Raw genomic sequence first — 288,358 nt, forward strand, 5'->3', positions numbered from 1 at the left:
TGAGTATAGAGCACCCTCTACACTTCCTGTACTGTATTACAGTCTGACAGAATGAGCGTGTGGATCATATGAACGTCATTACAGTTTGTCTTTTATTTTATTCCTCCAGCACCAGGCCGTTTCCTTCATGCTGGCAGAGATGGCCATGAAGGTGGAGCTGGCCAGGCTGGCCTATCAGAGAGCTGCCTGGGAGGTGGATGATGGCAGAAGGAACACTTACTACGCCTCCATCGCCAAAGCCTACGCCGGAGACATCGCCAACCAGGTCGCGAGTGATGCCGTCCAGATCTTCGGTGGGAACGGATTCAACAGTGAATACCCCGTGGAGAAGCTTATGAGAGACGCAAAGATTTATCAGGTTAGAAAAAGAATCAGTAGTTAATACTTTTTTTTTACTTTACAGGAGAAGGCAAATATGTTCTTATCTTTCAATTGAAGATAATGTAAATTAATAGTTTGTACTTAGTACTTTTTGAGCTTTTTTGTTGGTCAGTTTCTTTAGTATTATTAACAAAGTGTACAAAGAGACAACAGCTTTTAAACTATGTAAAAAAAACTAAAAACAACAAGGGTCCATATTTTCAGTGCAGCGATATATTTTGATTCCCATCTCAGCATTGTTCACCAGAATTGTCAGTGGCAATGGCATTTCAGCAAAACTGGGGCTATCTTTTTTTTTTTATTATTATTATTATTATTATTATTTATTTATTTATTTATTTATTTCTGAGGAATAATTTGTTTCTGCTTCCTTTCTTTTTCAGATTTATGAAGGAACGGCCCAAATCCAAAGACTCATCATCTCTCGAGAGCATCTTGGAAAGTATAAGCAGTGAACGTATCTCAGCACCTTCACCGGGAGAAGCACTCCTTAGTCGAAAGGTGTAGTTCAATAGGATTCATATAATAAATGGTTGTAATCATAATATATCACTTTCAGGCAGTTAAGAGGAGCCACGGTTCAATATTTCACCACAGCCATATCTTATTCTAATTGTTTATACAGACACTTCCATAGTCTTGCTGTGGACATTGTTCTGTTCTGTCTATAGGAATGTGATGAGCAGCTGGATTGTAATCCTAATTGCAGTGAACTTTCCGTCCGTTAGGGTGGAGTCTTTTTGTCCTGCGTGGCTCTGAATTCTGTTTATACAATAATAGGAATGGATCTCAGGATTGTTGCCAATGTCGTTTTGCCTTAATCATTTTAACATTACTCATGTTTGTATATTCTGTAGGACAATTGTTGGTTAAGCATTAAACTGAACAAAATAGAACTCATAATAAAGAACACAATACTTGCGTTTTTTTTAAATGGTATGTCTTCCAAAAATAAATAAAGATGAACAATTCTGTCAGAAATACAGTCAAACTGTTTCTTCATTTTTTTTTTCTTCTTATTTAAGTTCTCCAAATCTGCCACAGTGACACTACAAAGAAAAGAAGAGAGCACCTACAGTCAAATAGGGTGGAGGTTGCTGCAACACACTTTCAAACAAGATTTGCCTAATTTGACTGTGTGTAGAATACTGGAAGATTTTGGGTGGCATTGTAGGAGCAGTGTCGGAAAGCTGGTTTTGTGTCCTAGGACATAGGCCTTCCAGCAAGACAATGACCCAAAATTTTTACTTTACAGAAACAAAACAAGCAAACACCTTATTTTTCAGTAAAAGTCAAGTTAAATAGATTTTATTCAGTGATGTTGGAATATTTCTATTGGTCCACTCACCATTAAATTCTGATAGAATAAATCAGATTAATCTACAATAACATTAGCACTCCCTTATTTTTTACATTTTTTAGCATATCCCCACAAGAATTGTCTAAAGTTCTGGAAATGTTTTGAACCAGTCGTTGTCTAGAACATCCTTATTTGGTCCTTATTAAAATGTCTCTAATTCTTATACTTGTCTATTTTTTCTGTTTCAACAAGTCAACTTCAAGAACTGACTGTTCACTTGCTGCCTAATATATCAAACACTGAAAAAGTGTGATTGAGTAAATGAGTGCAAGCAAATGTTTAGGCGCACTAAACAAAACACATTTTGTTGTTTATTTAAGTGAAAATAAGTGACCAAATGTATGTACCCTTTTTAAACACAGAATTCCATTGCATTATTTTTCATTTTAGAAAAATAGTTCAGTATTATTTGTCAAAATTCTTCAGTTTAAGTCATATGCATATGACTTCAATGAACACATCATTTCAAAACTACAGACCCTTCTACTGCTCTCTGTTTAGACAGATTGGTGTAAAATAAAATTCTTTAGATTGAGGTCTATGAAATGGATAGATAGTCATACATTCCTTGGTCATTGCACTTCGCAGTTCCACAAAAATAATTAGCAACCCCAAAAGTTTTCATACACACAGTTTGCCAAAATGTACATGAGTAAGCCAAAAACCTTTCTAAAAAAATGTCTTTTGTGAACACATCATTCTGCTGTTTACCAAAAATGGATTTGCTGCCTTAAGAACTGGGTGCCTTGACTTTTGCCAGGCACCATGAAGTCTGAAGATTACCGAAGGGTGGCAATGTTGAGCCCAGTGTCAGAAAGCTGGGTTTGCATCCTAGGTCATGTTCAGTGTTGGGAAGTAACGGATTACATGTAACGGCGTTACGTAATCAGATTACAAATTATAAGTAACTGTAATCCGTTACAGTTACTGCTTCAATAAATGGTAATCAGATTACAGTTACTCTGCTAAAATTAAAGGATTACATTGCGGTACTTTCCTATTTTTGCTCTTCCAACACTGACAAAACGCAAATAACATTTTGCGGTGAAATCGCTCTGATATGAAAGGGAACTGTCTGCCCCTCGTCCCATCTCGCTGCACACACACACACACACACACAGGGAGGAGGGGCAGACAGCGGCTCCGCACACACAACGAGACGAAATTAACTGACATTTTGGTCAACGAATAAAAACAAGACGAAAATGTTTGGCAGGGACGAAATCCAATCAGAACTGATTTAGTTCTGTGAAAGGTAGGGACCAGTTAGGAAGAGATCCAATCACTGCTACTTTAGCGAAGGTGGAGAGGCGGGATAAGCGGGGTACTCATCCAATCAGTACCCGCCTCTCCTTCAGTAGCGTCGCGCGCTCAGTTACAAAATTACAAACTGTCGCTACGGAGCTCGACTGGAAGTTAACTCGACAGTGTTCAGCAGGGAGAGAGAGGGGAGAGGCGATATATTTCTCCTTTGACGTCGCGAAAAACAAGATAACGTGTAAACCGCGTGGAGCGACTCAATCTCCGGTAAAAACACCACTAATCTTTCAGCTTCTGCAGACCAGAGTCACACAGATCTCCATGCAGAGATCAGAGTTTTAATGCTGATGTTATTTCATGAGCTGATGTGTTTAACTCGGCAGTGCACTAAAACACAGAACTGATACAGAACCCTAACTCATTAAGATCAGATCATCTGCTTAGTCTCACAGTGGGAAAGATATAGCTAGTGTTAAAGCAGGAACAGGTCAGAAAGGAACTCAATAATATAACCAAAATAAAACAATAAAATAAGTGAATATATGAACCCAAAAGTCTGTGTAAAGTTCCTTACAGCACTTTCTCATAAGTTTCTCACTTTAACTCATGAAGTCTCTCTGTACATCCTGAGAGCATCTCTACAGGACAGTGTGTGAAGGTGTGTTTTTGATCTCATTTATAGACTTTAGCTCCAGTAGGTGTGCTGGGTTAGTGCTGGAGATAAAACTAGATCATTTAAAAGCTGTTTTTGCATCTACAGCTCTGTTTAAACTATAATTTAACTATTCAGTTGTTTTATGACCTGATTTCTAGAGCAAAATTTTAAATGTAAAATATATATAGTCACACACCTATAATAATAATAATATACATTAAATCATATATAAATATATTTCACATTCAAACATTAACAATATTACTCAAGTGGTTATTAAACGTTTCATTTCATATAAGTGTAGAGTTAATAATTCAAGGGAACTGATGAAAATGCATTTACATTTACACCCTTTACATTTTAGTCGACTAAATTTACTGTAATTTTAGTCGACTATATTATTATGACATTAAGTCGACTAAAACTAAGTTGACTAAATTACTAAATTGTGACTAAAACTAAATGCTATTTTCGTCACAAGACTATGACTAAGACTAAATCAAAATTTGTTGTCAAAATTAACACTGGTGGCAAACCTGCAAATAGATAGCTTACAGTTGTTGTTACATTGTTTGGTTTTAAATTGTTTTATTATCAATTTATAGAAGTGTTTCATAAAATTGTTTGATGAAATGGTTTCATAAGTATGTTTATAGAGTGATTGAAAAGGCTTTTTATTTGTTTATCTATTTGTTAACTGGAAAGAAAAATAAAAGAATAATATGCAATATGTGGTTGCTACATTCATTCAGGCTTAAAAAAACGACAATATTGTAAGTAATCCAAAGTAATCAGATTACGTTACTCACTTGAAGTAATGTAACTGATTACGTTACAAATTACATTTTGAGTGATGTAATCAGTAATCTGTAAGGGATTACATTTTAAAAGTAACCTTCCCAACACTGGTCATGGGTCTTCCAGCAAGACAATGACCCAAAACATACTTCAAAAGGCACCAAGAGATGGATGGAAAGAAAGCGCAGCCAAGTTCTGAAGTGGCCAGCAATGAGTCCAAATCTAAATCCCACTGAACACTTTGTGGAGAGATCTTAAATTTGATGTTGGGAGAAGAAACCCTTCAAATATAAGATGTTTGTTGAAGGTTATAGTAACAGATTGAGTTACTTCTACTACAGAGTAAGTACGGAGCTTAATGAACAATTCACAAACTTTTACTGTGTTCTGTGTCTTTAGTACTTTATGTATCTCTTAAGCATGTGAAATAGATAATATGTAATACATACATATTTTTGCCACATTAATATAGTCACTAAAGTAAAAATAATATTTAGTGGAAAAAATACAAAAAATATATACAGCTCTAGAAAAAAATGAGACCACTTAAAAATAAAGTTTTTTTTTTACTTTACCAAATTGAAAACATCTGGAATATAAACAGGAGGAAGATGGATGATCACAAGCCATCAAACCAAGCTGAACTGCTTGAATCTTTGCACCAGGAGTGGCATGAAGTTATCCAAAAGCAGCGTGCAAGATTGGTGAAGGAGAACATGCCAAAATGCATGAAAATTGTGATTAAAAACCAGGGTTATTTAAAAAAAATATTGATTTCTGAACTCTTAAATCTTTATGAATATGAACTTGTTTTATTTGCAGTATTTGAGGTCTGAAAGCTCTGCATCTTTTTTGTTATTTCAGCCATTTCTCATTTTCTGCGGATAAATGCTCTAAATAAAAATATTTTTGTTTGGACTTTGGAAGAAATGTTGTCCCTAGTTTATAGAATAAAATAACAGTATTCATTTACTCAAACATATACCTATAAATATACCTATTTTTTTCAGAGCTGTATATTTAGAGAATCGCAAAATGTGTAATTTGAAAATGACCCATCAGAGCCTCTGTAGTGACGTGTCTGTCCAGTGTGGGCATAGCTTTAGCATTAGCATTAGCTGTGGAGCAGGATGGTGAGTGACTCTGTGTGTATTATTATGCGTTTGTAAGCTGTTATTAAGATCGTTTTAGTCAGGTTTGAGTTGTCAGTGTTTATCAGTGTGTTAGGTGTGTTAATATTGGTACATTAAGTTAATCCTGTAAGTAAAACAACACAAATTCAGACAGCGCCGTGTTTGAATTTTCCGTTCCACCTTAAATGCTACTGCAGTTATAGTAGTAACGCTTTGGCAGCCCTAAGTGAACTTCTGCGGCATTTAAGGTGGAATGGAAAAAATGAATAAAACTTGAAAATAGCTCGATATCTAGCGTTAAAATATATTGTTTAAAGAAATGTAGAGGTTTCTAATAAAGAGTTCTATGAGTAGAAATATGAGGTTGATGTTACTAAAAGGTTTAGAAGTATGAGGTAAATAAGAGTAATTGTTTTTGGACAGAAAACTAATATACAGCCCTAGAAAAAAGGAGGAGACCACTTCAGTTCCTGAATCAGTTATTCTGATTTTGCCATTTATAGGTTTACGTTTGAGTAAAATGAACATTGTTGTTTTATTCGATAAACTACGGATAAAATATTTCCCAAATTCAAAATAAAAATATCATCATTTAGAGCATTTATTTGCAGAAAATGAGAAATGGCTGAAATAACAAGAAAGATGCAGAGCTTTCAGACCTCAAATAATGCAAAGAAAACAAGTTCATATTCATAAAGTTTTAAGAGTTAAGAAATCAGTATTTGGTGGAATATCCCTGTTTTTTAACCACAGTTTTCTTGTATTGTGGCATGTTCTCCTTCACCAGTCTTACACACTGCTTTTGGATAACATTATGCCATTCCTGATGCATGATATATTGCACTCATTCCTGATGCATGATGCTGCATCACTTCAGTCGTCTCTCTTCTTAACCTTCGTAGCTGTGTTCTCTGCCTGATGCATGTTAATAATTTTACCCATCTGAAAGATTAACATCCTTTCCACAACCACAGGATGCGTCTTTCCACATGGTTGTTTAACAAATGAGAAGCTACTCATTGCGTCACTGCTTACATAATCATGTATTCAGAAATGCTCCAATGGGAGGCTCTTTTTTTACTTAGTTAAATGCAGGTGGTGACTTTTTTTTATAGCCAGGCACATTTTTGCACTCTACTTTGGGATTGTCACTTCATTTTGTTGTACTTTGTTCTTCGACAATAATGATCTCTTCTGTCTTTCTGTCTGTATGAATGTAAATACATTTTTTTGTCTTATCTTTTGTCTTACAGGGGACTCAGATTAAAGACGTGGTCATCAAGTCTGATGCCCCCAATACTCTCTTTCTGGATAAGCATGCTGATTATATAGCTGCCTATGGCTCCAAAAAAGATGATTACGTAAGTTTTTGCAGCAAGATGTAATGTAACTGAACGCTTACATCTGATGAAATGTATAAAATGTTTATAGAAGTGGCATTTTTGGAGGCAAACGTTAGAAAAAAAATCCCAGCTTAATAACTCAAGAATGCCTCAACACGCCAGCAAAAAACATATGTATGGCTAGAAAGAGATAAAAAGAAATCCTACAGTTTCTAAAAACTGCAGCGCCCTCACTCTCTAAGAATCCGTGATTGATCCATTGTGAAAAACACTTAATAATGCATGTGTCTTTAAAGTTTCGTTCAGAGTAATTTTCTGTGACTCATTTACTCAGTTTTAATGTGTTCTGAAGTGTAATCCAGTGTCTGAGCCTCTGAGCTCTATGTTGTCTTTTTGTTTCTACCTTTTTCTAGCCATACATATGGTTTTTGCTGGTGTGTTGAGACATTCTTGAGTTATTAAGCTGGGAATTTTTTTTCTAATGTTTGCCCCCAAAAAATGCATCTTCTATAAACATTTTTTACATTTCTTCAGCTGTTTTTTTTTTACACAACGTCACAACCTGATATCAATGCAATTGTTAATCGATTGTTTCACCTTAAAGCATCCAATCAACACACAAATCACATTATATTTTAAATGCCTTAATTACCCGATTTCTCTGCTTTTAAATGATCAACTGAATTAAAACACAGATCAGTGACTCGGTTCTTTTCTTGAACTTTAATTCCAAACTTCACTAAGTGTTTTTTTTTGTTGTTTTTATTAGGTTTTTTTTTTTAGATATTTTCTTGCTCTCATCTCAGACAGCACACAGTCAAACCTAATTATTAAACAAATTCCATAAATATTATGTTCTTACATCATGTTTTTAATGATCAACTGAATTAAAACACAGATCAGTGACTCGGTTCATTTCTTGAACTCCAAACTTCACTAAGTTTTTTTTTTGTTGTTTTTATTAGTTTTTTTTTTAGATATTTTCTTGCTCTCATCTCAGACAGCTCACAGTCAAACCTAATTATTAAACAAATTCCATAAATGTTATGTTCTTACAGTAGGAGGCTAAAGTACCTAACAATTCATGTAAGGTAACCTCTAATAGACTGATAGTGTTGTTCCCCTCTGCTCTGCAGGAATACACTCTGTCGGAGTATTTGAGGATGAGTGGGATTTACTGGGGTCTGACTGTGATGGATCTGATGGGTCAGCTCCACCGTATGAACCGAGAGGAGATCGTCGACTTCATCAAATCCTGCCAGCATGACTGCGGAGGGATCAGCGCCAGCATCGGCCACGACCCGCACCTGCTGTACACACTCAGCGCCGTGCAGGTCACACAGTCTACAGCTCTCAGATCAGTCTAACAGCCAGAACACTAATGATCAGTTACAATGTGTTGGCTTATAATTTGTTTGTTCAGAGATTTGGGAGAATAGTTTATTATCACAGCCATAAATATCAGATGAACTTCTGAGTGGTAGAAGCTGTATATAGACCTGTATGTTTATTTTTCAGATCCTGACGTTGTATGATAATGTTAAAGCGATCGATGTGGATAAGGTTGTGGATTATGTTCGAGGACTTCAGCAGGAGGACGGTTCCTTTGCTGGAGATAAATGGGGTATTTCTCAGCTAATAAATATATAAAATATATATTCACACTGTTTGTTATTAAATGAAAAGTATGTATGTCTAACTGTTTGTGTGTCTTTTTTTTTTCTGTAGGTGAAATAGATACCAGGTTTTCCTTCTGTGCAGTCGCTACCCTGGCACTACTGGTAAGATCAGTTATTACAGAAACATCAGTATTTAATGATGTCGTGCAATTGGCTCTGTGCACAAGATGGCGCCACCTAACTTCCGGGTAGTGAGTGGTAGGTATACTAGTTTCCGGTTGGAGTTGTTGTGGGGAGAACTGCCGGCAGGAGTACAGCGTGAAAGCGACCATGAGTGTTTTTAAAGTTAAGGAGAAACGAAAAACACAAAACAAAAAAAACTGACTGTGTTATTTTTATAATTAAAGGATCCTCTATAAAAATTTGGAGACACTGGGAAACATACCAAACTGTTATATTTTAATAATAAAAAAAAAAAAATTAAATTCAACAACAATACTATTTCATGCCTTTATTTCCAATAACGAAGGCAATGGGCCAGTTTTTCTTTTATAAAATTCATTACTGTTGGTCACATGAAAAGTTTAAGGCATATTTACAAGCTTATTCAATAAAAATAAATAAATTGACCCATAAGAATCCAGAGCCAGTTTTGAATACAAAAAAAAAATACAAAATTGATTCAGGTAAAACAAACGTTGTTTACATATTATTGGGATAATGAGGGAACACAAATATTTTACGGTTTGAATACTAATGTAATATAAATGCATATTAAACATTAACAAACAATTTTAGAGAACTTCTGGGTTAATCACACACTGAACTGTTTGAAACTAAGGATATACAATAGTAAACAACTATATATCTCCCGATGCCAGTATAACTTACAGAGGGTCTAGACACAGGGTAGAACTTATCTATCTCTCTCTCTCTATCTATATCTATATATACATAATTATTTATAAATAATATATATATATATATATATATATATATATATATATATAATATATATATATATATATATAAATAATAATATATATATATATATATATATATATATATATATATATATATATATATATATAATATAAATATAAAATATATATATATACAAAATATAAATATAAAATATATATATAATATATTATAAATAATGGGTTCTGGGTTAATCACACACTGAACTGTTTGAAACTTAGGATATACAATAGTAAACAACTATATATATATCCCGATGCCAGTATACATTATACATATTTATAACTTACAGAGGGTCTAGACACAGGGAATAACTTAAAAATAGATCAAAAATAATATTTATATATATATATTCTCTCTTACTCCTGGGCGCTGTACATCATTTATAGTTATTTTTGGTAAGTCCTGGAGAGATCGCGTGTAGAAAGCCATACTGTCTGCTGACCGGCGCTGAAAAGCGGAAATGACTCCGCCTACCAGTCGTAGACCGGAAACAGGCAGCGTCGTCTCATGCAACTAGCGAATTTATCTCACCTTTATAAAGAGAAAAAAGAACTGTTTTAACTTTCTATTGGTCCATTTGCCGTTTACCTCAGGAGTTGGCTGTTTGAGTTGGAAGTGATGTCACATCTAAGTTGACTGCGCTCCCAATAGACAATTATATTTTAGCACTTTAGTTAAAATTTTATACTTTAAACTAGGAAATTTCGACAATTGAGGTCAAATACTATGCTATCAGATATGGTGATGATAAACACTGATATATTGTATATTGTGTTGGGGTGTTTCAGGGCAGGCTGGATGCGGTAAATGTGGAGAAGGCGGTGGAGTTTGTTCTGTCCTGTATGAATTTTGACGGGGGGTTCGGCTGTAGACCCGGCTCTGAGTCTCACGCTGGACAGGTCAGACACACACACACACACTGAAATAAGAAACCCTTTATACAATAATGTTATTCTTGGTGATATGACAAATCACTGGAACATATATATTAATTTCAAGAACATACTACTGCAACAAAATTCATGTTAAAGTTCAAAAGTACAGTAGAAACAAATAATCTGTCTTAAACTTTTGTCTATTTTGCAACAGTAACTTAACAAGACTTGAGTTGTATAAAATAATAATTGTTCAAAATAATAATAATAATAAGAAGAAGAAAAAAATAATAATAATAACATCTTTTTTTATTTAAAATAAAGAAGTTAAACGAATAATGTAATATAAAGTGTGTGGAATTAAAAAAAAAAAAAAAACTACCGCAATACTAAAATGTATAAAGATATTTGAATAAATTTCAATAATAGTCTGCTGCAACAAAATAAATGTATTTATTATTATTATTATTATTATTATTATTATTATTATTATTATTATTATTATTATTATTATTATTTATTTTTTAATCACATAAAAAAATATTTTGTATGAAATAAAAAAGTAATAAAGTAATAATGTACTATAATATTTATGCAATGCAACAAAAAAACATATCACAATACTAAAAGTATTTTGTATTTTTATTTATTTATTTGTATTTATTTATTTGTATTTTGTGTCTGTTTTGTATTTGTATCTATCTATCTAAAATACAGAATATAACTGTAAACATAACAATTATACAAAAAAATGCCCTTAAAGATCAAAATGCAAATCAAGTACAGATTTACTGATTTTGATGGAGAATAATGCTAGCAACACTATATAGATTTTTTTTTTATTTATCTGTATGTGAGAGTTAATTTTGTAAACTGTATTTTTCTCTGTTTCTGCAGATTTACTGTTGTACGGGTTTCCTGTCCATCACCGGTCAGCTCCATCAGGTGAATGCAGATCTGCTGGGCTGGTGGCTCTGTGAGAGACAGCTGCCGTCTGGAGGCCTCAACGGGAGACCAGAGAAGGTTTCCACATCACAGTCTTGAATTTACATATTTATATACTCTATTTGCATATTGGGAGAAAAAAAACAAAGGATAGTTTTTAAGGGACGTCAGTGTGAAAATATTTCATTTTCAGTAATTTTGGAGAGAAAAAGATATACATATTTTTTACACTCTTTTTATTAAATGTTTTAATATTTTTTTCCCCACGTAGTAATGAATGAAATAGTAAAGTGATTCAGACTATGAAGAAACACATAAGGAATCATGTAGTAACTTAAAAGTGTTAAACAAACCAAAAAAATACTCTGTGAAGAAGCATTTAGATGCTCTTATCTGTGGTGCTTATTCTGTAAAACAGAGGAAACTCTTTCTCTCCTTTTCCTGTTCCTGATGAGAACCAGTTTCATTATGATGTTTTTGATGGTCTTGTGACTGCACAAAACTACTTAAATTAAGGATACTTAAATAGTAGTTGAGTAGTTGTTGCTTCTCATAACCTGGATTCGAACATTACTCAAATATTCACTATTATTCACTGTATACCTGTAACTCTACCTCTTCACTACTTTACTTTAACTGATGCTCTCAAACCCTTTATTAAGAGACAAGAAATTCAAGTAATTAACTCTTGATGAGTTCAGCACAGCTGTTAACTGAAAGCCTGAATTCCAGGTGACTCTGCCTCATAAAGCTGACTGGGAAAATGCAGCAGAGATGTGCAAAACTGTCATTTAAGCAACATATTCTGGTTTGTTTAACACTTAATAATTCTAGATGTTTTTCTTTATAGTTTAGATGACTTTAGTATTAATTTACAGTGCTGAACATTTTACAAATAATGAAAAACACTGAATTTACGGTGTTTGCAAGGTATTGCATTGGTACTGTATGCTTAAAATGATGGAATTCTAACACAAATGCTGAAGAAGCTAACTTATGAAAGTTGGCATGGCCAGCTAAGATGGCTATGTCACAAAGATTATGTATATAAATTGCTTTGTTTTGGTGTTTTTAGCTGCCAGATGTGTGTTACTCATGGTGGGTTCTCGCAGCGCTGAAGATCATCGGCAGAATTCACTGGATTGATAAAGCCAAGCTGCGTAACTTTATCCTGGCCTGTCAGGACGAGGAGACGGGGGGGTTCGCCGACAGACCCGGAGACATGGTGCGCTTTATACAGCAGTAATATTAGTGTATATTAGTGTATATTAGTACTAGCACACATTTCTCTAAGGTGTGCGTTCTGCAGCTCTGTGTACATTCGGGCTGATCTCATTAAGCCCCTATAAGCTCCCCCTGTATTTGAGCCTGGTATTACACTGGAATGAATAAACCCCTCACAGATATGAGAACAGCTCATTTATAAGGACTTCAGCAGCTTCAGGCTCTTATTCCTGCCCGTACAGAGAGACTGCTGAACAGCCTCCAGCTGCTCCAGACCCCTTTAAATCAAACCCATATATTGGATTAGACTTGAGTAGATTAAATTGGATTGGATTGGGTTAAACTTTAAATTGTCATTGAGAGAGAAAGTACAAGTCTAAAGCAGAGAAATGCAGTAATATCAGCCAATATATACAAACAATGCATATGAGAATTTCTCAGCTCCCTGGAATCAGTGTGAGTAATATCTACTGGGATCTTCCGATCCAGTTTCATTCAGTCAAATCCAAGTAATTTATTGTTTAATATTAGCTGAGACAGATCTGATCCAAGCTTGTTTTAATGAATATCACAGCTGCTTTATGTATAGAATATAGAGTATGTAGAGTTTTCTTTAGTGTGATGTCGCACACTGTAAGGTGTTTTTTAAACTATATTTCTCTATATTTATATTTATATTTTTAATTATAATTCATTTAGACTTTAATTAATTTATGACTTACAGGCGATATAAAAGACATACTTAAAATGTTACATATTAAATTCTATAAATACAGCAAAAAAGGAAGAAAACTTGTGTTTGGTAGATTATAGCTAATAAGTAATGTTCTAACAAAGTAATAAATTAGTGATGTCAATTGATTAAATAATTAATCAGATTAAATCAATTAATCAGATTAATCACAACAATATTCTGTGATTAACTGCGAATAATCACACTTGTTGTTCTTGTTAAGATGCTAGTTTTTACAGTATATATTTAAAAATATATATTTTTTAAAATGTATTTAAAGATATATATTTTTAAAAATATATATTTTTAAAAAATATATTTAAAAATATATATTTAAAATATATGTTGAGTGTAAATAAAAAAAATAAATAAATAAAATAACAAATATAAGAAATGCATATATGTTCGTGGTGTCAAATAAAATTCTGGTATATACTTGTATGTTTGAGGGGAGATAAAACCAACATGGGGCGCCGTATGTTAACTGGCTAATATATCAGATTAAACTGCATTTATACCACCAATGCAATAAGAGACTTTCAAATGACATAATATTATTTGCCAGGAAGCAGTGTTACAACAAAGAAATATATATTTTTTGTGTGTATTTTTAATCTGTAGATAATGAATTTTACAGTTGTACTATAAAATAGAATCTGATAAAACATATTTGCTTGGTTAGAAACATTTCACTTAAAAATGAATGACCAATTGGTTTTCGTGTTTAGAAAAGTTATATTTTTAAATTCACAAAATACATTTCCAAATTGCAAACACAAATAGAAATAAATAAACACCACAAGTAAGGTATTGGTTTATGTTTGACGGGGACGTCATGTTTTTTTTTTACTTTTGCTATTTGCAAAAAAAAGTGAGCATTGATTTATTTTGACCATTTTTATTTCTAAAGTATTTTATATTTTTTTGTAAAAGGAGGTTTCAAAGACTTAAATAAAATTTTTAGACAGTAGTAGGTACAGATTTCCATTGCAAGGGTTCTTAGCACTTTTTCTGAGGTTCCTAAAGGCCTTCAAAGTATTTGTATCGATATCAAAATTATATCGCATCAACCAAAATTTAAGGAATATATCACGATATAAATTTTGGACATATCGTCCAGCACTACCCCTAAATATGATTGTGTTTGTTTGTTTTTTTTACTGTGACTGTAAAATGTTATTATAGCAATTAAAACAATATATCACCATGCTTATGTATTGCAATATATTGCATTGTATTGTGTTGAGTTGTATTGCCAACCGCAGGTGTCCCACAATTGAATCAGCTGCCGGTCCAGACATGAGCTCAGTCTGGTTCTGATAGACTAAAGCTCTCTTCCTCTGCTTCTTCTGTGCAGGTGGATCCATTCCACACTCTGTTTGGTGTAGCCGGTCTGTCTCTGATGGGAGATGAGCAGATTAAGCCGGTGAATCCTGTCTTCTGCATGCCTGAGGACGTTCTCCAGAGGATCGGACTCCAGCCGGACCTGCTGATCTGAATCTGTAGGCTGATGGAGTCGGTGGGGCCACAGCTCTGAACACAGTTCCTCTGCTCCAGCTGCTTCAGGCCTGATCAGGGCAGTGCTAATCTGTGCAGGGCTGTGGTTCTGATTGGACTAATGGTTCTCCTCTGTTCCTCCTCCTCCTCCTCCTCCTCCAACACACACACTGTATCCGTTCTGTTAAAGACTGTTCTGTGGATCTCACACACTGACATTATTTAAGACATTATTAAACAATGTTACATTTCAATGCTTATTAATTAATATTGTAAATATTAATCAATTGAGACATTAGTTTAGAAACAAATTATATGTATCTTAAATATCTGAAAATAACTTTTCAACATTTCAGTAATTCAGTTTAGAATGTGAAACTCATATATTATATATAGAGATATATTACACACAGAGTGATATATTGGTGATGATTATTACAGCCAATGAAAATCCAAAAGTCAGTACCTCTTAGAAAATTAGAATATTATATAAGACCAATTGGTACTTTTGGCAGTTAGGGCAGTGTGCCAAGTCCTGCTGGAAAATGAAATCCGCATCTCTATAAAAGTTGTCAGCAGAGGTGAAACATGACATGGCTCTCCAAACCATCACTGATCATCAGTAAATTTTACATTTCATTTGTAAATCAAGGGAGCAGAGTCTGGAGGAAGAGTGGAGACACACACGGTCCAAACTGCTCGAGGTCTAGTGTGAAGTTTCCACCAATCAGTGATGGTTTGGAGAGACATGTCTGATATCTGCTGGTGTTGATCCACTGTGTTTTATTATCAAGTTTAAAGTCAGTGCAGTTTTGTTTTCCCACAAAATCTTACAAACACTTCATGCTTCCCTCTGCTACTGACAACTTTTATGGAGATGCGGATTTCATTTTCCAGCAGGACTTGGCACACTGCCCACACTGACAAAAGTACCAGTTGGTCTTATATAATATTCTAATTTTCTGAGACACTGATTTTTGGGTTTTTATTGGCTGTAAGCCATAATCAACAAGAAAATAAATAAACACTTAAAATAGATCACTCTGTGTTTAATACATCTGTATAATATATGAGTTTTAAATTTTTAACTAAATTTAACTTACTGAAATACAGCCTTGAATATAGTGAATATAGTAAGTATTTGGGGTCGGTTTTAGTGGACGCTTGAGCTGTTCTGAACTGGATCTGGATGGTATGGAGGGAGCAGCGATACTGAACACATGGTTATAACAAGGCTTTGCTGTGCAGGTCTTATGAGTGTGATATGAAGTATCAGAAGGCTTTGAATGCTCTGATTTAGTTGTATTGTTGGTATAGATGTTGGTATGTATGTGTATGAATGGGATTATTCCTCTCACTGTTTACATTTAATCACAGCCTTTACATTAAATCAAGATTAATTTATGCTAATTCAGAGTTCAGACACATGATCCAATTAGTAAAGGAAACATTACTGTGGGTTATGAATGCCATTCCATTCACTGACCATATAGGACACTTTGTAGTTCTATAATTACAGACTGTAGTTAATGATGAGTTAATGATGTCACATGGTTAAGACTCACCTGCATTACCAAAATAAATGTACACTTTATGCAAGTTTTATTGTACTGACATTTTGGCTCCTATAATTTATATATAAAGTGAGAAAAGGCGAGGCATATCAAGGCATATTAAGACTAAGATTAAGGTAGAGGGAAGCAGAGCCAGGTAGAAGCAGAGTAAGGTAAAGCAAGGCAGAATGAGGTAAAGCAAGGCAGAGCTAGGTAGAAGCAGAACGAGGTAAAGCAAGGCAGAATGAGGTAAAGCAAGGCAGAGTGAGGTAGAAGCAGAGTGAGGTAAAGCAAGGCAGAGTGAGGTAGAAGCAGAGTAGGGTAAAGCAAGGCAGAGTGAGGTAGAAGCAGAGTGAGGTAAAGTAAGGCAAAGCGAGGTAAAGTAAGGCAGAGTGAGGTAAAGTAAGGCAAAGCGAGGTAAAGTAAGGCAGAGTGCGTAAAATCGAGGTAAAGTATAGCAGAGTGATGTAAAGCAAGGCAAAACGAGGTAAAGTAAGGCAGAGTGCGGAAAAGCAAGGTAAAGTATAGCAGTGTGAGGTAAAGCAAGGCAAAACGAGGTAAAGTAAGGCAAAGCGAGGTAAAGTAAGGCAGAGTGAGGTAAAGTAAGGCAAAGCGAGGTAAAGTAAGGCAAAGCGAGGTAAAGTAAGGCAAAGCAAGATAAAGTATGGCAGAGTGCGTAGAATCGAGGTAAAGGATAGCAGAGTGAAGTAAAGCAAGGCAAAACGAGGTAAAGTAAGGCAGAGCGAGGTAAAGCCAGGCAGAGTGAAGTAGAAGCAGAGTGAGGTAAAGCAAGGCAAAACGAGGTAAAGTAAGGCAGAGCGAGGTAAAGCCAGGCAGAGTGAAGTAGAAGCAGAGTGAGGTAAAGCAAGGCAAAACGAGGTAAAGTAAGGCAGAGCGAGGTAAAGCCAGGCAGAGTGAAGTAGAAGCAGAGTGAGGTAAAGCAAGGCAAAACGAGGTAAAGTAAGGCAAAGCGAGGTAAAGTAAGGCAAAGCAAGGTAAAGTAAGGCAGAGTGCGTAAAATCGAGGTAAAGGATAGCAGAGTGAAGTAAAGCAAGGCAAAACGAGGTAAAGTAAGGCAGAGCGAGGTAAAGCCAGGCAGAGTGAAGTAGAAGCAGAGTAAGGTAAAGTAAGGCAAAGCGAGGTAAAGCAAGGCAGAGTGAGGTAGAAGCAGAGTATGGTAAAGTAAGGCAAAGCGAGGTAAAGTAAGGCAGAGGGAGGTAAAGCAAGGCAGAGGTAGAGTGAGGAAACGTGAGGCAGAGCATGGAGCATGAAAGATTGAGGTAGAGGGAGGTAGAAGCACAATGAGTTTGAATAAGGCAGAGAGAGGTAAAGCAAGGTAGAGAGTGGTAGAGGCCGGTAGAGGAAAAGTGAGGCAGAGCAAGACTTAAGGTAGATGGAGGCATAGCGAAGTAAAGCAAGGTAGAAGCACAATGAGGTTAAATGAGGCAGAGAGTGGCAGAGTGAGAATGAGGTACAGGGAGGTAAAGCATGGCAGAGAGTGATAGAAGTGGAGGCAGAGCAATAAAGAATGAGATAGAGGGAGGCATAGTGACGTAGAAGCACAAAGAGGTTAAATGGGGCAGAGGGTGGTAGAGTGAGGAAAAGTGAGGCACGGCAAGAAAGATTGAGGTAGAAAGAGACACAGTGCAGCATAAACAATTTTAAATACTCTTGATTTCAGAAGAAATAAGCAGAATGAGCAGGTGTCCCAATATTTTTGTCCATATAGAATATTGGTCCTTAAACCCGAAAAAAAGAAACATTATGAGAGAAAATAAAACACAGTAAAGAGTTTCTAGCTGCCCTTCAAGCTGAACAGAGGATTGTATAATAACGTCCTTCTTCAGGGTGACGTCCATTAGGGCTGATTTACCCTGAGATCAGTGTCCTGTTATTTCTGAATCAGGTCTGACCGGCCTGTTCATCACCTCAGCTGTGAGGATAGAGAGCAGAGGATTGGGTAACAGTATCCACCTTCAGGGTGATGTCCATTAGGGGCTATTAGCCTCCTGAATTTCACCGCTGAGTGAAGAATATCGACTACAGATCACAGTGAAGAAGAGCAGCGTCAACATCTGCACATCTCCTCCGTGCAGAGAGGAGTGTAGGCTTTCAGCAAATGTTCCACAGGCATCGTACCACTGATGTGTATCAGTGTAAACACCTTCACACTGTCTCAATAACCGGCTCACTCCTCACTTCTAGCATTTTCCATGCAAAGAATAACAATGATCTAACTGACTGACTCACTGATTTACTGACTCCATGGCTCGTGCACTGATTCACTCACTGTAACACTCACTGATTCACTGACTCTCTCACTCACTGACTCATTCAATGGGTCACTGAAATAATGGCTCATACACTTACTGACATAATGGCTCATGCACTGACTCACTCACTGTAACACTCACTGATTCACTGACTCATACACTTACTGACATAATGGCTCATGCACTGACTCTCTCACTGTAACACTCACTAATTCACTGACTCTCTCACTCACTGACTCATTCAATGGCTCACAGACATAATGGCTCATACACTTACTGACACTCACTGATTCACCAACTCATTTAATGACTCACTGACATAATAGTTCCTACACTTACTCACTGACACACTGATTCACTGTCTCTCACTTATTGACTCATTCAATGACTCACTGACATAATAGTTCCTACACTTACTCACTGACACACTCACTGATTCACAGACTACCACTAACTGACTCATTAAATGACTCACTGACATAATGGCTCATACACTGACTTACTGACACACTGATTCACTGACATTCTCTCACTTACTCATTGACTCATTCAATGAATCACAGAAATAAAGGCTCATACACTGATTCACTGACTCATTCAACGACTCACTGACCTGATAACTTATGCACTGACTTACTGACAAACTCGCTGATTTACTGATACTCATTCACTGCCATTCAATGACTCACTCACTAATTCATCCATTTACTAAATAGTTTTTCATAATAAATCACTTACTGATTTACTGACTGAATTACATATTCACTCAGATACTCACTGATTTACTGATTCACTGACTGGGTCATAGATTCATTCACTGACTCACTCACTCAATGCTAACTGGATAACTGCCTCACATTCTCGCAATGGCACTGTGTGCTCTTCTCCTTTTGAGTTATTTAATAAAAACCAACTGGCCCTGTGTAAAAAAGTAACCACCCACATATTTACTCAGTCAACCAATCATGCACAACGCTAGACACGGCTAAAGGGGTATTAAGGCCCCTAGCATTGTTTTACAGGGTTCTCTGGACTAGGGCTGAATGCAAGTAGATGATGAAGAGCTGCAGCCACAAGGGGGCAGCAAAGCCCAGTTAGATAACTCTCTCACTCACTCAGTGGCCCTGTCCCATTACTCACAGTTACAGTCCTAAACCCTTTATTTTGGGTCCCTACTCATATGTGCAGGAATTTAAGGCAAAAACAAACCAGAAAGTGCTCAGATCACAAATACATGTTCAGTATATAATGTAACTAACACAGCCCCACATCGCTTGTGCTAAATGGCAAAACTACATAGTCTAGTTCATGCTTTACTGTGATAGAAACACAAAACTCTCAAATATGATTTAGGTAAAGATCCCTCCCTCAGATGAAGTCTGCTGGATAATCCTGCCTGTCTGAGGTCCTCAACCAGCAGAGTGAAATTTCGTTTCTTCAACGGATCTGGTGGGGATTCATGGGTGAGAGATGGTGTCAGACTTGTTCCATACAGCTTTACTTATTGTGACTTTACTTATCATAATAAGGTAGCCAGCCAAACTCTTTCAGCTGATTCATTGAATTTCTTTTTTTCTAGGAATGACCCAAGTGGAAATAAAATAAAAAAAAAGCATGCGAAAGGTTAGTTTTCCATATGTCCCTTTTAGTCCACAATTCACACAAAGATAAGATCATATTATGTACTTTGCTAAATTTGGTAAAAAAAAAAAATGTTGGGTTCGATGGTAAAGCTCTATGTTAAGCATTTACTCGGCACATAAAAAAATTCTAATTTAAAAAGTATCAAAACTACCCTGAGTAGTGAAAAAGCTTTAGTCTGCCAGGCCTAAACCACACTACACTATTATTACTGTCCCTCCCGAACAATGACTTTTTTATTCATGTTTATTAATCATGATTATTCATAGATTATTTTTGTGTATTGATTGCAATTTTTTTTAAGCAATTGACATCACTAATCACTGACAGCATAAATATTATTCTACTTTGTCAATTTAAAGGGTTCGTTTATTTACATTTAAATAGGCATTATTGACAAACTTTATTATCGAGAAGAAGAAAAGGTGTGATTAATTGCAAATAACCACAGAATTCTTTAGAGATTAATGTGTTTTCATTTTTTTCATCTATTAAAAATCCAAACATTTTTATAAATATTTTATTGTCATGTTTATAATGTCTTATGAATGCTGAATGCCGCTCTGCTCTGCCACCTGGATGCCTGGTATCTGGAGCGAGACGCCGGCGGAGGATAAGGAGGATGAGGAGGAGGATGAAGAGGCCTGATAGCGCTCCTGCTGCTGCATGTATTTTTTATCACAGTCTGGCATTAAATATTCACTCCGGACCTCTCGCTCTCCGAGACCGGCCGTCCGGAGAGACCCCCACCCCCCCTCCCGCCCCGGATCAGAGTCCACCGTGATTTACACCGACTTAAAGAGACAGATCAGCACACCATTACATAACCCCCCCTCATACAAAACCACCACCCCCCAGTATATCCAGCAAAATCACCCGGACCAGTCGAGTCCACAGGGATCACACCACCAAACATCTACAAACTGGAGACGAGAGAACGGTTTCCATTGAATTACAGGTGGTTGCTCTGGTATTTTGGATGCTTACTATGGAGTTAGTAGGCAATCTCCAAGGTATTCCAGAAGGTTGCTGTGGTGTTGTTAAGCAGTTGCTGGGAGACTTGAACAGAACTTTACCCACACAAACAAACAAAACATCCACTCTTTCCCTCAAACATTCACCCTCACCTTCATCCAACTGTTCATCCAAATGTTCATCCACACCATCATCCACACTTTTACCCAAATATTCATCAAAATGTGCATCCACACATTTATTGTTCATCCGCGAGGGCGCCAAGTGGCTCAGCGGGAGGTTGAAGGTTCGAACCCCCGCTCATGCAGCTTTACCACCAAGCTGCTCAGAGCTCAGAGGGAGCACAATTGGCCCTGCTCCCTCCGGGTGGGTAGATGGCGCTCTCTCCCCACATCACTCCTAGGGTGATGTCTGCAGCACAGGGCGTCTGTGAGCTGATGTATCAGAACTGAGCCGCTGTGCTTTCCTCCAAGCGTGCTGTGATGCTGCAGCATTACCGTATAGGAGGAAACATGTACTAGTCTTCACCCTCCTGGTGTGTTGGGGCATTACTAGTGAGTGGGTTGGGTAATTGGCTGTGCTAAATTGGGAAGAAAATGGGAAAAATTGGGGGAAAAAAAAAATGTTCATCCACATCTTCACCCATACCTTCATCCAAAAATTAATCCAAACATTTATCCAAAGGTTTATCCACACCTTCATTCACACCAAATACACACCTTCATCCAAACGTTTATCCACAAATTCATCCGCACAAAAACTACACAGACTAGTGCTGTAGAGAAACCCGCTTTATTATTTCAGCTCTCTGAGATTCATCACACTTTCTGCAGTTCCACAGATCAGACTGTACAAAATACCAGACACCAAAATAACAGAAATACATCAATTCTGACTGATAAGCAAACTCCGCCTCCTCTGAGGGGGTGGTACATAGAAAGACACAGAGAGCAATAGAGATACAGAGAAATAGAGAGACATAAGGAGAGAAAATAAAGAGAAAGAAAGATCAAGAGGGGGGAAAAGATAGGAAAAACAAGTTTACTAATCTTTGATGATACAATTACATCTCAGGTGGTTGCTGTGGTATTATTATGCAGTTGCTGTGGTTGCACCTTGCTAAGTTTTGAATATGGTTAGGTTGTTGCTATGGTGTTGCTGGGTGTGTTTTTATGGAGTTTAGAGCTTTAGAGTTTGCTTGGATGCTAGAAGCATCTTACTTAGCAAGATGGTTACTGTGATATCACAGGTGGTTGCTAAGGGGTTGCTTAGGCAAGAGATATACAGTACTATGTGCAAACTGGAGGCTACCACCACTTGCTACAGTGGCAAGGACATCGTATAGACGCTAGTAGCAGAGAACTTTTAGAGAAAAGAATACCTACTTAAAAAAATGTGTTGCTAAGCGATGCGAAGTCCACAGCAAGTAAATTTCTATCCTTAGAGGTTTCTGTGGTAATTGAGGTGGTTGATGTGGTGTAGCTAGGAAATGCGTAGTTAACAGCAGGTAAAGCTCTAATCTTATTGATTGCTGTGGTATTTCAGGTGGTTGATGTGGTGTAGCTAGGAAATGCTTAGTTAACAGCAAGTGTATCTCTAATCTTATTGATTGCTGTGGTATTCCAGGTGGTTGATGTGGTGTTGCTATTTGTATGTGTATTTTTGTATTTGTGTCTTTATGACATAAATTGCAAGGAATAATAAAACAAGACAGAGAAAGAGGAGTTAAAACGTCAAGAAGAAGGAAGATAGAAAAACTAAAACAAAAGAGAGACAGAGAATCAATGCAAAAACAATAAAAAATCAGAAAAATAAATAAAAAAGACTAAAAAAGAGAGAAAAAAACAAGCAAAAGGGTAAATACAGGGTGAGACAAAGAAAGGATAGTGTAAGAGAAAGAGAGCAAGAGAGAAATACAAGAGAGAGAAGGACAGAGAGAGAGACAGAGAGAGAGAGGAAAGAAAGAGAAGAGTGCGATTGTGAAAGAGTAGAGAGAGTGTAAAAGAGAGAGAAAGGTGGAGAGAGAAAGAGAGAGAGAGAGAGCTGCTGACTCGACCGCTGGTTCCTCGGTGAAGACGTTAGAACTGCTCCAGATCACATGAATAATAGATGCTGCTTTTTTACGCTACAAAAATAACATGAAATAGAATACAAAAAAAATCCCCATCCGGAGTTTAGCGCCGAGCCTCCGAGCAGCCCGGCCACGTCAGGAAATCTCACGTTAAACACACGCGTCCCGAGACCCTTCCTCAAACTCCGCCCACCCGCTCAGCCAGTCCCGCCTCCCGGGGCATTGTTGTTGAAAAAAAGGCCCGGGCTGAACGGCGTGTGCCGATCAATAAATGTTCCAATTCCCGCTTCTCCTGTCGTCACGCTTCACTCCGTCACGGGAATGACCCCCATCAGGAAAATCGGATGTGGTGGGCTGGAGAGGCCGGAGTCAGTAAAGATGCTGGAGAACGTTTGTTCGTTGTTTATATCAATAAAAATATATATTATTATCGTCCGAAAAGATGAGTCGTCTGGTTTTCACAGTGTTTTTGTTCACATGCACGTGAAGAGTCTACAGCTAGCTTCTGTACGAATAGTGCTGCGTCCAGAACGTACGCTCGCCTCAGTTCTGTCCAATCAGGCGCTGACGCAAAGAGAAAAACGGTAAAAATCTTTGTCCTTTGGTTGGTTGAGTGCGGTGTGAAGTCCAACACAAAAACACAAATGTCTTCCTAAAGATACACTACGATATATTGCCAAAAGTATTGGGACACCTACAGGAACTTTTATACTTTTTTTTTATACTGCATGATATCCCATCCCATTGGTCCTCCTTTCCTCCTTTAAGCTCAAACCTGTGTCCCAATACTTTTGTCCATTTTATCCTTTAAAACTAAAAAAGAAAAAAACCCAAATAACACTGCTGGTAACGTCCATCAACCCCCGACAATGAAAACTAAAATCAATCAAATGTCTCAATTACATTGTTTACAATTCCTCGTCAGGCTTCGCCAAGCGTCCGAGCGTTAGCTTAGCCATTAGCTTAGCGGAGATAGTCCAAAATGTCCAATCCTCAACAGTGGATTGCTATGGGCTTAGCATTTAGCGCTGTTCAGTGGCAATGCTTTGCTAGCACCAATGCTAGCTTGTGTGCAAGCATTAGTATATGGGGCGAAATCTGATAGCATTAGCTTGTGTAATGTGGCACAGGTCTGGTAGGCTTAGCCTGTGTAGCCTTGTATGATGGTATGATAGCACTGGCCTCCATGCCATGTCACTGCTAGCATTAGTCTATGGGACAATGATCTGATAGCATTAGCATGTGCAGCCTGGGTAGCCTGTGTGCTCGCATTGACCTATGCAGCACAGGTCTGTCTGATAGCCTCAACCTGTGTAGCCGGTATGATAGTATAATATAATAGCACCAATCTTGATTCCATATCGTTGACAGACTGTTAGCTACCTGCGTGCTACCGTAAATATGTGTGGTGATGTCCTAGCATCATGCTAGCACAATCTAAGCCTGTTAATGTGCTATAGCACTGTTTGTATGGCTTGTGTGACATAGTTCTGCTAGCACTAGCATGTGCGTGTGGCACCGCTCTGGTAGCTCTGGTAGTATGTGTAAACCATGTGCTGGTTCTACTAGCATTAGACTGGTAAGTCTTTGTGAACGTATGCTATCATTACAATGTGTGGAATAGTTCTGCTAGCCTTAGCTGGTATATTTTGCACTCTTTCTTTAGCCTGCCTGGCGTTAGCTTGTGAACTCCGAGGTCAGTTGCACTCTACTGGTCCATTTTACCGTTGAAGTTGCTAGCTAACAAAAATCTCCAAGCAGAACAGTGCCCCCCCGGGACAGTGGAGGTTACGTGCCTTGCCCAAGGGCACAGTGGCGGGCTAGTCATACTGGGGTCCCGGTGTTAGCGACCACAGAACCAGGACTGTCCAGCCGGTTCCGAGAGATCCAAACCAGTGACCCAATGTTTGCTGGTTGGCTTATTTCGCCAGTGGGCCTCCTGCTGCCCTGAGGGCTTCCCTGAGGGTTGTGTGGAGGGAGGTGGTGGCTGGAGGTCTGACGGGTCGAAGCCGTAGATCCTACAGGTGGATTAGCAGCAGCAGCAGAGCCACTGTGGACACCAGCAGCGGCAGCCTGGGAGGCGCTCGGGGGACGCGGGGGCTCGTATCCGTCAGAAAGGGCTCTGGAGACTCGTAGCCTGAACCATCTGAAACACAGGAGCAGAGATAGACAGCACACGGAGAAGAAGAGGAGCAGAACAGCTTTACCTACACCCTATATTATATATACTGGTCTAGACTGAAAAATGTGGCGATTAAAGCCATTTTAAAGAGCCAAAATCAAATAAAAAAAAAATTATAAAAAAAATATTCAGCCTACAGAAGCTTAGCTCCACCCATTCAGCCAACAGCAGCTTAGCTCCACCAATTTAGCCTACAGCAGTTTAGCTCCACCAATTCAGTCTACAGAAGCTTAGCTCCACCCATTCAGCCTACAGCAGCTTAGCTCCACCCATTCAGCCTACAGCAGCTTAGCTCCACCCATTCAGCCTACACTATTTTAGCTCCACCCATTCAGCGTAGAGCAGTTTAGCTCCACCCATTCAGCCTACAGCAGCTTAGCTCCACCAATTCAGCCTACAGCAGCTTAGTTCCACCTATTCAGCCTACAGCAGTTTAGCTCCACCCATTCAGCCTACAGAAGCTTAGCTCCACCCATTCAGCCAACAGCAGCTTAGTTCCACCTATTCAGCCTAGAGCAGTTTAGCTCCACCCATTCAGCCTACAGCAGATAAGCTCCACCAATTCAGCCTACAGCAGTTTAGCTCCACCCATTTAGTCTACAGCAGCTTAGCTCCACCCATTCAACCTACAGCAGCTTAGCTCCACCAATTTAGCCTACAGGGGCTTAGCTCCACCCATTCATGTTTTATTGGAGTGTATGACTTATGGTTGTTCTGTGGACAGATTCTTCTACATGAGCTGTGGATCTCTGCAGCTCCTCCAGAGTGACCATGAGCCTCTTGGATGCTTCTCTGACCAGTGCTCGATCCTTGCTTGATCTGTCAGTTTGGGTGGATGGCCACGTCTTAGTGAAAAAGTTTAACCCCAACCATTTACTTTACATTAGTGTAGCCCAAACTATTTAATCTACAGCAGTTTAGCCCCACCCATTACTATTTTATTAACATAGCCCAACATATTTAGCATAGGCCGAGTGGGGGAGTGGCTTATAGAGCTCTGAATGTGTACTTAGACCAGGTGAGCATATGATGAGTGGGGGACGTGGTTAGCGTAATTAATCGTTAGCTTACTGGCTAACATCAGAACCGCTGAGATAGAGCTCGGGTTAATGGGTTACTACTGGGGGTTATGAATTCCGAAGTGTAGAGAGATGAGTTGAGGCAGATATTATACACAGATATAATGAGGTAATTTATCAGCGTTTATTAAAACAGACACGCTCCTCACTCCTCAGATTCACTCAGATCCACTTTAATTCAAACTGATTTAGTCTGAACTGAAACAGGAACTTACTTGCAGGCTTCACGTACACCTTCAGCTTCAGACACGGCTTCCCGGCGTGGTTCGGGTGAGGGGAGGCTGAGAGAAAGAGAGAGAGAGAGAAACAAAGAGAAAGAGAGAGATGTAGGTATGGTTTTTAAAGTTGTGGCAAAATTATTCTCATTACATTTATAACATAAAGCTACAGAAGCATTTTACCCAACCCTCCACTTTACCCAACCCACCACTTTACCCAACCCTCCACTTTACCCAACCCACCACCTTACCCAAACCCACCACTTTATCCAACCCTCCACTTTACCCAACCCTCCACTTTACCCAACCCACCACTTTACCCAACCCTCCACTTTACCCAACCCACCACTTTACCCAACCCTCCACTTTACCACCCAACCCTCCACTTTACCCAACCCTCCACTTTACCCAACCCGCAATTTTACCCAACCCTCCACTTTACCTAATCCTCCACTTTACCCAACCCTCCACTTTACCCAACCCACCACCTTACCCAAACCCACCACTTTACCCAACCCTCCACTTTACCCAACCCACCACCTTACCCAAACCCACCACTTTACCCAACCCTCCACTTTACCCAACCCACCACCTTACCCAAACCCACCACTTTACCCAACCCTCCACTTTATCCAACCCTCCACTTTACCCAACCCTCCACTTTACCCAACCCACCACCTTACCCAACCCACCACCTTACCCAAACCCACCACTTTACCCAACCCTCCACTTTACCCAACCTGCCACTTTACCCAACCCACCACTTTACCACCCAACCCACCACTTTCCTCAACTTTTTACTTTACCCAACCTGCCACTTTACCTAACCCACCACTTTCCTCAACTCTTTACTTTACCCAACCTGCCACTTTACCCAACCCACCACTTTACCACCCAACCCACCACTTTCCTCAACTCTTTACTTTACCCAACCTGCCACTTTACCCAACCCACCACTTTCCTCAACTCTTCACTTTACCCAACCTGCCACTTTACCCAACCCACCACTTTCTTCAACTCTTTACTTTACCCAACCTGCCACTTTACCCAAACCCACAACTTCACCCAACCCTCCACTTTACCCAACCCTCCACTTTACCCACCCCTCCACTGTACCCAACGCTCCACTTTACCAAAACCCGCCACTTTACCCAACCCACCCCTATACCCAACACACTGCTTCAACCAACCCACCACTTTAACCAAACCCACCACTTTACTCAACCCACCACTTTACTCAACCCACAACTTTACCCAAACCCACCACTTTATTCAACTCACCACTTTACCCAAACCCTCCACTTTTCCCAAACCTTCACTTTACCCAAACCCACCACTTTACCCAACCCTCTGGTCATGAATCTGGTAGTGTAGCGTGTGCTCTATATTGTCTCAGAATAATCTAAAATCTAGATCAGATTCTAAAAATTGTGAGGTTCATCCAAGGCTTAAAATAAAACATGATGGATCTAAAGGCAATTCTCTTTCATTCTGTACGTTTTGTCAATATTCAGATCATTTTGGGCAATCCCATAATTTATGCGTATGGTCTCTCCTTAAACAACAGCCTCCACATCAGCAGTTTATTGGATCTGAATGAGTTGAGGAAAGTTCTGAGTTTTATATGAGGAGGTTTGGCTCAGGGCTCCTGAAGCTTCGCTCTGATTGGACGCTGGGAGACGTCCTAAGCGCTGAATCTAGAACCGAGAGTGATATTTGCTCTTTTGTGGAGGAAATTACTCTGACCTTCTCTGACTTGACGTCGTCATTTACAACAGCATGGCACACACACACACACACTGTTCTCCCACAGTGCACACACACACACACACACACACCGCCATATACTCCCCACAGCACACACACACTGACCTGAGAGCAAAGAGTTCAGCGCTCTATTGAGTTGGTCGTCTCGCTCTCTCTCACTTTCTCTCTCTCTTTCTTTCTCTCTTACACACACACACACACACACACACACACACACACACACAACTCCCAAATCAATATAATAAAAATAAAAAGAAACAACTTTTTCTCAAATATTTTCCTTCAAACATACACTTCTCCAAAAAAACCCCACTGAAATCACTAATTTAATCTTGATAAACAAAATATTATATTGTGTAATTAGTTGGGGACAAAATGACATAACAGTCAATGAAAACCAAAATTGACTGATTTGAAAATTAGAAGTAAATTTAAAAATATATATTTTTAAAACTTTATTCATATTTTTCATCACCCATTCAGCTGCTACTCAGCTGTGTATCCCCCATCACTAGTGATGCCACAACACAAGGAGGTTGAAGACTACCACACGCCTCCTCCGACACATGAGGAGTCAGACTCCGCCTCTTTTCAAACAGAGCATCCGAGTAGCATCACAGCGCTAATGCTCGGAGGAAAGCGCAGCGACACGGTTCTGATACATCAGCTCACAGACACCTTGTGCTGATCCACATCACCCTAGGTGTGATGAGGGGAAAGAGCGCCATCTACTGTACCCACCCAGAGAGAACAAGGCCAATTGTTGCTGATGGCAAGCTGTATGACCGGGATTCAAACCATAGTGGCATAGTGGCAGCGCTTTAGACTGCTGGACCACTCGGCACCCAGTCGATGCCCTTCTACAGCACTTTTATTTGAACAATAGTTTATTTGTGCTCAAACATTTCCATCACTAATTTCTGTTGCAATATTATTTTAGTTGGTGCAAGGTGATTAGTATATAGATATGCTTTGTCAAAGTAATAAAACGTTAGGCTCTGTTGTTGGACGCTAGCTAATATGGAGTGTATTTGGTTGCTAAGCAACCATTATAGATTACTAAAGTGTGATGTGTAGCTGCTTGAAATATGGTTAAAGTTTGCTTAGCTTAGCTTAACTGCATAAATACAAGGATAGTGTTTCTGGAGATACCAGTAAACTGCACAGAGCTAGAGCTGCTGACAGGGGAGCTGCGTCTGACTATAAAATAGTCACTGGATTACTGAATAGTCACTGATTCCACATATCCTGTATTATTTGGTATATGTAGGAGAATATGGTATATGGTTGTGTGAGATTTCCTCAAATATGAGACCAAAAGTGAATTAATTACTAACTGATATAATTTACATACATTATCCTATACCAATGATGCACTCTGATTAGTGTCCATCCACCCATCCATTTATATCTACAGAGGTTGGACAATAAAACTGAAACACCTGGTTTTAGACCACAATAATTGATTGTGGTGACGGACAGTTCTGGTGGAAACAGGAGAGTTGAGGTGCACATTGAATTCTGCCGTGATTTGAGCAGCCGTGGTTTTATGTTTTTTGGATACAATCCTGGTTAGCACCTGAACATCCCTTTCAGACAGCTTCCTCTTACAGCGTCCACAGTTAATCCTGTTGGATGTGGTTGGTCCTTCTTGGTGGTATGCTGACATTACCCTGGATACCGTGGCTCTTGATACATCACAAAGACTTGCTATCTTGGTCACAGATGCTCCAGCAAGACGTGCACCAACAATTTGTCCTCTTTTGATTTCTGGTATGTCACCCATAATGTTGTGTGCATTGCAATATTTTGAGCAGAACTGTGTTCTTACCCTGCTAATTGAACCTTAATTGACAGGTGTTTCAGTTTCATTGTCCAACCCCTGTATATATCTATATATGTATTGTATCTATGAATAAGCACATTTTTCCTATACAGGACAAAATCTCATGTACCATGTTATTATAACTTTTTTATATTAATGTTATTATTTTGTAATAATCTGGTTTAGGCTGGACATTTCCTATTTGTCTGGTTCTCATGAATGTGCTCACTATTAAATTTAAATTAAATATTCTGGAATCTCCCCCCCAAACACATGCTTTTCTCTACTAGCCCCCTCTCTCCAAACACACACACACACACACACACTCTCTCTATTTTGGGACATTGTGTGTTCCCCTGTTGTTTTTCTTCACCACACCGGATCCATCCAGGTTCATTGGAGACCAGCCAAGCTCGACTGACGGCAGCTGGGTGAAGACGCCTGTCAAGATGTCATCACGGCCGATCAATACGGTGAAGAGGGGCGGGGCGGGGGGGTTTAGATCCAGTCGGGACTGATGGACGTGCTCTTTTATCTGCACACAATCGAGCGGCGAACCTCTCTTCCCCTGATAAACCCTCCGACTCCCTGGGGAAAGGGGACCGCCTCACAGAGACCGCACTCCAAAACACCACCAAACACCACCAAACACTAATGTGCACAGATACTCTGAGTCTGAATGGGCTGAGGGGGTGAGGGGTGGCGGAGGGCAAACAAAACACGAGTAAAACAAAAAGCTGTCTGAGAGTCAGGTCTGACTGGGAGCAAGGCCGAGACCCCATTAAAGAGCAAACAGCAAGACAGATACAGACAGACAGATACATTTACCCATCTTCAAAAATAATATATATTTACATCCAGAAGGAAGTATGGGATACAGAGAGATACAGAAAGAAAGAAAGAAAGAAAGAAAGAAAGATGAAAGAAAGAGACATAGATAGATGAGGCACTTCCCACCAAGTTACATTCCTGTTGGTCGATTCATTTGGGCAAAGTATTTTTTTGGACAATGGGTGTAGATGGATGGATGGACAAATGGATGGATTATAAAGATAGACAAATACTGTACGTAGATATACAGATAGAAAAAAAAGAAACAGACAAATACAGATAGAATGAAAGAATGAAAGAAAATTAATGGATGGATGGATAGATGGATAGGCAAATACTGTACATAGACATACAGATATAAAGAAAGTCAGAAAGACAGACAGACAGGCAGACAGATAGATAGATAGATGGATAGATTCAGATAAATAGATGGATGATGGATAGAAGGATGGATGGATTATAAAAAAGACAGACCGGCAAATACAGAAAGATTTAGACAGATAGAAAAAAAGAAAAAGAGAGAGAAAGACAGACAGACAGACAGACAGACAGACAGACAGACAGACAGACAGACAGATAGATAGATAGATAGATAGATAGATAGATAGATAGATAGATAGATAGATAGATAGATAGATAGATAGATAGATAGATAGAAAGGCATTTACTGGACATAGACATACAACCAGAAAAGAGAGACAAATACAGAAACATTTAGACGGATTGAAAGGAAGACAGACAGACAGACAGACAGACAGACAGACAGACAGATAGATAGATAGATAGATAGATAGATAAACAGGTAAACAGGTAGATAGATAGATAGATAGATAGATAGATAGATAGATAGATAGATAGATAGATAAACAGGTAAACAGATAGATAGATAGATAGATAGATAGATAGATAGATATATAGATAGATAGATAGATAGATAGATAGATAGATAGATAGATAGATAGATAGATAGATAGATAGATGTTTTACATAGAAGTACAGAGAGATAGAAAGAAAGACAGACAGATAGATGGATAGACACATGGCTGGATGAAGAGACAGACAGATACATGGAGACAGACAGACAGATAGAAAGAGAGAAACAGACAGACAGATAGTTATATAACTCCTCACCTACACATCAGTCTATTTGATAAACTGGTTGATGGCACTGGGAACCCTTGTTTTAATGGTTGAACAGCAGAGCAGGTCAGGCCATTACCCGGGTGCTGCCCTCACTTCCGAGAAATATGACCCCAGAGGTCAGAAGGGGACAGAAACAATGCCCCCACCAGTAACCCCCCCCACACCCACCTCCACTCCCACGCTTGAGTGAGTGTGAGCTGTCAATCAGAGGAGCCCAGCTCCGTACTGAAGCCCTGTAAGACCTGTCTGTCTCTGTGAAGGGGCGTGTCTGTTGGGGCGGAGGGGCGGCATTAGTGTCTGGAACCTGTCTGTCTGTCTGTCGTCTGAAAGTCTGGTGGATTCTGGAGCTCGGAGTGGACGAGACCACCAACCACAACTTCAGGCTGGAGTTCCTCAAAACCAAGTTGTGGCGATATTTTATGGCGTGAGCCCTGATACCAAAGGTGTAGGAGGGGGTTTGATGTTGGGGGGGCACATTTGCTAATGTGTGAAACCCACCCTAAAGTGACTTATAGCAACATTAGCAGAGTTACAGTTAATCAAGACTAAACAAAATATTTTTTTTCTTTACTTCTGTTTATTATTATTTAAATCCAACCAAAGTTGACTTTACAACCTTAAATATGTTACTCCACATTATATTTATGGCTGTTATTAGAAAAAAATATGTGTGCAATGTCTGAGTTATATACATATATCACAAAAACTATTTTAAAAATATTTAAAATAACATAACAATTTGGTTATTATTATTATTATTATTTTGTATTGGCATGTCAGTTCTGTTGTATGCTTACATTTTCTCCATGTAATATAAACGTTAGATAACCCAAACCCTGTGAGTCTGTTAGCAGAACACGACATTATCCAGAAGCCTCTTTTTTTGCAATATATTGTTATTGGTGCAATTCACTGAATTGTTGCGAATTCAGCACCCCCGCCAGGAAAAGCACCCTCTCGCCAGCACGTACGCACGCGTCTTCTTGATAAAAGCGGAGATAGCTGCTTTAGCTAACTTTAATTAGAAACGCACTCCTGAGAGGGTAGCCGATTGTGGCGCGGATTCAAAATAAAAGTTTATTTTAAAACAATTTCTGCTTTTTCTGCGGTGTCATTTTTTGGCGGGACAATTCCACCTATTTCTAAAATATCCTCCCCCCGGTTTCTACGCCAATGCCTGGTACCAGTATCTCCAAACTGAAGAATTAGTTCCACATAACAGGGTATATCAGAAACAGGCTGCAAAGTGTCCTTTTTTCAAAAATCCAAAAATATAAAAGTCAAACACCAGAAGAGTCAATTTGGCAAATTGTTCATGGGTGCAACCCACATACTCAGCCCTACTGCTCATCCCACAAATGCACGTTCCTTACAATCAGCTCCATTTAAAAAGAAAATGAACATGCTTTCCTATGATCTAATTGTTACAGCAAATAAATCATCTACCAAACACAAATTTCTTCACTTTTTTGTGCTATGTTGATCATCCTGTATAGTCATTCGAACACATTCAGATTACATTCTTAGAATGCGTTCAAATGGGATGAGGCTAATGGCAAAAACACTGCAGGCGTAATTTGCACTTCAGGGAAGGAACAAATTTTCTTTTAAACTGTATTTATTTATTTATTTTTACAGTGCGCTGGTTAAATAACTCTCTCAGAACTGGTGCAGAATACGCCGCTGTACACCCGGGAGTCGATGCATCGCTATTGAGGCGTACTGATTCTGATTTTCTCCTATAATTAGCGGGTCTGTAAGAAATAACCTCAGCTAACCTACTCTGGAGAAAAATAAAGGGAAGGGGGTTGGGGTGGTTGGACAGTGGACACTTGGACACTTGCAGCTGAAGTTCCGGAAGCGCTGGACGCCCCCAGGCGTCGGGCCCCTGCCACCCCGCACCCCTGCATCATAATTAGCATATAAATTATGGAGCTGCTGTGGCACGGCGGCTGGCTCTTCCCGGGTATCTTACAGCTCTTTCATGTTATCTTGTAGCAACAGCTGGAGAACTCGGAGCAAAGTTAATTATTGCTGTTTTATGTGCTCTTGTTTGGAACAGGCATGAAAAAAAGTGGTTTATTTCAGAAGGGGAGCGTAATGAAGAGGAGACGGCGGAGCGGAGTGAACCGGAAGGTCTGAGAGGTTAACGAGGACACGGTGGTGGACGGCCCTCGTTCTGGAGACGAGCAGAAACTCTGAGAACTCAGAGAGACGTCTCCCTCTGTGAAACCCAGCAGTTATGACACTCGTCTTGCATCAGATCGGCCTTACTTGACTTCTTGCGCTGCTTTACTGAAACCTCAGAACAATGTTACAAAGCCCTTTAAACCAGAGCACGCCTCTACTGGCTGGTTGCAGAATAATCTGTAGCTCCGCCCATCCGAGTAGAGTATGTTTTAATGACAAAACAAAACACAGCTCCGCCTATTTAACTGTCTAAACTTTCCTTCCCAAGTGTCCCAACAATCCAAACAATCACCGTATTTTTTGGACTATAAGGTGGACCAGATTATAAAAAGCACTATCAAAGAACGTCTATTTTCTGGTCTCAAAACCAACTGAAACAAAATTTTTTATTATTATTATTCTTTATTATTTATCAGAAAGCCTGTGATTGTTTTAAATTAGTTTTTTAATACGTTTATATTTAATATTATTTATTTTTTTATTCATTTAATTAAAAAATATATATTGATCAAATTATATATATATATATATATAAATATATATATATATATATATACATTTATATATTTTTTTCCCATGATTCCCATGTCTTTCATTTATTCATATAAATTTTATAATTTTTTTAATCATTCTTATCATTTTACTTTATATTCCCTACTATTATTTCTTTCTTCATAAGATATAAATTCTTTATTTTTTATGCATCAATTTTTATGATCTTTTAAAAATGTCCTATTTTTCCTTTTTTACGTATATATATATTTTAATTGTCTATAGTAAATGTCAGTTTTTATATCTAATTAAAAATATATATTTGTAATCCCTTTTAAACTGTAAATGCTCAGTGGCATTTTAAATGAGGGTCCACCTCCAGTGTAAATAATCGATTGCTTGATACATTATAAAACTCATTAACAGGAAACAACAAATCCAGTCTAACACAGAGTTATGTGCTGATTTCTGATCAAATACTAAATACTAAAAACTGAGGCAAGTTACTATTTAACACGAACAGTAAGGCAAAATAAAGCAAAGTATTTTCTGCAGGAAACAAAAAGGTTGCATAGCTGAAGTGTCTTTCACTTTCACGCATTTCTATAGCGTTGCTAGTTTGTTGGTCACTCCGGTTGCAAAGTGTTGGCTATAGTATTCCAGCTGGTTCATATGGTGTTGCTTAATGTTTGCTAGGTGTTTTTTTTTTTTTGCTGGGCAGTATACTGGATCAACGGAAATTAAATCCGGTATGTATTTTTTACATACAGCCATACTGCTAGATGCGTGGCGGAGAGCTGAGTAGAACAGCACAGGCAAAGAAGCAGATACAGCTTGCTGCCAACACTAGCCAAGTTAGCATAACAAGCTAACACACTGGAGTGTGCTTATCTCGCTTTGTCCTAAATTAGTACAAATTAGAACAGCACTTAATCTGAGGAGCTCCTGCTGCTGTTCCTCACTGCATGAGTGTGTTTTTATCTGAGTAAAATAGAAAAACAACTGCAAACAGCAATTATTCACTCAGAAAGGAATGAATGGAATTACTTAATTAATCCACAGAATTATTTATTCAGCACAAGTAATAAAAATCTCTAAAACTCTGGATCGAGGTGCAAATAAACTTTAAAAGCAGTAACTATATCCCTCAAACATCATTTTTTTTGTCTTTCAAACATTTTTATCTCTTGGTCCCATTTCTTCTTTTAGCATTGTGAAGCTCACTTTAAAGCTTTCTAATATCTAATAGTGCAAAATGCAAATTCTTGCAATTCTTTAACTGGTCTTCAGATTATGATCAGTAGTGTATTAAATATATGAATTCTTCAGTGTCTACTATTAATGACTTGGTTTTCAATATGAATCACTTAGTATGAAATACTAAAATATTGAATATCTGCTGTTTATTGATGTGGATCTACTAGGGCAAAGGTCACTAATGGGCGGATCGCGGTCCGGGTCCGGACCCAATTTTGTCCAATGCGGACCCAATCCTACTGAGAAGGATTTAATTGTATGCTCACTTTGCGGCGCAGTAAACTCACAGACCAATCATGTGTGGGGTAAGATCACCAAACGCTCTCTTCAGTCAATCAGATCTGTGCAGTTGCGGTAAGGAAAAAATAAATAAATAAACACACCGCTCCTCACGAGGGATCGAACCCGTGTTGTCAGGATCGCGGTCATGCTGCTCCGGCTGTTGAATTGGGACGCGGCCGTGAAAAAACACCTTTATAAGGAGACAGGGAGCCCGAGAACGGGTGGAAACTAAAGTCATGCCGAGCGCGACAGAGAGAGACAGGTGAGGAATGTAAACAAAATCTGGCCAGAGAGGTATTTATTATTATTATTATTATTATATATTTTTTTCATAACTCAATTCAAACAACCTTACAGGATTTAGCACTTAATTATAACACAAGTTAACAATCAGACCGGACCTTGGTCTGTCGAAATTTTCTCTAACTGGACCATACAGAATTCTAATTAAATACCCCTGTACTAGGGATTAGTCAATATCCAGTATGAATGATAAAGTTTGCACTATGAGGCTCTGTAAAATCTTATTTGAGTTCAGAAAGAATGAGAATTTAGTGCAGAGTTGGAGTTTTAGAAGTTTCTTATGTAGTTCTGACTCCAGCGGACTCTGGCTGTATAGTTTAGTAAGTTCAGTAAAACACCTGAGTTTAGAACTTTCCTCCGACAGTGAGGGAAAATGTAAATTCTAACGTCTGATTACCGAGTCTGAGCCGGGCCGTGTTCTGAAATCGCTGCAGGACGTTCTGCGTCCTCACCAGCAGCCTACAGAACATTTAACATCAAACACACCTGAGCTGATCTACAGCCTGAATATGGAGGAGGCCAGCTGGCGTCGCCGGCGCTGAGGAGGAATCTGCTGCGCTCTGAAGCAGCTCGGCTTTCATCCCCGTGTTTCTGAACCAGTTCTGACGTACTGAATCATAGCTGACGCTAGCTGAAAATACCGGAAACGGTCGGTCTGTATTATAAAATTAATTATGATAAACATTCTACCTGGATCAGCGTTACAGAGGAGCAGAACTGCGATCCTTTGTTTTTGCCGCTGTGCATTTGGATAACATATGGATAATATTCCCAACCTGCAGCTGAGGTACGGAACGTTTTTGAGGTTCATAGTAACTGAATCAGTATTAAGAAACAGATCAGGATCAGTATCAGCGTTAAGGTTCTCTGATTGGATGGAGCTGGTTACACTTTTCCATTTTTAGCCTGACTGTGATCTGACCACTCTATCCCTCCATCCCTCTATCCCTCTATCCCTCTATCCCTTCATCCCTCCATCTCCTCCACAGCTACTGGACATCAGACCCAGTCAGTGTGCCGCTGTGTGTGTTATTGATCTCTGAGTGTGAAACTGTGTGTTATTGACTATATCACTACAGTCAGTGTCACCCCCCCCCCCCGTTTCCACTCCTTCTCCCATTTATCCTATCTCTCCATCTCCTCTCTCCATCTCTGTTTATCTCTATCTATCTATCTATCTATCTATCTATCTATCTATCTATCTATCTATCTATCTATCTATCTATCTATCTATCTATCTATCTATCTATCTATCTATCCCTTTAATTTCTTTCATTATCTCTCTACATCACTCCCTTTCTCCACCTCTGTCTCTCAATCAATCTCCTTCTCCATCTCTCTCCATTTCTCCATTTATTCTCTTCTGTCTCTCAATCAATCTCTTTCTTCATCTCTCTCTTTCTCCTCTTTTGTCTCTCCATCAATCTTTCTACATCGCTTCCTTCCTCCCCCTTTATCTCTCAAATCAGTCTCTTTCTCCAACCCTCTCCATTGCTCCATTTCTCCACCTCTAGCTCTCCATCAACCTCTTGCTTTATCTCTCCCTCTCTCCACCTTTATCTCTCAATAAAGGTGGAGAGATATCGGTCTCTTTCTCCATCTCTCTTCTTCTCTTTCATTCTCTCACAGTTTATTTCAAATAAAAGAACTTAAACAATGTACAACTGCGGATCTGACAAACATTTCCAGCCATCTCCAACCTTGTATCTCCAGCGCTAGGACTTTAGGAAGGCTGAACTCTAGGTGGACTGATGGACGGTGTTTGGAGGAAGTGGGTGGAGCTGGGTTGAAGCTCAGTACTCACAGATATAGTAGTACTCGTGTCCGGGGCGGAACTCGAAGCCCAGGGAGAAGGGAGTGAAGAGCTGGAATTTCTCGGAGAATCGGAGCGGTCCGTCCGGACTCTGCGGCCGGTTACACTCCCAGCGTTTGAAGCCCCTCATCCTGTGCTCGCAGGTCAGGTATCCGTCATGGTTCACCATGAAGAGGATGTAGCGCTCCATGCGGCTGTGGGGCTGCGGACTCTCGTAGTACGGGCAGTACACGTCCAGGTAATCGTTAATGTTCACCGCCACCGTGTATTCCCCATGCCAGAACCTGGAAACAGAGAGAGTGTGTGTGTGTTAGATCAGTGGAGAGCAGTGATATTTATTCATATTAGTATGATCTCCGAGATGTTTCATGTTTTTTTCTTCTGCTCAAACTCATTTTATTTATTAATTTACATTCATTTCTGCATTTCTGCCCTGAAACACATTCCTCTGAGGAGAAAAGATGTGCAGAGCATCTTCAGCTTGTAAAAAATGCTTGAGAAAATCAGAAAAACGACTGAAATATTTAAAAACAGTGATCCTCAAAAGAAAAATTGAAAGGGATTTGCATCCCTTGAATCAGGAGGAATTTCAGTATTTAAAGGGTAAGAGTTTATAGTTTATCATCAACAAGCTCTACAATACAGAAGAAAGCTTTAAGATCCTCGGACAGTACACAGTGGGATTAGTCAGCAGACTTTGTCTGAAGGAGGGATCTGTACCTATTGTCCATGGTAAGTCAGCAGATACATGAGAATGTACTGTAAGTACTTTCAAATAACAAAAGTTTTGTTACTATCTCTATCTTAATCACAAACTAGTTATTCATATTTTGCCATTTAGCACAAGCTAACACTAACGTTACTGCTAGCCCAGTAGTCAACAAGGATGAGTGGGGCGATTTTGTGCAAAGAACTTCATGAACATAATGTTTTGTACAGTCCATAAACCCATATGGGATCTGGGAATATCAAAAATTAGATTTTTTTTTTTGAATGGCAACACAAACTTGATATAACACAGTGTATCAACACCAGCAGATGACATGTCTCTCCAAACCATCACTGATTGGTGGAAACTTCACACTAGACCTCAAGCAGTTTGGACTGTGTGTCTCTCCACTCTTCCTCCAGACTCTGCTCCCTTGATTTACAAATGAAATGTAAAATTTACTGATAATCAGTGATGGTTTGGAGAGACATGTCATCTGCTGGTGTTGATCCACTGTGTTTTATCAAGTCCAAAGTCAGTGCAGTTTTTTTTTTTCCAAAAAAAAAAAAAAAACAGGGTAATGTCAGCATACCACCAAGAAGGACCAACCACATCTAACAGGATTAACTGTGGACGCTGTAAGAGGAAGCTGTCTGAAAGGGATGTTCGGGTGCTAACCCGGATTGTATCCAAAAAACATAAAACCACGGCTGATCAAATCACAGCAGAATTCAATGTGCACCTCAACTCTCCTGTTTCCACCAGAACTGTCCGTCACCACAATCAATTATTGTGCTCTAAAACCAGGTGTTTCAGTTTCACTGTCCAACTCCTGTATATACATTATATGAGTTTCACATTTTGAGTAAATGAATTACTGAAATAAGGAACTTTTCAATTATATATTTTTTTTGAGATGCACTAGTACATGTATATATATATATATATATATAAGAATGGGAATATTTGAAGGAGAAAGGGTGACGGGGGTTTGACGGGGTAATGTAACGCTGACGCTGTACAGACAGATATATAATAGGCTCGTCTCGCTGAACGCTTTCATTCTATCCATCATAAAACACATCACACATCTGCGCTCATCTGTACGCCGGCTGCTTTCACACACACACAAAAGAGCGGCAGATGACTGGCACCACAACAGAACCGGCGGAGGAGAATAGGCAGCACTCTCTGTTCTCTATCTGGGTCATCATTATGCAGAGCAGAGCACCGGGGTACAACAACCCACCGCCAGGCCGGACGGACGGACGGACGGACGGACACTCGAGCGGAGCTGCTGAGATCAGACCGAGGCTTCTGATTGGATGTTAATGAGCGTTAATATGTGCAGAGAGTGGAGAAAAAAATAAAATAAAAGCATAATCAAAAGAAATCATTCAGAACAAGTGACTCACTGATTCATTCAGAGCTGAGTGTTTCAGACGCTATTTGAATTGAATGTTATTATAGTGCAATAATAAAAATCTGATAAAGCACTCAGAACATTATTCAGCTTATTTTCACGTTTTCTTCAACATCAAAATTATTGTAATTTAATAGATAAATGTCAAATCAAACATTACTGTAAACATTACTCAAACAAACACAACACAAGCTTTATTATGTTCACCATGGCTTTTATTTTAAATCACCGACAAGCTCTACACAATACAGAGTTACTATATTTATTCACTAACATCACGTACAACTTTACTCTACACAAAACAAGCCTTATTACGTTCACCATGATCAATCGTGATGCCAACGTCCATCTCAGATGGCTTGGAGGCATCTGAGATGGAACAAATGGATGCTGTATGCTCTGGACCATCCAGACTGTTATCAGTAACAAGTCTAAAAGTCGGGATCATGTAATAGTATGGCGGTGAGTCTGTACACTTCTGGGTAACAGTTTATAATACTGTTCCATGGTTAATAGGTAACTATAGAGAAACTAAGCAGGAACTAATGAATAGTAGAAGATTAACACCTAAATCCCCCAATTAACTACCAGGGAGTAAGATCCTGGAGCAACATATGCTGCCCTTAGGACCATGTTTTTTTTTTTCAACAAGACAATGCAACACCACATGATATACATATTACAACAGCATGGCTGTGGAAGTACCGGAATCTAATAACCCTTCATCACCTGGATTTTCTCAGTGCCAAAAACATTATTTTATTATTGTGAGAAGAAATGGCAACCCAACACTGTTCCAGTCTTTTCTGATGCACAATTGTATCGGTAACACTTTCTATGAATGTCATCTTTATTAGACGCTATAACCACATTCATAACACATTATAATGCATTCATAAGGCATTATAAACATGGCTATAAATGTTTATAAAAATGCATAACCCATTATAGCCATGTTTGTTAAGCATTATGACCTGTGGTCATAATACATTATAAGCTGTGCTTATAATATATATGTTAAAATAGTATATCTCTATCATTAATAATCTAGTCCTACAATGAAAGTCTGGCACTTTACTAAGAGCGCACAAAGACCTGTTATAATACATTATAATTGACTATAATTAATATGATATTCAAGACAAGAATAATTTATGAGTAGTTAAAAATATATTAATTGGATTATTGAGGGTGTTTTTATAAGTTGGAAGCTTTTTTAGTAATGATAAATTCGGTAACACTTTCTTTGAATGTTATCTCTATAAGACTCTATGAACATACTCATAACACATTATAATGCATTCATAAGGCATTATAAACATGGCTATACATATTTATAAAAATGTATAATTCATTATAGCAATGTTTATTCTGCATCATGAACTGTGATTATAATGCATTAATAGCTGTGTTTATAGCATGTTATACATCAATACCAAGAAACTCAGTCCCTGCTTGCAGACTTTATCATGACTAAAAAAGCTTCCAACTTATAAACACACCCTCAATAATTCTATAAATACATTTTAACTACTCATAAATTATTCTTGTCTTGAATATAATATTAATTATAGTCAATTATAATGTATTATAACAGGTCTTTGTGCGCTCTAAGTAAAGTGCCAGACTTTCATTGTAGGACTAGATTATTAACGATAGAGATATACTATTTTAACATATATATTATAAGCACAGCTTATAATGTATTATGATCACAGGTCATAATGCTTAACAAACATGGCTATAATGGGTTATGCATTTTTATAAACATTTATAGGCATGTTTATAATGCCTTGTGATTGCATTATAATATGTTATGAATGTGGTTATAGCGTCTAATAAAGATGACATTCATAGAAAGTGTTACCATAAATTCTACAAGCAGGGACTGAGTTTCTTGTTATTGATGTATAACATGCTATAAACACAGCTATTAATGCATTATAATCACAGTTCACGATGCATAATAAACATGGCTATAACGAATTATACATTTTTATAAATATGTATAGCCATGTTTATAATGCCTTATGAATGCATTATAATGTGTTATGAGTATGTTTATAGAGTCTTATAGAGATGACATTCAAAGAAAGTGTTACCATTGTATCTAGCACAAGATTATTTCAAGAAAACTAAAGAAGTATTAAAAGAAGCTCCTCAGTTCAGCTGTTTTGTAGCGCAGGACAGTAGAATTTGTATTTGTTGTCTCGAGTGTGTGAACGACTTTGAACGCCTCGAACCACAGTAATGGCCGTCCATTGATTTGTGGAGCTGATGATGTTGGAAAGTGTTTGTGGAGTCAATTATCATTTCCAGCTCGTTTGGAAGCTGTGGGTGAGGTAGATTTCAGCTCAGCAGGTGATGAGCCGAACCACATTACCGCTGTTTCAACCCCATCTGCAGAACCGCAGAGATTTATTCCAGAGGTCAACAGTGTATCTGACTTAGAGAACAACCTGTACACCTGCAGAGACCTTATATACACACCTGCAGAGACCTTATATACACCTGCAGAGACCTTATACACACCTGCAGAGACCTTATATACACACCTGCAGAGACCTTATATACACACATACAGAGACCTTATATACACACATACAGAGACCTTATATACACACCTGCAGAGACCTTATATACACACCTGCAGAGACCTTATATACACCTGCAGAGACCTTATATACACACCTGCAGAGACCTTATATACACACCTGCAGAGACCTTATATACACACATACAGAGACCTTATATACACACATACAGAGACCTTATATACACACCTGCAGAGACCTTATATACACACCTGCAGAGACCTTATATACACCTGCAGAGACCTTATATACACACCTGCAGAGACCTTATATACACACCTGCAGAGACCTTATATACACCTGCAGAGACCTTATATACACAACTGCAGAGACCTTATACACACATACAGAGACCTTATATACACACCTGCAGAGACCTTATATACACACCTGCAGAGACCTTATAAACACACCTGCAGAGACCTTATATACACACCTGCAGAGACCTTATATACACACCTGCAGAGACCTTATATACACACCTGCAGAGACCTTATATACACACCTGCAGAGACCTTATATACACACGTGCAGAGACCTTATATACACTCCTGCAGAGACCTTATATACACAACTGCAGAGACCTTATATACACACCTGCAGAGACCTTATATACACACACCTGCAGAGACCTTATATACACACCTGCAGAGACCTTATATACACACCTGCAGAGACCTTATATACACCTGCAGAGACCTTATATACACACCTGCAGAGACCTTATATACACCTGCAGAGACCTTATATACACACCTGCAGAGAATTTATATACACACCTGCAGAGACCTTATATACACACCTGCAGAGACCTTATATACACACCTGCAGAGACCTTATATACAATCCTGCAGAGACCTTATATACACACCTGCAGAGACCTTATATACACACCTGCAGAGACCTTATATACACACCTGCAGAGACCTTATATACACTCCTGCAGAGACCTTATATACACACCTGCAGAGACCTTATATACACCTGCAGAGACCTTATATACACACCTGCAGAGACCTTATATACACCTGCAGAGACCTTATATACACACATACAGAGACCTTATATACACACCTGCAGAGACCTTATATACACACATACAGAGACCTTATATACACCTGCAGAGACCTTATATACACACCTGCAGAGACCTTATATACACACCTGCAGAGACCTTATATACACACCTGCAGAGACCTTATATACACACCTGCAGAGACCTTTTATACACACATACAGAGACCTTATATACACACCTGCAGAGACCTTATATACACCTGCAGAGACCTTATATACACACCTGCAGAGACCTTATATACACCTGCAGAGACCTTATATACACACCTGCAGAGACCTTATATACACACCTGCAGAGACCTTAAATACACACATACAGATACCTTATATACACACCTGCAGAGACCTTATATACACCTGCAGAGACCTTATATACACACCTGCAGAGACCTTATATACACACCTGCAGAGACCTTATATACACACCTGCAGAGACCTTATATACACACACCTGCAGAGACGTTATATACACCTGCAGAGACCTTATACACACACCTACAGAGACCTTATACACACACCTACAGAGACCTTATACACACACCTACAGAGACGTTATACACACACCTGCAGAGACCTTATATACACACCTGCAGAGACCTTATATACACACATACAGAGACCTTATATACACACCTGCAGAGACCTTATATACACACCTGCAGAGACCTTATACACACACCTACAGAGACGTTATACACACACCTGCAGAGACCTTATATACACACATACAGAGACCTTATATACACACCTGCAGAGACCTTATATACACACCTGCAGTGACCTTATATACACACCTGCAGAGACCTTATATACACCTGCAGAGGCCTTATATACACCTGCAGAGACCTTATATACACACCTGCAGAGACCTTATATACACACCTGCAGAGACCTTATATACACCTGCAGAGACCTTATATACACCTGCAGAGACCTTATATACACACATACAGAGACCTTATATACACACCTGCAGAGACCTTATATACACACCTGCAGAGACCTTATATACACACCTGCAGAGACCTTATATACACACCTGCAGAGACGTTATACACACACCTGCAGAGACCTTATATACACACCTGCAGAGACCTTATATACACCTGCAGAGACCTTATACACACACTTGCAGAGACCTTATATACACCTGCAGAGACCTTATACACACACTTGCAGAGACCTTATATACACCTGCAGAGACCTTATATACACCTGCAGAGAATTTATATACACACCTGCAGAGACCTTATATACACACCTGCAGAGACCTTATATACACACCTGCAGAGACCTTATATACACACCTGCAGAGACCTTATACACACCTGCAGAGACCTTATACACACCTGCAGAGACCTTATATACAACTGCAGAGACCTTATACACACCTGCAGAGACCTTATATACACCTGCAGAGACCTTACATACACCTGCAGAGACCTTATATACACCTGCAGAGACCTTACATACACCTGCAGAGACCTTATATACACACCTGCAGAGACCTTATAGACACACCTGCAGAGACCTTATATACTGTGTTTATACCTATGAAGCTGTTTATATACACCTGTGAAGCATTTTTGAAGCACTATTGAAGCACTATATTATACTATAGAAGCACTATACTATACTATTGAAGCACTATACTATACTATAGAAGCACTATACTCTACTATAGAAGCACTATACTCTACTATAGAAGCACTATACTATACTATAGAAGCACTATACTATACTATAGAAGCACTATACTCTACTATAGAAGCACTATACTCTACTATAGAAGCAATATACTCTACTATAGAAGCACTATACTATACTATACTATAGATGCACTATACTCTATTATAGAAGCACTATGCTATACTATAGAAGCACTATACTATACTATAGAAGCACTATACTATACTATAGAAGCACTATACTCTACTATAGAAGCACTATACTATACTATAGAAGCACTATACTCTCCTATAGAAGCACTATACTATACTATAGAAACACTATACTCTACTATAGAAGCAGTATACTCTACTATAGAAGCACTATACTATACTATAGAAGCACTATACTATATTATAGAAGCACTATACTCTACTATAGAAGCACTATACTATACTATAGAAGCACTATACTCTACTATAAAAGCACTATACTCTACTATAGAAGCACTATACTATACTATAGAAGCACTATACTCTCCTATAGAAGCACTATCCTATACTATAGAAGCACTATACTCTACTATAGAAGCACTATACTATACTATAGAAGCACTATACTCTACTATAGAAGCACTATACTCTACTATAGAAGCACTATACTATACTATAGAAGCACTATACTATACTATAGAAGCACTATACTCTCCCATAGAAGCACTATACTCTACTATAGAAGCACTATACTCTACTATAGAAGCACTATACTATACTATAGAAGCACTATACTCTCCTATAGAAGCACTATACTATACTATAGAAGCACTATACTCTACTATAGAAGCACTATACTCTACTATAGAAGCACTATACTATACTATAGAAGCACTATACTCTACTATAGAAGCACTATACTATACTATAGAAGCACTATACTCTACTATAGAAGCACTATACTCTACTATAGAAGCACTATACTATAGAAGCACTATACTATATTATAGAAGCACTATACTCTACTATAGAAGCACTATACTCTACTATAGAAGCACTATACTCTACTATAGAAGCACTATACTCTACTATAGAGGCACTATACTCTACTATAGAAGCACTATACTATACTATGGAAGCACTATACTCTCCTATAGAAGCACTATACTATATTATAGAAGCAATATACTCTACTATAGAAGCACTATACTCTACTATAGAAGCACTATACTCTCCTATAGAAGCACTATACTATACTATAGAAGCACTATACTCTACTATAGAAGCACTATAATATACTATAGAAGCACTATACTATACTATAGAAGCACTATACTATACTATAGAAGCACTATACTATACCTGTAAAGAACTACACATGCCAGCTACACACTATGCACACGTAAGAAGCACTATGTGTAGTCCTAAACACATCACTATTTAGACACAAGAAGCACAGGAGAAGTCCTATACACACCCATACAGCACTATACACACCTTTGCAGCAATTACACACCCACATATCACTATACACACCCATACAGCACTAAACACACCTGTAGGCGCTGTACACACCTATCTATGCATGCCTGTGAAGCACTATACTTACCTGAAGTGAGAAACTACACTATAAACCTATAAACTGTAAATATGTGGAAGTCGTGTTCTTCTTTTTTTTGGCAATGAAACCAGTTTTATCTACAGAGCTGCAGGATGCTGTATCTTCAGAGACGATGTGTTTGATCGCAGAGCTGAGATCCACCAGCTGCATCGTGTCTAGAACCCATGCTTACACGCCTCAGACACCTACCTACCTACAGATGTGACAGGTAGGACAGGACGAGACGTTGTGGGTGGAACAGGTCTGTAGTCAGTGAGGCAGGTTATTTTTGTCTTCTGTAGGAACTGGGACAATAAGAGATGATTTGGAGCCGTGGGGGACGGAGCAGTGGGCCGGGCTTTGACTGCAAATGTCTGTGAAACACCACGTCAGCCCCGTACACAACATCTCTGTGTTCTCATGCGGCAGGGGAGGCCCAGCCAGGACTGAGCAATTTCTCACAATCCCGTCTCTAGAGGATGCTTCAGCCCTCGGGGTCCTTCAGGAGAGACGACGAGCCGTTTTAGAGGTGAAAGAGCCGAGACTGTTTTAGAACTATAGAGAGAAAATGTATGTTCTGACATTTAGCTAATGTTTCTGTGTTTATTAACACAATAACTAGAGCAGAAACTGTACTATAGTGAAAGTATGAGTGCTGTATCACAATCTAACTCAACTAAAAGAGCAGAAAATGTACTATAGTGAAAGTACAGGTACTGTATTACAATCTAACTTTATTAAATGAGCAAAAACAGTAGTATAGTAAAAAGTATGAGTACTGAATTACAATCTAACTCAATGAAAAGAGCAGAAACTGAACTATAGTGCGAGTGTGAGTACTGTACCCCAATCTAACTCAATTAAAGGAATGTAAACTGTACGATAGTGGATGTTTGAGTACTGTATCACAATCTAACTCAATTAAAAAAGCAGAAACTGTACTATACTGGAAGTATAAGTATGATTACTGTATCACAATCTAACTCAATTAAAAGAGCAGAAAAACTGTACTACAGCGGAAGTATAAGTATTGTATCACAATCCAACTCAATTAAAAGAGCAGAAAAACTGTACTGCAGTGGAAGTATAAGTACTGTATCACAATCCAACTCAATTAAAAGAGCAGAAAAACTGTACTGCAGTGGAAGTATAAGTACTGTATCACAATCTAACTCAATTAAAAGAGCAAAAAATGGATTTTAGTGTGAGTATGAGTTCTGTATCACAATCTAACTCAGTTAAAAGAGCAGACAATGTACTATAGTGGGAGTATGAGTACAGTATCACAATCTAACTCAACTCTTCACTATAGTGCAGTTTCTATATCTTTAATTGAGTTAGATTGTGATACAGTACTCATACAGTACTCGCACTATACTACATTTTCTGCTCTTTTAATTGAGTTAGATTGTAGCACAGTACCCATACTTGCACTATACCCATACTGTACTATGGTGGAAGTTTGAGTACTGTTTCACAATCTAACTCAATGAAATGAGCAGAAATTGTACTACATTGAAATTGCTGGTACTGTAGCACAATCTAACTCAATTACAAATGCATAATCTGTACTATAGTGAAATTATGAGCACAGTAGTACGATCTAACTCAATTAAAAAAACAGAAAAAACTATAGTGTGAGTAGGATTACTGTATTGCAATCTAACTCTAAAATTAAATGAGCAGACACTTGCCTATATTAAAATTATAGGTACTGTATCACAATCTAACTCAATGAAACTGTACTATAGTGAACATATGTGAATTATATCAGAATCTAACTCAATTAAAAGTGTAGAATCTGTGCTACAGTGAAAGTATGGGTACTGCATCATAGCCTAATTCAACTAAAAGAGTAGACACTCTACTATATTAAAATTATAGGTACTGTATCATAATCTAACTCAAGCAAACAAACACAAACTGTTCACTGTTCACTACTATAGTGAAGATCCAGCGTGGAGATGAACAGGTGAACAGATGAACAGAAGGTTGAAACATGATCAGATCACTGATGTCTGCTGATGTATTTCTGAGGAGGACACGCTTGGCTGATCTCGGACAGTGTCGGGAGTACTGAGATAGTTCTGGCGGGTAGTGATCCCGGCGTGCGAGCGGGTAATAAGTACGGCTGTTGGGTCGGAATCACGCTGTGATCCGAAACGTGGAGCCCAGAGCCCAGAGCGCGTGGCACTCGTCCTCATCACGCCGGGCGCCGAGCCAACGGCACGCAGCTCATTAATTGGATTGTTGTGGTGTTAAAATGAAAATCAGCCATCGTAATAACAGGGGAATTGCAGCAGTAATGGGGGAACGGGGGCCTGTGTGTGTGAAGTGTGTGTGTGTGTGTGTAAAATGTGTGTGTTAGTGTGTGAAGTATTGTTTTGCAGAATCCTTTGATCTTTTCTGATTGTTCATTGTTTGTCAACTAAACAAACAGAACAGTTAGAAGCCAGAAGTGCCGAATCCAACACACTCACACTGATCAGAAGAAATATAATGGAAATATATGATATATTTGAAAATACTATGTTAAAATATTGTATGACTATATTTAAATATATGCATATTTTCCTGTATGTACTTAAATGTGAAACTCTATATATTATATAGATGTATTAAACACACAGAGTGATCTATTTTAAGCATTTATTTCTTTTATTATTGATGATTATGGCTTACAGCCAATGAAAACCCAAAGATCAATTGGTACTTTTGGCAGTGTGGGCAGTGTGTCAAATCCTGCTGGAAAATGAAATCTGCATCTCTATAAAAGTTGTCAGTAGCAGAGGGAAGCTGTAAGATATGAAGTGCTGTAAGATTTTGTGGGAAAACAAAACTGCACTGACTTTAGACTTGATAATAAAACACAGTGGATCAACACCAGCAGATGACAGACATGTCTCTCCAAACCACTGATCACTGATTGGTGGAAACTTCACACTAGACCTCGAGCAGTTTGGACTGTGTGTCTCTCCACTCTTCCTCCAGACTCTGCTCCCTTGATTTCCTTTAAATGAAATGTAAAATTGACTGATGATCAGTGAGAGTGAGTGGTTCGCCTCTACTGACAATGTTTATGGAGATGCAGATTTCATTTTCCAGCAGGATTTAGCACACTGCCCACACTGCCAAAAGTACCAATTGGTCTTATAATATAATAATACAATTTTCTGAGACACTGATTTTTGGGTTTTTATTGGCTGTAAGCTTCATAATCATTAACAATAAAAGAAATAAACGCTTAAAATAGATCACTCTGTTTGTAATACATCTATATAATATATGATTTTTTAAAGATGCACCTGTAGTATCTGGTGTTGGGTTTTTGTAGGAGGCTTGGAGACAAAACCCACTTTCTCAAATCCTGTTAGAGCCGGACCCTAAAGCGAGTCAGAACCGTGCAGAAGTGCAGATCTGGGGAGCGTTCATAAAGGAGCATTTATTCTTCTGAAGGTTCTGCTGACTTCTGGACCAAATTCACTCAACCTCTATTCCTCCTCTCTCTCCCTCTCCTCCTCTCTCTCTCTATGTCTCTCGCCCTTCACTTCTCATTCAGCGGCTGAACCCTCATGAAACACTCGACTCTGAGAGAGGATGGGATGTAAAGCTCCGAGGCTTTGAAGCTGATTTCTCCAGCGCTCTTCAAAGCTGCAGAAAATGTACAGCACGGCGTCGGATGATGATTCATGTGACAGACAGAAGGCCTGTCTCAGACTATGTAGTTCTGATAGCGGGATGGGTTCTGTCGGGGGAACCTCGCCTGTTTGTAAAGCTGTTCCGTTGTTTTGTTTTGTTCAAAGTATCATAAAACTTTCTGCTGACTGGAAAAAAATCAGAATCTCCTGTCCTCCAGAAGCTTCCTTTATCTTTCTGACTGCAGTAGAAACTGATTAGAATTCATAAACGGAGAGGAACCGTAACGTTACCAGTTTTACTATTCTATGCTCATTGCTATCTCACACCTTGCCAACAGCCTATTTTCACACCTTGAGCCTGTGCCGTTACAATAGAGTAAAAATTTAGGAATAAATACACTACACTGATGGGCGTGGTGGTCTGGAAGTGACGTGTGTTCAAGTAAATTTCTGGCGTGTTTTTATCTATTTTTGAAGTGAAAAACACAGGAGCTCCACTGACTGATTAAAACCCTGACAAGAGTCCATTCTTGTCAATCGCGCAGGTCAGTATCCTCTGCTGAGACGCACAAAAGCGTCGCACTGTACGAATGCGCCAAAGTCTGAGCTCACCTGCCTCTTAAAGGGAATGGCAACTGGCACACTAATTGGTTTATGTCACGTTATGCTGAAAATTAAACACACCTAAAAAATCCAGTTCTTTTTGAACTGATGCAGAATTGCTGAGAAGCATCACAGCGCTAACGGTCGGAGGAAAGCGCAGCGACTCGGTTCTGATACATCAGCTCACAGACGCAGCCTTGTGCTGATCAATGCCACCTTGGGAGTGATGAGGGGAAAGAGCACCATCTACTGTACCCACCCAGAGAGAGCAGCTCCCGATGGCAAACTACATGAACAGGATTCAAACCAGCGATCTCCTGATCATAGTGGCAGGGCCTAAGCCTGCTAGACCACTCGGAGCCCAGTATTAAACCAGTATTAAAACTAATCGGATTAAATGTACAGTATACAATTCAACATACACACACATATACAGGGGTTGGACAATGAGACTGAAACTGAACTGAATAATTTATTGTGGTGACGGACAGTTCTGGTGGAAACAGGAGAGTTGTGGTGAACACTGAATTCTGCCGTGATTTGATCAGCCGTGGTTTTATGTTCTTTGGATACAATCCGGGTTAGCACCCGAACATCCCTTTCAGACAGCTTCCTCTTACAGCGTCCACAGTTAATCCTGTTGGATGTGGTTGGTCCTTCTTGGTGGTATGCTGACATTACCCTGGATACCGTGGCTCTTGATACATCACAAAGACTTGCTGTCTTGGTCACAGATGCTCCAGCAAGACGTGCACCAACAGTTTGTCCTCTTTTGAACTTTGGTATGTCACCCATAATGTTGTGTGCATTGCAATATATTGAGCAGAATTGTGCTCTTACTCTGCTAATTGAACCTTCACACTCTGCTCTTACTGCTGCAATGTGCAATTAATGAAGATTGACCACCAGGCTGCTTTAATTTAGCCATGAAACCTCCCACACTAAAATGACAGGTGTTTCAGTTTCATTGTCCAACCCCTGTAAATCTTAGTTTAAACTCTGGTCTGGACTGTAATAAAGGTAAACACTGGATGCTCTAGACGACTAAAGACAACAAAACCGACACAAACAGCACTCTTCTGACTCTTATCTCTGAAGCTGCACTCTCAGACGCCTCAGATAGAACCTCTAATAAGCTTCTGCAGCCTGTGTGCCATCAGACACTGAGAGAAAAACACAGAAAAGCACCTCACACCTCGGAGCGGCGGAGTGAGGGAGCTGTCAGGGATTACAGCGTTTATATGCACTCGTCTCAGCGGGAGAGTGTCCGAGTCGCTCACCCAGAAGAGCTGCCCTGTCCAGCACCTGCTGCCTCTTATATACACACACACACACATACACACACACACACTTCAACAAGATAAACTAACACTGGGTGAATTCTTCACAGGGCTGCTCCTCTGCTGTCAGGTCCATCAGTTTGTTCACACAAGTCTATTTCAACTGATAACTGTATATAAACACGGAAACCTAACAGACTCAGAAGATCTTTTATTCCAAGAGCCACTAGATTTTTTAACTTCTTCTATTGAGGAAGGGTTGCACTTAATTCTTTACACTACACTTCCCACTGACCTCACTTACAATCAAGTACACTCACCCATGATTGGGTATTCACATATTTCCTTTTCAGAATTATATTTGTTATATATTTACAGTTTTGTGCAAATGTTTTAGGCACCTGTGGGAATTTCAGTAAAGAATAAGTGTTTTATTTGTAAAGTACGCAAGTGTTTATTAGCTCAGTAACACACTAGCATTACAATACAGTCTAGTATCAGTATTACATTCATCTGATGAATGTATACGATTTGTAAAGTGTTCTATGTGGACACACACACACACACACACTTTTCCCAGTATAAAGGCAGTGTTTAATCACTTCCTGTGAGAGGAACATTTTTCCCACAGCCCCGAATCGGCCCACCTGTTAGAGATTATAACACTGTAACACAGCCTTGTTCACCCTAATCCATCATTTTACAGACCGTTTACATTATACACACACACACACACACACACACACACACACACACACACACGTTTATGATAACCATTCCACTCGGCCTGTTAAGTCACTGTATAAACAGTTGAGATGGAAAGGTGTGTGAGATCTGAGGCTCTGACTATACCTTTTTCCAAATTAGGAAACAACTAACACACACACACACACACACATGCTTACAACAACGGACAGACCATGACCATACGTGTCTACAGGAATGTATTGCATATACAGTGGCTTGCAAATGTATTTACACCCCTTGAACTCTCACATTTAGTCACCTTACAACCACAATTTTTTTTAAAGGTCTCCCTCCACTAAAATCCACTTTTTATTGTTTGTAGTGAAATACAGTAGGTCTCTCTGAGTTGTATATAATGCTGTATAAAAAAAAACTGTTTCTCAATCTTCTTGGTCTGCAGTAGCTAGTAAAAGAAAATATTCAGAACAATGATTGCCGTGTCTACGCACCTTGGCTTGCGACTGTCCAAAGAGATGCTGTCTGGTCAGACAGGACCTAAGGGATAGATTTTTACTTTCTGATCCACGAATACCCACCTCTTGTGTAAGTAACTAAGTTTAAATAGGATCTCCGGTGGATTTTGTATTTTACAGACACTCTAAGACTAGGTGAGTGTCTAAACTGCACTTAGCAGAACATTACACATGTAGAAATGTCTTTATTTTAAAACTTCATTTTAAAACTGTTGTCTGTCTCGCTGCCTCGCAGTGCTGTTAGCCAATCAGAGGCGATATGTTTGCATGTATGAATATTCATGAGCAAGAGCCGAAATCCCATCGTTTTCTTCAAAGGATTAATTATTATTATTATTATTAATACTTAGTAGAGCAACCTTTCACTGCAATTACAGCTGAATCTCTTTTGGGGGTTGTGTCTACCAGCTTTGCTCATCTACACACTAAGATTTTTTTTTCTCTGTTCTTCCTTCTAAAACAGCTCAAGCTCAGCCGGGTTGGATGGAGAGCGTCTGTGAACACTTTGTTTATGTCTTGTTACAGAAGCTCAAAGGGATTGAGGTCATAACTTTAACTGAGCCATTCTGACACACTCTAACCACTGTAGCTCTGGCTGTGTGTTTAGGGTCATTGTCTTGCTGGAAGGTCTCAAGTCTTTTGCAGCCTACAACATGTTTTTTTTTCTCCCAGGATTGATCTGTATTTGGCTCCATCCATCTTCCCACCAACTCTGACCAGTTTCCCTGCCCCTGCTAAAGAAAAGAGAAAAGCATCCACACAGCATGATGATGCCACCACCATGTTTCACAGCTGGGATGGTGTTTTTTTTAGGATAATATTTCCAGCTAATTTATTTTGTAATCTGTTTCCCTATCCTAACTGTTCATTTGGGCCTTATTCTCTAATTCTACCAATGAAGTGTGAAGCGTCTTGGAACTTGTTGTTAATGGTGTAAAAATAGTGATTTCTTTGCCTGGGCAACTCTATGCCCCTATCATTAGTATTGTAAGCCTGTTGGGAGCATCGGCTAAAAGTGCTGTATTACTGAATGCTGGGGGTGATTGGAGATAGGCTATTCAACAGAAGTTTGTACTTGTCATCATGTTTTACTACAACCCAAGTCTATTTTACACTGAAGTTCCCCTTTAAGACATATTTGCCCCAAAAATGGCACCTGAAATGCTGCATGTATGCATGTATATATGTATGGGGCATAAGTATGACCCCATGTCTATTGTATATAGTTTGAGTGTGTGTGTGTGTGTGTGTGTGTGTGGTTTCTGGTGTTTGTGGAAGTCATTTGTCTTCATGTTTATCCCACCAGAAGTGTGTTCATAGTGGAACTGAAGAGGTTCTGCACATTCCAGAACTGTTCCCTCAAAACCTCGCGATGAATTCAGCTGATCCTCCATCAGCGCTTCCATCTTTACTGTTCCTACACACACACACACACACACACACAAAGATCAAAGAAAACTGGATCTCTCTCTCTCCTTTCTCTCTCTTACTCTGTCGCTCCCTTCTTTCTCCCCCTCTCTCTCTCTCTCTTTCATATCCTCTTTTTCTCTCTTCTGTTTACCTCCCTCTCTTGGGTGGTGTGAGGTGCAGAATTGTAAACAACACCCTCCCCAACACACACACACACACACACACACACACTCTCTCAGCATCACTTCCTCTTGTTCACCTATGCTATCGTTCCTGCTCTCCTCCTCTTGACATTCTATCCATAAACCTCTGATCTCCCTCACTCTGACATCACACTTTCACACACTGGACTGTGGGGTCCTCCTCTGGAGTGATGGCGATTAGGGCTGTACGATATATTGTTTAAGCATCGTCATTGCGATATGTGCACATGCACAATAGTCACATCGCAGGACGTGTGATGTCATTAAGGCAATTAAATCAAACACGTCATGTTGCAGTCTTTTGATTCTTGACACAAGAACAAGAAGTAGATACACAGCGCTGTCTCTGTGTCTGTGTGAGTGACAGGCTGCTGCTGCCTGAGAAGCGCGAGCGGGGGCGTGGGAGAGAGGTGGGCAGGAGCAAACACAAGGTAACCGCATGGCCTCTTTCACAGAGGCATGAATAGCCGAAAATGATCTTTCACCAGGAGTAGACATTGAAAGACATTTTACAGGCAGTGGGGGGAAGCGCTTTTTTGTGGCACAACCTAGTGTCTTTTCAGACCTCTTATTTGATTCTCTGATTCAAATCACTTGATGTTTATTTGAAGGGTTTTCTCCTTTTGGTTTGGTTTGTTTTCCTAAACCTAAACAGCTTAGCATGTAGTAGCAGCAGAGATGGTTTTTGTTCATAGCTGTTGTAATTATCTGAGTAATAAATCATGTTAAACTGCACCTTAACAGCCACTCAAACATGAGAAGTATATTTGGTCATTGGATGATATTCGCAACACAAACTAATCTATCCGAAGTTTTTTTGAAACAGGACCAAGGCCACTTCCTCTTTCAGGTCTCAGTCCGGGTGATTTGGTCTGCAACCAAGTGTAATGACTATTTTCACACCTGCCCAAAGACATCGCACCAAGGATGCAAACACACTAGAGTCCGTTTTAACCCGACCAAATAGTGCTGGTATCAAAATGAAAAAGCAAACCACTGCTACAGTGACAATAGTTTGGTTACTATAGCCACAGCATGGCTACTGCTTAGTTAGCATTACTACTCCTACTACTATTAGCATCGCTACCACACTGTTAGCATTTCTTCACACAGCCATTAGCCTTGACAGGCATTTTTTCTTCGGCTGGGGTATGCTTGGGTGGGTGCATCTGGACCTCTTCCACAACCTCATCCTTATTAAGAGCTTGTCACTAGTAAAGGATAAGCAGACCATTGCATTAAAATCAGGTTAAACTGCACCTGAACAGCCGTTTAGCTTTAATTAGCTTAAAGGCTTACAGTTGGTTCTGATCAAAGTCAGATCACCTCCTCACCACAAACACAACCAACCGTTCATGGGTTCATTTGGAACTGGAACAAGACCACCTCCTCTTGCAGGTCTCGGTACAGTTGTTTTGCTTCACACCACAAGTGTGATTACTCTTTTCACACTGACCCAAACAAACCACAAAACCAAAGTTTCTTTTAATCTGCCCAAATAGTGCACATATGAAAACGCCCCTTACAGTATGTCTGAAACAGAACGACACGCCGTGCGTTATTTTAAAATGTACTTTTTAATAAGTAAGTAAGTATTTATTCCCTTTTTTTACGCTAGCAATGTACAACACATACATACAGTACTGTATATGTATTGCAGTAAATATGGAGTTGGAGATAAATGTATTAATAAATGCAGAAAGAGAACAGTCTCTTGCACACACACACACACACACACACACAAATGCAGATGAGCTGTGTCTAAATACATTTGGAGCAGATTCTAAATCTAAGCTCTCGTCCTGCTCAAGCACTTCCTCACAAACTCAAAAAAAAAAAAGAAAAATAGAAAGAAAACGGGCTTCCCACTACAGCTTAACAAACACACACACACACACACACACAAACAAAAGCTACACGCTGCTCTATTTTTCCCTGCAGCAACAGTGTGGATCTGTAGCTTTAGCCATTAACTTGAGCGCAGTGAGGAGAGCGGGGTTACTTTCAGCTACTCAGCAAATGCATTCCCTCTCTTTTTCTGCTCCTCTTTTATCTACACATCCCTCGGGGCACCAAGCGCATGCACTTTCTCATACACACACACACACACTCTCTCTCTCAAACACTCGCATTATCTCGCAGTAAAGGCGGCGCGAGTGTAATTCACCCTGCAGCAACAATAAGGGTGGGTTTAAAAAAAAAACAACACATTTATCGATTCAAATCAATCTTTCCTTGAATGATCCACTACTGATTCTTAAAAAAACAGAGACTGACCTTAAAAGTTAGCATCTTTTTTTCCACTGTTCATGCTAAAAAAAAATGTTCAACCCTGGTTAGCAAACAGGCTAACCAGTATCTCTACCACTGCTTTCTCAGTAGGCCACTCACATCATTAGCATTGCTACTCCATCAGCCACAGGCTCCACTCAGCATTGCTACTATTCCATTAGCATCTCCTTTACCACTCCTTTAGCATAACCACCACACCATTAGCATTGCTACTATTCTGGGCGCAGGCCTGCTTATCATCACTCAGCATCGCTACTGTAGTATTAGCATGTAATCGCAGCTTTAGCCTCATACCTTAGCATACTTTAGCATACTTACAGATGTGTTAGCCTTATTGTTCCTGTGTTAGTAGCATTTCAACCATGCTGGCTGCCAGCTCTGTACATGTACAAATATAAAAAAGAGTCATAATTTATCACAGTAGCTTGCTGTATGTAAAGTATACCTAAATAAATTTAAACTGAATTGGAAATCAAACTGAATGGGATTTTGGAAATCAGCGGTGACTGATCAGTTAGCATTGCCACCATACTGTTAGCATCGCCACCACACCAGCCATGAGCCTCGATCAGCATTTCTACTACTCTTTTAGCATTTAGTGTTTGACCTGCCCAGCATCACTACCACAGTGTTAGCATTGATTTGAGAAGTGGGTACATCGGGGTGGGCTGGGCTGGTCTAGACCTCTCCCACCACCTCATCCACCAGTTGACCACAACCAGACCAAAAGCAGACCATTGCTACTGTGCCCTGAGTACCATTACCATCGCTATAGCACTGCTATGCTCAGTTAGCATTAATACCATTCCAGTAGCATAACCACCACACTGTTAGCATTGCTACCATGCTATGGGCCTCAATCAGCTGTTTTATTGCTCTTTTTGCATTTATTGGTTGCCTTGCCCAGCATCACTACCACGGTGTTAGCACTGATTTGAGAATTCACTGGTTATTTCCAGCGCTAAGCAGCACATACAGCAGCCCACAGGCCGGGGTGGGCCAGGGTATTCCGGGGTGGGTGCATCTGGACCTCTTCCACCACCTCATCCTTATTATAAGCTCAATACAAACAGAGCAAAAGGCTGAAATGAAAAACTAAATAATTGAAAAAATTTAAGGAAAAACCGTTTTATTCATGTTTTAACCTACATTTTTTTATTTTCGAATTAAGCTTAAAACTAAAAATTAAGCTTAAAACTAAAAAATTAAACTGCTAAACGTTACACTGACCGTTACCGCTCGTTTAGCATTATTACTGCTTCATTAGCATTGCTGCCACACAAGCAATTCTTCTGCTCTTTTTGCATTTAGTGTTTGCCTTACCCAGCATCACTACTACAGTGTTAGCACTGCTTTGAGAATTCACTGGTGATATCCAACGCTAAGCAGCACATACAGCAGCCCGCAGGCCAGGGTGGGCCGGGGTACGCCGGGGTGGGTGCATCTGGACCTCTTCCACCACCTCATCCTCATTATGAGCTCAGCCACAAGCAGAGCAAAAGCAGGCCCTCTGCCACCAGCCGGCCTTTTGCCACCCTGCCAGCCCCTCTCACACTGGGGGCTTTTTAAAGAGGATGTGGAGAAGCGCGGGATCGCCACAATGCTCTGAATGCAAAAAGCTCCCGGGCAAAGCTCTTCCACCGCAGATAAAGGAAAGCAGAAAAGCCACTTATCACACGGGGCTATCTGCTGCCCACATCTGAGGCGGGGGGCTTGGGAACCGGACCTTGTTATGTCAAGGGGAGTGGGGATGTGCTGAAACTGCCAAAAACAGAGCGCGAGATGGAAAGCGGGCGAGAGACACAGGGGGAGAAAGGGAGAGATGACACTGTGAATGAGCTTCCTGAATGACAGACACACTATAGAAGCGAGGGACGCCAAATCGGGCCGCGGTGACGTCGGCTCCGCTGTTGTTTCCAGGGTGTTTTTAGTTTGCTGGAATGGGGAGATTTCAGCACAGCGGGAAAAAAGTGAACATGGTTAAAGCCATTGTTTGGTGGAAAATCAAATTTGCAGAATTTTCCCATCAAAATTACCCTTAAAACCAGCCCTCAACCATTCAGAAATTGCTTGGGATCTTTGCTTTTGTAGTTCGTTGAGCAGAAGATCCTACCGCTGAATACCATGTCAATAAATTATATCATTAATAAACTAGGCAATTCATAAAACTGGCATTTACATCTGCAAAACCAAAAAGGTCAAGCTAGTTAATTGTTGCTGATACTGGTGTGCACATGGTGTTTAGATGCATGCAATAAAACAATAATATTGTTTTATTCATTATTTTGTTCTTGTTAAGCCCAGAAGTGGCAGGCCATGAAAAATATCAGAAAGGCAGAGAAGAAGAATGGTGAGAACAGTCAAGGACAATCCACAGACCACCTCCAAAGAGCTGCAGCATCATCTTGCTGCCGATGGTGTCACTGTGCATCGGTCAACAATACAGCGAAATAAGCCATTTCTGCAAGCACGCCACAAACAGAGTGGCCTGAGGTGTGCTTTGTGCTTTTGCACACCTCAGGCGACTCTGCTTGTGGCGTGCTTGCAGAAATGGCTTATTTTGCATCATTTCCATACAGCTTCTCCTTGTGCAAACTGCACTGTATTGTTGACCGATGCACAGTGACACCATCTGCAGCAAGATGATGCTGCAGCTCTTTGGAGGTGGTCTGTGGATTGTCCTTGACTGTTCTCACCATTCTTCTTCTCTGCCTTTCTGATATTTTTCTTGGCCTGCCACTTCTGGGCTTAACAAGAACTGTCCCTGTGCTCTTCCATTTCCTTACTATGTTCCTCACAGTGGAAACTGACAGGTTAAATCTCTGAGACAACTTTTTGTATCCTTCCCCTGAACAACTATGTTGAACAATCTTTGTTTTTAGATCATTTGAGAGTTGTTTTGATGAGCCCATGATGCCACTCTTCAGAGGAGATTCAAATAGGAGAACAACTTGCAATTGGCCACCTTAAATACCTTTTCTCATGATTGGATACACCTGGCTATGAAGTTCAAAGCTCAATAAGGTTACCAAACCAATTTTGTGCTTCAGTGAGTCAGTAAAAAGTAGTTAGGAGTATTCAAATCAATAAAATGATAAGGGTGCCCATACTTTTGCACCGGTAAAATTTTGGTTTAATGCATATTGCACATTTTCTGTACAATAAACCTCATTTCAATCCTGAAATATTACTGTGTCCATCAGTTATTAGATATATCAAACTGAAATGGCTGTTGCAAACACCCAAATATTTAGAACTAAAAATGATTTAGATTAATAGAGGTGCCCAAACTTTTTCATATGACTGTACCTGAATTCATACATAAGGCTTTTTTTTATAAGGATTTTAAGTGAACTATTTAGTTTGAAATATACAGTAAGTGGTATCGCTGGCAATGCTAACTTAGAACAATGCTAACAGTGATCGCTGATAACTGACTGTTTAAAAGGAATGCTGTCAACTCGGTTGCCAAATCATTTTTTTTTAGCTCTATAATCCAACATCCGAGGTAAAAGGAACGCAGCATTAGTAACCTGTAATGACCTGCAGTGGAACAGAGGCATTTATGTTTGAGGGAAATGTGTTTGTCCACATTTTATCAGGTAAAACAGAACCTCTGCTCTGAGCTGGTATTTTTCTAAACAAAGCTCTGAGGGTTTACCTCCGAGAGCTGTTTTGTTCTCTTGTTGGAAAACTGACCCTGTTGTTGTCAGCGCAGGACCCGAGTCTGCAGATACCATCTAGTGAAGGTTCTGCCAGAGAGTCAAACGTAAAAATAGATTCTGTTATTCCGAACTCACATGTTTTCATTTAAATGCTTATCGCACAGATGGGTTTTCAATCTGTGTTTGAAGACATTACGGCGCTCAGCTGTTTGGACGCCGTCCACCATCTGTGCAGCGGCAGAACGTTCTTGATGTTTGTCTTTGTGGAGTCTTGAAGGGCGGCGGGGTTAAGCAGTACGTCTGGCTTGGGGGGCTTAAGGTGGGTGGAGGAGTTTTGACATATTTTTTTTTATTATTTGGGTTTTGTAAGAAAACCTCATTTTACTTGTTTTGCATGTTTCACATGTAATGCCAGCATGAGAGATATCAGAGACATCAATCGTTCATGACGAGATTTGAGTACACTGTAAAATGTGATAAGTTGATCTTACTTAAAAAAAAAGGAGGAAACCGGTTGCCTTGAAAAAGTTAAGCAATTATAACTGTTATTTTCAAGTTAAGTTCACTTTATGCTTGCTATTTAAGTGTACTCAAATCATAGTTGAATCTACACAGTTTACTTGAGTTGTTCCTACTTTAAATATCCTGTAAATGCAAGTTGTTTTTTTTTAAGTGTGTAAAACCCGAGTTCACTATATTCAAAACTTTTGTTGTAACCGATTACCTAATACATTTTAAGTATGCAAATCGATTGTGACAGAAGCCAATGGAAAGGAGGCTGCCGATGGCAACAGACTAAACTCAGTTATTATAAGTTGATTCAACTCAAAGATCTCAGTTTGAACAGTACAGTATATGTGCCAACGAATGTTCAACTCAACTCAAAATAGTTGAGTATTGTTTAGAAATCTCCATTTTTATGTAAAACAGACTTAATTTATTTGAGTTCAAACTACTTCTAGGTTTACAGTGTAAACATCTGAGTTGAGGTTAAGTTGAGTTGGATGTCTTTGATACTGTTGAGATAGGAGAAAATATATTAAAATTATAAGGATATTAAAGGGGCATTAAACCTCTTGATTTTTGCTGACTCCACCCTCAGCTCAAATTTAAAAAGGGCTAAAAAGTTAGAAAGGTAGACTGGGAGGGGCACTGGGTGATGTATGGGTTTAGAGGTTAAGCTGATTGGCTGGGCTGCAGCAGAGGCAGTGTGCCTCTGATTAGCGGTGAGACGCAGATGGTTGGACGTCAGCAGGGGGGCGGTATTATTGATTAACTGATTTGCATATTGTTACTATTGCAAAGGTTTTTTTTAAAGGTTAGAAAAGGTTTTTAAAATGTTAAGCAGGACTGGTTTCATAACCTTAAAGAAACAGATTTTTATTTTTTTATTAGTAGTGTCAATCAATTAAAAAATGTAATCAGATTAATCAAAACAATATCCTGTGATAAACTAAGATTAATCTGTAATCTGTTGCCATTGGCAGCTTCTTTTCCATTGGCTTCTGTCACAATCTATTTGCATACTGGGCGTGTCCAACAGTTTCTGACAGACACTCACCATCAGTGTGTAGTGATTCCCCCTGGGCTACCTTAGAAATAAATCAACTTCCTCTTTAGTTGTTATAACTTGTTATAACTCAAGTTTTTATCACCCATTACTTAAAAGAATTGAGCAAATCTATCTATAGCAATTTATCCAGTCTTACAGTATAACAAAAATAAAAAAAGTTAAGTCAACTTCCTGTTTAGTTGTAATACTTTGATGTTTTAAGTTTTCATTACCCATTACTTAACTTTTTTAAGGCAACCGGTTCCCTCAAATTTTTTAAGTAAATTCAAGCTGTTATGACAGTAATGGTCAGAACTGACAGAATAACTTTTTATTAATCTTTATTTATGGTTCTCTTATAAACAAAACCATGTTCAGATTTAATATGAAGCCGTATTTGATGGAAATGAAGAAGCAGAACTGCTCCTGCAGGGAATCTGGATCTTGGTGGACGGGATGGGGAACAGGGGGATGTGGGGGGAGTAGTGCTGAACATCAGTCACTGCAGGACGTCATTTGGAGAAAGTGGAGAAAAGTGCGTTGGGGAACTGGGAAGTGTGTTAGGGAACTGCATGGGGGAATAAGGACTTATGTGTGAAGACTGGTGGAAATCGACTGGCAGATCCAGTTAACGGTTCACTTGTTCTTTCAGGAGCTCTGGGAATAGACTGATGATTGAAGGGGGGGGGGGGGGGGTCATGGAGGGAAGATAATATTGAACATTTCTATTCATATAACAATAAAAAAAAAAACATATTATAGTATTATATTGATCTGTGTCACACTGCAGGATATTGACTAAAGGTTAGTGTGGCTAAAGTGTTAAATTGGTCCACAGTCCACAGATTTCAAATACTAGAGTCCTTTTAGTGATACAGTAGATGATTTTTGATTCCATAAAAAGAATGAATTAATTTACATGCACAGTTATACTTGGATAATTGCAGCTTTGCAGTTATCTTATTATTTCATTATTATTGATTATTATTGGTAATGTAAACAGCATAATCCAATTTCCAGAGGTGGAAAGTAATTAATTACATTTACTCAAGTTACTGTAATTGAGTAGATTTTATGAGTAATTTGTAATTTTTAAAGTAGTTTTTAAATAGGTAATTTTACTTTTACTCAAGCACATTCTGACACAAAGTAATACACTTTGCTACATTGGAAAACTCCTGATTACTCAGTAAAAAATAAAATGCTGAGGGAAAAAAACAATTGTTTGAATTAAAAAATGATTGGCACGTGGTGCACGGGTTGTAGGTACTTTTATCATTAAACAATCTGCTTAAATCTTAAAAAAAAAAACTGTAAATAGCAGTTAAAGCATAGCAATGGCAAGTTAAAAATAATAATGAGCTGTAAAACTATAAAAATACAGTTTATAGTCACATATATTACCATAACTTTTTAATAGTAAAGAAAAAAATGGATCATAGAAACCTGTGGCACTTGTTTTATGGGGTGGTCTGAACAAATACTGCCTGAAAGGTCCAAATTATTACGTGCAATAATAGTTCATTAAAAATTATTTAATTTATGATTTGTTTTTACTTTTTTACATCAAATAATTAAAAGTGACTATGTAACTTTTACTCAAAGTACATTTTAAATTGAGTACTTTTTTACTTTTACTCGAGTAGATTTTTAGATGGGTACTTTTACTTTTACTTGAGTAGAATTTTAGCAAAGTAAAGGTACTTTTACTTAATTACAATTTTTCAGTACTTTTTCCACCTCTGCCAATTTCCTAGAATATTTAGACAAAGGTCGAAAAATCGCATAAAAAATCTGATAAATAGAGCTGGATTTGAGCTCAGTAATCAGATTTCTAAGTGTAATTAAACTTTTAACTGGAGTATTGTGAGATTTCTCAGTCTGCGCCTGCCTGAAAACAGACTCAACCCTATAGGGTTAAAGAACCCTTTGTAGCACATTTATTTATATTTAAAGCTGTTCTCACACAAACTAAAAAGTCTGGATACAGGACAGACTCTGGGCTGATTTGGGGGAGGAGCTTATTATTATCGCTGGTTTGTTTTCACACATAAGAACTCAATCCGAACCATGGATTGTTTGCATTCCATTGAATTCCATACATCACTTTTCTGTGTGTAGAAACCATAAAGCTTCGTTCGTTTGCTGTTTTTTTATTTTTTAAACCATCACTGATTGTGAAAAACTTCACCCTAGATCTCAAACAGCTTGGACTGTGTGTCTCTCCACTCTTGCTCCAATCAGTGATGGTTTGGAGAGACATGTTTGTCATCTGCTGGTGTTGATCCACTGTGTTTTATTATCAAGTCTAAAGTCAGTGCAGTTTTGTTTTTTTCGCAAACTGCCCACACTGCCAAAAGTACCAATTGGTCTTATATAATATTCTAATTTTCTGAGATACTGATTTTTGAGTTTTCATTGGCTGTAAGCCAATAATCATGAACAAATTACACTGATATTATGTTTTTTGAGGTGCACTAGTATATTAAATAAAAAATAGCATTAAAAACTTAGACCTACAGTACAGGCCGGAAGTTTGGACATACCTTCTCTTTTTCAATGTGTTTTCCTTATTTTCATGACTATTTACATTGTAGATTCTCACTGAAGCATCAAAACTATGAATGAACACATGTGGAGTTTTATGTACTTAACAAAAAAAGGTGAAATAACTACAAAAAAAACATGTTTTATATTCTAATTTCCTCAAAATAGAGCCACTCTTTGCTCTGATTACTGCTTTGCACACTCTTGGCATCATTCTCTCAATGAGCTTCTTTAAGAGGTGGCCACCTGAAATGAAAAGTTTTCCAACAGTCTTGAAGGAGTTGAAGGGGTTCCCACAGGTGTTTATTAGTTTATTAGCACTTGTTGCCCCTTTGCCTTCTTCACTCTGTGCTCCAGCTCACCCCAAACCTCAAATCTGGATTGGGTTCAGGTCCGGTGACTGTGGAGGTTCAGCTCATTTTTTGTTAAGTACATAAAACTCTACATGTGTTCTTTCATAGTTTTGATGCGTCAGTGAGAATCTACAATGTAAATAGTCATGAAATAAAAAAAAAATAAAAAAGAGAAGGTGTGTCCAAACTTTTGGCCTGTACTGTATATCGCAGAGCGTTTTCTGGAGCCCAACCGAACAGGAAAGTGGTGTTAAATCGAGTTGAATTTGGGTTGAGCATCATCTCAGGCTCAGGCACACAATCTAAACTCTACTGTAGGCTCATCCAGAGTGCAGTTTAAATCAATAAGAGTTTATAATTGTTTTATAGTTTAGAATAAAACGTGAGTGAACCGGGAGAATAAAGGCTTGTGTGAGGATCCTGTTAACTGCTCACTTTCTTCAGGAGTTCTGGGAATACTCAGATGATTGGAGAGCTGGATTATGGAGGGAAGAGAATATTGAAAACAATCTATTCATGTAACAATAAAATATATTGTATTATATTGAACTGTGTCGCAGTGCAGAGTATTGATGGTTGACTAATGAAATAAAGGCAATAAATCGAGTCACTACAAACCAAATTCCAAAACAGGAACTTTACAGGAACCAGAAAAATCCTTTACCATGAGGGATGAGGATGTGCTGGAGGTTCTTTTGGTACTTTGCTTTATTATTTTTTAATAATTTATCCCTAGTTTCATCTAATTTTCTTCAAAATGCATTGTAACTAGTGGTGTCAATCGATTAAAAAAATGATCAGATTAATCACAATATTTTTTATGATTAACTGCGATTATTCACACTTATTTTGCTTAAGACGCAAGTTTTCATAGTATATATTTACATGAAAATAAAAGAATGAATGTAAGAAATGTAAAATTCAATTATATTTATATAAATGGTGCCTGAAATTAAAATACTAGTATTTACATGTATGTTTGAGGGGAGATAAAGCCAACATTTGGGAACTGGAATAAAGAATGCATGATAAACTGGATAGAGGAAACTTTTTTTTTACTTTATTATTTTAAACATCTCAGCTTGATTGTAAGGATTTCTGAATTAGAGCTTGTAGTTGTGTAAGTTTCTATGGTCCGGATCAGTTGTTGAGTTTGTTTATTTGGAGAGTTTCTCCCTCTGTTTGGTTTGTTTTCACACAGGAATAAGCGCACCTAAACGCATCGAAATGCGCACCGAAATGCGCACCAATAAACCACTCGAGCACATCAGAGTCTCCTCTGATTGGTCAGAGCTGTCTATCATGGGAGCAAGAAAGTAAATATAGTGAGAAGATTCTGCGTTCCAGCGCTTATATCTGTATATCTGTGCAGTGTGAAGCTGATTTAACACAGAATGCTAAAAAAAATTGCAGCTATGCTTTTAAAACACAGTGTTTTTAATGGCCTGTGCAGCACAGAGTCTGAACACTGCACATGCCGTGGTCAGTGTGTAAACAGCATGGAGCAGCAGAGAATATGTTTGTTCATAGCAGTATATTATCAGGCTAATATGGTATATCAGATTAAACTCTGCCTTATCAGCAGTATAGTTTAATTAAAAAGAAGTATATTTAATAGCTGGGTCGGACAGAGACCAGATTATGTTCTCACCAGAAATATTATTAATAATAATAATAATAATAATAATTCCAAACTAATTGCATATGTTAACATTTTAAGGAGCCACAAACTTTAAACCATATTTTTTAATTAATAACTAAAATGTGTTTATTGAAGTAATAAAACATACCTACAGTCCTACTTAAAAATAAGATTATAAACATTTCCTAATCTTTAAAAATCCTTTTATTGTAGTAATTTCTTCATTTCTGCCATTTCTGCAGCGCCCTCTCAGTTACTATACAGTAACTACAGTACAGTACTATAGGCATGGATAATTTTCCATCACTTACAGTTTGCAAATCATTCAATCAATAATACCGCCCTCCTGCTGACGTCCAACCATCTGCGTCTCACTGCTATCAGAGGCTAGACACACTGCTGCTGCTGCAGCTCAGCCAATCAGCTCTTTCTTTTTCCTGCCCTGCTTCTAAACCCATACATCACCCAGTGCTCCTACCAAACTATCCTCCTATTTATTTATTTTTTTGCCTTTTTGAAATTTGAGCTAAAGGTGGAATCAACAAAAAATCAGAGGTATTAGTTACCCTTTAACGTTGTCAGCACTTATTGTAACAGAGTGTTTTTATGAAACGTAAAGCGATTAAACTTTTAAATGCTGCGACATAAAAGACACAAAACTTATATTGATATTGACCCTCACGTTCCCACTCTGGTCCGTCAGCAGGACGTCCAGAATTGCATCGGGCAGAAGCACAGCCTCGCCGGGAGTTAGTTCGTCATTGAGAGTTTATTCCTGAGAGTTTGTCATTAGGAGCCTGTCATTGGCTGGTTTAGCAGGACGTGCCTGGCTCCCAAATTAAAGTACACGGTGCCCAGTTCAGGACACTGGTGTGAAATCTTCTCCACAACAGATCTGGAGCTGCTTCTTGGAAGGCTCCATCAGCAGGCCCGTCACGCAGCGGCTCCGCGGACAGCTGTCCACCACCATTAGCCCTCAGCCAGCCGAGGAACACGAGCTGCCGTCTCTCGCCTTTTCAGGTGAGTGGAGACGAGAGCCTGGCGGATCTCTGGAGGACGAGGAGCTGTTCGGAGCTGGGCTCTTTCTCTCTCTCTCTCTCTCTCTCTCTCTCTCCCCACTCTCTCTCCTTCTCTCTCTCTCTCTCCCTCTTATTTTAGGAGGTTTTTAAAACATTTCTCTTTTGTATTTGTGTGATTTCTGCTGTTTGTTTGACTGTGTTCTCTCTTCTATCACATCAGTTAGCCTCAATCTGTCAGAGGTGAATGCAGATACCCGCCCTGCCAATCACGTCCTGCCTTCCTTTGAAGTCTGAATGGCTGTTCCTTTGAAGAGCAGGTGTGGAGATGTGGGTAGAGTAGTCAAGTAGCAGGTATTACAATACCGACTCAGAAAAAAAAAAAGAAAACGCTGGAACAGTGTGAAAAATTAATTTTAAAACCCAAGATATTTCACATCATTGTTATACGAGTGGACGAAAACAAAATTCCTCTCATTCCTCCACATGTTTGTGGAATCACAAAATTATGACATCATTATCATGGGCAATGTGTCATGACAATATACTAGTGCATCTCAAAAAAATTTATATCATTAAAAAATGGATTCATTGCAGTAATTCAGTTTAAAATGTGAAACCCATATATTATATAGATCAGAGGTGTCCAAGCTACATTTGCGGCCCGTTTCCTTTTTTGGAGCGGCCCGCGAGGTATTTTAGAAATAGAATGAAAGTTGGCCCGCTGTTAAGCAGGTTTTTATAATGTGAGATTCAAAGTTTGAACGCTAGGTGTCAGAAACGTGCTCTAAAAGCGGTGAGAGTGAAGTTGTAGCGCAACAAACGGGCCAAAGAGTCTAAAAGCGGAGAGAGTGCACAGTTCTAGCGCACAAAAACGGGCCAAAGAGTCTAAAAGCAGAGAGGGTGCGCATTTCTAGTGCACAAAAACAGCCCAAAGAGTCTAAAAGCAGAGAGGGTGCACATTTCTAGTGCACAAAAACAGCCCAAAGAGTCTAAAAGCAGAGAGGGTGCACATTTCTAGCGCACAAAAAGGGGCCAAAGAGTCTAAAAGCGGAGAGGGTGCACATTTCTAGCACACAAAAACGGGCCAAAGAGTCTAAAAACGGAGAGGGTGCGCAGTTGTAGCACAGAAAAACGGGCCAAAGAGTCTAAAAGTGGCGAGAGCGTTCAGTTGTAGCACAGAAAAATGGGCCAAAGAGTCTAAAAGGGGCGAGAGTGTTTAGTTGTTCTGCAGAAAAATGGCAAATGAGTCTAAAAGTTGCCGTAATTAAGGAGTTTAATATTAAGAGACATCATGAGAGCCTTTGGCCTGTGACTTCAAATACATTTCTCCCTTCTGGCCCCCAACAAAAAAAGTTTATAGATGTAATACACGCAGAGTGATCTATTTTATTGTTGATAATTATTCCACACTTTTACACCAGAATACTGCTTATACTGTTACATGCTTGCAGGGATGGCTTACAGCCAATGAAAACCCAAAAATCAGTGTCTCGGAAAATTAGAATATTATATAAAACCAATCAGTACTTTTGGCAGTGTGCCAAATCCTGCTGGAAAATGAAATCTGCATCTCCATAAAAGTTGTCAGTAGCAGAGGGAAACATGAAGTGCTGTAAGATTTTCAGGAACTACGTAAACAAAGCTGTAATTCTTAAAAAAAAAAAAATATATATATATATATATATTTTTTTTTTTCTTTCTTTTACAGTCAAACAAGCGCTGGATGTTAATCTACACATATATTTCTCTCCTAAAAATTTTTATTTGGATGAGAAAAAAAGCGCTTCCATTAATTTACAGCAAGCTTAGATTTTCTACGTTTTCTCTAAGGGTGAGTTTTCAGTGAAGTTTCTCCAGCACTAAGGCTGGGTGCAGCAGCATTAGCATTAGCTGCTAACTGCAGTGATAGCTGGACGTAAAGACCACCTGACAGCGCTAGACTGAGGAAACCCCAGCTTGTGATTTGTCCCACGTAGCTTGTTTTAACACAGCAATAATGCTAATGCTAATGCTAATGCTGCTGCACCCTGCCTTAGTGCTAGAGAAACTTTGCTGAAAACTCACCCTTATAACAACACTGTACTTCAGCAGAGTGGCTTTACTACTCCTTAATACCTGACTGGTAGAATTTATATATAAGGTGCACCGGATTATAAGGAGCACTGTTGATTTTTGTGAAGATTAAAGGATTTTAAGTGCGTCTTAGTGTGAAAAATACAGAAGTTGAGCCATAAATAAAACTTTAAATAATTCACTGGGTTCATTGGGTTCATTGGGTTCATACTGTTTGCAAATAAAACTATTTTTTTTTTTACATTTTCAATACTGACCTTTTCCCATTTGGGTCTGTATTTAGAATAATACTCACTGAATCAGATGTATAAATAGCTGATGTGCTTCATTCAGAGGAGAGTTAAAATAAAATGAGTCTTTGTCTTGGATGGTACTGCTCTCGCTGGGCAGCATTTTAACCAAAAATAATCTTGGCAGGTATGGGATTTGGGACGCACTTCAGAGCCAGAATACGTCATCAAGTCCAGCACAAGATCTACTGACATAAAAACCCACTACTGTTACAGAACAGGGTATTTAATATCTGTGGAAAAGCTTTCTAACCAAGGCATTCAGCTACTCTTAGCTGATACAGACGTGCAAAAGCACACCCAAAGCTAGTCCCTGCAGTGTAGAAGTACTGCCAATAGAATAGGACTCTCTAAAAAAACACCAACAATAATATAAATCTGTTGCCACCATAGCTAATGCCAGATTTGGTCAATAAAGCCAGATTTGTAATGTATCTGGAGTGATACAATTAATAAAATAAATCAAGTCCAAAAACACATTTTTAAATTTTATTCAGGAAAATCTTCCAGACAAAAAAACGATTTTGAGATGCAAATGGGAAACAAAGGAAATTCAAATGAGAGTGAGATCTGGGTCTTAGTAAAAATGAACCCTCAAAAAGTAAAAAAAAAAAAAAACTGAAAAAATCCCAGCCTGTGCACTTGATAATATTTGATCATATTTTTTCAGCTCATCTGATCTTTCAAAAGATATTATTTAAAACTGCGTCGAATGTCGAACATTTATTACATGTTTGAATATCTTTGCCCGTTTCTCAAAGAGTCACACTCACTACAGCACAGCATGCAATGTTCTTTTCAAGGACAAGATAACAGGCTGGCTGAGTGTTCACAGTCTTAGAGAGAGATCAGTCTTAACACTGGATCAAGAAACGATTTAACATCACAGCCAATATAAAATACACAGTGCTATGAAAAAGTTTTTCATGATTTTTCCTTAATAAATCATTGGTTGTTTGGATCAGCAATTTCAGTTAAATATATCATATATCAGATGAACACAGTGATATTTGAGAAGTGAAATGAAGTTTATAGGATTTATAGAAAGTGTGCAATAATTATTTAAACTAAATCAGGCAGGTGCATAAATTTGAACACCCTTGTCGTTTTATTGATTTGAATAACTTCAGCACTAATTATTGGAACACAATTTTTTTTAGTAAGCTAATTGACCCTTGACCTTCATACACAGGTCAATTCAATTATGAGAAAGGGTTCCCATTGTTTTTTACAAAATAGCTCAAGCTCAGCCAGGTTGGATGGAGATGGTATTTAGGTCAGGGCTTTGACTGTAGCTCTGGCTGAATGTTTAGGGTCATTGTCTTGTTGGAAGGTGCTAGAAGGTCTTTTACAGCCTTTTTTAAAGAGTGCCCTTCTAGAGTTTAGCTCCATCCATCTTCCCATCAGCTGTCCCTGCTGAAGAAAAGCATCCCCATAGCCTGATGCTGCCACCACCATGTTTCACTGTAGGGATGGTGTGTTCAGGGTGATGAGCAGTGTTACTTTTCTGCCACTAATAGCGCTTCGCATTTAGGCCAAAAAGTTCAACTTTGGTCTCAATTGACCACAGCACATTCTCCCACAGCACTTTTAATAAGTCTTTCTTTTAACAATGGGTTTCTTGCTGCTGTTTCATAAAGGCCAGATTTGTAAAGTTCACAACCTATAGTTGTCCTGTGGACAGATTCTCACCCCTGATCTGTGGATCTCTGCAGCTCCTCCAGAGTGACCATGGACCTCTTGACTGCTTCTCTGTCCAGTGGTCTCATTGCTTGATATGTCATTTTGGGTGTACGGTCATGTCTTGGTAGGTTTGCACTTGTGGAATACTTTTTCGTTCATTTTTGGATGTTTGATTGAACAGTGCTCCTTGGGACGCTCAAAGCTTTGGATATGATTTTATAATCTAACCCTGCTTTAATCTCCTTCACTACAACTTTATTTCTGACCCGTCTAGTGAATTTTTCTCGAGTCTTCATGACGCTGTTTGTTCTCTCGTGTTTTCTAACAAACCACTAAACAGAACTAAATTACACACAGTTGGAATCGATTAACTAAATAAGTGACTTCTGAAGGCAATTGATTGCACTGGATGTTATTTATTTATTTTTTTAGATTTTTATTTGATTAAAATTTAAAAACCCACGTATCATGTTAATTCCTCTTCACTTCCTTCTTCAATTATTTACTACTACTTTGTGTTGGTCTTTCCTTTAAAATCTCAATTGTGCGCACATATAAGTGTGTGGTTGTAATGTTACAAAATGTGATTAAATTTAAACTGTATTAATTTTTTTGCAAGTCACTGTATTGTGCAGCAGTTCACATATTGACAGGTGTGTTCTAGTTTTATTTTTAGTTTTAATTTAGTTCGTTCAGATTAGGCCTCTGCTCTTGGGTATAATGTGTGTTTTAATTAGCGTCTCCTCGCTATCAGGGGTTCTAGATCTAGATTTCCACAGATGTTCAGCAGCTTTAGAAGGAAGCAGTTGAGCCTCTAGGTTCTGGAACCGGCCTGAAGAGGCGTAAAATCTGTCGCCTCTTTTTGACGTAATCCTCATTGTGCTTCAACAAGGCACTTTTTTTCACATTCGGCCTTTTTTCTCCTAGCGTTCCAAATCCCGTCTATTCTCCGCGCAGCTTTTAAAACTCATTCCAGCCTAAGACGCTTGAGCAGATGATGGGTTTCTCATGTCCTGCCCGGCTCCGGAGCTCCCGGCCCGAGCCTCCATTAGCATGCAAAAGAGCGTAGGAATATTCGGGATTATGACGTCCTGCACGCACAAGCCCATATTTCACGTTTAAAATGATTACGGCTCCTGCCGGGCCGCAGGGACTCCCCGCTGCCTTGTCGCTTCTCCTTTATTGGGCCGGCGATGATGAGGCCGGTGTTCGGACCCGCTCCGTCTGCTGCCCCGTAATTGTATCCAAAAGTGTTATTTGTGCCCGCGGAGCTTCGGCGGGGTCCCCGCTGGGCCTTGGCTGGGCCTGCGTCGCCGGGTAATGAGCCTCGGTGGATGCTGGGAGACCGGCTTCGTCTGTGGAAGAAAAAAAAGCTCCGTGTTCCCCCAGGACCTCCGAGAACGGGCCGCGGTTCTCCGCCACTGTAACCGGAGGCCACGTTACCATCCAGACACCATCCATCACGGCCCGGCGGCCCGAGAGCGCAGACAGAACCGCCTGATTAATCACTGCTGCCCGGCATCGCCATCGCAGAAATGATTGAGTTTGAGCGTGAGCCTTCAACCCCCCCCCCTTCCAAAACCCTCCCCTCCGCCCCCCCCCCCCCCCCCCCCCAGCCTCTCATCAGGTCTGTATAATAGATTAGATTACGGGTGGAATTGCTCAGCTTTTCCAGGCCCGTTTATAACACTCATGCCTCTTCCAGTCCAAATACAAAAACAACGCCAACAATCAAATGTACACAGCTATTCCTCCTCCACCCACGCCACCAACCCTCCACTGCAGCCGGAGTAAATCAGCCCAGACACCGCCGCTGATTCTTTCATTAGCACTGTCAGGAGCTAGGAGGTTAGCTAATATGCAGCTAATAAGATAAACAATGGAAGAGTACGTACACAAATTAGCATTAGGCTAACTGCATGTGCTTCACACACGTACATCAGGAGTTGTTAAGTAAAAAAAAGAGGTAACAACACCATATAAAGGCTACAACCTTGACAGTGTTATACAAACAACTACAGCGAGAAAGGGTTCTAACTCTAGACATACTAATAAGGATGTACATAGGATAACAAAAATACTATTTTGCTAGGTGGGCGGGTCTTTGAGCTTAGAGGACCTATCAGTGTGCTTGGGTAAATCAGCCAAGAAATGAGTGGTTCCTAATGTGATTCAAACTGGAGTTGGTTGGTTAATGCAACTAATAAGCAATGGAAGCCTATAAGCTTATTAGTTACTACAGAAAATATAATCAATAATGATCCTTTAAGGTTTAGGTTTGGAATAGGTTTAAATTAGTTCAATGAATCGAGAAAGTTGTAGTTCCAAGTAGAAAATTATAAATTATAACTGGAATAGGCTGGATTTCCTACTCAGAAATTCACAAAAAAACCCTCATCAACCCAGAGTTCAGAATCCAATATGGCTGCCCCACACCCATTAGGCCTAGTATCTCCTGTTATAAACTAATGAAACACCAAACATTTATTGGCTGTTCTACTGAATATGGACACAATGATCAATCACGTTGACTTATTTGAGTTTTTGCCAAACAATTACTTTAATGCTGACACATCTCTAGGTGACGCTGATCCTCTGAATGGTTCCAGACTTGGTATAATGGGGAAGTGAAGTAAGCAATTTCTCCTATCAGTTGATCAATAAACTATAACACAGTTAAAAAAAATAGCAGCGCCAGGGCAAAGAATGCAGAGGTCCTGTATGATTAATTACTGCTGAGATGAGGGGGTGGTGTTGGTGGGGGTGGTGTTGGCAGGGGGAGAAGAGGTGTGGGGAAGTTTGTATTAATCATATTTTTCTGGACAGTCCATTTTGAAAGGAAAGGTGGCCTAAAGAAACTCTGTGGTAATTTAATAGTTTGGGAAAAACATGTAAACCTGATAAATAACACAGAAAGACAGCTCAAACTGGTTATGTTGGTTACACTGGTTTACCCGTAGGTTTATTTGAGTTTGATGGTTTATCTGCATGGTTTACAAACATGATCAACCAGATCAAATTAGACAATCAATCAATACAACAAAGTATGAACAAGCTGGTCCACCAGAATGACCAAGTTGGTTGATTCAAATGACGAGCAAAGTTCTAGCTATTTGATTAGCATTAACAGCATGACCAATCTGGTTGACCAGTATTCCACATTGGCAACAAGCATGACCATAAAGATCACAGTGGTTGAACAGCATAACTACACTGGTTGAGCATCACCAACATGATTAACATGGTTTACAAGCAAGAACAAGCAGGTTGACCAAAAAGAACAGCATGACCAAGATGGTCAACAAGCATAACCAGGAAGACCAAACTGGTTGTTGACCAGCAAGACCACCAAGCATGATGACTAAGCCTTTCGACCAGCAAGACTAGAAAGAGCAAGCTGATTAATCAGCTCACAATCACACTGACTGAGCATCACCAACATGATCAAGATGGTTGACCAGCAAGACCCAGATGGTCAACAAGCATAACCAGGAAGACCAAACTGCTTGACCACCATGACCAAGCTGGTTGACCAGAATAAAAAGCATGACCACAGTGGTTGAACAGCATAACTGCACTGGTTGAGCATCACCAACTAAATCAAGATGGTTTACCAGCAAGACCAGCATGACCCAGATGGTTAACCAGCATAACCAACATGACCATAGTGGTTGAACATCATTTCTACACTGATTGAGCAACAACATGATTAAGATGATTGACCAGCAAGAACAAGCTGATTGACCAGATGGTCAACAAGCATAACCAAGAAAACCAAACTAGATGTTGATCAGCATGACCACCAAGCATGATGACCAAGCCTTTCGACCAGCAATACTGCAAAGAGCAAGCTAATCAATCAGTTTGACCACCATGACCAAGCTGGTTGACCAAAATGACAAGCATGACCACACTGGTTGAGCATCACCAACATGATCAAGATGGTTGACCAGCAAAAACAAGCTAGTTGACCGGCATAAACCAAATGGTCAACAAGCATAAACAAGAGGACCAAACTGGTTGTTGTCCAGCATGACCAGGAAGCATGATGACCAAGCCTTTCGATGAGCAGCTTCTCAACCACCTTAACCACCAAAGACCACCTTAACCACAGCCTAGACCATCTGAAAGCGGTTAGCAGCAGAAGCTGGTGCAGTACTGTGTTTCTCAGCAGGGCTGGAGTGAGATATCTGCAGTAGAACAGGGTAATAAACATGAGCTGCAGCTCTACCTGAAGCGCCGCTCTGCTCGGCTGCTCTGCAGAAGTAAATAACCGCACTCCGATAAATAAAATGTCACTGCGTTCACCGCACATCTGTCCCAAACCACAAATAAATACCCAGCATTTGAAGTGAAGGTCAGAGCGGCCTGATTGATTCTCTAATTGCTCTGACGGCTTCCAAACATCACCATCTGTTGGCTTTTTCGGAGAATTAATCAAGCAATCCGCCACCATTTCCCGCACTCCCAGTTTCCTTCCTCTGCGTCACGAAGAGACCGAGGTGAAAAATGGACGGGGGAGAACTTTAGCCAAATCCATCTCCTGACCTGCCAGACTGGGAGCCCAGCAGAGACTTGGGCTGAAGAAAAAGTGAATGAACTGAACTTTTCTGCCGGAGAAAAGTGAACCAAACCGGAAGGGAACTGAATCCCACCAGAAACAAGCTCAACAGGTGGCTAGAACTTGCAATTTGAGTGTAGTTCTGGTATAAGGTAGTTCTAGTTTAAGGTAGTTCTGGTATAAGGTAGTTCTGGTATAAGGTAGTCCTGGTTTAAGGTAGTTCTGGTATAAGGTAGTTCTGGTATAAGGTAGTTCTGGTATAAGGTAGTTCTGGTATAAGGTAGTTCTGGTTTAAGGTAGTCCTGGTTTAAGGTAGTTCTGGTATAAGGTAGTTCTGGTATAAGGTAGTTCTGGTTTAAGGTAGTCCTGGTTTAAGGTAGTTCTGGTATAAGGTAGTTCTGGTATAAGGTAGTTCTGGTATAAGGTAGTCCTAAAGTCACCCTTACATTCAGCTGCTTTAACCTAATGCTAAAGCCCCCCTCCTGCTGAAGTCTACGAAGATAAGCTCTGGTGCACCAATGAGCGTAAAGCGTGAAAAAGTGACTCTCCATTGACTTTGCATCGATTCGCCCTAATCAGGCGTCCTCCTGCGGAACGCCGCCCCTCACCGCTGGGATACGCGATTGGGCCGAGACAGAATGGTCAATTTAATCGGCCCACATGAGGCTACGAGCCTGACTGGTGGCAACACTGATCAGAATGCTGATCGCCAACACACACACACACACACACACACACACATACTCGCAAACACTCTGTAAACAGCAGAGACACAGCCTCAGCCTGCTGAGTAAAACTAAATCAACACTATTAGATTTTTCCCCCACTGAAAACAACAGACCACCGAAGACCAGGCATTACCCAACACTATTACCCTTCCTCACCGCCTCACCTCACATTAGCTCCGCCTCTTAACTTCCATCCAATATCTTTCACCAACACTTTACTTTGATGTCCGCTTTAATAACCATTCAACTTAATATCTATTATATTCTCCACTTTACCTCAAACCTAACACCAAAAATTCCACCTTAAAAACCCTACCTTAAATCCTACATAACTCAATGATATAAATTAACTCATTCAGAGTGGGGGTTTAGTTTGAGAAGATGAACTCATTCAGAGTGGGGGTTCAGTTTGAGAAGATGAACTCATTCAGAGTGGGGGTTTAGTTTGAGAAGATGAACTCATTCAGAGTGGGGGTTTAGTTTGAGAAGATGAACTCATTCAGAGTGGGGGTTTAGTTTGAGAAGATGAACTCATTCAGAGTGGGGGTTTAGTTTGAGAAGATGAACTCATTCAGAGTGGGGGTTTAGTTTGAGATGATGTACTCATTCAGAGTGGGGGTTTAGTTTGAGAAGATGAACTCATTCAGAGTGGGGGTTCAGTTTGAGAAGATGAACTCATTCAGAGTGGGGGTTTAGTTTGAGAAGATGAACTCATTCAGAGTGGGGGTTTAGTTTGAGAAGATGAACTCATTCAGAGTGGGGGTTTAGTTTGAGAAGATGAACTCATTCAGAGTGGGGGTTTAGTTTGAGAAGATGAACTCATTCAGAGTGGGGGTTTAGTTTGACATGAGATTATCTCAGTCAGAGTGGGGGTTCAGTTTGAGATGAACTCATTCAGAGTGGGGGTTCAGTTTGAGATGAGATTATCTCATTCAGAGTGGGGGTTCAGTTTGAGAAGATGAACTCATTCAGAGTGGGGGTTTAGTTTGAGAAGATGAACTCATTCATAGTGGGGGTTTAGTTTGAGATGATGTACTCATTCAGAGTGGGGGTTTAGTTTGAGAAGATGAACTCATTCAGAGTGGGGGTTTAGTTTGAGAAGATGAACTCATTCATAGTGGGGGTTTAGTTTGAGATGATGTACTCATTCAGAGTGGGGGTTTAGTTTGAGAAGATGAACTCATTCAGAGTGGGGGTTTAGTTTGAGAAGATGAACTCATTCATAGTGGGGGTTTAGTTTGAGAAGATGAACTCATTCAGAGTGGGGGTTTAGTTTGAGAAGATGAACTCATTCATAGTGGGGGTTTAGTTTGAGATGATGTACTCATTCAGAGTGGGGGTTTAGTTTGAGAAGATGAACTCATTCAGAGTGGGGGTTCAGTTTGAGATGAGATTATCTCATTCAGAGTGGGGGTTTAGTTTGAGATGATGTACTCATTCAGAGTGGGGGTTTAGTTTGAGAAGATGAACTCATTCAGAGTGGGGGTTTAGTTTGAGATGAACTCATTCAGAGTGGGGGTTCAGTTTGAGATGAGATTATCTCATTCAGAGTGGGGGTTTAGTTTGAGAAGATGAACTCATTCAGAGTGGGGGTTCAGTTTGAGATTAACTCATTTAGAGTGGGGGTTTGATTTGAGATGAACTCATTCAGAGGGCAGTTTACCAAACAGGGATTAAGACTATATTTTTATAAATTCTTATTCCTAATCCTGTTTAGTCCATGAATAGGCCTAATCCCTGTCGTTTTGAAACAATTTGAAAGCATAGAGTACTATATAGAGATTAGGCAGTTTAATTAAAGTTCTTATAATCTGGACTCTTCACTGAAAGCTATTGAACTGGTATCTGAAGTGGACGCTCCTCTCTTCCCCAGGCAGCGGCGGTTCCGTATGGTTGGCACAGTAGATGGAGGCGATGCCGCCTGTCACCCAGGTATCGACGCTGAAATCAGCCTCAATTAGGCCTTGGCAGCAGCAAGGGGAGCTTTGTGGGGGTCAAGCGCTGACTGTAACCTCACATTATCTCTCATTACTCACTTAGCACAGCTGCTAATCTCCTCCCGGTGCTAGCAGGAGGCACAAGGCGAGCGCTAGCACCAGGCGGTTACCGCTGATCTCCTGATCTGATTGGCTGTAACATGCGGGGAGAGGAAACGGAGGGAAAAACCCATGCTGAAGTGCTGGAGTGCTGCAGTCTGGAGGCCGCGGTTTGTTCGTTTGGTTTAAAATTAGGCTGCTGCTGGAGGCCGCCGCTCCCACAGGCTCGTACCTATTTCCAGCGCTGTCTGAGGGTCAAGGTTTGGTCAGCGGAGGAGAAAAATTGCGTCCTCGTTTAAATAAGAGCTTTCGACTTGAGCTGCTTACCAAACCTCCCACAGACTGCTGCTGTTTTACACACACACATACACACACACACACATACACAGACAAAGTACCTGCCCTCGTCTCTACAGTATCGTCCCAAAAGACTGAACACTTATTTACACCAGAATTATGAGTGCACTGCCATTGTTGCATTCATCAGTGATTATATATATATATATATATATATATATATATACAAACACACTGATGATATAATGATAATATACGAAACAATGCAAGGGACAATAACTTATTGATTTAAAATTTAGACTGATTTAGACAATATATATTGAGCTACACATACAGATGTAGTATGTAACGCATGCGTAACAACGTGCCAGACATCTCAGCGTTTGTACAGTTGTAGAGGTTCCTAATGGTGTCCTGTGATAATCCATCCCTTGCAGTTTGAATATTTGAACTGCAAGGTTGCGGGATGAGTTGTGGAGTTGTGGGTGAGTTGAGGTGTGGGGGATGAGTTGAGGTGTGGGGGGTGAGTTGTTGAGTAGGTGATGAGTTAAGGAATTGGGGATGAGTTGTTGAGTTGGGCATGAGTTGAGGAGTTGTGGATGAGTTGTTGAGTGGTGGATGAGTTGTGGAGTTAGAGATGAGTTAAGGTGTGAGGAATGAGTTGAGGATTGGGGAATGAGTTCTTGAGTTGGGGATGAGTTGAGGAGTTGGGGAGTAGGGGATGAGTTGAAGAGTGGGGGATGGGTTGTTGAGTTGGGGATAAGTTGTTGAGTTGGAAATAAGTTGAGGAGTGGGGATGAGTTGTTGACTTGGGGATGAGTTGAGGAATAGTAGATGAGTTGAGGAGTGGGGGATGAGTTGAATCCCTAAAGAATCGTGATATTACGTTATCGCCATATTGCCCATTGCGACTTATTAAGGTAGCTAAATGACATAGGCTTTATTAGACAGGTGGTTTTAATGATCTGGCCGATGGGAGTATATGACCTCTTTAATTGAGTAAAGGAGAAAATGAGTGTAGTGGTGTTCGGACGTGATGAGAGCACTCTGCTGGTGTGAGCTGGTGTGTGAGGAATGAAAGAACGGGTCATAATTAAACTATGTCTCGGGGCATCAGCTCTAAATGAAAGATCACTTTTTACCGGTATGAATTTTTGATGTTTCCTGCGAGCGCAAGGGAATAGCAGTCAAAGAGGTGAGGAACACTACAAAAGCAGCGCTGGTACCTTTCATATTCCGCTCAATCAAGGTCAGACAGAGACAGTCACTTCAAGACGAGCGGGAAAAACTCGTACACAAATATTTGAGAGTTTGCTTTAGCTGGCACGTAGTCTGTGACTTTGGCACGTCGTTTAAACAAGTTTCTGGCGTGTGGGAGGCTGGACTTCATCTACAAAGATAATACAAAGCTTGTGGTCCTGACTGGTTCCTGAAACTCCAACACAATGACTGTATAAAAGATGGAGATGGAGGGATAGAGACGGAGGGTGTCACGATTTTTGTTGAGATTGAGGGATAGGATGTTCCAATTCTTGTTGGGACAAAAGGGTAGAGTGTCCAAATTCTTGTTGGGATAGAGGGCTAGAGTGTTCCAATTCTTGTTGAGATAAAAAGATAGAGTGTCCTGATTCTTGGTGGGATACAGGGATAAGTTTTCCAGATTCTTTTTGGAATAGAGGAATAGGGTGTCCAAATTCTGGTAGGGGTAGAAAGGTAGGGTGTCTAGGATCTTGTTCGGATAAAGAAGAAGAATGTTCGAATAGAGTTGGAATAGAGGGGTAGGGTGTTCCAATTCTTGTTGAGATAAAAAGATAGAGTGTCCTGATTCTTGGTGGGATAGAGAGGTAGTGTGTCCCAATTTTTGTTGGAATAAGATGGAGCAGTGTCCTGAGTCTTGTTGGGATAGAGGGGGAGGGTGTCCCGATTCTTGCTGGGATAGAGGGGGAGGGTGTCCCGATTCTTGCTGGGATAGAGGGGGAGGGTGTCCCGATTCTGGTTTGGATAGGGTGTTTCAATTTTTTGGGGGATAGAGGGGTAGGTTTTCCAGATTCTTGTTGGGATAGAGGGGTAGGTTTTCCATATTCTTGTTAGGATAAAAAGGTAGGGTGTTGCAATTCTTGTTGGGATTGAACGGTAATTTGTCCTGATTTTTTTGGGATAGAGGGGTAGAGTGTCCTGATTCATGTTGGGATAAAGGGGCAGGGGGTCCCGATTCTGGTTGGGATAGAGGGAGAGGGTGTTCCAATTCTTGTTGTAATAGAGAAATAGGTGGTCCAATTATTTTTGGGATAGAGCAGTAGATTTTCCTGATTCTGGTTGGAATAAAAAGGTAGGATATCTCAATTCTTGTCAATTCTTGTTGGGATTGAAGGGTAGGGTGTCCCAATTCTTGTTGGGGATCCCGATTGGTCTGGACCAAAAACGTTTGGTGGTTGGTTAACCAAAAGAGTAGGAGAGTCTAGCTTTACCTCTGATCTCTACTGTAGGAAGTCTGGCTGCACACTGTACAAACTGTGCACATTTTGGCCTTATTTCTTTATGTAGAACAGTTGGGAATGGAAGTGTGACGGCCATGTTTTCTGAAAACAACAGTTGAGGGAGTAAAGAGGGAGGGGCTGTGCGTTAATAAAATCCTGGGCAGCAGGGTAAGCACTCGGAGTGAATTATTCACTGATTCCAAACTGTTGCTCCTGGCCTTATACATTTTTAATATTTCCTTTTGAAGTTCAGTAATTAGCTTTGCTGGCTCTGCTGTTCCTCCATCCCTTTTTCCTTCCTTCTCCTGCATACGTTCGGCACGCTGTGTTAATTAGATCCAATAGATCGGACGATCCTGCTCCTCCTGGTTAAAGTGGCGCACCATTCGCCGCACTAGGAAGGCTAAAAGCGACAACAACAACAGTGCGACGCCGACACCCGTGAAGCTGCTGCGGGGTTAAATCTGTATCAGTGTATCTGCAGCGGGAAACAAGCGCCGCTCGAGTCTTCCTGACGTGCAGTCGTGTATCTGCACCACGTCCTGTCAATTCTGCCTTATAATTAACTCTCCAAAGTCTCCGAAGTCTGGAGTTATTACTGTCAGTTTGCTGCGATATTCCAACGCAATTATCCAATATAATCACATCTAACGGCAGCAAGTTACGCAATTAACCACATTTGCATTCAATTTGCATCCCTTAACGAGATGATGAGCTTCGCTTTCTCAGTGTGTTCAAAAAAGCACGTCAGACCTGTCAAAGCTAATCCAAACCATGTAATTATACACTATACAGTATGTGTCCAAATATTTGTGGATGGACACTCCTTCTTATAAATGCTTTAAAATCAGCTACTTTAAGCACTTAGACGTTGTAAACATTGCTACAGACACACACACACACGGTTTCTTACATCCCTGTAGAGATCAGAAGTACTGCCAATAGAATAGGACTCCCTGGAGCAGATAAACAAACATTAACCTAATGCAGGGGTGTCCAAACTTTTTTTGTTGGGGGCCAGAAGGAGAAATATATTTGAAGTCACGTGCCAAAGACTCCAAATACCACTTTAAATAATACTTTCCTTCCTGATTGTTTCATTTACACACCATTTTACTTGACTTACTATCTTTATCTTTGACAGTGTTGTGTAAACTAAGATTTTTTATGTTTAATTTCATGATGTCTCTTAACATTGAACTCCTTAATTACAGCAACTTTTAGACTCTTTGGCCCGTTTTTCTGCTCTAGAAATGCGCACCCTCTCTGCTTTTAGACTCTTTGGCCCGTTTTTCTGAGCTAGAAATGTGCACCCTCTCCGCTTTTAGACTCTTTGGTCCGTTTTTCTGCGCTAGAAATGTGCACTCTCTCTGTTTTTAGACTCTTTGGCCCGTTTCTGACACCTAGCGTTCAAACTTTGAAACTCACATTATAAAAACCTGCTTAACAGCGGGCAAACTTTCATTCTATTTCTAAAATACCTTGCGGCCCGCTCCAAAAAAGGAAACGGGCCGCAAATGGCCCGCGGGCCGTAGTTTGGACACCCCTGGCCTAATGCCATACATGAGGTAGTGAAGTAAAAAGCCCAATACTTTTAGGATGAGTTGGGAAGCAAAATAATTGCCCACCCAGCTCTATCAGCCAAGTGTATTTGCATTCCACCATTTAGCCAAATGTTTTTGGGGTCTAAACAACTTTGGACTCACACTTAGTCCAAACTGTAAACATAAAACATAGCAACACCTCATCAACCACCCGGAAACACCATTGCAACAAACAGCTTAATCACAGGAACAACATAACAGCCATCCAAAAGGCAAAGTTTAGCAAAACTTCAGCAACTGCTTATCAGCATCTTAGCAACAACCTGTTACCATAGCAAACGCACAGCTATTGCATAGCAACAGTGTAGCAAATGCCTAGCAACATGTTATCATAGTAACACTTATCAATCTACTAACTTATACTTCATTATCACAGTAACCTCCAAGCAATGCCTCTTGAACAGTCCAATCTGATCTGAACAGTCCAATTTGAGTTAGTTAGTAAGATAGTAAGTTAGTGAGTGACTGAGATAGTGCGTAAGTAAGTGATTGAGATAGTAAGTGAGAGAAAGGGAGTGACTGAGTGAGAGAGTAAGTGACAGTAAGGCAGTGAGTGAGTGAGAGAGTAAGTTGGTGAGTGAGTGAGTAAGTAAGTGAGAGATTAAATGAGTGAATGAGATAAGTAAGTAAATGGGTAAGATAGTAAGTGAGAGTAAGGGAGTGAGTGAGATAGTGAGTTAGTAAGTAAGTTGGTGAGTGAGTGAGATAGTGAGTAAGCTAGTGAGTGAGTGAGGTAGTGAGTAAGCTAGTGAATGAGGGAGTGAGTAAGGGAATGATTGAGTGAGATAGTGAGTAAGTTAGTGAGTGAGTAAGTGAGATAGTGAGTTAGTGAGTAAGCTAGTGAGTGAGTGAGGTAGTGAGTAAGCTAGTGAATGAGGGAGTGAGTAAGGGAATGATTGAGTGAGATAGTGAGTAAGTTAGTGAGTGAGTAAGTGAGTTAGTGAGTAAGCTAGTGAGTGAGTGAGGTAGTGAGTAAGCTAGTGAATGAGGGAGTGAGTAAGGGAATGATTGAGTGAGATAGTGAGTAAGTTAGTGAGTGAGTGAGTAAGTGAGATAGTGAGTTAGTGAGTAAGTTGGTGAGTGAGTGAGATAGTGAGTAAGCTAGTGAGTAAGTTAGTGAGTGAGTGAGTAAGTGAGATAGTGAGTTAGTGAGTAAGTTGGTGAGTGAGTGAGATAGTGAGTAAGCTAGTGAGTGAGATAGTGAGTTAGTGAGTAAGTTGGTGAGTGAGTGAGATAGTGAGTAAGCTATTGAGTGAGATAGTGAGTTAGTGAGTAAGTTGGTGAGTCTGTGAGTGAGGGAGTGAGTAAGTTAGTAAGTGAGATAGTAGGTCAGTGAGTGAGATAGTGAGTAGGTTAGTAAGGGAGTGAGTTATTTAGCGAGTAAGTGAATGAAAGTGAGTGAAAGTGAGTGAGATAGTGAGTAAGTTAGTGAATAAGTTAATGAGATAGTGAGTAAGTAAGTGAGTGTGTGAGTAAGATAGGGAGTAGGTTGGAGAGTGAGTGAGATAGTGAGTAGTTTAGTGAATAAGTTAATGAGATAGTGAGTGAGTTAGTGAGGTAATGAGTTAGTTAGCGAGTAAGTAAGTGAGTGAGTGATTGAGGGAGTTTTAATGCAGTGTGTGTGTGTGTGTGTGTGGGGGGGGGGGGGGGGGGTGTTAAGGGTGGGCTGCTGTAACGGTGGGTCAGACACATATTTCCACTTTACTGTGTGAACGGCCCGACAAGATCCACATTAACTCCTAATGAGCTCAAAACCATCGAGCGAGAGACACAGAGAGATACTGACAGAGAGAGTGAAAGAGACAGAGAGAGAGACAGAGAGAGAGAGAGGAACCATCCAGCCTATAAATACCCGTAAGAGCTCCACTGTCATGTCACATCGATCCCAAAGCAAGAGAACACACGCCTGGCCACTGTACCACTGAGAGAAAGAGAGAGAGAGAAATGTAAAAGAGAAAAAAGGAAAAAAAAGAAATATGGATAAAAAAAGAAAAACAAAATGAAATGTTAAGAATACAAAGAAAAGTGATGGAGAGCAAGAAAAGGAATAGAAAAAAAACAGAAAACAGAAAGTAATGGCAAGAATGACAAAATAAAGTAGGAATGAAAAGATAAAGAGAAAGAAAGATAAAAAGTAAAAAACAAGAAAAAGTCAGTTATTGACAGAAAAAAAAATTAACCAAAGGAAAAAAGAACGAAAGGCAAACAAAAGAATAACAAAGTAAGAAAAGCAACAAAAAATACAAGTCGGAAAAAAAGAAAGAAAGATAAAGAATGAATGGTAGAAATAAAGAAAACCAAGAAAAGAGAAAAACTAGAAAGACAAGAGCAAAAAAGAATGAATGAAAAAGAAAGAAGGAAAGAAACAAAAAATTAAACAAAGAAAGAAAATACATGTATGAAAGAATGAAAAAAGAAAAGGAGAATAGAATGCGTGAATTAATTAGCAGTATGCTAATTTTCTATCACTTTAGCCTGGTAGCTGCAGTGTAAAATAGAATATCCAGTGTGAGCTGCTGGGGTTTATTCTGTTTAAATCTGAGTTTAATAAATGTTATTTTGTGCAGAACTGCTGGTGATGTGACTGGGGGAGTAAAAAGTCGGATTAGCGCCGAGCGCTACGCTAAACCAGAGACCTGAAGTTGATGCTGTGAACAGGATCTCGCTAATGATTTCCTCCCAGTTTCCTCCCAGAGATCAATGCTCCCTCTGCAGGTGGGCGGAGCCTCGCTCTGACTGACAGCTCGCAGTCTGTCACATCGATTAACTCCAGAAGAGTCAGATGCTGAGAAGATTAGCACTGTTCTCAGAGGAGCTGATTCTGATGTGTGCTGGAGACACCTGCTCATTCACTGAGAGTTTACCCTGCTTTTGTTGGAGTAACTGTCTCAGCACTACAGAATTTCTTCAGGGTTTTGGATCGTCTCTCTCTCTCCCTCGCTCTGTCTCTCTCTCTCTCTCCCTCGCTGTCTCTTTCTCTCTCTCATTTGCACCGTCTCTTTCTCTCTCTTACTCGCTCTGTCTCTCTCTCTTACTCGCTCTGTCTCTTTCTCACTCGCTCTGTCTCTCCCTCTTTCTCACTAGCTCTGTCTCTACCTCTCTCTCACTCGCTCTGTCTCTCACTCGCTCTGTCTCTCATTAACTCGCTCTGTCTCGCTCTCCCTCTCCCTCTTTCTCTCCCTCTCTCTCACTCGCTCTGTTTCTCTCTCTCTCTCGCTCTGTTTCTCTCTCTCTATCCCTCTCTCTCCCTCCCTCGCTCAGTGTCTCCCTCTCTCTTACTCGCTCTGTCTCACTCACTCTGTCTCTCCCTCTCGCTCACTCACTCTGTCTCACTCGCTCTGTCTCTCCCTCTCTCGTACTCGCTCTGTCTCTCCGTTTCTCTCACTTGCGCTGCATCTCCCTTTCTCTCACTCGCTCTGTCTCTCTCTCGCTTGCTCTGTCTCTCTCTCACTCGCTCTGTCTCTCTCTCACTCGCTCTGTCTCTCTCTCACTCGCTCTGTCTCTCTCTCACTCGCTCTATCTCTCGTTATCTCCCTCTGTAAGTTCAGTTCAGTTCAGATCAGAGGTACTTTATTGGCATGAATGTAATTACATACACTATTGCCAAAGCAATTAAGAGAGAGACAGTCTCTCTCTCACTCGCTCTGTCTCTCATTTACTCCCTCTGTCTCTGCCTTTCTCTCACTCGCTCTGACTCTCTCTCACTCGCTCTGACTCTCTCTCACTCGCTCTGTCTCTCTCTCACTCGCTCTATCTCTCGTTAACTCGCTCTATCTCTCGTTAACTCGCGCTGTCTCTCTCACTCGCTCTGTCTCTCTCTCACTCGCTCTATCTCTCGTTAACTCGCTCTGTCTCTCGTTAACTCGCTCTGTCTCTCTCTCCCTCGCTCTGTCTCTCTCTTCCATTCGCTGTCTCTCTCAGTCACTTTATCCTTCCCTCTTTCTCTCTCGCAGTCTCTTGCTAACTCATGTTATCTTTTGCTGTCTCTCTCTCACTCGCGCAGTCTCTCTCCTCTCTCTCTCTCTGTTTTTGCGATATTATAATGTAGAAAAAAGGCTCTAGTCTGCCTGACCTAAACCAGACTACACTATTATTACTGCACCCCACTCAAAAATACAAGGGAACTACCAGCATTAAAAAAAGAATCGTGATTATAATATTTTTTTAAGTGATTTAGACCACTAATATAATTTAATTTAATTTTCTCAATAAAATGCTGATAGTTTTTAAAAATAACTCTAAAAACTGAAACGCATAAAGCGATATGTGTAGGAAAAATATGTTTTTTAAAAGTTTAATCACAAGCAATGAATTTTGTTTCTAATAAAGCCCCACAAACATGCTCACTGTTCGTTCCAATGAGAATTTGCATTTGCACATCTGTGTCAGAAAGTCCACAGCTTGGACTGTCCACTGTCCATAACTGTCCACTCTTTCTGTTTCTCTGCTCCCTGTCTTCTTCTGCTCTCTTTAATTCCTTCCAGTTTCGAATGTCACATTAACATGACATAATTCATTTTAATCTCAACTTAATTTATCGCTTATTGATTTGTCACTTTGATTTGTCGACAAATCATGGCTACAAATCGCATCCTCTCACAGGAAATGACCGGTCTCTCGTCACTCGCTCTGTTTCCTGTCAGTGTGAACGCACTGTAAGAAGTGTTTTCATCTCATCACAAGGCACAAGCAGATGAGACTCAATTCAATCCCTTCGCTTCCTTTTCCAGAGGCGATAAACTCAAAACACTCAAACACTCAAACACAAACCGGCGCTGCGCTGTGTTTTCTGATTGCGACAAAAAAACGTTAAGTGAAGAAAAAAGAATACAGCGCAAATTCGCTTAAAGCGAAGAACGCTGAATGTGGGAGTGAGCTCGGCTCCAGGAAGTAAAAAAAAGTAATACAAAGTTGCGAGCGTGAAATCAGTCCCAGTCTTTGAAATGTATGAAAAATATATGAGTACACAAGCTGCCGAGAAACAAGGCGATATGCAGAAAATTCCACTAACTAGACTCACGAGCAAAAATACGAGTAAAAAAAAAAAAAAGAGATTAATCTCTGTGGCAGGGGTTGATTGCACACGCCAGCAATCAAAACAGCCCCCCCCCACCACAAACACACACACACACTCACACACGCATGCATCTCGGATGGGAATGTTTTAATCATTCAGCAGGAAAAGCCGAGATTCAGCAGTAAACTTCGGTCAGGCGCGGAAAACTCGGCCTGAAGTTTCCTCAGATACAAAAAATCGGAGGCGGAACTTTTATAGAGCTTCTGTATTCACATCAGGCCCATGACACAAAGAGAATATTTACTGGGGTTACATAATGGAGACACTTAAGAGTGTGTGCGTGAGTGTGTGTGTGTGTGTGTGAGTGTGTGTGTGAGTGAGAGTCTGCTTGTTATGCTACCTTTGTAAGGACCAGATGTTCTCATGAGCATAGTAGTGTCTGTTGTAAGTTCGTCGTAAGTTTGTAAGGACATTTCAGAGGTCCTCACAATGCATAGGCTTATTGGTACTTTTATTTAAAAATATAAAAAGTGTGAAAATATTTACTTTTGCTCAGGTTAGATAAATACATCATAAATAAATCAGCTACAGTTATTATTATTATTATTATTATATGAATGGACAGTCCTCATAAGAATAGCAAAACTAACATGTATGTGTGTGAGTGGATTGAGAGTCTTGTTATGCTACCTTTGTGGGGACCAGATGTCCTCATAAGCATAGTGTTGGTGTATTGTAAGTTTGTCGTAAGGTTTGTAAGGACATTTCAGAGGTCCTCACAATGCATAGGCTTATTGGTACTCTAATTAAGAAATCTAAGAGTGTGAAAATATTTATATTTGCTCATGTTTTGCTCAGGTTAGATAAATAAATCATACATAAATCAGCTACAGTTATTATTATTATTATTATTATTATTATTATTATATGAACGGATAGTTCTCATAAGAATAGCAAAACTAACATGTATGTGTGTGAGTGGATTGAGAGTCTTGTTATGCTACCTTTGTGAGGACCAGACGTCCTCATAAGCATGGTGGTGTGTATTGTAAGTTTGTCATAAGGTTTGTGAGGACATTTTGGAAGTCCCCACATATCATAGGCTTATTGATACTTCAATTTTAAAATCTAAAAGTGTGAAATTATTTACTTTTGCTCATGTTTTGCTCAGGTTAGGGGCGAGGTGTAGTAAAAATCATTATTATTATTATTATTAATTTTTATTATTATTATTATTATTATTATTATTATGTGAATGGACAGTCATCATAAGAATAGCAAAACTAATGTGCATGTGTGTGTGTATGTGTGTGTTTGTGAGTGTGCTTGTTATGCTACCTTTGTGAGGACCAGACGTCCTTATAAGCATAGTGGTGTGTGTTGTAAGTTTGTCATAGGTTTTGAATTGAATTTGAATGCTTTTTTGACAAAAATTGGTACTTTAACTTAAAAAAATGTGTGAAAGTAGTGAGGTGTAGTATAAATTATTATTATTATTATTATTATTATTATTGTTATGTGAATGGACAGTCCTCATAGAAATAGCAAAACTAACACGTGTGTGTGTGTATCTGTATGTGTGTAAGAGTGTGTATAATAGTGTGTGAGTGTGTGTGTGTATCTGTATGTGTAAGAGTGTGTATAACAGTGTGTGAGTGTGTGTGTGTATCTGTATGTGTAAGAGTGTGTATAACAGTGTGTGAGTGTGTGTGTGTATCTGTATGTGTAAGAGTGTGTATAACAGTGTGTGAGTGTGTGCGTGTATCTGTGTGTATCTGTATGTGTAAGAGTGTGTATAACAGTGTGTGAGTGTGTGTGTGTGTATGACCTTGAGCGGATGCTGAAGGTAAGTAAAAGCTGCTCGGAGGTTTTAAGAGGGCACGCTGTGTGCCCGGCGTGTTTACCGTGGGCATTTGGCGAGCAGTGGTCAATGCCCGGTCAATAGGGTCAGCTTTGTTGAGCCTTTAATGTTGGGACGCTCGCCCTCGCTCTTCTTTTCCTCCCTCTCATCCCTCTCTTCTCCCCTCCTCCCCTCCTCCTTAGCATTCCCGGAGTGCATAATGTATTCCTGGGCGCTCCCTCCGCCTCGTAGTGCCCATGGCTAAGCACAGATCAGACGGGTAGATCTATCGGGCCTCTCCTGGCAGCGCTGGCACTCTGCCTCCCTCCGGCTCCGGGCGCCTCGCGTTATGTAAACACACTCTGCCTCGCGCTACCCGCCATGGGAAGAGAGGAAAGGAGGGGGAGAAGGAGAAGGAAAATAAGAAGAAGAAGAAGAAGCACTCGCTTCATTTCCACATCAAAGCATCCATCATAAAGAGAGAGAGAGAGAGAGAGAGAGAGAAAGAGAGAGAGAAAGAGAGAGACTAGCCCTGTAGGTTAAATTTACTGATAAAAGAAGGAGAGAGACAGTGATGACTTTGGCCATGGATGCTTTGTTTTTCATTTTTCCTTTATCTATTTCCCACCAACCCCCAACATCCATCCATCCCCATCCCGTCTCATCCCGGAATACTGTCCGGAATACTGTCCGGAATATTCCGACCCAACTTCAACACCAGCTTTGATTCTGTGCCCCTGTGATGCTCCACCTCTGATCTCAGACAACATTCAGGACGTTCCTCCACACCTGACAGTGCAGCACACACACACACACACACACACATATATATATACTAACACACACGCACACACACACTTTGATGTCAGAGGTGATGCTTTATTTGCCTAATTCATAGCAAAAAACAATAGCATATTTTGAATTGTTTGAGTCATTCATAATGGATACACAGCAAATCACTGTGGATACTGAATAATTCATAGCAGACACAAATTACTCTAGTTGGACACTGAAAAATTCACTATGGATACAGAATATGTAACTGTTTGTGGAAACTGAATAATTCATAGTAGATACATAATAAGTCATTTTAGATACTTTATAATTCATAGTAGATATAGAATAAGTAATAGTGTACATTTGTAGTAGATACAGAACAAGTAGTTGTGTATACTAGAACATTCATACAGGATAAGTAGTGTATACTGGATAATTCATAGTAGATACAAAAAAGTAATTATGCATACTAGATCATTCATAGAAGATATAGAATAAGTAATTGTGGATATTGGATAATTCATAGTAGATACAGACTAAATAATTGTGTATACTGGACTAATTCATGTTAGATGCAGATTACATAGGTGCGTATACTAGATAGTTCATTGTAGATACCAAATAAGTAATTGTAGATACTGGATAATTCATAGTAGATACAGATTAAGTAATTGTAGATACTGGATAATTCATAGTAAATACAGAATACATAACTGTTGAAATTGGATCATTCATAGTAGATACAGAATACATAACTGTGTATACAGGATAATTCATAGTAGATACAGAAGATGTAGTTGTGGATAGTCGATAATTCATAGCTGATAATTAATTATAGATAAAGGACCATTCTTAGTGAGTACTGATGAATTTCTAGTAGATACCTAATAATTCATAGTAGATACTTAACACTTTACTGTAGAAGCAAAACTATTCATAATGGATACTGAATAGTTCAGAGAAGATACTGAACAGTCTTTGTGAATACTACGTAAATCATGGTGGATCCAGAATAATTCTCAGTGGATACTGATTAATTAGTTCAGGAGGCAACCTTCAGAAACTTCCACACTTTACACAACAGCTCATTTCCCAGTCAGCTGAGCAGGACACACATACACACACACACACATGAAACAAAATCTTCAGTGGCAGAGTGCTGCTTTAAATGCTTAAACTCAGGAAAATGAGAAATCATTCAGTCATTCCCGACACACTCCAGCGTATCAGTCTGAAATCGTGTTCCGCTGAGAGACTCATCTTTAATCTGGGATGAAGATGAGCATTAAAGTGATAAACAGTCCCATCTCCCCACCGTCCCCCTGTCCCCACCGTCCCTCCGTCCCCACCCGTCCTCCGCCTGATCAGGATGCAGAAAACTGACCACCATCATCCGTCACCCAGCCTCCCTCATCCATCTACAGCCCCGCCTCCATCACACTAACACACACCAATTAACACACACAACACCTCCCTCATCCATCTACAGCCCCGCCTCCAACACACTAACACACACCAATTAACACACAACACCTCCCTCATCCATCTACAGCCCCGCCTCCAACACAGTAACACACACCAATTAACACACACAACACCTCCCTCATCCATCTACAGCCCCGCCTCCATCACACTAACACACACCCATTAACACACACAACACCTCCCTCATCCATCTACAGCCCCGCCTCCAACACACTAACACACACCAATTAACACACACCCATTAACACACACAACACCTCCCTCATCCATCTACAGCCCCGCCTCCAACACACTAACACACACCCATTAACACACACAACACCTCCCTCATCCATCTACAGCCCCGCCTCCAACACACTAACACACACCAATTAACACACAACACCTCCCTCATCCATCTACAGCCCCGCCTCCAACACAGTAACACACACCAATTAACACACACAACACCTCCCTCATCCATCTACAGCCCCGCCTCCATCACACTAACACACACCCATTAACACACACAACACCTCCCTCATCCATCTACAGCCCCGCCTCCATCACACTAACACACCCCAATTAACACACAACACCTCCCTCATCCATCTACAGCCCCGCCTCCAACACAGTAACACACACCAATTAACACACACAACACCTCCCTCATCCATCTACAGCCCCGCCTCCAACACAGTAACACACACCAATTAACACACAACACCTCCCTCATCCATCTACAGCCCCGCCTCCAACACAGTAACACACACCAATTAACACACACAACACCTCCCTCATCCATCTACAGCCCCGCCTCCAACACACTAACACACACCAATTAACACATACAACACCTCCCTCATCCATCTACAGCCCCACCTCCAACAGACTAACACACACCAACTAACACACACAACTCCTCTCTCATCCATCTACAGCCCCGCCTCCATCACACTAACACACACCAATTAACACACACAACACCTCTCTCATCCATCTACAGCCCCGCCTCCATCACACTAACACACACCAATTAACACACACAACACCTCTCTCATCCATCTACAGCCCCGCCTCCATCACACTAACACACACCAATTAACACACACAACACCTCTCTCATCCATCTACAGCCCCGCCTCCATCACACTAACACACACCAATTAACACACACAACACCTCTCTCATCCATCTACAGCCCCGCCTCCATCACACTAACACACACCAATTAACACACACAACACCTCTCTCATCCATCTACAGCCCCGCCTCCATCACACTAACACACACCAATTAACACACACAACTCCTCTCTCATCCACCTACAGCCCCGCCTCCATCACACTAACACACACCAATTAACACAAAACACCTCCCTCATCCATCTACAGCCCCGCCTCCAACACACTAACACACACCAATTAACACACACAACACCTCCCTCATCAATCTACAGCCCCGCCTCCAACAGACTAACACACACCAACTAACACACACAACACCTCCCTCATCCATCTACAGCCCCGCCTCCAACACACTAACACACACCAATTAACACACACACCTCCCTCATCCATCTACAGCCCCGCCTCCATCACACTAACACACACCAATTAACACACACAACACCTCCCTCATCCATCTACAGCCCCGCCTCCATCACACTAACACACACCAATTAACACACACAACACCTCCCTCATCCATCAACAGCCCCGCCTCCAACACACTAACACACACCAATTAACACACACAACACCTCCCTCATCCATCTACAGCCCCGCCTCCAACACACTAACACACACCAATTAACACATACAACACCTCCCTCATCCATCTACAGCCCCGCCTCCATCACACTAACACACACCAATTAACACACACAACACCTCCCTCATCCATCTACAGCCCCCCCTCCAACACAGTAACACACACCAATTAACACACACCCATTAACACACACAACACCTCCCTCATCCATCTACAGCCCCGCCTCCATCACACTAACACACACCAATTAACACACACAACACCTCCCTCATCCATCTACAGCCCCGCCTCCAACACAGTAACACACACCAATTAACACACAACACCTCCCTCATCCATCTACAGCCCCGCCTCCAACACAGTAACACACACCAATTAACACACAACACCTCCCTCATCCATCTACAGCCCCGCCTCCATCACACTAACACACACCCATTAACACACACAACACCTCCCTCATCCATCTACAGCCCCGCCTCCAACACACTAACACACACCAATTAACACACAACACCTCCCTCATCCATCTACAGCCCCGCCTCCATCACACTAACACACACCAATTAACACACACAACACCTCCCTCATCCATCTACAGCCCCGCCTCCAACACACTAACACACACCAATTAACACACACAACACCTCCCTCATCCATCTACAGCCCCGCCTCCATCACACTAACACACACCCATTAACACACACAACACCTCCCTCATCCATCTACAGCCCCGCCTCTAACTTCTCCAACACCCGCCTCTGATTGGAGAATAAAAACATCTACCCCACCCAACCCGGATCAACGCTGCTAAACTCAGCCAGGAAATATACGGCTAAATCAGAGAGCCGTTAGCCGTGCGGCGCAGTTCCCCTCTAGCTACTGTAATCTGCCTCCAGGACTCCGCCCCCACAGCTCCTATAATAGCAACACTAAATCTAATTAGCCTGCGAGGCTAACTCCGCTAGGCTATACATCTGCTGCAGGGGGGGGGGTCAGACAGCGAGGAAGCTATCAGCTGCAATGATAACGGTAAGCGTTCAGAGCCGAGTCTGGAGGAGTAAAATAAATCACGGCCGGGGGAAAAACTCGTATCGAGAGATAGCGTGTCCTCCTGAAGACGAATATATACGCTCGCTAAAGTTCCAAAACTGACCCGGCCCGGTCGGGGGGACGGTGAGGTAACAGAGTTCAGAAACTCGAGAACTCGGGACTGGTGTCTCAATTAGCGCTAAATTTAGCATCCTGTTTCACTACAGCGCAGTGGTTCTGATAAAGCTATTAAACGTGGCCACAGGAGGGCGCTGTAGCTGCTGTAGCTTGAAAAATAAATTAAAAATTTAAAGAAAGCAAGGACACAAACAAAAAAAAGTGGGAGTGGCCAAATTAAGTGCACTTTTAACCGTGAACTGAAACACAGGCTCGGTGATAAGCTTCTTAATAGCTCCTGTGATGCTGGAGAAGATGAAACAGAAACCGAAAGTGGTTATCAATTTGTGAATTTGTGAAACCCTAAGAATTTTCTAAATTGCTGCAGAAATATGACCTAAATCATCATCAGAAGTTCATACAAGTCCTAAAAGTAGATAAGCATAACCCAGTTAAACAAACGAGACAAAAAAATATTTATCATTATTTGTCATTTATTTATATTATTACGTGGAAATGCTGCTTTAATTTTGCAGTCAAATGTTTATTGTAATTAAAGCATCTCATTAGTTGCAGTAAAAAAAATTGCTGTAAAAAACTGCTACATCTGTCACATATGTTCTTAGCAGCTCACAATTTTTGATTTTTGATTTAATTAACCCTCTTTTCAGTAAATTTAAACGTTTTGATCAAAGTTTTATTGTAACTTGTGTTTGATTTTTTTTTTAATTCACTTAAATAGTTTGATCCTTGATTGATCGAGTTTGTGGATTTCAAAAACTTTTTTAATAGCAACTATAATGTTTTAATTGAATAAGTAATACATTCAGAGTTTTTTTTTACATTAAGAAGAACAGGGGTTGGACAATGAAACTGAAACACCTGGTTTTAGAGCACAATAATTTATTGTGTTGACGGACAGTTCTGGTGGAAACAGGAGAGTTGAGGTGCACATTGAATTCTGCCGTGATTTGATCAGCCGTGGTTTTATGTTATTTTGGATACAATCCGGGTTAGCACCCAAACATCCCTTTCAGACAGCTTCCTCTTACAGCATCCACAGTTAATCCTGTTGGAGGTGGTTGGTCCTTCTTGGTGGTATGCTGACATTACCCTGGATACCGTGGCTCTTGATACATCACAAAGACTTGCTGTTTAAGGTGTTTAATAGTTGGTAAAGTCTCAAAGAACCCCAGTGTAACTTCTAAGCAACTGAAGGCCTCTCTCGCATTGACTAACATTGAAGTTCATGAGTCCACCATCAAGATAACACTGTACAACACTGGTGTGCATAGCAAAATTAACTTTGCTGTTTATCTACAGTTTGCTGAAGATCACGTGGACAATCCAGAAGACTACTGAAAGAATGTTTTGAGGACGGATGATAAAAAAAACATCCCTTGCTTTCCAGCCAGAAGCAGTAATATATCACAGTATGTCACAGCAGTGTCACAGCCTATCACACATTACAGCAGAGTTATACAGTGTTATAGAACAGTACCGTGAGACGCTGGTCTCAGGGGGCGTCCCCTAATGACTCCACCCCTCTCTCTGATCAGAGCTCCAGTCTTTCACCAGGTACTTTCCTGCTCTTTCTCTTCTGCAGTTACGACACCGCTATTCACCTGGGGCCAATTACAGCTACCTGGGGTATCAGCCTCCGTCCCCGAGCACCGCGCTCTCGCCCCCACACCTGACAGGGACGTCAAAAACAAACGGCGAGCGCAACACAACTGCAACACAAATGCAACAGTCAGCCCGTATTTACACTCGCGCCCCGTCGCCTCTACACTCGCGCGCTGGAGATTGGAGCTGCTGCACCAGGTGTGGTAATTTGAGGGTTCTGCAGCGGCTGTGCGGCAGAAACACTCACGAAAATCAACAGCGGCGCTCAGACATCTCCTTTCGCGTCTCCTCTCGCGTCTATTATTCTCCAAAACAAAAGGTGCCTCTGGTGTTAATGGAGAATGAATGGTTGTATTGTGGTGTAATTAGGCCTCTGGGCAGCGCCGCCTCCGAGGACGCTCGAAAGCAAAGTAATCCAAATTACACTAATCTGCATCACGAAGAAGACTGGAGCTGGAATACGAAACCCTCAGGGAGAAGAGCGTCCTCCGTTTCAAATACAAGAGTACTCCAGTACCGGGTTCTTCAGGGAATCCACGTGCCGTCGTGTTCTACATGTGGAGATAAACAGCACTGGATCTTCAAATCCTCTTATATTCATCTGCTTTAGTTAAGAGCTGATGGACGTCTCAACTCCACCGAGGTTTTCTACAAAACAAAAACAATTAGAGACAAGAGAAGCTTTCCCCATAACACCATCATTACCCAACGAATACCATTGTTCTCCTAAAATCACCATCAATTCCCAACAAATTCAACTCCTACAAACACCATCACCATTATTATACAGTATATAATACAATAATTGATTGTGGTGACGGACAGTTCTGGTGGAAACAGGAGAGTTGAGGTGCACATTGAATTCTGCCGTGATTTGATCAGCCGTGGTTTTATGTTTTTTAGAAACAATCTGGGTTAGCACCCGAACATCCCTTTCAGACAGCTTCCTCTTACAGCGTCCACAGTTAATCCTGTTGGATGTGGTTGGTTCTTCTTGGTGGTATGCTGACATTACCCTGGACACCGTGGCTCTTGATGCATCACAAAGACTTGCTGTCTTGGTCACAGATGCTCCAGCAAGACGTGCACCAACAATTTGTCCTCTTTTGAACTCTGGTATGTCCCCCATAATGTTGTGTGCATTGTAGTATTTAGAGCAGAACTGTGCTCTTACCCTGCTAATTGAACCTTCACACTCTGCTCTTACTGCTGCAATAATGTGCAATTAATGAAGATTGAACACCAGGCTGCTCCAATTTAGCCATGAAACTTCCCACACTAAAATGACAGGTGTTTCAGTTTCATTGTCCAACTACTGTATATAAAACTGATCTATATCAAAATTCTTACCTCAAGCACCATCATTCTTCACTCAAACACCATTATTCTCCATCCAAGCACCATCGTTCTCCACTCAAATACAAAAATCACAGCAAAACACCATCAATTCACCACACAAACACCATCAATTCTTAAGCCAAGCAACATCATTTTCCACAAAACACTATTATTCTCCACTAAATACCATAATCATAATCACATCATAATTCCACAACAAACACCACCATCCTCAACCAAACACCATCAATGACCAACAAACATTACTATCCTCTATCAATACAACTTTCTCACCATAACTTCCCATCAAATATCATCTTTTAAACATTATTGTTCACCAATAAAAAAGCACAACTTCCCATTAAATACCATCATTCTCATCTTTCTTCTTAAACATTAAAAAAGAACAAACATTATTGTTTGCCAAACATGATACACACACTGTACTGTTTTCTAAAAAAAAAAACATTAGAAGAACAAATACAGTCACTCTCCATCAAACACCATCATTAAGCACAGAATATTACCGCATTGTACACGTCTCCTTTTAATTGCTTTAAATGCTTTACTGCTGCCAAGTGTAAGAACTCTCTTCACTCAGTTTGTTTATTTAACATTCGTCTCGTCTCGTTACGTTCTTCATCTGTTGTGTTGGCAGCACTAAACAGAAACTCACTGTGAGTCACACTGTCCTACAAACACTAAACTCACTGAATGAGTAAATTCTCCATTTATAATCCACCTCTTCACCAGTAAACCCAGCTCTGCACAGGCCTCCACCTTTAGAGGACAGGTGACTCCGGTCTGGGAGGTGTTAAGGCTGTAAGAACAGATGATGAAACTAATTGTTATTGAGTCTCTCTGGAGCTCATTAGCCTGGCTGAACATTAGTGTTGCATACCTCCGTCAGTACTGCTCACGGGACTTCAAAAAGTCTTGTTCCTGTAATGCTGTGTGCTCTTCTACTATTACTGGAGATACAGGGTCAAAAATCCCCAACACTCTTCACCAAACACCTCTATCCTTCAGTAAAATACAACATGTTCATAACATTCAGCACCAAACACCATCCTTAATCAATAAACAGCAGTGTTCACATTCACACAATGCCAGCATTTACCGAACACTATAACTCTACAACAAACACTATTTCTATTTTACCAAACACAATCATTCCCCAACAATCACCATATTTCTACAACAAACACCATCCTTCATCACTAAACAGCAATGTTCCCATCCAAACAGCTTCAGTGACTACAATTCTATAACAAACACTGTCATTATTGTTAAACACAATAATTCCCCAAACAAACACCATTGTGATTTTACCAAACACCACCATTCCTCACCAACATTATTTTTCTAATCAAATGCCATCACTCTCCACCAAACACCATATTCATTCTCAAAACATGATTATACCAAACATCATAAATCTCCAAACAGCATAATAGTTTCTCATCATTCCGTCACTTCTACAGTAAAGTTCTGATCTAGCTGTGTGTCCAAAACATTAATCTTTCATTTATTTTAATGGTTGTGTGTTGACCACTAGCTCTCACTGTGAGTTGTTGATGAACCCACCTCCACCATGTTTGGAAGATAAACTTTAGCCTGGCTAGCTGTCACTGTGAGTCGTTGTAGATAAAACTACCCCACCACGTATTTAAAGCTGTACTTTAGCCTGTCTATCTCTCTCTCTCTCTGAGTTATAGACAAAACTACTTCTACCACGTGTGGAAGATATCCTTTATCTGTATTATAGATGGAACTACCTCCACCATGTGTGAGAGATGTACTTTAGCCTGGCTATCTCTGACTGTGAGTTGTAAATAAAACTACCTCCACCAAGTTTGGAAGCTGTAACTTTCAAACCGGGCTAGCTCTAACTGTGCATTGTAGATGAAACCTCCACCATGTCTGGAAGCTGTACTTTAGCCTGTCTAACTCACATTTTGTGTTGTAGATTAAACTAACTACATAATGTTTGGAGGCTATACTTTAGCCTGGCTAACTGTAAGTTATAGATGAAACTACCTGTTTGAAAGCTCTCTCTCTCTCTCTCTCTCTCTCTCTCTCCGAGTTGTAGATGAAACTACCTCCACCATATTTGGAGGCTATACTGTAGCCTGGCTAGCTCTCACTGTAAGTTATAGATGAACCTACCCCCACCATGTTTTAAAGCTGTGCTTTAGCCTGTCTAACTCTCTCTCTCTCTGAGTTATAGATGAACCTACCTCCACCATGTTTTAAAGCTGTGCTTTAGCCTGTCTAACTCTCTCTCTCTCTCTGAGTTATAGATGAACCTACCTCCACCATGTTTTAAAGCTGTGCTTTAGCCTGTCTAACTCTCTCTCTTTCTCTCTGAGTTATAGATGAACCTACCTCCACCATGTTTTAAAGCTGTGCTTTAGCCTGTCTAACTCTCTCTCTCTTTCTGTGAGTTATAGATGAAACTACCTCCACCATGTGTGAGAGATGTAGTTTAGTCTGGCTTGAATTTTGGGACTTCAACACATCATCAAAGAAACTTCACATGAAAACACACTATGTTTTGGTAAAGCCTGGTGGGTAACCCAGTGAAAATGGGCATATTTATAGTTATAAACGTTTAAATGTTGGCTTGTATAAACTAGAGAGTCATTAGGCAGGTTAATTCGGCATTACTGCGATTCCCTCTTGCCGGAGAGCAGCGGTGGAATTCCTAAACGGAAAGGTCAGGTCTGATTAGAATACGGGAAAAGCTTTAATACAGATCAAACAGCAGAGCGCAGAATGTGTAATTAATTCTCCACGCCTCAGTGATTCTCTGATACCCCTAACTAAATATTTAAATTAATTACTCCGGATCAGAAGCATGTGTACCGATCAGACACTAAACAAACAGCCCCCCATTAACCCAACACTCCACTGTGTTTCACTACGAACACAGTTTATTAACATTTATAACACCGTCCAACTTCACCCATAAACATGTAGTGTATTGTAGCGTAATGTGATGTCAACAGCTGATTATAATCATAGTTTAGTGCAAAAGTAGTATCCACATAATACCATGACCTTTATCACCAACAAGCTCTACAATACAGAGTTACTATATTCACTAAAACCACTCACAACTTTACTACTGTACACAACACAAGCCTTATGTTCACCATGACCTTTATCACCAACAACAAGCTCTACAATACAGAGTTACTATATTCACTAATACCACTCACAACTTTACTACTGTACACAACACAAGCCTTATGTTCACCATGACCTTTATCACCAACAACAAGCTCTACAATACAGAGTTACTATATTCACTAATACCACTCACAACTTTACTACTGTACACAACACAAGCCTTATTATGTTCACCATGACCTTTATCACCAACAACAAGCTCTACAATACAGAGTTACTATATTCACTAAAACCACTCACAACTTTACTACTGTACACAACACAAGCCTTATTATGTTCACCATGACCTTTATCACCAACAACAAGCTCTACAATACAGAGTTACTATATTCACTAATACCACTCACAACTTTACTCTACACAACACAAGCCTTATGTTCACCATGACCTTTATCACCAACAAGCTCTACAATACAGAGTTACTATATTCACTAATACCACTCACAACTTTACTACTGTACACAACACAAGCCTTATGTTCACCATGACCTTTATCACCAACAACAAGCTCTATAATACAGTTACTATACAACTTATAATGACTCAGAATCAGTATTGTAGATTTTTTATTTTTGGGAGTAATAGACACCATATGTTCTGGACCAAAAACGAAAAGCACCAATAGCAGGCTCTGTTGTGGTATGGGGGCGTGTCAGGACAAGTCCATTGAGACACATGTTTTCCAGGCATTTTTCAACAAGACAATGCAAAAGCACATGCTGCACACATGACAAAGACATGGCTGTGAAAGAAGAAGGTACAAGTACTGAACTTGCTTGAATGAAAATGTGAGAGATTTCTAATACAAAAATGTGCCCGGGGAGATAAAAATGAAGGGAGAGGGAAAAGAAAGATGAAAGGAATGAGTCAGAGAGAGAGAGAGGGAGAGAGAGAGAGAAAGAGAAGGAATAAGAGGAGAGAGATGTAAGGGACGAAAACACATATGTGAGTAAAGGATGTGAGTGAGAAAATAAAGATGGAAGGACAGAGCATAAGGAGAAAGATTGAGGAGAGAGAAAATAAAGAGAGAGAGAAAGATTAAGTAGAGAGAAAACAGAGAGAGAGAAAAAGAGACGAGAGAGAGAGACAGAGAGAGATAAAAAGAAGAGAAAATAAGGAGAAAACCTGAGTGAGAGAATAAGAAGAAAGACAAAATAAGAAGGAGAGAGAGAATAATGAGAAAGAGAGAAAGAAGAAGAGAGAGAAAAAGGAGAAAGACAGAGAGAATAAGGAGAGGTAGAATAAGGGGAGAGAGAGAATAAGGAGAAAAAAGAGAAAGAGAGAGAATAAGGAGAAATATGGAGGAAAAGGCATGTGAGAGAAAAGGAGGTGAGTGAGAAAATAAAGATGAAAGGAAAGAGAGAGAGAGAAAAATGAGAAGAGAGATAGAGAGAGAGAGAGAATGGACAGGAGTGTGAGAAAAAGAGAGAGAAAGTGAGAGAGAGAGAGAGAGAGAGAGAGAGAGAGAGAGGGGGTTTTGAAGGGAATGGTCTGGTGGGATTTGTTTCTGTATTCTACCCCCAGCTCTTCCTCTATTTCTCTCAGAAGGAGTGTGTGTGCATGCATGTGTGTGTGTGTGTGAGAGAGTGTGTGTGTGTTTGAGAGAGAGCCAGTGTGTGTGTGTGTGTGTCTCCAGCAGCTTCTCTGTGGTTTGCCTTCCTACAAGCATCAGGATGACCCTCTTTAACAGATCAAACGCTGTGATTCGCTCTAACCACAGCAGCCCCCCGCGGCCCCCCGGCAGCCCCCCTGCAGCCCGCGAGCCGAGCCAGCGCCCGGGCTGAGGAGCCCAGGTACCTGCTGCTCGTTGTGGGGGTGAGCGATGGAGGACGTGCCGTGTTTGTGGATCAAAGCGAGCATATGGAGATACTGGGGGAGCGTAATTACACCAGTTCTCCCAGCGCTCCTCTCGCTCGTCCTCTCCGCTGTCCAATCACTTTCATCTTCCACTGCATTGTATTCCTAATGATCCCTAACAAGATTGCACCATCTGAGCAGATCAGAACCCATACATGCTTCTGTGATGCAGCAGTAATGCGGAAACACAAAGAGTAGAATCTTAGAATCTGTGCAAGGTGCGTTATGATGCTCATTGCTATCTTACATCCTGTAACAGTAACAATTTTCACGCCTTGCGTCTGCACTGTTAAAATAGCGTCAGAGTTTAGGTATAAATCTGACTACACTGATGGGTGTGGTGGTGGTCTGGAAGTGAGGTGGAGGAAAACACAGGAGCGCTACTGACTGATTAAAACCCTGACAACAGTCAATCTTTAGAGTCTACTTCTATATAGATGCATTCAGCACCTTGAAGGAAGAGCCACTTGGCAGCGTTGATAACATTTCTTTTGCCCACATGGAGACCCTGAGAGTCTGACGCTAAGTAAAGTTTAAGAATTAAATTAACCTAGAGCCTTATATACAGTCATTACTGTCAAGACATTACAGTGAGGCATAATAAAATGTACTTCATGTTTAAAAAGCATATGAAAATTCAGCAATGACTGTATATAAGGCTTTATAATGTGTTACGCACTTATATAAAAGCTTCATTTGAGAAATCATAGCTGCATATTATAATGCATTATACCAAAATATACCAAATATGTGTTATACTGCATTACAACACTACATTGTACAATGTTCTTATAAACAGATATTATAAGGCATTACGAGCCCTTTCTTTATAAACCCTTATACTTGTAGTAATATACTTGTAATGTGTTATGAATGTCGCTTTAAGTACTTATAAGTTACTATACAGACTTATTACAGTCATTATGCAGTCATTATGCATGTCATATAATGCATTATAAATGCATTTATAATACATTATGAATACAGGGTTTATAGGAAGTGTTACCGAATTATCCATGTGAACATGAGCGTAGAGTTCTTTAGCTCCCAATAGATGGGACAAGACAAAAGTCATAGGACATAGTTCCAGTCCCATGACTTTTGGCACATCAGTGTATAACCCTGTTAAGAAGCATTACGTAACAGCCGCAGGAAGTCTTAAAACACACAGTATAAAACCCACATTCCAGAGGTTTCTATATCCCTCTGTTGCACAGGTAGAGCTGTGTTTGTGTGAACACTGTGTTCCTGTGTTTAAACTGGTGTGGAGTGCGGAGGGTTCCGCCCCCGCAGGCTCGCTCTGAAGTTCTGGAGGAAGCTCTGAGGTGGGATTCTTCCTCCACGCTGGATTTGAGTTGATCTCAGACGGCCTGGTTGTTTCAGCTGCTGACAGAACGTGTCTGTAGGTAGAGGAGATGTACTGTGTGTTCAGCAGCTCAGAACATACAGCAGACCACCTTAAACATTTACAGACGTTTACAGACTGCAGAACCTTTCATTATTCTCCATACTGCACCACACTGCACAATAACACTTACACCAGGTTCACACTACACGATTTTAGCCCAGTGTAAACTACTGAAAGACGCTCGCTGAGCCATCACTGACTGATTGCTGACCAGTCTCAGACACCTGGCAAATATTTGACATGCTAAATATCTGACTCAGTCGGCGACTGGGAGTAACAGTAGAAACCTACAGCCAAAGGAATTACGAAGAAAGAGAACCACGGGTCCAAATCTCCTGCTAGTACTAAGTAGACAGGTTTCTGATTGGTCCGAAGAGCTGGTACTTAGTGGCCAGATTTTTGATTGGTCAGGAGATTTGGTACTTATTGGCCACTGATTGGTCGAAGATCTGAAACTTAGTGGCCAGATCTCTGATTGGTCCGAAGATCTGGTACGTAGTGGCCAGATTTTTGATTAGCCAGGAGATCTGCCAATTAGTGGCCAGACCTCTGATTAATCAGGAGATCTGGTACTTAAAAAGGCCAGATCTCTGATTGGTCCGAAGATCTGGTACTTAGTGGCCAGCTTTCTGATTGGTCAGGAGATCTGGTACTTAGTGACCAGACCTCTGATTGGTCAGGAGATCTGGTACTTAAAAAGGCAAGACAGCTGATGGGTCAGGAGATCTGGCATTTAGTGGCCAGATTTCTGATTGGTCAGGAGATCTGGTACTTAGTGACCAGACCTCTGATTGGTCAGGAGATCTGGTACTTAAAAAGGCAAGATAGCTGATGGGTCAGGAGATCTGGCATTTAGTGGCCAGATTTCTGATTGGTCAGGAGATCTGGTACTTAGTGACCAGACCTCTGATTGGTCAGGAGATCTGGTACTTAAAAAGGCCAGATAGCTGATTGGTCAGGAGATCTGGTACTTAGGGGCCAGCTTTCTGATTGGTCAGGAGATCTGGTACTTAGTGGCCAGATCTCTGATTGGACAGAGAATCTGGTACTTCGTCACCAGATTTCTGATTGGTCAGGAGATCTGGTTCTTAGTGGCCAGATCTCTGATTGGTCAGAGAATCTGGTATTTCGTCACCAGATTTCTGATTGGTCAGGAGATCTGGTACTTAGTGGCCAGATCTCTGATTGGTCAGGAGATCTGGTACTTACTTTCTGTGCACAACCTTTGTTTTTTTCAGCTTTTTCCTGTTGCCTTTTTTTTTTGCCTTCTCAGGTATGTTGCTATTTTTGCATATTTCCCTTACATTTCCAAAAAGGTGATTTAAATTACACAAACCCAAATTCCAATTTCTATTATAGGTTAATGATTGTATAAATAGTGGCAAATCTGAATACACTTCCTTTGGGTACTACTTTCCCCCACACCCTTATGTATCCACTTTTTTTAAAGATCTGACCAACTCTAAATGACTTTGTTAAGATATAAATAGTTTATTTATGCAAAAATTCAATCAACATGAGTATCTACATAGCTACATAGCTTCCAACACACCTAAACCACCAGTTCACCACTGGCCTAAACCCATTAAAACCCAATGAATGTTGTGTAAGTGTCGGGTGTAGGTGTGTTGTGTGCACTGTAAACATACTTTTCCAATTATAATTATTATTGTAGGCACAACACTGCTAGCAGGGCCTGGTGTGAGCTGGAGAGATCCCGAGATGTTCTCCGAGCAGCCGGTTCCACGCCTGATCATTAATCATCTCCACACCGGAGAAACCTCCAGCAGCTGGCTGTTGGAACGCTCGTGGGAACAGAACACAACCCCCCTCCATGCAGGAACAGGTGTCAGTGTACCGACTGAATATATGAACCACCGACACCACCGGCGCCGCCTCATACCGCATTCAGAACACACTGTGCAGAACCGAGCCGGGTAATGACTCAGAGCTTCAGAAAAATCTGCTTAAATCTGAGTGTATCTGGAGGAAGTTTACCAGTGGAGCACCCTCAGGACCTGCGGGATCTTCAGAGCAGGGCTTAATGATTTCTGAGAACTAAAATAAAACATGTCTGTGCTTTTAACTTTATTTCTCTAATAGAACCGTCGTGTCTGTGCTATTTCAGTAAAATATACAGATTCTACTGCTGTGCTTTGAATCTCCCAAGGACACAACCTTCTCCATTAGACCTGGAGATCAATCCATTCCAGAACTTTTAACTCATTACTTTGTCATAATAAGAGAAACAGGCCAAACCTGGCCATGAATCCGCTCATCAGTCAGTTACTCAAGTGCTTTTGAGGCTGTGGAAATGTTAAGACTGTGTAAAAATGGCTGTAATTCATGAATAAATATTGCAGTATATTCATTAAACCCCTCCTAAACTAAAGCTGAAGTTCTGAAACTCTCTTAGAGCCAATCAGAAATGTATGCACAAAGTGTCATGGATCAGACCATGAAAAAGATCCCCTGACCAATCAAAACTCTTTCTACCAAGTAAAAAAAAACCCTGACCAATCAGTAAGATTTTGACCAAGTCCCAGGTCTCCTGACCAATTACTTCTGTTAACTGACCAATTAAGATTCAGTGTCTGACTGCTGATTGGTCAGGAGATCTGTTAATTATTTGCCAGAGTTCTGGTTGGTCAGGAGATCAGGTACCTAGTGGCCAGATTTCTTATTGGTCAGGAGAACTGGTACTTAGTGGCCAGTTTTCTGGTTAGTTAGAGTTCTGGTTGGTCAGATTTCTGATTGGTCAGGAGATCTGGGACCTAGTGGCCAGATTTCTGATTGGTCAGGAGATCTGGCACATGATGGTCAGTTTTTCTAACTGTCGAAACCTCCTGGGGTTATGTTTAACAGTACAGATCTGACAAGTGTATATTGCAGTGTGTGAAATATATGCGGACGGGTTTCCTCCAGTATGAATTCACAGTACAAGACAGTTGTGATTTAAATCCTGAATAATCCTCAGCTAATACTGCTACACTGCGCTAATTCTCCACTTCCCTTCAGCGGCTGATCTGCTGCAGGAAGCCACACTGCCTGGAATTTGGGAGCCCCAAAATTTACATCAATATTTATTAGATCCTCCTCCAGAAATAACAGCTTCTAAACTCTTCCTATAGCTTCCAATGAGAGTCTGTTTTTGCTTCTGGATGAAGATATTTTGGATCATTCTTCTTTAGACTGAGACTTTAGACTGGACTGAGATGATCATTCCAGAATGTTGTACTTGTTCCTCTGCATGAATTAATGCTTTAGTGCTTTAGTAGATTTAGATCAGTGTTTTAGTGTTTAGTGTTTAGGGTCGTTGTCTTGTTGGAGTATCCAGCCCCGGCGCTTTAACTTCAACTTTCTCACTGATTCTTAAACATTGTTCTGAAGAATCTGCTGATATTGACTGGAATCCATGAGACCCTCAACTTTAACAAGATTCCCAGTACCTGCACTGATCACACAGCCCCACAGCATGATGGAACCACCACCAGATTTTACTGTGGGGAGCAGTAAAGTGTTTGTGTTGGAATGCTGTGTTTTTTTTCCTCCATGCATAAATAATAACCACCCTCTAAATAACTCTCCAAATTTTAACTTCATCAGTCCACAGAACCTTATTCCAAAATTCCAGAAGCTGCTCGTCTAAATGTGCTTTAGCTTTATTAGCTTTACCTCAAGCGACTCTTTGTGTTTGTGGCGCAGAAAAGGCTTCTTCTGCATTTCTCCCCCATACAGCCTCTCCTCGTGTAAAGTGAGCTGAATAGTGAATAGTGAACGATGCACAGTGACTCCATCTGCAGCAGGATGATGTTGTAGGTGTTTGGAGCTGGTCTGGAGGTCTGTAGGTTGACTATGACCATACCTGTCAAGTCTCCCGTTTTGGCCGGGAAACTACCGTATTTTACTCCTCTTTCCCGCCGTCCTCCCGTATTAGTATTTTCCTGTAAATTTCCCGTATTATATTAAAATAAAAAAATATATATTATTGAGGAGACAGGGCACTGACCGCTCTGTGTCTCTTAACCAATCGTGGAGCCGGTTCAAGGAGAAAGTCCCGCCTTTTAGGAGAAACAGCCAATCAGCTTGCAAAGGAGGGTCAGTGTGGGGAAGCCCCCCGTCGCTGTGAGTTCAGGCAGCTAGTTGAAGCAGCTGATGTTAAAACATATATGGATATACAGCGATTTTTCTAAAAGAAAGGTAACGGTAGGCTAATCATGTAAACTGTGATGAGATTTTTCTGATAGCCGTTTAAGAATACTCGTCTCCGAGATAAAACACACAGATTAAACCTTTTAAAATAAAAAAAATACAGCTTGTGACTCAGTTTAACTAGAAACGTGGAGAGGACCGACATTAACTGAACTGATCAGGGGTGGAGTGATCAAAAGAAAGAAGTATTAATTAAAATTTATTGTGCAGGCCCCTTAGGACTAATTTTATACTGATGGAACATATCTGGTCCATGTCCTTTTAGTAAAAGCTCATGATACTATGTTTAGGTCACCAACAGTCATTTTGCAAAATTTGTGCAACCTTTGTTCAATTTTAAATCCATTAAATAAATAAAAAATATATCATATAAAAGAGTGCATTTATTACAAAAAAGTTTTTGAATTTTTTTTTTAAAAGAAAAGGGTTTTTAATTTGGCTGTATTAAAAGAATGACATATGTAGGAATGTCCACAACATTTCAGATTCTGATAATCTACTTGTAGTGTGTAAGTGGTTCACTTGTGGTTATTTTAGATTTTTTGTAAACCTGTCTTAAAATGTAAGGGATACTGAACCTTCGTTGGGCTGGTGGGACGACTTTAAGCGTACAGAGGAAAATATCCCTTATTTTTAAATCTAAAACTTGACAGGTATGACTATGACTGTTCTCACCATCCTTCTCCTCTGATTATCTGAGGTTTTTCTTGTTCTGCAGCTTCAGGTCTTTAACTTGAACTGTGTCTGTGGTTCTTCCATTTCCTCACTCTGTTCCTCACAGTGGAAACTGCAGCTGAAATCTCTGAGATTTGAGCTTTTTGTATCCTTCCTCTAATTAAACCATGACGTTGAATAATCTTGGTTTTCAGGTCATTTGACAGTTTTATTTTGAGGCTCCCATGTTGCCGCTCTTCAGAGAAGATGCAAAAAGAGCATTGGTGCATTAACCCTTTCTCATAATTGGACTCAATTCTTGGGTCAATAAGTTTATGAAATTAATATTAATTAATTTCACTTCTCAAATATAACTGTGTTCTTCTGCTATATGTATACATATTTAACTGAAATTGCTGATCCTGAACAACCAATGATTTTTAGAAAAAAAAAAAAATCCTGAAAATGATCTGGGGTGCCCAAAATTTTCATTCCACTGTATATCGCCCTGTTAATAATTTTGTAATATATTGTGATTTGTAATTGTGATTGTATTGTGATGCGTATCATTTCAGCAGGCTCTTGCCAGTACTCAGCCCTGGAGGCTACTGGTGCTGGAAGCTGGTAAACTGGGTGAACAGACAGTAAAACGGATCCGTCTGGTTCCAGACTCCCTCTCTAATCATATCAAGGCCAGCGAGTTGTTTACGCCAGAACTTCTCACATTTGTTTGTTTGTTTGTTTATTTATTTGGGCTCTCGAGGGGCTTTTTTGGAAGGCGCTCAGTCTGCCCCCTGCGTGGGTACAGGGCGGCACTGCCAACAGCCTAATCTTTCAGAACCGGGCGAGCGAGCGAGAGAGCGAGAGAGAGCTCCCAGCCAAGATTATATCAGAGAGACACATAATAACTCATGTGGGTGTTTCTGTCAGAGCTCACGGTCAGACTCTCCGACGTCCCGCGCCGGTCCTGACCGCTCTCTCAGCAGCCTGAGCTTTAAAACTGAGACTGAGACTGAAAACATCATCCCCAAACCTTAAACCTCCCCCATACACACTTATATACAATACACTAGGGGTGGGCGATATGGCCCTAAAATTATATCACGATATTTCATGGTATTTTTTCGCGATAACGATACTCTTGATGATACTGAATTTAAAAAATGATTTCAAGAATACACTACTGCACCAAAATGAATATTAAATTTTCTTATTGCATATAGATAGATAGATAGATAGATAGATAGATAGATAGATAGATAGATAGATAGATAGATAGATAGTGATCTGACAATCACGATTAACTGCAAAACTGATGCACTTATTCATGATTATCTTTACAAACTGATTGAATTAATTACAATTAACTGCACAAACTGATTACATGAATCATAACTTTATAAACTGCTTGAGTAACTGTACAATACGATACACATAATCATGATTATCTTCAATTAATCATGACTAACTGCACAAACTGATGAAATTAATCATGATTAACTGCACTAATCAATTTGATTATTCATAAATTACTGTACAATCTTACAATTAATCATGACTAATGGCACAAACCAATGCAATTATTCATGATTATATTCAAAAACTGATTAAATTATTCATGAATGACTGTATAATGTTATTACAATGTTATTGCAATAATCCTTATTAACTGCACAATCTGATATGATTAATCATGAATAACTGCACAAAACAAAGTAACTAATCATGAATAACTACACAGAATGACGTGATTAATCATGATTAACTGCATGAATGGAAATAATTAATAATGATTAACTTCACAAACTGATGGAATTAATCATGACTAACTGCACAAATCAATTTGATTATTCATGATTATCCTTAAAAACTGGTTAAATTCATGATAAATTACACAAACTGAAGTAATTAATCATGATAGCCTTCAGAAAACTGTGAACTTGAACTCCATGATTAACTGCATAAAACTATATTATATTATATTAAATAATTAATCACGATTAACTTCATAAACTGATGTGATTATTCACAAATAACTGCACAAACCGATGCAACTAATCATGAATAACTACACAGAATGATGTGATTAATCACGATTAACTGCACAAACTGATGAAACATATAATGATGAACTGCACAAACTAAAGTAACTAATCATGACTACCTTCACAAACTGACTAGATTATTCATGAATCACTGTATAATGTTATTAATCATTATTAACTGCACAAACTGATATGATTAATCATGAATGACTGCACAAACCAAAGTAACTAATCATAACTAATCACAGAATGATGTGATTAATCACGATTAACTGCATAAATGGAAATAATTAATAATGATTCACAAACTGATGGAATTATTCATGACTAACTGCAAAAACTGATGCAATTAAATCATGATTACCTTCACAAATCAATTTGATTATTCATGATTATCCTTAAAAACTGGTTAAATTCATGATAAATTACACAAACTGAAGTAATTAATCATGATAGCCTTCACAAAACGGTGAACTTATCCACGATTAACTGCATAAAACTATATTATATTAAATAATTACAAAAACTGATGTGACTATTCACAAATAACTGCACAAACCGATGCAACTAATCGTGAATAGCTATAAGAATGATGTGATTAATCACGATTAACTGCACAAACTGATGAAACATATAATGATTAACTGCACAAACTGATGTGATTAAATCGCAAATAACTTCCCAAAATATTGAAAATAGAAAATGAGAAATGGTTCAGTATTGAATGCACAACTGACCCGATTAATTGCGATGATCTGCACACAATTCTGACTATTCTAAAACTTATTTAAACAGTGAAACAGCAGTAATGGTGAAGTTTAGAAGTTGGAGGGTTAAAGAGTGAAAGTGATGATTTATGATGTGGCTCATATTTAACGCTATTAGTGTCAGAAACTGTAAATGATCTGACATTCAGAACAATACCTGGCTTCTCCTGCTGCTGCTCTGTATGTAGACAAATGACGGCAATATCGTGGCGTGTTGTTTACTCCCTCACGCCAGGTCATTTTTCAGTTGTCAGCGGTGACTTTTGCGTTTCTGCGGCGTGGCAGGAGGGCTGGGGGGTTAACCTGGACTGAAGAGCTTTCATTTATCTCCTATTGAACCCATCAGACGCTCCCCAGCCTGCTGCCAGCTCTGGAGTCCTATCAGTTGGGAAGACGGCTCATTTGTTATTTCTATTTGTGTGTGTGTGTGTGTTAGGGCTATTTATTGGGAAAAACCTGGTTATACAATATATATATCTATATCTATATCTATATCTCTCTACAGGGGCTCCGATTCAATATACAGCTCTGGATAAAAAAATAAGAGACCACTAAATGACGATGTTTTTCCTTGATTTTACCAAATTAAATACCTCTGGAATATAATCAAGAGGAAGATGGATGATCACAAGCCATCAAACCACCAAACTGAACTGCTTGAATTTTTGCACCAGGAGTAAATAATAATAAAGTAATCCAAAAGCAGTGTGTAAGAATGGTGGAGGAGAACATGATACCAAGATGCATGAAAACAACTTTCTATGAATATGAACTTTGTTGTTTTCTTTGCATTATTTGAGGTCTAAAAGCTCTGCATTCTTTTTTTCCTGTTATTTTCTGTTATTCTCATTTTCTGCAAATAAATCCTCTAAATAAATGATGATATTTGTATTTGGAATTTGGGAGAAATGTTGTCTGTAGTTTATAGAATGAAACAACAATGTTCATTTTACTCAAACATAAACCTATAAATAGCAAAATCAGATAAATTGATTCAAGTGGTCTGAAGTGGTCTCTTGATTATTTTGCAGACCTGTATTATGTTATATTGGGGTAAAAAAAATCATTGACATAAAAGTAATGTATTATATTTGCAAGGTGCGATCTGATTAGATATTAGGTCGTAAAAGTGCTTCCCCCACTTCCGTATAAAAAGGAACTAATAGAGGGGGATGCTACTTTTACTTTTGGGTAGTGTACCTCTTGGTGAGAGACCATCGACTGTTAGACATGTCTCTACAATACACTTAAAGGTTCTGATTTTGCCCTGTTGACAGACTTTGAGATGGGTCACATCAGTGAGTAGACTTTAGAGATGCAGGATTGCAACACTTGCTCGGCCTGTCTGGTTGCCAGTTTTGTCGCTAATTGAGCATTATACCTCATTATATGAGCAGCTGGGATGCCAACTTCAGGAAACTACCAGTGTAAAGTTCTGTTTCGTAAAATGAAATGTAATGGGATGGAGGGCTAGAGACTAGTAGCTCTACAGCCCAGAGGGTTGTTGAACCCAATTGCAGAACAGTTGATCTCAAAGCAGGAAAACCCAAAAATAAAAGAAAAAAAATAATGAAATAAATAAACACAATGCTCCTCACGCGGGATCAAACCCATGTTGTCAGGGTCGCGGTCCAATACACTACCTCTGCCCCGGCTAGTGAATTGAGACGCTCTTATAAGGAGATAAGGATAAGGAGATAAGGAGCTCAAATACGGGTGGAAAAAACGAGAACAGACAGAAACTAAAGACACGCCGAGCGTGACGGAGAGACAGGAGAGGCAGGTAAACAAAAGCTCACCAGAGAAACATTTTATTCATTTTTTTCCCATTATCGTTTATTATAGTTCAAACATCCTCACGGGCAAACAACCTCCATCCTGCCCAACCACCTCAATCTCATCTTCTATCCAGATTTTTTTTAGAATTCTTGAGCATTGCTTTGAAAATGGATTTGATTGCATTCAGCCACAAGATGGGTCCAATTAAGAGTAGTAGACTGAATTCATTATTAGTAGGGGTGTCCACAACTATCAGAACATATAGTGAAGTGGAGGTTCTGATTATGCCACTTTCCCACAAGCTCCCGGGAGGAACCTGACACTGGAGGAAAAGCTGCAGCGCTCCATTAGTCTTCTCTCCACTTTCCTGTAATTCCGATAAAAAAGCCTTATTCCGAGAACGTGTTCCTGCGTCCCAAGCGGTTTCTGAACGATGAGGGATGGTGCGGACGACAACAGAGCTGTCTCTCTCTCTCTCTGTCCGTCTGTCTCTCTTTCTTTCTCGCTTGCTGAATCGCTGCTGCTCTAAAAGGCTGGGAAATTTGCTGGAAGGAGTGGGGAGTAAGGAGGTGGAAACAAACAAAAAAAAAAGACAGGGAAAAAAACTAAATCCACCTCTCTCCTTCTCTCTCTCTCTATTTTTCTGTCTCTTTCTCTCTCTCGCTCTCTCTCGCTCGCTCATTCCCTCTGTGCCTCCTCTAAGCCGCCCCAACACAAATTACGCGAGGAAGGGTCTAAAAGGAGCGGAATTGTCCGGCGTAATCCGGCCTGTCCGCCTTTTCCAGCGCCTGGAAGAAAATAGAGAAGATCCAAGATCATCATGAACCCCGGAGCCCTCGACCCCCCCAACACCGCCACCCCCGACCCCCCTGCTTTGTGCTGTTGCCATTGGAAACCGGGGAGAAGCTGGCACTTCCAGCGTGTGACGCACCGCTTGGCAAAAACGAGGCCCTCGGAGTCCTGAATACCCTCTCCACATAAACCTCACCGCCAGCCATTCTCCTCCACCCTGATCCTCCACACGTGCCCACTCACAGGAGGCGGGGCAGATCAGCCTGCTGGAGGGGCTGAAAGGGGCTGGAGGGGCTGTTGTTTTAAGGGTAATTTAGGGGTGTAAAGGTGCTTCTTCTAATAACATGAAATTCCTGCACTTGGTTTGGCTGCACTTGTTTTAACCTGGATAAGAAGTGGTTCAATGCATTTACTGTGGACCTCTACCTCACTCTACTTCAATTTACCTTACTATACTTTACTCTACCTCACTCTACTTCACTCTACCTTACTATACTTTACTATACTATACTATACTAAACCTCTCAAAGAAAAATGAAGCTCTAAATCGAGTAAATAAAGACTTTTATATCATTTATATTGCTTGTTCGATTATCAGATCAGTCCAACATACTGCCTACCTACTGCTGGTGAACACTGCAGTGTGCACACTGGGTTACTCTACCTCGCTCTACTTAACTCTGACTCAGCGTGCCTCACTCTTACTCACCGTGTTGTACTCTACCTCGCTCTACTTAACTCTACCTCACTGTACCTCATTCTGACTCAAGATGCCTTACTTTACCTTGATGTACCTCACTCTGGCTCACTGTGCCTTACTCTACCTTCTTTTGACTCATCAAGCCTTACTCTATCTTGCTCTACTTTACTCTGACTCACTGTGCTTTACTCTACCTTACTCTGACTCACTGTGCCTTACTCTAATTCACTGTGATTCGCTCTACCTTACTTTACATCTCTCTACCTCATTTTGACTTGCCGTGACTTACTCTACTTCCTTCTGACTCACTGTGCCTCGCTTTACCTCACTCTGCCTTGTGCTTTAAACCGAGGCATGAAGTAAAAGTCACAGAAACACAAACGCAGAATTGTAAACCAGCCTTTGCCCAAAAAACAAAGTGGGATTAAAGTAAAAACTAATTGTGATAGAAACAGAATAAAAGAAAATGCAGAGAATTAATGGTGATAAGTAATAAACTTCTCAAAATAAAGTGATAAACTTTGTGCACAACTTCAAGCTCAAGAAGTGTGACTAAATGCATAAATAGACAAATCCTAATTTACTGCATAAACTCTTGTGATTAATCAGGCCTATTTTTGGTTAAATATAATATTCATGTAGAATTGAGTCATTAAGTTGATGTGGGAGTTTCTGCAGGTGTGGTAGTTTAGTGAATGTTGAGCTGCAGTAAAGTTTTATTCAGCATTAATATAAATGTCAGGTTGGTGTTGAGAATAATTTGTTTTGCGGGGGATTTGGTGGGTCCGGTTGTGCTGCAGCTCAGCGCTACATTAGCGGATCGCTCTGCTGCTCGTTAAAGCAGCGCCGGCGCTGACGCTGTAACTGAGATGTCACGCTCCGATGCTTCCCCGGGTGAAAATAACCCATCCAGCAGCCTCCTCAGCTGCCTGTCAGAAAAGCAATACCCACCGCGCCCCCCCTCCACCCTGCAACAATTATTCAGCCGCTCCACATTAATCGATAGCTTCGCTGTTTTATTAATAATGAAGGTATCAGCTCAGCATTTCATCTGACCATATGCAAGCAGAATGAATTTAGCTGCTTTCTCTCTGACCTTTGACCTTCACGCTTTTGCAAATCAGCTGATTTCATCTCCGGTTATTTAAAGCGAGAGTTTGGTCAAAATCTAATTCACAGTTCTTTCCTCATAAAGCATTTTATAATGCACATTTATTAATATACATCCAATCCTGCATTCCAGGCCTGCAAAAACAGTCGGCAAGGAAATGAGTTTACTTTACTTTTACTTTATAGTGTTCCTATTTATTTCTCACAACATTTAAAATACGTTTCAGGTGTTATTATGTCCCATTCTTCCTAAAAAAACACATGTTAAGACGTGCAACTAATTCTCCACACATTCTCTCCTGGTGACTAGGGCTGGGTATTGTTTAAAAAATGTTGATACCGATACTGATAATGATAAGATACCCAATAATTCAAAAAGAGAAGGTTAGACTGCATGAGAGAGCGAGGGACAGCGAGAGAGAGAGGGAGAGACAGTGCGTGAGAGAGGGAGAGACAGCGCAAGAGAGGAAGAGAGAGGGAGAGACAGTGCAAGAGAGAGGGAGAGACAGCATGAGAGAGAGGGAGAGACAGTGCAAGAGAGAGGGAGAGACAGTGCGTGAGAGAGGGAGAGACAGTGCGAGAAGAGGGAGAGACAGTGCGAGAGAGAGGGAGAGACAGTGCGAGAGAGAGAGGGAGAGACAGTGCGAGAAAGAGGGAGAGACAGTGCGTGAGAGAGGGAGAGACAGTGCGTGAGAGAGAGGGAGAGACAGTGCGTGAGAGAGAGGGAGAGACAGTGCGAGAAAGAGGGAGAGACAGTGCGGGAAAGAGGGAGAGACAGTGCAAGAGAGAGAGGGAGAGACAGTGCGTGAGAGAGGGAGAGACAGTGCAAGAAGAGGGAGAGACAGTGCGAGAGAGAGGGAGAGACAGTGCGAGAAAGAGGGAGAGACAGTGCGAGAGAGAGAGGGAGAGACAGTGTGAGAAAGAGGGAGAGACAGTGCGAGAGAGAGGGAGAGACAGTGCGTGAGAGAGGGAGAGACAGTGCGTGAGAGAGGGAGAGACAGTGCGAGAGAGAGAGGGAGAGACAGTGCGAGAGGGAGAGACAGTGCGAGAGAGAGAGGGAGAGACAGTGCAAGAAAGAGGGAGAGAGTGCGAGAGAGAGAGGGAGAGACAGTGCAAGAAAGAGGGAGAGACAGTGCGAGAGAGAGAGGGAGAGACAGTGCGAGAGAGAGAGTAATAGAGTGAAAATAGGGAGAGAGAGAGTAATAGAGAGGAAGAAACAGAATGAGTGAGAGAGGAAGAGCAGTGTGAGAGAGAGGGAGATAAAGTGTAAGAGAGGGGGGGGGGGGAGAAACATAGCAAACCAGAGGGAGAGACAGCGCGAGAGAAAGGGAGAGAGTGCAAGAGAGTGGGAGAGACAGAGCAAGAGAGAAAGAAAGACAGCACGAGAGAGAGAGGGAGAGACAGTACAAGAGAGAGGAAGAAACAAAGCGACAGAGAGGAAGAGACAGAGCGAGAGAAGGAGAGACAGTGCAAGAGAGAGGGAGAGAAAGAGTGAGAGAGGGAGAGACAGTTTAAGACAAAGGAAGAAACCGAGCGAAAGAGAGGAAAAAACAGAGCAAGAGACAGAGTGAGAGAGAGGGAGAGCGAGCATGCGAAAAGCGAGGGAGAGACAGAGCAAGAGAGAGGGAGAGACAGTGCAAGAGAGAGTGGGAGAGACAGTGCAAGAGAGAAAGAAACAGAGCTAGCGAGAGAGGGAGAGACAGTGCAAGAGAGAGGGAGAGACAGTGCAAGAGAGAGGGAGAGACATTGCGAGAGAGAAAGAGACAGTGCGAGAGAGAGGAAGAGACAGTGCAAGACACTGTAAAAAACAAAGTGAGAAAGAGAGGGAGAGAGAGAGAAAGAGGGAGAGACAGTGCAAGAAAGAGAGAGAGACAGAGTAATAGAGATGAAGAAACAGAGTGAGCGAGAGTGGAAAAGTCGGTGTGAGAGAGGGAGAAAAACAGCAAACAAGATGGAGAGACAATGCGACAGATTGGGAGAGACAGCGCAAGAAAGAGGGAGAGACAGAACAAGAGAGAAGAAGACAGCGCGAAAGAGTGAGAGATAGAGCGAATGAGTGAGAGATAGAGCGAGTGAGTGTGAGACAAAGCTAATGAATGAGGGACAGAGCGCAATAGATGGAGAGAGAGAGCGAGAGCGGGCGAGCGAGTTTGTGTGCATCAGGGCGTCTCGCTGTGCGCACTTTCCGCGTTTCGCGTGTTTCAGGCAAAGTATCGTAAATAGGCACCACATTTTTTTTAGACCTTTCAGTGCTAAGTAGTACCGAAACATTACGGTCGATATCTTTTAGGTATCGAATTTCGATAACTAGACTTACTGGGACAGGTCAGGACTACTGGTGAGCCAATCCAGTCCAGTACCTGTACCCTCTTATTTCAAAGCCATGACTGTACATGTGTGCAGCATGTGGTTTACATTAAATTACATTACATTACATTACATTTGGCAGACGCTTTTGTCCAAAGCGACTTACAATAGTCAAGTACAATGTAAAATAAGTTTAAAGGTAAAAACAACTTTGGATAGGGATAAAAGGAGGTCAAAGGGGAATAATAGGATAGAGGAGTGAAGGAGGGGAAGAAGGAAATGAGGTTAGAAGTAGTTAGTGTGTTAGAGGTGTTAAGAGAGTAAGTGCTCTTTGAAGAGCTCTGTCTTCAGGAGTCTCTTAAAGATAGCGAGAGATTCTCCTGATCTGGTAGTGGAAGGTAGTTTGTTCCACCATTGGGGAACTCTGTATGAGAACAGTCTGGATTGCTTTGTGTGAATGTTTGGCAAAGCGAGGCGACGTTCATTGGAGGAGCGCAGCGGCCGGGAGGTAGCGTAAGCCTTCAGGAGTGAGTGCAGGTAGGAAGGAGCCTGTTCTGTCATCACCTTGTAGGCGATTGTAAGAGTTTTGAATTTGATGCGAGCATCAACTGGTAGCCAATGGAGCTCAATGAGCAGCGGGGTGACATGTGCCCGTTTTGGCTGGTTGAAGACCAGACGTGCTGCTGCGTTCTGGATCATCTGGTTTAGCATTGTCTTTTTAGCATTTCATTACTAACATGAGCAAGTTAAGACTGTAAGACTGGTTTTAACTGTATGCGTTTATGAAGGTAGCAGCAGTACATAAATCAAGTAGCCGCTCCCATCCCAGTGATTAATGATGATGTTTCTTATCCTGTGTGAATCGTAATATATATATATATATATATATATATATATATATATATATTTATATATATTTTCACAGCCTGTGGTAAAAGTGCATTACTCCGCCTCCTCAGGTAAAATTATTTCTCTCCTCTCAAACACCAATATGCATTTCAGGGTTTTAACCTGCTTTAGAATGACAACTCCAGCCAGACAAGACAAAAAGCAGGTGTAGAGAGTGTCTGTACGAGTGTGTGTAAGGAGTGTGTGTGTGTGTGTAAGAGAGTGTGCAGGGGGTTTGCGTTAAATCGACCTGCTCGCCCTCATCAGGCTCCTCATGCTGGGCTTATTGATGTTGACTGAAGGAGCTCATTACGTCGGCCCCTCTGATAAACGCCATGAATCAGCACTAACACCACGCTTCACATCTCCAATTATTTCCACAGACTCCACCAGCGCCCAATTCATCATCCGCACGCATCATTTACGCCGGGAAAAGGCTTAAATCACTTACCGACAAGCGTCTGATAAACCTCACAGCACAAACTCTCCATTTCTATACATCTCTCTATTGAGACTGTACACAGAATACACCGCTCAGAGTATCTATTAAATATGACAGGAAAAAAATCAAGGAAAGTCATGGGAGAGATAAAGAAGTGTGGATGAAAAAGTAATATACTCCAGAGCCAAAACATGCAATTAAACATGGTGGAGGTAGTGTCACGTAGAGATGGGCAATACGGCCCAAAAATATTATCACAATATTTAAGAGTACATTTACAATCAAAATATTCTCTGCAATATTTAAAAACACAAAAATTATTCATATTTCAAAGTCAAAGTCAAAGTGGTTTTTATTGTCATTTCAGCTACATACAGAGTACACAGTGAAACGAAACAACGTTCCTCCAAGGATCATGGTGCACATAAACACAGTGTAGACAGAACAATAGTGCAACAGTACAAAAGTGCAGACAGACAATACAACACCATACAGACAAAGAATAATAAATAACAAGACAGTGTGCAAATTTTGCAGTGTGCAAAAAGGACCAGGTGAGGTAGTAATTACCTCTATTACACAGTGTGCAATAGAGTCCAGTGAGGTAGTAGGGTTTTTAGTGCTTTCCATTTTCTGGGGTAAGTGGGGTAAGAGTGTGTGTGCATGTACAGAAAAACCATCAGTTCAGTCTCTGCAGTTGAGGAGTCTGATGGCTTGGGGGTAGAAGCTGTTGCAGAATCTGGTCGTGCTGGACCGGATGCTGCGGTACCTTCTTCCCGAAGGCAGGAGGGAGAACAGTTCGTGTGAGGGATGAGTCAAGAATATATATACACAACTCTGGAAACAAATAAGAGACCACTTGATAATGATGAGTTTCCTTGATTTTACCAAATTGAAAACCTCTGGAATATAATCAAGAGGAAGACGGATGATCACAAGCCATCAAACCAAACTGATTGATTTTTTTTTGCACCAGGAGTAAAGCAGCATAAAGTTATCCAAAAGCAGTGTGTAAGACTGGTGGAGGAGGAGAACATGATGCCAAGATGCATGAAAAAAAACTGTGACTAAAAACCACCAGGGTTATTCCACCAAATATTGATTTCTGAACTCTTAAATCTTTATGGATATGAACTTGTTTTTTTCTTTGCATTATTTGAGGCCTGAAAGCTCTGCATCTTTTTTTTTTTTTTTTTTTTTTTAGCCATTTCTCATTTTCTGCAAATAAATGCTCTAAATGACTATTTTTATTTGTAATTTGGGAGAAATTTTGTCTGTAGTTTATAGAATAAAACAACAATGTTCATTTTACTCAAACATAAACCTATAAATAGCAAAATCAGAGAAACTGATTCAGAAACTGAAGTGATCTCTTATTTTTTTTCAGAGCTGTATATGCAGTACATATACAGTGGTGTGAAAAGGTATTTGCCCCTTACGGCTGTCTTGTGTTTTATGTTGCATTTTTGTCATACTTACATTTTTCAGATTATCAAACAAAATTTATTATCAGACAAATATAACCTGAGTTAATATAAAAAGCAGTTTTATTCATAAATTTTGAATTCAACAAAACACTTGTAAACCTTCCCAGGATTGTCTGGTTGACCAAAATTACTCCAAAAGGGCATGAACAACTTATTCAAGAGGTCACTAAAGAACTGTTACAAATCTGATAAAATTCTTCTATTTTTTTTTTTTTATCTCAGTTAGGGTGTGCCATATCATACATATGCAATAATAAAATTTAATTTTCATTTTGTTGCAGTAGCATATTCTTGAAATAATTTTAATTTTAATTCAGTGTTTTGTTGTATCGCTATCAAAATAATTGTTATCAAACTGTTAGATTTTTATCAAAATAATATCATGATATTAGGGCCATATCGCCCACCCCTGTTACTCAGGTTATATTTGTCTGATATTAAATTTAGTTTGATAATCTGAAAAAATGGAAGTATGACAAAAAAGCAAAAACTACAAACAAAAAAAACATTTTCACGCCACTGTAACTAACATATACTGTGGCAATGGGGGTTAAAAATGAACATATTTACAGTGTAATTTTTGTAATTTGATCAATTTAAAGATTATTCCTATGTTTATATGAATTGATAGCAGATCATTTCATTAAAGATTTTTTTTTATTTAGCTCACGCTTTGTGACTTTGTCTAACTTTGTCCGAGAGACACTGCCAACACAATACAGGACTTCATCATCCAGACTAAAGCAGAGAGGAATCAGGTTGACCAAGTTAATCACCAGACCTGAACAGAGCCCGGGGGGCCGAATCAAAGTGTCCGTTTATGGAAACTCTAAAAACAGGAGGAGCGTAGCGTACCTGTCCGAGCGCACCTGCCCGCGGGAGAGTGCTGACGGGACTCAGGACAGTCGATAGTTATTTTCAGGAGAGGGAGGGCGATGGATTGATTTTGTTAAGTTCTCCAGAACTCTTAATACGCTCGAGTGCGAGCGGCGCCGCGGACGTTTAGTCCAGTAACACCTTGTTAGTCTGACTGCTCAGGAGAATCATCAATCACCATGGAGCACGTGATCCATGATCCGGCTCTGAAGAGAAATTTATCAACATTTTAGACCGGCTGTATCGACACGCTGAACGCTTTTACACTTAGGTTTAGTTTGGTTTGGACTTTCCGACTTATTTAGTTTAGTCTGAATCAAAACAGCAGGTATAAAATGTGCAAGTGAAGTGTAAAATTTTAACATCAAAAGTGGAGTCAAGCTATCATCATCCATTAAACTATAGAAGAAGAAAAAGTACTGTACCGGGGTGTTGCATTCTTATTCATTCTCATTCTGTGTTTTTATTCCTTTTTTTTCTACATGGTAAATCAATAGTGAAGAGATTCTGAACTGAGACTATGAAGGAACACATAAGGAATCATGTAGTAACTTAAAAGTGTTAAACAAACCAAAATAAATACTCTGTGAAGAAGCATTTAGATGCTTTTATCTGGGGAGCTGTTTGTTAAGTTTCTGAGGCTAAAAAAACACTGATAAACTTATCCTGTGCAACAGTGGGAACTCTTGCTCTTCTTTTCCAGTTGCCGATTCTGATGAGTGCCAGTTCCATCATACATACAACCTTTCAACAAGTTCTCGAAAGGGTCAACAGAAGCTCGTACATTAGTCCAATTTAACTAGCCACAACCAGCCCTTAATTACTACCTACTATTCCAGGCCCTGGACAACTTTTTGTACTAGATGGAACCAGGAATTCTGTTCTCTACCTGACAATCCTGAAGGAGAATGTCCGTCCATCTGTTTTTGAACTCAAGCTCAGGCGAACTTGGGTTCTGCTGCAGGACAATGATCCCAAGTTCTACCATGCAGTTTCTTAGATATTGTTCTGGGTACTTTTGAGACCTCCTGGATGAGTTGCCCATGCCCTTTTGGAGTAAATTCAGTTGGAAATGGGAATAGAAAGGTTCACCAGTGTTCCATGTTTTCTCCATTAGTGAATAATAGCTCTCACTGTGATTCACTGGAGTCCCAAAGCTTTTGTACAGGTCTGTCAGTAATTAGGCCTGATTGTGCTTAGTAAAATTAAACTGTGATTTTCCAAAAATGTGGTTAATCAAAGTTATTTAATTGAGGGGGGCATTTGTAATAAAGCCGCGTAGGCCACATTTCACACTCAAGGTCAGATGCACTAAATGTGACTTGAAACATAAGTTTCTTACGTGTTTTAGCCACACTTAGAGGTAGTGCTGGGCGACATGGGAAAAATCATATATCAGATATGGAATTTTTTATATCGCACTAACAATATATATCATGATATATCACATTTAAGTATGTTTTTTTAGTTATTCTTCGAAAAATATGACAAAATAATATCATTGCTTACTTTTTCCAACTGTATTTCAAAGTGACTTTAAACCCAACTTTCACAAATGAGAATTACTATCTTTTAGTGCAGCAATATATATATATATATATATATCAAATGAAAACAGATGAGGTAGATGCATGTCACATCCTGGTCTCGTCTCGTGTCTGTGTGTCTTCCCCACGTGACCTGTGCTCCCCTGTGTCTCCCGTCTCAGTACTTTTCCACCTGTTTCTCATTTGTTGCTCCGCCCCTTCCCCAGGTGTTTCTAATTATAGTGTTTCCTGTTTCTTTAAATAGCCCTCCTCTGCCACTTTGTCTCCGTCGGTCTTTGCACTAACCCCTGTTGTTTGTCTCTCCGTGTCTCTTTGTGATTTCAGCCTTAGCCCTAGCCCTAGTTCCTTGTTTACATCTTCTTGTTTCTTGTTCCCTTTAGTTCCCTGCTTAGTTTATTTATTCTTGTCTAGTTTAGTTTTTCCCTGTCTAGTTTAGCCTCTTGTTAGTTTTCCTTGTATATAGATCCCTGCCTTGTTTAGTATTGTATTTATTCAGTCCCTCGTTTGTTTCTTTGTTTATTTACTCACAGTTTATTTTTGCTATTTATTATCTCTTGTTGGTTTAGTTTATGTTCTCTGGTTTCTCTCGTTTGTTTTGGTTTTTGGTTATTTGTTTATCTAGTTTAATTTATTTAGTTCACTCCCTTGATCCTTGTATATATCTCCCTGTTTCATGTTTAAGTGTTTACTTGTTTCTCGTTTCCTGGTGTATTTATATTTATTTATTAAATTATTATTTATTGATTTCACCCTACCTGCACTTGTGTCCGCCTCCTCGTCTCCCTGCCTGGGTCACCCGTGACAATGCCGTAGCGTCTCCATTGTTCAGCTCTCATGAGTTTAATAACGTAAAGCATGTCGCACACCGGCGTGTCCGCGCGTGTCCCTCAAATAACGTAATGCAGCGTAAAGCATGTCGCAAAACCACATTATTTTTTGCAAAGATTTCTTTATTATCACATAAACCGAGTTTATGCAAAGTGACCACGCCAATACATTTCATCAAAGCCTACTTTATATATTTGCATGAATAATTGATCAAATTACTGTAGAAACGATAGGGACAATAAAAGATAAGTAGCACGATAGACACTTTTCTATCGTCCCCACGATATATATATATATATATATCGTCATATCGCACAGCACTACTTAGAGGTGATGCGTTAAAATTACAAATGAGAATGGATTTATTTTGTGTGTTCGGAATTCCATGCAAGTATTTTAAGAAGACAATGTAAAACCACATGTTGCAAAGGCTTTACTGTCCTGAAGTTTTTTGGAATGTGCTGAAAGACAAATGAACACCCGAAACACCTCATCGCTTGGTTTCCTCAGTAACGTGACAGAAATGAGAAAAAAAAAACGTATTATTGCACCTTATTATTATTATTATTATTATTATTTGAATTTTCCAAACTGTCTCAACTTTTCTTGCTGTTGGTAAAAGAAACAGAGACACCGTTTCAGAGACATTAGCACAGCAGACTAACCGCTCTCCCCCCCGGACCCCCATTTACTCAGCGGGGTGTTTTAGTGAGTCACCTCGGGCAGGGCGTAATGACCCGTGGCGGAGAAATGGGCTGAAATTGCGGCGTGTGCATGAAGGGGCTTTTTATGATAATGCGAGGGAACCTGCAGCTGGAGAAAAGCGGCGGAGTGGAGAGGGGGTCGGGGGGGTCCGGCTGGACGTAATGCGTCTCTTATCTGCCCTCTGTATCGTCGTCTGCGGCGGCTCTCTGCTCTCAGACTAGCCGTGAGCAAATAGCCCCTAATGAGACGGTAATTTGGTGAACTCGCTGTAAAAAAGCCCCCCTGTGCTTTAAAACGCGGTGGCGTCTGAGCCTAGTCTATACCGCAGACGTGGGCGTGAAGTCTGCCGTCGTATTTATCTTTGGACATGTATTTGCCCTGTATTTTACACCACTGCCCGTAGTTTAAAGGGCCTACATTGTGCAGTCGACCACTGGTGTGGTGTGGGGTGTGCTATGTTGTAGAGGTCCAAAAAAAAAATTGCAAACCATCTTGAAAATGATAAAAAATATCCATATTGTGTGCTCATTTCTCCTTTAGGGGTATTTTTTTTTGTATATACAAGGGTTTGGACAATGAAACTGAAACACCTGTCGTAATTTTAGTGTGGGATTTTAGGTTTCATGGCTAAATTAAAGCAGACTGGTGGCCTATCTTTAATCATTAATTGCACATTGCACCAGTAAGAGCATGAAGAGTGTAATCGGTTAATTATCAGAGTAAGAGCACACACAGTTCTGCTCAAAAAATACTGCAATGCACACTATAACATTATGGGTGACATACCATAATAGTTCAAAAGAGGACAAATTGTTGGTGCACGTCTTGCTGGAGCATCTGTGACCAAGACAGCAAGTCTTTGTGATGCATCAAGAGCCTCGGTATCCAAGGTAATGTCAGCTCAGCATACCACCAAGAAGCACCAACCACATCCAACAGGATTAACTGTGGACGCTGTAAGAGGAAGCTGTCTGAAAGGGATGTTCGGGTGCTAACCCGGATTGTATCCAAAAAACATAAAACCACGGCTGATCAAATCACGGCAGAATTCAATGTGCACCTCAACTCTCCTGTTTCCACCAGAACTGTCCGTCACCACAATCAATTATTGTGCTCTAAAACCAGGTGTTTCAGTTTCATTTTTCAACACCTGTATATTAGTAGTGTCAATCGATAAAAAAAAGTCAGATTAATCACAACCACAAATATTCTGTAATGTAAATAAAATGAAAAAAATAATGAAGGAAAAACGCTGTGGTGTTTACAGCGCTGGTGGAATCGCGGCGTCCTGATTTGACTCCTGAAAGCTGGGTAATGAATAATGAGGCCGCGGAGGCGCTTGGCGTTAGCTGTCAGCGGTTGGGTTAAAACACGCTTAAACGTTTTTCTCGCCATTAAAATGCCGTAATTGTTTTGTGAAGCTTTCACTAAACAGCCTCACCGTGAATTAAATTTAAAATCCTCATAATTAAATCCAATCAAGTGTGCTGCAGTGCCGCGAGGTGAGCTCCCATTATTCTGTCAGGTTAAAATAATCGTTTGGGAAATTCTGCATAAAGCTGTTTTTACAGACAGTGGAGCCCAAATATGGTAAATCGCTTGTTTTGACCATGTAATGTATTATGTTTCCTCATACAGCACCAGTCAAAAGTTTGGATACACCCATTTAATATTGAAGACTGTATTAATAAAGCTATACGGGAACACATGCTTAATTATTATTATATACAAATTATGTATTATATTATATAATCATTATATACTTTAGATTCTTCTAAGTATCACATTTATATTTAAGGACAGATCTGCACACTCTTGGTATTTTAATCTCAGTGTCTTCATTAGGTAGAGTTACCTGGAATTGTATTTTCTCATTTTCTCCTTTTTCAACACAAGAAAGGTAAAGACTAGCACACGCCTCCTCCACCACATTGCCGATGCTGTAGCATTACCGAGTTGCATCACAGCGCTAACACTCGGAGAAAAGAAGCGCAGCGGCTTGGTTCTGATACATCAGCTCACAGACGCAGCCTTGTGCTGATCCACATCACCCTAGGAGTGATGAGGAGAAAGTGCGCCATCTACTGTACCCACCCGGAGAGAGCAAGCAAAAGCAAGAGTGCTCTCTCAGGGCTCTGGCGCCTGTTGGCAAGCTGCATGACCGGGATTCAAACCAGTAATCTATGTAATCTAGTAATCAATGTGGCAGCACTGTAGTCATCTGGACCAGTCAGAGCCCCCACCTGGAATAGTTTTCTCAGCGTCTTGAAGGAAGGAGTTCCAGGAGGTGCTGAACAATAGTTGATGCTTTTCCTTCACGCTGTGAAGCATCAGCTCATTCCAATTAAATCACCTTAAACCATCATTTTAGTTCATCAGATTTAGATGAGGTGATTAATGTGGAAGAATAACATTTTTTTCTGTTTCATATATATATCCCATTACCAATGTGAAAGATAAATTAAGATTGTAAATTTAAGCTTCTCCAAGGTTTTTCAGCACTGCTCTCATTTTTCCCAGGATAAGAAGTAGTTTGATGTGAGCATTCATTGTGGACCTCTACCTCACTCTCCCTCACTCTGCCTCACTCTACCTCCAGCCTTGTTATGTCACATGTGCACATTCTGCAGTGTGAACAGCTCCTTCTTTTGCTGTACACAAGTAACACAGTTTCAATTTGCTGCTATTCACATAACAGCAAGACAAAAAGCTCTACCATCTATACCAGAGGTCACTAGTAGGCGGACCGCGATCCGGATCCGGACTCAGGCGTTGTCCAATGCGAGCCCAAACCGATAAACTAATGAGAAGAATTTAATTTTGACAGAGTTCATTTAATCAACCTCTCCTCCGTTTTCTCACACTGTAGTTCAGCCTGTGGTGTGTGTGGTGCTGAAGCCCTGTCCGTGTGTCGCTGATTGGCTACCGCCCAGCGAAACTCGCTTCTCATTTGCATAAAGGTGAAAATATCTGCACTTTTTGCCTCTCGCTTCGCCACTCTCCATAGAAAACAGTGGGAAAATGCATTGCGTCGCTGCAGTGTGTGTTTTGCAGTGCAGTAAACGCACAGACCAATCACGTGTTGTGTAAGATCACCAAACGCTCTCCTCTGCCAATCAGATCTGTGAAAACCCTTTCCCTCAGCTAGTAAATTGGGACACGACCGGAAAAAACGCCTTCATAAAGAGATAGGGAGCCCGAGAGCCCGAGAACTAGGGAGCCCGAGAACTATATATATATAGCACTGAATTATGACACATGTTAACATTGGCCCCTGCTCTATGCAGTGATGGTTTTTACACTTAGCTATAAACTATAAACACAAGGGCCAGTTTCCTGGGTGGAAATTAAGCCTAGTTTCACACTTTATGAAAGCATGGCTGTGGAGAAGGAATGTACAGGTTTTGATTGGCTGCCTGCAGTAGTGGAGAATGTATTGGAAATTTAGAAAGGAATTAAACAGCAGAAGTTTATCAGAACTCCGGGTGGGTTTACAGCAGGGCAGTACTGACACCATGTCCACCATGTCCAGCGAGGTGGTCAGCAGCTGGACAGATTGCAGGACAGGAAGTGCAGCCGCTGCTGTTCCAGGCCTCTTTCTCAGGCAGCAGGAGTGTGGAGCTCAGAGGCCTGTGACGGCAGTATCGACCGCCGCCTGCGTCAGAGCTGCTGCGGGCCGAGGGGAATGGTGGCTAACAGGTGGAACGGGACACGAACAAATACCACCCAACCCAGCCGTGTCTGGGGGAACATCTCACACAGTCCGACAGTTTCAGAGAGTGGAATACTTTAGCAAAAAAATCAATGTACCCCCTAAACCCCCTCCTTCCCAACTTTCCTTAACACAGCAGTTCAGCCAGCACACGTCCAGGAGTCTGAAGTTTACTTTCTGGAACTTTCCTGAAGTTCAAAAATAACAAAAGCTGATACTCCGCCAATTAGCGAGCATGATGCTAACTGCTGGCCTTAATCATCACCAGTGATGTCAGTAACGCGTTACTCTAATCTGACCCTTTTTTTCAGTAACGAGTAAACTAACGCGTTACTATTTCCAATCCAGTAATCAGATTAAAGTTACTTATTTAAGTCACTGTGCGTTACTCTCTCTCTCTCTCTCCACCTCATCTCCTCCACACACACACACACACACACACACACACACACACACACACACACCGCTCCCTTACCCATTCCCCCTCCGCTCTTTCCCAATCACAGGCGTCTCGCTTTCTCCCCTCTCTCTCTCTCTCTCTCTCTCTCTCGTGCGCTCGGCGTGTCTTTAGTTTCCGCCCGTTTTCGTTTTTCGCCAGTTCTTGGGCTCCTATCTCTTTATAAAGGCGTTTTTTTTGCGGCCGCGTCCCAATTCACTAGCCAGGGCAGTGGTCTGCCACAAATTTGATTGGCAGAGGAGATCATTTAAAGATTTTACACCACACGTGATTGGAGGTTCACTGCGCGTATACCGTAAAGACAAGAAAAGTTCCGGTGCTTTAAATGAACACTGTCAGAATTAAATCCTTCTCAGTAGTTGGGTCCGGTATGGGTCCGTATTGGACAACGTCTGGGTCCGGACCCGGACCGCAGTCTGCAAATATGTGATCCCTGGTCTAGACCATATACACGGTTCTGTTTTATAAAACCACTCCTTGCTGCCCTGCAGAGAACAACAAGTTCAGTGTTCAGTTTTACAGTGTTAAATATGTCAGGTCAAGTAAGACTTTCTTTATTTTATATATTTTTTATAAAAACAAGTATTTATGTTTAGTAAAATCAAGAAAGACCATATTTTATTTTTTATAAAAAAAAAAATTATGTTAAAGTTATTTTTTTATTTTTCTAAAAAAACCTTATTTTTTTAGGAAATAGTTCAACTTAATAGAGATAAATTGTTGCTGTTAAAAATGCATTTTCCAGTAAAGGGAGTATTGGCAAAACTGGTTATAATGTTTATGTTAAGGCGGCGGGAGGTGGTGTCTGCAGCTGCTGAAAGTAACTAATAAAGTAACTTGTAAAGTAACTTAGTTACTTTTAAAATCAAGTAATCCATAAAGTAACTAAGTTACTTTTTAAAGGAGTAAACAATAATCAGTAATCAGATTACTTTTTCAAAGTAACTATACCATCACTGAACATCACATATTCTCCCCGAACTATACAACATATGATGCCACACGCCAATGATGAAGTGAAAGCGAAGCTAAAGGGGGTACGCACCTAAACCCCGGGCTGTTTTACTAAAGGGCTACAGTCACTGGATTGAGGTTTATGTGCAGGATGTAAAACAGGGGTGTGCAAACTACGGCCCGCGGGCCATTTGCGGCCCGTTTCCTTTTTTGGAGCGGCCCGCGAGGTATTTTAGAAATAGAATGAAACTTGGCCCGCTGTTAAGCAGGTTTTTATAATGTGAGATTCAAAGTTTGAACGCTAGGTGTCAGAAACGGGCCAAAGAGTCTAAAAGCGGCGAGAGTGTGCATTTCTAGCGCAGAAAAACGGGGTAAAAGAGTCTAAAAGCGGAGAGAGTGCGCATTTTTAGTGCAGAAAAACGGGCCAAAGAGTCTAAAAGTTGCAGTAATTAAGGAGTTTAATATTAAGAGACATCATGAAATGAAACATCAATTTGAAAAATCTTAGTTTACACAACACTGTCAAAGATAAAGATAGTAAGTAAAGTAAAATGGTGTGTAAATGAAATAATCAGGAAAAAGTATTATTTAAAGTGGTATATTTCATTATTTGTTTTATTACAGAGTCTGTGGCCCGTGACTTCAAATATATTTCTCCTTCTGGCCCCCAACAAAAAAAGTTTGGACACCCCTGATGTAGAAGGTAGATAGTTAATCGCTTTTGTTTGCTGTATTGAAAACTCGTGTCTTAGCTAGCCTGCTAGGTAGTTAGCCTAATTACTAACTACTAAGTTAGTGCCTTTAGAAAAATGCCTTGTAGTTCACAGGGGTGTGACGAGATCGTGGCACGAGATCTGGCGAGATTAAAACGTGACAAGATTTCTCGTCAAGCTTAAACCTGTCTCGCGGGAAAAAAAACAGTTTAGTGTGGACTTTTTGAGAGGAATCTGGCAACACAGTAGTGATAGCAGCGAGTGTGGTGGCTGAGCAGTGAGAGCAGCTCTCAGCAGAAGAGGAAAATTCAGATATTTGTATAGAAGATGCTTCTGCTACTTTTAAGTTGTATGTCTGGTTGCATTTTGGCTCCAGTGGAAACAATAAACGCTAACAGAGTGACCAACAAGACACAAACCATATATAAATACTGTACGTAAATCCTACATGTTGCCGCCGTTCTCCTTCAGTTGTTCACCGGTGTGTGTTACAGTTATTTGCGCCTGACACTCTGGCTGAAACTCCACCCTCTTTGACTAGGCCTGCCTGACAACAGAGCGATCTATATTCTGATTGGCTCAACGAGAGTACATTATAATATACGGCCGATGGATTGGCAAGCGTGAGAAATACCATGTGTGGCGTGTGAACTCGCTGAGGTGCGTGTGCTAACGTTCATCTGGCTGTGGATGCTTCTTTCTATTGATTTTATTTTTCAGCAGTAATTGGCACACTGCCAAAAGTACCAATGTTTGGGTTTTCATTGGCAGCTAGCCATAATCATCAACAATAAAACCATAAAAGAAAAAAATCAAAGATATTCTAATTTTTTGAGATGCATTAGTACAGTAGGCGATGTGAGATTCTTTAGAGTGCTCAATCACTTAAGTGCATCGTAAAAATTAATGTAATTAATAAATGTACTAAAATGTACAGTAAACAATGTAACAAACACATTAACGTCACTAACACTGTTACACAGTAAATCCGGTCTCTTCGCAGAGATCTCTCAGTCCAGACGTTTTAAAGCAGCGAATAATTAATTTAGAAATCAGAGCTAATAAACACACTCCTGTAACACACTCCAGAAACACACTCCTGTGCTAAATTTAGCCGTGTGTTTATTATTTCAGCAGCATGAATTCTTCAGTGGGGGAGATTCGTCTCTCTGAGCCTCAATGCCGCGAGTGTGAAAGAAGATTTCCAAGCTGGGCGGAGCGTTCACACTGCAGGAGCAAAGCCTGCACATGCAGGTCATGCTGCCAGTGTTTAGCGCTTTAGCGTGTTAGCGTTTAGCCTCTGCCGCGCAACCTTGCGCTACGTGTGCATTCGCTGGAGCTGGAAGACTGAGGTTTTTGCCTGGAGACAGAAGAGAGGATACAGCACAGAGCTTCCACAAATAACACTGCAGAACTAAAAGAGATCATAAAAATAAACCAGTTCATAAAATAAACCAGTTAATAATCTCACTCTACTCCTGATTATATTTTTTCCTCCCCAGTGTGAGTCTTAAAGTGGTAGTACAGTAAAATACATTAAACATAAGACTTCGTATTAGTATTAAACCCCTCCCATGTGGGGGTTATGATTTTGATAGGTGGTTTCTATGATGTTCTAGATGGTTGCTAAGTGGTTACGATGCTGTTGTGAATAACTGCAAGGTTAGGTAGCTGTGCAGGTCTGATTAGTTGCTATGCTGTTGCTATGTGGTTTTGTAAATGGTTGCTAGGTGGCTGCTATGCATGTCTAAACAGTTGTTGTTTAGTTGCTAAGCAGTTGCTATGCTGTTTTGTAAATGGTCACTAGGTGGTTGCTATATAGGACAACATGGTTGCTATGCAGGTCTGAGAATGGTTGATATGGTGTTAAATGGCAGTTGCTTTGCAAGGTAGATAAATGGTTAATATGGTGTGCTAAATGGTTGCTAAGTGGTTACTATGCTGTTCTGAACAACTGCTAAGAGGTGGTCTGAATAGTTGCTATGCTGCTATACAGGTCTAGGAATGGTTGATATGGTGTTGAAAAGCAGTTGCTATGCTGTTGTGTAGAACTGCTAGGTGGTTGCTATGCAGGTCTGAACAGTTACTATTTGGTTGCTAAGCAGTTGCTATGCTTTCCTGTAAAAGGTTGCTAGATGGTTGCTGTACAGGACAACATGGTTGCTATGCAGGTCTGAATAGTTGCTATGCTGTTTTTTTAAATGGTTGCTAGGTTGTTAGGTTGTTGCTATACAGGTCTGAATGGTTGATATAGTGTTCAAAGGCAGTTGCTATGATGTTTTAAATGGTTGCTTGTACTATGCTGTTCTGAATAAATGATAGGTGGTTGCTATGCAAGTCTGGGAATGTTTGATATGGTGGTGAAAAGCAGTTTTTATGCTGTTCTACATAGGTGCTACATGGTTGCTAGGTGGTTACTACGCTGCTCTAAATAACCGCTAGATGTTTCCTATGCAGGTCTGAATGGTTGCTACATGGTTGCTAGGTGGTTGCTATACAGGTCTAGGAACGGTTGATATGGTGTTGAAAAGCAGTTGCTATGCTGTTGTGAAGAACTGCTAGGTGGTTGCTATGCAGGTCTGAATGGTTGCTACATGGTTGCTAGGTGGTTGCTATACAGGTCTAGGAATGGTTGATATGGTGTTGAAAATCAGTTGCTATGCTGTTGTGAAGACTGCTAGGTGGTTGCTATGCAGGTCTGAACAGTTACTATTTGGTTGCTAAGCAGTTGCTATGCTTTCCTGTAAAAGGTTGCTAGATGGTTGCTGTACAGATACAAATGGATTGTATATGGTTGCTAGGTGGTTGCTATGCTATGCTACAAAGCAACCATCTAAAATGTGCGCCTGTGTGTGTGTGCGTGTGTGTCTGTGTATGTGTGTGTGTTTAAGATTGTGTGTGTGTGTGTGTGTGTGTGTGTGTGTGTCGCCCTGGAGCTGAGCTTCAAACAAAAGCAGCACCAAAGGCAGAAGCTTCCTCAAATACACACACACACACACACACACACACACACACACACCTTCACCACTTCTCTCACACACAACCGAGCCTCATACATCCATACAGAGAAAGAGAGAGAGAAAAAAAGGAAACAAAGGGAGAGATCTGTTGCTTTTTGTGAGCACCTTTATGTTTTTTTCATTTATTTATCCTTATTATTTTTATGCAATATAAATACACACACAAGATACACATCCACACAATTATTATTAATTATTATTATTATTATTATTATTATTATTATTATTATTATTATTATTATTATTATTATTATTATTATTATTATTAGGAAGCTGGCTTCCTAAGGTGGAACAAAATTGTGATCTCATGATCCAGTTTACACCCAAGGGCTGTTGTTAAAATAGATATATAGATAAAATAAGATAACAAAATAAAAGAATACAATAAAAATAGAATATACAAAATAGATATAGATAAATACCCCCAAAAATTAAAATAAATAGGGAGAGTAAACAGATAGCAGCAACATGAAGTACTACATCTCTGCTGTTTGTGACAAACCAAACCGTGTAAAAGAATCAGTCAACGGTCTCTCACCAAGAGGTACACTACCCAAAATCTGTTTATTTAATTTATATATATATATATATATATATATATATATATATATATATATATATATATAAGAGAGAGGGGGGGTGTGGGACAGTATGAAAAGGAAACTGAAAAATAGAGAGAGAGAAACAAAATGATGTACAGAGGAAAAATAAACACAAGGTGAGAGAAAACAGGAAAGAGGGAGAGAGAGACAGATAGAGATAGAGACGAGGAGAGAGAGAAAGACAGAGAGAGAGAGGTAGAGAGAGACAGAGAGAGATAGAGAGAGACAGAGTAAGAGAGAGAGATAGAGAGAGAGAGACAGACAGAGAGAGGTAGAGAGAGAGAAAGACAGAGATAGAGAGATAGAGAGAGACAGAGTAAGAGAGAGAGATAGAGAGAGAGAGACAGAGAGAGAGTGATAGAGAGAGAAAGTGATAGAGAGAGAGAAAGAGAGAAAGAGAGAGAGAGTGGACAGTGACAGTTTCTTCTCGCTCGCTCTCTGCTGTAACAGGCAGCAGCCTGATCAATTATTAATACAGCACTCTCTCTCACACACACACACACACACACACACACACACACACACACACACACAATGTATCTCCTGTGTATTTCTTTTTATTTTCCTACATTAAAATATCATTGCCTTAAAGGGGAACTCCACCAAAATCCAAAGTTTCTAAACTTATCGCTTCTATTTCTTCCTTATTGTTTAATAATAGTGACAATAGCCTGACTCATCTTCCTGCAGTTAGTCTTAAAGTCTGAACCATCCACTGATCCAGACAGACACAACTTCTTTTTATCAGATTTTTATTTCTATGAAACAGTAGCGAATGGAACCACTTCAACCATAAGAGCCAATCAGCTTGCTGCTTGTGCAGAGAGCGGAGGAGAATCAGTGCACTGGTGGGGAAGGCCCCCTCGCTGTGGAGATGTGCGCAGGCGCAGTAGCAACAACAAGCCGAATTTTTTTTTTTTTTTTTTACATTTTAGGGCCAAATGTTACAAACAGTTTAAGATGTTTTTTGTCAGATTTTATAAGTGATGTCAAATATGTTGTTTACATAGTAATTGGAGCTTCAGTTTAGAGCAGAGGTCATTAATAGGCGGAACCGTGGTCCGGACCCAGAAGTTGTCTAATGCGGACCCAAACAGATTAACTACTGAGAAGGATTTAATTCTGACAGTTTATTTAAAGCGGCAGAACGTTTTTTTGTCTTTACCGTATATGTGCTTTGCAGCGCAGTCAACTCACCAAGACCAATCAGACCAATCATGTGTGCTGTAAGATCACCAAACGCACTCCTCGGCCAATCAGATCTGTCCAGATGGTGCGCACCAGAAAATTAAATTAAAATACTACATTTATAAAACACATTACCAGCAATAATGTTCAATAAAATAAAAGTACTGTTTTTAAACAAAGCTGATATTCTGGCCAAGTTCAGCAAACATTTCTCCATATATTGTACGATTTGGCATTCATGTAATTATAATGAGAGGCGGACCTAAATCTAATATTTTGTGACAGGCCTATTTAAAACTATAAAAAATATTGTTGAAATATACTGAATAGTACGTGTAATTTGTTTTGTCTTTCAGTTGTTGATGACAATAAACACGGACCAAGCTTTTTCAGGACCAGCATTTCCATTTTTACTGTTATTCTTTTACATTTTTTTGTAATTTGACATCTCTTTGTATTTTCTCATTTGTAAAGCACTTTGAATGACCGTTGTGCATAAAAGGTGCTATATAAATTAACGTGTCTTGCATTGCCTTGCCTTCAGGACACAGGATAAAGCACTGAATCATAACACAAGTTAAAAATGACGCTCCGGACCATGGCCTGAATTTTCAGATTTTTTCTCTAACTGGACCGAACTGACTTCTAATTAAATACCCCTGCTTTAGAGTATTTTGGCCTCGCCCATTTCAGACACATAGAAAGCTAGTCTTGCATGAGGGGATATAAGAGCTCCACTGCATTGCTAAGATGCCCATTAAGTGAACTGATTTGCCTATAAAGACTTCAGATACAGTCAGTGGAGTGATCTGTCCAACAGTAGCTGCCACTACAAACATCAGCACACACACACACACACACACACATCACTCCACTTACACTAATAAACACATCACACAGAGGTAAATTAAGTGGCACCCGAGGGCAAAAAAAACCCTCGGCTGAAGCCCGGTGGAGTTCTCTATAGCACAATAATTATTACTCAGTCACTGAAAAGGATAATAAGAGCAAACCTCTGAAGACACCACTGTGATTAATCTGAGGAGCGATAAGGAGTTTCAGCCTTGGCGTGCGTGTGCGTGTGTGTGTGTGTGGTATATCTTGGGCAGCCTCTCGTTGTCCTAAAAGCCCTACTTGAGTCTAAAATCAAGAGTAAATTAATCGCAGCTGCCTACAGCAATTACTAAACTATAGGTAGGCTATAAATTAGGGGGCTATAATGTTTATTTTATCTACACATTCATTCAGAAAGAGTGTAATACACAATAGAAAGCATAGGGGGCGCTCTATAAAGCTTTATAATGTTCATATGATCCACAAGCTCATTCTGACAGATTGTAATACACTACAGGAAGTGTAGGGGGCGCTCTATAGTTCTTTATAACGTTCATATGATCTATACACTCATTCTGACAGACTGTAATACAATACAGGAAGGGCAGGGGGCGCTCTATAAAGCTATAAAATGTTTATATGTTCCTCACGTTCATTCTGACAGACTGTAATACACTACGTAAAGAGTAGGAGGAGCTCTATGATGTTCTATAATGTTTATATGTTCCTCATGTTCATTCTGACAGACTCTAATACACTACATGAAGTGTAGGGGACGCTCTATAAAGCTCTATAGTGTTCATATGATCCACACGCTCATTCTGACAGACTGTAATACACTACAGGAAGTGTAGGGGGCTCTCTATAGTTCTTTATAGTGTTCATATGATCTATACACTCATTCTGACAGACTGTAATACAATACAGGAAGTGCAGGGGGCACTCTATATTGCTTTATAATGTCCATGTAATCCACATGCTCATTCTAACTGACTGTTATACACTATGTAAGGCCTAGGAGGAGCTCTATAATGCTCTATAAAGTTCATATAATCTACTCGTTCATTTTCACAGACTGTAATACACTACAGGAAGCATAGAGGGCGCTCTATAATCCTCTATAATGTTCATATGATCCACACATTTATTCTGACAGGCTGTAATACACTACAGAAAGTGCCGCGGGTGCTCTATAATGATCTATAATGTTCATATGATCTAATATATGATGTAATACATAACAGAAAGCACAAGAGAAGCTCTATATTGCTCTATTATACTCATATGATTCACATGCTCGTTCTGTCAGACTATTATTACTCTACGTAAATCGTCAGAGGACCTTTATAATGCTCTATAATACTCATATGATCCACATGCTTGTTCTATCAGACTATTATTACACTACGTAAATCGTCAAAGGAGCTTTATAATGCTCTTTAATACTCATATGATCCACATGCTCGTTCTATCAGACTGTAGTACCCTACAGGACCCACAGGGGGCACTCTATAATGCTTAAATATTAGTCAGCACTCAGAGCAACATTTTCAACCAGACATTATAGATAAATATAGACATTTTTTTTTATTATGACTCCAGTCGTCTCTTTTAAAAGTAAGACATTAAATAACACAAAACCCCACACTGGGCTACTCAATAGGTCGTGAACCTGTTCTCCGATATCAAACTCACTGATGTTCTCCTCAGCACGGCCGGTTCTGGCCCGAAACCCTTCTTCCTCCCTGCACTTCTTTACTTCTTAAACACCCTACAGCGCGGTACACTCAGCCGCTGCAGGGCAGGGTATACGGAGGGTCATACTCACTACAAAGTGAACACTACTTCTCTCCTAGCTCGAGGGAAAACAGCGCTAACAGAGGAACATAAAACGGTTAGCAAGCATCTATGCTAACCCCTGGAACACCCACTGGCGCATTCACATTAACATCCTCACTGCAAAACACTTTATTCTGACAATATGATAATACAACTATGTGAAGAACACTTCACCACCTCATACCATCCATCCATACCAGAACTGAATGGAGCTACATCATTCTTTTTTATTTTATTTCTAATTTTCTTCCATTTTTCAACCAATTTCAACTGTAACTCCGCCTCTTTTTGAACTGCTTTACTAAATTACTAAACTATAGGAAGAGTAGGGGGCGCTCTAATGTTCATTCCATCCACTCATTTATTCCAAAAGAGTGTAATACACAATAGAAAGCATAAGGGGTGCTCTATAATGCTCTATAACGTTTATATGATCTAATAACTCATTCTGACAGACTGTAGTACACTATAGGAGGCATAGGAGAAACCCTATACTGCTTTATAATGTTCATATGCTCCACATGCTCATTCTGACAGACTGTAATACACAAAAAAGTGTAGGAGGAGCTCTATAATGCTCTATAATGCTCATATCATTCTCATCTCATCATTCATCATTCATTTTTCTCCCAATTTCAACTGCAACTGCGCCTCTTTTTAAAACGAGTTGCTGAGGAAAGCGCAGCAACTCGGTTCCGATACATCAGCTCACAGACACCTTGTGCTGATCCACATCACCTTTTGGAGTGATGAGGGGAAAGAGCGTCATCTACTGTACGCACCCAGAGAGAGAAAGGCCAATTGTGCTCTCTCAGGGCTCCGGCTGCTGATGCCAAAGCTGCATGACCGGGATTCAAACCATTGATCTCCCGATCATAGTGGCGCCCCATGAGCTAGATAATTCTTGAGAACACAGTTCCACTGCTCAATGCTGAGGGTTTTATACCCCTCTTTAGCCCAAGTCTGAAATTAGGCAAGTATATGGATGTTAATATGATCTTCTGGGAAGGCTTTCTACAAGGTTTAGGAGTGTGTTTATGGGAATATTTGACCATTCTTCCTGAAGCTCATTTGTGAGATCAGACTCTGATGTTGTAGGAGAAGGCCTGGCTCTACTGGATTAAGGTCAGGACTCTGTGCAGGCCAGTCAAGTTCTTCCAAATCGAATTCACTTATAGGAGAACTCTGGTGTAAAATGGACTTTTGTTGTAGTAAAACATGATAAAAGTACTTACCTTTGATGAATAGCACACCTCTGTTCTCCCACAAATTTAACAGTTTGTCCAAACACCCTTCAGACAGGGTGATACGGGGCATAATTTGCCCCGATAAATCGCTTTTTCCATTGTTATCCAGCTCAAAGTAGCTCCACACATCCTTGCTAGAATCTGGAGAACCCTGACATTTAAAGCGAGGCATTAATAACTTAAAAAGTGCACAAGAAGCTTATTAAAAACCACTGTTTATATCCTATAACGCTAGCTTCTGCTCCAAGCGCCGCCATTACTCCTGGCTCCAGTAAAATTGATTTATCGGGACAAATTATGCCCCGTTTCACCCAGTCTGAAGGGTGTTTGGACAAACTGTTAAAATTTCTGGATCTCGGAACGCTGTGGGAGAACGGAGGTGTGCTATATATCACAGGTAAGTACTTTTTATCATGTTTTACTACATCAAAAGTCCATTTTACACCATTTTACACCTTGTTGGAACAGGGAGGGTCCAATCCCAAAATGCTCCCTCAATGATGAGAGCATGAAATTGTCCAAAATCTCTTGGTATGCTGTAGAGACCCAAAGCCTGAAGACAACCCACACCATAATCCCCCCTCTACCAAACTTTACACTGCCAACGATTCCTGCCATCTGTTAAATCTAGAATTGTTCATTGGATTTCCAGATGAAAAAATCAAGTGGGAGCGTGCTTTACACCACAGATACAGCTGCCCGGCCATGGAGCTCCATTCCATGAAGGTCTCTACGCTCTACTGTTCTTGAGCAAATCTGAAGCTACATTAATTTAGAGCTCTGCAGTGATTTACAAAGTAAATCTGGAACTTTTTAATTAAAAAACTAAATTAACTAATTAAATAAGCCAATCAATTTATAATTTATACCATATTTAATAGCAGGAAACATCTGGATCATCAGGAAAAATAATAATTCAGCATCTGAGCATTCATGAGTCTCATCTCTCACAGTCAGCGCAGTCACGCAGCAGATACAGCAGCATCGTCATCACCATTATCAGCATCATCACCGTTATCACCATTATCAGCACAATCAGAGTGAGTTTTAATCAGTCAGAGCAGTGCACGTGTAATCCAGTGAACACACTCAGCACAGTTACACTCAGCACAGTGTGCAACGGAGGAGTTACTGCTGGTGCTGCTGATGTGTAACAGCTGCCTGTAGCTAGAACCTATCGCTGGGTAAAGGAGGCGGGATCAATAACCAATCTGCTCCGGTTTTATTCTGTGACAACACTCTTAATTAAGAGCCGCGGTGGGCCCATGTGAGCGAGTGTGTGTGTGTGTGTGTGTGTGTGTGTGTGTCTCTGTGGGGGAGCTCAGGGGAACCCGGGGCTGAGAAATGAGAAGTTCATGCATGCCTGGGTCCAGCAGATCAATGGCGGCGTCTGGAGGCGAAACAGAGCGTCCACGAGTTCCACCTGCAAGAGTTCCCCCCCGTCCCCCTATCAATCACTCCGATAATCAATACACACCACTGTCTGTCTGTGTGTGTGTGTGTGTGTGTGTGTGTGTGGTGTCTGGACAATAGGTCTGAGTGTCTAAACCCCCCACCTATACTACTAAACTACCACCACATACTGGAACATACAGTATGATATATGTATATATATATATATTTGTTTCAGTAGGTGGTGGTAGTACATACAATATATATATATACACACACAGCTATGTGCAAAAGACAGACAGACGGACAGATGGCTAGAGGGAGATAGATTGATAGACAGACAGACAGACAGAGAGATAGAGCTGGGCGATTTTCACGATTAATTTGGTTCATTCGAATTACAGCATTAATGCGATATTTAATCGAGATTAATCAAGAGTAATCAAGTAATCTAGATTTTACATACAATATATATATATATAAACTTTTTTTTCTTAGATTTTTTTAGTAGGGGGAAATTGATTAGAAAAAAAAAAGGAAGATTCTTTTTTTAGGCCATATTCGCCCAGCACTAATAGACAGACAGACAGACAGACAGATGTGGACGGACAGACACAGAGACAGAGGCAGGCATGCAGAGAGTAAGACAGACAGACTTAGACACAAATAGACACATAGATGAGCCGGACAGCCGGACAAATGGATAGACTGATAAAGGGACACAGACAGATGGAAGGACAGACCAAGACAGACAGACAGACAGACTTACATGCTCAGTAATCTAGGATGTGTTATTTTTTTAGTCAGTGTGTGTATATAAAAGGCACACATGGACATAGACAGTGTATAACTGTAATAATGTGAATTAATTCATGAAAATCTGCTGCTTCAGACCAGTTCTCTCCTTCCCTCTCTCTATCTCTCTCTCTTTCTTTCTCTCTCTCTATCTTTCTCTCTCCCTCTATCTTTCTCTCTCTCTCTCCCTCTCTCTCTATCTTTCTTTCTCTCTCTCTCTCTTTCTCTCTCTCTCTCTCTTGTGCTCTCTCTTGCTCTCTCTCTCTCCCTCTATCTTTATCTCTTGCACTCTCTTGCTCTCTCTCTCCCTCTCTCTTCCTCTCTCTCTCCCTCTCTCTCCCTCTCTCTTTATTTCTCCCTCTGTCTCTCTCCCTCACTCTCTCTCTCACTTTATTTCTCCCTCTGCCTCTCTCTCTCTTCCTCTCTCCCTCTCTCTTCCTCTCTCTCTCTTTATTTCTCCCTCTGTCTCTCTCTCCCTCACTCTCTCTCTCACTTTATTTCTCCCTCTTCCTCTCTCCCTCTCTCTCTTCCTCTCTCTCTCTTCCTCTCTCCCTCTCTCTCTTCCTCTCTCCCTCTCTCTCTTCCTCTCTCTCTCTTTATTTCTCCCTCTGCCTCTCTCTCTCTTCCTCTCTCCCTCTCTCTCTCTTCCTCTCTCCCTCTCTCTTCCTCTCTCTCTCTCTTCCTCTCTCCCTCTCTCTTCCTCTCTCTCTCTTTATTTCTCCCTCTGCCTCTCTCTCTCTTCCTCTCTCCCTCTCTCTCTTCCTCTCTCCCTCTCTCTTCCTCTCTCTCTCTCTTCCTCTCTCCCTCTCTCTTCCTCTCTCTCTCTTTATTTCTCCCTCTGTCTCTCTCTCCCTCACTCTCTCCCTCACTTTATTTCTCCCTCTGCCTCTCTCTCTCTTCCTCTCTCTCTCTCTCTTCCTCTCTCCCTCTCTCTTCCTCTCTCTCTCTCTCTCTCTCTCTCTCTCTCTCTCTCTCTCTCTCAGCATCATCTCAGTGTAACGGGTTCAGTGGTTCAGGTGGGAATCTGCCCCCCCCCCCCACCTCCTCTTGTATAAGTGATGCTGACAGAAACCGACAGAATTACAAATTAATTCAGAAAAAAACAAAACATCACACACAGTGAAGCCGCACTTCACACACACACACACACACACACTACATACATTCCTCTCACACATACATATCTTGTCCAGGATTTAGGCCAGTGGTCCACATTTTCTTTTCCTTCTGATAAAAAAAAAACTATTATTTTCCTATCCTGCGCTTCAGGACTGTGACACATTTCAAAAACAGTAAAGCATTTCCTGCTTTCTAGTGTTGTCATCCGCTCTCACAATGCTTATAAAGATGTTTAGGAACTGAGGATACCCATTAATTAAGGGTTTCAGGTGTTTCAGATTTTGTCCCATTCTTCCTGCACATAGTCCATAGACCGTTGTTACCATAGGTCAGTTCCTTCACAGCCACGCCTTTATAATGTGTTATAATGTATAATGCATTGTCTTGTTCAGTGACATGTGGTCCTTAAGGCCTTTTAAGGTCTCGTTCCATCGTTTTTAATTCATTTAAAAATGTATAGGTTGTGTCTCTAGTATGAATTAACGTCATGTAAGCCGTTTACTGTGAAACAAAGTGCTCAGGTGTTTCTATGTAGCCCTGCTTTAGATCCCTGAATGAGAGGTCTCTGAGGAAAGACAGGATTTGACTCTTGCTCATGAATATTCACACATGCAAATATATCACCTCTGATTGGCTAAGAGCACTACAGCAGAGAACACCTACCTGCTGCCTTCCCCCCACAGTCAATTGTACAGCTCTAAAACTCAAAGGACAAAATGTTTTCAGAGATACAGCCTTATAAAGTTATAAAGTCTTAAAGCCTTAGTTACAGACCCTGAGAGCAGACCCCAGACTGCCTAAACATAAGGCTTGTGTTGTGTAGAGTAAAGTTGTGAGTGGTATTAGTGAATATAGTAACTCTGTATTGTAGAGCTTGTTATAGGTGATAAAGGTCATGGTGAACATAAGGCAGGGGTGTCCAAACTACGGCCCGCTGGCCTTTTGCGGCCCGTTTCCTTTTGTGGAGCGGCCCGCGAGGTATTTTAGAAATAGAATGAAAGTTGGCCCGCTGTTAAGCAGGTTTTATAATGTGAGATTCAAACTTTGAACGCTAGGTGTCAGAAACGGGCCAAAGAGTCTAAAAGCAGAGAGAGTGCACATTTCTAGCGCAGAAAAACCGGGCAAAAGAGTCTAAAAGCGGAGAGAGTGCGCATTTCTAGCTCCGAATAAACGGGCAAAAGAGTCTAAAAGCGGAGAGAGTGCGCATTTCTAGCTCCGAATAAACGGGCAAAAGAGTCTAAAAGCGGAGAGAGTGCGCATTTCTAGCGCAGAAAAACCAGGCAAAAGAGTCTAAAAGCGGAGAGAGAGTGGGCATTTCTAGCTCAGAAAACCGGGCAAAAGAGTCTAAAAGTTGGCTTAATTAAGGAGTTTTATGTTAAGAGACATCATGAAATGAAACATCAATTTGAAAAATCTTAGTTTACACAACACTGTCAAAGATAAAGATAGTTAGTCAAGTAAAGTGGTATTAGTGAATAAATATAGTAACTGTATTGTAGAGCTTGTTGGTAATAAAAGTGTAGAGTAAAGTAAGCTCTTGTTTATGTGGTTCTATCAGCTACTGAATATGAATGATGGTTCTTGCTGCAGAGCGTTAGATTTTGGGGTTGTTCAAAACTGAGATTAGGTTAAAAAAGCTGCAGTTCTGCTGTAATACCTCACTGCTATCCAGTGAAGTATTTCTCCGAGTTTTAGCAAGGACTGTTTGTACCAAACGGCCTTCATCACTCACTCTCAGTCCGCCGCATTAGGAAAACACAGCGGCGACGCTCCACGACCCAGAAACGCTCAAACTGCTTAAAGAAATGAAAGCAGCGTTCTCCGGGGAGGAACCCAGCACGCGCTACAGGCAATCAAGGAAGAACCCACTTCAATCAGCTGCACTAACTCTCCACGGAGTTGCCTCATCTCCTCCAAACCGACGAAGTTCTACCAGAAGACAGAAAGTGTACGAGACGCCCACGCCGCTCAACCGCCCGCCCGCCCGCCGCCTGCCTGCCGCTCAGCATGGAAAACGCACACTTCTACAGGAGTGCGTCCCTCTGGCTAAAAGCTAAGCTAAAGCGCCAGCTATTTTTATACTGCGAGCTGCGCTTTCATGTCCTCGGATACCTCGCGTATGGCGTCTGTCTTCCTGCGCAGCTTTTATTCCTGTCATGTCAGAAGATCTGGGCTGCTGGAACCGCCTGGGGAACATCTACAGCTGAGAAACACCAAACACATCTAGAACCGAAACAGCTGGACAGACAGAATCACGTAGAATCCAGTGTATATAGAAATACATAACACATATTAACTATATTACTACTGACGTGTATTATAATTATAATCTGTCTAATAAGCAGACATACAAAGGTGGCAAAGCATTTCCCACTTTGTAATACAGTAGAAATAAAAAGTAGGTGAACCCTTACTTGGATTACTTGGATTTGTGCATAAATTGGTCATTAAATGTGTTCTGATCTTCATCTAAGCCACAACAATACACAAACACAGTCTTCTTAAACTAATAACACATTAATAACCATGTTTGCATGGTTTTACGGAACACAACATGTTAACATTCACAGTATTTTACTCGGATAGAAACACTCAGAAACACATACAGTGAGGAACAGCAGCAGGAGCTCCTCAGGTAAAGTGCTGTTCTCATTTCTCTCCTCAGGCAGGATTGAGCGTTTGACTCCAATTGAAGTAATGTGTGAAAGTGAGGCAGAGTGAGGCAGTCATAAAGAGTAAGGTAGATGGAGGTAGCACAAGGTAGAGGAAGGTAGAGGAAAGTAAAGTGAGGTAGAGGATGATAAAAAAGGGCATAGGTAGAGGCAGAGTGAAGTCAAGAAAGTCAGAGCGAGTTGGAGTGAGATAGAGAAAGGTAGTGCAAGACAGAGTGAGGCAGAGTGAGGTAGATGGAAGGTAGCAGTAAGGTAGAGTGAGAAAAAGTGAATTAGGGTAAAGGAAGCCAGAGTGTGGTGGAGTGAGGTAGAGAAAGGTGGTGTAGGGCAAAGTGAGGCAGCACAGGGTAGATTAAGGTACATGGAAGGCAGAGGCAGCAGTAAGCTAGGGGGAGGCAGAGTCAAGCAGAGAGAGGTAGTACAAGGTGGAGTAGGAAGAAGGAAGCATGAGGTAGAGTGATGCAAAGTGAATTTGAGTAAAGTAAAGGAGTGAGTTGGAGTGAGGTGGAGAAAGGTGGTGCAAGGCAGAGTGAGGTACAGTGTAGGGCAGCATGACATTGTAAAAATGTTACATTGCAAATGTTTTTTTTTTTCCCGACTATATATATATCGCGATATTAAACAATGCAGGGCCCATGACATCACTAGCCCCGCCCCCACCCGTGCGCTGTCTCGCGTCTGGATCAAGAGCTGAGTCAGCACCGAGCTCAACTCAAAACCAGAGGAAAACAGCAAAAACTACGTTTACAAGCACGTGACCAACCATGTGGATGGAGGCCATGCATGCGGTTAGCTCGTGTTTACTCCTGCCCCTCCCCTCCCCTCGCGCTCCCCCCTCCCCCTCATGCTTCTCAGGCAGCAGCAGCCTGTCACTCACACAGACACAGAGACAGCGCTGTGTGTCTACTTCTTGTGTCAAGAATCAAAACACTGCAACATGACTGACATGTTTGATTTAATTGCCTTAAGTGACATCACACGTCCTGCGATGTGACTATTGCATATGCGCACATCACAATGACGATGCTTAAACGATATATCGTGCAGCCCTAATTAGGCGTGGGCAATATTATATCGTATACAATATATCGTGACACAGAAATATCATGATATTAAAAATCCATATCGTGATAATAGGGCTGTTCTGTCTTAAAAGTAGTCTATTATTTACTGTGAAGCTTTAGGTGTATTTATTGTATAATTGTTTAAGTGTGCAGTTTATATGCATGCACTAAATATTCTGCAGTATTATTTGCTGCATTGTATTATTTTATGCTATATTATTTATTTTGCCACATTATGATTATGCTGTTATACTATTATACTATATTCCTGAAATTAATGAATTATTTTAGTTTTCCTATATCGCCAAGTATATCGTTATCGCAAAAATACCCTGAAATATCGTGATATTATTTTAGAGCCATATCGCCCACCCGTAGCCCTAATACGTAATTTTAGGTAGCAAAAGGTAGAGTGAGGTACAGACAGACAGATGATTATGACTGTAAATCTGCGATTAAATCTTGGATTATTATTGTAAATATATTCTGTTTAACTGTTTAAACATCTGCAGCTGAGATTATATATTTGTGTAAATATGTGTTTTATACTGCAAAGGATTGTGGATAAACATATAAACCTGAAATAATCTGATCTGTAAAGTGAACACGGACTCAGAGTAAGAAAGTAAAAACTTCGGTAAACTTTTATTCGCTCAGGTGAAAAAGAGACAGAGAGACAGAAAGAGAAGGACAGCGAGACACTCACTGAGAAACAGCTGGAATAGCCTCAACCTATTACATCTCACACAGGGAAATATAATATCACACCAACACACACACACACACACACACACCTGTATTTGAGCCTGTGGTGCAGCACAAACCAGCAACAGGAGATAACTGTGCTTCAATCTTCAAGCTCATCCCTCACTGTATAACCCAATCACCTCATACAGCACAGTAAAGCTGAGTATCAGCATAACCTTGGTGATATGGTTCATATGACAATACAGGGGTTATTATTCAATATACCACAATTAGTGATGTAAATTAATTAAAAAGTGTAATCAGATTAATCACAACAGCAATTAATCACACATTTCTAACATTGATTTCTTTCTTATTTACATTTAATTATCCATTTTAAAAAACTTGCATCTTCTTCTTAAGATTTTTTTTAGTGGATTTTTAAATGTTAACAAAAGAATGAATGTAAGAAATGTAAAATGCATTTATATTTTATTAGTGGTGTTAATTAAAAAACTAGTATATACTTGGGGCAACCGTAACGTGGGGCACTGAACTAAAGAATGTATGATAAATAGGATTTTTTTTACTTTATTATAAACGTCTCAGTTTGGTTGTAAGGATTTCTGAATTAGAATTAGAGTATAAAAGAGCGTTTTCACACCTGTAGTTGTAAAAGTTTCTAGTTTCTATGGTCCGGATCAGTTGATGAGTTTGTTTATTTGGAGAGTTTCTCCCTCTGTTTGATTTGGTTTCACACAGGTATAAACCTAAACGCACCAAAATGCACACCAATAAACCATGTGAGCACATCAGTTTCCTCTGATTGGTTCAGAGATGTCTGGGGCGGGAGCAAAAAAGTAAATATAGTGAGAAGATTCTGTGTTCCAGTGTGTATATCTGTATATCTCTGCAGTGTGAAGCTGCTTTAACACAGAACACTAAAAATTCGCTGTTGCACTTTTAAACACAGTGTTTTTACTGGGTCATGCAGCGCAGATGTGAGCAGTGAACGATGCACATTACTGCATATGTAAACAGCATGGAGCAGCAGAGACAGCAGTTGTGCATAGCAGTATATTATTTGGTTAATATATCAGATTAAACTGCGCCTTATCAGCAGTTTAGCTCAATTAAAAAAGTTGGAAGTGGAGTTTAAACACAACACTAAATAAACAACTTCTGACACCAATCTTTACATCTAATCTAATAATTAAAAATCAATAGGGTGTTTTTGAAAATTGATACAGTGTCAGAAAACTAAATATCACAATGCAAAACAACATAGTTCTCACATAATCAAGCACTTGCAGCAAATAACTGCACATCAAACCACTTCTTCCCTTAGTGAGAAATCGTTTGTGTGTCTTTTTTAATTTTTTTAGAAATCAGCTGTAGTTCTGCTGTTAGTCCACTCTCAGAGTTCTGGCTGTATCAAAGCGTCCGGGTGTTTCAGAGTCTTACATCAGACCCAGCTGCACATCATTAAAATCATTACCGATGAAAACCCGGCGGCTCCGTCCGAAAGCAGCGCTCTGATGATAGATTACGCTCCGTTATATCCGGGTGGGAATAACAGGAATTCCGTATCACAGCACTGCAGCCGGATTACCTCCACTCCACCCACTCAGCCTCCTCCTCCAGAACATCAGAGATCCCACAGAAACAGCAGAACCAGAACCACAGCCTGACACGTCTCAGCAAACACCCACACAGATCAACAAACAAACAAACAAACAAACAAACAAACAAACAGGAGAGCAGAGAGAAATGAGAGAGAGAGAGAGAGAGAATAATGGGGAGAGAGAATAGATGGAGCAATGGGTGAAAGAAACAGAGAGAGAATAATGGGTAAGAAGGGAAGAAAAAGAAAGAGATGGAAAAAATTATAGGCACGAAGGAGAGAGAGTGAGACAGCCATGGACGCACAAGAGAGAGCGAGAGAGTGTGATGGGTGACAGAGAGGAATAAAAGGTAAGAAAGAGAGAGATAGAGGATGAGAGAAAGGAAAAAAAATGATGAGCAAAAGAAAGAGAAATTAAGACAGAGAGAGACAGAAGGAGAGATGAGCAACAGAGAGAATAAAGGAAGAGAAAGAATAGAGTGAGAGTAAAGGGTGAGAGAAAATAATGGGAGAGAAAGAGTGAGAAATAGAAAGAGGGACATAGAGTGTATAAGACAGAGAGATAGAGAGAGGGGAAATGAGAGAGACTGAGTGAGATAGAGAGAGTGATAGAGATTGAATGAGAGAGATTGAGAGAGATAGAATGAGAAACAGAGAGATAGAATGAAAGAAGGAGTGAGAGTGATAGAATAAGAGAGATAGAATGAGAGAGATAGAATGAGAGAGAGAGAGAGAATGAGAGAAAGAGTGAGGGATATAGAATGAGAGAGTGTGAGAGTGATAGAGCGAGAGAAGGGGTCTTTTGAAAGATAAAGAGGGGATTAGTTTGGTACTCCAGGGTTATAAACCTTGTAGTCGTGCCGACCACCTAATAGATCCTTAGCAACAGCATAGGAACACCCTAGGCCCTGCTGTGCAACACCTAAGCAACCACCTAGCATGTAGCATAACCTAGCATTCAACATCCTATATCCAGCAATACCTTAGCAACCACCTAGCACCACATAGCAACACATAAGCAACCTTTAAATTAGCATAGTAACCACTAAGCAACACTTTAAAACGAAACCCTTTCTGCAGGACATTTACTCTAGTTTCATGAAATTAGTGGATCAACACCAGCAGATATCAGACATGTCTCTCCAAACCATCACTGATCATCAGTAAATTTTACATTTCATTCGTAAATCAAGGGATCAGAGTCTGGAGGAAGAGTGGAGAGACACACAGTCCAAACTGCTCGAGGTCTAGTGTGAAGTTTCCACCAATCAGTGATGGTTTGGAGAGACATGTCTGTCATCTGCTGGTGTTGATCCACTGTGTTTTATTATCAAGTCTAAAGTCAGTGCAGTTTTGTTTTCCCACAAAATCTTACAGCACTTCATGCTTCTCTCGGCTACTGACAACTTTTATGGAGATGCAGATTTCATTTTCCAGCAGGACTTGGCACACTGCCAAAAGGGTTGTAATAGATGTGTAATACATCTATATAATATATGAGTTTCACATTTTTAACTGATTTACTGAAATAAAGTAACTTTTCAATGATATTCAAATTTTTTGAGATGCACTAGTATATAATTTGGCACTAGTAATATGCACTAGGTATCGGATGTTGGTCTCATTGGTGAATATATTAGCATGGAAGAGGGCCTGATACTAATACCTATATCGGTTATTTATGCATCCTTAGTAAATAGTCATAGTGTAAAGAACACTTATATATAGGGCTGCAACTAATGATTATTTTGGTAGTCGACTAATCTGACGATTATTTTTCCGATTAGTCGATTAGTCAGCGATTATTTCTGCCATGTCCTTCATCTCTAAAAACAATAAAAACAGCTGAACATGAGATTTAAAAGGCGTTTAAATGTCTAGATTTTGTTTAAACGTGGGAAGTGCTAAATTTAGTTAGTAAATAATAATAATCTGTTGTGTTTGGACACTTTTGGAGACACTAACTGAGTTGAATTTAAACTGTTTTAGAGGGTCATTTACCCATCTTCCATTGCCCTTCTTTCCTCAGCACTTTGTGTAATGCAGTACTTTTACAGATTAACGATTAGTGGACAATTAAATTTGTAGTCGATATAATCGACAATGTCGATTATTTAAATTTGTCGACTGCAAATTTAATTGTCGACTACAAATTTAATCGCTGCAGCCCTAATTTAAACTATTAATTAAAAAAATCGATATTGTGTTGCGAAACAAAATATCGCAATACTTTGATATATTGACGTTTTCTTACACTCCTCTTTAGCAGGCTGTAAAATCAGCACAGGAAGGGATCAATCAGCAGAAGTCAGCTGTTTATGATAAACAGTCCCGTAACCTCCTCCTATCTCTCACCTCAGCGCCGCCGACACCGCAGATCAGAGCCGACGCAGCCGGAGAATTCACTTATCCAGCTGTGGCAGTGGCTGATGGGATTGGAGGCGGGGAGGCGAGGCGAGGCAGGGCTGATGTGGTATTGAGCCGGCTGTAATTGCCGAGCGCCAGAAAAGAAATCTTCCTCTGAGCCTCTTTAATATTTTAAACCCCGGCAGGCCGCCGCTGCCGCCGCCGCACCGCCGACGCTCCCGACTCTGCTAATTCAGCCGTGAGAGCGCCGCCGAGTGTTTATTCAGCCGGCCGGGACACACCTGACCGGCCCACTGTCACAAAACGTTAGGCTGACGTCCCCCCGGCCCACCGGCCGTGTCAGTGAGAGAACAGAGGAGACGCCTCCACTCCAACGACCCTACAGACCTGAAATCAGCCCACAACCTACCTCCTTAACATCACTTATTTATTCACTAATTATCTGTTAGTATGTTTGTAATTACGCATCAGCAGTGTGAACAGGACTGTATAAAGGGAACTAGGTCTGTATGATATGAACAGAACATTCCATGTGTTGGGTATTTTTGATAATGTAAAATATGATAAATTAAAATCTAAATTAGTTTAAGCTTCTCAAAGGTTTTTCAGCACTTAGTTTGGCTGCTCTTAGTTTTCCAAGAACAAGAAGTAGTTTGGTTTAAGCAATCACTGTGGACATCTACCTCACTCATACCTTGCTCTACCTCACTCTGCGTTGCTCTAATTTACTCTGATTCACTTTACTTCCCTCTATCTTGGTCTACCTCACTCTCCCTCGCTCTGCTACACTCTACCTCACTCTGTTACACTCTACCTCACTCTACCTCGCTCTGCTACACTCTACCTCACTCTACCTCGCTCTGCCTCACCCTACCTTGCTCTACTACACTCTACCTTGCTCTGTTACACTCTACCTCACTCTACCTCGCTCTGCTACACTCTACCTCACTCTGTTACACTCTGCCTCACCCTACCTCGCTCTACTACACTCTACCTTGCTCTGTTACACTCTACCTCACTCTACCTCGCTCTGCTACACTCTACCTCACTCTACCTCGCTCTGCCTCACCCTACCTTGCTCTACTACACTCTACCTTGCTCTGTTACACTCTACCTCACTCTACCTCGCTCTGCTACACTCTACCTCACTCTGTGTAGCTCTGCTACACTCTACCTCACTCTGTTACACTCTACCTCACTGAACCTCGCTCTGCTACACTCTACCTCACTCTACCTCGCTGTGCTACACTCTACCTCGCTCTGCTACACTCTACCTCATTCTGATTCACAATGTATTGCTCTACCTCACTCTGCTACACTCTACCTCACTTTGCTTCACTTTACTTCACTCTATATTGGACTACCTCCCTATTTCCCTCTGCATTGCTCTACCTCACTCTGCTTCACTTTACCTCAATCTGTCTCAGTCCACCTCACTTTGCGTTTTTCTACCTTACTTTGCTACACTCTACCTCACTCTGTCTCAGTCTGCCTCACACTGCATTGCTCTACCTCACTCTGTCTTAGTCTACCTCACTTTGCGTTGCTCTACCCCCCCTCTGCTTTACTCTACCTCGCTCTGCTTCCCTTTACCTCACTCTGCTTTACTCTACCTCACTTAACCTCCTTATGCTTTACTCTACCTCACTCTGCAACTTACTAACACACACTGCCTCTCTTTACCTCGCTCAACCTTGCTTTGCCTCACTCTATCTTGATCTCCCTCTCTCTACCTCACTTTGCTTTGCTCTACCTCACTCTGCCTCAGTCTGCCTCGGTCTACCCCACTCTGCCTTACTGTGTTGAACCTATGCTGTAGCATACACGTACCCTGCACCTAGCTGTGTACACTATGCCACAGCGTGACCCGCACCAATACAGAAACGTAATTACGGTCTTGGACAGCAGCAGCAGCATCTCATTGGTTCTTGTAGGGCGCTTTGTTTGCTTCACCTTAGTTTACCTAACTCTCTGCCTTGCTCTACCTCACTCTACCTCCAGCTTTATTAAGTTATGTGAGCCCAGTCTGCAGTGTGAATAGCTCCCTCTGCTGCTGTAAACGGGTAATGCAGTTAGAGTGCTCTGTTAGTACATGTTATTGCAGCTCTTTTGATGTGTTTATCGCAAAAAACTCTTATTACAATAACGATACAAATGCGATTTATCTTACATTACAATACAATATCAAACAAACTAACAAACAAACAAACAACCCACTGTGACTGCTGTATGTGGTGGAAGTGAACAAGGCTAAATATCACAGTTTTACATAAAGGAACAGCAGCAAATTAGGCAGGTGGTCGTATTGTTCTGGCTCACCAGAGAACAAGAGATGTTCTGCCAACAGGACAGGACTCTCTGGAGGAGATGAATAAACATGAACCTGTTGGCACCGTGATGAATACCAGGCGTGAGCTGGAGTGGTAAAAAAAAAGATGGAGCTCCATCCAATACTTTTAAACAGGATTAGTTCGCACAACATCCTGACCTCACTAATGCAATCAAATCCTCACAGCAATCCTCCAAAACCAAGAAGAAAGTCTTTTCAGGACAGTAGAGACAGTTCCTCGGCTGTGCAGGACGTGCTGAAGGAGAAGTGGTCAGAGTTTGAGATGTAGGACAGTGTTTGTGTAATAGAGGGGCTGAATCTATTATTAATAAAGGCTTGACGGTGCTGACTGTAAGCCATAAATAACGGGACGCTGTCAGAGGAGCTGCAGTAAAGAAACAAAAGCAAAAAACAACAAAACAACATCTATTGTCTGCACACTGCTGTATTTCATTATACTGTTCACATATGTAATATAGGGGGTAACACATTGAAACCTACATGTCAGATCACTTTATCTTTTTCTTTTGCATATTTCGAATGTTGTGCAAATAAAGACCAAAAAATTGAAGGTTGACCAAAAATGCATTATTTAACATAACCTATAAAATAATTCACAAATATAAAATAATAAAATGTCTTTATAAAATGTTCCCACATAATGCAAAAAGGTGCAAAAAGTTATTAAAAACAGTAAACAATTTCCCCCACAAAAATTGCAGTAGACTCTGGATGTTTTAAATATGATCTAATATTTTGTAAAATTTGACACAGTAAAATATAATAAATTAGCATCATCTTTGAAACACTTCTAATGGAATTCTACATTCCACCTTAAACACTGCAAATGTAAATTATTAAATTAAATTTCTTGGCAAAACTTTGCATTCCCTCATGCAAAAAAAGTTGCATTCCATGCAAGAAATTGTATGAAAAAATGTGCATTCCCTTGTAAAGCTTTGCATTTTCATGCAAAAATCGAGGTCTCCCAGAAAAATCACATTTTCTCGCAAAGTTGTATTTATATATTAAAAATCCTCATAATATAACTCTTCATTCCACCTTAAACAGTGCAAATGGAAATGAGGAAATTTTTGAATTCCTTCACGCAAAAAAGTTGCATTCCCTCGCAACAAAATTGTATTGTCCTACAAAAGTATATTACGTTCCTGTGTAAAGTTTTGCATTCTCCCGCAAAAATCACATTCTCTCACAAAGAATTAGATTGTAATTTTCGATGTTTTGAATTCTAATACTTTTGTTAAATTTGATGCACTGTAAACAATAAACCAGCAACACCTTTGAAATTCTTCAAATGGAACTCTTCATTCCACCTTAAACAGTGTGAACATAAATTATAAAATAATAAAAAAGTTGCATTCCCTTGTATTGCCTCACAAAAGCTGCTCATTCCCTCACAAAAAATTGCATTTCCTTGTAAAGTTTTGCATTCTCCTGCAAAAATCACATTCTCTCGCAAAGTACTATATTCATTTTTGATGTTTTAAAATTCTTTCAAACAATGAATCAGCATCATCTTTAAAAATCCTTCTAATGGAATTCTTCATTCTTCCACCTTAAATAGTGCAAATCTATGTAAGATTTTGCATTCCTTCAAAAAATTGCATTTCGTTGTAAAGTTTTGCATTCTCCTGTAAAAATCACATTCTCTCCTAAAGTATTATATTTCGTTTTTTATGTTTTAAATACTTTCTAATACTAAATTTTATACACAGTAAACAATAAATTAGCATCAGCTTTAAAAATCCTCCTAATGGATGTTATTTAATCCTACAAAATTTGAGTTCTCACACAAAAATAACACTCTCTTGGAGATCGATTCAGGATGTTTTAAACGTTGTCAAACACTTTTGCTAAATTTAAATAAATTAGCATCTTTAAAAATCCTCCTAATGAAATTCTTCATTCCAAAGTAAATCATTCCCCCACATAAAATTGCATTCTCTCACAAAACTTGGGTTTTCACGCAAAAATGGCATTCTCTTGGAGATGTTTTAAACGTTTTCTAACACTTTTGATCAATTTGATACACAATAAAAAAATAAATCAGCATAATCTTTGAAATCTTCCTCCTCATTCCACCTTAAACAGTGCGACTGTAAACGATAAAATAAAAGTTGCATTTCTTTGCAACAAAATTGTACTGAATTCACTTGTAAAGTTTTACTTTAAATCTCCCGCAAAGTTTTATTTTCTAATTTTTAATGTTTAAAATGCTTTCTAATAATATTTTTCTTTAATAATTTTGTTGAACAGTAAACAATAAATCAGCATCATCTTTAAAATCCTCCTAATGGAATTGCAAATGCAAATGCAAACTTGAATCTCGTTTATTCTAATCCGAATTCGAGTCGAAGCGGACTCTTAAACCGCATTAACTCCTACCTGGAGTTGGAGCTGTTCCAGTAAACGGAGTGTCTGTCCGTGATCAGCCTGTCGTCCGCCCACACGGAGACCCACCACACCGCGGTCAGAACCAGCACCGGTACCGGCACCTCCATCGGGCTGGCTGCGGGCAGGTGCAGGACGCTCTTCGGCTGCGGGGCTTCGGGAAGCTCGTGGGCAGTTTCGGGGTCACATCCGCTGAGTCGGAGCTCAGTAATCCCTAAAGCAGCGCGCAGAAGCTCCACTCAGCGCCAGAAGCAGCTCCGTGTCCCCGGGTCAGCGCTCAGCCTCGCCCGCGGGTCCCGCGCCTCTCCCCGGCTCGCCTGCCTGAGTCTCAGCGCGACTCCTCACACCTCCAGCCCCATGCCCAGCACTGCCACAGCGCCGCGGACACGCCCACTAACAGCCGGGGGCTGGGCTTCAGCACACGCGCGGGCCAATCAGATCAGGAGTTTGATATTTAAAGGGCCAGCTGTGTTTATCCAGGTTTTAATTCACACAGAACACACAGAGACGGTCTCCCAGACAGAGATTAAACCTAGTCTTAGACTTAACCTTATTTTAATTATTTTAAATCTTCAATCTAAATGCTGTTTAGTCCAAGACTGTCTCATAGGTTTGGTTTCCAGACAGGATTAGTTTAAGATTAAGATTAGTACTAGTTCTGGACCATACAGCTGTGGATGGAGATTTACAACTAAAGGAGATACTAGTGCATCTCAAAAAAATAGAATATCAATGAAAAGTTACTTTATTTCAGTAATTTAGTTCAAAATGTGAAACTCATTACATTACATAGATGTATTACACACAGAGTGATCTATTTTAAGCGTTTATTTATTCTATTGTTATATGATTATGCCAATTACAGCCAAGTTGGCACTTTTGGCAGTGTGCCAAGTCCTGCTGGAAAATGAAGCAGAGGGAAGCATAAAGTGCTGTAAGATTGTCTGGAAAAACACTGCACTGACTTTGGACTTGATAAAACACAGTGGACAAACACCAGTAGAAGAATTTATTTATGTGTGCACAGCGATTTTAATTCAATTTATTATGTATGGTTTGCATTAAACTTTACCTACATTAAATGTGTATCTCTTGTTTGTATTCTATCTTTAAAGCTTGTACTGTTGTCTAGCAGTGCAAGAAGTGACATTTAAATAAATAAATAAAAAGTACTACTAATAATAATAGTAATTGTTTTCTCCTTTTTATTATTATTATTATTTGTGGGAAGCACCTTTCGCTTATAAGCATTATTGTGAGTGTAGATTCAGAGCCCCAATAATTCAAAAACTTTAAATAAACATTGACATTAGAATCTCAGCATTAACCGATGATGCCTGTTAAATAAACTTAAATATTTATTTGTTTTCTTTAAGAAAGACTGGTCCTTTATATAATGCTATATTGTACACTTAATGCTAACCTGTTCACTGTAATAATCATTTATGTAGCTCTGCTACTGCTAAGCTCTTCACTTAACAATACGCCTAAAATATTTAATTATTTAGTATTTAATTATATTTAACATTTAATAAATGTTCATTTATTAAAGAGCCACTAAACCATAAAAAAACATAAACCATATTTGTTCCATAAATAGCTGAAATGTGTTTCTTATAAGTAATGAAACATACCAGTCCTGCTTACATATTTATGTACTTTGCTACGCAGACACATCACAATAGGCAGATCAGTCTATCAATAATACCGCCCTCCATAGTGACATCCAATCATCTGCATCTCACTGCTATCAGAGGCACAGTGCAACGGCTGCTGCAGCTCAGCCAATCAGCTCTCCCTCCTGCCCTGCCACTAAACCCATACATCACCCAGTGCCTCTCCCCCAACAAGCTACTCCTCACATTTTTTTTTTTTTTAGCCTTTTTCAAATTTGACCTTAGGGTGGAATCAGACAAAACCAGGGGGGTTAGTTACCCTTTAATAATGGCAATTATTGCTAATGCACTGTACTACTACTAGATTATTCTCTTAACACTATTTTAATGCTTAATTAAACTAAATAAATTAAAAGAGTAAAGAGAGAAATGTTTTTCCAGTCTGTAATTCCTTTAAAGAAAAGACTACTCCTTTATATGCATCAGTTTTCTCAGACTGATGTTCTGAAGATGATTAATTATTATGAGGTATTTTGATGAATTGAGTCTGATAATTTGTGTGACTGTTGATATTTACAGGATGAACAGCATAATTAACTAAATGTGCAGTGATGCAATATCTTGTAAAAGCACAGCTAATAGTGCAATAAACACCCATATAACTCTTTCAATCCACTGAGGGAAATATCAGAAATACATTTATATTATTTTTATTTTACTTATAATAATAATTATACTGGTGGCTTCTGCGGCAGGTGTCTGTACAGCTGTGGATGAAGATTTATAAGTGTAGAGAGCGCCCCCTGCTGTCTCCCAGTACACATTACATCCTCTACCAATATAATAAACTATTGCTCTTAATTACTGGCCACTTTAATGGAAACATCTACTATCATTGCCTCCTCACTGACTTGCCACTTTCTTAACCCTCCTGTTACTTTAAAATGAACTAACATCCTCCATCAGTTCATTTGAGCCAGCAATTATAACCTTAAGAAAATTATATAATAATTAAAACTGGTACCCAAGTTTATGTCCTATGTTATATAGGTTTGTTGATTATGTACTTATGTATGTTGCTTGTGACATTGTCCCATTACAAACATTTTTTTAAATATATTTAATTGTGGTGAGGTGATAGACCAACACAAAGTACCACATTTGTGAAAAGAAACAAAAACAGGAAAAAAATAAAAAAAAATAAAATGAAAATCTAAAAGTGAGATCCGCAAAATTATTCAGCCCCCTTTACTCTGAACCCCCTTAAAAAAAAAAAAAAAAAAAAAAAAAAAAAAACCAGTGCAACCTCATTATAAATACAGCCGTTCTGGGAAGGCCTCTGTGTTTTGTTAGAGAATACTAGTGAATAAACAATATCCAAAAAAAAAGAAAAGAAAAAGAAAAAAAACAATGATGATCAGTTCAGTGATGGTTTGGAGAGACATGTCATCTGCTGGTGTTGATCCACTGTGTTTTATCATCAAGTCTAAAATCAGCGCAGTGTTTTCCTGGAAAATCTTTTATGGAGATGCAGATTTCATTTTCAGCAGGACTTGGCACATGGCTAAAAGTACCAATCGGTCTTATATAATATTCTAATTTTATAATGCACTGATTTTTGGTGTTTTACTGGCTGTAAGTCATAATCAACAAGAACATCAACAAGGGAGATAATAAAATTGCATGTTTTATATGTTGGGGTAAAATCAACCCCAAAAATATAAAATAAAAAAATATATATTTTTAAAAAGACATTAAACAAAAGAATGGGGTCAAATTGACCCAAAAGACAAAAGGAGAATTCAAAACAGCTTCTGTTCCTTGATTTTCCACTTACTGGCCATTTTATTGGAAACCCCTATTCTTGTGCTTTCACACACTTGAGCCTTTACTATGAACGTCTACTCTCCCCCGTCCCAGAGTAGTGTTCACTAATCAGTCACTAACTACTTTTTGGAAAAACTCAAGGTAAAGGAAAAGACTGCAGGTAATGAATGAATTGTGAGTAAAAAGCTGTGGAAAAAGAAGAGGGTTACTGTAGGAAAAACAACAGGTAAACCAAAGACAAGATGAAAGAGAGGAATAAAAGATTTATTGAAGGCAAGAAAAGAACGAAGGCAGTATCAAAGGATGGCTGGGTTAAGTGGAGAAGGGGCATTTACACGTACAGACGCATCGTGTTGGAATATTTTTAATATTCTGTGTAATAAAAAACATATCAATGCTCTACAATGAGCCGAGTTTATGCTGTTGCCTTTATCAAAATATACATACAGACGAGTGGAAAACAGGTACTGTTTGCATTTATCAAAGTGGGTGATAGTCATTTATGTCTTTATATAAAGAAGAGAAAAACAAAGCCCCCATAAGTATATACAGGCCATAATCACACCCCACATACTAAACCTCTCTAAATAAAAAAAAAAACAGGGTTTAAACAGAAACAGCCACCAGGGGGCACACCTCACACCTACCCTTACTTAAGACTATGCTTGGTTTGGTCTCCATTAACAAACACTTTAGTTCACTTTAGGTTTTAGAACCGTTCTAGCTTTTAAACCTAGACTTATTTTACTTCATTTCTACAATCGTATTATAAAAGGAATGTCTGAGAACTACAAACACAAAAAAGGCAAAGTTTGTTCCACCAAAATGTCCAATTTGTGAAGAAAAGTGCCAAAAATCAATGAGGAATTTTAAGACATTGTACATAACAGGGGTGGGCAATGTGACTTAGAATGATAATGAATATAATGATATATAGCTTTCTAAGCATGTTGTTTCACTGTTGAAAAATACAAAATATAGCACTGACATAAGACAAAAGTGTCTTCAGCTTAAGAAATAAGGCATTTTTACCCATTTATATATCGGCTCATACTTTGGATTACTGGATTTTTCTCTTTTCAAGCATCAGAAAACAGATAAGACACCACATCAATGCTTAAAACACTAACATGGACAGCCAAAATGTACTTTACGAAATAAAGCACAAACTTTGAGCTACACAGGCTGGTTTTTGCATGTAGCAAATTACAAAACACAAGAGCATACTCTAGTAGGTGGCAGTGACACTTGACAAGCTACACAATCGATATTTAAAACAATAAATCACTGCAAAAAATCAGAACGCCTAAATATAATACTTCACACAAGCGTGTGAACACAGATGCTTTGCTTTATTCTGATTGGATTTGCTGTAAACAAAGCAAAATCATATTCGGATGATACTGTAGTCACATCACCCACCCCTAATGTTTTAAGACAGTGCTGGAAGGCTCATTTTCAGAGAAAAACTACATTTGCTACAACAGCAAAATCAAAAATCTGAAAGACTTGGTCGAAAAGGTCCACAATTCACTAAAGCGTAAACAATTATATAACAAACAAAAAAAAAGTGTGAAAAAATTGGGTGTTACATTATACACACATGTATAAAAAGTAGCTTGACAGTAGATTTTTGTTTAAGGGCAAAACGAAACCCTGAATTATGATAAAAAGGCTGTAATTCGGTGTGTAAGGCTTGCTGTGGGTGTAGTAAGCTGATGTGTATTTAGTGCTGGTATAAATACACTGCTGAACCAGGCAAATATGAAGAAAAGAAAGGAAGTGGAAAGAAAAAATAATAATAATCACCAGTCAGGTTTCCTGACTGTTTGTGGCTAAATTTGAAAACAGAAAACTGGGTATAAAATCTCAAGTAAATTCCTCCCAATTAGTAAAGAAGAGAGTGCATGGCCAACTGTGCTCTCTCTCTCGGACTCCGGCTGCTGATTGAGAAGCAGCATGATCTGGGATTTGAACTGATGATCCACAGATCATATAGTGCTTTTCCACAGAATAAAAAACTCTGGTTCTTGAACCAGTTCCATTCGGGCTTATAAGGACTGTGGTGCTTTTCAGCGAACCAGACCATTTTTCCACTAGTTTTAGGGGGAACCATCAAAGCGTTGCATTATTCGTCAGAGGGGCGTTGCACAGTGGTGGTGAACAGAAGCGGTCACGATTTGCGCTGAAGAACCTAGTATTCTTCGATTCCCCATTAGTCCTGCTAATAGTGGCACCGCTTATGTTCTCATTTCTGCCCCTCGATCTGAATTTTAGGAAAAATAAAAGAATTAAAGATCCTTCCTTGATTTTTAGATTTGTGTACCTGATGGTCCTACTTTTATTACAAGTATCAAAAATGGAAAAACCAGGGAATCAAGCAAATTAATTATCATTTGTCCTGAAAGATTGTGAGGAGCAGAAATAAAAACGAGAGAAAACCCTTCTCTTCTTTACTATATTGAATGGAAAAATACAATTTTTTTTTACACCCAAATTCTATTTCTTGAATTCAGCACAAAACTAAACCAATAAGTGTTACACCAACCAAACTGGAGAAAGGTTGCTAAGGCACAGCGCTTGAAATGGGACAATGCCCGTAAAGATCTTATACAGTATAGAATTGATAAAGAAAAAAAAAAAAAAAAAAAAAAAAAAGAAATATGCATCTAAAAAAAAAAAAAAAAAAAGAAATTGGAATGAAACTTGTGGAGCCTCTGATGGGACTATCTGGTGCTCACTTAATAATACTGGGCACTCACAGCACAGCATCTGATGCACTTATTAGTATTAGATGCTCACCTGATAGCATCAAACTTAATTGCTCTTAATAGTTTTGGGTGCTAATAAAATAGTATCAAGGATTCACCACATATTACAGTATCTAGTGCACACCAGATAGTATTAGGTGCTCTCTTAACTCCTAGTCTCTGGTGTTCACCGGTCACCTGACCCTTCTATTTGAGAATTAAAAAAAAAAAAAAAAACCCACCATGTACCATCAGAGGCTCAGCAGAAACTCACTATAGAAGAATATATATTTTTACATATACCATATATAGTATAACTACCATAGAACTACTATAGTTGCTCCTAGTCATAACCTGGGACGGGAGCAGTCAGAAAAACTGTGGGAATGTGAACTAAAACAGACAAACTGTCTGATACAAAAAAAAGGCGGCCTGTAAAATTCACTGTGTAAACGCAGATCCCCGGTCCTCCTCCAGAGCTCACGATAAGGCCAAAACAGAAGATGCACTTTAAACACCAATTAAGGCACAGCATTTTGGAAAGGCAGAATTGATAGGACTAAAAGAAACGTATACAAAAGATAAGTCTCAGACAGGTTCAGCTCCGTGCACAACAGGAAACATTCGGGTTTTTCTCCCCATAGAGGCACTGAGTGTAAACTAGGCAGCACATCTACGATCCTAAAACAGCACTACATTTCCCAGAAAGCCTAAAAAAACAGTATTAACACTGCATGGAACACCATTTCTGACAGGTAGAGGGAGGAAAATCAGTTAATCTAATATTTAGGGCCATGTTTTGGCTCTAAATGTTGCATTTAAACAACAATCAATTGATAGAGATTTCTAAGTATTTAATTGAAAAGAAATTACAAACGTTCAACATTTCCCCCAACTTTAATCTCTGAGCTGGAGCCGTTTTTCCCCAGAGAATTCACAGTGAATCATGCTTTTTCTCCGGAACACGCAACATTGGCTCCACCCCTTAACCACTCAGATTATCATAATCATTTCAATCAATGAAACCTCATTTCTTCTTTACTATATTGAATTTGGCAAAAATATATATTTCTTATATTTAGCTAGATTTTTAAATGTGAAACCTTCATTAATAATAGAAGTCATGCTGAGATCAGCCTTATAATTAGAACAAACTCTGTTTTTTGGTGTAATTAACACCAATTAACTTCTGTAAAACTTTTTGTATAACTCTGGTAAAACTAATCAAGCTCAAAATGGCTTGTTTTTTCTTGTAATTGCATGTAAAATTATGATTGTACCAGACCAAATCAATAACTTGCACGGCCACGTCATCAAGCATGTGTTCAACTAAAGAATGACCCAAACAATTTGATATTCATTTGAATTGGATTTAGATAAGGGAATATTCACACGAAAACCTCAAATGAAGAAACCCCTCAACCGGGCTTCATCACTTGAATAACAGATCAACTACAAAAAGCTTCTGGGAAATGTAGTGCTGATCAGCACTAGAGAGCAGAGAAGAGCTCTAACTGAACCCAAATAAAAAGGCTGGGTTTTTAAGGTTCTCTCTGATCTACTGGTTGAAAAGTGGCATCTTAAACAGACGAGCGCACGAGTGAATATCGCTATAAGAAAAGGAATGATAAAGTGTGTTGTGTGGAAAATCCACGGCATTATAAATTGTGGAAGGCTTTAAGTTTGGTCTAAAGTGACAGTCTCTCGTTTATTTCCCCTCTCCTAAACGCTCAGCTCCCGACTACCCACAATGCTCAGATGGTGGACTTGGAGAAGGAAACGCGGAGGTGGTGGTTCTCGCCCAGGTCGTGGTTGTGGAACTCTATCAGAGACTCGATCGCCTCTTCTACTGAGCCCATCTGAATCAGCGCCATCTTGTGGTCTTTCCTGGAGGGTTTAAAAAAACAATTAATAAAAAAAAAAACTGAATCCTGATAAAATCAGCTTTGCAGAATTAAATGAATGGTAACTTTAAAAACTACATTCCAACCAACATGGTCTGTAATAGGTTTATGCCAAAGTCATGCCTAGTACTAGTCGTGGTGGAAAAACATTGAAAAAGAAAGTTTTTTTTTTTTTAATCTATATTTCAAAAACATAAGTCCTATGTTTAGTCAAGTCACAATAATAACATTATCCATTTTAACATTTATTTTATTTACCCCAAGTCCAATTCATTTGATTGAGTACCTGACTATTAAATAATAATAATTAAAAAAAGACAAATGGCATTTTTTTTATAAACTTTTAATCATTAAATTATTAAACTTATTAAATGTTTGTGATTAATAATTTAACAATAAGTGTCAAAGTCTAATACTGTATTAGCCTGCACTGTTCTTAAAGAAAAATAATTGTTTACTAAATATATTACACTATTTAAGGCAATTTTAATGGCATCAGTCACTTAAAAATGTATTGTATTATTAAGCACAATTTTAAAACGATAACGATTTTAAATGCTGTAATATCACTGTATTATTAGAAGGTAATAATATTTTGGTGGTTTATTAGGTCTGGCAGAATAAATCCCTTTTTACTGTATTAAACAATTTCAGGCTAGTTTTGACGCTTTTTAAACTAAACTATTGTAATATTCTGATTTACTGAGTTGAACTATGGAGAAAATATTCACTAATGTAGTTGCATAGGGTGGGTAAGTGAGTGAGTGAGTGAAAGAGAAAAGGGGGGTTTGTATCTACATTTGTAGCCTGTATAAAGGATTAAAGCAGTGGGTTTATTGTATTAGTTTTATTTATAATTATCAATAAAATGAGATATTCCAATTAGGGGTGGGCGATATGGCTCTAAAATAATATCACGATATTTCAGGGTATTTTTGCGATAACGATATACTTTGCGATATAGAAAAAACAGAAAAATAATTAATTAATTTCAGGAATATAGTATAAGAGTATAATCATAATGTGGCAAAATAAATAATATAGCATAAAAAAATATAATGCAGCAAATAATATTGCAGAATATTTAGTGCATGCATATAAACTGCAAACTAAACCAATTATACAATAAATACACCTAAAGCTTCACAGTAAATAATAGACTACTTTTAAGACAGAACAGCCCTATTATCACGATATGGATTTTTAATATGATATTTCTGTGTCACGATATATTGTATATGATATGATATTGCCCACCCCTAATTCCAATATTATTTTCTAAAAAAGGTTTACTACTATAAATGTTAAAGTTGAATTATATATTACTATCAAATATAGTAATAGTACAATCTTATCACAATTAGTGCTGCAACACAATCACCCGAAAAAAAAACAACAAAAAAAAAACTTGACAGGCCCGATTAGATTGATCAATAATAAAAGTGATGCCCAACTAGAAAAAAAAATAAAGAAAGATACTTACTGGAAAAACTTGAACCCCTTAACCATTGCACCTGAACTCTGAAACAGCTCTTTAAGATCTTCCTCACCAACAGACGGCCTGAAGAGAGAAAAGGTCAGACAATCATATCACCAAGCACACAGATTTGAGCTAGATTTCTATAGGAGGATCCTCCCCTCAGTGTGTATCAGTGAATATTAAAAGCAGCAGTTTAAAACCATGTTAATCAGCAGAACTCACGGGATGTTGGAGAGGTGCAGGGTGGAGGAGGGGGGGTAGATGTTGGAGTAGTTTTTGGAGCCGGGTTTTTTGAAGCGGTGCAGGGGGGAGCTGCTGTAGTCCTTGGTGAGCCCCTGGTCCTCGTGGCCTTCACGGGGAAGCTGCACTGTGGTGTGTTTGGAAAGAGTGATGCGCAGAGTCTGCCCATGCAGCTTCTGCCCATTCAGGTGACTCATAGCTGAGGGGCATTAAAATAAATCAAATAAGGGTTAATTAAAAAAAAATTAAATAAAAAAAAAAAAAAAAAGAAGAAAAAAAAAAGCTTAATGTGTAATTAATCACACTTGTTCTTAAGAAGTTTTTATAGTGGGTAAACCTTCCCCTTCCACCCGGGGTAATACCCAAAGTTTGGTTCTTTTCCAGCAGAAAGATGAGCAGAAACCTGGATAAAGTGAATTACTGGGCATTTATTGTAGCCTGCTTGCTAAAGACAAATAAAATGAGTGGCGGTGCTAGAACTACAACTACAACTCCCAGAAAGTGAACCGCTGCAGAATAAAAACATTAAATAAAAATTTGTGTTGGGCAGGGCAGATTATACCAGAGGATGGGGTCAACTTGGTGGCTTAATTTTGGTAATAAAAAAAGAAAAACAAAAAAAAAAAGCTTTATTGATTCCAAATTAATTGTAATTGTGTTAACGCTTTAATTTCCTATTATCCATGAATAAACAGTAATAAGCTTAATCAATTAAGCAGTTATTAATTAATTATTAATTTAGTCACACTAGGCTTAGTTTTGGCAGGTAAAAAAATGGCTTTGAATACAAACCTTTCACAAAAAGTCAAATTAACAAAATTCAAATTAAACAAATAATTGAAAGAAAAATCTTAAAAAAAAAAAAATAATAAATAAAAAGTTGAACAATTTCCAGAATTTCTAGCCTCTTAAAATCATTGACACCAGTTAGTTCCTACGCTAAACAAACATTGATTAATACATAGACCATCACAACTGCACACAGGAATGTACATCAAAAGATTTTAATGTATCCTTACCCAACTGGGCTTGTGTTCCATCTGCCATCTGCACCAGCGCATTCTCCTTCTTATTGAACAGAATCTTCACTCTCATGACATCACCGTAAACACCTTCAAAATAGAGGAAACAGGTGTGATGAGCCTTTCCTTACAGTGCCGTAATCTAGATCTGATCAAGCTCTAATCAATAGTGGTTCAAATATATACTAGTGCTCAAAAAAATTGGAGGACTATTGAAAAGTTAGTTTACTTTAGTAATTCAGTTCAAAATGTGAAACTCATTATATAAAATGTATTACACGCAGTTATCCATTTTAAATGTTTATTCCTTTAATTGCTGTTTATGACTTGCAGCCAATAAAACCCACAAATCAGTGTCTCAGAAAGTTAGATTATATAAAACCAATTGGTACTTTTGGCAGTAAGCAAAGTCCTGCTGGAAAATGAAATCCGCATCTCCATAAAAGTTGTCAGCAGCAGAGGTTCAGCATGAAGCGCTGTAAGATTTTGTGGGAAAACAAAACTGCACTGACTTTAGACTTGATAATAAAACACAGTGGATCAACACCAGCAGATGACAGACATGTCTCTCCAAACCACTGATCACTGATTGGTGGAAACTCTACACTAGACCTCGAGCAGTTTGGACTGTGTGTCTCTCCACTCTTCCTCCAGACTCTGATCACTTGATTTACAAATGAAATGTAAAATTTACTGATGATCAGTGATGGTTTGGATTGTGCCACAAAATATTACATCACTTCATGCTTCCCTCTGCTACTGACAACTTTTTTGGAGATGCAGATTTAATTTTCCAGCAGGACTTGGAACACTGCCCACACTGCCAAAAGTACAAGTTGGTCTTATATAAAATATTCTAATTTTCTGTGACACCGATTTCTGGGTTTTTATTGGCTGTAAGCAGGAATAAATTATAAAAGACATGAATACTTAAAATAGATCACTGTGTATAATACATCTATATAATGTGTGTTTCAAATTTTTAACTGAATTGCTGAAAAAGTAACTATTATTCCAATTTATGATGCGCTAGTATACATTCTAAGCGCTTAGCTTTAAAAAGGGAAATCAGATTTATGTAACAGCATGCACTGAACTTTAGCATCTAATTATCATAATCTTTACTGGAGTCAAGAGACACTCTTCTGAACTGTTCGGTGGTCCATCATAATCATAAACAACTGAAAATAACCAATAATTATTGGTTTAAATCTAAATCAGGTTGGGCTATACTATTCTCTTTAACAGGGGGTGATCAATTGTTTGGTAGCTGATTGCAGGAACATGCAAATACAAAATCAAACCATGCAAATTCCCTAAAAGATAATCATTTTAAACTGGGTGGAAGACAAGAGCACAACGATCTCTAAGTGACAAAAAGATGCAGCACTTCATTCCTAGAATGTTCATACACAACAAAAACTCAAGCCGCTCACCACAGTAAATGCTAGCTCTGTCGTCGTTCAAGTGAGTATTATTGGTCTGTAGGTTGCCGTAAACTCCGGCTAGGCCTGCTGGAGCAGCATTAGCATTACCTGCTAACTGCACTAATTGCTAGCTCTTTTGCCGTTCATGTGTATATCACCCATTCAGCTGCTACTCAGCTGGATATCCTCCCATCACTAGTGATGCCACAACACAAGGAGGGTGAAGACTAGCACATGCCTCCTCCGACACATGTGAAGTCAGACTCCGCCTCTTTTTAGCATCACAGCGCTCTCGGAAAAAAGTGCAGGGACTCCGTTCAGATAAATCAGCTCACAGACGCCTTGTGCTGATCCACATATGGGGAAAAAGAGCCCCATCTACCCACCCAGAGAGAGCATGGCCAATTGTGCTCTTTCGGATGAACTGATTGCAAGCTATATGACCTGGATTCGAACCTGGATCACTCGGAGCCCTAAACAGAATTTTAGAAGTGTTCAGTACAGCTTGTCCAACCTCACAGTAGCTCTGAAAATATCTGTAGGCCAGCAAGTCACGTTATAACACACAGTAAGGTCTGAAATGCTGCATCTTATCGCCATCTGCACATAGAAATTCACGGAACGAATCAAAATGATACTGAATATTAAAGATAGAACAGTTAAAATATGAAAAACACAAAAAAAGGGTAATTAAAAAAAGGAAGATGCCAATGATAACATACCGAAAAGAATAAAGAGGCATTGGGGCGTAGCGCTCTTTAAAGACAGCAGAGGAAGGCGGCGGAGGGAGGGAGGGACAGGAAAAGATCGGAGGCAGGAGAGTGGAGGTTGAACATGTCCGCAGCGAGGCAGTTCCACAATGGCGAAAAAATAAAACATAAAAAAAAACGGTGGTGGGATCATGAAGGTGGGAGATTTGTTCATGATGGAAAGGCAGGTGGGGAGAGGAGGTAAAGAGAAGGACGTCCAGGACAGAAAAATTGAGTTTTTTGGTTTGTTGGTCATCGTTTTGTGGGTAAATGTGTTGGAGTCCGATATTGTAATGAATGAGAGGGGAGGAGGGTGGTATCAGATGAGTTTGGAGGGGGGAAAAAAAGGACGTGCAGTCAGTTGGCAAAAAGAGAATCCAGATGAAGATATTAAAACAAAAAGAGGAAGGGGAGGGGGAAGGGGTAGGGAGAGAAACAAGGAAGAAAAGGAAGTAAAAAAAACAAGGTCAGTATACACAAAGAAATGTAGTGTTCCAGTCAGCAGAACTCGCTAAAATTAAATGCCTCTCACTAGAGGAACACTAAGAAAAAGAGAGAGGAGAAAAGATTAACAATGAAATACAGAAAAAGGCAAAGAGACAATATAAAAATCACAGCTCTAAAGAAAGGCTAAAAATGAAAATGTGGCTCAGGTGACTCGAGGCAAAAGTTAAAAAGCTCAGAAGCAGCCATCAGATCATTCTGTCTCTTATTAAACACCGTTTTAGAGAAGCCTACATGGAATGAGATGGATGGCACACAATGTTAAACAGAAGCTTATGGATACTTGTTGGAAATAAAAGGGGAATTCCACTTCCTCAAAGGAAGTTATTAAACAACCAGTTTAACCAGAGCTCCGGCAGGTACACAAAGTTACTAAACTGGCAAAGATTCCCTACAGTAGAAGACATTTTAGCATGACCTTTACATATTTGCAGTTCTCTTATGGAGAGCAGTTTACAAATTTTAGCTTTCAACATTCAAGTTCATTTTGTGCATTTTTTTTATTACCTAAAAAGTGCCTGCTCTCCACTGGTTAGCACATCTGTACACTTGAAGTGCAACATCACAATATTTATGACTACTTTTTTTTTTTATAATACACTACTGCAACAAAATAAATATAAATTATTTTGATTTAGCATTAATATAGTAGTTTTATACATTCAGAAGAAAAAAAGAATTTAAGGACGGTTTGTGTAAAAAAGTGGAATATCATACATGAAAACCAAATGCTCGCTTATAAGATGCTTTGTTGAGTTTACAACTTTATTTAATCATTTTTAATTATTTAATTCAAAACTCCCCCTTTAACAGACAGAGCTAAAAACACAAACTAAAGTGCTTTAACTTTTAAAATTTTGACTGTTAAAGCTCCTTGATTGAGTGAAATTGTATGAAAATGTCTTGTGTGTTGGTCATGCAGCACTAACCTCAGGGTTAAGGTTGCTGACCAGCAGAACACTGTTTCCTCCAGCGCTCATGCTGGACAGGCCGAGGCGTCCGGCGGCGGCGGCAGCTGCAGCGGCAGCACCGTGGACACCCAGAGAGGCCAGAGCCCCGGCAGGAACACCAGGCAGAGACAGACCTGGGGGAAGAGTAGAAGAGTTAGATCTGGGCTAAAATAGTTTGATTTTAGTAAGATCAGATTATTTAACAACCTGCACACTTAAATCAGTCCTCAGCTTTAGCCTACAGCAACTGTGATTGCAGTTTAATTGTAACACGTAGGAGGAAACTGGAGAGCCAACTTGATTGACACTACATACGCTCACAACATCGTAGGGCAATCAATTTAGGCCTTAAAAACAAAAAAACAAAAAAAAAAAAACAAACACGTGATTTAACGAAATGGCATTTTTCCCCCCCAGCCGTGTCTCAATTTACCAGCCGGGGCAATGGTAGTGAATTGGATATCCCCCACCCTTTCTTCTTTGGACCACCTGCTTTAAATTTAACTGTTCTGCAATTGGGTTCAACAACCCTCTGGGCTAGAGAGCTACTAGTCTGTAGCACTCCATCCCATTACACTTCATTTCTTCATTTTACAAAACAGTTTTTTTTGCCGACCCCTGCAATACATAAATAGCTATAGCAGTGAAACACTAAAGTTCAGGAACCTAACTGCTGCTGCTGCTGATTATCTACCATAACCCTCAATTATTGTCCATTCTTTAATTCCTTTGATGGGGAGCTGAACCTTTCCCCCCCCCCATTACACCTTAAATGCTGCAGCCTCTGCTGTCTGTTGCAACATTTCCTGGTTGTTATGAAGAGAATGGCCATAAAATATAAAAACTACACATTAAAATATGGTAGTGTTTACTGAGAAATTGAACAAGGAAATGTGTGGGTTTCTTTGGTCGCTTGTATCAGTGTCATCTTGCCAGTGACTTTCGTAGCCATCTGTTTGGAGTACATCTCTGAATAATCTCTGTTTTAAGGGTCACGTAGCCCCAACTCTTCCTCCTCCTGCCTACCAAGAATCGGGACACTCTACCTCTAGAGACGTACACTCAAAACATGGGGTAAGGCTGTGTGGTAGGGATTTGAGATTTGGCATCAAGACTCATAACTGCAGAGTAGCTGTAAATAAACAGAGACTAACCTGCTGCCTGCTGGATGGCAAATGTAGGGGGGAAGCCATGGGCACCTGCATAAGGAGCTGCTGAGATTATACCAGGAGCAGCTGAGGAAGAAAGGAGTGAAAAAACATTAATACATTTCATTCTCACATGAACCAACAGCAGCCTGGGATCAGCAGTTTAACAGGATCCAGTTTAACTGGAGCTCTTACTGAAGGCGCTGGCCGCCATGGTCTGAGGGTCCAGCGAGGGCTGGCTGTCTCCGGTGGGCAGGTCCGGGCGAGTGTAGTCTCGGCTCTTATCGTTGTTGTACTTCACATTCAGGCTGGTCAGTTTGGAGAAGCTGATGCGCAGTGTGCAGCAGGCATTGTAGATGTTCTGCCCATCTAGAGACTACAGTCAAAAAATCTGATTAGATACTTATATTTAACCCTCATTTACAGGCTATTGTGAGCCAATAACAGTTGGTACCAACAGCCTAGTTTTAGTTCTTCTTGATGTAGACATGAATTTGAGAATTAAGTTACTAATCAATGAAAATGACGTCTAAAAAAACTTGTAAAGGGGTGGATAATAGTGGAATTCTCAATAAAGAAGAAAATGTGTTAAAAAGGATTGACTGATATATTTGAAGTGCATAAGTATATATTTTTTAATCTGTTTATTGACTGTTAGAAGTGTTATACATGCTAGTCAGGATGGATTTATTAGAAGAATTATTGTGGCTGAAATAACTGATTAAATTAAGCCAATTATGCCACTGATTTAATTTTAAACAAACTTTTAGAGACTAAAAATATACAGTCATTAGATTTGAGATGATTTTTAAACATCAAAGTTAAATAATTGGCGGCCATCACTTAATTGCACGTAATGGGCAATACTGAGGGCAGCAAATATGACTGAGGTCACGTCCCTTTACAGGTACATCTCAAAATAATAGATTTAAAAGTTAATTAAATTGTCATTAATTTAATTCAAAATGTGAAACTCCTTATATAGATGTATTACACACAGACAGATCTATTTCAAGTGTTTATTTCTTTTATTGTTCATTATGGATTACAGCTAACGAAAAGCCAAAAATCAGTGTCTAAGAAACTGAGAATATTATATTAGACCAACTGTTACTTTTGGCAGTGTGGGTTGTGTGCCAAGTCCTGCTGGAAAATGAAAGTGGACCAACACCAGCAGATAACATGGCTCTCCAAACCATCACTACACTGTCAGCAAATTTTGCAAGCCCAACCTCAACTTTGTTTTTTTTTTTTTTTTAAATGTTGACGATATTACATTAACAATTTTCTCTGTAAGAACAATTGTACAATTATTTAAAAGTATTATTAAATCGGACACAGAATACAGAATACCAAAAGATATATTTATTTTTGTGCTTTGGTTTTTACCATGTAAAAACACACACAAAAAAAAAAGGGAGAAATGAGTAATTTGTACAAACAGGTTATAAAACTGATTTAGACCAAAGCAAACCAACTACATTTCTACAGTGGCTTTTCTGTGAACCCTCAATTTCCTTCCTGAAATCCAATTTATCTACTTTTACAACACTCCTGCCCGCTGCTGTTATACTCACCAGCCTGGTGTGCTGCGCAGTCACGGCATCAGAGTACTGAACCAGAGCCTGGAACTGGTTATTTTTGGTGAAGGTTATGATCTTTAGCACTGTGCCAAACTTGGAAAATATCTACACAGAGACAAAAACATCAGATCATTACTTTAATACATCTGTTAAAAACATAACCCAAGTTTTAGTCTCTGCATACAAATTTCCAAAACACTCTGAACACTTTACCAGAAGAAGTCCTTACGTAACTAAAGGAGCCAAAATAACAAATGTAGGTTAATAGAGAGTGAATGCTGAGAGAGACTGCCCCCTGCTGCTGATCTGGTTGGGTTTGGAGACAGAGTGAAAACATTATAATAAATGTGTGTTCAGATCACTAAATGTTCTGTTCTTTACGCACAAGTTGAACCATAACACTCTTTACCAATGTAACTGGGGTTATGTGAGTGGTGAGGGAAAGCCAGAGTAGTACTTAGAAGAAATGGATAACCCCCTGCTGTGCCAAATGCAGACAAATCTGAATACTAGCCATTTACCTATAACATACATGCCTTAAAATAATTATTTAAAATGATCAGTAAAACAGCTAAATAGCCACGAAAAAGCAACACTTAAAAAAAAAAAAAAAAAAAAAAAAATAGAAATCACAATAGAAATTACTACTAAAATACTATTCTTAATGCCTCTTTCTTCCATACAGGATTTCTATTTCCTTTTATCCTCGTTTCATGATTACTTGATACTTTTAAAGTATCTGTATTGATCCATATTAAATCACACTATGTAACAGACTAACACTATACTGGTTACCTAAAAAAAAAAAACATTTAATTAATTAAACAACCACAAGAAACTAGTATTAATGTTGTTAGGGTAATATTGAAACAAGCAACAAGAAAAGCTTATTTTTATTGTTATAATACCTCTTGAACCCTTTTTTAATGATATTATAATGTGCTGAGTTACTGAGATTAACTGAGGTTTAATGGGGGAAATAAACTAAAAGTGTAGCTGTTTATTCTAACCTACCTTAGAAAGAGAAAAGAATACAGGAGAGAGAGAGAGAGAGAAAGAAAGAAAGAGAAGGAGAGAAAGAAAAAGAGAAAGAGAGAGAGAGAGAGAGGAGAGAGAAAGTGAAAAAGAGAGAAAGAAAAAGAGAAAGAGAGAAAGTGAAAAAGAGAGAAAGAAAAAGAGAAAGAGAGAAAGAGAGAGAAGAAGAGAGAAAGGAAAAGGAGAGATAAAGAAAAAGAGTGAGAGTAAGAGAGAAAGAGAGAAAAACAAGTTAGTGAGATTAACTGAGGTTTAATGGGGGAAATAAACTAAAAGTGTAGCTGTTTATTCTAACCTACCTTAGAAAGAAAAAAAAAGACAGGAGAGGGAGAGAGATAAAGAGAGAAAAAAAGAGAGAAAGAGAAAGAGAAAAGGAGAGAGAAAGAAAAAGAGTAAGAGAGAAAAAGAGAAATAAAGAGAAAGAGAGAGAAAGAGAAAGAGAGAGAAAGAGGAAAAGAAAGAAAGCAAAAAGGAGAGAGAAAGCAAAAAGGAGAGATAAAGAAAGAGAGAAAAAAAGTTAGTGAGATTAACTGAGGTTTAATGGGGAAATAAACTAAAAGTGTAGCTGTTTATTCTAACCTACCTTAGAAAGAGAAAAAAAAAAGACAGGAGAGGGAGAGAGATAGAGAAAAAGAGAGAAAGAGATAAAGAGAAAAGAAGAGAGAAAGCGAAAAGGAGAGAGAAAGAAAAAGAGTAAGAGAGAAAAGATAGCTCTGTATCAAACATATGCAGTTTGCTTAAATGATTGATTTCATGTTTTAAACACTTTTGCCATTTGTGAATCGACTCTCCATAGTCAGTAATGGACGTAAGCTGGGCTCAGCTCAGTGATTAATACCTGATGCAGGACATCCAGAGTAACTGGGTAGAAGAGATTCTCCACAATCACTCTGAGCACCGGACTCTGGGCTCCTGATCCACCATCCACACCGCTCAGAGACATGCTGCCCGTCTGAACTGCGTTCACCGCCTGCAGCGCTGCCTGCGCCCTCTACAGGACAACACACAACATTAACACAGGATGTGTTACAAACTACATTCAGGTTTCAGCCTGAGATCTTCAAACAGGAGCTGAGATCTGCAGACTCACCACTTGGTTGGGAGAGTTGTCGGTCTTCAGCTCTTTGTGATTGGAGTACTGCATGAAGACCGGGTGATTTCTGATGACGGGGGTGACTGAAGAGTAGTAGCTGACCATCGTCTGAGCCGACTCTTCAGTGTTCATCTCCAGAAAGGCCTGCGTACAGAAGAAACAGGCCAAAGAAGAGGTTTTAAAACAAGACTGTTACCTGCAGGTAGGCATGTGCCATATCATATTGTACGCAATAATATCACCAACATTTATTTACTGTTTTTAGCAAAAGAAAAATTCACAGTTCTTATTTCCCATTATATATCTACTAGAGAGATTATGTCTGTCCAGTATAATTTTTTTTTACTTTATTCCTGTGTATGGAGATATTTGTGTGCATTATTATTAGTATCATGACATTCTGGATCACTGACTCCTGTTACAAATCTGATAAAATTATTGTATTTTTTTTATACCAGTTAGGGGTGCAATAATATAATTTAATTTTCATTTTGTTGCAGTAGTGTATTCTTAAAAAAAATAAAAAAAAAATAAAAAAAATAAATAAATATATATATATATATATATATATATATATATATATATATATATATATATATATATATATATATATATATATATATATTATTCAATGTTTTGTCATATCACCAAGAGTATAATTATCACAAAAATAAATTTGTAATCTAGTAATAATTTAGTAACTTTACTGGTGTTTGAGTCATCATATGCAAGGAAATCCCACTGATTTTGCACAATTTTACAACACTGTACTGAAATTACAGCACTAAGCTTACCTGGTTCTTCCCCTTGAGCATCAGCAGGTTAGTCACTTTGCCGAACGGGAGCCCCAGGGAAATCACCTCAGCTTCATTAATGTCGTTGGGTAACTTGCGAACGTGGATGACTCGAGATGGAACGCCTGGGCTCCTGATGTCACCTTTAAACTTCTTACTGTCATTTCCGTTTGCTGAAAAAGGACAGCACAAATTTAAGAAGACACTGATTTTAACCTTGTTCAACTGGACAGCAGGCAAAAAAACAAAAATAACAAAAATTCATTTTCTAATCGCTGAGAATGTAATGATGACTGGGTGCAAAAGAGAGAAGAACAGAAGTTTAGGGTCGAGTACTGAGACAATATTTCCCCACAAACTAAGCGTTGCCTGGTTCAGTGATACCAGTATGCTCTGTTCAGATACTTGGTGTGAGGTGGCTTCAACTGTGGGGCTTCTGAGAAGAAAACGTTTAGAGATATAGATGTTTGAGTGGAAGTTTACGCAGAGCTCCAACAGCCGAAGCAACTCCTCTGCCAATCAAACATCTAAAGCTAAAGCACTTTATTTTATATGCATATTACTTCAAACACAAATAAGCCACAAGATTAAAACCAGCCACACACGCAGCCATCAGCCATAAGATCATAAATCACCATGTTTCTGCTTTTTTAATAGCTGGTTTTAATATTGTGGTTGAGGCTTGTCTACCCATTACCTTTATTAACATTAATCCAAGCTTTTCCTTATTATCATTTGATTTTTTTTTTCTGTTTTTGACATAAGAAAAATTCACACTGTTCTCATTTCCCATTATTCATCTACTAGATATTATATAATTATAATCTACCCATTACCTTTATCAACATTAATCCAAGCTTTTCCTTATTATCATTTGTTTATTTGAAATATCTGCATTTTAAAATAGAAATAGTATCAAAGAGCCTATTAAACAGTAGGATACATTATGGATCATTACAGAGTTTACTTTAAAAGTACCCAGTAGTCATACAATGAGGAAAAAGAATCATTTCATAATCGCATCACACAATCAGAAGGTGCCTACAGATTCCCTCCCTTATTGTAAATGCATACCTGCGCCTGAGTTCATGATATAGGGTCCGTTGGATATGCAGGAGGAAAAGAGTTCGTCAGATCCCCTCTGAAACAGAAACACAGTGAATATGGTGTTATTTAAAGCAGTTTCTCTAACAGTCTATTTAATGCAGTGAACAAGGCACGAACAATTTGGGAACTGAAGTACTGGATGCTAATCTACACAGATTTCTCACTTGAGTAAAGCACTTCTGTTTATTTATAGCAAGCCTAGATTTCCAGATTTCCAATAAGGCTGGGTGCAGCAGCATTAGCAGCTAACCACTAGCACTAGTTGCTGTTGGCGGCTAATGGCACACTATATACTGAGAACCCCTGAGTGCTCCGGTAAAGCAGGCCGATATTAGCTAGCGGTTCGTCCCATGTAGCTTGTTTTAACACGGCAAACACGAAGACTACAAGCCAGTAATTCTCACCTCTCACCTTACTGGTGTAGCGGATAATGCTAATGCTGCTCTAGCAGTGCTAGGCAAGATTAGCAGCAGGCTACAGGCCTTTATGAAAATACTGCTGGAGAACTAAACTGAAACTCCTGTATAACTCTGTACTTCAGCAGGGTGGCTTTACTGCTCCTTAATACCTGACTGGTAGAATTCATACATAATGAGCACCGGATTACAAGGAACTGTCGATTTTTAGGAAAAAATTTGTATTTTAAGCACACCTTACAGTGCAAAAAACACAGCAAATGTGCAATCACTAAAACCATTCAAATAAACACACTAATTAAAACACAAACATTGAATAATAAAAAAACAACAACTGAGCACTGCAGCTTTAAAACTGACCACAAAAACAAGATTAGCAGGAAATGAGATTTCCGCCAAGTTCACCGACAGTGTACGAGTGTAGAGAAATAGAGTAATAACACAATCAGCCAAAAACAGAACCAGAACCACTCCCTACCTCTGATTAGGACCAGGACAAAAGGAAAATTAACTTAAAGAATAACCATAGTTAAAGCTAAAGCCACTGTTCAATCGATCAACTATTACAACAAAAATAAATTATTTATTCTATAAATACCAATATTTCTACATATTTTAATATTGTTATTTTCTTACACCCATAAGGAGTGTACGCATCTGCTTTCCCCAGCTGCTAAGTGTAAAACTGTGTGTTATCTGTAAATTCAGTGCTGTCTACTCGAAGCACAGTCGCAACAAAGAGAAGGAAACAGGGGCAGCTGTGTCCGTTCATATGTAACAGAGCCGGTCACTCGAAGCCAGAGCTGTGGCCACTCGCTCAGAGAGCCGATCATTCAGCGTCAGTCTCTTAATAAACCACTGCAAGACGGAAAGCGTCTGCTGGAGTAGTCACATGCTCTGGATAAAGTAAAGCCCTTCACTCTCCGTAACCACAATGTGTGTTCTGTTCAAGCCCAAAGGACAGCATTGTTAACAGAGCTGCACTGGACTGGACGTCTGACTGGCCTTTTCCTCACATTATATACAAGCCTAGATCATGAAAAAAATAATAATATTCCTGGTTTTATTAATCAAAATCTGATGAAATGTGCAAAGACAGGTACAGGTGCATCTAAAAAAATGTATATTACTGAAAAGTTACCTTATTTCAGTAATTCAGTTCAAAATGTGTGATTACATAGATGTACTACACACAGAGCGATCTATTTTAAGTGCTTATTTCTTTTGTTGATTATGGTTTATGCCAATGAAAACCCAAAAATTAGAATATAAATGTGCCAGGACCTGCTGAAGTGCTGCAAGATTTTCCAGGAAAACACTGCACTGACTTTAGACTTTCTTTATATTACAGAACTCCATGCTATACCCTGCTGACAACTTTTATGGAGATGCAGATTTTATTTTCCAGCAGGACTTGGCACACTGCCAAAAGTCTTATATAATATTCTATTTCTTTGAGAAACTCTTCAAAGACATTACCTTTTTTCAAGATGCAGTTGTATATTTATGACCATTTAATAAAACCAGGCAAAAAGATCCTCAGTGCATCACATCATGCCCTTGCTAAACACAGTTTTCTTTTACGGCTGAATTTTAAAGTGAATTTCTTAGTGTTTTTTATTTATTACTGTTATTACTGTTGGGTATGAGTGTGCCACTTTTCTCAGTGCTCATCACTCACAAAAATGTGGGATTCTCTCTCATATAAAAGAGCCCCATCGATTTGTTTAGCCTACAGCAGCCTATTTACATATTTGAATGATATCTGGGCACATTATGTAAATCCTTACTTCCTTAACTTCTTAACTGATTATGTTTAAGTGCTGCCCCAAACTTCAGAAGCTCAGGAATCAGTACAGAGTACAAATATTAGTATTAGAACCAGCATCAAAATATTAGATGATTCAGAGCTAATGCTGCCACACCCTGGAAGCCATCTGCACAACCTCCTGCTGATCTTCCACTCTGATTACATTCAGGATCAAGAGGGAGGAAACCGGCTGCTGTCTGAACGAGCACAAACACAGCTGGAGCTGGACAGAGTGGGGGACAACACAAACACACAGGAAGAGACGAGAGACTGGACGCTGACGTGGGCGGTGTGGGTCTGGTTTCCTTCATCAGTTTAAAAAAATTTTAAAAATAAAAATAAAGAGGGGGTGGGGCATTCTTGCATTCCTCTGAGCTGAATGGTGTTTCTGCAAATGCTGAGATACTCCTGTCTATTCTTGCTAAAACACTCCCCCTTGTTTTCACAGAGTCAGCCGCCCTCAGAGCGTTTCCTTCCTGTGTTTCTACACTACTGAGCTCATGGTCACGATAATAATAAAATAAAATAAAAAGTGACTTATTTCAACGCCTGGGTAATATGATATTTATAAATCTTATAACCATACACAATATTCATCTCTATACACTAGGGGTGAAATGATTACTCGAGTAATTAGAGTTACTAGATTAAAAAATTGATAGATTAATTTCCTGTGCCTCAAGGAATCATTTAATTAATTTTAAAAAGCAAGGCACGGAATTTAAAGGGGACTTTTAATGTGAAATAGCGCTCTTTGCGTTACGTCGCACACGCACCATACTATGGCCGAAATGCACGGCCATGAACTTACTGTATTATGTCATTTATTCTTAGTTATGTCAATTAGTTAGATCTGAGTAGTGTAAAACGCAAATAAAAAAAACAACATTATTCCACAGGTTTTTCCAAAAAACAGCCAAGAAGGAGAATACACTGATACAGATCTGCAGTCTCTGCTGTTGAGAAGCTAAGATGCACAACATAAAGCCAATGTATATGCCTTTACTATTGATTAATGCCCTATATTTAATACCTACAAGAAATCCTAAGTTTAAATAACTTAATTTATTAAATTATTAATTATTAAATTACTACTTGTGGTATTTATGTCTATTTTGTGTTTTATTTATTTCTATTTGTGTTTGCAAAGTGGAAATTTATGTTGTGAATTTAAAAATTAAACCAATTGGTCGTTCATTATTAAGTGAATGTCCTTTTTTTATTATTAAATCTCTTTTTGTTTTATCCAATTACTCAATTAATCGAATCGATTTTTCAGTAGAGTACTTGATTACTAAAATAATTGATAGCTGCAGCCCTACTATACACCTTTGCAGTGAAAAACTAAATATGATGAAATTGTTACATTGCCCAGCTCTTGTAACAAAAGCAATGCAGTAAAAAAATAGAATATTCAGTGCATGAACACAAGCTGTACATAATATAAGAGAGACCCAAAAAGCTTCAAAGCAAATAGCAAAACATGCAAAATATACTGCGAACACCAACAAAATTATTGTGCATGATACGATAGGGTACACCCCTAACAGAGTAAAAGTTATTGAGTTAGTTTTTAAAAAGCTGCATCATTTTAAGTAGAAGCAAAAACACACAAGGAGTAAAAAGCGTGTTTGGGTGATGGATCTCAGTCCAGTCTCCTACTATGGGCTGTTAAAGCTGAAGGGCTGCAGATGGTGGTTTGTTTATATCATGTGATGGAGCAGAAACTGCTGAGCTGATGTTGAATCATGGGGTCTGAGGAACAGGAATACGTCCACACACATTCCAGACCAAGCTTTAACGACTTTAACACACACAAATACCATCAGCTACTGACGCTGGCTCCTCCAGAGGAGAGCAAAAAATAAAGCACTTAATCCTGAGTCCATGTCCACCATTCTGAGACAAAAAAAATGCTTTTTTTTTTTTTTTTTAAAGTACTGGTGAACAAAATGAAGGCTGAAGACCACAGTGGTAGATTACATCATGCTTTCCTGAGTACACTGTGGTAAAATGCAGATGTTAAAAATGTAGCCGCAGACATCGTATAAAGGCAGATTTAGACCAATTACAGCCTCTACAGAACAAACAGTAACTACTGCATAAACGCCTTGATTTAGTCATTTTTATTAGATTTTCTCCTTTTATTTTTCCTTATCGTAAAAAAAAATATATACAGTACAAATATTTTGCTTGTGCATTCACTCTGTTACTCAAATAACTTTTTATTAAATAAATTTTTGGGCAGATATTGTTTGTATCAATTAGTCGTAAAACGATATATTCATAACATTCAATGATTGATTATACAGTAACATATTAATAATGTAATGCATTGAAATATTACTTTTAAAAAGTAATAGATTTTAAATGAATTATATTTAGAAACTGGGATTGGAAAATATTTGAAAACCCTTAAAGCGACAGCATGTACATTTTCAGAGGAAATGGGTAATCGCACAGAGCATGATAAAAAGTCTATTAAGAAAAAAAAATGATAAATCTGGTAATTTCAGCAATGATTTACAGCACCAATGCAGTTATAACCAGAAAACGGGCAAGGGACCTACTAGACACCCTGTTCGTAGGTGAATATATGTGGTTTTGCATGAATGATGGCAAAAAAGATGCCACGTATTATAAAATTGTGCCCTCTAAAGTAAAAACTGAAATATCAAGTTACAACATATAATCACTGACAGTCCTAAACATATGAACTGTCTGAGAATGTAATGATGTTACACTGGGGTTCCAGTTAAACATTACAATATACTTTAACATCATGTCAAAGTGCTCCCAAATAAACAGTTCACTACAGACTTTGGAGTTTGCTCTAACTGGAATGACAATCATTTACTGGTGTTTATATGGCAAATTTAGCTAAAATGTCCCACTGTCTAAGCCTGCCAATTGCATGCATTAAACCTTTTTTTTTTTTAATCAAAACAGCATGGAAACAAAGCCACAGACAAGTTGGGACAGTACTTCGATTACAGCTGATGTATAGAGACACTAACAAAAAAATGGTATACTACTATTACTAATCCTACTACCACTACAATTGTGAATGTGTGGGGCCTCCACCTTGGATTCTAGTTCATGGAACTAGTAAATTCTACCATCTACCAAGTTAATCTAACCAGTATCAAATTGTGCCTTCAGTGTGAAATGGACTTGGGTTGTAGTGAAACAAAGAGTACAAACATTTGTTGAACAGCTCACCTTCATTCTACTCTCAGCAATCTATACAGCTTATTTAATACTCCCAAAAAGCTTATAGTGTTAGTGATGAGCTTAAAGTAGCTCCACACTTCATTGGTAGAATTCTGAGGTAGGGCTGTCCCTAACGATTATTTTTTAAACGATTATTCTAACGATTATTTTTTTCGATTAGTCGACTAATCTATTCATTGAGAAACATATTTAAATAATTATTTTACGTTTTAAAGCAAACGATAAATTACTATATTTATATATAATAACAACAACAACAACAACAACAACAACACAAGCCTACTAAACCAAACCCCACACTTATCACTTACATGTACAGCACGTTGTTTAGATCTATAACGCTAAAAATGGATAAGCTCCCATACACCACAACCGTGTGTTGCACTGTTTTCTGTGACCGCTAGATTTTGTGACCACTGGCAAGTAGTTCTCAGCAGACCGGTGCACTGGCCGATTCGAAACGTGTTCGTTTCTAATGTTTACCCCGACTGGCCAAAACGGTTCAGTTTAGGGCTGAGGGTAAGGTGTAGGTATAGAAAGCTTCCGTTTTGCCAATGAACGCTCATAACCGTGAGCACTGGTCACAAAATTCCGACGGTGACAGAAAACGGTGTGACACCGCAGCGCCGACGGCGCTAGCTAAAATAACTTAAGGCAGCTAGCTTAGCTAAACACCTGAACTTATGAATAATGCTACTGTTTCTGGAAACTGCGAAATGCCATGCACAAATATAAACCAAAAATGTATAATTTCTGCCTGTGGCAGGTTTAAAACCTTTGGTAGACAGCCTTAAGTCTTTTTAAGGACACCCGCGGAGACCCTGATGTAAACGGTAACTTACTGTGTGACCCTGTTGACATAGTGCTCCTGGATGTTTGCGCTTCAAGTGCTCCTTTTGCACGTATGGCAGAGGACCACATTGTTGCCCTTTTGCGTGAAATGCTCCCAAACTTTAGATGCCCGCTGGCGTTTTTTTGTAGCTGGAGATTGCTCTCCGGAGTCCAAGCTCTCTAGAGCTTAGATTCTCTGGTCCGAACCCGACATGACCCGAGGCCCGCCCGTAAATCCGTCCCGGGCTCCAGAAAATAGTCCGAGATGTAGGCGTCTGTTTTTTAATTATATTTTTATTTAAAAAAAAATAACGAAAACTGAAAGTGAAACTAAACTAATTTATTTATAAGCGCTGTTTTCACTACCGCAGTTCTACAGCGGGGGTGTTGTGCCGATTCTGTCCACGAAGCGGGAGTCAGATTCAGCAGAGAGTCGGATTCGGCACAAACGCGGCGGCACCTCGCGGTCCGCGGTGTCAGTTGTAAGCGCTCGCGCTAGCCGCAAAATACGGCAGAAAACACTGAGGGAGCTGCAGAATTATGAATGGGACTAGAATATGAGCACGAGGAGATCAAAGAGAACCTTCACCTGTGAGTAGAACAAGCAAATCTCTCTCTCTCTCTCTCTCTCTCTCTCTCTCTCTCTCTCTCGCACGTGAACTCCTCCGCGTTTGACCTGCAGCACTGTGTTTAGCTGTTCTTAAAAATCATTTTAATTAAATAATAGTTCTATGCTTCTATGTTACCGTGTTAATTAACATAATTCTGATCATATTTCGCTCATTAAAACAGCCCGAAAACAGCCAGTTGGAATTTTTGGGCCCGATCTAACCTCTAATGCTCTCCACAGGCGCCGCCATGTTTACGACGCGCCGACGCACGTTATGCAAATCGATGTATTTTTGTAATCGATGACGTCGATTATGTCGATGCGTCGCCCCAGCCCTATTCTGAGGGTCCTGACATTTAAAACAAGGCTTAAAACAGACCTCAAAATTAATTATTGGAAATGCAGGAACATTAATGCTGTAAAAATAGTGATTGCTTGCATGGGCAACACTATGACCCCATCACTAGCACTGTAAGCCTGCTGTGTGCATCAGCTAAAAGCACTGCATCTCAGAATACTGGTGGTAAATGGAGGTGGGCTATTTGACAAAAGTTGCTACTGGTCATCACGTTTCACTACAACCCAAATTCATTTCACACTGGACGTCTCCTTTAATTAAAATTAAAAGTACAATAAATAGAGAAAATGAAGCAAAGCATGAACCCAAGCATTTGGTCAAATTGGGGCAGAATGTCCTTCAATCACAAAGGTAAGAAGAAAAAAAAAAAAAGGGAATCAAATGGTTCTACTGAGATGCGAGAACCAGCTGGCTGGATATACAAACATCTCCACAACACTCCATAAATCAGCTCTTTACAGCCTAAAAGGCAAGACTGATTAACCTGCTGAGTAAAGGGCATAACAGCCTGCTTAAGAGTCTGGAAACATGGAAATGTTCTCCGGTGTAATGAGACAAAAACAGAACTGAGGGTGGAATGAACGAAGCCAAACACAGGAACACCCTTAAAGAAATACTCAACCATATTAAAACCAAACTTCCACACACACACTGGACAAAACACTAAATTATTCTTTGGGAAAGGTTTCTGAATGTTTGTCCGGTTCAGTCAAAGCCCAAATCAATATAGCTGCCTATTAAACAAAAGAAAGATGAAAAACACTAAATCAAATTCCTCATGGAGTGCAGGCATATACAGTAGTATGGGTACAACAAATTACACTGGTGATCCCTGTATCCACTGTAACTGTAGATTTACACTGACGCAAGGAATCAATGGAAAATCTGTTGCAGTCAATCTGCTGCCAGAGACACCTGCACTTGAAGGGAGGCTGATCCTGGCAGAGAGGCACAGGTAGAAACTTGACTTACAGCCAATGAAAACCCAACAATCAGTGTCTCAGAAAAATAGAATATTATATAAGACCAATTGGTACTTTTGGCAGTCCGCCATTTTCCTGCTGAAAAATGAAATCCGCACCCCCCAAAAAAACAGCAGAGGAAAGCATGAAGCTGTAAAATCTTCTGGTAGAAGCTGCACTGATTTTGGACTTTTTTTTGGAAGTAACTTTTCAATTATATTCTAATTCTATTTTTTTGAGATGCACCTGTATTGTATCTGAATTTTTATGATTAATAGACCAACAGGAAGGCTTTAAAAATATTTGGAATATTTTTATTTTTACTAAAAGGTAACAATTGCTCCTCCTTTTGTAAACCTGACATTTAGAGCTACAAGATTTTTCTGTGTCTGTGAGGATTTACATCTGTAGAGAGAAACTGGCTCCACCAAATCTGGCCTCAAGTACCGTGTCTCACGCTCCTGAGCTTTGTCCTGAGTGAATAATTACAGGACCGACATGTTTACGCCTTGTGCTCTGTTGTATCTGGGAGACCGTTTAAGCAGTGGGTGACCTTTGACCAGAACAATTAAAGTCTCAGGATCAGCAGGCGGCGGAGCTTCAGTTCACAACTCTATCAGATACACGCTTTACTGAGGCAGGTCTGAACCAGACAGGTCATTAAATAAGAATGCGCAAATACGAAAAATAAAAGATGAAAAAAGTGAAACGTACCTTTGTGCCAACTGTAATATCATGGACGCTGCTGAAAAACAAGTAAATAAATATTTGCTTAGACAATAAACCAAACATTAATTCAAAATAAAATGTGTTGTGTTAAAATGAAAATTAACTTTCCAAAAAGATGCTTTCTTGCGGATATTAAGAATATTACTAGTTTACTCTGCAGTTTAAATTGCGAGGATGGGAAAGCGAGGCCTTGAGAACCAATTACAGCTTGTACACGTGTAATATCTGCTGATGCCAATGCTGATACACAGTTATAACTTGGAGACACTCCAGTATAACCAATTTTAAAACTAAAAAAATAAATCAAAAGCTTAAACCTAAGAATTTTTAAATAGCCCAAACAGCGACATGCTTCCCCTTTACAGGAAAACGTCAGCAAATAATGGTTTGAAACACGTTTTAAACAAGGGCTGCACTGAAAATAGACATTGTTTTTTTTCCTGTAATTTAGTATTGCAGGACAACAAAACCTCACAAATTAGCAAATACAGCAAACTGTGCTGTACGGTCAATGATTCGGAAAAAAAGGAAGGAAAAATGTATTGGTAGATATCACCTACAATAAGGTAGATACTCTGTATAACAATTTTAAAAAAGATTATAAAATGATCATTTATCGTTACATTGTCCACGCCTGTAGGATATTAATAATTAAAAGAATGAAGATGTACACAACAAATAAATCTTACTCTATTTCGCTGACGTAGCTGGATCCCAGAGGATACAAATCCGTCTCTAAATGTCTGTAAAACCAGAAACACAAGGAAACAGTCAGGTAACTGCAGAAAGCATGCATGGCATCTTTAAAACTGAACAAACCAGACTTTACTTCGCTGACTGTACAAAAAAGGGTGTTGAATCCCAATTACATTTATCATTTACCATTTTAAGAAAGGCAGGTTGTGTGTTCCTTATACAATAACAACATTAGTACGAAGACAGTTTGGTTTATCAAATATTATTGTGGAAATTAATTTAATTTTTATTGTGTCCCTTTTTATCCAGTAATTAATCGGAAAAATAATCAACAGCTTATGCAGACACAGTAAAATGGTCAGGCATTGGGTAATTTTATGCAATGGAAATGCTCGTAGTTGTGTAATTAATGGCTTTTCTTTTAATATAGTTATTAATTAGGGAGAAGCAGGTGTGGGGATGGTTGGTCTATGATTGAATTAGGGAAGGTTGTCAGTCTTGTATATAATATGGTGGTAAATGATCAGAGCTGTATTTTTTTTCTAGAACTTTTTTCCCTCATTATTTTTTCTTTGTTTTGCATTTTAATGTGTATTTAAGTACATTAACTCATTGTGTGCATTGTCAGACACTTCAAAAAATGTATTGTTTCGGACAGACCGACTTCTTAGAGGTTTAATTTTTACTGAATGAAACTATCATAAATTACAATTTAATAGTAAATAAAGTTTTAATATTTATTTATCTAGTTGCTATAGTATATTCCTAAAATAAAAAAATAAAATCACCAAGAATATCGTTCTCAGAAATACTCTGAAATATTGTGATATAATTTTAGATCCATATCGCCCTCCCCTAAATTATTTTCTCTTATATCATTACATTTAAGCTTATTAGTACAACAGGACCAAATATCACCTTTCCTTTCACTTTACAGTGGCAGCAGCTGCTAGTTCTCTTTATACTTTTAGCTAAAATATAATAAATTGAGGGATTAACTTCTGATTTATCTGAGGTAGGTTAACTTTAAGGTTATTTGTGCTACTAAACTGAGGACACGAATATTAGCTAAATTCTGTATTTAAAATAAAATAAAGGAAAAACAATTTTAGTCTTTATTCTTGAATTACCCGTTCCACCTTAAACAGAGCAGAAGGCACACTCTCCAGTACGGACCTCCTGCACCATTTAAGGTGGAATTGATCTTTCGAATAAGAAGGTGACGACTAGGAAGCAACTTTATTCTTGTTTTATCGTAGGTAGTCAGGTTACCAGACAAAGTTAACATATCTAACATTGTTCCTTTACTTTATAAGGACATTCTAGCATCACCTGAAGTGAGTTTAACGCTTAAATTCGGGTTAAAACTCTTTACCTGCAACAGGTCGCTGAACCGCAACTTTGCGGACATGTTGCTAACTCGCCAAGCTAACCACCCGCCTGCCGGACCGCCTCAGCTTAAACTCCACATTTCAGTTAATTTAACCGCAAACACTTCGATAAAACCGGATTGTAAACATATATGAGAGCCCTATAAGCTAAAATTAGACTGTTTTCATACATATTTTAGTCAGAAAAGCTGTTTTTACAGGAACTTACCCGTCCATGGCAATCCTCACAACTACAGTCCGCGCAGACGGGACACAGCAACCAGGAGGCTCTTATAGACTCACAAAATGGCGGAGCGTGCCACGGCGCTCTCCGATTGGCCGAGAACAGACAGGGGGCGGGATCTTACACACAATCCCCGCGCACGATTGGCCCGTTTGGCTGTCAGTCTTAAAAGGCGGTCTAAGAAAGTTTGGGCGAAACTTCAGCAAGGCATTCTGATGAGTGATACACAGCTACGGTATTTATTACCGATACCCACAACGATACAGTAAAATGTTCTTCCTTCAAGTCCATACCAGAGGCTGGTAATAAAGACTGGTCAAAAGTTTAAAAACTATACAGTACTAGTCAAACGTTTGTACAAACCTCCTCATTCAATGTTTTTATTAAATGGTAGATTAATACAAAACACATAAAAACAATGAATAGACACATATGGAATTACGTAGTAAACGGTAAAAAAGGGGTCTCAGAACTCTGTTCTCAGCACTCTGTCCTCAGTACTCTGCAGACAGGAATGGGAGGTAAAGCCTGCCAAAAATAAAATAAATCACTTCATTTGCAATTTAACTTTTTCACAAAACACATTTTGTGATTTAATTTTAATTCTGTCAGACATGTCACCTATTGCAAGAAAAAATAAATAAAAACATTACAATTACCTGTTTTCATTTTAGTTTTGACATTTAACATCCAGTTCATCAAGAAAAAGCAAGGCCAAAGTGAAGATTTTATTTTTTCTTTTGCACAATTAGCTTTTTTATTTTAGATTTCACTGTGAAATAGCTGTCTGGTAATGATAATGAAATGCAACAAAACATTTTATTTTAATTATTTTTTTTTTGTCAAGTGAAAAGTGTGCTCAAGTGAAAAGTTAAATTGCAAATTAATTTATTTAATTTCATTTTTTTAAACTTTGTCCTAATATTTTCACACGTTTGCAAAAAGAAAGCGCAAAAAGGTATTTACACTTTCATTTTAGTGTTTTCATTTCAGATTAATTTTTGGCAAGATTTACATCCCCTACAAAGGCAGAGTTGCCAGGTTTGCGTTTTTCCTGCCAAATTGGGCTTGTTTGAAAATCCAGTCGTAGTTAAAAATTAGGGGTTGCGGGTTGCGCTTTTCTGGGCTACTTTTAAAATATATAGCAGCTTTCAAAAAACAAAATAAGTGGGTGTTGCCTTGGATGTTACGTCTTTGGAAGATTGATTACAACAATAAGAAGCAGGAGAACATAACGACATAAGGGAGAACAGCGTAAAAAGGAGAGAGAGAGAGAAAGAGAGATAGAGAGAGAAATCACAATGTAACCAGAAATCACCAGGCAATGAAAACATTTTTTAAAGAGGAAAGAATAGAGTTCAGGAGGGGCAAAAACAGAAAAGAGTTGGTAAATATCAGTCTGCTAATTATATTTCTATTAAATGTTCTTGACTTGGATATAAAACTGTTATAAAAGAACTAATAAAACACTAATGTTACAATATTATTAATGATTTTAAGATAAATAGCAATACTGATAATAAATTCTTATAAACACTTATAGTTGTTTTGTCATTTGCTTTAAATGTCTGACAGATATATATTTTGGGCTAGTTTAAGCTTCTGAAGGGTGGGTTTTTGACTGACTATTTTTTGGCTGAATATTTTTGGCTGAATATTTTTGTTGGACCTGGCAACCCTGTACAGGGGAAGCTGTTCACAGGACTTTGTTGGTGGACTATTCTCTGACCAGCAGTGATGCTGTGGTGTTTAAAAACTCCAGCAGCACTGCTGTATCTGATCCACTCACTGTACCACCAGCACAACACACACTAACACCTCATACACCACCACCATGCTAATCAGTGCTAATCACTGTGGTGCTGAGAACAATGATCCACCACCCAAATAATAATAATAATAGCTGCACTGTGGTGGACGGATAATGAGTGTAATGAAGGTGGTCATAATGTTATGCTTGATCGGTGTAATGGTTATGGAAATAAACAGCTGGAGCTCAGTTCATAGTAAACAAACATTATTTATTTTTTTATTCGTGATATTCCTGAATCAAACACTGGGACCATTAACAGGCACTGGTCAGACCAACGAAGCACCTAGAACTCAAACAGCACAGAGACAGAACCGCACACCGAGAGAGTCCGTACGAGAGTCCGGTCCGATCAGAGCTTAACTCAGACAACCGTGAAGATGAGAGCGTTTTTTTATCGGGATGTGATCCAGGCGAACAGTGAGAGAGTGATGTAGAGTCTGTTTTTTTGTCCAGAAAAAAAAAAACACACAGTACAAAACATACAGTAACTGCAAGCACTGTACACCAACATTATACCCCCGGCTACCTGCTGCCCCCCGCTGACAAGAGACACGTCTCTTAGTGTAGTGTTAGCGATAAAACAGGCGTTTTTGTTTTAAAACAGGTGTGACTTTATAATAGTGTATGTTTAATCAGTGGCTGTTTAGCATTATTGCTTAAAAAAAAAGAAAATGGTTTAAATTAATCTGAAATTTGGACTCAATTAAGAGCTAACTTATCATTGACCACTCAAGACTCCGCCCACTAAAGTACTCTGTCATAGCTAATGTTTTATTATAATTTATTTAAAAAAATTGGAAGGCCAATTACACATTTTAACACTAGGACTGTCAGAACATGTGATCACCTCCTCTGATAAGTGCAAAGTCAGACTCCGCCTCTTTTCTAATTGCCACCAATGCAGCAGCAAGACTGGATACAACAGACGCCTGTGCACCTGTTCCTTAGCATTAGTGTAAACACATGACTTGTGAATTTGTGAATGGGTGTATTGTCGTGCCATTTCTGGATACAGCATATAAAGTTCTTATATTTAAGTCTAATTTTACAACAGCAGCCATGACAATATAATAATGGGTGAAGCTGCGATATGCTAAATGCATATGCTAGTAGCATTAGCATGAATTTATGATCATACAAGACTTCTATCATTGTCATCTTTCTGCATACATCATATAATGTTTTTATATGGAAGTCTGAACTCACAACAATAGCCACAACAATCTATTAGTAGGCGGAGCTTGGATATGCTAGTTAGCATTAGCGTAAACTTGTTTTTATGACATGTAGTTGACACTCTTATCCAGAGTGACAGAACAGTATAGTCACCCAGATTGGGAATTGAACCCCAGTCTCCCACTTGATGTGAGCTCACTGGCATGCAGTGGTGTTATCCACTACCCCACACCAACATGTGAACATAAAAGACTGTTATTGTTGTCATCTTTCTGGATACAGCATACATTTTTTTATATGAAAGCCTGAACTTTCAACAGTAGCCACAACAATCTATTAGTGGGCGGAGCTTGGATACGCTAGTTAGCACTAGCGTTAGCATAAATTTTTTTTTTGAAAACATTTGTGAAATATGATTTGTGAAATACAGGACTGTTATTGTTATGGTCTCTCTGAATGTATCCTATCTTCTGGCAGCAGGAACAGTTATAAATACATAATCACATATATTTACACGTATTTTGCTCTATCATGACGGGCAATTGTGAACTACAGTATAATGTACTGTACCTGTTCCTCACAGTGGTCTGAGATGATCCAAATGACAAAAAAAAAAAAAAAAGAAACCCAAACACGGTACATATATATTATAAAAGCATAACTTTCTCATGTCAATATAATCATTTTATCATCTTATCAATAAAGTAATATTTTAGAAACACTACTATGCAAGAGATAAATAGCTAAATATTTATAGAGATGCTGTAATCTGTGTCCTTCGTGTGGTGTGTACAGTGAGACAGGTGAAACGACACTAAAAAAGCCGTCCAATCGGGTGGAACCTGCAGTCTGATTCTATATTTTCTGTCCAATCCACGAGTACTGAACATCATAAGATTACATAATGAAAATATATGTTTATATATATATTTATATATAGAAATGTCAAGACAGAAATATAGAAAAATATTAATAGAAATAAAAAAAGAAATACATACTGGACACCAATTTATATAATAATAATAATAATAATAATAATAATATACACACAGTGACATCACCAGCGCTGATCAGACCCGTACAGCGACAGTCCGAGTCCAGTTTATCGGACTGCTGTCGGACTCGGACGGACACTGCGAGGGGGGACAACGTCTCCGGTGATGACGCTGTGCGGGACATACAGTTCAGCGTAAAAGTCTGAGGTCACCTGAGAAAATCGGTATTTAAAGCTGTTTATCTGCACAGTGAGTGTTTACTTTTTTATTTCTATTAATATAACTTTAACTATAGTAACATTAATGCTGATATTAGCATATCAATAATTAAATATTAACTTACTATTATTACGTATTCTGTTTTTGTATTTAATTTTCTGTACGTATAGGCATGCAAGAATATTGATATTATTTATTGGTGGATAATTTGCACCTCAACATAATCTAATAAAAGCCCAAGGCACCGAGGCTGGAGCAGTATTAGCATTAGCCGCTAACCATGCTAAGCGCTAGCTCTTTCGCAATTCAGAGGTGAGTGTTATCAGCCTGTAGCCTGCTGCTAACCTCGCGAGCACTGCTGGAGCAGCATTAGCATTAGCCGCTAAGAAATCTGCGTAGATTAACACCCAGCGCTCGTTTGACTATAAAATATATATTTTTAAGAATTATAGTTTTGTTTACTTAGCTTAGCTTGACCTGAATTAGAAGGATAACATGGCGACACCCCTGTTCCTTACCAGTGTCACTTAATGCGCCTTATAATCCAGTGTGCCTTATAGTGCCATAAATAGTCAGATGTGGCCCAAAGGATGCATTAGCTTTGGTCCAGATTAGGGGTGTTTTTGCGTACGATACCTGGCTAATATCTCTGTTTGCATCTTTTTGCATGTATTAATCTGTTGGGGTTTAAGAAAACATCAATATAATTTAAAGTATTGCAATATTACATATCAATTTTCAAAAATACAGTATTGATTGTTAATTATTAGTTTACATGTAAATATTGGTGTCTGAAGTGGTTCTTTAGTGTTGTGTTTAAATCTGACCCACTAGATGGGAGTGTTGTATTTTGTTTCAATCCAAGACAATGTACTGCATTGCTTACCATATTTTAATATATATATTAAACCGCAATATATTGATCCAGATCTGTCAGAAGTTATTCTCTAACTGGTCAGTGATTTAGCCCAGTTTTGTAAGAAGCTTGCCCATGATTGGCTAAAACCCAAAGCCCTGACTCGTCAAAATATCATATCTGATTATTCAGACATTTATATCTGACAGGTCAGAAGATCAGCACTGATTGGCCCAAAATTCATCTCTGATTGTTGAAAAGCTCAGCACTGATTGGTCAGGAGCTCACCCTTGATTGGTCAGAAGGTCAAAAGTTCATCTCGGATTGGTCAAAACCTCACTCTGACTGGTCAAAAGCTCAACAGAGACTGGTCTGAAGGTAATCTCTGGTTGGTCAGATGTTGGTCAGTATGATTAATCAGAAGGTCAGGCCTAATTGTGTAGAAGAGCAGCACTTTGGTGTCAGAAGTTGGTGTCTGATTGGTCCCAAGCCCATTAGTGGCAGATCAAAGTTTAAAAGTTTAACCATAATTGGTCAAATGTTCCTCTTTGACAGGATAAAAATCAGCACTGGCTGATCAGAAGGTCATCTCTGATTGGTCAGATGTTTTGCATGACTGGTCAAAAAATCACCACTGATTGGTGAGAAACTTAACCATGACCGGTCAGAAGCTTGGTCCCTGTTTTGGTCAAAAAAATTCCCCTTGATTGGTCCAAAGCTCAGCATTGACTGGTTAGAAGCTCACCCTTGATTGGTCAGAAGGTCAAAAGTTTATCTCTGATTGGTCAAAACCTCATTCTGACTGTTCAAAAGCTCAATACCAACAGGTTGAGAACTCAGTCAGTCAATAGTTCTGTCCTGACTGGCCAGTAGCTCGCCCTTGATTGGTCAAAAGCTTGACCCTGTTTTGGCAGAAACTTGCCCTTAATTGGTCCAAAGGCCAGACCCGACTGGTCAGAAGCTCACCCTTGACTGGTCAAAAGCTCGGCCCTGATTGGTCAGACCCTCTTTTGTCAGAAGCTCACTATTATTAGTTAATAGCTCTGCCCTGATTGGACAGACATTAATTTCGGATGGGTCAGAAGTTCATCATTAACTGTCAGAAACGTGGTCCTGATTAGTCAATAGCTCAGTCCTGACTGGTCAGTAGCTCGCCCTTGATTGGTCAAAAGCTTGACCCTGTTTTGGAAGAATCTTGCCACTGATTGGTCCAATGTTGGCCCTGATTGGTCAAAAGCTTGACCCTGTTTTAGCAGAAACTTGCCTTTAATTGGTCCAATGGTCAGACCTGACTGGTCAGAAGCCCACCTTTGACTGGTCAAATGCTCTGCCCTGATTGGTCAGAAGTCCACCCTTGACTGGTCAAATGCTCAGCCCTGATTGGTCAGAAGTCCACCTTTGACTGGTCAAAAGCTCGGCTCTGTTTGGTTAAAAGCTCACCATTGTGTGTTAAAAAGCTCTGTCCTGATTGGTCAATAGCTCTGTCCTGATTGGTCAGAACTCCATCTCTGAGTGGTCAAAAGCTCAGTACTGATTGGTCAGAAGTGTGGCCCTGATAGATCAGAATCTCAGCCTGACTGATCATTATTGTAATGAACTATATATTTTAATATTATGCAGTATTTTTACATTTTTATTTATTTCATTATTAAACTGGAATTGTGTGTATTTGTGCTTACTGTTATGTTTATTTAGACACACTTACTGTTGAGATAAACAGCTTTTAACTATTTTCTTAGCTGTCCCGAGACTTTTGCTCAGTACTGTACTTTGTTTCGGGCTTTTCCGTGGTTGTTGTTTGGGTTGTATTCTGTTGGGTTTGAGTAGAGTCTGAAGCGTGGAGCTAAAGCTAACGCTAAAGCTCACATGACGGTGCAGCACTTGCAGGGCTGCTTCTCCTTCTTGGCCTTCTCCTCGTCCTTGGCCTCCTCTTTCTTCTCGTCCGGGGTCTTCTCAGGGCTGGACGTGGTGCCGTTCGGAGGCGTTTTGTCGTCCTTGGCTCCCTCCGCCGCTGCTTTGCTCTCTCCGTCTTCGATGACCACGAACTCGGCCTTCACCGTTTCCTCGATGCCCAGGGCCTTCTTGGTCTCCGCCTCGTCCTCCACGTTCTTATATCCCATGAACACCATGGTGACCGGGTGTTCAGCGCTGGCGTTCTCGATGGCGGCGTCCGGACTGGTGCACTGAAGCTTAGCCTCGATGCCCGTCACTGCTTTCTTGGGACTGGGCTGATGAACGCCGTTCTCCACTGCAGAACAGGGAATAGAGGGAACACAGTGAACAACAATCAATTGCAATCAAATCCTCACAGCAATGTATTTACTCTAAAATCTAGAAGAATGTCTTTTCTGGAGAGTTGATTTACTCCAAAAAAAGCAGGATACACTTTTTTTTATTTTCTTGATTTCAGAGCAAACACCGACTAAATGAGCAGGTGTCCCATTACTTCTGTCCATACAGTGTACAGAGATTAGATTCGTACCTTTTCCAGGACCATCCAGGGTCTGATGAAAACAGAAAAAAAACAGAAAAAATGATTAGCTTCAGCAAACAAGACTGATAAATGAATAAAAAAATGTCTGTTTATTTCAATATCATATTCATATAAAATATAATGTGTAAAAAAGACCTCAGCAGGTTTGGCAGGAACTCCATTCTCCAGCTCATCGATCTCCTGCTCCAGCCTGTACAACAAATTCAACAGGTCACTTTTATACAAGATTTACTTACATTTAATACACTAACTGTCAAAGAAATGGCTTAAAAATAGCTGCATTAGAACTCTCACAAATAAACGTTCTGCAGAGCGCAAATCCAGCTTTTACATCAACAATAAACAGAATTAAAAATAAAATATTTTTGAAAATATATTTGAAATATATATTTGAAATGCGCAAGGCGTATTTTTTGCACCCTCACGCTATCAAAGACCCCCCGAAATCCAGCTGTGTGATGCGTAATTGACCAGTGCACTATAGAAAGCTAAAATAGGGCCCGTTTATTATTATTTATTATAAAATTATGCATAAATTTTCTGAAAAAATGTTTTTAGGTGGATGAAGATATATACATGAACTACATAAATTGGTCATAAGTTGGATATACAATATTTACAGCATCTGTTACTGACTGATGTTCATTACAGGACGCTAAAGTTAGTTTACTGCATTCAAGCCAAGCAGAAACACCAGAAGACTAATTTTGAATAAAATGTTTTAAATAGTTTATAAATAATATTTTTGTAAAGGAAGGAAGGTATTGTGATATGGTACAGTCTGGTTCTATAGCATGATTGTGTTCACTTATCCTTCAGCACTGGTGATACTCCCCAGTATTAATATTAATAACAGTTTAATAACTCTGCAGATGTTGAACTGTGAGCTGTGTGCTGAGAGCTGCAGCCAGAGGGGCGGGGCTGACCTGAGGATGGTCTTTTCCAGCTGTTTAGTTTTGGCCTCATCCTCCTCCAGCTGTTTCTGAACCTCATTCTCTCCATTAGAGGGCGCTCCATCCAGCAGCCATCGCTCCCTTAGAGCTTTAGACTGGGGAGAGAGAGAAAGAGAGAGAGGGCGAGAGAGAGAGAAAGGGAGAGAGAGAGCAGTGTGGTTAGAGTCAGCGTTTACACCACACACAATCACACACACACACACACACACACACACTTGCATTGCCTTTACTTAACTCTCTTGTTAAGTTACTTAATGTGCAATAAATACACGTATTAAATAAAATACTAGTAATAATAAAAATATATTAATAATAAAATAACATCAATACAGTTATTGTAGCAGGTACATGTTTTTAATATTATAAAAGTGCCAAAAAAATTAAGGAGAGTTTCATGAGAGATGCCATATTCTAGAGATCTTTAAATCTAGTCTTTTAATTCAGTTGTTTTTTTAGTTACAGCCAATTCAAAATATTCTTAATTTATCTTTTTAATGATCATTTTCATTATCATTATCATCATATAACATTTTGAGAGGCTCAAAAGTAACAGGACCAACTACAAACTACACTTTACTGTTTGGTGATGCAAGGCTCAGATAGACAATGGAGATGGAGAGATGAAGAGATGGACATGGGAACTCTCTCCATTCCATGAGTCTCTCTGCACTCTATAGTTCTTGAGCTAATCTGAAGCTACATGAAGTTTGGAGGTCTGTAGTGATGGAAAGAAAGTTTACACAGTTTCCTCACAATGAAAGCCCACCCTTCACACTACACAGCTTCTTCAGCCTGCTGCCATCAGGGAGGAGACTGTGGAGTCTCGAGGTTAGGACCAGCAGACTGAGAGACAGCTCCATCCACCAGGCTATGAGGATGCTTAACTCTCTCCATGCTTTACGCCCCCTCGCTCCCCCTTCTGCCCCCAGCAGACACATACTCAGAGGTGCCACTTTGAAGAATCTAATATAAAACGATAATATAAATGAATTTAGCATTAATCTTAACCTACAATGCAGAACATTTAAAAATGTGTTTTGACTGGTATTGTAAATATCCACTATTAAAAGCTTATGTCTTAAAAAGGACAAGTGCGACAATCATGTTTTCTAAAAGAATATTGTTGTTATTAATCTCATTAACTGATAACTGACAAAACTAATAAAATAAAATACTACAGTCTGAATTAATAACTCTATAATACGTCTGCAGTTTATGGTATTATCGCAGTGCGCTTTGGCTCACTGTAAAAAGACAACATGCTGATTCATAAAGAACAACATTATGCAGTTTACTGTAGCAGTCCCCAAACTTTTGATGGAGAGCATATCTAACCTGATTAACCCCGTAACCGCATGCTGCATGCTGTAACTCCCAGTGGAACAGGCTGAGTAGAAGATGGAGGTTCACTCCATCTCCAGACGTCCAGCAGGCCGTTTATCAGCTCTCAGCATCACGCTAGCACATGACCATTAGCTGTCCATTAGCTTCTCACTTTAGGCATTCAGCTAATGCACTGCCTGCACATAACTGCAGAGTGAGGCATTACGCCCGGCGCCAGTCCCAGCATCCTGTCCCGAACTCTGGAGCACATTAGTGTCTCACAGGGTACTGAAAGTAGCAGCGCTACTCTATTCTCGCACAATAAACAGCTCAATATTATACCTTATCGCATTATTACAGATTCTACGATACTGCGTTACCTTTGCCGATACAAATACCAAAATAAAATCTTTTAGTATCTTACTATGTGTTTTTTATAGAGCTGTCAACATTAAAACGTTAACATAAGCGATTAATTTCGAATCAGTAATGTGGTATTATTTTTTAAAACTTAATTAAACTAATTATGCCACCAAATCTGACTTCAACTTCTGCCCTAATCTGCGTAATTTGGGACTGGACCGAGAAATCACACAGATATCTCAAGCCAGTCCCAAATGAACTCTGAAGCGGTTCGTTTGTGGTGAGAATGTGATCTGGTCTCGATCCAACCCAGCTATAAAACAGACTTTATAATTGAGCTTAACTGTTGATAGGCACAGTTTAATCTGATATATGTTTCATGCTGTTTACATTTGCAGCGTTCACTCCTCACAGCTCCCACTGAAAACACTTTAAAACCTTTTAAAAGCACAGCGGCACTATATTAACATATAGCTTCACACTGCATAGAGATATATGTGCTGGAACACTCGGAATCTTCTGGCTATACTTACGTTCTTGCTCCCTTTTCAAAAAGCTCCAACCAATCAGAGGAGACAATGTGCTTGCGTGGTTTATTGAAGCGCATTTAAGTGATGGCTCACGTACATACATGATTTACTGTAGGTGGTGTCCTACATCCTAATCTTGTTTAAATTGATGAATATTTGTTTTAGATAATGGACTGGGTGTCCCTGTGTTCTTCATAGATAATTAATTACAAGTCCCTCCCTTCTTTTTTGGGAGTTAACAGCAGCACACAAAAATTCAATACTAATAACTGATGAGTTAATATGTTCTTCTTTATGAGTTACTGCAGATCATGTCCCAGTATTATAAAGTGAGAAACATGGTAATTAATAACTAATAATTGAGGAGTTACTGCAGATCAAAAATCAGGATTATACAGTGAAATATATATTAATAATAACAACAACAATAATAATAATAAGACATTTGAACAGACATGCAGTTAATTTGTTTTACCTGCACATCACATATGCTAGTGTTTTATTAACAGTGTTCATGTTTGTTTCGCACTGTGAATGTTAAAAATGTAGCTAGCTAAATAAAACACACATATAACCTAGCAAACTTAGCTAGCTAACGGTAAAACACACATAAAACCTAGCTAACTTAGCCAGCTAATGCTAACTAAACACATATAACCCAGCTAATTTAGCTAGCTAATGCTAACTAACACACACATAACCTAGCTAACACAGCTAGCTTACACTAACTACACACATATAACCTAGCTAACATAGCTTGCTAACACTAACTACACACATATAACACAGCTAATTTAGCTAGCTAACGCTAACTTACACACATATAACCTAGTGAACTAAGTTAGCTAACTAACACACACAAATAACCTAGAAAACTTAGCTAGCTAATGCTAACTACACACATATAACATAGTGAACTTAGCTAGCTAACTAACACACATATATAATCTAGCTTACTTAGCTTGTAAATTCTAAAACACACACATAATCAAGCTAACTTAGCTAGCTAACGCTAACTAACACACATATAACCTAGCTAACCTAGCTAGCTAATGCCAACTACACACATATAACCAAGCTAATATAGCTATCTAACTAAAACACACATATAATTTAGCTTACTTAACTAGCTAACGCTAACTACACACATAATCAAGCTAACTTAGCTAGTTAACGATAAAAAACACATATAACCTAGCTACCTTAGGTAGCTAATGGTAAAACACACATATAAACTAGCGGGCCTAGCTAGCGAATGCTAAAAAAACACATATAACCTAGCTAGCTAATGCTAAATCACACATATAATCAAGCAAACTTAGTTAGTTAACGATAAAACACACGTATAATTTAGCTTACTTAACTAGCTAACGCTAACTACACACATAATCAAGCTAACTTAGCTAGTTAACGATAAAAACACATTTAACCTAGCTACCTTAGCTAGCTAATGGTAAAACACACATATAACCTAGCGGACCTAGCTAGCAAATGCTAACTAACACACGTATAACCTTGCAGCTTTGAATTCGGTACTAATACTCAAATAATACTTTTTTGATACCTTTTTTAAATTGATTTTCGACCAGCTTGGTTGCAGTGTTTGCGTCGGTCGGCCAAACATACTTTATTAAAAGTCTATTTTACCTCAGCCTGTTTTGATGTGTTTTTTCTCTGTTTTTTTCAGTTCCCCTTTCACTTGTTATACAGTTATGTTAGGAAACAGCCACATTAAATTATTTTTATATACAATACATTAAGTTGCTTAAAAGTCATTTGAGATGTAAAAGCTTACAGAATTTGTAAATCTTTATGGAATTGATTGGAATTGAAAATTTTAAAGAATACATGAGCAGCACCAGGAAGATTTATTTTCTTGATATTCCCAAACCTCTTGACAGTCATAGCAGCAAGAGTTATTAAGTAATTTAATCTGGACACTACTGGGTTTATTTTAGAAGCACTAGAAGTAAATACTTGCTTGAAAAAAGCATTTTTTTATTGCGTTTTTTACTTATTTATTTATTTTGACGAATCAGCGCCAGCAATGATGTCATGAGATTTACCACAGACCGCAGTAAACATCATTGATTATGGTGTTTTAAGACAATAAATGGTGTTATAATGAAAGGTAAATATGAAGGTAAACCTATTCTTTAGGTATATTTCTCAAAAACACTTCAGTTCAGCGTGAGGTCGGTGCTATTTTAAGAAACAATAGGGTTCCCTGTTTTTCACAATGTATGAATCAAGTTGATGTGTTGACACAATCCTGAGTAATTAGGCTGTATAAACAATGCCGATTTTTGATGGAATTTGCGTCAATGGGGTTCTAAGGGTTAAGAATAAATTGAATTTTGTGTCAAAATCTGCATTTAACTCACATAGTTGGTGAGGTGTGTTTAATGTAATTATGTTAACAGTCACACATTTTATACTATATATCAATCTGATTGCTGCCTTTTTCCTCTGTTACTGTTTTTTTCTGATTTTCTGCTTTACACTGTTGCACTGCATTACCAGCATTAGCCAGTGCTGGACATAAAACTCATGTTCCGTTAACGTGGTGCTAAAACTGTCCTTACATTGCTGTAATGTTATGCTAACACTGTGCTAACATTGCTGTAATGTTATGTGAGCATTATGTTAACATTTCATATTTAAACACATTGTACTGAGCGAGTCTCTGCTTCATAACTTGTGACATCACCACCGGAACTTTAGCTAGGATTCCGTGGTGACATCACCAGCCCACAGTATATAAGCACTCGTCCCTCAGTATTCAAATCAGAGGGTGTGTCTACTATTATTCTAGCAGCACATCAGCGCCTTTTCTCTGTTTTGAGATGGATTTCGCAAGAGAGGAGAAGTTTATTTTTCCGAAAATTGCGCCCTGGGTCCACGACCTTCCTTTAATGAGGCGCAAGACTAGAGGTGAGCCGTGGTATCTCCACGTGCCCCTCCCACCACCAGCAAAACCTGCTGCCAGAAACACCGGCACCAGGTTTCCCCCAATCAAAGGGCTGGAACAAGAATGGAGCGGGGTCTTAGGGGACTCCTCCTTTGGAGAGTTCACCTCAAGGCCCCTCCATTACCATCCAACTCCTCCACCAACTCCTCCGCCTGTCACTGCTACCCTGCCGCCAGTGGTGGTGAATAAGCCCCCGGCCTACAATTCACCAGGTAAGTTCCAGTTTTGAGTGTTGAGCTTCTTTAATCCCTTACTAAATATTTAATCCCTTACTAATTAATGCCTTAATAATTAATCAATCCCTCACTAGATCTCACTTTTTCCGTTTATTATTGTTGATATAATCACAGGTAGCAGGATACCTATTCTAGACAGGCGGAGGAAGCTAAGGCCGGTCCAAGCTGTGGTGCAGCCCGTTAACAATATGGCTGCCCACAGCATAATAATGGACAAACCAGCACAGGTGGAGAGAGCAGTCAGGAAGAAGCCCAGTAAGATCAGGTCAGCTCCTCAGGCCGTTGGGAAAGGTCAGGGACTGGAGCAGCCACTGGTGCCACCATCCCTGACCAGTGAAGATGCCCTCAACAGGCCTGAGGAAGCTCTCAGCCAGGCACTAGGTCTGCTGCAGGATGAGGAATGGTAAGATTTCTACTACAATTCTAACAGATCAGTGATATCCCTTGTAAAAGAAAATTGATATTTGTATTTAAGTAACATTTTCCAGACATGTTTAATCTATAATTCTCTGAATGTTTTGGTTGTGAAACAGGGAGAGGAAGATCGAGGGACTGAGGCTTGTGCGAGCTCTGGCTGAACATCACTCTGAGGTGGTGCTGCCAGAGCTCCACTACGTCTGCAAAGCCGTCATCGCGGAGGTAAGAGTTTATAACACACTTCATAGACACTTCATACACACTCTACAGCAGCTTCTTCTGTGATCTGATACGATTCAGAAACTGATGGAGTTCAACAGGCCGAGGCTTAGTGTGCTGCTTCTGTTGTCTCCACTGTCTCAGGTGAAAAACCTCCGCTCTATTGTCTCTCGGGACGCCATCACCACAATGGCGCACCTTTTCACTCACCTGCAGCACAACATGGACAGTGAGGTCGAGGGCGCTGCTCACACCCTCCTTCATAAGGCTGGGGAAACCAGCCTTTTTATAAGGCAGGGTGTGGAGCTAGCCCTCAGCACTATGGTGCACCACTGTTCGCCTGGCCGAGTCCTGCGAGGACTGCTGGATGGTGGATTCAGGTAAATATATTTTATATATATATATATAATAGATTTAAAATGGAAACTAAATCAAGGGAGAGCCACCAGGTCATGTGATCATGTGTATCTGACTGACTGTGTTCGTTCACTCTCTTGTGTCCAGACACAGAAACCGGGTCTCCAGGGCCGCCACTGCATTGAGCCTGGTGAGGCTCCTGCAGGTGGTTGGAGTTTCTCGTGTGCTGACTGGCAGGAAGAATTTAGCGAGTGAATTCGTTCCTGCCGTCAGCACACTGGCGTTTGATGCAGACCAGGACGTCCGGTAAGAAACTTTAACTCTTCTTTAATCAATCAGATGAAATCTGATGAAGAATCAGCACTGAATCCACTGTTGTCTGTTATTATGCTTTCTCTACAGGGCCCATGCTCGAGCCGCACTGCGGTACCTGGGCAACCACAAGGACGCAGAAAGGGCTGTGGAGAAATATGTCCAATTAAGGGACCAATCACAAGTGAAGAAGTTGCTTCACAATTAATTAATTAATTAATAATTGTTTTATTTATTGTCTGTAGTTGAGATGTTGTTCAGTGTTCAGCTGTTCAGACTGGGTTTGGTGTTGAACGCTCTGTTCTAGAGAAGTTTACAGACTCAGAGCTGTTCACAGTGGTGGAGAACAGGAACTACATCTGAAGAGGTGGATGAGGCAGCGGCTCCACCTTCCTCTCGCCAGAGGGAGGCGGGGTCTCTGCTTGGTGGGAAACGCGCCGGCCCCGTGGCATCAGGGCTTCCCAGTCAACCAGCTGGGAATGTCCCGCCCCCAAACAAGCCCTGCAAAGCTTGTGAGGGGTTCGCCCAGGGCCGTCCGGCGTCCCCCAGTCCACCCTTCAGACGTACGGGTCCCGTCTCCATCACTGTGATCAGCTCTGACTCTGTCGGCTTCTCTGGAACAAAGCATTTCACACCAAACCCACTCTGAACACCTGAACACCAAATAACATCTCAACCACACTGACTAAAGTAACTTCAGCTCTGTTATCATTTTTTTCATTGCAAAATAAAAATCTTGAAAAAAAATCATTGTCTCTCTCATTATTACAAATAAGGGATATATAAATAATAACCACATACACAGACAGAGTTATAAACAGACAGACAGATAGACAGATAGAAAGTAAAGGTATGTGGGGATATATAAATAATAACCACATACATAGACAGTTATAAACAGACAGATAATAAAGAAAGATACACTGTAAACACTTTTTTTTTAAGAAAATAACCATTATAACTCAACTGTACAATTTTTTAAGGGGTTTAAATGATAATTGATGGGGTCTCAGTGTAAAAACATGCGGTAGCGGGAGTGTTCTGTGTGTTTTATGGGTGTTGCGGCCTCTTTTATAAAGGTACGTGTCCACTGGCACTTTTCTGCAACCCATGTCGCCATGCCATTTTTAATTTTTAATCAACCTTATTGTAATCTATAGTTCTATAAATCCATATTCCGCCATTTTCAGCTTTTCTTCTGTGGTGAAAAAAGGCCTGTTCTGTGTTTGTGAGACATGTACATGTGTGATGTCAGAGTCTGCTCTTCCCTGATTGGCTGGATGCAGCACAGCGCCCAAATTTATTTAAATAAAGCTGAGCTTTGCTAAACTTTTTCGCCTTCATGCTGGCTAAGAACTCTGAGCTGGATTACTTTACCCTTGTAATGGCAAGATAGATAGGCAGAAAGTATGCACGAGCATTTTATCTTCTATAAATAACCAAAAACACAAGCTAACCCTGCCTGAATATGCAATAAAAAACATTACATTACTACATTGCTACATTGTTACTTGTTTACTTTGTTACTTGTATTTAATTCAGCAAAATTAAGCATTTTTACATTAAAATGCTTTACACATGCTCGCTTCACCTAAATTGCAAGCAATATAAACAGCTTACATGGTTAATATTTGCCCTTTACCCTTTTCAATATTTTTAGGAAAATATTGATTTTAAAATGAAGTTCAGGAAAGAGCAAATTGTATTATTTTAATCATTATATTTTGACAGCTGCAGATTTACTTGAATGTTTTTCTATACTTTGTATTACAGTTACAATTATGATTTTCAGTAATGTTCCTTATCAAACATTAAAGCTTTTTAGGTGATGCTTGAGTAGAAATCCTCAAGATTTAGGGGTGTAATGTCATGCAGATAATTGACAAAAATCCTGGACAGTTAAGGGGTTAGTAACAAAACAAAAACACAAGCTAACCGTGCCTGAATATGCAATAGTTAGTCGAATTTAGTGCCTAATAAAAAAATACTGTCAAATTAATGCCAGGAACCAATTATTACAATATTAACTAATGGTGAGTTTTGATACTGAAATTATTCAAAACACTTGTATACCCTTTTATGGGCAATATTGTAAAAAAAAAAATAAAAAAAAAAAAATAATAATAATAATAATAATAATAATAATAATAATTCATTAGAAATTCTTGATTACATAATAACTGAAAAAAGACCCAATGTTATATTTGAGTATTCAGTTCTATCTGTTACATTGGTCAGGACCTAATGATGAGCGATAGTTCATAGTTCAGCAGTTCCTCAGTGTTCCTGAGGGGGGTGCTGTAGGGCTGCCTGTCTTCACTATGTGTGTGTGTGTGTGTGTGGGAGTGTATTGTGCAGTGATACACTCTGTGCTGTGTGGAGGGTAAGACAGGTCATTGCCACTTCAATTATACACACTCACCCGCTAATCAGCTGCTTTAACCCTTACACACACACTACTACTTAAACACACACACACTGCTATAATATCATACTACAGCTATACATTCATAAATTTAATACACCATAATTCAGAGTCAGTCTGTGCGATTAGTCTCACTGTACAGATAAAATAATACATTTATAAAGAGAAGCTCAGGTTGGTTTAGATGGTAGGATGGGTATCTCTAATTTCACTCACCGGCAAATACGCTAGAGTGTGAGCTACAGCTGTAACGACCAATGAGCATTACCGATAATGTCGATAATAAAAGGTCATTGGCAATAAATGTCACTGTAATTGATTACTTGGCTTCTCATTTGTACCATGTGACTGAAAGAGGAAGAATACAATCGGCATTTATATCTGTAACAATCTATACTTATTCTCCACTATACTTTTACTCTATATATCTATATACTCATACCTATTAATACTCTTCAGACTCTACTTCTGCTCTACACTTATCCAATGTATACTCACAACCACCTGTACTCATATCCATCTATACCCATTCCCATACCCATTCTCATATATACTAATATCATATATATTCATACCATCTATGTCTTTATCTATTTTTACTCATATCCATCTATATTGATTCTCCTCTATACTTAGACCCTCTATATCTATATACTTATTCCTATTTATACTCATACTTATACCCATGTATACTCATAACCATCTAAACCATTAAACATTAATATCGATTCTGCTCGATACTCATACCATCTATACTCATATTCATCTATTTCCATACTGATTCTCATCTATACTCACATTTATCTATACTCATACCCATCTATATCTACACCTATCTATACACATCATAGCCATCTATACTGATTCATCTCTACACTCATATCCATCTATACTCATACCCATCTATTCTTATGTCCATCTATACTAATACTTCTATATACTTACATTCATATAGCATCATATATACTATATTTAAAGCATATAATCTATTATTATACCCATATATACTGATACTCCTCTATACTCCTATTCATCTTTAACCATAACCATCTATAACCATATCCATCTATACTCATACCCATCTATTCTTATGTCCATCTATACTAATACTTCTATATACTTACATTCATATAGCATCATATATACTATATTTAAAGCATATAATATAATTATTATACCCATATATACTGATACTCCTCTATACTCCTATTCATCTTTAACCATAACCATCTATAACCATATCCATCTATACTTATACCCATCTATTCTTATATCCATCTATACTAATACTCCTCTATACTTACATTCATCTATCATCATATATACTATATTTACAGCATATGATCTATGATTATATCCATATATACTGATACTCCTCTATACTCATATTCATCTTTAACCATAACCATCTATAACCATATCCATCTATACTCATACCCATCTATGCTGATACTTCTCTATACTCATATTCATCTATAACCATACCCATCTATTATTATACCCATTTGTACTCATATTTATCTATACCCATCTTTACTTACATCCATCTATGTAACACATGAACAGAGTGTACAAATTCTGAATGTAAATTTACAGTGAATGTAATTGATTATGTGATTAAGTATGTAATTACATTTAAACAGTGCAGTAATGGCTGTGGAGCTTTAAGAGTTAAAAGTCTGAACTGGATTTTTTTCCTTTTTAATTCACCCAGGTGACATCATGTCTCTCTCTCTCTCTTTCCCTCTCTCTCTCTTTCCCTCTCTCTCTCTCCCTCTTTACGACCCCCGCCCTGCTCTTCTGGCACAGTGACTGTGTTAACGTGTGGTGATGTCAGCTAGAGGTCTGCACTCCCGCGGGAGTCCCGCGGGACCCGTCAGAATATGTTGCGGCGCGGGACAAAACTGAATTGTTATTGGCGGGAGCGGTAATTTAATCAATACAGGCCATGCGGGAGCGGGACCACATTAACATGTGGTCCCGCTCCCGCAAATTGATAAATAGTTAAGAAAATTATAATAATCACGCTATGATTCCCATGCAAGCAACAAAAAAACACAAGAAAAATCTCTCGGAGGATGGACACACACACACACATTTTCAGCATCTCCAGCAGGCGTGTGCAGAGGAGGGGGGGGGGGGGAGGGGGGTGTGTAATTTAAAGGACGACATTTACTATACTGGTGCAAAATAATAATAATAATAATAATAATAATAATAATAATAATAATAATAATAATAATAATAATAATAATAACAATAATAATAATAACAATAACATTGTTATTGTTATTATTATTATTGTTATTATTATTATTATTATTATTAATAATAATAATACAAATATTAATTAAACTAATTGAATTTAATTTTATATATTTTTACATTTATTATTTTATATAATATAGATCCACTTCTAATCCACTTCTAGGATTCTTGATGCACCTGATGGCATGTGTTTGGACTGCGAACTGAATTGCTGTTTTAATAAATACATATGTAAATTTGAAGCACTAAATGTAATTAATTCAATTCATATTAGGACTGCGGGACGGGAGCGGCGGGAATGTGTATGTGGCGGGCGGGAGCGGGATTAAAAGAAGTGATTTTTTTGCGGGAGCGGGCGGGAGCGGGACAAAAAGACGCGGGAGCGGGCGGGAGCGGGTTTAAAAAAACAGTCCCGCGCAGACCTCTAATGTCAGCCTCACACACACACGCACACACACAATACAAAGGCGGCCCAGAGGGGAGGATCTGAGCACGCTCAGTAGGAAGCAGAGTAAAACAGAACTGAGACAAAAGACAATAGCAGGTAAACCAGCTGAAAGCAGGGCCCGCCCACAGAGAACACCACTCAATATACAGCTAATAGAACCACATGTTCACCATGACCTTTATCACCAACAAGCTCTACAATACAGAGTTATTATATTCACTAATACCACTCACAACTTTACTACTGTACACAACACAAGCCTTATTATGTTCACCATGACTTTTAAAAAAAATCACCAATACAGCTCAACAATACAGAGTTACTATATTCACTATTTTCAGTCTTTTTTCACCTCTTCCACCTACAGCTTTAAAATTTGAAAGCGCTTATGAATATACCAACACTGATGGGCGTGGTGATCTGGAAGTAAAGTGTGTTCAGGTAAATTGCTGGCGTATTGCTATCTTGGCAATGGTAAACCCAAGTGCGCCACTAATTGATTTCAACCCTGACAACAATCAATCGTCAGACGTTAATTGCTATCTTGGCAACGCAGATGCATCGCATGCACTCAGCATGTGTACACCCCCCGCTAGTTAAACACACACTTTCTGTAAATGAGCTGCTCATGCACCGTCCCAACGTGAAAATGCAGGTCAGTTTTGTCTGCTGAGAAGCGCAGAAGCGCTGCGCCTTTAAAATAGCAATCCACCAAAGTCTGAGCACAATTAACTCTTAAAGGGAATGGCAAGTGGTTTATATCATTAATTAAGAGAATTAGTACATTATTAAATTAGCTTTTTGCATGTTTAGACACAAGGTGTACTTTTCCTGTCGTTATGATAGCAAAGACACAATGACACACCCTAAATCAAGCTGTATTATGTATTCCATATAATGCATTACGAATGCAGTGTTCAAAGTTTTTTCCCCGTCTTGTAAAGTTGCTGTTCAAAAGAAATTCTATTCTATTCTACAGAACTCTTGCTGAGTGTGAGATGTGAGGGTCTTGGCCCGGCTTGGGTCCCAGAGAGACAGAGGATACAGATTTCTCTCTGTCCCTGAAAACAGGAAGCCCCCCGTCCCCTTCACTGAAACTCTAAAATGCACTAAACTCCGAGCCTTGGTGCTTTAAATAGATCAGCCCCTAGTGGGGGGGTGGGGTTACAGTGATGTCTCAGACTGGACACACCCAGCCAGCCAGCCAATAATGATATCATCACACAAGTCAGAGTGCACCTGGCTCTTAAAGGGAATGGCAAGTGACACTCTTATTGGTTTATTTCACGTTATGCCCAAAACACACCCATGATTAATTAAAAGAATTAGTACATGCACCTAAGGTGTATCTGGAAAATTATTGAAAACCTCTGGAATATAATCAAGAGGAAGATGGATGATCACAAACCATCAAACCACCAAACTGAACTGCTTAAATTTTTGCACCAGGAGTAAAGCAGCATAAAGTTATCCAAAAGCAGTGTGTAAGACTGGTGGAGGAGAACATGATGCCAAGATGCATTAAAAACTGTGACTAAAAAAACAGGGTTATTCCACCAAATATTGATTTCTGAACTCTTATCTCTTAACTTTATGAATACGAACTTTGTTGTTTTCTTTGCATTATTTGAGGTCTGAAAGCTCTGCATCTTTTTTGTTATTTCAGCCATTTCTCATTTTCTGCAAATAAATGCTCTAAATGACAGTATTTTTATTTGGAATTTGGGAGAAATGTTGTCTGTAGTTTATAGAATAAAACAACAATGTTCATTTTACTCAAACATAAACCTATAAATAGCAAAATCAGAGAAACTGATTCAGAAACTGAAGTGGTCTCTTTCATTTATTTCAAGAGCTGTATAGGTATATGCATATCTTTGAGTAATTGTTTTAAAAACAGTAATAACTCTCTTGTTTGATTATAAGTGATTATTTCTGTACCTTGAGATGTTGTAGCTGTCTGCGGTCGTCCTCCAGCTGTCTCCTCTTATTCTCGATCTCTGCCTGACGCTTCCTCTTCTCCTATAACACAGACAGACAGAAAATCAGGGTGAAGAAGACACATTTACACTCAGCCTTAATATACACTAGCAATAGTGGGTTTTTTTTTCAGACTCTGGTTCAGTAAGTTTGATAAAGTGTAAAAGCTGTTTTGGATCCTGAAATCGATCAGCCCAGAGTACTGATCTCTGATCCTCTTAAAATTGATAATCTGGGATTCATTTCAAGTGGACTCTGGTGCAGTTGAACCACTGCAGGTGTGTGGAAGCTATCTGCTCCCTGTGCTGCATGTGGGGTTGTGTGACTGGTTCATTGTCCATCAACGTTAAATCTGACAAGTTTCTTGGGCACAGAATTCACTAGGGCCAGAGAACATGATGCTACCACCACCATGTCAGCAAGGGACACTTGATCCTCACCAAGGCTCCTCCTTCTTTGGTCAACCCTAGGGAGGACTGACCATCCAGAAAAACTGCTGTATGATTGGTCATCATGCTGTATTTCAATTTTAAAGTATTAGCAATCTTCTTATAGCCTAGGCTCATCTTTGCGGAGAGCAACCATTCTGTTTCTCACATCCTCTGAGAGTTCTTTGCCATGAGGTGCCATGTTGAATATCCAGTGACCATAAAGACCAGATTTAACAGGTCTGCTACCCATTCACACCTGAGACCTTGTTACTCTAACTAATAACATGAACTGGGAGGGAAAGTGAGGTTTGTTCACTTTTGTTGCCAATGGTTTAGATATTAATGGCTCTGTGTGTTGAGTTATTTTGAGTGCACAGTAAATTTACTCTGTTATACAAGCTATACACTAATTAATTTACACTGTATCATATGTACACGGTTTCATATCTTCTGTGTTGTCCCATAAAAATATATAATTAAATATTTACCAAAACGTGAGATAAATCCTCACTTTTGTGAGATATTTATTTAATAATTTACTGTATATGATTTTAGATTGCTGACTCACTGTACTGAGTCTATGCATTTTCTATTGATCAGCAAATTAAACTAAAGTGCTTTTATTACTAATGCACCATCAGTTCAGTCACTAAATGCAGGTCCAGTCAGATTCCAGTGTCTGCAGACTCCTACATTATCACTCCATTGAACACGATATCACTCCACTGACCACGCTATCACTCCACTGACCATGCTATCACTCCACTGACCACGATATCACTCCACTGACCATGCTATCACTATACTGACCATGCTATCACTCCATTGACCACACTATCACTTCACTGACTACACTATCACTCCACTGACTACACTATCACTCCATTGACCACGCTATCACTCTATTGACCATGCTATCACTCCACTGAACATGCTATTACTTCACTGACCATGCTATCACTCCACTGACCATGCTATCACTCCACTGACCACGATATCACTCCACTGACCATGCTATCACTATACTGACCATGCTATCACTCCATTGACCACACTATCACTTCACTGACTACACTATCACTCCACTGACTACACTATCACTCCATTGACCACGCTATCACTCTATTGACCATGCTATCACTCCACTGAACATGCTATTACTTCACTGACCATGCTATCACTCCACCTACCATGCTATCACTCCACTAACCATGATATGACTCCACTGAACACGATATCACTCCACTTACCATGCTATCACTCCACGGACCATGCTATCACTCCATTGACCATGCTATCACTCCACTGGCCATGCTATCACTCCACTGACGAAGCTATTACTCCACTGACCACAATATCACTCCACTTACCATGCTATCACTCCACTGACGAAGCTATCACTGCACTGACCATCCTATCACTTCACTGACCAAGCTATTACTCCACTGACCACAATATCACTCCACTGACCATGCTATCACTCCACTGACCATGCTATCACTCCAATGACCATGCTATCACTCCACTGACCATGCTATCACTCCACTGACCATGCTATCACTCCACTGACGAAGCTATCACTCCACCGACCATCCTATCACTTCACTGACCAAGCTATTACTCCACTGACCACAATATCACTCCGCTGACCATGCTATCACTCCACTGACCATCCTATCACTCCACTGACGAAGCTATCACTCCACCGACCATCCTATCACTTCACTGACCAAGCTATTACTCCACTGATCACAATATCACTCCACTGACCATGCTATCACTCCACTGACCATGCTATCACTCCACTGACCATGCTATCACTCCACTGACGAAGCTATCACTCCACCGACCATCCTATCACTTCACTGACCAAGCTATTACTCCACTGACCACAATATCACTCCACTGACCATGCTATCACTCCACTGACCACACTTTCACTCCATTGACCATAATAACACTCCACTGACCATGCTGTCACTCCACTGACCACAAATACTCCACTGACCATGCATCACTCCATTAACTAAACTATCACTCAACTGATTACACTATGCCTCCACTGACTACACTATAACTCCACTGACCATAATAACACTCCACTGACCAAGCTATTACTCCAATGACTAAACTATTACTTCATTCATGTTATCACTCCATTGACCATGCTGTCACTCCACTGACCACAAATACTCCACTGACCGTGCTATCACTCCATTAACTAAACTATCACTCAACTGATTACACTATGCCTCCACTGACTACACTATAACTCCACTGACCATAATAACACTCCACTGACCAAGCTATTACTCCAATGACTAAACTATTACTTCATTCATGTTATCACTCCATTGACCATGCTATCACTCCACTGACTACACTATCACTCCACTGACCACACAATCACTCCACTGACTACACTATCACTCCACTGACCACGATATCACTCCACTGACTGACCACAATATCACTCCACTGACCACACTATCAATCCATTGACTACACTATCACTCCATTGACCACACTATCATTCCACTGACCACGATATCACTCCACTGACTGACCACAATATCACTCCACTGACCATACTATCAATCCATTGACTACACTATCACTCCACTGACTACACTATCACTCCACTGACCACAATATTACTGCATTGACTACACTATCACTGCATTGACAATGCTATTACTTTATTGACCACACTATCACTCCACTGACCACACTATCACTCCACTCACCACACTATTACTCTACTGACCATGCTATCACTACTACTGACCATGCTATCACTCCATTGACTACACTACCACTGCACTGGCCACGCCAACAATCACAGGAAAAGGCTGAAAAATCAGGAAAAAGGACAATTATAGACCCTCACTCGCTCAGGCAGCCCCTCAGGAAGCTCCTGAAGTCCAGACCCAGAGCAGAGCCGAGGTTAAAGACTGCTGGAGTGTTTCTGAGAGAACTCGCCTCATCTTCATCAATAATTCAGCACAGTGCCTCTTCACACACAGCTACAACTGCTCTACACACAGCCTGAACATTACATTTTACATTTAATATTTCAGAGGCATTTCATACCTGCTGTTTAAGTAAATATGTAATTAGGACTTTCACTAATGACTATTTTCAGAATCGATTAGTTTGTCCATTTTAATGCTGATTAATCGTTTAATCAGCAGAAGAAAAGTTCAGAAGCACAACAGAGTGTTCACACTGGACAAAAATAAACTGAATTTAAAACAGTTTACATTCTGAGCACAGGTGGGCTGTAACTAATGATGATTTGTATGGCTGAATAGTTGCTCTATTGCAATTTAAACGACTCAATTAATCAGGAAAATAAAAAATATGGCTGTCAATGATAAAGCATTAACGCACACAATTTATTTGGAATCAGTAATGTGTTATAATTTTTTTAATGCAATTAATTATGCCACCAAGTTTGATCCCAACTTCCGCCGTAATCTGCCCCGCCCCCACCCAAAGTGCAGATCCGGATCATAAAAACTTTCACAACTACAGGTGTAAAATTGCTTTTTTATACTCAGCTAATTAAGTTATAATTCAGAAATTCTCGCAAAGTAAAAAAAATCCTCTATTAAATTTATCATGCATTCTTTATTCCAGCGCCCCATGTTACAGCTTTATCTCCCCACAAACATACAACAAGTATAAAATAGTATTTTAATCCACACCACTAATGTAAATTGAATTGCATTTTACATTTCATTTACATTCATTCTTTTATTTACATTTAAATATCCACTATACTGTAAAAACCTGTGTCTGAGCTTGATCAACAGGTTAACAGCACAGCAGAGTGTACACAACAGTGATAATTTAGTTGTTTGGTGCACAGTTGGAGTTTTCATACCTGTCTAAATAAACTGACTTAACCCTTGTGTGGTGTTCGGGTCTGTGGGAACCGTTTTCATTTTTTATCAAATGATACTAAAAAAATATTTTTTATAACTCAAACTCATTGGCATTGGCTCATTTTTTGTGAAAGACATCAAAACAAATTTTCGATAAACACACTGTACATCCCCCCCCCCCCCCTTACACATTTATATTACATACAGTATGTTTGGCCAAGGGCTAATAAACATTGCTTCATTTGTAAATTTAAAACTAAACAAATGTTCTACTCATATCTTGAGTTAAATTCATTTTATTTTACATTTTATTAAAAAACTAATAAAAAAAGAGTAGCACTTTTTGAAAGAAATGTAACATAAGAAAGGTAAAGGGTAAATATTAACCATGTAAGCTGTTTATATTGCTTGCAATTTAGGTGAAGCGAGCATGTGTAAAGCATTTTAATTTAAAATTGTTTAATTTTGCTGAATTAAATACAAGTAACAAAGTAAACGAGTAACAAAAATATGAACTCCACTCAAGAGTTAAAGAAACTAAATGACTAGTTCACACCTGGGCTGTAACTAAAGCCTTTAAATCAGCGTTGTGTTTTGTTGGTGAGCTGTGTCAGATTATTGAGATTATATACTTACAGCTATGGCCTGCAGTCTCTCTTGCTGTGTCAAAGCCTCCGACATCCTGCAACACACAACAACCACATATTTATAGTTTTATAAGTTTATAGTCTGTCTGTTTCTTAATAACGCGAGCCTTTTTCAGTGAACTCTTTCATAGCTCTTCAGATTCTGATAAGAATGAAACCGAAACTTCACATGAAGCAATGCTGTTTAGAGCTGGTCTGGAGGTCTGTAGGTTGACTATGACTGTTCTCCCCATCCTTCTCCTCTGATTATCTGAGATTTTGTTCTGATCTTGTTCTGCTGCTTCAGGTCTTTAACTAGAACTGTGTCTGTAGTTCTTCCATTTCCTCACTCTGTTCCTCACAGTGGAAACTGCAGCTGAAATCTCTGAGATTTGAGCTTTTTATATCCTTCCTCTAAACATCATGATGATTTGAATAATCTTTGTTTTTAGGTCATTTGAGAGTTGTGTTTTTTGAGACTCCCATGTTGCTGCTCTTCAGAGAAGATGCAGAAAAAGAGGAGAAAAACTTGCAATTGGCTCCTTAACCTTTTCTCATAATTCTCAGGATTCACTTGTGTATGTAGGTCAAGGGTCAATGAGCTTATTAAACTAATTTTGTGTTTTCCAATAATTAGTGCACTCACTATCTGTAAATCCTATAAGCTTCATTTCACAAGTCAAATATCACTGTGTTCTTCTGCTATATGATATATTGGTACCACTTTAAAATAAGACTACCTTTATAAAGGGTTTATAAATGGTTTACAATAAGTTTATTAATAGTTACTAATTAGGTTGTAAATGCCTTAAAAATCATTAATAATCAGTTATAATCCAGTCACACCACAAGGACATTATTCAACCACTTAATTATTTACATTAACACTTCCCCAACCCCCATACCTTGTATAGTAAGTGTTTTATAACCTTATATATTTTCGATTCTTCTGGGTTTTAATTAATATTTCTTATTGTATTGTGTTGTTACTGGATGCCTAAATTTCCTTCAGTATAAATAAAGTATCTATCTATCTATCTATCTATCTATCTATCTATCTATCTATCTATCTATCTATCTATCTATCTATCTATCTATCTATCTATCTATCTATCTATCTATCTATCTATCTATCCATCTATCTTATAACACATACGTAGAAAGGGCAACAATGACCTGCTGTTTGCCAAATAGTGAACTCACAGCCGTCTATATTCTTGCCCTTTCTATGTATGTGTTATAACTGATTATTAATGATTTTAAGGCATTTACAACCATTTATAAACCCTTTATAAATGTAGTCTTATTTTAAAGGGGTACCCATATATCTAACTGAAAATTGCTGATCTGAACAACAAATGATTTATAGAAAAAAGAAAAATCATGAAAAGGAGTGCCCAAACTTTTAAATACCACTGTATCGTGACAGAGCTAGCAGCATCTTTACAACAGTGTACGTGTTGAACTGTGACAGGAAGCGGCTCTTTACTGCATCTCCAGCTGTGCAGATCCTGCAGTAAGTGTAGTATAAAGTGATGTGTGGATGTAGCGTGTTGTAAACATGTGCAGGAAGGCCGTCTGCTGTAAAATGAGAGGTCGTCTGCTTGTACACGTCTCTCCTCAGAGAGAAAACAGATCGATAGCAGATCAATAACGTAACGGGAAGCTGTTTTCCTTCAAACCGCCCGCAGACGAGCGGGGCAGTGCCGGCCGCACCGGGGCAGGAGCGCTCAAGGCCGGAGTTGTTAACCGAGCGGAGCGGCATGCCGGTCTCCGCTCGGTTAACGGCCGTTCACATTCCTGCGTAATTGATTCCAGACCGTCTGCATGAAGCTGAAGCCGAGGGAAGCCCTGCTCTGCAGAAAATATATAAATAAATATATTTAAAGACATACAGGAACATTTAAAACCTGTGAGTTATGTGGCCTTGATTCCACACCTAATAGAACAACAGATCTGCAGGAGCTCATACTGAACACATCTTTTCGTCTGTTTAAACTGAAAAATACAGAGCGAGATGAACTCATTCAGAGTGGGGGTTTTAAATTGGAGATGAAACTTAACTTGCCGTTTCTGAGGCAGGTTACTCTGATGAACTTGTCCTATATAACATAGGAAAATGTTGGATTTCCTTCACTGGGGCGGTCCTGATGAGAGCCAGTTTCATCCTTCATAATTAACTCTAAACAAGTTCAGCACAGCTGTTAACTTTAAGCCTCATAAATGTCTTTAACTCTTGTGTGGTGTTCATATTTTTGTTACTCGTTTACTTTGTTACTTATAATATAAGTTACTTTGTACTTATATTGCTTGCTTCACCTAAACTGCAAGCAATATAAACAGCTTACATGGTTAATAGTTGCCCTTTACCTTTCTTATGTTACATTTCCTTCAAAAAGTGCTACTCTTTTTTTTTATTAGTTTTTTAATAAAATGTAAAAGAAAATGAATTAAACTCAAGATATGAGTAGAAAATTTGTTTAGTTTCAAATTTACAAATGAAGCAATGTTTATAAGCCCTTGGCCAAACATACTGTATGTAATATAAATGTGTGTGTGTGGGGGGGGGGGGGGGTGTACAGTGTGTGTTTGTCGAAAATGTGTTTTGATATATGTTTTTCACAAAAAATGAGCCAATGCCAATGAGTTTGAGTTAGAAAAAATATTTTTTTAGTATCATTTGATGAAAAATGAAAACGGTTCCCACAGACCCGAACACCACACAAGGGTTAAGCTGACTGAGAAAATCAAGCCAAGAGGTGCAACTTTGAAGAATCTAAAATATTAAACATTTTCTTTTCTTTTTTTTAATGTTTTTCATCATAGTTTGGATGACTTTAGTATTAAACTTTTTACTGGTGATTAATCACATTATACAACTTTTTTAAAGTCTATTAAAGTGCTGGTAACTCTGACCTTGGTAAAACAATGTATTAAACTGCAGTAACTCTGTAATATTCCAGAAGGATTCCTGTTCTAACTCCAGCAGATAACGGCTGGAAAGTGTCCTGCTGCTGCCACCAAGTATCAGTGCTGATAAAATGAGGACATGCAGCGGGGAGATGGGCAACGGAAGGCCAAGTTAAGTCTGGCACAAAGCTGCCTTTTGTCACGGAGTGTTTTATAGCTGGGTTCTGCTCTGGTCCACAAAAAGAGCTTCTCTCCTGAAACTTTCCCGCGGGGAGCAGGACTCCAGCTGATTACAGAGAACTCAGCGCTCAGCCCTGCTAGCGCTCGTCACATGCCCGGCCCTGAGAGAACAAACCAAAACATCTACACAGATCAGCCCTTTCTCTCATTCAGCCCTAAATCCACAAATTTCACACTCAGAGAATCGCCCACGACGGGGCCGGTCATGCTGACCCACCGTGTCCAAGAAACAGCTTAGAGAAATAATGATCCAACAAATACATAACAAAACTAGCAGAGAACGCAAGCTACCAGTTAGCATTAGCTGTTCTCAGTCTGGCACTAGTGCTTTATTATCATGCTAGTGGGTCCAATCAATCCCCTGTTAAACTGAGTACGGGGCACTAGTACCTAAAGAGTACCACAGAAACCCTGGATACCACATAAACCTAAGAAGTACCACAAAACTGCACAGAACATCACAGAAATCACAGTGGGTACCAGAGAAACACTGAATACCACAGACAAAACATTGGATACCACAGAAATGACACTGAATGCCAGAGAAACAACACTGAATACCACAGAAACCACACTTTTTACCACAGAAACCACATTGGATACCACCAAAGTCCCACTGGATATCACAGAAACCACACTGAATACCACAGAAACAACACTGGACACCAGAGAAAAAATACCACTGAAACCACATTGGAAAGCACAGAAACAACACTGTATACCACATAAACCACACTGTATATCACAGAAATCACACTGGATACAAACACTGGATCACCACAAAACCAGTGATACTACAAAAATAATGGCACCACAGGAACAACACTGTATACCACAGGAACAACACTGTATACCACAGAAACAACACTGTATACCACAGAAACCACATTGTATGCCATAAAAACTCTGATACCACATAAACAACACTGGATACTACAGAAACAACACTGATATAACAGAAACCACACTGGATACCATAGGAACCATACTGTATACCACAGGAACACAGAAACCACACTGTATACCATGAAAACACTAGATACCACAAAAAACCCATAATACCACAGAAACAACAATGAAAAAAAACAAAAAACACTAATACCACAGAATCAACACTGGATACCACAGAAACACTGATTATCTAATACCACAGAAACACTGGATACCACAGAAACCACAAAAACATACTGAGATCACAGGAATACAGATATCACAGAAAGCACACTGGATACTATAGAAACAATGGATACCACATAAACCACACTGGATACCATAGGAACCACAGAAACACAGAAACAACATTGGAAGAAACAGAAGCACTAATACCACAGAATCAACACTGGAAACCACAGAAATACTGGATACTATAATCATATTATCAGTTGTAATTTAACACTGTTTAGCAATCACTGAAAACTAGCAGCGGCTAATTAGCACCATTCAACTTGAAACTCATTGCTAATGAGCTGCATATTCAGTATTAGCAGTGTTAGCATTGACTCCTGCACATGCCCACACACAACTGAGCTGTTTCTGAACTCAAACCCACTCCAGCCTCACTGCGCTCAACCGTCCATATGAGATTAGCATCAGCGCTACAACTCATCGCTAGGCAGAAACTCACTCCAGTGATTCATACACAACACCTACTCAGAACACTGTGAGGTCAGCTAACCGCTAACACACACCACCGCACTCAGAATCCCATCACACACTCACACACTGAGCAGGAATAACATCTGCTAGCGTACGCTAAGGTTGTTGAACTTGTGTAAATGTGACCCACCATTATACATTATACGGACAAAAGTACCGAGACACCTGCTCATTCACTGTTTCTCCTGAAATCTAGGGTACTAGAAGAGTTTACCCTGCTTTTGTTTGAGTAACTGTCTCTACTGTCCAGGGAAGATTCTGGATACATTATTGCTGTGAGGATTTGATTGCATTCACGCCACAAGAGCAGACATAGTGGGGTAAAGATGTTGGGTGGAATGAGATCAAACCCCACCTCACCCCTAAACTCCCTTAATCATTCCAAAGGTACTGACCATAGCAGCCACCTAAACCGAATAACTATCTTTGGGATACCACAGCAACCACTTTGAGTCCTGGAATACCACAAGAATCAGCTAAAACATCCTTGTTCAAATTCACCATGTGGTCAGATGATCGCTGACCACAGTGTTAGAGAGAGGTAGAGTGAGGCAGAGCGAGGTTAGATGAGGTACAGCGAGGCTGAGTGAGGCAGACTGAGGGGAAGAGAGGTAGATTGAGTCAGAGTGAGGTACAGCCAGGTAAAATGAGGAAGGTAAAGAAGAGGTAGTGTGAGGCAGTGCAAAACTGGAGATTGCAAGATAGGAGTTAGATTACTTTGAGATAAAACGAGGTAGAGTGAGGTAGAGAGGCAGAGCGAGGTAGAGTGAAGTTTTGAAAATTAGCGTGAGGCAAAGGGTGATAGGGAGATAGTCAGAGGTAGTAAGAAGGTAGGAAAAAGTGTGAGGCAATGCGAGGTGAAGTGAGGTAGAGTGAGGTTGAGTGAGGCAGTGTGAGGTGAAGTAAGGCAGAGTAGAGCTAGGTAGAGTGAGGTTAAGTGAGGCAGTGCAAGGTGAAGTGAGACAGATTGAAGTGAGGTAGAGTGACGTTAAGTGAGGCAGTGCAAGATGAAGTGAGGCAGAGAGGAGTGAGGTAGAGTGAGGTTGAGGGAGGCAGAGAGAGGTGAAGTAAGCATAATGTAAGGTAAAGTGAGGCAGACTGAGAGGAGTAAGGCAAGTAAGGCAAGGTGTGAGGCCAAGGGTGATAGGTAGATAGTTAAAGCTATAATAAGTTAGGAAAAGCAGTGTGAAGCAATGTGAGTTAAAGTGAGGCAGAGTAAAGTGAGGCAGAGTGAAGTGAGGTAGAATGAGGGTTGAGTGAGCTGACGTGAGGCACAACAAGGTAAAGTGAGGTTGAGTGAGGCAGACTGAGGGAAAACAGGATTGAGAATTAAGTCAAAGTGAAAAACAGCCAAATTAAATGGGACAGAGACAAATAGTAGGGCAGGGAGGGGAGGATAAGGTAGTGTGAGGCAGAGGTAAGGTGAGGTAGAGTAAGGCAGAGTGAGTTATAGCAAGGAACAGTGATGTAGAGAGGTAAAGTGAGCAAGGTAGACTAAGGGAGAATGAGGTAAATTGAGGTAGCGTGAGATAAAGTGAGGCAGAATGAGTAAAGTAAAGTAGGGTAGAGTGAGGTAGAGGTCCACAGTGATCGCTCACACCACGCTACTTCATATTCTTTATCCTGGTAAAAATGAGTGCAGCCAAATCAAGTTCTGACAAACCTTCCAGAAGCTTTTATTAATTTTCACATCAATATCGGGAAATCCATCACATCCATCAGAGTTATCAGTGAAGGCCTACAATCAGCCCAATTATCTAATCAAATCCACACACATCAGGAGGGAGATGATCATGATCATCACCCACAGTTCTCCTGCTATCTGATCCATCACTGTGGGAGACCTGTAATCTGACCTCCGCTCTCAGCAGCTTTCGTTCCGCTAATCCGGGATTATTCCAAACAAACACAACTCTGGGATTAGGATGATCTCTCAGACAGAGGTCTGGGAGCGTGGAGGGATGAGGTTCAGGCTCTTCAGCTGTAAAAGGTGCCGATTTTATCTCCTCAACTGCATTTCAATATGAAGAACGGAAAATCTGCAGGAAGTCCAGGAAAACTCCAGCTCCGGCAGATCCGGCAGATCTGGGAGCAGTTTTGTGAGCGGTTGGATCATCTCAGTTTCTGATGGACGCTGCTGGACGCCACGCTCAGACCTCCGGCGACCTTTTCAACACTCAGGAGCCGATAACAGAGCCGCAAATACCAGAGAACAACAACAGCTGGAGCCAACGAGGAGCCAATCACAGCCTGCCTCTACAGGAACTTGTAGGGATTCTTCAATTAGTCATCATGCATGTTCTTTTTTTGAGAAATGTTTGTGCTTTGTTGCACAAAACACTATTCAAAGCCTGCTGACCAATAGTATAAACCATGAACCAGCCGATTAAAAAGTTTACAACCCATCGAAACATCATCTTAGCCCCACCCACTGTAACAAAAAAACTCAAAAAAAAAAAAAACTCTGACATTAGTGCATGGCATCACTAGAGCCAAGAGGCAAGTAAAAGCTAATTTCAACTCATTTTATATTATTTAGAACAATTATAAAAAAAAAGAAAAAAAGAACAATTTTTATCAAGTGCTTTATGAAATAAAAAGGTCAATATCAAATCTAAAATAAAAAATAAAACAGGCTTCTAATGCAATGGACATTAAAAAAGTGGTACCAACAAGGGTACCACTTTAAAATAAGACTACCTTTATAAAGGGTTTATAAATGGTTAACAATTAGTTTATTAATAGATCCTAATTAGGGTGGTAAATGCCTTAAAAATCATTAATAATCAGTTATAACACATACGTAGAAAAGGCAACAATGACCTGTTGTTTGCCAAATAATGAACCCACAGCCATCTATATTGTTGCCCTTTCTACATATGTGTTATAACTGATTATTAATGATTTTTAAGGCATTTACAACCTAATTAGTAACCATTAATAAACTCATTGTAAACCATTTATAAACCCTTTATGAAGGTAGTCTTATTTTAAAGAGGTACCCCAACAAGCTCTACAATACAGAGATACTATATTCACTAATACTACTCACAACTTTACTACTGTACACAACACAAGTCTTATTACGTTCTCCAGAAGCTCCGCCCACTTATATTCTTATATTCATTACTGTCCCAACTTTTTTTTTGTTTGTGATTCAATGCCAATGTGAATACATAACACATAAACTATATTATGATTATATCAAATGAACGTCGAAAAAAAAAAATGTAAACAGCTTTAATCATATATTTTTTTTTTTTTATTAAAGGTAGTGTTTTTCTTAAAGTACCAATCGAATGTTAAAAGACTGTCCACAGAAAAAAAAACCAGTAAAAAAAATTTATTCAGAGTCTCCAGCTTCGGGTCTGGTTCTGAATTTTACAGCATGACAGAATCAGAACAGTGCAGTGGGTCTGTCTCAGGTTTTATCTCAGGAGGAATTTGGGAGGAGGTCTGTGGGGGGGGGGGGGATAGAACTCAGCAGAACTCAGCAGAACAGCACAGAGAAGAATCCGTCAGCTGGGAAGCCTCCGGACCCCGGGCCCCTCTGGCAGGAAGGGAGGAACCCGGCCCGCTGTCCAGCCACACAGCGCACACTCAGATACGGACACTCTCAGAGCAGAGATACGCAGAGTTATGCGAGTCACTGCAGCGAGTAACACCTCAGAGCTGTCAGCCTCTCTCTGGAACCTTCTGGATGGTTTCCAGCCTCGCTCCGGTTCTGAGCAGCACCAGAACCAGAACTGTGTTTTACAGCATGTTCAATCAGTCTGTATGATCCATCACAGTGGTTTAAACCACAAATCCATTATTCTACCAAAAGGACCAAAGGAACAAAAGAGGTGGTCTTGGTCCAGATCATAGTGATCATGAACCATAATGCAGTTCATCTGCAGAGTAAAAATGTAAAAGCACAAGGTCACCGAGTGGTCTAGCAGTCTAAAGTGCTGCCACTATGTTCAGGATGTTCAATCACTATGTTCAATCCCGGTCATGCAGCTTGCCATCAGCTGCCAGAGCCCCGAGAGAGAGCACAATTGGCCTTGCTCTCTCTGTGTGGGTACAGTAGATGGCGCTCTTTCCCCTCATCACTCCAAAGGGTGATGCAGTCAGCTCGAGGCATCTGTGAGCTGATGTATCAGAACCAAGTCACTGCGCTTTCCTCCGAGTGCGCTGTGACGCTACTTGCTAAATTGGCAGAAAATGGGAAAAATACAAAAAAAAAAAAGAAAAAAGAAAAACATGAAAACACTTTTCTAGGTGTCGTAGTGCGTGGGTTGGGTAATTGTCCTTCCAAATTGGTAAGAAATTTAGATCAAATTAAAAATAAATGTATAAAAGGTTTAATAATAGTATGTTTATACTATGAGAGTTTTCCACAACATATATACTTGCTTGCAGTATCACAGTATAATGTGATATAATGAATCATAAGTCCTGTATTGTGATATGCATAACATTACTGCCAATACACAATCCTGCTACCATAGACGTGTACAGACATGTATACGTTCATATAGATGACGTCATGTTATGATTTCATTACTATGATGGATGTGGAAGGTAGGGGGCGTGTCTAGAGTCACCCAATCAAGTCAAAGTGCTTCATGGTCCTCATTTAAGAGTGACAAGTTAATAGTATAGTGTGTGTGTGTGTGTGTGTGTGTGTGTCATTGTGATTATCAGCAGCAGGAAGTTGATAGAAACAGGAAGAGACAGTAGTGAGGGATAAAGTATGCAGCAGCTTTCACAGCTATTATTGACTTAATAGAGGCTTCAACCAGGAGTCAGAGTCGCTGTACACACACACACACACACACACACACACTTGGGCTGAACAATAAATAAAATTTTTAGCGTTAATGCGGTATAAGTTTTTTATGATAAACGCATCAGCCTGTGTGTGGAGCGAAGTAGATTAAATAAAAGTAAGGTACAGAGCAGTAGAGTGAGGTAGATTGAGTCAGAGAAAGGTAGAGAGCAGTAGAGTGAGGTAGATTGAGTCAGAGAACGGTAGAGAGCAGTAGAGTGAGGTAGATTGATTTAGAGTAAGCTTGAGAGCAGTAGAGTGAGGTAGATTGAGTCAGAGAAAGGTAGAGAGCAGTAGAGTGAGGTAGATTGAGTCAGAGTAAGGTAGAGAGCAGTAGAGTGAGGTAGATTGATTTAGAGTAAGGTAGAGAGCAGTAGAGTGAGGCAGAGTGAGGTAGATTGAGTCAGAGTAAGGTAGAGAGCAGTAGAGTGAGGTAAATTGAGTCAGAGTAAGGTAGAGAGCAGTAGAGTGAGGTAGATTGAGTCAGAGTAAGGTAGAGAGCAGTAGAGTGAGGCAGAGTGAGGTAGATTGAGTCAGAGTAAGGTAGAGAGCAGTAGAGTGAGGTAGATTGATTTAGAGTAAGCTTGAGAGCAGTAGAGTGAGGTAGATTGAGTCAGAGTAAGGTAGAGAGCAGTAGAGTGAGGTAAATTGAGTCAGAGTAAGGTAGAGAGCAGTAGAGTGAGGTAGATTGATTTAGAGTAAGCTTGAGAGCAGTAGAGTGAGGTAGATTGAGTCAGAGTAAGGTAGAGAGCAGTAGAGTGAGGTAGATTGAGTCAGAGTAAGGTAGAGAGCAGTAGAGTGAGGTAGATTGAGTCAGAGTAAGGTAGAGAGCAGTAGAGTGAGGTAGATTGAGTCAGAGAAAGGTAGAGAGCAGTAGAGTGAGGTAGATTGATTTAGAGTAAGGTAGATAGCAGTAGAGTGAGGCAGAGTGAGGTAGATTGAGTCAGAGTAAGGTAGAGAGCAGTAGAGTGAGGTAGATTGAGTCAGAGTAAGGTAGAGAGCAGTAGAGTGAGGTAGATTGAGTCAGAGAAAGGTAGAGAGCAGTAGAGTGACGTAGAATGAGGTAGAGTAAGGTAGAGAGCAGTAGAGTGAGGCAGAGTGAGGTAGATTGAGTCAGAGTAAGGTAGAGAGCAGTAGAGTGAGGTAGAGTGAGGTAGATTGAGTCAGAGTAAGGTAGAGAGCAGTAGAGTGATGTAGACTGAGCAAGAGTGAGGTAGAGTGATGTAGACTGAGCAAGAGTGAGGTAGAGTAATGTATAGTTGGGTACAATGAAGTACAGTGTGGTAGAGAAAGGCAGAGTGAGGTGAAGTGTGGTACAGTAATGCAGAGACAGGTAGAGTGAGGTACAGTGAGGTAAAGTGTAATAAAGAGAAGCACAGTGAGGTAGAGTGTGGAAAAGGGAGGTAAAGTGAAATAAAGTGATGTGGATAGAGTGACATACAGTGTGGTAGAATGAGGAAGGGAGGTATAGTGATATAGAGTGCAGTAGATTGAGGTAGATTGAGGTAGAGGTCCACAGTGAAGCAGCCAAACCCAGTGCTAAAAAATCTTGCAGAAGTTTAAACCAATTAAGATCTTTATTTAATTTTATATAAAATAAAGAAATTAATCTGGAAACATAATTTCTGTGTAGTCTGATGACTATTGTAAAAAAAAAAAATTAATGAGACGCCAAAAGGCACAGTATTCTGATAATGACTCCGTTATAAAATCCACAATCAACAAGTTATCTGAGCATTCCTGTGATCTGTGAAGGTTCTGCTGTGTTCTCTACGCTGAGAGAGGCGGAACGTCAGGCTGAAGAATGCGGTGATCCTCAGCAGACCCGGCTCAGACAGATAAGAGCCGCTGTGTTGGAGAGCTGGCCCTGCAGAGCGTGACTCCTCCAGCGTGGTGAAGTGGACTGAACAGCTTTCTAAATCAGGGTTATGTTCAGGCCTCAGGCTGCACCCAGAACCACAGATCACCACAGCAAACCCCAATCCCCCATCCACAGTGCACAATCAGCTCAGGTCAAAATATCAATATTACGATGTATCATATTGTTTTTGTTTGCGATATATATAGAATTTGACTTAATAAAGTGAAAACTTACTGCTTCATTACTCCACTTGGTGGCGCTATAACAATAAATCAATAATTCCTGGTATTAGAAGTATTTTATATAAATAAAGGCCGTAATTAGTCTCAAAGTGTTTCATCACTTTTTGGTTTGGATGCACTATTATTTTTTTTCTGGATAAGAAGTAGTTTCGTGAGAGGATCTACTACTGTGGACCTCTACCTCACCTTACTACCTTACTCTACCTCACTCTATCAGGCTCTATCTCACTCTACCTCACTCTAGTTCTCATTTCCTTGCTCTACCTCATTCTACCTTCCTTCTACTTTGCTGTTCTTCTCTCTTCCTTTCTTTACCTCACTCCTCCCCACTCTACTTCCCTCCAGCTCATTGCACCTCACTCTTTTTAGGTCTACCCTACTCTACCCCACTAGAGCTGCACGATACTGGAAAAAAAATACATTGCAAATGTTCTTTTTCGACAGTATTAATTGTAATATTAAACAATGCAGGGCCCATGACATCACCAACCGGAGGAAAACAGCAAAACAACAGTGATCAGCCCTTTAATCAGGCATTTACAGTAAATGGCTTTTTAAAAGCTAAATAAGAGCGTTTGTTTTTCTGGGATTAAAAGTGTGAATTCAGATGTAACTGGAAATATTTGTGCTGCAAAACTGTGCTGGACTGAGGTGCACAGCTTTCCACACAAGCTCGCGTTTACAAGCACGGGCACAACCATGTGGATGGAGGCCATGCGGTTACCTCGTGTTTACTCCTGTCCACCACTCACCATCCCCCTCCTCCGTGTGCTTCTCAGGCAGCAGCTGCCTGTCACTCACAGAGACACAGAGACAGCGCTGTGTATCTACTTCTTGTGTCAAGAATCAAAACACTGCAACATGACTCAATTTACCTCACTCTACCCACTTCCTCACTCAATCTCCCTCTGACTCAATTTCCCTGTTCTACTTCACGCTCTACCTCACTCTGACTCAATCTACCACGCTCTGCCTCACTGTAACTCTCACATCCTTGCTCTACTTCACTGTAAATCTCACTTCCTCACTCTACCTCGATCTAACGCACTCTACCCCAATATAAATCGCTCTATTTTACCCTGACTCTCTCTACCTCAATAACTCTTGCTTCTTTTTTTTACCTCACTCTGCTTATGTCTACCCCACTCTTCCTCTCCCTACCTCACTCTCTTCTTACTCTGCCTTACTACCGCTCACTTTCTTGCTCTACCTCATTCTACCTCTCTTTGCTTGGGTCTACACCACTCTACCTCTCACTACTCATCGTACCTCACTCTACCTTACCTCTCTACCTAGCTCTACCTCACTCTACCTCTTACTTTCCCACTCTATTTCACTCTGACTAAATTTGCCTCACTCTAGCTTACTCTACCACACTCAACCTCACTCTACCACACTCTATCACGCTCGACCTCACTCTAACTCAATCTACCACACTCTATCACACTCCACCTCACTCTAACTCAATCTACCACACTCTTTCATGCTCTACCTCACTCTAACTCAATCTATCACACTCTATCACACTCTACCTCACTCTAACTCACTCTACCTTACTCTACCACAATCAACCTCACTTTACCACACTCTATCATGCTCTACCTCACTCTACCTCTTACTTTCCCACTCTATTTCACTCTGACTAAATTTGCCTCACTCTAGCTTACTCTACCACACTCTATCACACTCTACCTCACTCTAACTCAATCTACCTTACTCTACCACACTCAACCTCACTCTACCACACTCTATCACGCTGTACCTCACTCTAACTCAATCTACCACACTCTATCACACTCTACCTCACTCTAACTCAATCTACCTTACTCTACCACACTCAACCTCACTCTACCACACTCTATCACGCTCTACCTCACTCTAACTCACTCTACCACACTCTATCACACTCTACCTCACTCTAACTCAATCTACCTTACTCTACCACACTCAACCTCACTCTACCACACTCTATCACGCTGTACCTCACTCTAACTCAATCTACCACACTCTATCACACTCTACCTCACTCTAACTCAATCTACCTTACTCTACCACACTCAACCTTACTCTACCACACTCTATCACGCTCTACCTCACTCTAACTCACTCTACCACACTCTATCACGCTCTACCTCACTCTGACTCAATCTACCACACTCTGCCTCACTGTAACTCTCACATCCTTGCTCTACTTAACTGTATATCTCACTTCCTCACTCTACCCCACTATAAATCACTCTATTTTACCCTGACTCACTCTACCTTACTAACTCTCACTTCCTTGCTCTACCTCCGTCTACTTATTTCTACCCCACTCTTCCTCACTCTACTTTTCACTTCCTTTCCTCCATGTTACTTTACTTCAGTCTATCTAGCTGTACCCCACTCTACCTCTCACTACCGCTCGCTACCTCGCTCTCCCTCTGTAAGCAAGGCGTTTTTATCCAATCAGAACACTGGGATCTAACAACATAGTATAACATTGCTACCTAATAAACTAATAGTTAAACATTGATCCTGTGTTTTTAAAATGTATTACGATATGATCAAATACTAAGTGGAGTTCATTGTTGTTCTCATGCCACTCTGTCTAAACCTGCCCCTGCCCTCATTATAATATAACGGTGCCAAATCTATCATGTGCCAGTCCCCCCTGATCAATACCCGGCGGTGACCTGCTTTACAGAGCCCACTGACCCGGTGTCTGAGAAGCCCACTCGAGCGTGAAGTCGACTGACACAGCTGTTGGCGCTGACAGCGTGCCTGAGCCGTGGACTCGAGCCCGGGTTCACTGATCTGCTGCCAGATCTGCTCAGATCACTTTCTTACAGGAGATTAATGAAGAAATAGAATCAAAACCAAGCTAATTCAAATCACAGTGTATAGCAGCGGGTGTGCGGGGCGACCGTTTACAGTGTGTGGGTGTGTTTACCATGTCCATTAATCGTGATTCACTGACGGATGGTGACCACACTGGCCAAAATGACCAGTCAAAAGTTTTAGAACACCCCCAGTTTTTCAGGATTTCAGGTTCAAGTCCAGTGATTAGCCTGAAATAACCCAAATCTGAAGAACTGATAGTCACACCCCCCCAATACTAAAAAACGAGTAGCCACACCTCTCAAAATCCAAAGAATGGATGGCCTCATCCCACTCAAAACTACAGAAGAGCGAGTAAAATCACCTTCAAAACTGAAGTGAGTGGCCACACCCCCTCCAAATTAAAGAAGGGATGCTCACACCCTCCTCAAACCAAAGATGGAATAGAAATATTAACTTTATTATGAAATAAAGGGTGGCCACACCCCTCCCAAAGCTGAAGAAAGTGAGTAACATCACCTTCAAAACTGAAAAAAGTAGCCACACCCCTCCAAATTAAAGACTGGATGTAAATATCACCTCCATCATTAAAAAAGGGGTGGCCACATCCCTTCCAAAACTAAGGAAGGGCGAGTGACATCATCTTCGAAACTGAAAAAAGTAGCCACACCCCCTCCAAACTAAAAAGAAGGGATGGCCACACCCCCTCAAATCAAAGACTGGATGTAAATATCACCTCCGTCATTTAAAAAGACGGGATGCCACAACCTCTGACCCTGAAAAATTAATGACCACAACCCCCCAAACTACAACTGGCAACGCCATTATAACAGTCTGAAAAAACTGCAGCAACAGCTAAACTGTAAAGATCAGTAAGAAGAAACAGTAACATTATAAAATGTAAAATCACAACAGCAATCATAAACAGCTATTTTTACAGTATGCGGGGGGTTGCCAGATTCATGAAGTGAATAAAGTGAAAAAGTGAAGTCTCGTTGTAAATAATACACTTGCAGTGTGTGGTTTATTTGCCATTTTTTCTAAGATAAGATAATAACATGTTATACTTTATTTTATAATTGATATCAGAAAAAAATTAAAACAAACAGCCTTTTGATTGAATACTAAGTGTGAGGTTTAATTTCTGGCAACCCAGGAACATAGAGTGTTTTGGAGGGCTCCAAAGTTAAAAAAAAAAAAAGCAATATTCACAGCACCCCAAATCAAAAGAAAGGGAGTGGCCAAGGGAGCCAAGTCATGATTTTCCCTCCAAATTGAGGTAGCTGGAAAAGGCAATCATGTGTGTAAATGATGAATTTGTCAAATGTTTTATATTTGAGGTTGTTTTTTAAACACTAACATTTACAAATTAAAATTTCAGGAGTAAAAAAATAGATATTGATTCTTAGATGTAATATCTGGCATCCCCAGCACATACAGTATTTTTTTTTTTGTTTGTTTGTTTTATCTTCACAAAAAAAAATCAGGCATACTAACAACTCACTAATGACTCAAAACTCTAAAACTTTAAAAAAGGAGTGGGTTTAATTAATATCTGGCATCCTAATAACAAATACATACAGTACATAGGCACAAACAGTTTATAGTTTCTTTGTTTTATCTTTACAAAAATAAAAGAAGCGGGCTATCTGGCATCCTAACAACATATTCAATTATTTAAAAGGGCAGGCATACATCTACATATTGTGATATTATAATTCTCAGGTTTAATATCTGGCAACCTATGTGCATATAATATTTAGTTATTTAGTTTCAGCTGCAAACCCCGCCTACATAAACATGGACTCTCCACAAAACCCCTAAAACTAAAGGAACAGTGCCACACCCCTTCGGATTAAAAGGTGGTTGCCAGAATCACAATTTTCCTTTCAAACCTATGTACTTTGAAAATGCATTTGCACATGTAAGTGTGTTATGTTTAAGGAAGTTTCTTAACCATGAACCGTGGGTGTAAATATAAAAATGTATGGGTTCATGCCTGGCTACTGACTCTCCAATGTAATATCTGGCAACCTAGAGAGGGAGGGGCACATATAGTAAAAGAAGCTGCTTCTAAAATGTTTTTTAACAGCTCTTATGGTCAATATTGAATATTCATGAGAAGATGCATTATCTACTACTGTATACTGTAAATATTAGGCAGCGACTGAACAGTCAGTTCTAGAAGTTGATGTGTTGAAGCAGAAACTGCAACGTTCTAGACAACAACTGGCTCCAGAAAATCTCCAGAACATCAGGCAACTCTTGTAAGGTGTTCCCAGTTCCATGGTCCAATGGTCAAGTACCTACTACCTGGTACCCATGGTTTAAAGCTTGATTGACATGGATGCTCATGTAGGCTCCGCCCACCTCACAACTTCTAAGTAGAACCTGCTTAAGTCTGAGCATGCCCAATAACATTACTTCAGAACTCAGAACCTTCACTTATGGAGGTCTGGTCTTGTGAAGTCTATACTCTATAGTAGAGCTGTTTTGGTGTGTTTAATGTTATGGCACGTGCCAAAGTCTAATTGTAGCATGCATACAATAAAATGCATGCAATCAAATAAATACACTGTACATTGCTACCAATGCAACACATGCACACAACATCAAAAGGGCTACATCTATCCCATTTGAGCTGTCAGTGAACCCAACCAACCAACACAGTCCAACCACACGGCCATATTGGAGCATCCCACCCCATTGACATCCAGCTCCAGCTCACATGCTCGACCTGGTTTTAAAAAAGGCTCGTGCACGCTCACAGAGGCGTGCACGCGCGTGTTTTTGCACGCATCGGATCGTTTGTGCTTTAATGCAAAGCGAAAAAAAAACACGTTGGGTTTGGCATCGTACTCGAACTCTCCGTTCCACCTTAAAAGGCGCAGCAGTTGCATTAGGGCGCCGGGCGCCCTAATGCAACTGCTGCGCCTTTTAAGGTGGAACGGAGAGTTCCAATAAGACGATGGTGAATATGGAGCAAACAGCAGCTCTATAGCAAATCGCCATTGCAAAACAGTGATAGAGCAATATAGGACTAATATATGATCAAAATAGCTTCGGATATACGAGCGATAATCAATATTACGTAATAACATCTATTATAGTAAACATAGCGTAAATCGTAGCGTAATATTACTCACTCTGCAGGGCTGCTACGGTCCTCAGGGTGGATAGTGAAGGGTTGCAATAGCTTGGAACCTCAAAAAAAATCAACAAAAAATGCAAAAATTAAAAAATATATTTTAAATACAATATTATCGATACGCCGTATTGATCAGCAGTGATGCTAATCGTGCAGCTGCTGATGTTGCTGAGGATGTTGATGTCCTTCGTGCAAGCAAGCGATCGAGTCCTCGCGCGCCAGAGCCGTCTAACCTGTGACGTAGCAGGGATGCTATTAATTTGTTTGTTTGTTTGCTTTTTTGTTTGTTTGTTTGTCTCTCTATTTTGTTTTTCTTTCTCTCTCCCCTCAAAAAACCCTGTTAAAAAACGAGCAAGACAACACCTCCTTCCCTCTTTCCCTCTCTCTCACTCTCTCTCTCTCTTTTTCTCTCTCACATGGTGCGTAATGTTTGATGGGTACAAAGCCACGCCCCCTCCCAATAGACACGCCCACCCACCCCTACAAACAACTATGCACACGTAGCCTACAACATAACAGCGAAGCCCCTCTTTGTTTCCCGCGCTATTGCTGCTGCTGCTGCTGTCATCAACACCGATGCTCCCTTCCCTTAACCACACCCCTTTTCCCAAGAAGCCACGCCCCTCATCCTCAATGCAAAAGATTGACAAGTGAAGCCCCGCCTCCCACTGGGCGGCTGCTGCTGCTGACATGAAGCAGGGAGGCGAGCTTGAGGGGGAAGAGGGCGGGGCTCTGGCTTTGTAACAAGCTAAATACAGAGATGTGGGCGGGGCTTAATGGGAAATGGGCGGATGAAATCGCACACACTTGTTTTTGCGATTACTCACACACACACACACACACACACACAAATCACAACAACAAACCGTAATGGGTGTTTGGTGTTAATGTTTCCACTCGCTGGCCACTTTATTGGAAACACCTGCCTACCACCCAGAGTTTACACTTATTGTCCACTTGAAAAACCTACAAAACGTGGGTTCCACACTGGCCAATTTATTAGAAACACCTTTTTTGTGCCTCAAAAATGGCCACTTTATTAGAAACACCTACTACAGTACCTTGAGCTTTTACTCACTGGCCACTTTAATAGAAACACCCTCCTACCTCCCTGTGTCTACACTTACTGGCCACTTTATAAGAAACACAACTTTATTGTGATTCATCTCTGGCCACTTTATTGGAAACACCTGCCTACCACCACATGTTTACACCCGCTGGTCACTTTATTAGAAACACCTTCCTTATTATGTTGTGTTTCCACTGACTGGCCCCTTTATTACAAACAACCTTATATTGTCATTCCTGTCTGGCCACTTTATTAGAAACACCTACCTAATCATGTTGTATTTACAGTCGCTGGCCACTTTAATAGAAACACCTCTATTTTGTGGTCCCACACTGGCCACTTTAATAGAAACACCTCTGTATTGTGATTCCTCTCTGGCCACTTTATTAGAAACACCTACCTAATTATGTTGTATTTACAGTCGCTGGCCACTTTAATAGAAACACCTCTATTTTTATCACTTTCACTTTATTGGAAACACCTGTATTGTGTTATTCCTCTCCGGCCACTTTATTAGAAACACATCTATATTGTGATTCCTCTCTGGCCCCTTTATTGGAAACACCTACCTAATCATGTTGGGTTTACACTTACTGGATACTTTACTAGAAACGCCCACGAATGTCGTGCTACAGCTCACTGGCCACTTTGTTAGAAACACTTTTATATTGTGCCTCCACACTGGCCACTTTATTGAAAACACCTGCCTACCTCAATGTGGTTGCAGTCGCTGGCCACCTTATAAGAATCTATGGCCACTTTATTAAAAACACCTACCTCTTGTATTGTACCCTTACTGGCCACTTTATTGGAAACACTTTGAGTGCATCCTCTTGTTGATGTTAACATAAATTTTTCAATGACTGTGATTCAGTGATGTTTTAAGTGAAATTATATTTTTACTTTTAAGTTTCATTTTGATTATTGTTTATACAGTTATAAAAAATCAAGATGATAATAAATGTGATATAACATGTGTATACATGTATTAATATGGAGTGCAGTATATTCTGCTCCTGTATTCTATACTACTGATGCTTTGCGTTTTGTTTTTTGCGTTAGTAAATCTCGCCCTCTAGTGATCATAAACATGAACTTCTGTCTCTGTACTCAGAAGAAACATGTAAAGTGATTTTTAAAATATAACCAGTCAGTGCCTACATTAAAAACATTAGTAGCTCCTCTTGTTTAGATGACAGTCTTGCACAACTTGACTGGATTTTCTCCGTCAGTTTTATGAGGTAGAGTTATTTGGAATTCAGGATTTCAGTTAACAGCTGTGCTGAACTCATCAAGAGTTAATTACTTGAATTTCTTGTCTCTTAATAAAGGGTTTGAGAGCATCAGTTAAAGTAAAGTAGTGAAGAGGTAGAGTTACAGGTAGACAGTGAATAGTGAATATTTGAGTAAAGTTTTAATACATATTATGAGAAGCAAAAACTACTCAACTAAATAAAGAAAAAAATGACTTTAAGAAAATGCAAAATATTTCAAGCATTTTAAAAGTATCCTCAAGTGCAGTCACAGCAAGGACTACCAAAACATTAAGATGAAACTGGCTCTCATCAGGACTACCCTAGGGAAGGAAGAGCAAGAGTTGTCTCTGTTCTTCTGGAAAAAAATTAAGAGACCACTTCAGTTTCGGAATCAGTTCCTCTGATTTTGCTATTTATAGGTTTATTTTTGAATAAAATGAACATTGTAGTTTTTTTTTTCTATAAACTACAAACAACATTTCTCCCAAATTCCAAATAAAAATATTGTCATTTAGAGCATTTATTTGCAGAGAATGAGAAATGTCTGAAATAACAAAAAAGACCTCAAATAATGCAAAGAAAACAACAAGTTCATATTCATAAAGTTTTAAGAGTTCAGAAATAATCAATATTTGGTGGAATAACCCTGGTGGTTTTAATCACAGTTTTAATGCATCTTGGCATCATGTTCTTCTCCTCCACCAGTCTTACACACTGCTTTTGAATAACTTTATGCTGCTTTACTCCTGGTGTAAAAACTTCAAGCAGTTCAGTTTGGTGGTTTGATGGCTTGTGATCATCCATCTTCATCCATCTTCCTCATCATTTTTAAGTGTTTTTTTTTAAGGTGTTTTGCGTGTTATCAGAGCGTGGTCAGACTCTTATTGCTGATTTAATGCCGCCGGAGTGCAGAATAAATTAGGACAGGCTTTGTTTGTGGATGAGAAACTCATTATCTGTTTATTCACTCGTAATTGTCTTTAAGCGCTTCTATTGCCTCGCACTTGCATCATCCTCTAATATAATACCCTCATATTATTTATTTATTTGCTTATTTATTTATTTATTTATTGTTTAGTGCACTGTACTGGCATACCTTTGAGCATCTGCGTTTATGACAAATAAAACAATATTTAAATATATCTTATATTAGATTATATAAGGAACAGAACACATTTGATTGGTTAATGCAGGAGTAATTACTGCATTACTGCATGTTTAATTTCTTAATTAGAATGCCATTATGTTATTATGCCTGTGATGCAGTATGTGTGATGTTAGACTGAACCTGTAGATGGGGCCAGTGTTTCACCGATGCTCTGAGGATGGAGGGTCTTATGTAGACCCCCAGAGCAGGTGAAACAATGTTAGATCAGCACAAACAGCTTTAACCTCAACAAACCTTAAAAACACAGTTTTAAAAAGAAACATGAAATAACAGTAAATGTTACAAAATAGCAAACAAACATAACTGAGAAATTTTGATGATTTTCCTTTATAAATCATTAGTTGTTTGGATCAGTAATTTCAGTTAAATATATCATATATCAGATAAACACAGTGATATTTGAGAAGTAAAAGGTTATAGGATTTACAGAAAAGGTCGATGATTTATAAAATAAAGGTCCCTGGTGAAAAAAAATCAACTTAATTGTACTTAAAACATAGTATTCTGTAAATATACTAACAGATTTATGTTCTTACTTAAAATATATTAAAAGTACATTAATATTATGCATTCATCAAATGTTTAAAAGTTAACTTTGATCATACTTTTTATAAAGTACAATATAGTATTTTTTTTTAAATAGACTACTATGAATTCAGAATACTTCTAAAATACTTTTTTTCATTTTTAGCAAAGTGTGTTAAAAACAGCTGTTACAGTAGTTCACTTCAAGTGCAATGTATTATGTTACTGTCACACATTAGCCTGTGTCTGTCCTGTGTTTTTCCCTCTTTTGGTTTTCTGTGCTCCTGCCCTGTTTTCCTGTCTTGTGTTTCCAGCCATGTGCTTTTTTGAGCACATGGCATTGTTTTGTTATTGTTCTGTCTCCGCCCTAGCCCCGCCCTAGCCCTGCCCAAGCCATTAGTGTTGTCACCTTGTGTCTCATTTGTAACTCCGCCCCCTCATTACTTCCACAGGTGTCCCTAGTGTGTGCCTGTGTATAAATACCTCATGTGATCCATTGTTCTCTGTCGTGCTTTTTGTTTGACCTTGTCCCGTGTGTTTGTTATTTTGGTCTACAGTTCTGGTTTGTTATCTTTATAGTGTTTTGTTCCTTGCTTCTCAAGACCTAGTTTATCTTTTGTTTTATAGTCTTTAAGTGTTTACTTTAAGTGTTTTCTTTGTCTCAGTTTTTGGTTTGCTTTTTTGTTATGTCTAAAAATAAATACGACTTGCATTTGCATCCGGACTCCTCCTCCTTGTTACAGTTACTTTTTAGAAAGTAAATTAAATTACTACTACTAAGTAAAAAAATAAGTAAATTTGTAACAAACTAAAATTTGTAGTACAGTATATTTAAAATATATATTTTATACCCAACAAAGTAACTATACTAGAAGTGTGCTACTTACAATAGACAGGAACAAGAAGCATACTTGTACTCTAATGTATAAATATATTTAACATTTATTTTTAGTACATTTCTAAAATATTCGGTTTAAAATAGTGATACGGTTGTAATACGCATTAAATGTATTATAATTTCACTGTAAGCATATTTAAACTATATAAAATATATAGAGTTACATACATGAAGTAGTTTAAATGTTTAAATGTTAGTCAAGTATATTTAAAATAGTTCCATTTTAGTACAGTTAAGTACACTTAACACAATTTAAGTAAGACTTTTGTACTATTTTATACTGTAATTAAAGTATAATAAGTGCAAAAAAAAGTTGTTCCATTTTATCACTCTTTAAATATACTCATTAATGATAATGTGTCTACGAGAAAACTTTAGTGCACTTTAGCAAAATAATGCTAAATATACTTTAATCTACTTTTTTCACTACACACTAAGAAAAATAAGTACAGATTTGTACTTAATAGAGTACAAAGCTTGTCTCTGGGGCTGTACCTTACATTGAGGTACAAAAAAGTACCTTTCAGTGAAATGTTTTTTGTGCCAGTAAAGATTATAAAGATTATAAACATTATCATCAACTGAATATGGCTCAAAAACTTGATGATCCAAAATTGTCTGGCTTTCAAATAAAAAATGTGCAATTTAAATATATATATAGTTTATTAGTGCAGTGATACAGAATACTGAATGTACATTTTGGCTGCAGGATACGGTGGCCGAGAAAGCCCAGCGCAGTGCAAATTGAAAAGCGCTGCAAAAGCACAAAACACATCCATCAAAATTACAACACAGGCGCAGCAAATAGAACCACAACACAACGGAAGTGAGTCACAACACAACGGAATTTTCCCGGGGGACCTTAAAAGATGCTGTACCAGCTGTATACAAAGGACAATAAGTGGCAAACAAGCTTCTGAAAAGTAAGTTATGTTTATTACCTGTGATTACCACGGTTGTGTGCATATTATTAAAAGCTCTGCTTCACAAAGCGCCTTGTTTGCCACTTATTGTCCTTTGTACACATAGTGAAGTCCGAGACGTTACTGAAGACGCAGCTTAGCTGGTACAGTATCTTTTAAGGTCCCCCGGGAAAATTCCGTTGTGTTGTGACTCACTTCCGTTGTGTTGTGGTTGTATTTGCAGCGTGTTTTTCTATTTGCAGCGCGTTTTTCTTTTTGCAGCGCGTTTTTCTATTTGCTGCGCCTGTGTTGTAATTTTGATGGATGTGTTTTGTGCTTTTGCAGCGCTTTTCAATTTGCACTGCGTTGGGCTTTCTCGGCCACCGTAGCAGGAGGTTAAATGGTACAAATTTGTACTTATTGCTGTTAGAAATGACTTTGTACGTTAGAGGGAACAAATCTGACCCTGTAAAGACCAATATTGTACCTTTTTTTGGGTACAATTATGAAGAGTGTACCTTTGAGTACAATAAAGTACTCATATCGTACCTCTGTTTTTTAGAGTGTAGGTTGCACAAACCTTTTCCACCACTGTAGTATACTTTTAAAGGTATATTTACAGTCAGTCACTAAATTTTAGGGCATGCTCTGTTTTTGCTGACTGCTCTGCAGAGTCCTGTAGATGCTCTTCACGCTCCTGCAGTCAGACTGAGATCATATGTGTGGAGTGGAGGTATGAGGTGACCTGATGTGGTAACTGTGCTAAATCAGATGACATCATCATCACCATCATCATCATCCTCTTTCCTTCCTCCTCGTCTTGTTGAGGTGATTCAGGTGGACAGCTAGGGCTGCTCTACCACAGCCTGGGCAGAGAGCCAGAGCTCCAGCATCTGATCCGGTTCTCCTCTGATTCTTCTGGATGACATCACACCTATCTCTGCTATCATCCTGAAGGACACTCATGTCCAGCATCTGGCAGCTGACCAGATCTCATATCTAGAAGTTAAAGGAGAACTCTGGAACTCTGTAAAATGGACTTTTTTTGCTGTAGTAAAACATGATTATAAAGTATTTATTTTTGATGAATAGCACAACTCCGTTCTCCCACAGCTTTCCGAGATCTAGTCATTTTAACAGTTTAGTCCAAACACCCTTCAGACTGGGTGATATGGGGCATAATTTACCCCGATAAATCGCCTTTCTCACCGTTATCCAGCTCAAAGTAGCTCCACACCTCCTTTTGATTTTGTCAAATGGCTGCAATGAAACAAATAGTGAAAAATAAAAAGGGTTTGGATATTTTTTTATAACCACTGTAGTTAGGAGCCCAGAAAACTTACAGCCTACAACATGTAGTCCACGTACTGTAATTAATCCTAAATATAAAATAAATATATAAAACTCCTTAATTACGGTAACTTTTAGACTCTTTTGCCCCGTTTTTCTGCGCTAGAAATGTGCACCCGCTCCGCTTTTAGACTCTTTTGCCCCATTTTTCTGCGCTAGAAACCTGCACCCTCTCCGCTTTTAGACTCTTTGGCCCGTTTATCTGTGCTAGAAATGTGCACCCTCTCCGCTTTTAGACTCTTTGGCCTGTTTTTCTCTGCTAGAAATGCGCACTCTCTTCGCTTTTAGACTCTTTGGCCCGTTTTTCTGCGCTAGAAATGCGCACCCTCTCCGCTTTTAGACTCTTTGGCCTGTTTTTCTGTGCTAGAAATGCGCACCCTCTCCGCTTTTAGACTCTTTGGTCTGTTTCTGACACCTAGCGTTCAAACTCTGAATCTCACATTATAAAAACTTGCTTAACTTTCATTCTATTTCTAAAATACCTCGCAGGCCGCTCCAAAAAAGGAAACGGGCCGCAAATGGCCCGCGGGCCGTAGTTTGGACACCCCTGATCTACAAGTTTACTTTAAGTTAGCCTGAGAGGGGACTGCACCCAGTATGCAAATAAATGGTGCCAGCAGCCAATGGAAAAGTAGAGACAACAAAAACTAAAGATAAAATATGCTTAATATCCTTTATTTCGGAAGAAACATTGACTGAGCAGGTGTCCCAATACGTTTGTCCTTATTGTGTATTGGCTGTAAACCTAAGCAGACATCATGGAGCTACAGGTGGGTTTCCCTAGTGGTTCCACCCTGCAACACAGAAGGCAATCGCTTTCCTCCACCTCCTATTTGTGAACTTTAATTGTGCCTCCTGGGGCATACAGCTTAGCTCCAAAGCTAATTGGTGCACCTACAACTAGTACAACAGCCGTTGTTGTATTATACATACAGTATACGCTTTGGAAGCCATCAATAACATCTTAAGAACAGCTTAAAAATGAACCTGAAGGTAAGAAATGCTCATTGTGCATTAGGATGGTCCTTTCAACAAATTGCCCGCCGTCTATCTAGACCATACAGGTTCTGTTTGGGATTTGTTGAAAATCAGGGGGCCAAGAACAAAGCCTTGGGGAACACCCTGAATATTAAAGTGGCAGTCCATATTATTTTGCTTCTAAGCTGAAATCAGAAGCATTTCTGAGTGGAGAAGAATATGGATAAAATATTGTGTTTAATGGTACCAGTGTTCTGAACCACCATCCCTGCTAAGCCGAATAATATATTCATTCTAAAAACTGGGGTGTCGCTCGCTTTCCGCGGGAGTTCTTCTTCTGGCCACGTCATGTGTCTTTATACACTTGCCTCTAAGAGAGGATCCGGCTCAGTTTTACTGAACGCGAGCGGCTGGTGGAGCAATGGAGACTTCAGAAGAGGAAACTCAAATGTCAGTAGCTCATTCACTCATAGTAAAAACAAAGAAACGAAGGAGTGAAGTTTCTCACTGAGCCCTCTCTCTCTCTTTCTCTTTCTCTGACTGAACATAACCTGGATTTGGATTCATCCGCTCTAAAAGGAGACCGCATCACACCCGCCCAGTTAAAAATAATTTTTCAGCATGCTCGGTGCAATTTAACATTTTCACCAGAGAGGGCCTTCTGGAGGAAGTAGACAGGTTCTATTTAAGTAATTTCTTGATTCTACAGGTCTGGCAGTCATCACAGATTGGGCTAGATTGGTTTGGAGAGATTTGTTCCCTTAATAAATGAAATTATCATTTAAAAACGGCTTTTTGTATTAACTCCTCTTATTTTTGTTTGATATTGAAGTCTGTTTGTTGATCTTACAAAAAATGAATTATGACAAAAGCTATAGCTAAAGTGTAAGGGGGCTAATACTTTTTCACAGCACTGTATATTGTTGCTGTCCTATGAAAAACACTTATCTCTGTTTTTGACGATTTTTAGTTTACTACCTAATTTGAACAGACAAACTGTCCCTTACACTGTGCCACAATTTCTTGATGAATGGACCAATAGAAACTCTTCAAAATTACCTGAAATAAACTCTTTTTACATTGACCTCCATTAAAAGTTTACAATATTTTTCTCTTTTGGATAAAGTTGCTGTTTTGGAGATATGGGTAAACAAGATACCCTGAACATACAGTATGGCCATATTTTAGACTTCCATATGGAAAAGCTGTGGGTTTTTAACTCCCTACCCCCTAAAGAAACTGGATCCTTGTTACAGAACCATTCACAATTGGATCAATGCCCCAAGAAAGCGTTCTGAATGTTATCAGAGTCTTGCTGTTGGTGAAAATGTCTCTCTATTGAAATAGACACAACTACCACAGCATTAGCATGGCGCTAATCTATCTTTTATGACAACTGTTTGACGCCACAAAAGGAATTGAACAGTTTCCTGTTGTTGCGTCAGGGACATGGCAGCACCTTTCAATATTTCCACTGAAAAGCACTAGCCTGAGCGCTAAGAGGACGCGCCGGGGTTTCCACTGGGTCGTTTCCAGGCATAATGGCCTGGAGCCCTGCTTCAAAATCAGGTTAGAGTACTGTGGAGGGAGGTAGCGCGCTGGCGGTGGAGACTGTGAATGGGCATTATGAGAATTTTGTATTCCAGTAGGTGTCAAACACTGGTGTTTCAGTCTGGACTATATGGTATTATTGAGATCTTACTCAGCATGGAGATATGGAAAGTTTGTGAACCCTTCAGAATTGTCTATATTTCTGCATAAATATGACCTAAAACATCATCATCAAGTCCTACAAGTGGATGAAGAGAACCCAGTTAAACAAATGAAACAAAAATATTACACTTGCTTATTTATTTATTGAGGAAAATTATCCAGTGTTACATATCGGTCAGTGGCAAAAGTTTGTGAACTTCTAACAGATTAGCAGATTAGCAGAATTTAAAATTAGAGGCGGAGCCTATTTTATTTAAAGCTCTTCACAAAACATGTTTGTGGAAACGTATCATGGTACGAACAAAGGAGATTTCAGAGAACCTCAAAAAAATAGAGTTTTGGAAGGCTGGAAAATCTTAGAAAAATAATCTCTAAAGATTTTTTGTACAAATGGTAGCAATCCAAGATTATTGTTTTCTCCCCAAAAGTGGTTGACCAACAAACGTCACTCACAAATATAATAATCAGTGAGGTCACAAAGGACCCCAGGTTAACTTCTAAGCAACTGAAGGTCTCTTGTTTGAGTTGTTGATGGTCTTCAGGCTGGAAAAGCTTAAAAAATGATCTCTTTAGAGTTTTTGTACAAATGGTAGAAATTCAAGATGATTGTTTCCTCCCAAAAAGTGGTTGACCAACAAAGGTCACTCACAAATATAATAATCGGCGAGGTCAAAACAGATCCCAGGTTAACTTCTATGCAACTGAAGGCCTCTCTCACACTGGCTAAGTTCTTCACCATCAAGGAGAACGCTGAACAACAATGGTGTGCAAATGCAGGGTTGCAACTAGGAAGCCACTTTTCTGCTCGTCTGCAGCAAGATCACGTGGAACAGTGAATTAGAATATTAGAAGAATGTTTTGTGAACGGAAGATACCAAAATGTACCTTTTTGCTTAAAGTGAAAAGCGTTATGTTTGGAAAACATGCATTCCAGCATAAGAACTGTAAGCTCCAATCACCCACCAGCTTCCATCTGTCCCTCAATAAGACCTCCCTCGAACATGTTCTCCATTGCATGCAGATGCTGACACACGTTTTCACCCTCCTTAGCCAAAGACTTTATTTTTGCTTATACATTTTTTTTTACACCTGCTATTGAAATTAAAACTTTTCTTATTGTACATTTGTCTCTAGAGTCTTCCTGCTAGAACCTTTTTGCTGTCTGTGAAACGTGGTGGTGGTAGTATCATGGTTTGGATGGTTTGAGCGCATCTGGGTCAAGACAGCATGCCCCTATTGATGGAACAATGAGTTCTGAATTATATCAGAGAATTTTAAAGGAAAATATCAGTAGATCTGTCCATGAACTGAATCTCAAGAAAATGATTCATTCATTGAGCCACAGTTCATCCCATATAGAAGTAATGGATGGAGCTCCATCGTTTCAGAGAACACAGAGAGCTCCACTGCTTCACTTTTTTTTTCTTTATCTGCTCCAGACGGTCCCATTCTTTAGTGAAATTGGTAATGCTTCTCTACAGGAACTAGACAAGCTGTGTGTGTATGTGTGTGTGCATTTGCACATCTATGTCAGCAACAACTGCAACCTAAAGTCACAGATATATGGACCCATAGTGTTGCGTGTATTATTTCCAGTGTGAATGAAAAGATCCTTCAGTCTCTTCTCCGGAGGACATTCATGACTCATATAACGGCTTAGAGACGCTTCTGCCAGCAACCCACATTCAGCTGCCCACACACACACACACACACACACACACACACGTTCGGTTGTGTTTACGAGGATGCTCCAGAGGGAAGAGCTCAGTGAATAGAGATGTGAGTTATCTCTTTGTCATAAATCCAACATCAGCTCCACTGTGGGATCTGAGGGTCAACGTTAAGACCTTTAACTACAAAATACATACACATATTTTACTTCTTCTCACAAACCAAATCTCTCTCTCCCCCTCTCTCTCTCTCCCTCTCTCTCTCTTTCTCTCTCTCTCTCTCAACTCAGCATGCAGTCATCTGTTGTCTCATATGCAGATATGCAGTAAATGATTCCAGGTGTGGTCTGATTAGACACTAGGTGGCCTTATTTTAGTGATCTATAGTGCATATGGGTCAGCGCAATCAGGCTCAAGAAAATAATTTCTGTGTTTTGTAATAATATTTTTATTTTATATAAAGCTATGGCATGATAGTCCCAATATAGCAAAGTAACAAATCAAACTGTGCAGTGCAGTTCATATAGCCTTATTACAGTTTTTGTTGTGTGTTTTAGGATATAGACTATAAGCTCGATATAAAAATGTGTTTGTTTAGAAATTAGAAATCTATTTCTATACTTAAACCATGTTTAAGTTTAATTATATTACATTGAAGGACGTTGTCAATTAGACATCTTTCTTGTAGCCTAATTCACAGAGGTTTATGCATGTAGGTTATTGTTCTTATTGTTCGTGTTTTAATCTGTCGGAAATCATTTTTTTCTTAAATAATAGGTCTATGCTTCTTCAGTGTTGCAACCTGAAAATGTTTTTAAAAAGCTCAATTTTACTAAGAAAAAATGTGGGGTTTAATCCGGTTCAGACTTGGGCAGAATGTGCATGGGCTCAGGTCGCGTCGGGCTGGATATTTTAGGCCCAATCTAAACTCTAATTTACGGCGTCTGTGTGTCTTTGGTATCGTGAGGGTGCAAAAAAGACAGCTTGTGCAGCTCGAAACACGCAAAAGGCATGAACTAATTGTCTTGATTAATCATGGGTGTGGTTAATTTTGGGCGTAACGTGAACTAAACCAATCAGTGTGCCACTCGTCATTGTCTTTAAGAACCAGGTGAGCTCTGACTTTGGCACATTCGTATCTTAACAGTGCAGCGCTTTTGTGCGTCTCAGCAGAGACAGATACTGATCTGCTCGTTCACACTGTGAAGATACACCAGCAGCTCATTTAAGGAAATAATCACATTATTTTGCTGTGTTTTCTCTCAGTCTGTAAGATTTCATCTGATTCCCTCTCTGTAGTCTGATTCGCACTGCTGGGCATAAATGAAATATAATGCTGGTGTTTGACCTCCGCGCTCTTCTATTGATCTTACAGTAATGCAGGAACATCTCTGGGCAGAGTGGAGCAGATATGAGCCATTCCTCCACTGAGCTGCTCTTTATCATCATCAGCAGCAGCAGCAGCAGCAGCAGCAGCAGCAGCAGCAGACTGCCGGCTTCACCAGGAGCATCTGTGCCTGCTGGACCCCCTGGGTACCTGAGCCGAGAACACAGGCAGGGGTCCCAACAGCAGGTCCTCACACACACACACACACACACACACACACACATGCAGGAAGATCAGAGAACTTCAGAAGAGGCAGTTCTGAGGGAGGTGTCACCTGCAGCCTGTGAAGAGTTAATTGGAGATACAGACGTGTCATCTTTTCTGAGAAACCTGCACATGAATGCAAATGAGCATGTTCTTCAACATTGTATGGACAAAAGTATTGGGACTGACTCAGACCAATTCTTCTATTATACTTGGCAACCAGGGTATTGGCACATGTGATTTTTTGCTGATTCCAATAATATACTCTGCAACCAGTGTGTTGGCACATGTGGTTTGGGCTTATTTCCATATAAATCACTGTCACCGGGGTGTTTGCACATGGTTTGGGATAATTCCCATGTAATACTCGGCAACCAGGGTGTTGACAGATGCGTGTTGGGCTGACTCCCATATTATACTTGGTTACCAGGGTGTTGGCACCTGTGGTTTAAGCTAATTCCCATATTATACTTTGCATCTGGGGTGTTGGTACATGTGGTTTGGGCTGATTTCCATATAATACACTGTCACCAGGGTGTTTGCACATGGTTTAGGATGATTCCCATGTTGTACTCGGCAACCGGGGTGTTGGCACTTGTGGTTTGGGCTAATTCTCATATTATGCTCGGCAACCGGGGTGTTGGCACATACAACTCGAGTCGATTCCCATATAATACCAAGGCATTGGCACAAGCAACTCGAGCAAATTCTAATATAATACTCAGCTATCAGGGTGTTAGCACAAGTAGCTAATTCCCACATTATACTCTGCAACCAGGGTATTTGCACATGGTTCGGGAAGATTCCCATGTTATACTCAGCAACCGGGGTGTTGACAGATGCGTTTTGGACAGGATCCCATATTATACTCTGCAACCAGAGTGTTGATAGATGTGTGTTAGGCTGGCTCTCATATTATACTGAGCAACCGGGGTGTTGGCACATATAGACTAGGCCGATTTACTTACTCATTCCATCGTTTTTTTTTTTTTGTGGAAAAAAGTGCTCCAGTGTTTCTGGTATAACCCTGCTTTAGATCACTGAATTAGAGGTCGCTGAAGAAGGACAGGATTTCGGCTCTTGCTCATTACATATTCATGCATGCAAACGTATCACCTCTGATTGGCTGATCTAAACAGCACTGCAGTGGAGACTGCGTACCTGTCTTCACCCCACAGTCAATTTTACAGCTCTAAAACTCAAAAGACAAAATGTTTTCAGAGAGACAGCCTTAGTTATAAAGATACAGCACTGAGTGCTGGGTAAAATGATCCCCTAAACGTTCAAGACTTTTAGCGATGCGGCATGGATAACGTTTCTTTCAACTAAACTAACACTACTACTTACAACTTAATACATTTAATATCTTGGTAAAACGCAAAATCCACCAGAGGTATTCATCTGAGGTCAACCTATAGTTACTAACACAAGATGAATACTATTTCACGGGTTGATGTAGACACAATGCTTTTTCTGAACGACTCGTTTGTCTGAGTATTTTCTTTTCTTAGCTACTGCAGACAATGGAGGTTAAAGAACAATTTCATATGCAGCATCATAAACAGCTCAGAGAGACCTACTGTATTTCACAACAAACAAGAAAAAGTGGATTTTAGTGGAATGAGACCCTTATATATTATAGTTTTGTCATTGTGAGTTGGACCAAATCATGAGTACAATCATCTGTAAGCATCAAATTCATAAATCTGGGTGTTGATGTTCATACTTTTCTCCAGAAAATGTATAAAATCCAACTCTAAAAGACACACTTCCATGTTTACAGTCTTGTAATTATTTTGGTCCAGTAATTGTGTCAGTGTGTTAGTGTGCATTAGGCCCGGGGGGTTGTGGGTCATGCTCAGAAAGGCTAAAGCATGAAGACCCCCACTCTGTTCACGCATCTGCAGGCTAATCCACATCAGCTCAGCCAGGCTCGAGCTGAGGTCCTGAGATGGAACGTCTCGCTGTCGGCCTGAGGAGCGTCTGTGTTTAACTGAACACTGAATCAGTGCATCTGTTTCAGAGCGAGGCGATTCAGGAGCTTCTGAACGATTCAGTTATGATTCAAACAAAGCAACGACTGAACTAAACTAGGGCTGCAGCTATCGATTAGTTTAGTAATCGAGTACTCTACTGAAAAATCGATTCGATTATTCGGTTATTCGATTATTTGATTAATCGGATAAAACATTTTTGCTAGGTTGAAGAGCAATTAAAAAGACATCTCACTTAATAATGAATGACCAATCGATTTCCTTGTTTAGATAAGTTATATTTTTAAATTCACAACAATTTTTCCAAATTGCAAATGCAAATAAATAAAACACAATAAAGAAATACATACCACAAGTTAAAAATACATTTAATTACATTACTTTCAACATTGGATTTCTTGGAAGTAACGCATACGTTTTAAAATTAAACAAACGATAACTTAAGGCACAGAAAATTAATCAATCACTTTTTTAAATCATATAACCTCTTAAGCTCCAAGCCTATTTTTACCATTTTCCGCCTGAAATTACATACTCACATTTGAAGGCTTATCACTCCAATATTAAATTATTTAGAGTCAATTCTATGAATTAATATTACTTAGAAGCCTTTACACAATTCATTTAAGACACTTTCATTATTCAATTGAACATGTAATGGCCAAAATATGGTAAAAAAAAACAGGAAAATTTTTAGGCGCTTTTCAGATTTTCTATTATTTTTTTTTTTTCAGACACATAAAATGAACTATTTATATGGAACAAGGGTTTTGACAGCTCTATATTTTACTATAATGTGTTTACAATCATCATATTAAATTTTAAACTGCTACCTATTACTGGTTAGAAGTTATAGTTATATTAGAGCTCTTTCAGCTCTAATTCAGGGACCGTACATCCTACACTAAAACGGAGAACAGTTTCGGAATCCGGAGAGCCAGACGGTTCGAATGGTGTATAACATGGTGTATAACCGCATTCGATCAAATATGGACGTCCGATAAACGGAAATATGAAAATTATGATTTAATATTTTCATGACCAAGGCATATTTCGCCCTAAATGTTTATTTTCTGAAAGGAGATACAGCTAAATAGGCTATATAACTGAAAAGCAGAGATTCTAAGCTTTATAATGGTATATTGGGTGTCTATATTGAACCTATAACTATTCATAAACACAGCCAGATATTAAATATCATATTTTTCTGGCCCGCCGGCGGGCCAGGGCATGTTAAGAGGATAACTCAATTTACTCAAATAGTAATCGTTTCACCCCTAAACTGAACTGAGGAAGATCATCCACAATAAACCAGTGTTACCAATATTACAGCTCCAACTCTACTGAATCACTCTTGTAATTGCTTAAATCTGATTCATTTTAAGAATCATAAGATTTAAGTCAATAACTCAATTCAATTCAGTTCATTTACTTCAGTAATAGAAGCTATGGAATTATTTTATAGTAGTTTTATAGTATTTCCAGCCCCACTTCTTACATATCATACAAACCAAACAGACTTTTCATGTTACTGTTCTCTTAAAATGAATATTCAGCCCCCTCCAAAAGTATTGGAACAGTGAGTTCAATCCAATTATATCTACTGTAGACTGAAAACATTTAAGTTTGATATTAAACGATGAATATGAATCAAAATATCAATATTTCAGCTTTGATTTCCAGGTATTTCTATCTGGATCTGATACACAGTTCAGAAGATTCAGCACCTAATGTCTGAACCCAAGCATTTTTCTTATGAGCAAAAATATTAGAACATCATGTGACTGTCAGGTGGGTTTTATTGCTCAGGTGTGTCCTGATACATTAATTATTCAAACAATAAATAGCCCTGAATATCTACAGATATGAGTTTTATCTGTTTTAGACAATTTATAGTTGTCTAAAAGATGGAAAATCAATCAGAGCCGTTAAAGCACAAATATTGTCCATAGCCAGTACAGCCATATGGAATGTCCTGAAGAAGAAAGTCATCACTGGTGTACTAAATAACACATGTTGAACCGGTACAAATGATCTTTGTTCTTTGTTCTGGCTGTCCTGTATTGTGCTTTTACGACTGGGGTACAGCTTATATTAGCTTATATTATGTTCTGCTTCTTTGCTGTAGGATGTCGCTAAGAGGAATCATGTACAGATCTGGATAAAAATAAGAGACTCTCGAGGAAAACCTCTAGAATATAATCAAGAGGAAGATGGATGATCACAAGCCATCAAACCAAACTGAGCTGCTTGAATTGTTGCACCAGAAGTAAAGCAGCATAAAGTTATCCAAAAGCAGTGTGTAAGACTGGTGGAGGAGAACATGATGCCAAGATGCATGAAAACTGTGAATAAAAACCAAGGTTATTCCACCAAATATTGATTTCTGAACTCTTAAAACTTTTTTTTTGAATATGAACTTGTTTTTTTTTGTTGCATTATTTGAGGTCTGAAAGCTCTGCATCTTTTATTGTTTTTTTATTGCCATTTCTCAATTTCTGCAAGAAAAAAATCTCTAAATGACAATATTTTTATTTGGAATTTGGGAAAAATTTTGTTGTCTGTAGTTTATAGAATAAAACATGCTCATTTTACTCAGACATAAACATACTGAAGTGCTCTCTTAATTTCTTTCCAGAGCTGTGTATTTAAACACTAAATTTATTCACCTAAAGTGAGAAAATTAAATTAGTAGGTAAAACAGTAAGTAAATACCCTGTTTTCCATCTTTTAAGCTATTTAATGTTATTTATTGAATAATGAGCCTGAGCTGTGGAGCTGGAGGAGGTTTCCGTTCGGCGTGACCCACTAAAGAGATGCTGCAGTGTTGAGTCACCGCGTGGCACTGCCCTCGGCTCCTCACGTCTTAAAATCACTGTACAACCTCAGCTCCTACAGTACACATCCACCAATTACCCTTTAAAACAATGAAACTATACACCAAATACTGCTTCTTTAGATTCACACTGGAGCTACAATGCTAATGTAGCTCAAGCTAAAGCTAACTATGCTGTTTTACCACAGTCCTGAGAAGATTCTGACTCTTTAATGTCATTAAACTGGTGGAGGGATACATGCTGCAGAGTGGTGTGCAGCAAAAACTAGTCCCCATTAAAAATGTGTTTATTAAGATTGGGGATTGCCAGTTTTTTACTAGCCAGTTTATTCCATATAATACTCATTCTTTGGGAAATGTATTCAGGTGGTTGCTATGGTGTTCCTAAATGTTTGCTATTGTATATCAGGTGGCTGCTATTTTGTTGCAAAGTCATTGCTATGGGGTTGTTAGGGAGTTGCAATAATATCTTATGTGGTTGCTTTGGTGTTATCTGGTGGTTAGTAAGTTATTGCTATGTTATCCTGGGTGGTTGTTATGGTGTTGTTAAATAATTGCAATAATATCATATGTGGTTGCTATGGTGTTATCTGGTGGTTGGTAAGTTTTTGCTATGTTATCCAGGGTGGCTGCTATGGGGTTGTTAGGGGGTTGCAATGGTATCCTACTTGGTTTCTATTGTGTTATCAGGTGGTTGGTAAGTTATTGCTATGCTATCTTCAAGGTGGTTGCTATGGTGTTTCTAAGCATTTAACAGGTAGTTACCATGGTCTTATTTAGGGGTTCCTAATTGTTTGCTATGTTATCCAAGGTGGTTGATATGGTGTTTCTAAGCATTTGACAAGTAGTTATCATGGTCTTGCTAAGTAGTTGTGAAGTGTTTGCTATGGTGTCCCAGGTGGCTGCTATGGTGTTGTTAGGGGGGTTGCAATGATATCCTACGTGGTTTATATTGTGTTATCAGGTGGTTGGTAAGTTATTGCTATGTTTACCAAGGTTGTAGCTATGGTTTTCCTAATCATTAGAGAAGTAGTTACCATGGTCTTGCTAAGTGTTTGCTATGGTATCCCAGGTGGTTGCTATGGGGTTATTATGGGGTTTGCAATTATATTCTATGTGGTTTCTATGGTGTTATCAGGTTGTTGGTAAGTTAGTGCTATGTTGTCCAAGGTAGTTACCATGGTCTTGCTAAGTGTTTGCTATGGTATCCCAGGTGACTGTTGTTAGGGGGGTTGCAATGATATACTATGTGGTTTCTATGGTGTTATAAGGTGGTTGGAAAGTTATTGCTATATAAGTTATTGCCAAGGTGGTTGCTATGGTGTTCCTAAGCATTTGACAGATAATTACCATGGTCTTGCTAAGTGTTTGCTATGTTATCCACGTTGGTTGCTATGGTGTTGTAAGGTGGTTTGCAATGATATCCTATGTGGTTTCTATGGTAGTTACTATGGTCTTACAAAGTAGTTGCTAAGGGTTAGCTAATGGCATCCTAGTTGGCTGTTGGCTGGTATTGTTAGGGGGTTGCAGTGATATCCAATGTGGTTTTTATGGTCTTATCTGGTGGATGGTAAGTTAGATATTGCTATATAATCTAAGGTGGTTGCTATGATGTTCCTAAGCATTTGACAAGTAGTTACCTAAGTTGTTGTTACGTATTTGCTGAGTTGTTGTTAGAGGGGGTTGCAATGAAACCCTATGTGGTTTTTATGGTGTTCTCTGGTGGATGGTAAGTTATTGCTATATAATCTAAGGTGGTTGCTATGATGTTCCTAAGCATTTGACAAGTAGTTACCTAAGTTGTTGTTACGTATTTGCTGGGTTGTTGTTAGAGGGGGTTGCAATGATACCCTATGTGGTTTCTATGGTGTTATAAGGTGGTTGGGAAGTTATTGCTATGTTACCCAAGGTGCTTGCTATGGTGTTGCTAAGCATTTGACAGATAATTAACATGGTCTTGCTAAGTGTTTGCTATGTTATCCACGTTGGTTGCTATGGTGTTGTAAGGTGGTTTGCAATGATATCCTATGTGGTTTCTATGGTAGTTACTATGGTCTTACACATTAGTTGCTAATAGCATCCTAGTTGGCTGTTGGCTGGTATTGTTAGGGGGTTGCAATGATATCCTATGTGTTTTCATGGTGTTATCTGGTGGATGGCAAGTTATTGCTATATAACCTAAGGTGGTTGCTATGATGTTCCTAAGCATTTGACAAGTAGTTACCTAAGTTGTTGTTACATATTTGCTGGGTTGTTGTTAGAGGGGGTTGCAGTGATACCCTATGTGGTTTTTATGGTCTTATCTGGTGGATGGTAAGTTAGTTATTGCTATATAATCTAAGGTGGTTGCTATGATGTTCCTAAGCATTTGACAAGTAGTTACCTAAGTTGTTGTTATGTATTTGCTGGGTTGTTGTTAGAGGGGGTTTCAGTGATACCCTATGTGGTTTTTATGGTCTTATCTGATGGATGGTACGTTAGTTATTGCTATATAATCTAAGGTGGTTGCTGTGATGTTCCTAAGCATTTGACAAGTAGTTACCTAAGTTGTTGTTACGTATTTGCTGGGTTGTTGTTAGAGGGGGTTGCAATGATACCCTATGTGGTTTTTATGGTGTTATCTTGTGGATGGTAAGTTAGTTATTGCTGTATAATCTAAGGTGGTTGCTATGATGTTCCTAAGCATTTGACAAGTAGTTACCTAAATTGTTCTTAGGTGTTTGCTGGGTTGTTGTTAGAGGGGGTTGCAATGATACCTTATGTGGTTTCTATGGTGTTTTTGGGTCGTTGGTGAGTTAGTAAGCTATGTTATCCAAGGTGGTTGCTACGGTGTTCTTAAGCCATATGGTGTTCTGGAGGCCATCAGGTCCTAAACAGGACAGAGTGCCCTTTGCGACAGAGAGAGTCAGTCAGCGACGGGTAGAAAGATCTCGCCTTTAGTAGAGAGTACAGAGAGTGCGGCTCAGAACGAGAGGAGTTTATCTGCAGACCCAGATAACGGATCTCCTGCGGGGTGTTAAACAGCTCCTGGCACGGATTAAATAGAATTCCAAATTGGTGCGACGAGAGAAGAGGATTTCTGATTTCCTGTTCTGTCTGTTTCTGAGACGGAGAACAGAGCAGGTGGTTGTATTAGACTTGTATATAGTAGGTTTGTGAACATCTGCTCAAAATATCTGTTAATGTGCAGATTTGAGCAATTAATAGATGTTTGATAGGCCAATTTTATTATCCAATTATCTGTTCATATATCCTTCCCCTGTCACTTGATATAATGAACCATCACTAGGAGGGTGAGGACAGGTGAACACCCCCTCTGATACATGTGAAGTTAGACTCCACCTCTTTTTCCAAGCTCTGATACATCAGCTGAATGACGAGCTCTTCAACCACAAAGGGTTAAAACATAGAGTCCGTTAAAAAATTGAATGTTTTTTTCATTATTTTAAGTGTGTATTTTAGATTTTTCAAAGTAGCACCTTGCTTAGATGACAACTTTGCACATATTGGCTGGATTTTCTCCGTCAGCTTTATAAGGTAGAGACACCTGGAATTCAGGCATTCAGTTAACAGCTGTGCTGAACTCGTCAAGAGTTAATTACTTGAATTTCTCGCCTCTTAATAAAGTGTTTGAGAGCATCAGTTAAAGTAAAGTAGTGAAGAGATAGAGTTACAGGTATACAGTGAATAACTCTATTTGATTAATGTTATAATCCATATTATGAGAAGCAACAACTACTTAACTAAATAAAGAAGACATGACAAAGAAATTAAGGTCAGTCAATTTGAAACATTTCAAGCACTTTGAAAGCATCATCAAGTGCAGCTGCAAAAGACCATCAAAAACGCTATGATGGAACTGGCACTCATCAGGAGCGCCCCAGGAAAGAAAGAAAGAGCAACAGTTCCCTCTGTTGCACAGGATAAGTTCATCAGAGTTACCAGTAGAAAAATTCAAATCCTATATTACGCTGCTTATCCATCAGCGGCTGGAGTCTGAGAGAGAGCACACTAGGTCATGCTCTCTGGTTGCTTGGTAACCCCCAGTGCGATCCTGGTTGGAACAGACGGCTGGAGGAAACTGACCGGATCATTCACACTGTGAAGATTCACGAGCAGCTCATTTACAGGAACAGCAGGAATCCACCAAAGATCCCTGAGGTTAAGCAGGCGAGAGGGTTTTGAAAGGCTGGAGATGGGAATCCAAAGTAATGTCATTTTTAAAAAAATATTATTTTAAATAGACTCCATGTACCTCAATGCAGGCTTATTAAAAGCATTCTTGATTTAACATAAAATCCCAATAAAATATCAAACCATACAATGAATAGAAAAAAAAAAAAGCTAATGTTGCAGATCTGTTGGAAAAAGTTTGCATAAAGACTATGGGTTTGTGCACTGCTATGTGGCGTTAAAAATTCACATTCATGTACTTGCCATATAATTATGTGTTGTATTTTTCGCATCATAAGGCGCACTTAAAATTCTTTAATTTTTCCCAAAAAATCGTTATAATCCGGTGCTCCTTATGTATAAAATCTTTCATTTAGGTATTAAGGAGCAGTAAAGCCACTCTGCTGAAGTACAGCATTATACAGGAGTTTCAGTGAAGTTTCCAGATTTAAGGTTTGAACAGTATTAGCATTAGCCACTAACTGTGCTAAGTGCTAGCTTTTCTGCCATTTAGAGGTGAGTGTTATCAGACTTTAGCCTGCTGCTATCCCTGGCTAGCACTGCTAAAGCAGTATTAGCATTAGTCGCTAACTGCACTAAGCGCTAGCTCTTCTATCGTTCAAAGGTGTATATCGGACTGTAGTCTGTGCGTTTACAGTTATAAAACAAGCTAGGCAGGACAAACCACTAACTAATATTATCGTGCATTAAAGGAACACTTAGCATTCCTCAGTGTAGCTCTGTCAGGTGGCATTTACTAGCACAAACTGCTGCTGGCGCTAGTGGTTAGCCGCTAATGGTTATGCTGCTGCACCCAGCCTTAATGGAAATCCGGAAATCTAAGCTTACTGTGAAAAAACAGAAGGGCTTTACTCACCCAAATACACATTTTTTCAGAAGAGAAATATGTGAAGATTAACATCCAGCACTCGTTTGATTTTAAACGATTTCTTTTTTTACTTAGCTTAGATTTACACCACCACCCAGGGCGAGACCTGCTGAATTAGAAGCAAAACATTGCGACACCCCTGTTCCTTACTAGTGTTGATTAATGCACCTTATAGTGTGAAAAATATGGTGCATGGACTTTGCTATGCCCTGTCTTCATCACTTATGTGGGTGGAGTATCGCTATACGCAACATTAATTGTTTTGTGGAAAAACAGACGGAGGCATGTTGTCAGTTTAGCTGATTCCAAGTGTTGAATTCTGCCTCAAGATTCACTGCCAAGATAGCAATGAACATCTGACTGTTTGAACATCTGTCTAGGTTTGTTTCAGTCAGTGGAGCACCTGAGTTTTCTGTTGCCAAGATATATAGCAATACACCAGAAATGTACCAGATCACACCTCACTCCCAGACCATTGGGGTAGATATATTTAGAAGCTCTGTTGCTATTTAAAGGTGTGAAATTAAACAGGGTGTAAGATAGGAATCGGGGTCTATCAGATGTCCTCCTTCCCCCACAGCTTGTTTCTAAAATTGAGGTTTTCGTTTTATATGGGTGATTCCTTACTTTATATTTCTGTTTCCTTTCTTTACTTTGACACACCCTGTATAGAGACCCAGCATGTTCTGAGTAAATTAGCGACATCCAGGCGAAAGTTAGTATAACAACAATTTTATTTTGTTACCAAAAGCTCAACAACACTCAGCGTTACGAAAGCTTCTCTTGCTGATATACAACCTTAGTCCTCCCACCCAACGTCTAGCACACACATAAATAAACACACATGCAACACACACACAGACAAGTACTCACTGGTTAAGTATAAAAAAGAGTCAGCGGACCTGCTGAAGCCAACCGGTCCGGTAAAAAGCTGCTCCTCGGCACCTCTGTGGAAATCCGCGTAAATAAAACCTCCGATAAACAGCAGATTTCCACTCATGAATTAAAAAGTCCATGGCACAATGACAGACGGAAAAGGTATAAACATGTTAGCGATGGAGTTTCGGCTCTTAAAGTGAAAGTATCTGACTATTTTACACAGTTTACCCCACTAACCCCAAAATATAGTCGATCAATTAGCCATGACCTGTTGAGTGCTTCCTCAGTTTTACAATGGAGCTACGAGGCTAACTGCTAACTACAGAGGTTGGACAGGTTGAGATTTCTGTTTATAAGTAAGGGTTAATCTACAGTTACAGTAGATACAGAATCACCAGTGTCATCTGTTGTACCCATACTGTTGCGTGACACGCCTACACTTCAACACCGCTTATTTTTCGTCTTCTATTGCTTCTTCTATAGGTGATGAGAGCCTGCCTCAATGTCCTGTAGATGGTTTCAAGGACAGACATCTAGAAATCAGATCAGTTGATCTGGACTGAGACCCCCTGTTTGATGACCAAGGTGGTGAATTCGATGCATCTTACACATCTGCTATTTTGGATGCAACTAAAGAGGAAAGTCTGAGGGTTTGGAACAACTATTACTATTAACTTCATGAAGACATAGGTTCCATCCCCAGGATGCCACAGCCAACTGTCAGTGGCAGGAATAACTATCTTTTCTGTCTTTTAGCAGTTAGCATTGTGCTCCGAGAGTAATTAGCTGCATTAGTGTTGTGTTATGGCAGCTTAATTGAGAAGTAGTGAAGCTTCATCACGTCTTGGCGGAAGACTGTGATAGCATGTAGCTTCAGGTGATGGAGTACTTCTAGATAGTTTGACACTTTGATTACTCATACTGTCCAAATGTTGGTGGATACCCCTTCTAATGAATGCATTCAGCTATTATTTGCTGCACTTATTGCTGACACAAATGCACACCTACATCTTGTCTAGTACCTTGTCAATAGAATATAAAACAATGGGATCCTCAGGGACAGATTATGATATTAAGTCTACGGCATTGAGTACTTGGAATTATGGAGCTCCACCTAATACTTTTGGATGGGATAAGTTAGGAACTTATGGGTAATGTTGGGTTGTACTTTCATTCCATCCAACATCTTGACCTAACACTTTTGTCACTGAATGCCATCAAATCCTGACAACAATTTTCCCTCTGAAATCTAGTAGAAAGTGTTTCCTGGACAGTAGAGACAGTTACTTCAACAAAAGCAAGATAAACTCATTTTAATACCCTTGATTTTAGAAGAAACTGTGAATAAGTAGCTTCCAAAACTTCAGACTTGTTTATCGTTCATAGTGCACAGTAGTTAAAACTAAAGAAACAACATTCAGGCTGGCTAATCGACTAGATTTGATATAAGTAAGGGGAATCTGTGTAAACGTTTCCTTTAAAAGGAACGGTTCCTTTAAAAGCATCCAAACAGATTCTTGATGTGGATCAGGAGGTGCATTAGTGGGACTGAAAGCGATCAGAGCCTCCTGATATCTGCGCTAATTTCAGTTTCATATACCACTCGGGCAGATTCGTGACAGTCTCCTTCTCGATGGTCAGATTTGAAGCTTTCGCCCCAGATTGCGGGCGGTCTTTGCTGTTCCCCAGGCGTCTGTGCTCGCCTGTTGGCTCTTCTGGGTTGTGATCCACTCCAGATGCTCTGTATGAGATGGCCAAGAGCTTCCAAACTCATGAATGTAGCCACACTGAACCCCCACCTGCTGCAGCAGCGACCACCAACTCTGGTGAAGGGTAGGTACCCTGCCTAGCACTTTTGTACTTCTGATTGACTTGGGAAGAGATAATTTATTTCCCTCAAGCTTTCCCTCAAATAACAGAAACTCTGATTTGCAAGAGCAGTCGTTTCCAGGACTGCTTCTGGAGGCCCACCTTTTTTAACTAAACTTTATTTGGTTATTTAGGGATTAATAACTACTTCGATTAGTCAATCGATTAGACAAATCACTATCGATTGCATTAGGTATTCTTTTTACCTCATTTTCTGTCCACTTTTTAAGACCAATTACCCAAAAACACAATGTTTATATGAACTCCCCCATCACTGGCAGCAATGCTCCCAACACTAGTACGGTCTGGACGAATGCGTGTCTCCTCCGATACATGTGTCAATCAATGCAGCATCACAAGGCAGCATCACTGCACGCTCAAAGGAAAGCGCCAGATCACCAGCTTTGAAAAATCAGCTTACAGGCAATCGCTTGCCAGAATGTTCAGACCTGGGTTGGAAACCATGAAGGACATTCTCAGTGAAGTCGCTGTGCAGGAATTTACTGTACATCTGCAAGATCAGGGTTGGTGACCACTGTGCCATTTAAGAAAAGAGTCTACTGTTCTGCTCTGGAGAACTTTCCACCTGACCTGCTCCATATCTTCCCCGTGAGATGACCAAAAGGGCCACCCTTCATCCCTCCCCTCCTTAAACACATGACTGTATTCCCACCCAACAGCGATAGTAAAAAAAGAGTCCTGTTCATCGTTCCACTTTACAAAGCTCCATCCTTAAACCGTCGGTCCGTTTGCAAGTTCTTGAAGAAGTGATCTGGCTCTGGATGAGGCTGCCCTGGCTCCCAGTCCTTGACTGAGAATGAGGATTTGCGGTGGCTGTGGCTGTCCATCAGCAGGTCTGGGTGAGGAGGTGGCGGAAGCAAACCTTGGTTGGGATCTTCTTCCATTTTAAGTGGCCGGTACTCCTGTCTGGGCAGCGTACGGCTGGTCTCATGCATCTCTGTGCTTCCGTTGGTACTGCTTCTCCAGTCCCAGGTGTTTCCACCTGTCGAAGACAGTCGAACCACAGGGTGGTGAGGTGCGTGAGCATCGACCGTAATGATGCTGGAGCTGTCCCGGTAGTATGGTGGTTCCGATCCTGTGCTGGACGTGCCACAGGACGAGGCAGTATCAGAAGACTTGGGCGTGCTGACCGCAGTGACTTGTCCAGCCTGCTGTTTAGCCATGGCGACAACCTGCAACATCCGTGGCTGGTTAGGGAGCCTCGGTGGTTCTGGAGTGGCAGCTGGCACTGGAAGCCCTTTCTCTGTCATGGACAGCCACTTGGCCCTGGTGGTGGCACTTTTCGGAGACACTGGTGGAGGTTTGGTGGCTTCCTCTGGGATGTGAACCAGTTGTGGAGCACCAGGTCTCGGGGGCATCGACACTCTGGAGCCCCCTGGTGGTGCAGCAGTTGCACCCCTGCTTGCCTGCATGTTTGGATACAGGGCAGTGGAAGCTGTGCCCATGTCTGGCTCCTCCTTGGACTCTGTCTCCTCTTCGTCTTCCTCTTCCTGCATGTCGCCGCCCTGCTGGTCATCATCCATCAGACCTAGATTCTGCATTTCCACCGACTTCTGCTTCCACTCGGATACGAGCTGCTTGGAGCGCTGAGGATCCCCAGGACCGTGAAAGTACGCCTGGGTGATAAAACAAACAACCAACAATTATGTAAACTTTTTTAATATCCTAGTAATTTTTCTAAATTATATGGAATTAGTTATAATTAGTTATAAGAATTCCTACGTGGAAGGTCATGTGACGCTGGGCGGGTTCCTCCGGGGCATTGGCGCTGGCTCTGGGCAGGGTGTTGCTGAAGGTCAGCATGGTTTCTTTGGCCATTGGGCTGCGAGGGGCGAGGAGCTCCACGTCCGCGCTCGCCCTCTTCAGACTCCCCATAGACGCCTTCTCCCGCCGGACCTTTCGGTTCAGCCCGGCCACGTGGGGCGGAGCCATGGCCAGCTCATCGTTGCTCTCAGAGGTGTGTGTTTTCTGGTAGACGGAGTCGTGCCCTCGCTGGGTCAGAGCTCGCAGGGCGTCCTTCTGCTGCGGCCGGATCTGCTGCTTCACGAGTCGAGGAGGACAGTCCTCAGATACTTTGAAGTTTCCGACGGCGTACAGAGCCTGGGAGACACATCAACAGATCAAAGACCTAATAGTGCTTTTTAAACCCCAGTGATTTCACCATGTCCTGAATACATTAAAACACCTGCAAGGATCGGGAGACCAGATTTACAAACAATTCAGCTGAAAGCAGAGCTACCATTCTCTACCAAACACTATACCTGTCTACCAAACACCATTCTTTACCAAACACTATACCTGTCTACTAAACACCATCATTCTCTACCAAACACTATACCTGTCTACCCAACACCATTATTCTCTACCAAACACTATACCTGTCTACCAAACACTATACCTGTCTACCAAACACCATTATTCTCTACCAAACACTGTCTTTTTCTACCAAACACTGTACCTGTCCACCAAACACCAATCACTACTAAAAACTATCCTTCTTTACTAAACACCATCATTCTCTACCAAACACTATACCTGTCTACCAAATACCATCATTCTCTACCAAACACTATACCTGTCTACCAAACACCATCATTCTCTACCAAACACTAAACCTGTTTACCCAACACCATTAGTCTCTACCAAACACTATACCTGTCTACCAAACACTATACGTGTCTACCAAACACTATACCTGTCTACCAAACACCATTATTCTCTACAAAACACTATACTTGTCTACTAAACACCATCATTCTCTACCAAACACTATACCTGTCTACCCAACACTATCCCTCTCTACCAAACACTACAATTTTTACCAAACACTATCGCTCTCTACTAAACATTATACTTCTCTTCCAAACATCATAATTCATTAGCAAACACTATCCTTCTCTTCCGAACATTATCATTCTCTACCAAACACCAACTTTCTTAACCAAACATTTTTTTTCTTTTCCAAACACCACAATTTTCTACCAAACAATATCCCTCTCTACTAAACTCTATTCTTCTCTACCAAACACCACAATTCATTAGCAAACACTATCCTTCTCTACCAAATACTACCATTCTCTACCAAACTCTATTATTCTCTACCAAACACCATCATTTTCTACTGATCACCACCATTTTCTAGCAAACACTATTCCGCTCTACCAAACACTTTCTCTATAAAATGCCAACTTTCTCAACCAAACACTATCTCTTTTTACCAAACACCACTGTTTTCTACCAAACGCCAACATTCTTCATCAAACACTATCCTTTTCCACAAAATATGATCAGTCTCTACCAATCACAGTTCTTTACCAAACACTCTCCTTCTCTACCAAACACTGCCTCCCAACCCCAACAAACACAACGGTTCTACACTCTAAACCATCTTTTTTAAATAAACAGCATAATTCCCCTCTAAAATTATTTCCACCACTGATTTCTTCCCAACACCATCCCTCTCCACCCACCACCACCGTTCTTTAACAGTGTTTTTTTTTTTTGTATAAATAAAGTAAAAAGTGAAGATGTTCCTGGGTTAGGAATGTGTTTTATCAGCAGGGGAATCACAGAAGCAAACAGAATAAGTTTAGACTGTTAAAAATAAAGCAAAACATGACGACAGGAGGAAGACATATTATTTATATATATATATATATATATATATATATATATATATATATATATATATATATATATATATATATATATATATAAAATCATATGCAGTTTTACAGACACCTCCAACTATTCATTCCTGATCCAGACAGAGACAGGAATCTATTCATCTGTTTGCAGCGAAGCATCCTGGGAAAAAATAACATGTCAGAGGGAGGAGTGTGTAACGGAACGACAGAGTAAGAGAATAAAAGAGGGAGTGAAAAGCGAGACTGTGTGAAAGTGAGCGGGAGAGAGAGAGAGAGAGAGAGAGAGAGAGAGAGAGAGAGATCTGTGAAATCGGTCGGGCGAGTCGGGGAAGATTTCTCTCGCTGTAGAAGAACACAATCCTATATATAGAGCTCCAGTAGACGGCTTAGGAAACACAGCGAGAAAACGGCAGAAATAACTCCGAGACTCGGTGTCTGACCCAGAATCTCAGCTCACACACTACACACACTACACACACTACACACACTACACACACACACACTCCACAGCCATAATTAAATCTAAAACTGTAACCACAAGTAAATGCATTAGGAGCACCGTTCCACTACCAAGAGGTAACACTAATAACAGAGGTGCACTAAATCATATTTAACTCAAAATACTCAAAATATGCTTTTATCCTGCATTTCAGGCCTGAAAATGCTAGAAAATGCAGCGACCAGGGTCCTTGCACCATTTTAAAAGTCAAATTTAAAGCTTTTTAAGACTGCAATAAATGTAATTTAGGAAGAATTTTAGGTAGAAAATAATTTGTTGCACTGGAAATCAAAACTTATTGTAGCTAACTTGCTGTCAACGTTACTATGATATCTAGCTCCCTGCTAATGTTAGCTAGCTAGGCTGCTAACCTTAGTTTTCTATCCCTGGTATAGTAGCTAACCTTAGTCCTCTCCAATAATGTAGCTTGATAACTCGCTGCTAATGTTAGTATGTTAGCTAGCTCGCCGCTAATGTTAGCATGTTCTTTTCCATCGGCATTATACGCACCATCTGGAAATGTAATACCTACAGCACATTTACAGTAAATTTAAGACACTTTAAGACTTTTTAAGAACCTGCAGGAACCCTGGCGACTCGGTGGAAAGTGCAGTGCCTCAGTTCTGATACATCAGCTCACAGACGCAGCCTTGTGCTGATCCACATCACCCTAGGAGTGATGAGGGGAAAGAGCACTATCTACTGTACCCACCCAGAGAGAGAGCAAGGCCAATTGCGCTCTCTCTCAGGGCTGCAGCAGCTGATGGCAAGCTGCATGACCAGGATTTGAACCAGTGATCTCTGAGCCACAACACTTAAAAGATGTTTTTACAAAAAAAAAAAAAATTCAAGACCTGATATAAGCATACAGTATATTGCTTTAAACAAAGTCTAAACAAACTTTTTTTTAGGATCATAGATTATATTTTCTGTTGTAACATAATCATAAAGTAATCAGGATGTAACATCATACCTTATTAAAGGAGCTTGCTGACTTAATGCCTTGGAACCTCTAGCCTTGGAATCTGCCCGCCACCATTTCCACACTCTGGGTTGCCAGGTACAGACAATAGTATGCAAACAGTGTATAGCGTACATGGAAACGGGTAAGCTGATAATTAATCTGCTGAAAATGTAATCACTGATCTTCAGTTAGGTTTGCTAACCATAGCTGGGTATCTCCAACACTCATGTAGTAGAGATGGACATTGAAACGTACTGTATATATATTTACTGATTAGCTACAGAATTAGAATCGTTTACGCTTGCTTGTGTATCAATCTGGCAACCCATGTGAAAACTCTACCCAGTGTTGGAAATTGGACTTTTGGTTTTAGCTAAGCCTTGTGCTCTTACCCTTTAACCTTTACATCTTGAAGTTACTAGGATGATTTAATGATATTATGGGCTGTAGAGGGACAAATATTCAAATCCCTTCCTATTTTTCTTTGAGGAATATTGTTTTAAAACATTTAAATCATTTTCTCATATGTTTGTTACAAACTAGAAATCCGCTGCACATCTTTACTTCACAAAACCTTTCCTGGATACGAGATTTTTTTCCCCAACAAACCTTTTGAAATATGTTGCAAGCTTTTTTTTATGTTAAATACCTTCCTTCCCCTTTCTGATTTGTGTTTCTACTTATGTGACATTATTCTTACTCAAAACACACACTATGATTGATAATGTGCTGCAGATATCGTACCAGATACACAGCGATTCCTGCACCGATGACGAATCCCACGTAGACGTCGATGGGGTGACTGCGGTACTGGGTGATCTGGGTCAGGCTGGCCAGAGCGGCGGCGATGGCGAAGGCAAACACCAACACAGGCTTCAGCAGCTTAGTGCTGTCCGAGATAGTGGAGTTAAAGTACATCTGCAGGAAAGAGAAGATCACAATGATTACCGTACTGAAACTGAAGCTGTTCTCTATAAGGAAAACCTTACATTAATATCATTATTTCATTAATATAATACCAGAATATTTACTAGGGATCAACCGATGTGGGAATTCTGGTGGTATGCAGTTGCTTGGTATACAGGTGCATACCAAGGTGAGTCATATTTTGGCAAAACATTCCAGAGTAGCATCACAGCGACTCGGTTCTGATACATCAGCTCACAGACGCAGCATTTTGGTGATCGACATCACCCTAGGAGTGATGAGGGGAAAGAGCGTCATCTACTGTACTCACCCAGACAGAGAGAGCAAGGCCAATTGTGATCTCTCAGGACTCCTACAGCTGATGGCAAGCTGCATAACCGGGATTTGAACCAGCGACCTCCTAATCATAGTGGCAGCACTTTGGTCAACTGGACCACTGGGCAACCCCCTCTCTTCTTCTTTTGTTAAATGGGTTACGAAAGCCTACCTCAACTTTTCGTAATTGGTCTGAAAGTCTGATCCACCCAAAGAAGTGAATTGCTTTTACACTGCAAACAAACCGGACTATTGTCCAGCTTATCTAGGCTGAGACCACCTCTTTTTGTTTGTGATTGTGTCCACATTAACACATGCTAAAACCCTTGAACTTCACAATCAGTGCAAGGAAATTAAGAACATTAATGCTGTATTGAATCTCCTATACTTGACACTAATTGGTTGGTAGAAGGACACAATGCCGTGTGGTCATTTCTTTCATGTGTTGTGCCGAGTTCTGTCTCCCAGCCAGAATTGGAAAGAGCATCAGAGTTTCCCCTTGGATTCCTTTTATTTCTGTTTATGAATAAGTTTTAATCTACAGTTACAGTAGATACAGAATCACCAGTGACATCTGTTGAACACATACTGCTCCAACAAGATACAAAAAGCTCAAATCTCAGAGGTTTCAGCTGCAGTTTCCACTGTGAGGAACAGAGTGAGGAAATAAAAGAACCACAGACACAGTTCTAGTTAAAGACCTGAAGCAGCAGAACAAGAAAAATCTCAGATAATCAGAGGAGAAGGATGGTGAGAACAGTCATAGTCAACCTACAGACCTCCAGACCAGCTACAAAAATCTACATCATCATCCTGCAGCAGATGGAGTCACTGTGCATCGTTCACTATTCACTATTCACTATTCAGCGCACTTTACACGAGGAGAGGCTGTATGGGAGAGAAATGCAGAAGAAGAAGAAGAAGCCTTTTCTGCGCCACAAACAGAGTCACTTGAGGTATGATAAAGATAAAGCTAAAGCACATTTGGACGAGCAGCTTCTGGAATTTTGGAATAAGGTTCTGTGGACTGTTGAAGCCAAAATTTGGAGAGTTATTTAAAGGGTGGTTATTAATGCATGGTGGAAAAAGTTACTTTTTCTTACCACCATATCTCAACATCAGTGTGTATTACAGTTGAGACTGAGACTGAGTGTGTGGCCTGATTTTTCAGACCCGAGTCAGTCAAGTGTGTAAAAACCCCTCGCCACCCCCAACACCCCCTGCATAACGAGCTCCTCGTTAGTCAGCTTCAGTTAGCTCTGCCTCGTTGACCCCAATGTGGGACTACAACTGTTAATTAAGACACCAGCTAGATTCACATCGTTAAGGGACAGACGGGCAGATGCACACATCAGGAAAGCGTCGGGGAAGAGTGTCGGTAATGAGCGAAAAACTCGGACAGCGCAGCCAAGCTCCTCGCAGCCTTTTCCTCCCAAACCTTTCATTAAAATCTCCTCAGAAACGGCAGGAAATCTTCGGGTTTCAGTGGCAAACAGATGTTCTTTTGCTGAAGCTCTGCTTGGTTCGACAGCCGATGAAAACCCAAAAATCAGTGTCTTAGAAAATTAGAATATTATATAAGATCAATTGGTACTTTTGGGACATTGTGGGCAGTATGCCAAGTCCTGCTGGAAAATGAAATCTGCATCTCAATAAAAGTTGTCAGCAGAGGAAAGAAGCATGAAGTGCTGTAAGATTTGCTGGTAAAACAAAAACTGAACTGACTTTAGACTTGATAATAAAACACAGTGGATCAACACCAGCAGATATCAGACATGTCTCTCCAAACCATCACTGATCATCAGTAAATTCTACATTTCATTTAAAGTAAATCAAGGGAGCAGAGTCTGGAGGAAGAGTGGAGAGACACACAGTCCAAACTGCTTGAGGTTTAGTGTGAAGTTTCCACCAATCAGTGATGGTTTGGAGAGACATGTCTGATATCTGCTGGTGTTGATCCACTGTGTTTTATTATCAAGTCTAAAGTCAGTGCGGATTTCATTTTCCAGCAGTGTTATATAAGATTCAAATTTTCTGATACGCTGATTTTTTGGGTTTTCATTGGCTGTAACTTTACAAGAGCTGCCGTTTTAAAAATGATATGAAGGAAATTCTTAGATTTTTACTGAAGGGGTTGGATTTACAGACAGACAGAATAACTCTGGGGTTGCCAGAGTGAAGCTATTTCAGTATCAACACTTCTCTGAGACGAGATCAAAAAAATAAGCGAGGGTGTGTTCACTCGTGTCTCATCGCCGGGACCGCTAGGAAATGTAGAGGAATGCTTACGGATATGTAGACAGCTGCGAAGCCTGAGAGCGTTGCATGCTGGGAGGGGAAAGTTTTCCTGAGAGAGAAAGAAAGAGAGAGAGAGAGAAAGGTCTTTTAGTAAGACATGAAAAAAATTAACACTTAAGCTCTGAAATAAAAACTCAATAAACAACCAGAGCCCAGAGGACGAGTGGAGGACATACAAGAGGTAACAGGGAAAAGAGGAAGAGTAGGGATGATGTAAGACAAGACAAGACAAGACAAGACAAGAAAAAGCAAGGCAGATTTATTTGCATACAGCAGCACCTCTCAAAAACAGTGGCAACTCTTCTAATGCTCTTTCTGTCAACTGGTAGCATTTTAACAGCACCATATTTGCTAAACGCAGCTTCCCCATGTTTGAACTTTACAGTATTTTTTTGCACTATAAGGTGCACTTAAAATCCTTTAATTTTACCAAAAATCGACAGTGCGACTTATAATCCAGTGCACCAGTGTATGAATTTTACCAGTCAGGTATTAAGAAGCAGTATGGTTGATATATGGTTGTAATTGCATACTAGGTGGTTACAATTGTGTAGCTAAATGGTTGCTGTGATATCCCAGGAGGTTTCTATGGTGTTGAAAAGTGGTTGCTGTGGTGTTGCTAGGTGGTTGCTAAGGGGTACTTATGTTGTCCCAGGTAGCTGCTATAGTGTTAATAAATGGATGCTATGGTGATGCTAGGTGGTTGCTAAGTGGTGGTCTTGGTATTTTAGCTGGTTGATAAATGGTTGTTATAGCATTCAAGGTGGTTGCAATGGTATTGCTAAGTGGTTGCTCTGGTCTCTGGTCTGGTAGTTGCTTTGGTGTTAATAAGTGGATGCTATGGTGTTGCTAGGTGGTGGTTTAGTGGTGAATTTGATATGTCAGGTGGTTGATATGTGGTTGGTATAGCATACTAGGCGGATACAAGGGTGTAGCTAAGTGGTTGCTCTGGTCTCCCAGGCAGTTGCTTGCAGTTTTCCTTGAACGGAAAGGTGGTAGACTCACAGAACTTCCGTGAGAGGTGGGATGTCTGGATCTCCCAGGATGCAGGTGTGTGTGTGTGTGTGTGTATACCTGGCGGACAGTATGGCGTACTGGTCTCGTCCGGAGCAGATGTCCTGGGTGATGTATGGGTTTTTATCGCAGGCCACGCCCGGCAGCGTGTAGTTGGGTTTACAGACGGTCAGGAAGAATGGGGTGTGGTACCCAGTGGAGAGCTGAATGACATCAGTGACCAGAGCTGTGGCACAGAGTCCGAACACATGCACACCTACAGACAGAGAGAGATCATATAAGTGGTGAGGTGTTATCTTGTGAGTGAGGTTGAACACTGGTCAGCATGTTCATGGTAAGGCTATGTAAAATATAGGAGTTGGAGTGAGGTCTGGTTTCCATGGTGGCGCTAGGTGGTTCCTAATTGGTTTCTATGATATCCCAGGTAGTTGCTATGGTGTTGCTAAGTGGTTGGTATGGTGTTGCTAGGTAGTTACTATACAAAGTGGCTGTTATAGTATCCCAGGTGGTTGCTATGGTGTTGCTAGGTGGTTACTAAGTAGTTTTATGATATCCTAGGTAGTTGCTATGATGTAAATAAGTGTGGGATATAGTACACCAGGTGGTTGTTATGGTATAGGTAGAGGGGTGCTTAGCAGCAGCTGCGGTATCCCAGGTGGTTAGTATAGTGTTAATAAGTGGTTTCTAAGGTATTGCTAGGTGGTTACTAATTGGTTTCTATAATATTCCAGCTAGCTGTTGATTATGATATCAAAAGTGGTTGCGGTGGTGTTGATAAGTGGTTGCTATGGCATTAACAAGTGTTTGCTGTGTTGTTTGCTAGGTAGTTGCCATATTAAGTGGCCGTTATAGTATCCAAGGTGGTTGTTATGATGTACCTGTTGGTATTTGTGGGATATAGTATACCAGGGGGTTGTTATGGTACAGGTAGAGAGGTGCTAATTGATTGCTATGATATCAAAGGTAGTTGCTATGGTGTTGATTAGTAGTTTCTATGGTGTTACTAGGTGGTTACTAATTGGTTTCTATAATATTCCAGCTAGTTGTTGATTATGATATCAAAAGTGGTTGCAGTGGTGTTGATAAGTGGTTGCTATGGCATTAATAAGTGTTTGCTGTGGTGTTGCTAGGTATTTGCTATATTAAGTGATCGTTATAGTGTCCCAGGTGGTTAGTATGTTGTTTATAAGTGGCTTCTATGGTGGTTACTAATTTGTTTTTATAATGTCCCAGGTAGTTGTTGATAAGTAATAGCTGTGATATCCCAGGTAGTTGCTATGGTGTTGGTAAGTGGTTCTTATGGCATTGATATGTGATTGCTATGGTGTTGCTAGGTAGTTACTTTACTCTGTGGCCATTATAGTATCCCAGGTAGTTAGTATGGTATTGATAAGTGGCTTCGGTAGTGTTGCTAGGTGGTTACTAGTTTGTTTCTATGATATCCCAGGTAGTTGTTGATAAGTAATAGCTGTGAAATCCCAGTTAGTTGCTATGGTGTTGGTAAGTGGTTCTTATGGCATTGATATGTGGTAGCTATGGTGTTGCTAGGTAGTTACAATACTAAGTGGCCATTATAGTATACCAGGTGGTTAGTATGATGTTGAAAAGTGGCTTCTATGGGATTGCTAGGGGTTTACTAAATTATTTCTATAATGCCCCAGGTAGTTTATGATAAGTGATTGCTCTGATATCCCAGGTAGTTGCTATGGTGTTGGTCAATGGTTGCTGTGGTGTTGATAAGTGGTTGTTATGGTGTTTCTAGATAGTTACCGCCCATTATAGTATCCCAGGTGGCTAAGTGGATGCTAAATTGGTTCTGAAATGTATGTGGCTTAATGTGATCACATGGTATGCTATCTGCATTTTAATTGGCTGTTTTATTAAAAAGCAATTTCCCCAGCGTTTTCTGTGAACTGCAGACTTTATTACATTATAAAACACAAGTAAAACATAGTTTAAATCAGATACAGCTGAGTAAAGCTTCTCCTCCTCGTTCAGCAGAGTCAGAGCAGAGCTTACCCACGAATCTGACGGTTCTGCGCAGGAAGGAGTTGAAGCTGCAGCCGCCGGCGTTAATGCTGGACTCGGAGCCGGGCCGGGCCTTCAGCCGCGACTGCATGCAGTAGATCAAAGCTTCACCCAGCATGATCTGAGACACACACACACACATATATGCACATTACACACACACAGACATTACACACTTTACACTGCAGGTGCCTGGAGCTACACTTCACACACACTCACCTTTAAACATATGCTAAAATTAGCCACAGATAGAACGAGGTGAGACCTTGAGAGCAGAGCAGAGGAAACGCTCAGAGATCTTCAGTAACTCTGTTTTTTATATTTAATCCAGCTTCATCACAAACTCGCTGATCGCTCTGATTACAGACAGAGTGCATTTCTGGGTCATTCCATTAGTAGAGCTTCATTTTAGTTTATAGAAATGTACGCCCTGTACCTTTATTAAATATATTAGATGGTTTTAAAGAATTACATCAGGTGGTATATCAGGTGGCAGGGGCGTTTCCTGGGTATGTAAAGATAAGATATATATATATATTACAATAAGTATCCTGATATATAATGTATATATAGCACTATGATGTGTAGTTTATTAGCTGATCAGCTGGATCAGGTGGAAAACATACAATTTTAGGACAGAGACCAAGCCTTCCCTACTAGCCCCCCGTGCTATGCAAAACCAGCGAGCCTATTGGCTGTTTCTCCTGAAAGGCGGAACTTTATCCTTAAACTGGCTCCGTGATTGGCGTTGTAGATTTTCTATTCACACAGTGGCCAGTGGTCTGTCTCCTCATTAATAATATAGCTGAGCTGAGTGAAACGATTCGGGGCTACTGGAAAATTATTCGAGGATAAAGCCCCGGAAGCCCAGGCCAGGCGACGCCCCTGTCAGGTGGTTGGCAAGTGGTTGCAATAGCATCCCAGTTGGTAGCAATGGTACCCTAGGTGGTTAGTATGGTGTTGATAAGTGGTGTCTATGGTGTTGTTAGGTGGTGATTATATTATTTCTATGGTGTTGCTAGGTGGTTGCTAAGTGGCTGTTCTGGCTGGTTGTTCTATGGTGTTGCTAAATGGTGGCTTTGGTATGTCTGGTGGTTGGTAAGTGGTCCAGCTGGCAGCGGTTCTAAAATTATGGCTGATAATATTTTTTTGAATGTGTGTTCAGTTACTGACCGAAGCCGCAGGTCCGGCGAAGGCGAGGCTGAGGAGCATTAGGAGAGGAATGAGCTCGTCCCCCGTCTCCACATATGGCATACTGAGAGAACGGTCAAAACACCGGAAACCCACTTTAGCCGGCTGCAGAATATCAGTCAGCTCCAGAAAATACAGAGAGATCATCGAGGAGGCCACGATCGGCAGCTGGAGAGAGAGAGAGAGATAGAAAAAGAGAGAGAGAGAGAGAGGTTATTACATATACTAGTGCATCTTAAAAAAAATCCGCATCTCCATAAAAGTTGTCAGTAGCAGAGGGAAGCTGTAAGATATGAAGTGCTGTAAGATTTTGTGGGAAAACAAAACTGCACTGACTTTAGACTTGATAATAAAACACAGTGGATCAACACCAGCAGATGACAGACATGTCTCTCCAAACCATCACTGATTGGTGGAAACTTCACACTAAACCTCGAGCAGTTTGGACTGTGTGTCTCTCCACTCTTCCTCCAAACTCTGATCCCTTGATTTACAAATGAAATGTAAAATTTACTGATGATCAGTGATGGTTTGGAGAGACATGTCTGATATCTGCTGGTGTTGATCCACTGTGTTTTATTATCAAGTCTAAAGTCAAAAGCAGTTTTGTTGGAACACTGCCCACACTGCCAAAAGTACCAATTGGTCTTATATAATATTCTATTTTTATTTTTATTATTTTTAGACACTGATTTTTGGAATTTCATTGGCTGTAAGTGATAATCATTAACAATAAAAGAAATAAACGCTTAAAATAGATCACTCTGTGTTTATTACATCTATATAATATATGAGTTTCACATTTTGAACTGAATTATTGAAATAAAGTAACTTTATACTATATACTTTTCAATGATATTCTAATTGTTTTAAGATGCACTAGTACATACTTGCATAAACACAACATACTAAAATATATATTTCCTGTTAACTAACTGATTCAAATTTGACTGTTTAGAATATACATACAGCTCTGAAAAAAAAATTAAGAGACCTCTTCAGTGTCTGAATCAGTTTCTCTGATTTTGCTATTTATAGGTTTATGTTTGAGTAAAATGAACATTGTTGTTTTATTCTATAAACTACAGACAACATTTCTCCCAAATATAAATAAAAATATTCTCATTTAGAGCATTTATTTACTGAAAATGAGAAATGAGTGAAATAACAAAAAATAAAAAAAGATGCAGAGCTTTCAGACCTCAAATAATGCAAAGAAAACAAGTTCATATTCATAAAGTTTTAAGAGTTCAGAATTAATCAATATTTGGTGGAATAACCCTGATGATTTTTAATCACAGTTTTCATGCATCTTGGCATCATGTTCTCCTCCTCCACCAGTCTTACACACTGCTTTTGGATAACTTTATGCTGCCTTACTCCTGGTGCAAAAAATCAGGCAGTTCAGTTTGGTGGTTTGATGGCTTGTGATCATCCATCTTCCTCTTGATTATATTCCAGAGGTTTTCAATTTGGTAAAATCAAAGAAACTCATCATTTTTAAGTGGCCTCTTATTTTTTTTCCAGAGCTGTACATACATCACATACGCAGAGTGAGTAGTTCAGCTCCTCCACCAATAACTGTATAGATTACAGTATATACATCTCCATTCCAGTCAAAAGTTTGAAATGGTACAAAATCCAGTGTACAAAATTTGGTAAACTGTAAAGTAAAACTGCCAGGGCCTTTAAATATTAGTTTATTTTAAAAGTCTCTCTCTCTCTCTCTTCTTTCTTCTCTAACCCGGTGTAAATTCCTCCTCTAAGGTGTGATCATTAACTCGTAACCAGACACAAAACGCCGGATATCTGCTTAAGTCTTCCTAATCCAGCCTGTAATTCCGTTTAATCTCATTAAACTCTCCCTGCTAATGAAAACACACACCACTGCTTCCCATCACCTCCCATTATCCACCAGCTCACTCCCAGCATCAGACTGGAGCTCCTGACCCAGAATCAGAGAATACATTTGCAGCTCATCCTGATAAATATTCAAATAATAATATTCAAACAGCATCTCACGTATGAGTCACAGAAACCACAGCGGCAGCAATTATCTACAGAACCTACAGAACCACCTGCGTACAGATTCACCGTATAGTTGGCCCGCTTTTAAGCAGGTTTTTATAATGTGAGATTCAAAGTTAGAACGCTAGGTGTCAGAAACGGGCCAACGAGTCTAAAAGCGGCGAGAGTGAAGTTTCAGCGCAGAAAAACGGGCCAAAGAGTCTAAAAGCGGAGAGAGTGCGCATTTCTAGCGCAAAAAACGGGCCAAAGAGTCTAAAAGCGGCGAGAGTGCGCATTTCTAGCGGCAAAAACGGGCCAAAGAGTCTAAAAGCGGAGAGAGTGCGCATTTCTAGCGCAAAAAAAGGGCCAAAGAGTCTAAAAGCGGAGAGAGTGCACATTTCTAGCGCAGAAAACCGGGCCATAGAGTCTAGAAGCGGCGAGAGTGCGCATTTCTAGTGCAAAAAACGGGCCAAAGAGTCTAAATGCGGAGACAGTGCGCATTTCTAGTGCAAAAAAAACGGCCAAAGAGTCTAAAAGTGGAGAGGGTGCGCATTTCTAGTGCAAAAAAACGGGCCAAAGAGTCTAAAAGCGGAGAGAGTGCGCATTTCTAGTGCAAAAAACAGGCCACAGAGTCTAAAAGCGGAGAGTGCGCATTTCTAGTGCAAAAAACGGGCCAAAGAGTCTAAAAGCGGAGAGAGTGCGTATTTCTAACGCAGAAAAACGGGCCAAAGAGTCTAAAAGCAGAGAGGGTGCGCAGTTTTAGCGCTGAAAAAGGGCAAATGAGTCTAAAAGTTGCCGTAATTAAGGAGTTTATTATTAAGAGACATCATGAAATTAAACATCAATTTGAAAAATCTTAGTTTACACAACACTGTCAAATATAGATAAAGATAGTAAGTCAAGTAAAATGGTGTGTAAATGAAATAATCAGGAAATTGTATTATTTAAAGTGGTATATTTCATTATTTGTTTTATTACAGAGTCTGTGGCCCGTGAATTCAAATATATTTCTCCTTCTGGCCCCCAACAAAAAAATTGTGCTCTCTCAGGGCTCTGGCAGTTAATGGCAAGCTGCATGAACAGGATTTGAACCAGCGATCTCCTGATCATACTGGCAACAATTAGCCTGCTAAACCTAAAACTTATAATTAATATCTTACTTATGAGTGCCAATCTATGGATGGACTGTTTCCCTTCCATATTAAAGGGTGCCCCTTATTCTTTAGTATAACCTTATTTTATATTTTATATTTATTTTTGCCCCTTCCCTTCAAACAGCCTGAGTTTACCACTGGTTACAAACATGATCCCCACCCAGTTACCAGCTTCTGGCAGCATTTCTAAAGATTCTTCCTCCATTCCTCGTGGGCAGTGCCCTACAGATCACTGATATTCTTGAGTTTGCTCTTGAACCCACCTTCTTCAAATCCCACCAAACATTTAACAGAAGGTTTATTTATTATTTAAGTGACTTTGATGGTCACTCCAGAATCTTCCAGGACTTCTTCTAAAACTGAGAATTAGAGGAGGTAGTTTGAGGTATGTTTGGGATCATTGTTTTGTTACATGATCCAGAGAACCCCAATGTTTCATAAAGTTTCCACACAGAAGGTGTGAGGTTTTGTCTACAAAAGCACCAATCAGTGTATTTTTGAGCTGATTGCCAATTGAGGGCGGGGCTAGAAGCCACCTTAACCTTTCCAGGCAAACTTGGAAGCTAATGGTGTCAAAAAGTAAGTGGCAACTTGCTCTTATAGCCTTCAACACTGAGGCCAGGTAAGAAGAATTTAATATATGTTTCAAATAGGGCCCTATAAATGTTAATCACTTCAGTTCTGCACTTTATTTTAACTCATTCTGAATGAAATATCTGATTAATTAATTGATACATGTTCACAATCAGTGAATAAATGATACAGCAGGTCTCACCTCCACAAAGTAGAAGCATGGCAGCAGCGTCATGCTGTCTTTGGGCGGCTTCTTGGGTTTCTCTTTGGGAGAAATCATCTTGGGGCTGGATCTGGAATGCGCTGAAAATAGAAATAAACTCAGTTTACACCAGCGTCCAATCAGAAATCATCTACAATAACAGGGAACAGATACAGAAGTGATAAAAGAACTTAGAACAGACATGTCATATATTAATACATGTAATGGGAGCCTCAAAACAAAACTCTCAAATGACCTGAAACCAAAGATTATTCAACATCATGGTTTTTAGAGGATGGATACAAAAAGCTCAAATCTCAGAGATTTCAGCTGCAGTTTCCACTGTGAGGAACAGAGTGAGGAAATTAAGAACCACAGACACAGTTCTAGTTAAAGAGCTGAAGCTGCAGAACAAGAAAAATCTCAGATAATCAGAGGAGAAGGATGGTGAGAACAGTCATAGTCAACCCACAGACCTCCAGACCAGCTACAAACACCTACATCATCATCCTGCAGCAGATGGAGTCACTGTGCATCGTTCACTATTCACTATTCAGTGCACTTTACACGAGGGCTGGATACTTCAACAAGACAATGACACTAAACACTGATCAACATCTACTAAAGCACTAAAGTCTTCATGCAGAGGAACAAGTACAACATTCTGGAATGATCGTCTCAGAGCAGGGTTGTCCAAACTTTTTTTTGTTGGGGGCCAGAAGGAGAAATATATTTGAAGTCACGGGCCACAGACTCTGTAATAAAACAAATAATGAAATATACCACTTTAAATAATACATTTTCCTGATTATTTCATTTACACACCATTTTACTTGACTAACTATCTTTATCTTTGACAGTGTTGTGTAAACTAAGATTTTTCAAATTGATGTTTAATTTCATGTCTTTTAATATTAAACTCATTCATTACGGCAACTTTTAGACTCTTTGGCCCGTTTTTCTGCATTAGAAATGCGCACTCTCTCCGCTTTTAGACTCTTTACCCTGTTTTTCTGCGTTAGAAATGCGCACTCTCTCCGCTTTTAGACTCTTTTACCCCGTTTATCTGCTCTAGAAATGCGCACCCTCACTGCTTTTAGACTCTTTTACCCCGTTTATCTGCTCTAGAAATGCGCACCCTCACTGCTTTTAGACTCTTTTATCCCGTTTTTCTGCCTTAGAAATGCGCACCCTCTCTGCTTTTAGACTCTTTTATCCCGTTTTTCTGCTCTAGAAATGTGCAATCTCTCCGCCTTTAGACTCTTTTACCCCATTTTTCTGCGTTAGAAATGCGCACCCTCTCTGCTTTTAGACTCTTTTATCCCGTTTTTCTGCGTTAGAAATGCGCAATCTCTCCGCCTTTAGACTCTTTGGCCTGTTTTTCTGCGCTAGAAATGCGCACTCTCTCCGCTTTTAGACTCTTTTACCCCATTTTTCTGCGTTAGAAATGCGCACTCTCTCCGCCTTTAGACTCTTTGGCCCGTTTCTGACACCTAGCGTTCAAACTCTGAATCTCACATTATAAAAACCTGCTTAACAGCGGGCCAACTTTCATTCTATTTCTAAAATACCTCGCGGGCCGCTCCAAAAAAAAGGAAACGGGTCGCAAATGACCCGCGGGCCGTAGTTTGGACACCCCTGTCTCAGATCATCTCAGATCATCTCAGTCCCCAGACCTGAATATTATTATAAATCTGTGGTGTGATTTAAAGCAGCTGTTCATGATCAGAAACCAACAAACCAGACTGAACTGAAGATGATTTAAATGTTTAGTAAAGAAGAATGAGCTAAAATACCTTCAACCAGAAGCAAAAACAGACTCTCATTGGAAGCTATAGGAAGAGTTTAGAAGCTGTTATTTCTGCAAAAAATGTATGCACCTGTCTACTTGAGTTTAAAGAATTATTGCACACTTTCTGTAAATCCTATAAACTTCATTTCACTTCTCAAATATCACTGTGTTCATCTGCTATATGATATATTAAACTGAAATTGCTGATCTGAACAACCAATGATTTATAAAGAAAAATCATAAAAAAATATCAGGGGCTCAAACCTTTTCATAGCGCTGTATGATGTTGATGGTCTCAGGGGTCTTTAGATAAATCATCACACTGAGTGCTTTATTAAGCATATTTCAGTGGTGTGTGATGGATGATTGATACGGATGGCTTCACCCAAACACTCACACACACACACACACACACACACACTCTCACAGATCTCACACTCGGCCCACAGGGAGCCCTATTACCTCCACTGAAAGCCTGACCTACTGAACTATTAAAGCTGTTTTCATCCACACGTTACGAGAGGTGTGTGATACACGCTTCCCTTTCATCTTTCATTACCCAAAAAAAACTCAGATAAAAAAACGAAATTAGAGCGTGAGCCGCTCGCAAATCCAAAACAATCTGTTTAATACATCTAAATGAGGAAAAACGCCAGAGCCTTTCGCTGGCTGGAGGCTAAATATGATAACAGTGCCGCGTCTGAACCTGCACTCCTCAGAGCAGGAGGAAATCAATTATAGAGTGGGGCAGAGCGTGGAGAAACACACACAAAAGAAAGCCTGAGCCGCTCAGAAACAGACTCATCCTCCCGCAAAAAAAATGTCCTCCAGCCTTCAGGTGCTTAAGATCATAAACATGAACCTCAATCAGAGACTCCGTTCTGGACTGAAAAACCAGTGAACTCAAAAACATCCACTAAACATCTCAAAACACCTAAAAACTTCCAACATAAGCTCCAAAAACATCCAAAAACACCTAAAAACTTCCAAAATAAGCTTCAAAAACATCCAAAAACACCTAAAAACGTCCCAAATAAGCTCCAAAAAAATCCAAAAACACCTAAAAACTTCCAAAATAAGCTCAAAAACATCCACTAAACATCTCAAAAACACCTAAAAACTTCCGACATAAGCTCAAAACACATCTCAAAAACACCTAAAAACTTCCCAAATAAGCTCCAAAAACATCCAAAAACACCTAAAAACGTCCCAAATAAGCTCCAAAAAAATCCAAAAACACCTAAAAACTTCCAAAATAAGCTCAAAAACATCCACTAAACATCTCAAAAACACCTAAAAACTTCCAAAAAAAGCTCAAAAACATCCAAAAACACCTAAAAACGTCCCAAATAAGCTCCAAAAAAATCCAAAAACACCTAAAAACTTCCAAAATAAGCTCAAAAACATCCACAAAACATCTCAAAAACCTCTAAAAACTTCAAAAATAAGCTAAAAACACCTCAAAACACCTAAAAACTTCCCAAATAAGCTACAAAAACATCCAAAAACACATAAAAACTTCCAAAATAAGCTCAAAAACATCCACAAAACACCTCAAAAACCTCTAAAAACTTCAAAAATAAGATCAAAACACCTCAAAACACCTAAAAACTTCCGAAATAAGCTCAAAAACATCCACTAAACATCTCAAAACACCTAAAAACTTCCAAAATAAGATCAAAAAACATCCACTAAACATCTCAAATACACATAAAAACTTCCGACATAAGCTCAAAACACCTCAAAAACACTTAAAACTTCCAAAATAAGCTCAAAACACCTCAAATACACGTAAAAACTTCCAAAATAACTCAAAACATGCACAAAACATCTCAAAAACACCGAAAACCTTCCAAAATAAGCTCAAAAACTTCCAAAATAAGCTCAAAAACGTCTACAAAACACCTCAAATACACCTAAAAAAATTCCAAAATAAGCTCAAAAACATCCAAAAATATCTCAAAAACACCTAAACACTTCCAATATAAGCTCAAAAACATCCACTAAACACCTCAAAAACACCTAAACACTTCTAACATAAGCTCAAAAACATCCAATAAACATCTCAAAACACCTAAAAACTTCCAATATAAGCTGAAAAACATCCAAAAACATCTAAAAAACACCTAAAAACTTCTAAAATAAGCTCAAAAACACCTAAACAAACTTCTAAAATAAGCTCAAAAACATCCAATAAACATCTCAAAACACCTACAAACTTCCAAAATAAGCTGAAAAACATCCAAAATAAACTCAAAAACATCCACAAATCATCTCAAAAACACCTAAAACCTTCCAAAATAAGCTCAAAAACATATCAAGAGCATCTGAAGAACGTTTCAAAAACATCTTAAAAACACCAAAAAAACTTTTAAAATTAGCTCAAAAACACGTCAAGAGCATCTTAAAAACATCTCAAAAACAGGTCAAGTACATCTGAAGAACATCTCAAAAACATCTCAAACATATCAAAAAAGAAATCTCAAAAACAGTCTAACAATCTGTCTCAAATTATTCCAAAACATTTCTAAAACAGCTCTAAAAAATATATAAAATATATTGTTAAAAAACAAGCCTAAATATAAAGCTTAAAAACATCCCCATTTTTGTAAAAAAAATGAGCAAACCGGCTGCCTTAAAAAAGTTAAATAAACTCAACTTATCTGGTCTTACAGTTTAACAAAAATAAATAAGTTAAATCAACTTCCCCTTTAGTTGTAATAACTTGATGTTTTAAGTTATGCTAACTTAAGTTTTCTTTACTCACTACTTAACTTTTTTAAGGCAACCGGTTTCCTCAATTTTATTAAGTAAATTCAACTTTTCCGGGCTTAAAGTGTAGCAAAGCATCAAGTCAGCATTTCTTGTGTTTGAGACGCAGCCTTAGTAGCAAGACTCACAAAACATTCTGGTCCACGATTAGCTTAAATAGAATGCTATGAAGCTCATAGTGCTCTCAAAAAGACAAAATTAAACTCTAAATGTGCCAAAATGCCTCATAAAATGCAAATACAGAGCATTTCAGTCACAGTCACAGTGCACAGAGCAGCTACAGCAGGGGTGTCCAAACTACGGCCCGCGGGCCATTTGCGGCCCGTTTCCTTTTTTGGAGCGGCCCGTGAGGTATTTTAGAAATAGAATGAAAGTTGGCCCGCTGTTAAGCAGGTTTTTATAATGTGAGATTCAAACTTTGAACGCTAGGTGTCAAAAATGGGCCAAAGAGTCTAAAAGCGGAGAGAGTGCTCATTTCTAGCTCAGAAAAACGGGCCAAAGAGTCTAAAAGCGGAGAGAGTGCACATTTCTAGCGCAGAAAAACAGGCCAAAGAGTCTAAAAGCGGAGAGAGTGCGCATTTCTAGCTCAGAAAAACGGTCCAAAGAGTCTAAAAGCGGAGAGAGTGCACATTTCTAGCGCAGAAAAACGGGCCAAAGAGTCTAAAAGCGGAGAGAGTGCGCATTTCTAGCGCAGAAAAACAGGCCAAAGAGTCTAAAAGCGGAGAGAGTGCGCATTTCTAGCGCAGAAAAACAGGCCAAAGAGTCTAAAAGCGGAGAGAGTGCTCATTTCTAGCTCAGAAAAACGGGCCAAAGAGTCTAAAAGCGGAGAGAGTGCACATTTCTAGCGCAGAAAAACAGGCCAAAGAGTCTAAAAGCGGAGAGAGTGCGCATTTCTAGCTCAGAAAAACGGGCCAAAGAGTCTAAAAGCGGAGAGAGTGCACATTTCTAGCGCAGAAAAACGGGCCAAAGAGTCTAAAAGCGGAGAGAGTGCGCATTTCTAGCGCAGAAAAACGGGCCAAAGAGTCTAAAAGCGGAGAGAGTGCGCATTTCTAGCGCAGAAAAACGGGCCAAAGAGTCTAAAAGCGGAGAGAGAGTCTAAAAGTTGCCGTAATTAAGGAATTTAATATTAAGAGACATCATAAAATTAAACATCAATTTGAAAAATCTTAGTTTACACAACACTGTCAAATATAAAGATAATAACTGAAGTAAAATGGTGTGTAAATGAAGTAATCAGGAAAAAAGTATTAAATATTTAATTATTTGTTTTATTACAGAGTCTGTGGCCCGTGACTTCAAATATATTTCTCCTTCTGGCCCCCAACAAAAAAAGTTTGGACACCCCTGAGCTACAGTGTTCAAACAACAAAGAAAAATACAAAGTTACGTGTTTTTAAAAGCACAAAAACGATATATTCACACAGCAGAACTCAAACAGTGCTGGCCAAACACTTAATCTCGTTCCCGAGCAAAGCGTGAGACCAGCCCCCAGCGTGGAGAGCGTCCCATCACTTCTGCCTCTGAGCTACTACTGAACACAAAGAGAAGGTCCACAGCTGAGAGGGGCTATCCATCTTCCCCTGTCCCCTTTATTCTATAGAGAGAGTGGAGGATACAGGGCGTGGCTAAACACACAGTAACGCCTGAATAGTGAAGAAAAAAAGCAGGAAATGTGGAAAACCTCAGAACCTCCAGTACCTTCACTATAGCTTTAAATTCACTGAAATTTTTAATTGCCCCTTTAAAGATTTATTTTGTTTTTCGCATTTTTCTCGCACTTAGATTTGACAGACTATCAAACAAACTTTAATATTAAACAAATAAAATTCTGAACAATTATAAAAAGCACTTTTTAAATGATGATTTTGTTTATTAAGGAAAGAAAAGAGTCCAAACCTATCTAGCCATTTGTGAAAAAGTGAACTGTGATTAATCACACTTTTTACAAAGCTGTGTTCAATTTCACTACTAACGACAATCAGGCCTGATTACTGCCAGACCTCTAGAATCAAGAAATCACTTATATAATAGAACCTGTCTGACAACATAAAGCAGATAAAAGATCTCAAAAAGCAGCACATTATTAAACCCCTATCTGAAAAAAAACAAAAAAAAAAAACATGTCATTTATCATCAGTCTCGAAAAGGTTAGAAAGTCATTTATTTCTAAATCTTTGGGACTCCAGAGAACCACAGTGATTCACTATTATTCACTAATGGAGAAAACAAAAATTACTCCAAAAGGGCATGGTCAATTCATCCAGGAGGTCACAAAAGAACCCAGAACTACATTTAAAGAACTGCAGGATCTCACTCGCCTCAGTTAAGGTCAGTGTTAATGATTCATTAATAAAAAATAGGGGTGTGACGAGACACTAATATCACGAGACGAGACAAGACACGATACTGGGTCCACGAGAACGAGACTGAAATTTACCAACTAACATCTTGATGATCTCCAGAACTTTGGAGAAACACAGGAGCTTCGCTGACTGATTAAAACCCTGACAACAGGCAATCTTTAGAGTCAATTCCTAATTCCTGTTCCAACACTTTTGGAGGGGAATATATAACATGTTATTGTTATACGTTATTGTTATACGTCTGTGTATCTTTGATAACATGAGGGCGCTCAAAACCACAAAAGGCATGAACTAATTTTCTTAATTTATCATGGGCGTGGTTAATTTTGGGTTTAACATGAAATAAACCAATCAGTGTGTCAGTTGTCATTCTCTTTTTGAGCTCTCAGATGAGCTCTGACTTTGGCACATTCATATCTTAACAGTGCAGCATTTTTGTGCGTCTCAGCAGAGACAGATACTGAGCTGCTCGTTCACACTGTGAAGACACACCAGCAGCTCATTTAAGGGAACAGAAATGTTATTTTATTCTTTATTCTGTTTATTGTTGAGGTAAAAGTTGGGTTTGTGCTCTGCAGCGTGTCTGTGTGAGTGTGTTTAACGAGTGGGGGTGTACACAGAGAGCTGGGAGCTCCTGTGGAAATAAACTCTGATGACTGACTGTTGTCAGGGTTTTAATCAGTCAGTGGAGCTCCTGTGTTTTCCACCACCAAAATATACAGAAACACATCAGAAATTTACCTGAACACACCTCACTTCCAGACCACCACACCCATCAGTGTAGAATTATAACTAAACTCTATAGATGCTTATTTGATGGCACAGATGCAAGGCGTGAAAATAGACTGCTGACGGGGTGTAAGATAGCAAAGAGCATCACAACACACTATGCACCGGGTGTACGAAGTGTTTTAGGCCTTGTTTTGTCCCATTTATCCTTCAAATTACTTTCTCCTGCTGCAGAACCCAAGTACGTCTGAGCTTGAGGTCACAAACAGATGGCTGGATATTCTCCTTCAGGATTGTCTAGTAAACAGCAGAATTCCTGCTTCCATCTTTTACAGCAAGTTATCCAGCAGCCCAAGACCATCATACTACCACCACCATGTTTTACATTCAGTATGATGTACTTTTTTTGAAATTATGTGGTTTGATGAGTTTTACTTTAGATGTAACGGGACACAAACCTTCCAAAAAGTACCACTTTTGTCACGTCAGTACTGTAAATAATATTTACCCAAAGTTCTGGAGATCATCAAGATGTTAGTTGGTAAATTTGGAACTCTCCCATGGAGACCATTTTCACCCAACACAGGAGAAACACAGGAGAAACACAGGACCAAAATATACAGAAACACGCCAGAAATGTACCTCAACACACTTCACTTCCAGACCACCACACCCATCAGTGTAGTCAGATTTATTCCTAAATTCTGACTCTATTTTAACAGCGCGGACGCAAGGCGTGAAAAAATAGACTGTTGACAGGGTGTAAGATAGCAAAGAGCATAGCGACAAGCCTTGTGCAAGGTGTACGAAGAAGATACAGGAAAAGGGCATGAACAACTCATCCAGGAGGTCACAAAAGAACATCATACTGAATGTAGTAAAACATGGTGGTGGTAGTGTGATGGTCTGGGGCTGATTTTTTGCTTCAGGGTCTGGATAACTTGCTGTAATGGAGGGAAGCAGGAATTCTGCTGTTTAACAGAAATCCTGAAGGAGATTCAGAATCCGGCTATTTGTTTGTGACCTCAAGCTCAGTCGTACTTGGGTTCTGCAGCAGGACAATGACCCAAAGCACACAAACAAATCCAACGGTAACACTTTCTATGAATGTCATCTTTATAAGACTCTATAAACATAATCAGAACACATTATAATGCATTCATAAGGCATTATAAACATGGCTATACATATTTATAAAAATGTATAATTCATCATAGCCATGTTTATTATGCATCATGAACTGTGATTATAATGCATTTATAGCTGTGTTTATAACATGTTATACATCGATACCAAGAGTCCTACCACTCAGTCCCAGCTTGCAGACTGTATTATGCTAAAAAAGCTTCCAACTTATAAACACACCGTCAATAATAACCACTCATAAATTATTCTTGTCTTGAATATAATATTAATTATAGTCAATTATAATGTATTATAACAGGTCCTTGTGCGCTCTAAGTAAAGTGCCAGACTTTCATTGTGGGACTAGATTATTAATAATAGAGATATGCTATTTTAACATATATATTATAAACACAGCTTATAGTGTATTATGATCACAAGTTATAATGCTTAATAAACATGGCTATAATGGGTTATGCATTTTCATAAATATTTATAGCCATGTTTATAATGCCTTATGAATGCATTATCATATGTTATGAATGTGGTTATAGAGTCTTATAGAGATGACATTCATAGTGTTAACAATGCAACTCTAAATGACTTAAAATAAAAACTAAATGAAGGTTTTGGAGGAGGGGTTTAGTCAAAGTCTGGGTGATTGAGATGCTGTGGATGATCTTAAACAGGACGTTTATGCTGGAAAATCCTGCAATGTGTTTGGATTAAAACAATTCTGTAAAGAAGAGTGGAACAAAATTCCTCCACAGAGATGTGAAAAAAATCATTGCCTTTAAGTTGTTGGTTTGGAAATTGTTTTTTTTTTCCCTTTGATAAATAAAATTATCATTGAAAAGTGCTTTTTTTTGCATTAACTCAGGTTATTTTTGTCTGATATTAAAGTTAATAATTAGAAAAATATCAAAAAGAAATCTGTAAGGGGCAAA

The 288,358-nt window shown here is 39.6% G+C and overlaps 7 protein-coding genes across 11 annotated transcripts in view; 3 read left to right on the top strand and 4 right to left on the bottom strand.

Annotated features, from left to right (window-relative positions):
- The window catches only part of acadm (acyl-CoA dehydrogenase medium chain), a 9,595-nt gene extending 8,229 nt beyond the window's left edge, over positions 1 to 1,366 (top strand). The window contains exons 11-12 of the mRNA XM_007245109.4: positions 110 to 358; positions 765 to 1,366. Coding sequence (XP_007245171.1) covers positions 110 to 358; positions 765 to 836 — 321 coding nt within the window. The 3' untranslated portion in view covers positions 837 to 1,366. The remainder of the gene's footprint in view (positions 1 to 109; positions 359 to 764) is intronic.
- Positions 1,367 to 5,521: 4,155 nt separating this feature from the next.
- On the top strand, positions 5,522 to 16,406 carry rabggtb (Rab geranylgeranyltransferase subunit beta). The gene is made up of 9 exons (XM_022669424.2): positions 5,522 to 5,587; positions 6,841 to 6,948; positions 8,067 to 8,264; positions 8,449 to 8,554; positions 8,659 to 8,711; positions 10,322 to 10,432; positions 11,306 to 11,431; positions 12,429 to 12,578; positions 14,668 to 16,406. Exons 1-9 carry the CDS (start codon positions 5,585 to 5,587, stop codon positions 14,806 to 14,808), a joined length of 996 nt encoding a protein of 331 aa, XP_022525145.2. The 5' UTR covers positions 5,522 to 5,584; the 3' UTR covers positions 14,809 to 16,406.
- Positions 16,407 to 24,445: 8,039 nt separating this feature from the next.
- On the bottom strand, positions 24,446 to 158,925 carry efna2a (ephrin-A2a). Its single transcript, XM_022669319.2, has 4 exons — positions 158,544 to 158,925; positions 38,694 to 38,986; positions 26,797 to 26,862; positions 24,446 to 25,466 (listed from the first exon to the last, which is right to left on the bottom strand). The coding sequence occupies exons 1-4, from the start codon at positions 158,657 to 158,659 to the stop codon at positions 25,339 to 25,341; spliced, it is 603 nt and encodes a 200-aa protein (XP_022525040.1). The 5' UTR covers positions 158,660 to 158,925; the 3' UTR covers positions 24,446 to 25,338.
- A 3,310-nt stretch (positions 158,926 to 162,235) lies between these two features.
- ptbp1a (polypyrimidine tract binding protein 1a) lies at positions 162,236 to 191,082 on the bottom strand. Of its 2 annotated transcripts, none has more exons than XM_049467003.1 (16): positions 191,024 to 191,082; positions 189,418 to 189,471; positions 188,714 to 188,741; positions 179,746 to 179,812; positions 178,672 to 178,844; positions 177,875 to 178,021; positions 177,623 to 177,775; positions 175,744 to 175,854; positions 174,362 to 174,542; positions 174,173 to 174,253; positions 172,998 to 173,152; positions 171,538 to 171,571; positions 169,386 to 169,478; positions 168,349 to 168,565; positions 168,130 to 168,207; positions 162,236 to 166,629 (listed from the first exon to the last, which is right to left on the bottom strand). In XM_049467003.1, exons 1-16 carry the CDS (start codon positions 191,029 to 191,031, stop codon positions 166,497 to 166,499), a joined length of 1,713 nt encoding a protein of 570 aa, XP_049322960.1. In that variant the 5' UTR covers positions 191,032 to 191,082; the 3' UTR covers positions 162,236 to 166,496. The 2 variants fall into 2 exon arrangements, with proteins under 2 accessions (XP_049322960.1, XP_007245174.2); XM_007245112.4 differs by having other exon boundaries at positions 188,714 to 188,744.
- A 1,956-nt stretch (positions 191,083 to 193,038) lies between these two features.
- On the bottom strand, positions 193,039 to 236,485 carry palm1b (paralemmin 1b). 3 transcript variants are annotated; one of them, XR_007425315.1, is made up of 8 exons: positions 236,029 to 236,485; positions 218,351 to 218,396; positions 213,355 to 213,435; positions 199,518 to 199,639; positions 198,727 to 198,781; positions 198,580 to 198,601; positions 197,450 to 198,345; positions 193,039 to 197,405 (listed from the first exon to the last, which is right to left on the bottom strand). XR_007425315.1 is itself a non-coding variant. In XM_007245114.4 (7 exons), the coding sequence occupies exons 2-7, from the start codon at positions 218,393 to 218,395 to the stop codon at positions 197,960 to 197,962; spliced, it is 711 nt and encodes a 236-aa protein (XP_007245176.1). In that variant the 5' UTR covers position 218,396; positions 236,029 to 236,485; the 3' UTR covers positions 193,039 to 197,959. The 3 variants fall into 3 exon arrangements, 2 of the variants coding, with proteins under 2 accessions (XP_007245176.1, XP_049323036.1); XM_007245114.4 differs by having other exon boundaries at positions 193,039 to 198,345; XM_049467079.1 differs by lacking the exon at positions 236,029 to 236,485 and adding an exon at positions 224,810 to 225,265 and having other exon boundaries at positions 193,039 to 198,345.
- On the top strand, positions 204,565 to 206,969 carry LOC111192362 (TOG array regulator of axonemal microtubules protein 1-like). Its single transcript, XM_022669078.2, has 6 exons — positions 204,565 to 204,943; positions 205,082 to 205,370; positions 205,501 to 205,606; positions 205,748 to 205,983; positions 206,108 to 206,266; positions 206,363 to 206,969. Exons 1-6 carry the CDS (start codon positions 204,607 to 204,609, stop codon positions 206,478 to 206,480), a joined length of 1,245 nt encoding a protein of 414 aa, XP_022524799.2. The 5' UTR covers positions 204,565 to 204,606; the 3' UTR covers positions 206,481 to 206,969.
- A 23,273-nt stretch (positions 236,486 to 259,758) lies between the features above and the next one.
- The window catches only part of plppr3a (phospholipid phosphatase related 3a), a 32,985-nt gene continuing 4,385 nt past the window's right edge, over positions 259,759 to 288,358 (bottom strand). For both annotated transcript variants that reach the window (XM_022668964.2, XM_049467143.1), the window contains exons 2-9: positions 278,631 to 278,731; positions 274,677 to 274,862; positions 273,495 to 273,624; positions 271,536 to 271,731; positions 270,453 to 270,510; positions 267,666 to 267,839; positions 263,534 to 263,911; positions 259,759 to 263,427 (exon numbers count right to left, since the gene is read on the bottom strand). In XM_022668964.2, coding sequence (XP_022524685.2) covers positions 262,507 to 263,427; positions 263,534 to 263,911; positions 267,666 to 267,839; positions 270,453 to 270,510; positions 271,536 to 271,731; positions 273,495 to 273,624; positions 274,677 to 274,862; positions 278,631 to 278,708 — 2,121 coding nt within the window. In that variant the 5' untranslated portion in view covers positions 278,709 to 278,731 and the 3' untranslated portion in view covers positions 259,759 to 262,506. The remainder of the gene's footprint in view (positions 263,428 to 263,533; positions 263,912 to 267,665; positions 267,840 to 270,452; positions 270,511 to 271,535; positions 271,732 to 273,494; positions 273,625 to 274,676; positions 274,863 to 278,630; positions 278,732 to 288,358) is intronic.

This window comes from Astyanax mexicanus, chromosome 18 (assembly GCF_023375975.1).
Source record: "Astyanax mexicanus isolate ESR-SI-001 chromosome 18, AstMex3_surface, whole genome shotgun sequence".
Lineage (NCBI taxonomy): Eukaryota > Metazoa > Chordata > Actinopteri > Characiformes > Acestrorhamphidae > Astyanax > Astyanax mexicanus.

Bases quoted from the DNA above. Each gene is read 5' to 3' on its own strand.
- efna2a (XM_022669319.2), bottom strand. From the start codon at position 158,659: ATGGAGGTGCCGGTACCGGTGCTGGTTCTGACCGCGGTGTGGTGGGTC. The intron at 26,863-38,693 runs GTGAGTACTGAG...TCTTTCTCTCAG, and splicing joins ACACGAGTACTACTATATCT to CCTCCCCTCACCCGAACCAC. The intron at 25,467-26,796 runs GTAAGTTCCTGT...CCTGTGTTTCAG, and splicing joins GGTGTACGTGAAGCCTGCAA to ATGGTTCAGGCTACGAGTCT.
- rabggtb (XM_022669424.2), top strand. The intron at 10,433-11,305 runs GTCAGACACACA...CTGTTTCTGCAG, and splicing joins CTGAGTCTCACGCTGGACAG to ATTTACTGTTGTACGGGTTT. The intron at 11,432-12,428 runs GTTTCCACATCA...TGGTGTTTTTAG, and splicing joins TCAACGGGAGACCAGAGAAG to CTGCCAGATGTGTGTTACTC.
- LOC111192362 (XM_022669078.2), top strand. From the start codon at position 204,607: ATGGATTTCGCAAGAGAGGAGAAGTTTATTTTTCCGAAAATTGCGCCC. The intron at 205,984-206,107 runs GTAAATATATTT...TCTTGTGTCCAG, and splicing joins CTGCTGGATGGTGGATTCAG to ACACAGAAACCGGGTCTCCA. The intron at 206,267-206,362 runs GTAAGAAACTTT...CTTTCTCTACAG, and splicing joins GATGCAGACCAGGACGTCCG to GGCCCATGCTCGAGCCGCAC.
- ptbp1a (XM_007245112.4), bottom strand. The intron at 168,208-168,348 runs GTGAGTTCTGCT...TTCTCTCTTCAG, and splicing joins CTGCACCTCTCCAACATCCC to GCCGTCTGTTGGTGAGGAAG. The intron at 166,630-168,129 runs GTAAGTATCTTT...TAAACCCTCCAG, and splicing joins AAGGGGTTCAAGTTTTTCCA to GAAAGACCACAAGATGGCGC.
- palm1b (XM_007245114.4), bottom strand. From the start codon at position 218,395: ATGTCGGAGGCTTTGACACAGCAAGAGAGACTGCAGGCCATAGCT. The intron at 199,640-213,354 runs GTACAGAAATAA...CTCTCTCCCCAG, and splicing joins GACAGCTACAACATCTCAAG to TCTAAAGCTCTAAGGGAGCG. The intron at 198,782-199,517 runs GTCAGCCCCGCC...TTTGTTGTACAG, and splicing joins CTGGAAAAGACCATCCTCAG to GCTGGAGCAGGAGATCGATG.